General features: G+C 41.5%; 1 protein-coding gene across 2 annotated transcripts; it reads right to left on the bottom strand.

Moving 5' to 3' along the window:
- Positions 1 to 45,867: 45,867 nt before the first annotated feature.
- On the bottom strand, positions 45,868 to 233,701 carry PBX3 (PBX homeobox 3). Of its 2 annotated transcripts, XM_075260199.1 has the most exons (9): positions 232,091 to 233,701; positions 230,297 to 230,370; positions 79,539 to 79,780; positions 74,298 to 74,488; positions 70,691 to 70,826; positions 59,979 to 60,144; positions 57,654 to 57,766; positions 55,803 to 55,892; positions 45,868 to 47,554 (listed from the first exon to the last, which is right to left on the bottom strand). In XM_075260199.1, exons 1-9 carry the CDS (start codon positions 232,285 to 232,287, stop codon positions 47,462 to 47,464), a joined length of 1,302 nt encoding a protein of 433 aa, XP_075116300.1. In that variant the 5' UTR covers positions 232,288 to 233,701; the 3' UTR covers positions 45,868 to 47,461. The 2 variants fall into 2 exon arrangements, with proteins under 2 accessions (XP_075116300.1, XP_075116302.1); XM_075260201.1 differs by lacking the exon at positions 57,654 to 57,766 and having other exon boundaries at positions 232,091 to 233,695.
- Positions 233,702 to 288,358: the final 54,657 nt, after the last annotated feature.

The raw sequence follows: 288,358 nt of genomic DNA, 5'->3' as shown, positions 1-288,358 counted from the left end.
GGCTACACAGTTGCGAGTAGTTGTGGGATTTGCCTGCAACTTAATTTCATGCAACTTTTTTGTTTTTGTGAAATATTTCTGTGATTTGGCTGTAAAAACTCAGTAAAGCTGTAAATATGTCATATGTGACTGCGACTCACATGCAACTTCTATTAAAGTCTAAGATTTAAAAGAAAAATGGCTGTATGCAACTTGCGAACTACGACCAAGATCCAACAAATTTTGGATTTTCTGTGACTTTCTGCCGAAGTCACATACCACAATATGAAAAGATAGAGGTGCACTGAACTTTTTGTTGTGTACTTTGTTTAAAAAAATGGGAATCATTTTGGGACCTATTTTCAGGGTTTAATATAAAAAAATATATACTTTTTCTAAATGACTCATTCTACATGATGTAAAGGAATTTTCCTATGAAAATACTCTAACTGAACAAAAAGGGCAATGACCACCACAACTGGTGTCTGTGCCAGGGCTCACTGGGCTTGGTGACCAAACACCTGGAGCAAAGCCTGGTCTTTGCACAGAAATGGCTTAACTTCTATCTATCTGACAGGCTTTTGACACAAATATCATTGAAATCATGATCATGTTTGCCTGACCCCTTAATGAGGTTGTCAAGAATTTAGGGCAAACTCTTGGGGCCCCACTTTTCCCTGTTGCTTCATTGTCATGACCAATCCACCTCTCTGCATTTAGCTTGGCAAGTTCCAGTAAGGGAGAGAAAGGGCACCAAGATCGGACAATAAAGTGTCGGGGATAGGTGAGAAGGTGTTCCCAATTTTGGATGATCAGCAGCTAACGCACTCATTCTTATTTATTTATCAATATGCCTTGTATTTGGGCAGTTTAGTTTTTAATGTTGTTTATAGGATCATTCGTACGAAATCTAAAGAATATGGCTGGCTTTAGTCCAGGCCATTGGTGGTAGTCCCAGCTCTCTCTACATAAGAACTTACATATCTACATTACATGTCAGAAAATAAAGGATCCCTATAAATTAATGACTCATATGATAATGGGATCCAAGAGCAATACAGAAAAGTCTACTTTTTCCACTGAGAATATAAAATTGTGATAATATACAGGGGCAATAAAGCACTCTTCTGTCCTTCTGTTTTATGTCTTGTAAAGGAAATGATCCAGAGTTTTATTGGCCTTAATCCTGTTCTGTATGAAGTTTTTATCTGATACTTATCCTTTGCGATGACCCCTAATTACCAATTGATCCTACCAGTATCTATATAAAGTGAGTTATCTACAAGGGGTTTAATGCTTCCTTACATCTATCGTTTTGTATCCATTTATTAGATGGTAAAAATGTTAATATGAACGTCAATATGATTAAGGATAATGGTCCATTGATTGGAGTGGGCCCGCTCCTCTACCACCTCCTCCTCCAGACATTTCATTTGTGAACACATATCTTCCTATGGAAGACATTTTAGTGGATATGAGTAAGGTACAGTGTAAAGAATACTTAAAAGAACACATGGATGATGTATCTATCCTTTAATTGCTTGGGATTACTGGTTTGCATTTTAGTTGTACTGTATTTATGCACAATAAACCAGACTCGTTTTGATTTGCTTTCCCATGAATGAGCAACTTGGTGGCTGAGTGGTTAGCACTGCTTTCTTGCTTGTCTTTGGTCAAATTTGAACCCATCTTAGGATCAAATCTGACCAAATGCAACATCTTTACAGATTCTGCAATGTTCTATCCTTGTTCATGTAGACAGTCTAATAATGCGCTAATCAGGAATTTAGTGATGATGTTGGAGCTGTATAAGGGGAATGAAAACAAAAAGAAGGAAAGCAAAAAAACTAAGTGAAAGGAAGGAAATGAAGCAAATGGAATGATAGAAAGTGAAAGAAAGCAAAGAAAGTGGAAGGAAAGAAAGCACAGAAAATGGATGGAAGAAAATAACACAAAAGGAACTAAATAAATTGAAACAAAGCAAAGAATGTGAAAGGGCCACATGAGGAATGGGCATTACGGTGGTTTAATAGTTAGCACTGCTGTCTTGATGCAATCTTGGGTGCAAAAGTGACCAAATGCAACTTCTGTAGATCCTGTATGTTCTATCCTTGTTTGTGTGGACACTCTAATGAGGTAAGAACAGGGAATATAGATTGTGATGAGGTCTATAAAGAAGGAAAGAAAGCGAAAAGAAAGAAGGAAAGTGAAAGGAATAAAGGAAATAAAGTGAAAGGAAGTAAAGAAAGTGAAAGCAAGCAAAGAAAGTGAAAGGGAGGGAAAAAGGGAAAGGGAAGGAAAGAAAGAAAGTGAAAGACAGCAAAGAAAGTGAAAGGAAGATGGGAAAGAAAACAAAATGGAAAGAAATAAAGAAAGAAAGTAAAAAGAAAGAAGTAAATAAAACTAAACTAAAAAAGGTAAACAAGCAAAACAGAGAAGAAAAGAAAGAAAGAAAACAAAGTAAAAGGAAGGAAAGAAAAACTAAAAGCAAAATGATTGAAAGTAAGGAAAGAAGCAAAGAATATGAAAGGAAGGAAAGAAAACAAGCAGAGCCCACTGCACATGCCTAGGATTTAGTAAACCAGTGCCGGAAGAGGACACCAGAGAGGCGTTGCAGAAGATAAGATAAGATAAGATAATCCTTTAATAGTCCCACAGTGGGGAAATTTCAGTATGTTTCAGCTGCATAGTAATACAGATACATGGTAATACACAGTAAATATTGCAGAAGTAATAGACACACATATGCTGAGAAAGATATACTAGGAGTCCATAGCAGCTTAGGAACAGAGAAGAAAGAAGGAGGACATTCATAATCATTAGTTCTCTGTGTGGAGTGATCTTCGCTTGGTCTGATGTAGATTATACAGCCTGGTCGCGGTTGGAAGGAAGGACTTGCGATAGCGCTCCTTCTCACACTTGGGGTGAAGCAGACGGTCACTTACAGTGCTGCCAAGTCCCATCAGGGTCCCATACATGGGGTGGGATTTGTTCTCCCGCATGGAGGTCACCACAGACAGTATCCTTCTGTCACCCACCACCTGTACTGGGTCCAAGGGGCTCCCCAGGACAGAGCTGGCCCTCCTGATCAGCCTGTCAAGTCTATTTCTGTCCCTGGTTGATATACTGCTCCCCCAGCAGGCTACACCGAAAAAGATGGCTGAGGCAACCACAGAGTTGAAGAAGGCCCTAAGAAGTGTCCCCTGGACTCCGAAGGCCCTCAGCCTCCTGAGCAGGTAGAGTCTGCTGTGGCCCTTTCTGTGCAGCGCCTCCAGGTGATCAGCCCAGTCCAGTTTATTATTGAGGAGCACACCCAGATACTTATAGGTCCTGACTATCTCAATGCATGTCCCCTGGATCTCCACTGGAGTCGGAGCACCTCTCCGTTTAATAAAGTCCACAACCATCTCCTTGGTCTTCCCAGCATTAATCCTGAGCTGGTTCTGCTGGCACCATTCAACAAAATCCCGGTTTAAGTCTCTGTATTCCCTATCGTCGCCATCAGTGATAAGGCCGACTATAGCAGAGTCATCGGAGTACTTCTGTAAGTAACAGCTGGAGGAGTTGTGCCTAAAGTCAGCAGTGTACAGTGTGAAGAGAAATGGGGCAAGAACTGTACCTTGTGGTGCCCCCGTACTACAGATCACAGTGTCAGACACACAGTCCTGGGCTCTCACATACTGAGGGCGGTTTGTCAGGTAGTCTAGGATCCAGTTGGACAAGTGCTGGTCCACACCACCAAGGTTCAGCTTCTCCCTCAGTAGCCCTGGCTGAATGGTGTTGAACGCACTGGAGAAATCAAAGAACATTATTCTCACAGTGTTCCCTGGTTTCTCCAGGTGAGAGAGAGCTCTATGAAGAAGGTGGATGATGACGACATCTACCCCAATGCCCGGCCGGTAGGCAAACTGGAGGGGGTCCAGAGCGGAGCTCACTAGGGGGTGTAGGTGTGTCAGGACCAGTCTCTCTAGGACCTTCATCAGGTGGGATGTCAGTGCTACAGGTCTGTAGTCATTGTAGTCCATCGGGTTGGGTTTCTTTGGGACTGGTACCACACAAGATGTTTTCCACAGTTGAGGTACCACTCCCAGCTTTAGACTCATATTGTACATGTGCGTAATAATACCACACAGCTGGTCACTGCACATTTTAAGAACTCTTGCGCTTATCCCATCGGGTCCGCCGGCCTTGTCTGCCTTAATTCTCTTAATTTCCCGACATACCAGAGACTCCTTGAGGATCAGACATTCGGATTGCGATTTACTGCCAGTCGGTGGGGGTTGGGTCTTGGTGTGTGAGGGGAAGGGGGTTGCTTGTGAGGGGGGAGTTGGTTTGGAGTCGAATCTATTGAAGAATAGATTAAGCTCATTAAGCCACTTCCTGTCTCCTTCAATCTGATGAGCTGCTATTTGTTGTTGTTTATGTCCGGATATCACCTTCAGGCTGTCCCAGACCTTTGAGACTCTACCCTCCCCCATCTGTAGTTCCATCTTCCGCCCGTAGTTGGTTTTCCCTTTTCTGATCAGTTGTCTTAGTTGTTTCTGCACCGCCCCCAGGCCATTTTTGTCCCCAGACCTAAAAATTCGCTTTTTCTCCTTAAGAAGAGTTTTAATCTCAGAGTTGATCCATGGTTTGTTATTGGAGAAACACCTCACCTTTCTAGTTGGTACCGTGCTGTCCACACAGAAATTAATGTAGTCCGTTATGCAGTGTGTGAGTCCCTCAATGTCCTCTGGAAATGAGTCTGGAAGATGAGGGGGTGCTGGAGATTTTGAGTGCAGGGGAACACTCCCAGTGCTGAGAGAAAAATAATTTGCATACTGAAGAAAACTGAGAATATCTACGGAACGGCGGTGCGGAGAAGACTTCTAAATATAGGAGAAGAATAGCCTCTCTTAAGGCTATTCCTACGTGTTAGTATTAAAAAAGGGATTCTAATGATAAAATCCCTTTAAAGACTAAGATTGCTGCTCTAGCCTTCACAGCTAGAGCCATTTCACAGCTGACTTCGAAATTAGAGCCATTTAAAGTTACAGTGTCTATGAACAAGCTATATTTGGGGCGAACAGCAATGCACTTAGCTCAAGACCTGAGTTCACTCATCCAAAACTGTAGGGGGAGGAAATTTAGTAATTCAAAAATCACCAACATAATCCTCAGAGTTGTAAATAGATCATCATCACAACGGTCCATGTGCCCATTGGGGTTCTCAATCCAAATTTCAGATTAACCCATCAGTATGTTCTAAGAGTGTGGAAGGTAGACAGAGGAAACCTAAGCAAACACAGGGCGAACATACAAAACACCACACAGATGTTGTCCCAGCTCACATTCAAAATCAGGATACAAGGCAATAGCGCTAACCTTTGAACCACCATGTTGCTCTGTCACAATTCACTATGGTTTTCACCCCCACTGACATTGATCTACTCTATTATTGCACATAGACATAGGTTATCGTGATGGTGTATGGCGCGGACAACATATAATACAATGCCTGCAGCTCCCGTGTTATTTTATACTCATATTATTTCACTTTCTAGCAGTTGCAGTACATACCTGGTCTTTTCTTTGTCTTACATTTTAGCATTTCTGATACTACATCTGAAAATGGAATAATTCCTCAAATGTCATGGACAATGTGTAAAGTGATCACAGTATCATTTATAGCACACAGCATATTAACACATAGCAATTGTGAGAGTGTGAAACAATGACTGGAACGGCTTAAGGGCATCTCCCATATGTTAATCAGGTGCAGACTGTTCCTGTCTTGTATGATATTCTGGTACATAATGGGATTATTTATTTTTTTTGTAATTCTTTGTTCACTATTTGCCTATTTATCTATCTATGTATTTTTTTTTGTAACAAAATCACTTGGCCAATATCAGGGCAACACTTTTTGTGTGCTTGTTGTGGATACCTAGATTTTCTTTCACGCTCCAAAAACTTACTGTACTGGAAGATTAATTACCTTCTTGTAAGGTTGGACCTAGCAACAAGACAAAATACAGTAATAGGAAGGGCAGAAACTACAGTCACAACTGGGTTCTAGAAGTGAAAAGCCACTTGGACATAGTGATGCTACACCAATATTATGCTGTTGTCCTGTACTGTCACCTCATTGTGTTTATTATCACAGTGTTCATTATCCTTGTACTGTGACATCACTGTGTGTATTATCTCTGTACTGTGACATCACTGTGTATATTATCTCTGTACTGTGACATCACTGTATTCATTATCCCTGTACTGTGACATCACTGTGTGTATTATCCCTGAACTGTGACATCACTGTGTGTATTATCCCTGTACTGTGACATCACTGTGTGTATTATCCCTGTACTGTGACATCACTGTGTGTATTATCTCTGTACTGTGACATCACTGTGTATATTATCCCTGTACTGTGACATCACTGTGTGTATTATCCCTGTACTGTGACATCACTGTGTGTATTATCCCTGTACTGTGACATCACTGTGTATATTATCCCTGTACTGTGACATCACTGTGTGTATTATCCCTGTACTGTGACATCACTGTGTGTATTATCCCTGTACTGTGACATCACTGTGTGTATTATCCCTGTACTGTGACATCACTGTATTTAATTATCCATGTACTGTGACATCACTGTGTGTATTATCCCTGTACTGTGACATCACTGTGTATTATCCCTGTACTGTGACATCACTGTGTGTATTATCCCTGTACTGTGACATCACTGTGTGTATTATCCCTGTACTGTGACATCACTGTATTTAATTATCCATGTACTGTGACATCACTATGTGTATTATCCCTGTACTGTGACATCACTGTGTGTATTATCCCTGTACTGTGACATCACTGTGTGTATTATCCCTGTACTGTGACATCACTGTGTGTATTATCCCTGTACTGTGACATCACTGTATTTAATTATCCATTTACTGTGACATCACTGCATTTATTATCCCTGTACTGTGACATCACTTCATCATCTATGTACTGTGCCATTACTTCGCTTATTATCTCTGTACTGAGACACCACTATATTTAATTATCCATGTACTATGACATTCCAAAAATTAGTATTGGGTTGAATATGTTGGTCACTTTAGGTCTCTTCAGATTCCACAGTATAACAGGTGGAGATACAGGGGGACATGTAAAATTCCTTCCCCCTTCTGGGCATCCTTGTAGTGTCCAGTGCTTCCTTTGGGACAAGTCAGGTGCTCTGGGGTCACTGCTGAGGTCTGTGGTTAAATTGTGAAAAGGGACTGATGGGAGTAAATATAATCTGTGTCACTCTGTCTGCTTTTAATAAGTCTGGCATGTTACTTGCAAAGGAGCTAAGGAACATGGCTAAGGATATTTCACTGGCAATGTGACTGATAGAGCAGGTGACTAGAGTTCTGTCATACCTGTATGTGTGGTATGGATGGTGCAAGATTACCTAAATTGGCTTTTGTAAGATTGAGCACCCCTTAAAGGTTTGTGTGTTGATCTCACTATATATATTTTGGGTTGGGAATGGTGCACAGTGAACTCTGTAAGGGCACCTTCACAGAGACATACTGGTTTGTCGGCTAAATAAAAAATTATTTTATGGGTGTAATAAAGCAGGGAGACATGCCTGCCCTCAGTAAAAAGCGTAATTTCAGACAGATAAATTGAGCAGTATATAAAATTAACTTTTTTATGGTGGAAAAAAAATCAATTTGTGAGTTTCTAATTAGAGATGAACATAATCGTGTTGTCCACTTGCATAATATTTTAAAGAAAATACGAAGCCCTAGTTAGACGCTGGCCAGACGGAGAACACATCAATAAGTTCTGTTTTAATCTCAGGCCATAATAAACTATTAGAGCTGGTAAGTGAGAGATACAGGTAAGAGGGGGCAGTGCTTAATTCCTATTATATCTGCAATTGAGATCCCTCAAGGAGCCTAAAATTACATACAACTGGGAAATCATCCACCAGATATAGAAAAATGGAGTTTGCCATTTAACTCATTAAGTGCCGATAAACCCCCTTCCCATTCTAAGCCATACTATTACGTCACACTGATCATATAGTTAACGCTGAACACTAGTAGTATGGCACAGAGGTATAACAGGTTTACATGTGTATTATACAGCCAAGACACAGAGCTAGCTGCGGGGTTTGGAAAATACTTAGGTGCTGTCAGATTACTCTTTCCGATGCCATGGTCAATAGCAATCACAACATCTTGGTGGTCAGGGGGATGTGCCCCGTTATCCCCTTGCCTTACCCCACAATGAGATCATTGGGTGCTGAGAGGTTGCCATGGCCGCAACGAGGTAATCAATGGGCTCCTGACTGCCTTGCTCTATCAGTCTATGTAAAATATGCTGCAATAAAGAAGTATAGAAGTACATTGTACACAGGATCAACCCAGATTTGAGTCCCCTTGTGGAAAAGTGAAAAAACGTATTTTTATTTTTATTTTTTTATTTTTTTTTTAAAGCGTAAAAAACATATAAATAGTACAAAAAGAAAACCAAAAAAAAACTTAAGATTGGGTAATTATAACCTAAATCAAAATTGTGATTGATCAAGCATTTTACTTTGACTTACCTCAAAAGTGAAATCCCCTTTAAAAGCCATGCCACAAAGCGCATTGTAATGAGGGCGAAAGTTGTTGTAGCCCAGGGCTCAGTGGCAAGTAACTACCCGTTTGCCCCATTAAAATCCGACCTTGTAATCAAATGTGTTGGCAAATTATGGTGGCAGGACACGGTAGTCTATAGGAGGTGGGTATGTGTTCAGAGAACCACATGAGATTCACTAGGCAGTTTCAGTCAGACTGAACACGTGCAAACCAGAATGCTATTATTATTATCTGGGACCTCTTCAGACCCCAGAGTATAATTAGCGGAGGCACATGGCAAGTGAGCAAACATTAAAACACGGTGTTAGTCACCTTCCCTGGGCTTCGGCGCTGTCCCTTCTCTTCTTCAGACCTCTTTCAGCCCCCTGAATGATGTTAGGGACCGCTGAGGCCCAATCACGTGTCAAGATGCTTGTGTCTATGCAATCACAGGCGTCAGTGGTCCCTGACACCATTAGACATTCAGTAGACCTGAAGAGGATTAAGACCCACACCGAAAGCCCACTGTATTTTATGTTTGCGCACATTCCTTGCGAAGACTCCCCTCATGTGCACTTTATCTCTCCTATATAATTATGGTATTGCCATAATCGTAATGACCCAATGTAAAAAGTTACCAAGTTGTTTTTAATGCAGAGTGAACACCATAAAAAACCCACCAAAAATAACAGGATTGGGTTAAAGGGTTAAAAAAAAATTGGTCCATGAGCAACACTTGGTGTTCAGTTGTCTGTCCGCCAACCAGTGGGACCCCTACTGATCATGAGGACTGGCCTTCTGTCCAATAGTCATGCATGTCTGCTGGTGCAGTACTCACTGTCTGTAAGACTGCTGAAGATAGCCCAGCAATACAGTTGGCCATCTTCAGCAATCCTATAGACATTGTAAGGTCAGACTTAAAGGGCTCACCCACCTGTAGTTGCCAATGGCAACATTTTAAAAATAATATCTCAGTCTTACTAAGTTTTACTGCATGGCTACACAGATTTGTCTAGGAAAATTACAATGAAAAGGCCATACTTATTGGATAGGTATAAGGATCCAGCCTGAACCCATCTCCCCCTCCTAAACTTCTTTGCTTGAGCTTGCTAAATTTAGAAGGGGAAATGGGGGAGATGGCTGCCTCCCAGGAGAAGCATGCACTATTTTTCTGTTTTATTTTTCAGGCCGTGGCCCAGACTGTTACTTACTCTAAGTAACAATGATTTGTAGGATCTTTCTGCTGCCTTTGTTTCATATGGGTAAGAATGGTGACAGATCCCCTTTAAACAAACCCTAAACCTAGAAATGAACGAGAAAAGTAAAGAAGAAATATTGCTGTCCACCTCGTTTGGTTGTGTCCTAATCATTCAGAAAATGCTGCTACCTAACAATGTTGTGGAAATCTTGCAGGGAATAAAAAGGGTTAATCTATTGATCTGCTATGTCTTTGGTTTAAGACAAACTGAGGGATGGGCTTATCCCAGGGGCCAAGTGCTTTACGATCAGCAGGGAGAGCATGTTCCAGCCAGTGGTCTTAAAGTCAAACATAGGACAGTAAGGAGGGATGTGGCTGATCCCCCTGGGGGACACAGAGAACATTGCTTTATATAGTTATACATTGTAATTATAAAATGAGAAACATCAGGATTTTTGGTCTTTGGTGGTCCTTTAAATCTTTTTGTTCAACGGTACTTTGTAGTCCTATGTTACGGTATATGGCTAATACCAAAATAGCTAACCTGGTACAATAAGGGCAGTCTGATGTATGGCTTGTTATTCCACACAATGTGAGCATTGTTCACATTATCTCCTGGTGTCTCTAGTTCTAATAAATGGTTTTGTTTGCTTTATACTATTTGATAAGAGGCTTGATTGTTTTGACCCTTTCAGCCCCATAGGCACCCATATTTTACAATGCTATGTGTCCTGTGGCTATCTCTTCTGCTATTCTAAGGGTTAATAGGAAGGAATTTAGCAACCTCTGTCTTATCAAATTCCTGCTGCACAAAGCTGATAATTTATCTTTCTATTTTAGTCTCCTGTATTTCCCAGGGATCTGACTGCTTGGCAGGAAACATGAATTCTATATAAAACACCTTTCCCAAAATAATAAATGAAAATAGAAGATGTTTTTGTTACATTGTGTCTTATTATCCTTCAATCTAAATGTACTGTATACACCAGTTATGGCAGTCTGTATTCTGCGATGCACTGCTGTGTCTATTATATGATGGAATTGCAAGTTATACAAAACCGTAATATAATCTATTAGAGCAGTTTTGTCCTTTTAAAGGTCAAAAATGATCACTGAACTTTTAGTCAAACTCATGGAGCTCAACAGGTGTCTTACGGGGGTAGGTGGTGGAGGTGCTTGTGGAGCATTGCCTGGGTGGACAAACTTCCAGGTTACTCACTTGAGCGATATATATGTTTTCATTTTTTCAATTTTTTTTATTTTATTATTTCCTGTATTAACAAAGTTTTTAGAAAGTATTGAATTAGTCTTGTAACCCCTAATTTTGGACTTTGGTGCAGGAACCACCAAGTCACTACCTCTCGGAGACGTCTTTGTCCAGTGAAAGCTGTTCCATTTATTTTTTTTTTGTACGTGTTCTGTCTGTATTTTATATGGATCGCACACAGACTCATTGCTTTCAATGTAATTATTCACATGTCTGTTTCTATTTTCTACAGAGAAATGCTCCATTTTGTAGAGCATAGACCATTAAAATCTTTGAGAAAACCAGACCGCATGTTATATGTGTGCTGTCAGGGCTGGCGTTGGCACCTGGCATACCCAGGCAAGTGCTGGGCCCCAAGCTCCTGAGGGGGCCCACTCGGTAGTGGCATAGAGTACGGGACCTGCAGTCAGCCTGAAATGGCCAGGGCCCCGGACCACCATGACAGTAATGGGGAAAGCCTGGTTCCCTGACCGCTATACATATTGCTAATGGCGATCGCCAGGCCCCTTTCATTTAGATGGCACTGATTTTGCATTGGTGTTTCAAATCTAATCTAATCAGCAGCAGAATCCTCCCTCATTCTGCCTCCTATTGAAACTTGGAGTAGGAAACTAGAAAAAAACAGCGTCCTGCTGGATCTGGCCATAGATTCTGCAACTGATTCGGAGGTGGCGGCTTGAGACTCCCTACTAGTTAGACTCACTCATCTGGGGTTAATCAGTGGTGGAAAACCGCAACAGAATACTGATACCCTGCACTGTGAGCTGAGGGCACAAGATAAAGAATAATCGGGGGAGATGTCTGTCCCAAATTCCTCTTTACTTTCCAATGTCCGAACAGATTGTATCTACTCCTACTGGAGTGGACTGTAATACAGTCCATTCCATACGTCTCTCTCAGCAAAAAACACTCAATTACGATAGGTTTTTTTGCTGCATTGTGTATGAGTTATTCCCAAAGGAGCCCACTGGGGTTCTGTTGCCCAAGGGCCCACACAAACCTGGAGCCAGCCTTGTGCGCTGTCCATTTTTTATGAATCAAGCTCAACACTAGGGTTGAGCGATCGGGATCGGAAAGATCAGATTTTGATCGGCGATCGAGTAAATTTCACGATCGCGATCGGAATTCTGCCCCGATCTTTTCCAGCGGGATCGAGATCGGAGGTTATCTCAACATCGGCTCAACCCTAAAAGTGACTTTTCCCATAGAGAAGCATTGACTAGGGTTGAGGATCGGGTTCGGAAACGATCGGATTCCAATCGGAGATCGAGCAAATTTCAGGATCGAGCAAATTTCAGGATCGAGATCGGCTGGAAAATGATCAGAAATCGGATTTTAAAATGGATCTTGAAATCTCAAGATCGTCTCAACTCTACTCAACACAAAATAAAGATGGATGTCATAAATGGAGAGATACTACTTAGATACTAAACCTATTTTACAGCTTCATAATAGCAGTGATTATCAGACTACCAAAATTTTCTATATATTAGATGTATGGATGGAGGAATAGATGGATAATATAAATACTTTCTATAGATTGTTACTATAGACAGATACTACTTAGATACTAAATCTATTTCTCCTACTTTGATAGCAGTGATTTTCAGTTTGTCCAGATTTTCAATATACATATTAGATAGATAGATCAATCAATCAATCGATCGGAGATAGATAGATACAAAATCTATTCCTACCACTTTATTATAGCAGTGAGTATCAGATTGCCTGGATTTTCAATATTGATTATCTGATAGATAGATAGATAGATAGATAGATAGATAGATAGATAGATAGATAGATAGAGACAGATACTACTTAGATCAAAAAAAAAAAATCTCTTTCCACCTCTTTATGATGCTGTGATTTTTGGACATTTGTAATGTATTATTGTATTACCAAATAGATACTGTACATAGATTTTTCTCTTGCTTATAAGTTAGATGGACACTACAAGAGATGGAGAGAACTAATGACATCACTCTGCTGACATCGTCTTGCTCCTCAGGATGTAAAGGTTAAAATTTTTATTATGGACAATTTCCAAATATTCTTTTCTAGAATCTCTTTCTCCACTTCGATTTGCACAGGTTAAATCCACGTTATTAATCCGTAACAGATAGATGGAAAGGTTAATCGTTTATAAGGCATTATAAAATCCCTGTATCATTTTTTTTCTTTCTGTGAGGAATCTCATTATAGCCGCTCACCACCGGAGCGTCTTTCATGGCTTGCTGCCACACTTATGCTTCCACGTCATATTAATATACAAGCTTTTTTCCGGAAACTTCGCCATCTCAAGATTTCTGGAATATTCTGGCTTATCTCATTTTTACTCCCGTAACCTCCCCATCAATTGTGCAAAACAAATTTGCAGGTGCAAGGCTTCAAAATGAGGACAAACAGAAGACGCCATAAGTCAGATAAAACATGTGCGCTGAAACTGAGCTGTGCTTATTATATCTGTGCATTTTGCAACATTTACAACTTGCTCATATTTGTACAGTGCTAGGAAACCATAGTAGGTCTTAAATAAACAGCGCCACACAACGACTAGTGTGGTATTGCAGCTTCACGCCACTGAAGTGAACATTGCTGAGAGGCAAATAGTGGATGGATAGATGTGGTATTGTTTTAGAGAAAAAGCAGCCATGTTTTTGTAGACCATGAAGTTCTGTCTCATATGTCACTGGAGCCCAGGTATTTGTCCTATTGTATTTTTTCCTACATTTACGTTAGGCTGGTTTTGAGTGAACGTAATATGAGTGTATGTATCCCATCCCAAATATAAGTCAGTGGAATATAAGTCGCTGGACGTCTGTCTTGAAGGTGACCATTGTGTAAGCACCTTCTGATGATTTTTTGGACCACTTTGCTTCTTGGCTTCCCCACTTTTTATCCAGTGACATTCCTACCCTCATCATGGGTGACTTTAACATCCCTATTGCCCCCCCTCACTCCCCGGCTGCCTCACAGTTTCTCTCATTAACCACTTCTCTTGGTCTCTCACAATGTTCTTCTTCCGCCACACATATAGACGGTAACACGATTGATCTAGTCTTCCATCGACTCCTCACAGTCTCTAAATTTTCTAACTCTTCTCTGCCGCTTTCTGACCACAATCTTCTATCTCTCACCATCAGTGCTCTCTCCCCTTCACAAGACGCCCCTACCTATCACACATATAGGAACTTGCGTGCTATTGACACCCAGCACCTCTCAGATACTCTACAGTCCTCCCTGTCCCCCATCTCTTCAATATCCTGTCCCAATCTGGCCACCAGTCACTATAATGATACCCTCAAAAATGCATTGGATGAGGTTGCTCCCCCCTCCACTCGTAAAGTCCCACATAGGAGGCATCAGCCCTGGCACACGCCACAGACACGATTTCTTCAGCGCTGCTCTAGGTGTGCCGAACGTCTATGGAGAAAATCACGCTCACCTGCAGATTTCCTCCACTTCAAGTTTATGCTTAAAACATATAGCTCTGCCCTTTACCTTGCCAAACAAGACTATTTCACCGCCCTCATCTCTTCTCTCTCCAGCAACCCTAAAAGGCTTTTTGAAACCTTTCACTCCTTACACCCAAGGTGCAGACGCCATTCACAGACCTTAGTGCTGATGACCTGGCCATGTATTTCCATGATAAAATTGATAAGATCCGTCAGGAAATTACTGCCCAAGCCCCAGGTGGCATTGACTCCCACACCTACGATAGTACTGATCCCCTCACCAGCCGCACTTTAGACTGTCCATTCTCATCTTTTGAACCTGTCACAGAAGAGGAAGTTTCCCAGCTACTTTCTTCATCTCGCCCCACAACCTGCAGTAGTGACCCCTTCCCCTCACACCTTCTCCAATCTCTGTCCCCTGCTGTCACTACTTACCTTACTAAAATATTTAACCTCTCTCTCTCTTCTGGAATCTTCCCATCCTCCTTCAAGCATGCTGTTATAATCCCGCTACTGAAAAAACCCTCCCTGGACCCATCCTGTGCTGCTAACTATCGACCCGTCTCTAACCTCCCCTTCATCTCTAAACTTTTGGAACGCCTGGTTTATTCTCGGTTAATCCGTTATCTCTCTGCTAACTCTCTGCTTGACCCCTTACAATCTGGTTTCCGCGCTCTGCACTCTACTGAAACAGCTCTCACAAAAGTCTCTAATGATCTACTAAAGGCTAAATCCAATGGTGACTTCTCTCTTCTTATTCTTCTGGACCTCTCTGCAGCTTTTGACACTGTTGACCATCAACTTCTCCTCACTATGCTCCGCTCAGTTGGCCTCAATGACACTGCGCTCTCCTGGTTCTCCTCTTATCTCTCAGGCCGCACTTTCAGTGTATCATTTGCGGGCTCTGTTTCCTCTCCTCTTTCCCTTGCTGTTGGGGTTCCTCAGGGCTCGGTCCTCGGCCCCCTGCTCTTTTCTCTCTACACAGCCCCCATTGGACAAACCATCGCCAGATTTGGCTTCAGGTACCATCTTTATGCTGATGACACCCAATTATACACATCTTCCCGTGACATCACCCCTGCACTCATTCAGAACACCAGTGACTGTCTCTCTGCTGTCTCTAATATCATGTCCTCGCTCTATCTGAAACTAAATCTCTCTAAGACTGAACTACTACTGTTTCCACCATCTAACAGATCTGTCCCTGATATATCCATTGCAGTCTCAGGCCTTACTATAGCTCCTAGGCAGCATGCCCGCTGCCTTGGGGTCATATTTGACGCAGACCTTTCCTTCACCCCTCATATTGAATCACTTGCACGTTCATGTCACCTCCACCTCAAAAACATCTCCAGAATACGCCCTTTCCTTACCAGAGATACACTAAAGACACTTATTGTCTCTCTGATTCATTCTCGCCTTGACTACTGTAATTCCTTACTAATCGGTCTTCCCCTCACTAAACTCTCTCCTCTACAATCTATTCTGAATGCAGCGGCCAGGCTCATCTATCAGGCTAGACGCTACAGCGATGCCTCCGGTCTGTGCCAGTCGCTACATTGGCTGCCTATTCATTATAGAATAAAATATAAAGTTATTACTCTCATCCACAAGGCTCTCCATAATGCCGCACCTCCATACATTTCTTCCCTCATCTCTGTCTACTGCCCAACCCGTGCTCTCCGCTCACTCAATGACCTAACACTTACATCCTCTATTATCAGAACCTCCCATGCTCGTATACAAGACTTCTCCCGAGCTGCACCACTTCTCTGGAATGCTCTACCCTGGACAATCAGATTAACTCCCAACTTCTACAGTTTCAAACGCAAACTAAAGACGCATCTTTTCAGACAAGCCTATCACAATTCCTAATGCACAAAATTGTCTGAACACTGTATAAGCAATGCCGCCCCTGCTACCTCTTGTGTCACCCTCTCTACCTCATAGATTGTAAGCTCTTTTGAGCAGGGCCCTCAGTCCCATTGTGTGAAATGACGTTCTTTGTTATGTATGTCTGTATCTGAACCCTATAAATTGTACAGCGCTGCGGAATATGTTGGCGCTATATAAATAAAATGTATTATTATTATATTATTATTATGTGTGCTGGCATGGTTTGCTGCCCTAGGTTTAGGATGTGATGCCAGTACAGAATGGATCAGTACACTCTATTCTTCCGTCAAATAATCTGTCCGTGCAAAGGTTCCAGTTTGTCATCGTTCGTCTCAACTATTGGGACACATCAAAGTACAGGAGGTAGCGCACAATCATTAACCCCTTCCCGCCGATGGCATTTTTTGATTTTCGTTTTTCGTTTTTGACTCCCCTCCTTCTAAACCCCATAACTTTTTATTTCTCCGCTCCCAGAGTCATATGAGGTCTTAATTTTTGCGGGACAATTTTTTCTTCATGATGCCACCATTAATTATTCTATATAATGTACTGGGAAGCAGGAAAAAAATTCAGAATGGGGTGGATTTGAAGAAAAAATGCATTTCTGCGACTTTCTTATGGGCTTTGGTTTTACGGCGTTCACTGTGCAGCCAAAATGACATGTCCCCTGTATTCTGTGTTTCGGTACGGTTCCAGGGATACCAAATTTATATGGTTTTATTTACATTTTGACCCCTAAAAAAAATTCCAAAACGGTGTTAAAAATTTTTTTTTCTAAAAGTCGCCATATTCCGACAGCCGTAACTTTTTTATACATAGGTGTACGGGGATGCATAGGGCGTCTTTTTTTGCGGGGCCGGGTGTACTTTTTAGTTCTACTATTTTCGGAAAATGTTATTGCTTTGATCACTTTTTATTCAAATTTTTAGCAGAATTAAAACAGTGAAAAAACGGCGGTTTGGCACTTTTGACTATTTTTCCTGCTACGGCGTTTACCGAACAGGAAAAATATTTGTATAGATTTGTAGAGCGGGCGATTTCGGACGTGGGGATACCTAACATGTATATGTTTCACAGTTTTTAACTACTTTTATATCTGTTCTAGGGAAAGGGGGGTGATTTGAACTTTTAATACTTTTTATATTTTTTTATATTTTTTTTTACTTTTTTTTTTTTTTTGCATTTATTAGACCCCCTAGGGGTGTTGAACCCCAGGGGGTCTGATCACTAATGCAATGCATTACAATGCTAATGCATTGCAATGCATTGCAAAAAAGCATCATCTCTTTTGCAGGCTGTATACACCAGCCTGCAAAAGAGAGAATTTGCAGACTGGCTGGGAGCCCTTAACAAGGCTCCCGGCTGTCATGGCAACGGGGGGTCGGCCCTGGAGCATGCTCCAGGAGCCGGCGATCCTTGCCAAAATGGCGGCGCCCATGCGCCGACGGGAAGATGGCGCCTCCGGCGCCTTTGACAGCAGCGCCGGAGGGGTTAATGCCTCCGATCGGTCAGGGGACCGATCGGAGGCATTAGAGCCGGTTGTCTACTGCTTGAAGCAGTAGACACCCGGCGGCTATGACGGCCGCCCGGCTCCCGGGCGGTCGCCATAGTTACAGACCCGACACGCGCCGTACTATTACGGCGCATGTCGGGAAGGGGTTAAACACGACTTGATCCTATTTTTCGGATTTCACATTGCTAATAATTTTATCTTTAAATCTGGCTTTTTTTCCCCTCCCACGTGCCATAGATTTGAGCTAGATGGTCGAAAATGTGATCATTTGCATAGCTTAGCGATGCTGGCTACTTCCTCAATTTGCAAAACCTTACAGCATGTCCTTGTTGTTACAATTTCAATGTTGAGGAGACTATTTTAGATGTTCTTATTGCATTATATGTCTGTACATCTGTAGGCAGCATATTACAGAATTCTCCTAGATATAATGTATAAAAATCAGCTTTTGAGCACATTACGTACAAGATAAGCCAAACAATGTTCATACATAGAAGCTTGAATACCTTGTTCTCATACTCGGTAGTCCGCGTCAGTGACTCACAGAGCTGCATTGCTGCACAATCATGCAAGAAAATCAGGTTAACCCTCTAAAGACATAAGTGTTGTAAGGTCACATTGCTCTGCAGTGCAGCTGGCCCTTTAATGTATTAAACCCCCTCAGCTTCCCCAGGTCTCTGCGGCCCTATACATGGCCGAGTTTCCATCCTGGTGCTAATGACTGTGTATTATGTGTATATTGCTTGTGATCTCTCTCTCTTTTCTAGATGCAAAGCTCGGTCTGCTCTGCTAACTCAAGGATCCAAACCTATTACTGCATCATTTCTTTTTGTTTAAAATATATTCAGCTTTATTCTAGATGTCAACATCTATCACCTTTCTCCCCTCTCCAGCAAGGAGCTGCTCTCCCTGCAAATTGACCACAAATAAGGCGACTGCAAACAGGAAACTCAGCTCAGAGAGGTGGTTAACCCATTAATAACCACAAACCGAATCTCAGAATCGATTTATACTTAAATAATTGATTTAAATAATCTATTATACTTCAATAATCTGGAAGGACTGTCTATCTATATAAACAAAAAGTAGGCATCAATCCGAAAGCTTCAGTTAAAAACAGATTTATTCTAAAAAGCAACATTTCAATCCTTACAACATAGAGATTGAGAAAGATTCATCACAGATAGACAAATAGAACCTATCGGGTCATGAAATCAATAGATATACTGTACATATAGATGTATAAATATCTATATAAGATAATCTTTTACTAGTCCCACCAATTCAGTGTGTTATAGCAGCATGGGTAATACAGTAATATATTACAAAAAAGAACACATACAAGCTCAGAATAACAGATAGAAAAAGATACTAGGAGTCATAGCAACTAAAAAGAAAAGAAGACCCGGGATCATTTAGTTCTCTGTGCGGAGTGATCTTCACTTGGTCTGATGTAGATTATGTAGCCTGACCACGGTTCGGGGGAAGGATCTCCGATAGCTCCTTCTCACATTTGGGGTGAAGCAGTCGGCCACTGACAGTCAGGGCCAGCCTTTGGGGGGGGGGGGGGCAAACTGGGCAAATCTGGTGACCCGGATCAGAGAAGCCTTAACAAGTGTATCAGCATGCCGATACTATGGAGATCTATGCTGGAGCTGGGAGCTATAAAGACCCTGCTCCGGCATAGATGACTATGTGGAAGACGGGACAAGGCGCAATCACTCCCTATGCCCCAGACGTGTTCTGAGACTTCAAGCATCAGGACTCAGTGGGGGAGTGTGGGTGGGTGAGTAAAGTAAATTGTATTATTCTATGAGAAATAAAAGGATGGAATTATTAAAGTTGGGCATATATTTATTAATAGTTCCTTATTTCTATGTAACCCCCCTTGTATAATAGTTCCCCCAGCCTTATCTGCATATGTATTTATATGGAGAGGCTATTATTAATAAGCCTGGGGGAACTATTATACAATGCCTTGCAAAAGTATTCGGCCCCCTTGAACTTTTCAACCTTTTGCCACATTTTAGGCTTCAAACATAAAGATATCAATTTTTTATTTTTTTGTGGAAGAATCAACAAGAAGTGGGACACAATTGTGAAGTGGAATGAAATTTATCAAGCCACTGTATAAGAAGGGATACTTATAAAAAGGAACCATTTATAGTAAATCTAATGGGAGAACAATTATTATTTAGGGGGGGGGATAGTTGCCCTAGCTTTAATAATAATAGATCCTCCTTATAAATAGCCCCCTATATGTTTACACTGGATTTATTAAAACTAATCCGTGCGCATTGAATTTTTTTTTTGCACGGACACAAAGCCCTTCATGTAGGACTTTGTGACTGTGGAAAAAAAAAAAACAGTTTCCTGGCGGAGAGACCGCATATGGACAATGGAGGTCACCTTTAAAAACCCTTTCAAATGAAAGGGTTTCCTTGGTGTTTAGGACAGAAACCCCGGGGCAAACAACGGTAATAATATGAACACAGCCTTACTAATAAGGGGGGGGGGGGGTATCATTTATAAGGAGGAACTATTATTAGTAAGAGGGATTGATTTATAAGGGGGTACTATAATAACTCATAAGGTGATACAAAGCTGCTCAGCTGTATTGCATATGGGCAAAAAGTCCATTTTTATTCCCGGGGGCAGAAAACACAATTATTAAATCACTATTTTAAAGGGGTTTTCCAGCCGCAAACTGATTTTTGATACTGATGACCTGTCCACAGCATTGGACATCAGAAAGTGATCTGTTGAGGGACGACTGTTCTAGCGGCTTCCATGTGCTGATAACTGCTAGTGGACATGATGCAGCATCGCTACTATTCAAGTAATAGGACCTTATAGTGGTAGTTCTTGGTAATTGCAGCGCAGCTTGGAGTGGCACAGAATCTTGTCCACAAGCAGCGTCTGGCACTTCAAAGCTGCTAAAATAGCTGATCTGTGTGGGGTTGAGGTGTCGAACCCTGACAGATTTCATACTGACATACTGATGAGTTGTCCTGTGAATAGGTTATAATAATATTAGATTAGTGATTATAATAATGATTATAATCTATCACTGGCCGACAAAAAAACACTTTTTGAAAACTTTTTTTTGTCTGGTAAGGTGATATTAAATGTTTTTTTGGTGTTGATCACGAATCTGCAATTAGTTTTTCTGTATGACCCACCATTTTTTTTTCCAATTAGCCTCAACCATTATTTCGGATATCACGTGCAACTAATGAAGTTTATAATAGAAAAATTGAAAATTTAACATACATTTATAATGAACATTGTTTATATACTTTCTTATACTTTACATCTGTTTGTATTTTCGAATTCTTTTGCCAGTAAAACTTCATACATTGCTTTTCCTCTTGTACGATTTTTCTGGTTGGTCGCGATGTAGCGACCAGCAGTAGTCTCCCATCATTGCAACGTTCCAGCGACCCTGATATATTTTCTCTATCACCTTGATATCCTGATGGAAGCATTCGCCTTGTTCTTCGCTAACTGCTCCAAGATTATCAGGGAAAAATCTCATATGCGAATTCAAAAAGTGAAGTTTGAGCCTCATCAGACATCTTAGATTTTGAAACTTTTGCAGCATATTTTGAATGATTTTTTTCGTTTTCTGGATCTTTTTAATTTCCAAGAAACTTGGTTAGCCCATGTTTGAATGCTTCCATGCCTCCTTTTCATCTTCTGTCATTGTCGCTTCAAAGTTAACATCAAATATCAGATTTTGGATATCAGGCCCAACGAAAACACCTTCTTTAAGTTTAGCTTCTGAGAGGTGAGGAAATTTTTCACTCAAATATGTGAAAAATGGTCCAGTCTTAGGTAAGGCTTTCACAAATTGTTTCATAATGCCTAATTTGATATGAAGAGGAGGGAGCAAAAAAAATTTTCGGAGCAACCAAGCTCCTCCGCAGAACATCTTTCTCTCCAGCAGTAAGGGATTGACAAACAGGCCATTCTTTTTTTTTTATCCAATGAAGGTCACGAGCTCTACTGTCCTACTCACACAAAAACCATGGGAATTTAGTAAATCCTGACGGCTGACCTAGTAGCATGCACAGTACCTTTAAATCTCCACAGAGCACCCATTCATGTTCTGGATACTTTATCTTGTCTAGGATTAGTTGAAGATTTTCATAACTTTCTTTAAGGCACACAGAATGAGCACCAGGAACAGAAGCATATTGGTTGCCATTATTGAGCAGAACAGCTTTCAAGTTTCTTTTGGAGGAATCAATGAAGAGCCTCCATGCATCTGCTTCATACTGTATACCAAAAGCAGTCATCAGTCCAGGGACATCGTGACAAAACACCAGGTTTTCTTCCTGTTCAGAATAAGGAATAAACTTGAGTTCCCTCTTTATATAAAAAATACACTGACGTTCTGTCGACCAATAGATTTTTTTCTTGTAAATGTGAACCCAGTAGTTCTGAATTTTCTTTGCTAAGTCCAAGATCCCTCACTAGGTCATTCAACTCACCTTGGGAGAATAACTGGGGCTGAGCTCTCGAGCCACATTCAAACTCTGGATCCGTTTCACCTTTCTGTATATTACTTTCGGGAGAATCTGTATCCAAAGGCATCTCTAACAATACAGAGGGTTGAGGCACAGGAATTTCTTCGCTGTGAGGCACTGGACGAATGGCAGATGGAAGGTTTGCGTACAAAATATTCTTTATGTTCTTGGAATTGTAACCACTAACGCCAGTGCAGCAGAAATAGCAATCATTAAGGTGATCTCTCTGTTCCCTCCAAATCATTGGGATGCCAAATTTGAAAGCTTTCTTCTTTCCTTTCGACCATCTTTTCAAATCTTATAGCACACTTTGTGAGGTGCCCAAGTCTTGTCTTGATCTCCAAGTCTAATGCCAAAGTAGGCAAAATACACTCTCTTAACTCAGACACAGGCTGCTGGGTTTTTTTTAACAGTAAATTTACCACATATATAGCAAAAGGGATTTGGAGATGTAACGCAACCACGAACGGCATGGGATGCCATATTAAAAAATACTGAATGAAAATATAATATAAAGCAGAAACAGACCTTATGCAGTAATGCGTGGCTTTATATAGCCAGGATAAAATAGCGTTTAACCAATTGACTTACGATGATTGATAAATGAATTAGATGTGTAATTACATTGGGAGATCATGATACGTAAAGTAGAGCTAAGCTCTGATTGGCTTAAACGCGCTTCCAATAATGAAAAGGGGGCGGGGCTTTTGTCTAAATCTGAGACGTGATAGACAAATTTGGAGGTCATTCTCCGTTTCAGTGCACAAAAATACATGGAAATAGCCTATTATTCAAGAAAAAGTTTTTTGGTTGTTGGCCTGTGTTATCAGTATAAAAAATTGGCCGGGAAAAAACTCTTTACTTGATGTGATGCTTGTTAGGATAGAGATCTGTGTCCTTTGGATGAGGTGTATTTGGAACTGATATCACACAAGATGTTTTCCACAGTTGTGGTACCATTCCCAGCTTCAGGCTCATATTGACATCTCTAGATAGAAGTGGATGTGATGACCCTATAGATCAGGGGTAGGGAACATACAGCTCTCCAGCTGTTGCAAAACTACGACTCCCAGCATGCATACTTGCTCTGCTGTTCTTGGAACTCCCATGGAAGTGAATGGAGCATGCTGGGAGTTGTAGTTTCACAGCAGCTGGAGAGCCGAAGGTTCCCTACCCCTGCTATAGATGATAGGTTTTATAATACTATATATTTATCTCCATCTATCCATTATCCACCATCATAAAGTCGTGAAATCAATAGATATAGAGTTCATAACTAGATAGATAGATAGATAGATGGCTAATAGATATCTCTGAGCTAATCTCCCTCTACTTGTCCACACGTAACCTCAGATCCTCAAAAGACCTCCTACACTGCTCTGCTCTTATCCGGTCTTCATACAACCATTTCCAAAATTTCTCTCGTGCATCCCCCATACGCTGAAACTCACTACTGCAACACATAAGACTGACCTAGGAGATATGTCCATTCTTCAGGGAGTCTGGGAGATTAACCCTCTTCTTAGTAGCCTCCTGGACACAGAAGTTCTTTGTGGCCATAATAGCATTGTGTGCTTTAGCTTTAGGTGTCATTCACATAACAACAGTATTTGGTCAGTATTTTAGGAAAACTATAATGGGAAGATTTGTATCTCTGACCTGTTTAGGGTCACCCCTGGTTTTGACTTACAAATATTGATGCAAAATATATTCCACAATACTGCCATCTGAATTAGGCCTAAAGCAAAAACAGGTTTGGACTTGTAGGAGTTGCAAGTGCTGCTTGTTTCTACAGAATACCATCATTTCTATACATGCGTTGGTGCCTGCACTTTTTTTTTCATGAATTTTCTATTAGGGCTAGTTCACACTGGGTTCCGCGTGTACACATTCCATCGCAGCTTTCCGTTCCAGATTAGGCCCAAATGAATGAGCCTAGTCTAGAGGGTGGTGTCGCAAAGAAGATGTCCGCAGCTGAATCAGCCGCGGAATCTGCCTGAAGAAAGAGCCGCTCGCTTCTTTTTTCCGCAAGCGGGAACAAACCATTCGCAGAAAAAGGAAATGACCGTCTCCCATTAATTTCAATGGGAGTCAGGTTTTTAGCAGGATTTTGACGCGGATTCCGTGTCAAAATCCTGACCATTTTGCCTCGTGTGATCTAGCCCTTAATGTGGAAACTTTGTGTGTGAGATACAGTGTGGACCTGAGAGGTGTCATGAGGCTTGGCATATAGACACATTTGAAGATTTTTTGGTCAGGTGCCATCCAAATATGACAGAATATGAACTATGGCATATACAATATCTCCCTACATCCATGTGCATCTATACATATGCGCTAAAGATATCCCATAGTTGCCAACTCTGACAGTGTGTCTGGCAGTCTGCTCCTAAAAGGGGTGTCCTCCTAAACTCATCCACAAGAAAGGGACGCGGTCACCAGAATGGTGCATGGCAATGTTCATAAGGGGCATGACCTTGTCCAAAACATTTTCACAGTGCACTACATTTGCCATTCTCCTGCACGACCCATCACTAATATTGGCAAGAATAAGATATCCAAAGACAAGCGGAATGATATGACCATCTTAAAAATTTTATGTGCACCCAATTGATGTTTTTTGTTGTTGTTGTTTTTTAAGCTGTAACCATATGGTCTATGGTCTATGTCCACTCTGCGTGTGTGACCTTTATGGCACATGCTATGGATTAGTACTTCACAGATCTCTAATAAAGTAGGTGAGGCTTCAAGAACCAAGTCTATGTGGTCATTGGTGACATATAATTCATCATCTGACCCTTCTAGTCCTATCTATCCCGAAATGATCAAGGCCTGCTACCCTGGAGCTGCAGTGTCCATTCTCCAGGCCTGTGTAGTACATAGTGATGCCTTTACATCAGATTTTTGCATCGCGTTTTGGATCATTCTGACGTGTCAAAAACATTTCATATTCCTTCTCGGCTTTATTTAAAGGTATAGCAGAATACGAGGGGGGAAAACTCAATAATAATAAAAATACTTTTGCCCGCGGCTTCAAGATGAAAAATGAGAGGTTATGATATCTCCTTACACTTCTCAAATGCGTTCATTAATTCATGTTTTTAAATGTGAAGTTTTTATGCAGCGAGAGGCGGGCACAGCAATAAACTGGGCTTAAAATATTAATGAATAAACAATATTTCTCTATTGAAATATAACATGCTCCTTTGAACAATGCTTCTAAGAGCGATAAATCAAAGACAGCAGAAAATTGCATTTCACATGTAATACCAACTGAACTCATGGCTCTCTGCAAATGACATCTTTTCATGTTTAATTGGCGCCAGTTTACATGGAGTCAATTATGGTCTAAATTCTAGATTTGCATATTTAATGAGGCTTTTTTGACGCTGAATTTTAAAGAGACAAATTGAGGGGGAAAATCGAGAAAAGTGGCGGCCTATCTATCGCCGTTAATGGGATTTTATTTATATTTTTTGACCTGCGTCAATTATCAGGAAATAAATGTCAGAGATGAATTACTGGTTGCGTCAGGATCCAAATGCCCATTGTTGTCCCTGTTTATGATCTTAATGTATGGATAATAGGACAGTCACTAGCTTAATACCTCTGTCTACTGGACATATAGAAGATTTACTGGTCAGTAATGTGTGAGGTAGGGCAAAATTCCTCACTGTTAGGCTGGACTTCCGTGCTGCAGTGGCCATTATGGCCATGGTGAAGGTTTTACTAGCAAAATCGTATGGCTATCAGCCACAGTGAGCAGACGGATTTTCAGGCACACGCAGCCGCATCGGCATGGAGCTCAGTCTTTGGGTCGTCACCCTTGTGGCACAAAGGCAAAGGAAAGCCGCTGTAATTTTATAGTTGCCAACAATCCCAAAGTGGAAGTTTTGTGGGGGATTATTCCAATAGGTAGTGGCCGATATTATACTCACCTGTCCCCAATCCTGCACAGGCCTACCTCGTGTTTATGTGTAGCTGCAGGCGCAATATGTCCAGACGCAGAGCAATGTCAGGTTTGTAATGTTACTTACTTTACTTTATTTATGTGATGGTCATTTAATAAATGTTGAAACTTTAGCTCATGGAAATTCTCCCATTGAGAACAGCTGAGCCTGTGGCTCAACTAAAGGCGAATTCACACGAGCTGTGAAACTCTGTCTGCGTGTTAGCCGTTTTATGATTACCATGTGGTGCAGTATGTTGCTGGGAGGCAGGGACTCCTATGGTGTTAGGCCGGTTGCAGATGACCATGGCCATGTTCAGTGTGTTATCCGTGGATTTCACTGTCTAGGCCACAAGATGTAGAACTGGTCCTGTTCCTGTCCTATTTTGCGGCCCATGCTTCCGTGGCTCCTATTCATTTATTGAAGGGTCATGAAAAGTGTGCACCAGAAAAATACAACAGGCTCCACATAATATGCACCAGTCTACGCTGACACATTTATAAGACAGAAAATTGTGTCTGCGTATTATGTGCCAACAATTGGAGGGTTTTTGCTGTGTACAACAAATACCGTATTTTACGGACTATAAGGCGCACTGGACTATAAGCCGCATTGCCCATGAGCGCCTTATAGTCCGTCTCGGTTCATATATAAGGCGCACCGGACTATAAGCCGCAGTCCGGTGCGCATTATATCTTATTGAAAGCGGCGGCAGGCAGACTTTGCCAGCGGCCGCTTAACCCCCCGCGTGCCAGCCGCTTCTGTTGGAAGCACTCGGCAGGCGAGGAGGGGCTCTATCAGCAAAATCATGCTGATAGAGCCCAACCGTAAACGTTAGATTAAACTACCCCCCCCCCCCCCCCCCGTTTTAAAATAAAAGCCTGAAACAGAATGTGAAACTTACCGAGCGGTGCAGGGTGGGCGGGCATTCAGGCCTCCTCTTCCTCCGATGTTCCGTCCTCCTCCGGCGCTCGCAAGCTGATAATGGCCAGGGCACATGCGCAGTAGAAGCATTATGATATTGCGCATGCGCCCCGGCCATTATCAGCGAGCGCCGGAGGAGAAGGACGGAACATCGGAGGCAGAGGAGGCCTGAATGCCCGCCCGCCCGCCCTGCACCGCTCGGTAAGTTTCACGTTCTGTTTCAGGCCGGCGTGACAGCAGGGCTGCCGGACACTTCCCATTCATTTCTATGGGAGCCGGCATGCGAGCGCTCCCCATAGAAATGAATGGACTGCTTTTTTCCATTCATTTCTATAGGGAGCGCTCGCATGCCTGCTCCCATAGAAATGAATAGGAAGTGTCCGGCAGCCCTGCTGTCACGCCGGCGTGTACGGCTGTGATACACGCCGGCGTTCCATAGTGTGAATGCACCCTTACGGTGCCTTTTATGTATGTATGGAAGCGGCACGCAGTCTTTGCCGCCGCTTCCATCCATATATAAGCCGCATCGGACTATAAGCCGCACTTACGATTTCTGAGGAAATCGTAGGTTATGTGCGCCTTATAGTCCGGAAAATACGGTATTTATTCCTTGCAACCTGTGATCTAAATATTTTGTCTACATGTTTTGCACCAAATAATTGTCTCCTGGTGAAGCTCGACACTTATATTCTCATGGTATTTGATTCAGCATTTTAGAGCTTCTAGAAAAACTCCATACTTATTAGTCAGACGAACGATTCTTAAATATGGGATTCATAGTTTAACCCCTTCCAGCATTTTCACGTACATGTATGTCAGGGAATGTAAGTAGTTACTGCATTTCCACGTACATGTACGTGATTGTGATCAGAAGCAAAGCCCATGTAATCTCGGTGGAAGCCCAGGTGTACCTGACAGCTAGGCTCCCGCTGCTACATCTGGGACTGATAAACCCTTAGGATCCGTGCAATGAAGTTAACGCAAGCGCATTTTAGCATAATACACGTGTATAGAATACACGTGTAAAAATAACACTCCCATTGACTTCAATGAAATTTTTTACATGTGTAAAAAAAAAAAACGCGTCAAAATACACGCCAAAAAAATGTTATCGCGATAACATCATCACTCCCACTGTGTCAGACAGCAGACGTGTTTTGTCTGTTCTCGGACTTTTGGAAACCGCAGGCCTGAAGTGGTTTACAGCTTACAAGACAAGGATGGGTTTCAACTAGATCATTGTCTACAGACATCAATCTAGTTAAAAGCAAAGCATTAATGGCCCCGGGGTGGGCCCCACAAAGTGAGGGTGCCTGGGTTGGCCGCCTCCTCTGCCCCCCTCCCCTGCTAGCTACACCTCTGGTCCTAAGCTTAACCCCTGGTTCACGTGATTGCGATTATACACAGTTGTGTGTATAACACCATAGAAAACAATGGGCCAGTATGCCATCCAGGAAAAACTGCATTCTATCCATAATACACAGAATTGCAAAAGCAGCCATATACTAATCTAATAGCATGATATATTCTGTAATACTGTTCAGGTACTAGGAGAATATTCCACGTTATTATATATTAGGGAATTATAATGTATGCTTTTGCCTAAGTAGAAAACTTAAACAGATAAATAGTGTACCAGAGTCACAATGCTATTATATATATTCAGGATAGTAGAATATGAATGCTTGTACTATGCTACCTTTTAGGATTCACATATCATTCAATATTGGCTTGTATATACTTTATGTATTTACCAGCAATTTGCTTTTTGATGTGGAAACTGTTGTTTTGATGTCTATAGTATAGTGATGTGTAAAAGTTGCATCTCTTCCACTCAGCTGCAGTACTAGACATCACCACAAGGTGGTATTGCAGAAACTGTGTTATTGGGATTAATGCAATTTGTATATTATTTTGGATAGTAATCTTATATATCATGTCATATATGTTTTTAGAAAAGAGATTCATTTAGTGTAGGGTGGTGATAGCCTTTAAGGTCACTCTCTTTCCCCTTTATACAGCACTTACCCATTTGTACACCGTAAAACCGAACTTTCACACCTCACATGTCTCATAAAACCAAATTACATCATCTCTAATGTGACGGCCCGTTGCTGCCGAAGTGATGAAGATCCAAGTAGCCTGGGCCTTAGTCTGCTGCTACGGTGGTCTCCTGTGTGCTGTTTCATGGAGCTTGCAATCTACTTCCATATGGAGAATGACTATTGATATCTGGATTCTTTGCGTGCAGTCTGTAATTACTTATAATTAGTCCCACGCACGCAGAACTTCAACCCTAGGACACAGGAGAGATTTGGCAGTCCGGAAAAATAAATTAATCCTTTTTATTAGCGCGGTGACAGGGTGTGATCAAATGGCTCTTTGATGACGGAGTCTGGATATTTATCACCTAAGAGCACTCTGAATGTGTTTGAACCTTCCATTTTTTTTGCCCTCGGGCAGTTGTCCCGGTAGAACCTGATAAGAAGCAGCCCAATGTATGTGGGGAATACACGAAGTACAAGAGTGCGAGCGATGTAGGAAATAGTAATTAAATCACCTTTGTGGAAAACCCTGGGCTCCCCATTAACCTGTTATTTCCTCTTCTCATCTGTATAGTAAAGTATGATGACAGAGTAACAAGTCTATCTAGAACTTTTAACAATACTCTTCACACTTTGCTAAGCCCATGATCCAAGATAGCGGGGGCCTGTTCCTATTTTGATGTACCTAGTCACTTGGTGTATAGTTGCAGCAATCTATATGTTACTGTTTGATAAATGTGGGTAGTATACATAATAAAGAAAGGTGATTAATGTAATAAATATTTTATATTTTTACAGAATTAATCACATTATTGTGTTATTATAAATAATATCCAGCATCCTCTGGTCAGTATGATAAATGTCACACTGTCAACCTGTCTTAGTTGCACGTGGCATCTGATTGTTTTTCATGTCAATCGAGGTTGAGTGTTCATTGAGTGCAGATGCCTTGTGTTATCTAGATATGGATACCGATTGTTTTAATGAAAGTTTATTAAATGCTTTTAAGAATAAGAAGGAAAATCGTGGGATGAAGAGTAAAGAAGGGCTATCAGAACTTCATTGAGAAAGTGAGGGTGTGAAAATCTAAAACCAGTGGGAAAAACACCTGAAGAACATTGTCTTTCTGTTTCACAAGCACTGGTGCCTGTACTTCCTAAATATTGTAATTCATCACTTCAGCCAAGAGGGTTTGGGTTGTATGTGAAATAACTGCTTAAAATGATAAGTTGAATACATATTATCACATAAAGCACCTTTATCGGTTTATATATATATATATATATATATATATATATATATATATATACTGTTTCCAGCACATTTTTCAATTTTTTTTCTCTAGCCCTCACCAATCGGTGCTTTCAGTTTCAGCATCCAATATGCTAATTAGGCCTTCTACTGACAGATGGGCGGTCCCACTGGCTACCCATAGCCATATCTGTTGCTGTCACTTTGATATTTCTAAGGTTGTGTTTGTTTTAGAATGCTAGAAATGGTTAGACAGAGTCGCAGGAGCCCTGACAGTGTAAGACCCTTTTTTTTTTTTTTTTTTTTTTTTTTTTTTTTTAATAGATGGAGTTTTGAGAGCCCTGACAGTGTCATACGTTGTTTTATAGATCCATTCCTAGGAACCCTGATAGTGTTCTACACTATGTTTTATGCATAGGTTCCTAGGAGCCCTGACAGTGTCATACACTATGTTTTATAGATAGGTTCCTAGGAGCCCTGACAGTGTCATACACTATGTTTTATAGATAGGTTCCTAGGAGCCCTGACAGTGTCATACACTATGTTTTATAGATAGGTTCCTAGGAGCCCTGACAGTGTTATACACTATGTTTTATAGATCAGTTCCTAGGAGCCCTGACAGTGTCATACACTATGTTTTATAGATCCGTTCCTAGGAACCCTGATCGTGTTCTGCACTAGGTTTTATAGATTGGTTCCTTTTGATCCGAACTGACAAAGCTGAACTGGATCTTGAAAGTTTCACTCACCTCTAATACTAATTTACATATAATTTTGGCTCTGTACTGGTGAGACACTTTTAGTTCTATGGCTGCCATATTTATAACATTTAGCTTTATAGGTAGATAAAGTAATGTTCTTAGTACCATCAAGCCATAGGTACAAAAACTTCCCGACTTTATAGTATAGAAGTGATTATTTGATTATTTTATATGGAGTCTTCTCTGAAAGAAGTCCCATGAGGTGGCTGGCCTCTTCCACCTTGTCAGCCATCTCTTTCCTGCTTGTTCCAGTTCCATATAACTTCAGCGGGTTACACACATATCAAGTTCTGTTACTATGTGATATATGTGTAGTATACATATGTCTCTGGGTATTATATGTCTGTATATATCTGCACGTTCTTGCCTCTGAAAGGAAAAGGCTGTGCGGGCCAGGAGCAATAAATTTCTTGGAGTGACGCAGTTGAAATCAGACAGAGCAGGGACAGACTGAATGATATCACGAGACAGGAATGTGGGGGTCACTTGTAGCAGACTAGACGTAGTAAGACAGAAGACTCTCAGCCAAGGATCTGACTGCTGCATGATTTAATTCTCAGAAACAAGCTTCACTATGCAAAACCCTAGTCAAACAACAGGCATAATTCAGTTTCCTTCTTTATTCTCTCACATTGTCACCAGGAAACAGATATGATAAGGAGATTGAGATTCTGTCCTCTACATTATGCTTTATTTGTATCATGTATCTACAATCTTGATTTAGCTCCGATCTAACAGTCTTCCAGGTCCGCTCAAGGAGAAGCCAAGACATGCAAAGAATTATAATGTTCAGTGTGTAGCTATGTGAGGAGCAGGTATCACAGGTAACTAGTTTATGGCTGCTTTATATGCCAGGCACCAGCAGTCATGAGTACGGCGGGCTCTACACCCAGCATTGAATATTGGTGTCTTGAGAGACACTGTATGGCAGCTCACAGATTCTGAGGTTCTGGAATAATATATTGGGCCACAACCTTGGTGTTCTCAAGCGTTTGCGTTTGGTAGCTTTACATAGTGTTGTGCCCTAGAGACGCCAGGGATGCCATAATGTTACTAAAATGTATCCCAGGTGTAAAATCAAAAGGGTTATGCCACCAAAACAACTTATCACCTATTCAATGGCCTGATTGCAGTAGGTCCCACCACTGGGACCTCACTGATTAAAATGAATGGGGTCCTATGTGTACCATTTGAAAAACAGAAGAGCTATGTACCCTGCACTCAATCCAGTGACTGGCAAAGGTAGCCAACTACAGTGGCAGAACATGACCAATACTACATATCACTAGGGGACGGTGGACACTTGTTCTCATGACTGGTGGAGGTCCCAGTGGTGAGATCTCCAAGCAGGCTGAGATCTTGTGGTAGGAGGTAACTTATGGTCAGAGAACCCCTGAACCTGCTTCAAGGCCAGAGTGGCCACCATAGTCATAGGCAATGTTCCTTCTAAGCCCTGGAAGCTGCTGAGCGGAACAGCTAGTGAGCTGGGCAAGGCTCCGTCAATGATGGGCGACCTGATGGCCAAACAGTACCACCAGTAGTAAACAAGAAAACGCTAATCTAGTGTATAGATAGTATAATGATCCTTCCTTAGTCACCCCCTCCCCCCCCCCACACAGATTGGTGCTGAGGAAAGTAACGTGCCGACCCGGCGCTCAGGAGGACAGACAGCAATATGGCGGGTGCCATATTAAACAACCGTTGGTTGCTGCCTGTCCTCCTGAGTGCATACCTCCCAACGTTTGAAAAGTTGAAAGGGGGACAAAATGTGTGGCACGCACAGCGCGCCGTGGCAAATTTAGCTCCGCCTACTTTTATGTTGACTCCGCCCATTCTCATTCATTTTTCACGTGCTCCCACACAGTATAATCCTCCTACAGTCACCCGTAAATTATATGTCCCCCCTCTATCTCTCCCCCAGTTTCATATACACCCTTCATCTGCCCCCAGTTTCATGTCCCCCCTCCAACTCTGCCCCTAGTTTCATATCCCCTCCATCTCTGCCCCCAGATTCATATCCCCCTATCTCTGCCCCAGATTCATGTCCCCCATCTCTTCTCCCAGATTCATGTCCCCTCCATCTCTGCCCCCAGATTCATGTCCCTCCATCTCTGCCCCCAGATGCATGTCCCCTCCATCTCTGCCCCCAGATGCATGTCCCCTCCATCTCTGCCCCCAGATTCATGTCCCCTCCATCTCTGCCCCCAGATTCATGTCCCCTCCATCTCTGCCCCCAGATTCATGTCCCCCCATCTCTTCTCCCAGATTCATGTCCCCTCCATCTCTGCCCCCAGATTCATGTCCCTCCATCTCTGCCCCCAGATTCATGTCCCCCCATCTCTGCCCCCAGATTCATGTCTATCCATCTCTGCCTCCAGATTCATGTCTATCCATCTCTGCCTCCAGATTCATGTCCCCCCATCTCTGCCCCCAGATTCATGTCCCCTCCATCTCTGCCCCCAGATTCATGTCCCCTCCATCTCTGCCCCCAGATTCATGTCCCCTCCATCTCTGCCCCCAGATTCATGTGCTGTCCATCTCTGCCCCCAGATTCATGTCCCCCCTCCTTCTCTGCCCCCAGATTCATGTCCCCCCTCCATCTCTGCCCCATATTCATGACCCCCTCCATCTCTGCCCCCAGATTCATGTCCCCCCTCCATCTCTGCCCCCATATTCATGACCCCCTCCATCTCTGCCCCCAGATTCATGTCCTCTCCATCTCTGCCCCCAGATTCATGTCCTCTCCATCTCTGCCCCCAGATTCATGTCCTCTCCATCTCTGCCCCCAGATTCATGTCCTCTCCATCTCTGCCCCCAAAATCATGTCCCTCCATGTCTTCCCCCAGTGTCATGCCGTCCCCTCCTTCATCTGCCCCCAGTTTCACGTTCCACCTCAGTGTACACATTAAACTTACCTTCTCCTCGCTCCCCCGCTGCTCTCTCCGCGCCTCTCTCTCGCACACAGTTGTAGGCGCGATGTGACGTCATCACATTGCATCTACACAGCGACTAGCTGGAATACAGCGGCAAAGCAAGGAGCTGAGCTGTGACAGCTCCTCCGGACGCAGATCTGAGTTGAGTGCGCAGGCATTAATTCTGGCTGAGCAGGGTGGCTGCAATAGGTGAGCGGCCGCCCACGCGCGCACGCTATTGGGAACAGTGGTCATAGGGTCTCCGCTGTAATGTAAAATAGGGACTCTGATTGTTAGGTGTAAGCCCTCCGCCCAGGCCAGACCCTGCTGCCCCCGTGCCTTTCATGCTGCATGTTGTCTCCCACGTGGCAAGATAGTGGGAGCCATCCTGTTCCTATAGCAGCTAAAGGTTCTCAGGCCCTGCCATAGGAATATAACTATTGAAGCTGGTCTATGACCGATCAGTAATTTATCTCTTATCCTATGGATGAGGATAAATCTTTTTTTGTGGCATAACCCCTTTAAATAATAGAGCTGATTTTGCCAGGGTTGGATTCCCACTACCCCTTACAGCAGGGGTAGGGAACCTTCGGCTCTCCAGCTGCTGTGAAACTACAACTCCCAACATGCTCCATTCACTTCCATGGGAGTTCCAAGAACAGCAGAGCAAGTATGCATGCTGGGAGTTGTAGTTTTGCAACAGCTGGAGAGCCGTACGTTCCCTAACCCTGCCTTACAGTGATCTTTACAGGCTAAATTTCATATTACATTTGGTCATTCAAATGAATGTAATACATTGACTACTTGAGTCTGCCACATTGAGAGCCACTATGTGAAGTCCACATATAATAAACAGAATATAGACAGGGGTTGTTTGGATTGGACAATCCCTTTAAGACTAGAGTTGTAGCCAAATGCTACTTCTTATCTTTAGAATACGTTTTTACCTTTTGCTATAGATCACATTTGTTTGGGGCTTTGTAGAGGCGGTCGTGTGCTGCTCTCTGGTCAGGGTGCAGTCAGCAGAAATCTTGGCCCGTACACTGAAGTGGGCTAGTCTGGTCTGCAAAATGGATCAAGATGGTGCAATTGTCATTTCTGTGAATCTCGTGTGGTAAGAAACAAGTGTGTATCGCCCCTTCACTTCAATGGATCAGGGTCTAATCCATGCAGACAGCACACACAAAGGCAACTGGCCTGGCCAGTCCTTAATAGCAGGTATTACAGGTAGCTCGTATAGTCTCATAAGCTGTATACCCAGCATGTTCACCTCATGCTGCTGTGAGGATAATCCAAAGGGTCACAGAAAGCAGAAGACACAAAAACATGACAGACAATGAGAAAGGAGAGAGTGGGAAGTGTCTATATGTACCAGGCTGCAGGTGGGTGACCAGATGTGCTATGATTAAGGAGGGGAGATGTGAAACATATCAGCTATTCCCATGTGGTTCACTGTTCTATTTATTACAGCTGGTCCAACAAAGTCGAATCATCATTTTTAGATTTTTTTTTGTGTGCCTGTCATCTAGTTTAGTGCCTGTTTTTCTGAGTGACCAGGTGACTGAACACAGCCTTGTCAATCCAAAATGGCTGACTATAGCTCCAATGTCATGCCTAGGTGTAGTGGAAGTCAACACTTATCTGTTCTCATAATTCAATAGGCAACAATCTTTACAATATACTTCAGTAAAGAAAAGTGCCTGACTCTTTAACTCTTAGGCTTCATCCCCCTGACCGTGGTGCTATCCAAGTGCCTGCCAGACTTCTGTCCCACTATTTTTATAGCAGGTCCATTGCAGATTTGTCAGAATGGACACACGGACCCAGAAGACATTTGGCTAGACTCGTATACTTGGTAGTGTGTATGAAGGCTTACTCCTGTCTTTACTTCTTAGCTGAATGATTTTGGACTGTACTCGTTCACAACCAATGTCAGTTTACAATAAAGTCTATGGAGTGGATGAAGAGAGACACAATATAAGCATGATATCCAACCTTGGACCAGTTCAAACTTCCACCAACAGTGTAGGGAAAATGAAAGAAATCCGCGCTTACCGACTATATTCTTGCCAATAGACCTTTATTAAAACCTTCCACTCACACAACGCGTTTCGAAACCTATAGCCGGTTTCTTCCTCAGGTGTACATAAGGGTAGTACTACTACCCTTATGTACACCTGAGGAAGAAACCGGCTATAGGTTTCGAAACGCGTTGTGTGAGTGGAAGGTTTTAATAAAGGTCTATTGGCAAGAATATAGTCGGTAAGCGCGGATTTCTTTCATTTTCCCTACACTGTTGGTGGAAGTTTGAACTGGTCCAAGGTTGGATATCCTGTATACGCCTAGTGCGTTTGTCATCTGCTGCTTTTGACTTTTGATTTGGATGTGGGGCTGTTTTGAATGCTGTGATCATTTCACAGCACCACAAGGTGATTGCATATACATTAATATTGGTCTTGTGTTGCTATCAAAGGTAATGCACTAGGTGCCGCGCAGTGCTTTTTTGTGTTTTTTTCTACAATATAAGCATGGACCCCCACAAATCACAAACTGATGACCTGTATGAAAAATCAATTTGGGGTTGAAGAACCCCTTTAAATGAGTCTGTCAGGAGAAGGCTGGATAGTTATTTCTGATAAAAGTGAAAGAGAGCCGTCTATCTACAGTGCAGATGTCTCTGCTCTGAGGGGCTCTCATCCTCCTCCTCCCCTCCCCCACTCCATAGTGTTCTACTGTACAGATTTGATCCGTGGCAGAAGGAGGCAAATAAGTTAAGAAAATTTTATATGAAAGTTTATCTTCACCTGCACTATGGATTTCTGGAAATAGAAGTGTTTGAGACCCTTACACCTTACAGGGTAATATACCCCACAGGCTAAGGAGAAAGGAACGATAGGAGATAAAACTACGTGTGAAGAGAGGTTTGATCATAGCTGTCTATTATTGGGTTCGAATTCATGAGCTGGTGTATTACTTGCTATGTAGGAATCTTCAGCAAGTTCTGATAGTAAACCATGCAGTAAATTAGGGTTTTGTTTACAGCTCCCAAACCTCTACCTCTACTCCGGTCTGTGCTCTGGTCATTAAAGGGATCACTGCATCTATGAGACCTTCTGGAAATCTGGACACAGCATTAGTGGAAAAACACTTATTATAAGCACATTATCGGTTACTCATAGCACCCTGCCAGAAGTCGAGACTAAGGCTCAGTGCACATTGTGTCTGAGCAAAACATTTGGCGGTCTTGCCAGGAAAATCCTGGCAAAATATATTTCTTTAGGGCTCCACTAGGGTGGTGTACATGAAGCATGAAAACAATTGTCATACCATTTTAGCCTGAAAAAATGTCATGTAAATAGTTTTTTCAATTAGACAAAAGTGTTATAGGCAAATTCCCTTTACTGGCTAACCACAAGGGTTATATTTACAACTTTCCGGAGCACAGAAGTTCCTTTATCAGGATAAAGCGGCCTCTGTTCTCTAAGGGTCCATTCACACGGAAGAAAATGGTGAGGAATTTGGTGTGGAATTTCAGCATTGAAAAAAAGCCTACCATTGGCTTCAATGGGTTCCTCTTTCATATGACTCTATGTGCTGCATTGGTTATAAAGTTAATGCATGCTTTAGGCTACTATAATGTTGCATTTCAGCACCCATATTACAGCCACAGTACCTGTAGCATTGGTTTCCTGCTGCACTTAAAGTGTAACTCCCATTTTATTGCTATTGTATATCAGGGGTGTTTGAATATTATTTATAATATAGTCAATTTAACCTATCTAACTTTGTTTTATTGGAAAATAGACTCTAAGGCTCACTCATATCTGCATCGGTAATTCGTTTGGGGGAGTTCGCATGGGGACCCCCCCGAACGGACTACTGAACGCATTGGCAAGCAGTGTGCAGTGAAAGCACACGGACCCCATAGACTATAATGGGATCTGTGTGCTTTCTGTGCCCTGCCCACAGAACTGATGCAGACTGGAAAGTAGATAATGAACCACTTTTCTGTCCGCATGTTCCATGCCACACGGACCCTATTATAGTCTCTGGGGTCCATGTGCTTTCACTGCACACCGCTTGCCAATGCGTTCAGTAGTCTGTTCAGGGGGGTTCCCATGCGGACTCCTCGAACGGATTACCAATGCAGATGTGAACAAGGCCTAAAATTCTCTCTAGCAACCCTGTAACTGAGCTTTAACCAGGGAAATCCATACACACTTGTATTGCCAATATGTAGAGCTGTAGCATTTACCAAAGGGAAAATGGTCACTTCAAATAGCTGTATCTGCAGTTTTATGTAATTAGAATAATGGTTCTGGTATCACATGATAGCTATGCCAGGTTTGCAGTACTAGATCTCACTGCTTATAAAAACAGTCGGAATGTTGAGCTTTATATGTAGTAGTTCATGCTGTGTATAAAAATCGCATTCTTTATTGTGTTTTTAACTAGTGGTATCTCAATTTTTATTATAACTAGAATTGCCATTGTGCCATGTTAACAAGAAATTCCACTTTCATGTGATACCAGAACCATTTTTCTATGTGGTATAACACTGGAGATACAGCCATTTGAAGTGACCATCCCCTTTTGGTAAATGCTACAGCTCTACAACACTGCATTGAGTACAGGAGACAGTCTCTTCATGGCAATTCTTAGATAGAACATTGCTAGTGGGAACGTTACAGCCTGTTTTCTATTAAAAGAAAGTTAGGTAGTTTAATAAAGTATATTATAAAAATGTTCACCAAACACTCCCCGACATAATAGCCAAAAATAAAATAGTAAGGGAGTTTGACTTTAACTTAATATATGGTTGTTTGATGATCATGTTAGTAACCCCATAGGGCGGTCTAGCGCCTGCTGCTATATTAGGGGCTGTAAGACGCAGCAGCATTATGCAGCCTGATCCAGTAAGTTCATTTAGTCCTACAGGTAATGCCCCATGATATGATCAGTTTTGCTAAATGACAAACCCAGCTCTGCTGCATCTGAATGATATAAATAGAGCAGGACTATGGTTGTTACCGCTTGGTAAAGTAAATGCCAAAGCTTATTATTTATAATTATTATGTTCTTATGTCCAGATATAAGCAAATATTGCTAAGTACTAGTTTCAAGCATTAGCTATACAGCACAGAATAGAGAACTTTTCGCACTCCCTCTGAGAATGAATAAAATATTTATTCCAGTTTTGATCCAAAAGGGTTAACTCACAAGTGACTGAGAGGTGTAACATTAATACTGGCCAACCAGTTCTCAAGAAAGGCCATCCAGCTATCCTGTAAGCGGAGAGGGCTCTCAATTGCCTCTAGATGGGGTGCGTTAATGATGCCCCCTGGGCGCCGGGCATAAGAGAAAATGTGGGCAGGCGGGGGAGGCCTGGTTGATGGTCCCAGCTATGAACCTCATCAGCGTATGACAGCTCGTAGCCTGTGGGCCGGAGGAGATGTGATGGGGGAAAAAAGCGAGATGGGCTGTGTGTTCATTACGCTGGCGTAGTCCCTGCTGACACGATTCCCATTCAATATAATGGAGGAGGGGGCAGCAAAGCACAGACTAACAATGAAAGAAAGGAATACTGCAGTCCTGTGCACAAACTTAGAAGAACAGCGGAAGCAAAAAATCAGGACGTATGAGAGATCACTAACATGTCAGCTAATAACTTCCTTACTATGGGCTGCCGGGAGTAATACCGATCATTAATCTGAACAAAACCAAGTCAGTGACCTGGCGTAACCCATGATGTCATCCAAGTCCATGTAATCAGGGAGATGACTACCCAGCTCAGGGCCCCTGCATCGCCATTTACTGCCAGCTAAAATATATGACCACCCATTAAGAACCCTCTGGATGCAAATATACAGAAAATGACGCGATGGCAGCAATTTTTACGTTGTATTTTTTAATTTATTGGGGTGGGGGAGCGATTTTACTTAATTCTGAATTTTCAGTAAAGGGCCATATAGTATGTGACTATACAGTGATGTCACTATACTGCAGCATTTTCCATAATTCCAGATATACTTCTGTATACAGCCCCATTCATTACTGCCGCTGCATACACACAACTTTGTTGATTTATTTTCCCTATACAGTTGAGAATTACACTCCTTACTATGGCCCCATGGACTGTATACAGGATTATGGATCGTAGTACCAAGCTGCAAAATACAGAGTACGTTCTCTTCATCTCAGTTATTGCAGCTTTGTCTCGAATATTGTATTGATAATGTCTGTAAAGAACAGGGGCAGCACATGGATGTCATCTGTGTGCTGGCCATTACTTTTTTCAGGGGTTTATGATCATATGCATGTAGCTATAGGCTGCTATGAGGCCATACTCAGTGGCGTAACTAGAAATGGCGGGGCCCCGTGGCGAACTTTTGACATGGGCCCCCCACAACCGACACCGAAGACCTCGACCGACCCCCTGCTCTGCATTCCTGCACGCTCTATTATGTCCTTTAGTGGCCCCTGCACACAGTATTATGTCCCTTAGTGGCCCTGCACGCAGTATTATGTCCCATAGTCACCCCTGCACACAGTATTATGTCCCTCAGTGGCCTCTGCACACAGTATTATGTCCCTTAGTGGCCCCTGCACACAGTATTATGTCCCTCAGTGGCCTCTGCACACAGTATTATGTCCCTTAGTGGCCCCTGCAAAGACCCCCCCGAGTATAATAATAGTCTTTGTGGGGCTCGAGGTGTCATTACCGATTATGGCCCAGCCAGGATCAGTAAGTAAATAGGGCCCGTTACCGGCTGGAATAACGTAACGGCCTATTAAAAAAAAGAAAAAAAACAGTTGGTAGCGGCTGTCACCAGGCCCCTTAATGTCCTGGGCCCTGTGGCAGCTGCTTCTGCGGTATTACGCCACTGGCCATTCTGTATCACGTGTCAGAAGCACACAAGAGCTTTGAGGAAATAGTTTCAGACACTGTACTACAGCTCTGTTTTAAGGGTATAAAATGTTGGTTTACACAATGCACCTAGGACCCACATACACAATATAAGGTCTATGTACTGGTTCCATACATATAGATGTCAAGGGTGTGGCTAGAATGTCATGCCATATATTGAGTCTATAGACTTAATCTCATGTACACAGACTTTTGGTTGGATTGAAATTAGGCTAACGTGTTTGATTGCTTCTAAACACAGTGTCCCCTTGTCCTTCATCTGGTATTGCAGTTCAGTCTTTCATATAAAGTGGACTTCTCACTACTCATCATATATGTTATAGGAAATACAAGAGTTCTAGAGCATACTGTGCAGTGACAAGAAATGTATCTGTACACTGCCAGGAGGAATAACCGAGCATGAGCACAATGCAGAGGTCTAAGAAAAGAGCCATGATTGTTATTTCATGGAAAATACAAATATTTATTAAACTGTACATGTCAGAAATGGTGAAAGGTCCCCTTTAAGTTGGACTGAGCTGCAATATCAGAGACAGCCAAAAATTTTAATACCATATATTTATTACAGTACAAAGTGTTGACAGTCACTGTTGGTCTCTTTTACAATAAATGTGCAAATTAATTTTCTTTGGATTTATTATGTTATATGAATTCAAAAACATCAAAAATCATAGCCAGTGGATTACAATCCCCCTCCACGTATTACTCCCCGTGTAATGTTATTGAATATCTGTCAGCTTTATTGTGAAGTTATGTGCTTCTCTCTGGAGCACTAACCTAATCTCTGATGTACACAGCGTTCCTGTATCAAGTTAGATCAAGGTTCTAACAAACGTACATTGTGAGTCCAGCCTCCTGTTCACACAGGAAACACTAGAGGCAATTCTCTCAAAAAGTCAAGTGCAATCCCAGGAACTGGTGTAGATTTCAGGTATAACAAACACCACCTTTCTGATGTGAGTAGATTTGTTGGGCTAAGATGTTTCTACCTTGGCCCGCCTTCTTCTCTGCTCTGCCCACTTCCATAAAATATGGTGAGCAGTGTAACATCTTTGGCACAAAAAAAAGGGTCATGTGCCGCAGCTACTTCAGTCGATGCCAGTTTTTTTGGTGTAGAAGAAATAGTAAATTCCCCCACGTTGAGTAGAAGAGAGGAGGTCAGTGATACAGAGGGGAGCACATAACTTCACAATAAAGCTGTCTGTAAGCGTTTCAGTAAATGTATCTAGAGCAGGGGTGCTCACACTTTTTCAGCGTGTGAGCTACTTTGTTAGCTGACCAAGGCAAAAGATCTACTACGGCGGGGCCGGCCCGATGCGGGCCTATGGGCGGGATGGGGCGTTTCTATGGGCGGGGTCGGGCATGTGGGCGGGGCCGAACGGGTCGGGAGAGCAGGAGACGGCGTTCTGTGGCCGCCCAGAGATCCCTGGTGTCTGTTCACAGCGCAGGCTGAGATTTATCTCTGGACACTGGCAGGCTGGGGCAGTGGCAGCCCCACCTGCCAGTGTCAGGAGATGACTCAGCCTGCACTGTGAGCAAGCAGACACCGGGGATCCCTGCATCCCGCGATCGACCCGTACATCCTTTGCGATCTACCAGTAGATCGCGATCAACGTATTGGGCACCCCTGATCTAGAGCTATTTGAATAGACTACTAGTCTTTTAATGGTCCCAACATTTGGGCCTTTATTTTTGGCAGAGATGAAATAACCGTTACTTGTCATGTTAGCTTTCCCTGCTGTGACAACCACTTTGGCTGACATAAATTTGTGCCACTTTTGCAGCCTGTTGGACGGTTACCAGGGAGGGACCTGTTTGTCCAGTCAGCAAAATCAAAAGCCACAGCCATCCAGCTAGTGATGTGACCCCTTTAGCTGATCTTGTAGCTGTACAATGTCACATGTGAAGGGGGGGGGGTGTAAGTCTAAATCTGTAGTGCACAGGAGTAAGCCTTACAATAAGTTTGGATAACTATGCATCACAAACTATGAGCTAGCATAGATTTCAGCTAATTTTATACCAATTTGTGTAGTAATTAAAGTAAATCTAATGGGTCAATACACCCCTCACATACTTTTTTTTTCTTTTAAAGGTAGCATGTAAAGCAGCCCCATAGATGTCTATGGATGGCATGTTACAGGTTAATCCGCAGTCCTAAGTAAACAAAAAAAAACCCAAAACAGCTGCTTTCTTTCAACAACACCCCTCCTCACCTCCCTATCAGTGAACAGGTTGCATGGAGTATTGCAGTTATTTCTTTGAATGGGGCTGAGTTGCAATATGAAACAACTTCTGGACCAGTGCAAAGTTGTTGTTTTTTGGAAGAAGGCAGCCTTGTTTTTATGTTTACAGTACGTCCCTATTTTTGTACCCAGATGCATAGATAAGACTTGCATCTACTAAAGGGAATTCCTGGTGAGGCATTTAGTGTTGGGTCTAGGTACTAATATGAATCTCCGTGGCGGCACAGTGGCTCAGTGGTTGGCATTGCAGTCCTACGTTTCAATTCAACCAAAGACAACATCTGCAAGGAGTTTGTATGTTCTCTCCGTGTTTGCATGGGTTTCCTTCAGATACTCCCACACTCCAAAGACATACTGATAAAAAAATAAATAAAATCAATCTCCATCAGTATTAGGTGGATAAATCTCTTTAATTGAAATATGAGGCGAAAATGGTGAAACCAATAAAAAGGACTCAAAGAGCAAATCAAAAACATTTTATTTGTATTTTTAAACTACATAGAACTACCACAAGGAAGACTTTTTTTTTTTCATTTTTCTTAGTTTTTTTTTTTTTCAATCCAGGGGTATAATCCAGTTAAAAAGTAAACACCGAACAGATTGGATTTTAATACGTTAGAATCACTGCCACAAATTGTCATTACCATCAGTATTCCCATGAATCAACCCCAGCCAGATCTTCATACAATACAAAAGTGAACTCAAAGAAAAGGAAAAAAAAGATATTCCCATAATGCCACCCACGTCGCCCACCCTCCCATCACATATCCCACCCTATACTGAAATCTGTATGCATTACAATGTTTTTTTTTGTTTTTTTATTTTATTTTTTAATGTGGAATTAACGAGATGAAAAAACATTTAAAATGTCTTTCAGTATATACAACAGTTTTACTGTCTCATCTTACCTTATGTGTGGAACAGAAGACCTCATGTTTACTCATAAGCTTCAAAGTTGCAAAAGCAGCTTTATAAAGTGTATATTTTTTTTTTATTTTAAAAGATACATTTTCATTTTATCTCCAAAAAGATTACAATGTACATTACGTATCAGAATGAAAAAAGAAAAACAGTGAAGAGCAGCAGAATGTGTTAAAAAATGTAAGGATTTATACCACCCATAATTAAATGCGGAATCGTATAGTAGTGCTGAATATCCAAAAAATTTTTTATTTCTATTTGTTATTTAGTTGACTAAATTGTTTCCATTTTGACCTGATAATCCTTCACTTTAATTATTCTGTAAATTGTGGAGGCACACATAATACACTACAGCCTGACAATAGTGAAAAAAATAATTTAGATAAAATTAAATAATGAAAAAAAACTATAAAAATCAAAAATAAAATCAAAACGTAAAAAAAATACCATTTAAATTTAGATAAAGAATTTCAGTGAAAAAATGTAACAATATAGCCTTGGTATTTTTGTATTCATTATTTGGAATATGATTCAAAATGTGAGATTCAGTTACTAAATATTTGTGTAATATTTTAGAGGAATTATTAATTTTAATTAATATTATTACAGGATCTACAAGGAAATGTAATTCAGCATGCGGCAACTCAGAGTCCTCTGACTTGGTTAAATCACTGGATTAAAAACAATTTGTTAACACAGAAATGTCTTACATTGTGCACTTATGGGATAATTGTAGCATAATGATTTTTTAATTGCAAAAACATTTTTGGTAAATATTGAAAAACAAAATAGGTGGTGTATGGCAAAACTGTTGTAGCAGTCTAAAAACTATCCTTATATGTACCTATATATTTAGTGGATAACTACAGTAGTATTAGACGTGTATTGGGGCATATGGAACAAAAGGAAATGTCCAATGTAATTCATTCTAGTTTCACTAGAAAACATGGCTGAATTTTTTCTCAGAAAGTGACACCACCTTACTGAGTCACATGGCCATGAGACCAATGGATGTGATGTCACTTCCTCTATAAAAGAAAGCTGCCATGTACCCCTTTAATTACAGAGGTTCTCCAGGACTACGACTGATGGCTCATCCTCTAGATATGTCATCACTATCAGATCAGTAAGAGTCTAACTCTCAGCATCTCCACTGCTCAGCTGATTTAAGGGATGTAGTGTTAACTGAGCTGTAATACCAGGCACAGCCACCACAAAATATGGCACTGTCCCTGATAAACAATGAAGGGGATCCTACACAATTAGCTGATTGGTGGTGACGTCAAGGCTTGGATCACCAGCAATGGGATATAAATGCCCAATTTTAAGGATAGACCATCAGTTTGAAGCTTGAATATGTATAGAGAAGACATAAAATAATGTTTTTTTTTTTTTTTTTTACATTTTACATAAAAAGAAAGAACACCAAAAATAAAAAAAAACCTTTATAATTAAATTTTGATTTAATTAATGACCATCCCTTTAAAAACAACCGAGTCACTATTTTATGTTGCGCCTTGTTTTGAATGTATAAAGTTTTTCTTCCCTTTTAACAGATTTTTTTTTTTTTTTTAATTATTTACAATATTATGGCACTACTATATATTCCAGCATGATCCAGGGGGCGCCACGGCCCAATCTGCTGTTGCAATTACACAATGATAGAAAGTTAGACGTACTACGCATGTTATTCAGAGGTAGTAGGTGGGCAGACTAATCTACACGTGACATGTCTGTTGGTTCCTATGAGTTTTTATGAGGTAAATAAAGCTGTTTCGCTCGGTGACAATGTATAAATTCTCTTTTGCTACAATATTTACAAGTTGTTTTTTTTGTTTTTTTTTTGCCACAAGAAATGGCAGATTTTTGACAATTCATTATACAGCATTTAACCCATTGCTGTAAAACACCACATTAGGAAATCGATCCCTTTCCTATCATCATGACCCTCTGTCACAGAAAGGGGTATTTACAAAGCTGCAAGAGGCGAATAGAAAAAAAAACAAAACGTTACTGCATTGTCGGAGAAAATTCTGTTGAAGATGCATTCGCTTAATAATAACATTGGCGATGAATAATCAAACCACAAAAAATAAAATAAAAAAATAATAAAAAAACACTGTAAAAGTTTTAAATGACCCATGGAAAATACATAAATCCCATATCGTGACTTGAAAGTTTCTTTGGTTTGTTGTTCTGGGACTTGAGGCCCCTTCTTGTCCTATCCTATATCTATGAACCACAATATCATGTGATGTCAAACAAAATCATTATTACGCATAAGATTCCTGTTTTCCAATTAAATTGTGAATTTTGTAAATCGTATACCTTTAATATTTAATTTTATAGGCAATTTCCTACAAAAAGTTTTTTTTTACAGGAATTTTTTTCTTTATTTTTGAATTTTGAAATAAAAGATGTGGCCGATATATGGCGACATGAAAGGGCTTCATTAGCGAGTCCGTCCAGCGAAATGATTCATTACACTGCATAAGATGTATATATTTTTTCCCTGTAGAAGTGGATGCATCTTCACAGATCAACAGAGCTTTTGATGTGTCATATAGGAAAACGAGCAAGAAAGGAGAAAAAAAAAAAAAAATCATCTTCATCATCAACTGTGGGAGGTTTGGAAAACTGTAAAATGTCTCTTCGCTGTAACGCCAGACATTCTAGGCAAACATGCAAACGTTTCTCCTTAAAGCTGCTACTTCATTCCTTCAGTTTAGCCGTTTATTACAAAGTGCCGATGGGACGTGGAGATCATTTCACAGATTCTAACTCAGATCTTGGCCCAATTAGATAAAGTGCTTTCAAAGTGGTGATTAAGCAAGAAAAAAAAATAAGATGTACTGGAGTCCAGCAGCTTGTCTCAGCCGGGTGGGATGTACAATGTGGCCGTGTGCGGGTCCTTATTTGAAACAGGCAAAGCAGCGCCACCGAGCTGGAGGAGAAGATTTATCTGAAGGTGAAGGTCGTCTTCCTCCAAGCTGGGAATCTGCTTGACTAAGGTGTCAATAAAGACCTAACATGATGCCTTGTCCCTCCACAGAGCTGAGATGCACAGTTTTATGATGGGTCACTCAGTTAGAGGTATCAGAGTTCACGCTGCCGGGCCCTTCTGTAGGGGAGGTGACAGAGGAAGGGGTTGCCGCCTCATGCCACCCTCCATTAGCCTGGAAAAAAAGAAAGACGCAAAACATTTTACTTCCAACATCATGACTACAATCTATTCAACACAGATTATAAATCCATATACTTAAAGTAGTATAGAAGTATTAGGGTATGTTCACACTGAGTTTTTTAACAGGTGGATTTTGAGGCGCAGTCAGTCTCGAAAAACACCTCCAAACTGTCCCATTCTTTTCAGTGGGAGTCAGGAGCAGATTTTGTCTGAAATAAATGGAAGGTTGTAAAAATGCATATACTTTAGACGGTGTTAAGGGTATCCTGCGGCCCGGACACCCAGTAATTGTGAAATGAGTTTCCTGGAGATGAATGTAAGGCTAGGTTCACACAGAGAAATTTGGAGCTGATTGCACTAAAATCAGCTCGAATTCAAGTCCAAAATCTGCCTCCCATTTTTTTTTTTGTTTAGTATGCTGCTCACTATTCCCCTGCAGAACCTATGGGATCCACAGGGCTACAATTTGGAGGGAAGTCTGAGGTGGAAGACTGCCTCAAATTCCTTAATGTGAACATACCCGGAGGGTTCGTTCACATGGAGCTTTTTGGCAGCGGATTTTGAGGCGGAATCCGCCTTAAAATCCGCTGCCAAAACCAGCTCCCATTGACTTCAATGGGGGCCGCTCGCTTTTTTTTTCCATTAGCTAGAAGAGAGATGACCTTTCTTGCCACGGATTCCGCAGCTGAATCAGCCACAGCGTCCTCGGCACGAGGCTCCCTCCCAATTAGGCCCATTCATTTGCGCCTAATCTGGAACAAGTGTTCTAATGCATTTAGTATCTTCACTGTATCCTTTATTACTACTTATGAGTTATAGGACAAATGACCTTACAAAAACCACAAGTAGAATGTTGGAAGTAAACAGGATAAGTTTAGAAACATTTCAGGAAGACGCTTTTGGCAGAGAAGAGATCACACAGCTTTATTCACTACATGACTAATATCTAGTCAGAAGAGTATATTTTGGATACTATGTATTTTACTAGTTACTTGTATCCATAGTTTGTAAGGGGGGGCTCCTCGGGTTTTACTATAAATAAAGGGACACTCCATTGTACATGATCTCACCAACTGGTAACTCCCTATGATTAGAGGGGGGAATGTTGGGCCTCATGTACACAACTGTGTATACAGTCAGTGTGCTAGCTGTGTTTTTCATGCCTAGCACAATCACCCATTCATTTCTATGACCCAGTGTACAAGGCAGTGAGTAAAACTCCTATTGCTACCTGTGTGCCGTTCAGTCCCGGCCCCGCGACACACACACGGTCGTGTACATGTCACCTTGAGCATTAGTTTGAAACAGGCAAACAATAGATAGAAGGTTTGGGACCTAAATTCTGCAACAGCAGCATCACCTATGGCCTGTATTGGGGAAAGCTCACCGGAATACCTCAGCACTACTTCTATTCACTATAATGGGACTGAGACGCACTATTCTGCTATACAGTGGGCAAAGCCTGGGGCTTGTGCTGGATAATCGATTCAGGTCATAAAAAAAGACGTGTGTGGAGAGATCTAATCACAATGTACAAATACATGAAGGGACAATACAAAGACGTTTCTAATGATCTTCTTACTCCTTGGCTGGTGACAGTGACTAGGGGAGAACATTTCACCAGTATCATAGGAATTCTTTACTATGGAGCTCACTGCCCCACGAGGTGCTGATGGAGGAGTCATTGTGCAAGTTTAGGAGGGATCTGGATGTCTTGAATGGTAAAATATTACAGATTACAAGTTTTCCATTTTGGTTAGGACAAGTTGATTCAGGGTTTTTATACTGATCACCGGAGTTGGAGTCAGGAAGGAATTTTCCCTCCGACATGGGGCAATTGGCATAAGCCATGTTTTTTGTTGTCTTCTTATGGATTAACTCTGTAGGGTTATAGGATGGACTTGATGGTCCCCCGTCGTCATCTAACCTCATCTATTGCATTTCTATGACAATAAAATTGAAAAGATTTATAAGATATGTAATAAATGCTGCTCTGGATGTTTTCACAGATTTTAGCAGTCACTTTACAGCTACACTATGTAGGTCCATACTCTGACTGTTCAGATGTGCTCCATGCATATAAGGTCCCCAAGATATCAGCTCTGGGGTCATCATAAACCACAAATATGTGCAGAATATGTAAAATGTACCTAACCCCTTTAAAGGCCCATGACTGACCATCTGCAACCCGGAATCCGGAAATCTCATTACTTTTTATGTTAATACCAGGATGCTTGGTCTATGACATTGTCCCCATAATGTCAATTACCAGGCCTTTATGACTAATGTTTCACAAATGTAATGTATTGTTCTGCTTGGCAACAGATCTAATGGCACTTTATATAAGACAGAAGAGGCAAATACGGATGTTTTTGTCATATTAACATCATCCATTAGTTTCCTGTCCTGAAATGCCCTCGCGTGCGTCAAGGGTTAAGCCCTGTGCATCTGATGTTGAGATGTGTTACAGCTCTGATCTATAGCGATGTGTTCACTTCCCGACAGCCAGGCCCCAAATATGTAATATCTATCACTCATAATACCTATCACTCTTTCCCCTATGTCCTTTATGGCTTTCCATTCTAATTTATAAACAACAAATGTGTAATATTTTTTACCACGCGAGGCAGCTGGAAGAGACCACGTCAGTCAGGTTTTTTGCCCCCCTCTGCCAGCGTTTTTTTTTTTTTGCAAATAAATTAATCTTTCCTCTGGTGGTTTGAGATTACGCTGTGTATTATAAGAGAACGCCTTATCAAACCTCATCAGAAAAGATGGAATTCATGTCTGCTATAATGCTGCAGGCAATAACAGCTTCATATTTTATCACGTTGATAAGGATTTTGCAAACTCTCTGAAGCATTTCGGGATGTTTTAAATGAAAAAAGGAACAGTGTAACTAAAAGCCTCTTTCAGACATTTTCTTCTGGGTTATTATGAGTTATTTATAACCCCCCCAAAAGAACCCATTTGATATTTCAAATGCAAACGATTTGCGTATTTAATGATCGCCCGGGCTGCCCGCTCCCCCCGATTCTCCCAGCCACAGCACAACATTTTCAATCATTTGGGGAATCGTTAATATTGACTGACACTTGGAGGGAGGGAATAAAACTCTAGTAGTTTACGTCGAGCCAGATATTGTGTGCTTGATTTTTCCGCGCCTGCCTGTACTCAGCTGCAGCCACTTCGATTTTAGCCAAAAGGATATATTTATTACGCCCGGCAGGATGGAGATGGAGCTTTATACTGTTGTTATTTTACACTGTAATTATTATGATGTTATGTTACTATACAGCTGTACCGTGTGATATTTAAAAGCCATTGAGGGTGTCTGTGCATGTCTTTAGTCTGATGCATTCTCCCACTGGTGTGTAATGTGAAAGACCGGCTGCAGATGACGGATAGAAAGGCATGTACATAAGCAAAGAGCAGGCTCAATGCCTGGCAACAATGCAGGGTGCTCAGTACATTATATAAGAGGTAGAACATGAGGGTGACATATTCACTAATAGGGTAATGAATTACAGAATTAAAGGGGTTGTCTGGTGCAGTGGCGAAACTAGGAATGGCGGGGCCCCGTGGCGAACTTTTGACAAGGCCCCCCCCCCCCGACCAACACCGAAGACCTCGACCGACTCCCTCCTCCGCATTCCTGCGCGCTGTCCCTTAGTGGCCCCTGCACACAGTATTATGTCCCTTAGTGGCCCCTGCACACAGTATTATGTCCCATAGTGGCCCCTGCACACAGTATTATGTCCCTTAGTGGCCCCTGCACACAGTATTATGTCCCTTAGTGGTCCCTGCACTCTGTATTATGTCCCTTAGTGGCCCCTGCTCTCTGTATTATGTCCCTTAGTGGCCCGATAACTGAAAAGTACCTTTATTTTATTTTTTTAAAACTTCCCCCCAGGGACTTGAACCTGCAATCATTTGATTGCAAGTCCCATAGATGGCAATACAAGTGTATTGTCGTCTATGGGAGATTCTATACATTACTATTGCGGATGGTCATAGAGACCAGCTGCAATAGTAATATAGCGATGACAGGCCTGGGAGCCTTCATTAGGCTCCCGGCTGTCATCTGAACAGGTCAGCTCCTACAAGCTCATCGCGCAGGAGCTGGCCTGCAACTTTAAAGGCATGGGGCCGGTGGGGACCAAACCCGGGGGGGCCGGGGGCTGACTTGACCCTTTTTTTTGGGAAGGGGGGGGGGGGGAGGACATCTCCTGAGGCCAGGGCATCTCCACTGTTAACTCTTACAGCGGAGATGCCGAAGCTCGCTATTACATACACGGCATCCGGACCCTCCGACGCAGCATACAGACACCGGGGCAGGTCATGCTCGTCACGCTCCTGGCATAGTACTGGAAAGCGAACGCCCCGCAAAGACGGTCTTACAGGCTGTACCGTGGTGAATAGGTCATTAGCCTTTGCGAGGTGTTCGCTTTCCAGTACTCTGCCTCTGACTCGGAGGGTCCGGATGCCGGGTATGTAATAGTGAGCTTCGGCATCTCCGCTGTAAGAGTTAACAGCGGAGATGCCCTGGCCTCAGATGTCGTCCCCCCCCCCCCCCCAAAAAAAAAAAAAAAAAAAAGTTCAAGTTAGCCCCCGGTCCCATTCTTGCAGAACTTAAAAAAAAATAAAAAAATTCAAATTGACACGTCGAGGGCCCGGGCCCCCTGACGTGTCGGGCCCTGTGGCAGCTGCCTCTGCTGCCTCAGCGGGAGTTACGCCACTGGTCTGGTGCATTAATGGAAATCTATCAACCTGGAAAAGCAGCGCAATCGATGGTCAAGAGGAGCTGATCAAACTCCTATATAGTTTTGTGGGAAAAGATCTGGTATAAATTGTATTTTATAAAATAGGACCATACCAACTCCACTTTGCATCCTCTATTGCCCCTTCACTGATCCCAGCCCAGTTGGATTTTTTTGGTCCCCATCATTCCTGAGCAATCAGTGCTGTTAGTTTTGGTGCCTGAATTGCTCTCTCTAATGGCAAGTGGGTGGCGTCACGTAGAAGCAGGAAAGGGGAGGGGGGTGACTCAGAGTTCCAATCACATGCAGAAAAAGTAAAAGCTGTGAGTCACGCCCCCTTGTCATTAGTTAGCATACGAGGTATTTCAACCTAGCTGTGCTGATTACTCAGGAATGGTGGGGTCTAGAGGGAAACAATCCAACTGCGCCAGAATCAGTCTTGACAAACCTAGTAAATGATTTAAAAAAGCTCAAGATGGCAAAAGTTCCTCTTTAAATTCCTAGATATTCTATACTTGGTCATTAAATAGGACTACCCATTGGATTTCTGACAGCTTCGTCCCATATCAACGTAATTACAGAGATACAGTAGCTGTCAATCACTTATTAGGACCACTCACATGACTCAGGAGCATAGAAAGAAAAAATTTTGATTAACCTCTTGAGGACATGGCAATTTTCTGTGCGTTTTTTTTCACTCTGTCTTCCAAGAGACATAACTTTTAATTTTTTTCTTCAACATAGGGGTTTTATTTTTAGATACAAGTTGTATTTTCTAATGGCACCTTTTAGGTTTTCCGTTATTGTATTGTGAAACAATAAAATAATTATTTGTGGAATGGGAAAAAAATCCTGCCATTTTTTTGGATTATTTGTAACAATGTTCACTGTGTGATAAAAACTACATAAAGTTTATACTGTGGGTTAGTACAATTAAGTTGATGACAAAATTTAATACTTCAACTTATACTTTAGGCTTTACTACTTAAAAAAAAAACAAAAAAACAAAAAACCTACCTATACCAATTAGGTTAATTTTTTTCTTTATTTTGAAACTTTCAATATGCTCCAGGCTGCCATGGGATGCAATTGTCCCCCATGACATTGCAGCTGCACTGACTGGTTTGTCAGTCCTCAGCCCTTGTCAGTGGCCATTTTCTGCTGTACAACACAGATAGTATCTGCTGCATACGATGCAACTTGAGCTGAGTAGAACAGCACTCCTGGTGGTGGAGGTGTTACATCAAGTCAAATCAGGCGAAACCAGATTTTTTTTTCTTAGGATGTTTAGGGATACTAAAGACCTATTCAAAATATATAGTTATTTTTGTGCACTGTCCTTTTAAACATTACAATCTGCTATCAGATCCTTGTCATCCAATCTCTACGTAAAAGGTCCAAGCCGTAAACGATCAGCTTGTTGGAGACCTTAGCGGTGCGCTGTGGTAATATCTAATGCTGCCACTTTCCAAGCAGATGACATTTACAAGTTCCTATTATATTATACTTCATTCCTTGTCTCCTGCGATTAAAGGAGAACGACGACTGTTACACTCTGAAGGAGGAAAGCTTTCAGTGCTAAATAGCAAGTGATCTTACAAAATGTCTGCTCTTCAATGCTCTTTAAAGTTTACCAGGGATTAGTTGACTTTGTCATGTGGCTGACTCCGATGATGTGACATGGTATTTATAGGTGGTGGCAGCACACTAATAGAGAAATATCAATAGAGAAGGTTCTGTAGTGTATTCTTATGATTACCATTAATATCGACTTTACTCATCACATAAGAAAAACTGGACAGCACTTACTATGGGTTTAGGTAAGTCTCAGGACGATATGTCATTTACCTTGTCTTAGAATCAGGAAGGTCTGCTAACCTCTCCACTATAATAGAAAGTTATATATACAGTCTAGAATCTGTACCACACCTAAAGTTTGGGTCCATAAAATGATCACAAGTTTAAGGATGCCCTAAATGTTCTACCACTAAAGGTGCCCATATAGAAGTTGATGAAACCATGATGAATGTTCCTTGGGTAAAAGGCAATGGCCCTATTAGATGGGCCAATTAGATGGGCAATTGTCATCCAAGGACATGAGGAACTATCTCAGCACAGATCATTCCTCCCTCAGGTTGCGCTGTAGTAAAGCTGATGTAAATGATTGCCGATCAACGCACTCGGACGCAGATCAGAGTGTCTCATACAGCGTTTTCATAAAACAATCCTTTCAGCCAATGGATGACTGTAATTGTCTGGAAAGAAGTTGCTGTGATCAAAATTTGCATCTGGTAGTCAGATGAAAGATTTTTCATAAGAATATCAATGAACAAGCTCCCTTTTTTAGAACGTTCTAAGATCTGGTGTCTAGAGATGAGCAAACACTATTCAAAAATGCCGTTTCGAATAGCGCGCTCCCATAGGAATGTATGGAAGTGGCCAACACGCTGACTTTGCCGGCAGCCAGCTCCTTACCCCTCTGCGTCCATTCATTCCTATGGGTGTGTGCTATTCGAAACGGCAGTTTCGAATAGTGCATCTCTATGTGGTGTCACTGACTATATATATGGCCAGTTTGCTCAAATGTACAGACATGAACTATAAAACGTCTATGGCTGTGTCTAAGAGGAGATTGTTTGCCACATGACCACTCATTTTAGAAGTTCAACCATCAACCTGTTTTCTAATGCGCTGCGGCCACCTCAATTCTTCAAGTTACATTAAGGGGTGCTTGTCTTCATTTAGACTTATACAGAGGCCACATTACTACTGAATTGGTTGGTACAACAATGCCCACAAAACTGAGTTGTGGAATGACCAAGAAGACTTGTGAGGTAACTCTTCAGCCCTGTGTATTCTGATCTGCAATCATATATGGTAACATTCTTGCTGTCGACATGATGGCACCTTCAATGATACCCTGACAACCCCTGTTATAAATCAGTGGGGTCCCCTAGTATCTGTTTAGTCCACATGAGTGGTGTATTTGGCACAGTATCATGGCTATCTTATTAAACAGAAGTCATGAGAACTGCTGTAAACAGATCTCTTCTGACAGGTGCACTTCAGTAACTCCTGCACACAAACATCTGAAAAGAAATGCTCGGCAGCTTCACTTTTGTAACATGACAAGTGCATGCTTCTGCTGTCATGTGAACAGGTAAACCATGTAATGCAATACGGATAACAGCCTGGCGCTGTATACAACAGAGAAGCCGCTCACCTCTACTGTACCATCCATAGGGGATTCTTTTTATGGTGTGTGGCATATTTAAGATTACAGAAAGAGGAAGTAACTGGATGTACGCCGCAAGAACCTAAACACATGACCTCACTTAACCTCTGTATCTGCTATAACATTACACCCCTATTAAATATTATCACTAGAATGGTAACTATTCTGCAAAACTGGATAAGCCCAGAAGTTCCAAATTACTATGAGGCGTGATGTGACTAATACTGTGCATGAATAGTACTTACAGTTAGGTGATGTGGACTGTACAGTGAATTCCCTCCCAAGGCATCACTGTATCCGCCCGTCTGATTGATAACATGACGAAGGGTATCCACCTAGAGGGCACACAAAGGCATGACATGTTAACTTTTTGTTCTAGCCACTTTGCTGCAAAATTTATGTCTAAGCTCTCTGTCTTGTAAGATGCAGAATAACTTCAGGTATAGATGTATGTCAACTAGTAATGTATGTGAATATTGACCCCAACTTTTCACATCATTGATACAGAATCAGCTGATAACACCCATTAAGTTTAATGCACATAGAGCCCCTTCTCCTATCTGGAACTTATTTTCCAGACAGGCGTGACCCCCTCCAAGAAGCTATGTCTATGGCGGTGAAACCATTTTAAAATGAATAGGTTTTCTACAAAGAAATCCAGTAGTCACTGACTAGAAGATAGACTTAATCCATTCCTAATTCATTCCAATCCTGTTCTTGGATAAATACAGTAATTCACCATCTCCCGTTCTTCCCAAAATCATATTCATATAGAAAACTAGATCAATGGTGCAATATTTCAGGTCCTTGTACTTGGGATACTTTGTTTCCCAAAGTCTACAGAACTAGAAACATGGTTGTAACATTGTTGTAAAGCTAGAGCCAAGGTGACACTTGTGTTCTCTCCAAGACAGTTCAATAAAATATGGAGACAAAAAGTTTTCCTGTTCACTCTAGGATGAAAAGAGCAGCTCAGGTTTTATAGGGATTGTCCAAGAGTGTTGGTTATCAATGAGATCATCGGAGGTCTGTCAACCTGCAGCCACCAGATCTACACAGTGTGAGGGGCTGGAAGCAGACAACTCTCTGCACTGTGTAGTGGCCATAACTCTGCTTCATATCAAGTCCTGGACCACCCCTTTAAGCTGGCCAGACAGTTCACATAGCTATTAGCCGAACACTCGTTAATAAAAACACATGGCTAAGCATATATTTGTTCTCAATGTCAGACACCTCCTATGATAACAAAAGGATCAGACATGTTCACATCAAACTGCCTAATCATTCTCTCCCCCAATATCCCCTGTCAGTAGTCATTATACACAATAGTTGGTTCACCTGTACTAGGAAAACTAGCAACGTCAGGTGACATTAAAGGGGTTGTACAGTCACAGGATTGGGGGAGTGGGTGTCCCACCGCTAGGACTCACAGCAATCTCAAGACCTGGGGTGTTTTTCATCCTAGTACTGAATGGAGCAGCCGCTCAGATAGCACTATTCAAAAACTGCAGTGCAAAACACCCCAGGTCCTGGGATCGGTGGCGGACCCAGCAATTTGCTGCAGCTGGACAACTCCATTACTGTGCATGGCCAGTTTATATTTGTGAAGCCCCTTGGCGAATTATACATAAAGACGACTGTGATCCTATAAGATTGTATTTCTATATCATCCCTAGGATTGCAGTTCCAAATATGAAGCTGCAGTCGTGGCTTTCCAGCCCTCTGAGGGAAATTACTGGAATATTCTTCAGACATATTATATACCAAAAACTACTTCATTGTGACAGATGTTAGAGGAATATTACAGAACTATCGTTCATATAGCGGTGCCCTGCTGCACGCATTACTCAGAACCAACTCTTCTCATTTTTATTCACAAGTTCTGAAGAACACACAAAACCTCTTCACTCCAGCAACCAAACCTCTCTCCCCGAGCACTCAAGTCAGAGCCGAAGGCATTCACAAGAGTAACAGATGGCCTGAAAGACCAGGGTGGCCTAGATGGTGCCAATTGTGTGCACACCCTGGGCTGGTGCATGTACTTTGGTGGTAGCTGTGGGAGGTGCACTGAGGAACGACTCAAGGGCGTCTCCTACCTGTGATTGCACATTGGCTCCAACTTGGGCCCCTTGGTAAGAATCCCCATTCAGACTCTGCATATTCATGTACATGTCGCCTGAATTTGGGAGATTAAAAGAACCAGAAGAACCTAGGAAAGGAAAGAGCGAAGGATCTGAGAGGTTGCTTGAAAGAAAGTGTGAGGAGATTAAAAAAGGGGTTTGAAAGGTTAGTAAACCTTAAAGGGGTTGTTAAGGTACACCCTCCCAGCAATTCTGATGTCTGGTATGGAGAGACAAAACCACAAGTAGCACAGAAACTGTGCATGTGTCCTACTCTAAATAATAGGCCCCACGGATGACACACACTAGGCATCAGGTTCCTTGGCGTGCTGTTGAGTCTCTCCAGGCCTAATGTCAGATTGGGTGGGAGAAAATGCCTGGACAACCCCTTTAATAAACAACCTGGACGTGTGAAATTATTTTCATAGACAGGTACAGTATGCCTGACATGACAACCTTCTTACCATTGGAGCCACTACAGCCAGACTATATGGTGATGTGGGAGCCTAAGCCTTCTAGTCCATGATGTGATCTCTGGCTTATGGAATACCATAATTCTCCTGACATTGTGCTACTTGTAGATATTTCCATGGTAATGCAATAAGTCACTGCTTCTCACAAGATCACCAAGTTATGGTTCCTATTGATCTGAATTGTGTACTGTGCTGATCTACTTCACAACAGATTAACATTCAGACAAACCAGAGGTTAAGTAAGACAGTGAGAAACATCCCGGCTGTACCAAAGCAACAGGGGACAACTTTAGGACTAATCTTTACATTGTGTCATTTCTGAAGCTCGGCAAATAGTAATTATAGTCACCACCTATTCTATTACTGGCTCTAGTAGACTCCAAGTTACCTGGTTACAGGACTTGATATGCACTTGTTACATCTTAGCCTATGTTCACACAACGTTCCATGTATGCACCAGGAAAGCTTATATGTAGAGCATAGCCAGAGGCTCAATTTTCATCAATGGTCATACAGAGAGAGTTCTTTAAGCCTCAGCCCTAGGATGGTATGCACTAGACATGTGCACCTAAGTATTCCTCCACTCTACAGATAAAAGGAGGCGTGAACAAAGCCTTAAAGTGGACCTTTAATCACTCGCACCAACTCCAACTCTGCTCTTTATTTAATGTGCTGCGATCCTCCAATTCTGGCCCAGTTGGAATTTTTTCTCCAGCTCCCACCATTTCTGAGCAATCAATTCTGTTAGTTTCAGCACCCAATATGCTAAATTGGCTCTGTATTGTCAGGTGGGTGGTCCCTGACTACCTACTGCAACCCAGGACCACCCATCTGACAGTAGAGAGCCTAATTCAAATAGTAGGTGCTGAAACCAACAGAAATGATTGATTAGGAATGGTGGGGGCTAGAGCTGAAAACCCAAGTGTACCAGTCAGTGGAGAGAAGCCTACTGACTGCAAACTGAGCTGGCGGAGGCAGCAAAAGGTCCTGTCTATCTGTTAATGACACAATTCTAAATGTGAACACAATATTATATTTAGATTATCAACTTTAGTTTCATAGGTTTATTGTGTGCTACTCACCTCTAGGATGATCCTTGTATGAGAGGTATCTAATGTGCTAGTTACTTTAGATACCAAGTGTAATAGCACCTACAGGACATATACATACAGATGAGTGTACAGTGTATGTAGCCACCTCTACCATCTATAATATGATGAAAGTCTGTACAATTCTGACATGTACGTCTGGTCATCATATTGGTAAGTGACCAGTGGTTGTCAATGGTTGCTCATGATGGGTAGAATCTCTATTGAATATAAAACTAACTATTCTATTGTGAATTTTCTGACCATTCTTGAGAAAAAACTATAGCATAGCAGCTGAAATGTTGCATAAAGTAATGCCAATTTGACTATATCCTGCTGGCTCTTTGTGTGATCAATGGCGGAAAGGCATACTTTCAGGATTTGGCTAGCTTGCAGCCCTCCAAGGTTTCCTGGTCAGTTCTAATAAAGCATAGCACATTACAAGATAGTGTATAGAAAATGGGGATTGCAATCTGCATGACCGCAGGAACGTAATGCAGGAAACAGGCTTTTCCAGTTCACTTGTAAAGGCCACAACCAGAAGTACTAAACGCCACCATTTTCTGTCTATGTCCCATGTGTGCCAGGTGACCCCTTCATTAAGGTAAAATATCAGATGATCTCATTCAGTCAGGATGATATCAGGAAATATATATTAAAACAGGAACCTCCCCTCAACACCATAGTTGCCAATGTCAGATTTCCTGTGCTGTTTTCTACATGCAACTTTGCAAACTTACCGGAATTTGGTGTAGTGGGCGAGCTGGTCTGGTTATTCTGCACAGCAGCGGCTACTGCATGAGCGGCGTTCACAGCTGTCTTGGCTGCATACAGGTTTGCCTCTTCCTGAAACTTGCCAATATTTTTCTTGTACCTGATTCGCTTGTTGCCGAACCAGTTGGATACCTAGAAAAGGGGATAATGTTTTAGTATCTCTAAGATTTTAAAACCATTCTAGAGTAGAAGAGAGTCAGCAATTCTTAACCCTTTTGTTTTTTCAATAAACCCTCTCACAATAATAATAACATGATAAAATGTCGATCATGTATAAACGATAGCAGGGGTCAGCAGCTTTATAAGCCGAAAATGTAAAAATCAGTTACTGAAAGGTTATAATCTGTAGTCATAACATGGGTCATTAACACATCACACACATAGGAGCCGCAGGCTGGGCCCTAAAGCCAAAGGGGCCCACGGGTCACCCTCAACACACTAGGGCTGCATAAACGCCCTCAATCTCCTTTCTAATTTGTTTTGACCTCTGGTCCACTGGAGTGAGAAAATGTATGATACACAGCCTTCCACTGTCAAAAAGGGAGAAAATGTCCCCTTTAATACTGCCCTTTAAGCTTGTGTGCACACATAATAGAAATGTAAATGTAAGCATATACAGGTGGGATGCGGGGGATGGTTGGGAGGAAGAAGCTGCACAGAGGATCCCAAGCTAATCTTTTCCCCCAGGGTCTCTGATCATACAAACTGTTACATAAGTTGATATTAGTAACACCTCCCATCTATTGCTTTTATAAAAGGCTCAGATAAAGCCTGCCGGGTGTACACAAAGGGGAGAAAAACGTTACATGTGTTTGTCGTGCTGAATGTTACAGCCATATACAGTGAAACTTCTCCAACCTTCCCCGTTCCTAGACCACATTTTCTGTGTAACCACCAGCTTGACAAGACCACTTTTGATGCAATTTTGGATGATTGTCTCAAAGGAGTTTCACTGTATATTGTAAGATATCACAGAATTATTCATACAGAGGATGAGGACGTTCATGTCACCAAGAATTTGTCCTTTAGGCTTCACAGAGACAACAAAGGCCAAGCAGCTGTATGGTGTGGCTGTATGCACCATACTACTAAAGTAATGTACCTAGAGGAGTCTATCTCCATTATACGGCATCCAGAGGGATATGATACAGTATTATCCTCTCCAAGAGACAACCTCCGTCTCCAACCAGAGGCATAGGGAGGTACAGTAGGCTCCACAGAATTCTTTAAGCGCCATATTACCGCTATCTACAACTCGGAGCGGTAATAAGGTGGTGTACGTGAGACACTTTATTTCCATTCCCTGCATATATAACCTTGAAACATTTGGTAATAATAACCTTGAAGAGTAACGTCTTATAAAATAAAATGCCATATTCATATTTTTTACAGCGCAAATGCTTTCCACCAAGCTTTCCATTGTGACCCTGAGTTCATACCTCATTCGTAGTGTTTTCCCCAGCTGATACTTGGCGTTACATTTTATACATTCTGCTTACCATTAACCTGCCAGCCAGCAGGGCAATAATACATTAATGAAGGCGGGCGGATAATTATTGTAAGAAAAAAAAAAAAATCAAATTACTGCTTTATTAACAGCTTTAGAAGTGAGCAAATCTCTGGCGTATGCAGACGAGGGACAATTCAGTAGTCTCCACAATAGCCATGTCTAATAAAGGCTTTCTTCTATCCACTTCCCCCTCCAACCCCTGACCCCCCCTCCCGTTACATTTTAATATCGTCGGAGCCTTGGGAGGCCTCAGGGTGCTGGATATTCTTGACGTGGTATAGGAATCCATCGCAGCTTCTTCAATGCTTCTTAATCTTTAATATCAAGGCAATTAAAATTAATGGCTGGCACTGTGGGCAGAGTTTCCCTGACATGCATTGTTTCATGGCATTACCTGGAGGTTAAACTCACCAGCAAGGTTTAATTAGAAGCCGTGAAAAGAGCGACGCTCATCCATTATGTCTAAGTCGCGTGGAAGGTAACGGTTAGTATCGGCAACTGGTTAGGATGTGTAGAAAATGACTAGGCCACCGCAAACACATTTACAGTAATACGGTCCTTTCTGCATCGCCAATGGCAAAGGGTCTTAGCTGACTAAAGCTGGATTGTGGCTGAATTTGCTCTTCGTCAGTCTTTTTTTCCGTACCTGCTGATAAAGACTGATTTCTGCCATGGTCCCGGTTACATTCTGTATTCACTGTGCTATGGTGCCCACTATACTATGGTTCCTTAGCCATCTTTGGCTTGCTTGATCGTCTCCATGAACACGATCCTAGTTTGTTGCCATATATTATTCACAGTTAGGGATCCGGATAATATACCGACCCATTCATTTATATGGCCCTATGCACATATCCGTAGTTTTTACAGATGTGTGTCTGGGCTGTAAAAAGTGAGTTGTACAATAGGTCCTATACATGTCTGGTTTTGTGGCTCTCTTCATTCATCCAAGTGTACTGGTCAGTGTCAAACCTGGACAGCACATGGATGCGAGTTTGTGAAGCACTGCATATGGTGTGCATAAAGCCTTAGCCTACAAAATGCCTATAGGAATACTGTAGATTTGCTGCACGACAATTAAAATTCCTTTACATGATCCTAAGCAACAGACTGCAAATTCTTCTTGTCAGTATGTCCTATGAATAACCAGGTGGCAGCCTGGAGTCTGTAGGACCATCTAACATTAACCCGATGCAGCAAATCTGAGAAAACACTTAGCAGCATATGTATAGGTGGCAGTATGTGATATTCCTTAGAGTGGGTATGTTACTGAGACTAGCAGTGGACATGAAGGGGCCCTAGTAAAGGAATATCCCTGAAAATAGTAGTTGGAATAAATGAAGAATGTGTGTGTGTGTGTATATGTTTATGTTGGGTGTGTTCACTCAAGGTTTTTCTTTTTTTACACTCAGATTTGGACAAGTAGAGCTTTTCCTTCTTTACTTTTCCTATTGCCTCAATATATCCCAAGATGCATGGCCCCAAGATGACTAGCTTTTAAAAAAACATGATTTTGTGAAAAAAACACAATTTCTACCTGATATGAGTCTGTGTGGCCACGTAGTGGTTACGTTGTTTGTTGCATTATGCAATGAGTTTTGCTAACATGTCACAATATTAAATTTGCTTTGTGAGAAATTGTGGCCGTTAGCCGGGAATAAAGCATAGGTAAAGGCGGAAGAGACTTTGGTATCCCAGCCTGAAACCCAGAAGAAATCTGCATCCTACAAATGTAAATGGGGTTCTAATAATTCTATTCAAATGCATAGTGAAATTATCTGTGCAGAATTAGGCTGGAAAACATAATAGGTCAGAGCAAATCTGCAGAAGAAATCCAAGGGTCACAAAAACAACAAGCCATATTTTGATTCAAGAAGTGGAAAGAGCCTTAAAGGAAGTGTCATCAGAGTCCAGCATATCAACACATCCCTTTAGCTAGAGTGACCCTAACAGTGTTTTCCTTCGTGAACCTCTGCCTCCATTGTGGAAATATTGTTGTTTTTGTCAGTATGCAAATAAGCTCTTGGGAGCAATCAGGGCATTGCTGATTATTACTTTGGAGCAATAACACCACCCTTTTTGCAATATCTTAACAATGGAGGCTGCTCCAAGGGGAATACACTGTTATTTAGGTTAGGGTCACCTGAAGCAATCTGTGGGGCTGGAGTGATAAAGGGAAGCTATCAACAGAACCCATCTTAAAAGACAAAAGTATACCCAATAGATAAACCCCTGAATAAGCTGGCAGGATAACCAGTGTCTGCTTTACTTCCAGTAAGATGGCCATGGAGAATCCTCCAAAATGACAGCGACTCTTTGCAGCAGCTCTCTCTCTAACATACAGCCCAAGTGGTGACCATCTTACAACAACAAATGACCCAAGGGTTATACTGAGTGGATGGATAGATACTTTAATCCTATGAGACGTAATGAATTTGGTGCATTATAATTTTACTTAAAATAACCCTCAATATCAATAATACTATTATTTTCTGACCTAAATCCTACGGACCGCATTGAAAACAATGTGAACTCTCTCCATAGCCCGGGGTCTACATAGAACAAAAAAGGCGGATTTGGCCCATTCATCATCTACACTATGCAAGTTTCCCAATAATTAAGCACATTTATCTGCCAGGCCTTTCCCTATAATGAGTCCGGTCATCTAATTCCATTTACTGAGGCGCAGAAATACAAGAGCGCTAACAGCTTCTGATCTCTTCCTGGCACTGCAAAGGTTAAGTGGCAGCAGCAGAAGATCTCCTTGCTTGAAGCCAACATCCCAGAATCCCTTGCTAAACAATGCTGCAGGCAGGCTGCCCCCCCCCCCCTGTCCCTTTGCTTGCACGCTTCAGAAAAAAAAAAACACAACAAAAAAAAATCAGTTTGCATGATATAAGAATAAGCATCTTCTCCTCCTCTCGCCGTCGCCTAAAGTCAATTAATGAATCGCTTCTAATTGCAGATTCGTTTAAGACGGGTTTTGTTTTGCTTATTTATCAAGCTAATTGCAGCGTTAACATGGCAAGAAAAAAAACCTCTATAAATTATTAGGTAAATGCTTCATCTCTCTGCAGTGCTGCAATGTGTTTTATGTAGGAGAAAGCCGCTTTATTTCCTTCACTGGAGAGGTTTTAATGAGACAACTGTCATGCACCTGTTTTTATAAAAGCCCCTAAAGGCACGAGGCTTTCACACCGGCGCCACGCGCACGCCGCACTTAGCTTACCATTTACACAATGGCTGCAGACGGTTAGAAGGGTCACAGCTGACTATTGTGGCGCTCTCTGCTTTATATACAATGCCGGCGCCTTCCCTCCTTCCAGATTCCTAGAATCACATGAAACTGAACAGAGAATTTCTATAAAGGAAGTCCTATTTACACCTGATATTAGGTTCACCATCTTGTGGAAGATGCTTAGGCTACGTTCATACAGAGAAATTTGGAGCTGATTTTGACATGGATTGTGCCTCAAAATCGGCTCCAAATTCTAGTCCATTGTTTTAAAATGGAGGCAAAGGCAGATGCTCTTTTCAGAAAAGAAGCGTCCTGCTTGATCTTGCCACGGACTCCATGGCTGATTCAGCAGCAAAACTTATGGCACGATGTGACAGCTGACAGGCCCTGTTTGTTCTGAGGCTAAATAGTGGGTAACCAAGAGTTCCAGCTTTCTGTTGCAGGTTGTACTTTGAGAGAATATGGAGATGGATTTTAGGTAGAAGACCACCTCAAATTTATCTTCACTTTTTCCTTATACTTCTCCCTTCTGTTACACCCATTCCTGGCTTTGGCTCAACACTGAAGTAAAACACATGTTTTGGGTTCCTTTTTACTCTGACCAGTAATGACCACCATTTGGCGATATAACACGCTGCTCAGAACTCTTTTACATTGATTTTTTGATTATTGGGAGGGGTCTGAACGTTGATCACTTGTACCATCATTCGCTTTCACTCCTTTGTTCATACAGATAGGCCTTGTTCACATCTGCATTTGGATTCCGTCCGGGAGAGTCTGCATGAGGCCCCCCCCCCCCCCCGACGGAATACTGAACGTAACTGCAAGCAGTGTGCCAGTAAGAGCACACAGACCCCAAAGACTGTAATGGCGTCCATGTACTTGCTGCCAGATCTCCGCAGGAATCATGCGGACAGGAAAGTAGTTTGCAATCTACTTTCCTGCCTGCATGATTCATGTGGGCAGCGCCCGTCTATGGGGTCCGTGTGCTTTCACTGTACACTGCTTGCAGTTGCGTTTGGTAGTCCGTCCCCATGCGGACTCCCCCGGACGGAATCCAAACACAGATGTGAACCAGGCCTTACATTAGTACAAGTAACACATGCCCTGTTTATATTATACACAATGTCCTATTGGCCAGTTAACATCATCGCCCTGTGTGAAATGCCCTTAGTCTCTCATCTCGTACAGCTTCTGAGTTCTGCTTGGACGTATCTGTACGTCCTGGCAGAACAAGGCAACCACCTTCCAGACATATATACCCAATGGGTGATCCGAAAGTGGTTAAAGGTTGTGACACAGCTGCATTAATGTTCATGTGTGTGAGTGGGGGCTCTTCACATGTCCAATTTTTTAACGGTGTTGTCATGGAGTAAAACATACCGTATATACACGAGTATAAGCCGACTTTTTCAGCAAAGTTTTTATGCTGAAAAATCCCCCCTCGACTTATACTAGAGTCGGGGTCCACGGAGCACAGAGCCTTGCAAGGACCTGCAAAATTAAAGAGGGAGGTTCTTTAGTGCTGCTGCACTGTGATTGGCTTGTCATGTAGGTCACGTGACTGTGATGTCATCAAAGGTCCTGTAGCCACTAGAATGTAAAATCTGCAGATAAGTCAGTAGCCATTGTGTGCAGGATTCATTGTGTCTTATAGAAGATGTTTGTTGTATCGAGGAAAGGAAGCTACAGTAAAGTGCAACACACAGGTACCTGATGGGGTTACTATTCCTAATAATGTCAGGTATTAGGGGTTATTAACTTAGTTTCAGTAACTCCATGGGCCTCACATTAATAGCAGATAACCCCAACTTGTCCCTAATATTAACCCCTGTGTGCCCCATATAAGGGTTACTAATATGTGAGACACATGGGGGCACTAATAAAGGACCTTAATTATGAAGATACCTAATTATTACTTCCATATGTCCCACATATCAGTAACTCTTATGTGAGGCACACAGGGGGTTAATATGAGCGAAATGATGGGGTTAACTGCTATTAACCTGAGGCACTTGGAGTTACTAAGCTGTAATGCACATGACCAGACTTTTTATCTGCAATGGTGGATTCCCCCCCCCTAGGCTTATACTCGAGTCAATACATTTTCCCAGTTTTTTTGTGGTAAAATTAGGGGCATCAGCTTATATTTGGGTCGGCGTATACTCTAGTATATACGGTAGATCTATTTTTGTCCATTGTCACAGATCCCCTCAAACACTTTGCATGAGAGATCTGTTTAACCAGTTAAGGACCAGGTCTAAAAGTACCTTAAGGACCAGGCCTCATTTTTCAACTAAAAGGGGCTAGCAAAGATAGCTTAGTACTGTACTTGGCTTTTCTTCTGCAGCCCCATAGCACTGAATGGTGCAGAAGCACGGACGCTCAATTGTCACTCAATTTAACTCAATGTTCCCATAGAGAACATAGCAAGCTGGAGCATGCGCAGTAGTGCGCCAGAAGGAGCGCTACTGTGCACGTGCGGGCTTTCAATAGCAACCACCGTGAATAAGCAGGAGGAAGTGGGCTTGGAGGCAGCGGTGGGCGTGCAGAAGCTATGACGCTAAGGGGTGCACGATCAAGCTCATTTACATATTGTTTAATCGTTGTTAATGATAATGGTTCTGGTAGCCTTTTTAAAGGCTATTCAGGCATATCTTTAGCTCATAAACCGTAAATCTGGTGATGGAGCCCCTTTAAGGACCAGGTCTAAAAGTGCCTTAAAGGGGTATTCCCATGTACATAATCATATCTATATTTGTAGATAATTAAAAGTTAAACATTTTTGCAAATATAAGTAATTAAAAATTCTTCAGAGTTTTAAAGATTTTCGCTAACTTTCTTAGTGGTGACAGTCTGTTATCTTGATCGGTTGCCAGTGGATATGACCACTAATGCAGAAACTTTCTATGGTCTGGGACTTGTCAGGAACCCAGCTATGATTTTCTTATTGTAGCCGGGTTATCAGGCAGGGACACTACATGTATCAGAAGATATCCCGGCCTTAGAAAGTTTCTACATTAGTGGTCGTATCCACTGGCAACCGATCAAGACAACAGACTGTCACCACTAAGAAACTTAGAGAAAATCTTTAAAACTCTGCAGAATTTTTAATTACTTATATTTGCTAAAATGTTTAACTTTTAATTATCTACAAGCTTAAAAATAATTATGTAGATGGGAATACCCCTTTAAGGACCAGGCCTCATTTTTCAAAACTGAAAAGGCCTATATATTAGAAGCCCCCATAAAGCACCACATTTTTAAAACCACACCCCTCAAATAATTCAAAACAGAATTTGTGAAGTTTGTTAACCCTTTAAACATTTCACAGGTATTAAAAGAATATGGAGGTGAAATTTAGACATTTCATTTTTATCCAATAATACATTCATTTATCCCTAAAATTAACACATTCACAAAGGGTTAAAGGAGAAAATGCATGTGACAGTTTCTTATACAATTTCTCCTGGGCACAGAAATACCCCAAATGTGGGTGTAAATTGATTTTTGGGCACACCGCAGCGCATGGAAGGTAAGGAGTGACGCTGGACGTTTGAAAAGCAGAATTTGCTGGAATAGTTTTCAGACGCCATGTCTGATTTGCAGAGCCCCTACAGTACCAAAACAATGGAAACACCTAAAAAGTGAACTCACTTTGAAAACTGCACCCCTCACAGAATTTATCAGGGGGTGTAATGAGCATTAGTATACCAAGTGGGATTGCATAACGGATAGTGAAAAGTGAATACAAAGCTGTGTGGGGTACAGTGGGTACACAAATTCCCTACTATGTCCCCAATAGCTCCTCTGATTGGGGAGGGTCACTCTGGGGTCAATTTTAGTTTATTTTCCCTTTTAAACTGTAAATATGGGAGTGTCCCCTGATATATGTTCACACAGCTTATACATTCCCTTCCTGACGCTGCCAGTTGTGTTCTAATGATTTGGCAATTTTCGGGTTTTCTTGTCCTTACATTGCTAGATGCTATATTTTCTTTATTTTTCTGGTGATCTGGCCATATAAGGGCTTGTTGTTTGCAGGATGAGATGCATTTTTAATGACACCATTTTTGGGGTGCCTACAACTTATTGAATACATTTTATTAACTATCTTATCTGGGTTTTAAAAAAAAATCAATTCTGGCATTGCGTTTTATCTTTAAAAATTTTTGCCATGCAGTGTACAGTATAAGTAACATGTGACCTTTATTCTGCGGGTTGGTCCGTTTACGGCGATACCTCATTTATATTCTTTTTTATGCGATACTAATTCTTCAGAACAAAAACACTTTTGGAGACATAAATCAATGTTTTTTGCATCGCCATCTTCTGAGAGGCGTAATATTTTTATTTTTTTGTTCACAGTGTTGGTTGAGGTCTTATTTTTGTGGACAACCTGTGCTTTTTATTGGTACTGTTGTTGGCCACTGGCCAGACCCCAGGCTGCATATTACTGATACTGGCACCCCCCGATTTCATCACAGGGGGTGCCGGTGGATACTGAAACTTGGCGGAATCTCTTGGATTCTTCACCTTTGTTCCTGTGACTATAGCCTTAGAGAATTGGCAAGGAGAATGGCACCACCATTTACGCTGGGTTCACACTAGCGCTCGGACTCCGTTCTGAGCTTTCCGTCTTCTGCATGCAGAAGACGGAAAGCTGTCAGACCAGGTCCGGCCATGAGCGCTGGTGATTGTTTTATGCTTGCCGCCGCAAAATCGTTTTTTTAAACCGGACACAGAGTACTGCATGTCCGACTCTGTGTCCGATTTTTTTAAAAAACGGTTTCGCAGTGTAGAGCATAAAATGCTCACCGGCGCTCACGGCCGGACATCTTTCAAACCCATTCAAATGAATGGAAACCCATTCAAATGAATGGGTGAGAAAGAGTCCTGCAGCTTTCCGTCTCCTGCTTCTGTTTTGTGCAGGAAACGGAAACCTGTATGATCAGAGACCAGGCGCAGATGTGAACGAGCCCTTACCAGTTTATTCTTTTATTTTCAATAGGAATAACAAAGGAGCCTAAAGCAGAATTAAAAGAAATTATTTGATGGCCATCTGTGAAGTATTAGAAATATCTAGAAATCTCTTGTACAAGAGAGGTTTTTTTTTTCTACAGTAGCGATTATTCTAGTGTTGGGAGATTATTTGTGAAAATAAGATATATATATAGATCTAAACAGCGAGCCTAAATTCCATGAATATGGTAATGTTATAAAATCGCTGCTTCTTTAGCTCTGGGAGAAATATTGTCATTGTGTCAGTATAACCCAATGTGTCATTTCAACACATACTGATAATCCATGAAGAAAAACTCCTTGGGTTAAAATGATGCAAAATCAAGCATCAGAAATAGACCCCCGAAAGTGGGATTTGGAAATGAGCAGCCTTTCTGGCCTGTAGAAATCTGGCATATGCCAGACACACTCCTGGAAATGTCATATGTGACATATGAGACGTGACAGGGCCCACAGACAGAGGGGTGCTGGCTGGCACAGACCTACTGCAGGACTGGGTGCTGTGGCATTTATTAAGATCGTGTCCTTTCTGTTTGCTGATGTCTCGCTCACAGAGCACAGCGAGATTGTGGATGGCCACCTCTGAAATGTGAACCCGAAAACCGGGCACACAATGGCGCTAATGACAGGCAGGAGCAATTCTATTGTCTTAACCCAATTAAATGCCTAATGCACAGGGGTATAGTAATTCTAATTACTCGTAATGCATTAATTACACTGAATTATACTAATTGCAATTACTGGTAATTAATGAATCACACTTTCCTTAACACTAACATTCCCAGGTTTTTTTTCCTAGATATATTACATTCTATCCACCCAAAAAAGAGGAATAAAAGGGGCAAATATTCCAGATCAGCTCCATGTTGTGACGGGAGTGAAGGCTGAAGTGCCAGGCTCCGTCTCACCTGTGACACTGTGATACTGCATTTCTTTGCCAGCTCCTCTTTGGCTTCCTCGCTTGGGTAAGGGTTGCTGAGGTGGGAGTAGAAATACTCATTTAGGATCTCTGTGGCCTGTTTACTGAAGTTACGTCTTTTTCTCCTGGGGAAGGAAAGAAAAGAGTAAAGAACATAAAAATAAATATGTACCTGGCATAACAATACACTAGGACGGCCCTGGCACTACCCAACGAGACATTGCTTTTAACTCGGCTGCCATGTAGTGTACAATGACTTATTAGACAATGCATATCCTGCTAAGATTTCTGGGAAAGGAACATGCAAATAGGCTTTCCTTAGTGGAAAAAGGGGGTAACTTGCTCTAGTACCACCTTTCAGAAGGAAGCTTCCTACAGATCAATTCCTGGATTTCCTGAAACCTAGTGACATGATCTGTGAATAAATTCAAGCCTGAATATCTCTGAAGAGGAACCCATCCACAAAGAGTTGTTTTGAGGTTAGTCCCTCTCATCAGTGCGTAATAGGGTACTGGCTGAATGGGTGAGGGTCATAGACGTGGATCAGAAGAGGTACTGAGTCTCCTTAAGGAGACACTGCCTTTATCAAGGTCGCTGACAGTACTAGTAGTCTGTCTCACTGATGAGAGGCAATACTCTCAATACAGCTGTCTGCGGATGGATCTTTATTTTGTAGGATATTTTCTTTCTGGACTTCATTCCCAGATTATCCCACCATTTCAGAAAAAAACAGGCACTGATCTATAGGGCACTTCCTTCAAAAAAAAAGGTGGCATTACAGCAAGTTCCCCTTATTTTTACTAAACAGGGATTATTTGCATTTTCCTTATTTACCGTATTTTTCGGACTATAAGACGCACTTTTTTTCCCCAAAATTTTGGGGGAAAAGAAGGGTGCGTCTTATAGTCTGAAGGTGGCGCCTGTCATCCGCTGTAATAGAGAGGCGGAAGCCGGTAAGTGATAGACGCCATTACAGGTGCCGGGGCCTGAGACATCGCTGCGCTCCTCTGCCATGCATGAAGCCAGCAGCGGCAGGGGCTCCTCCGTCCCCCCGCTGCTGGCTTCATGAAAGGCAGAGGATCGTAGCGATGTCTCAGGCCCCGGCGTCTATCCCTCCCCGGCATCCGCCTCTCTAGTACAGCGGATGCCGGGTCAGTATCCGTGGCCCCTTCTCCCCCGGGGCCGGTCTCCACCGGCCCCGTACCTGTAGAGTTGCAGGCCGGCTCCTGCGCGGCGATATCGCAGGAGCCGACCTGTTCGGGTGACAGCCGGGAGCCTAATGAGGCTCCCCGGCCTGTCACTGCTGTATTAGTATTGCGGCTGGTCTCTATGACCAGCCGTAATACTAATAGACAGAATGTCCCATAGACGGCAATACTGTTGTATTGCCGTCTATGGGACTTGCGATCAAGTGACCGCAGGTTCAAGCCCCCGGGGGGGAATAAAATAGTAAAAAAAAAAAAAAAAAAAAAAAAAGCTTTAAAAATATGAAATAAATAAAAGTTCTAAATCCCCTCCTGTTTTTTTTTTCAATACAAGGTGATCTAAGCAATAGATATCCCCCAAAATGGTATAACTAAAAATTACAGCTGGCCCCGCAAAAAAAAACGCTCTATGCATCCCCGTACAGCTGCAGGGTCACCTGTCAATGTGGCCTTGCAGCTGTTGCAAAACTACAACTCCCATATATTAAATATTTTACCAGTTTTTGCTTCAAAATTTTTTTTCCCTATTTTCCTCCTCTAAAACCTAGGTCTTATAGTCCAGTGCGTCTTATAGTCCGAAAAATACGGTAGTTTGTACCATGTCAAAGTATTTCAGTGCTATTTTAAAAATCTTCTGGTGTGTTACAAATGCTGGTAAAAGAATGGACCATGTAGAAGATGTTATCCACGATGGCGATCAGAAATCACATGGTAAAATTACTGAGGTCCAAGTGGGAGACATTCAACCATGTAAGGCCAGCAAAACTCATTCTTCTGCCTTCTCTTCATAAGGAGAATAAGAAGCGAATGTCGGAACGGAGTCCTATCCAAAAGAAGGCTGTATTTATCACTAGGCAATGGAGGGCATTAACCTCCACAATGTATCGCTGCTCTTCTGAAGTACAACCTGGTCTGGAGTGTGTGAATTTCCACCTTTAAAATGACATTTTCTTTTTAAAGACTAAGCAAGTTCTACACAGATTAATGCTCTATAATAAAACTGTATACAGTGAACTCAATAACAAGGTGTTGAGAGATGGACATTCCCTTTAAGTTGGGTTATTCATCTTTGGTAAGGGACCTTTTCCCCCTTTCTCTCGTCTTTGCTGCTTTTAAGAATAATACGGCACCTTTTACTTTGTCCCAAGGACTTTTATCCTCCTTTTTGTGTCTTCGCCTTGATGTAACCATCCAAGGATTGCAGGATACAGTTCCCAGCACAGATGGGTTCACACTCAGGCAGTTATACATGTTTCATAGGATTCAGACAACCTCCCTGTGGGAAGCCTTGAAATGTGCAGGCCTCGGGGCTACTGTGCCATAAGGCATTCGGCAAACTGCCTGCCTGAGGCTGCTAGGATCTCATTGCTCTCATATTCTCCATTTTACTTACATTCCTATCCGTCAGCACTAGTACCATTTACTACCATAATGATGGGTTTAGCAAAGAGTTAACACAACCCCTCCAAGTAACTTTCCATGTTATGCTTCGGTTGCTAAGTTAAGCAATTCACACAGCCGGAACATTTTCTATGTAATTTTTATGTTATTTACTCAAGTGTGGAAGTCTATGTGATAAATTGCTACGTTTTAACTCTCAGGTTTCCCTGACACTTGGTAGGCCTGTGATCAGTGATGTGCTAATCCGATAGCTCCGAGTTTGTCATTTTGGCTTGCTCCACAAAGTCTTGATGTCCTATTGGTGTTCAAGACATTGTAGGACATTGAGACTCTTGAGAATTTAGGAATTTTTTTATAATTAAAACTAAAATATTCAGCTGTTTTTTTTGTTTCATTCCTTTCCTCTGCTTTGCAGAAGTGGCAACTGGAAATAGCTGCCATTACACCTCCATAGAGACTGTATTTTCAGATCCAGAATTGGAGGTGTCACTCCTTTATTCAGAATCCTGAATTGTCTAATTTGCCAAGCTATGCAGTAATACAATGACAGCGTCTAACCCACTGCTGAACAAGGCAGGTTCCTAACTCAGGTCTTTTTATTTAAAGGAAACCGGTCCACTCAAAATTCAATACAATACTATTGTGTAGATCGATATATAGTATCATGGGTGTAACTTGTAGTTCATTGATCTAAAAACACTACTTATTTGAGCCTAAGAGTCCAGGGGGTGGTGATCACCGAGTAGGACCGCCCACTGGACTTCTAAGCCCAGAATGAGCAGCGGATTATATCAATAAATTACAAGTTCGACAGAATATTTTCCCACAAACCTCTACATTAATCTGCTCCACTCTTCCTGCTATAGATACAGATCAGTCCGCATTGTGACAGGTTCCCTTTAAGGATTGCCATATTAACACACCAAAACATAACAACTTATAAGAGAGATGCTAGGACACCGACATCATATTAGGTAACACTATACTGACCTGGCATCGAGAAACCTCGACCTCAAGATCATGACAGCTTCACACGTGCTTTGTTTCAGTTGCATTTGGATGGAGCTGAACTTCCTATGGATAATGCCCACCATCCTTTCAATTTCTTTGGGGGAGATGGGGCGCGTCCGGCTTTGCTCTCTCAGGAGATTCATCACATGGGTTGTAAATTCATTGCACGCCTAGCAGAAAAAAAAATGCATATGAAGATCATGAACATAGCAGATTTATTTGGAGGTTGCTACAAAGGCCTACAGGTTGTGCCTATTATTGTAGCTCATCCACATTCAGTTCAATAGGACACACATCCTGCGGACAAGGGTGGTGCGCTTTTTGGAAGAAACCACCATAATCCTATACAAGGCTATGTATTCTGCCTTATCTTATTCTCTATAACATACTAGCATGCTCCTCTATTGTCCTTCCTGGATTACTCCACACCCAGTTTGATGCTTAGTGACTTATCGCAGTAAGAGAGTCAATATCACAGTACTCAGTTCTCTCACAAAGCAATGGAAACTGGATGTTTTTGTTCCGTCAATGGACTGTAAAGAAATGACATGGTTAACAGAAAATTGGCATCTAAGCCGACATAAGGGTAAGTACTCATGGATGGTTAAACAACCACAATGGTGCGCGGCCGCAGAGTACGTTCAGCTAAAGGTGAATTCAGGATAAACAGAGCTCAAAATAGAGGTGCTTTGTACTCTGGGCATTCATCATTGGGTACATGTAGGGGAAGTGAATACAAGGCATTGTATATAATCTATCTAGATGGAGAGAACATGCTATACATTTACAGGATTAATACATAAGCTACAACTAATACAGACTTGGACAGCAATCTCTAAAGTGGACAAAATGGTAAAACTGAAGAAAGTGAATTTAATACCCAAAAGTACACATTTAGGCACGCAGGAACTGCTGTCATAAGGCAAAAACAATAAAATGTTAGATCTGGGAAGGAGTTGGTTTTGGAGTCTCATCAGTAACTTTAAGACATATCATAAAAGAGGATCCCCCACCAGCCATAGTTACTGCTCTGGTGGACACCATGTATTATACATATCAGATATTTATGTACTGCTGTACTCTGGGATTAATGAACTCAATATCACTGGCACAGGGAAGAGGCCATAACACACAGAAGCGCAGCAGCTGATCAGTGGGGTCCCAGGTGTTGGACCCATCACTAATCATATAAGAATAGGTCATCAATATGCAAGTCCTGGAATCCCCCTTTAATATGTAGTAGACGGCTTTACTTTTCTAGACAACTTTGACTGTGGAGCTGGAGTTGTGGAATCAGTAGGCTGCCATCAAGCCCGCTATTTTTCCACAGCCTGACCCGCGTCACACAAAGCTGAGAGCCATGGTCAGTCCGAATGCAGTGAAGTTCATTTAATTCAGAAAAAAGCTAATGATGAATTCCTATGAAAATAACTATCCTATGTCAAAAACTATATATATCTAATTATTATACAATATTAATAGTGTGTATATATATATATATATATATATATATATATATATATATATATATATATATAAAATTAGATGATTAACAGTAGCCATTTTACTTAGAAGTTGGAGTTGGTGACATTTTTCTGACTCTACAGCCCTGTGGCAAACTGAGGAATCCTCTCTGACACTGTTCTCCACAAATAGATAGAAGAAAAGGCTAGTCCTAAAGCAGACAATCCATGTGAAGAGGACATTTCATGTAATAGGACATTGATGGTGTATGTCGCTGGAAAGATTTGCCGGTATGTGCCCCAGTTGCTGAGATATAGGGCCGGCCTTACAGCTCATCAGTGGGTAGTAAACAGCCCTCTCCCCCTTCCCAATAGTATAAGTCTAAGAGTACGGTCACAGGGAAACTCCTTACCGCCCAATAATGACGTTGAACTGTGAGGCCAGTCCCTCTGATATTGGTACTGAAATGAAGAACTTTCCAGGGGTATATAACAGTCAATGAAAGGTCCTCTTTAAAGAGCATTTAGAAAGACTTTTTCTGACAACAGCGCCACTCATGTCTATGGGTTGTGACTGGTACTGCAGTTCAGCTCCATTTAAGGCTGAAGTATAATATCAGACACAGTCCATAGACATGAGCAATATAACTTCTTTAGACCCCTTTTTCCAATCTCCCCAAGCCTGGATATCGCCTTTTATATTTCCCTAACATACACAGATAAATGCGGCGTCACAAAACACGGGAGAGGTAAATGAGGACAAAAATGGCAGAGACATGTGAGAAAAGAGCATCAGTCCTAAAAAATCAATGGGATCTGAATATGGAAGGATGCCGATCCAATAGTGCCTGCGGTGAGAGCGAAGATTTGGGAAGTGAAATGTTGTGCACGTATCGCTGGGAATAAGAAGCGGGGATTTATTTCCTGAACGTTATCTGCGCTTATTAAGGGAAGCCATGTATGAACTGAAAGGCTGATTAGCAATTTGGCAGGAGCCCAGGGTTTGTGGGATTCACCCAGCATCCCTTTAAAGCACTAGTTCATAGAAGATTAATTAGAACATCTCATTTATGTAGTGTGCACTCTCGCTCATTACTCCAAGTAAAATTCGTTAAGTATTTACATTTAGATAATTAAAACCCGGGTACGCCCTTAAGAAAGATGCATGCACTTCTGCCAAAGTGATTTCTTGACTGTTGTTCCATTACAGGCTGTGTTACCTTCTTCTTTATTTCTGGAGGAGGAGAAAGCAGGGCTGGTTTTAATAGGGTTACTTAGCGGCTTTACATTGGGTATTACACGGCACGCTTTTATCTAGGAGTCGATGTATACGTGTATAATAGACTGACAGTTTTTAGCACATTTCTTGACTTCAAAGTGCACAATGCCGATATCTGAAGCTCATGAATGTGCTAATAATCCAGACACCTACTCATTTGCTAGGGAAGCATGGTGCTAAGCACTTAAGGTGTTTGCTATCTGATAGTCATGTGCCCCTGGAAAACAGCAGAATGCAGTTTTACGGTTTCTTTTATGCTATTGCCATCTAAGATTGATTGATTTATTTTTTCCTTTGCACAATGAGTATCCCCAAATGATGTCCTGGCTTTCTTGCAAATTCTTAATTTGGGGTGAACTCAGGAGAGATCAATGTCTGCAACAGCCAGGTCTCCCAGATGTTCTGGGGCACAGGGGACCCTAACCACCATAATTTTGCCTTTAGCAAAAACCAACTTTGAGTGCAGCTTCGGAAAGGCAGCTCTCAAAGTGTCATCTAAATTACAGCAGCTACGGATAATGTACAGGGCACTTGTGTATGAGCAACTTTGGCTAAAAGCTATATACTGTGTGCATTGTATTCACTGGAGGCGAATAGGGACCTGCACATATAGGAATATATGGTCTGCTAATGCTACAAGCTGGAGTTCTGTAGAGCTTCCACTTAGGCCTTGTTCACACAGCTGTTTCCAGTGTGTCTATTTATATGATTAAGTTTTTAATGGCCCTTCAAAAATAAAAAATGTCCTATTTTTGTCCATTTTTACAGATCCCTCAGTAGACTCAAGTCTATGAAGTATTCCTGAATGTCTTATGGATGCCAAACAGCCTTCAGACAGCCTGCCCATCTGTTTTTCACAGCATTTTTTGAGTTTGTGTGAATGCAGCCTTAGGGCCCATTCACACGGAGTAACGTGCCGCGTGACCTGGCAGGTATACGGCGTGTGAGATTTTGAGTGCTGTAAAAGCTCCCATTGATTTCAATGGGAGCCTGGGACGTATACGCGGCGTTATTTTGCAGCCGTGATTTTGCAAAATGTATATATTACCTAGTGGATACCAAGTGCAATTACAGTAAATAAACCTACCCAGAAGGAACCACACTCACATACAATATATTCAATTAAGTGACATTTTAGTGTTTTCATGGTTCATCCAGTCCATGCTAATGGATTCTTGTGAGGTTAGACCATTATGGGCTTTTGATAGCCAGTATTCAATTACAATGGTGTGCCAATTATTATGGGGCACTGTGGTTAGTTTGAAAACAATGGGGCTGATTTAAGGAGGACCTTTTACCACCTCAAACAAGTCCAGTTATTTACATAATTTAATAGCTGCTGCTTTAGTGATTCTGGTACAGCTGGAATTTTTCTCTAGCCCCCACCATTTCTGAGGAATCAGTGCTGTTCGTTTTGATCCTTGATATACTATTTAGACTCTGTACTGTCAGGAGGGCGGTGTCAGGCAGCAGAAGAAAAGGGGTGTGATTCTGAGCTCTGACTGACTGCTTCTGATTAGAGATTTTTTTAAATGTATTTTAGTGCTATTAATGGGTTAAAAATTGCACCAAAATACGTTTAGCAGTGTTTTGAGTGATTTCTGGCTTTCTCTGGGAGCTCCTGGCATCCTCTGCATTTGTTAACATGCTTCCCTAGCCTACAACTTCCATGATCCCCTTCGCACTCCCCCTCCCTGTTTCCTTAACTAGCTTGTGGACTGCCCTATCTATCTACCTTCCTAACTCAGCCCCATTCCACCCCCCAACCTCTAAAAAAAAATTAAAAAATTATACTTTCCTGTCTTCTGTGTCCTGGAGGTCATCTTCTTCAGTCCCAGCTAAATCTTCTTCTGTGGACTTCTTGTGCATGGGTGGTATGCGCTCTTCGCTCCTGCCGGCGACTGTACATTAAAGCCAGGTGCTGGCAGAAGTGGAGGAAATGCCATTTTGTGCCAGAAGACTGAAGATAGGCAAGTATGAGGGGGTGGCGGGGGGATTATTGGTGATGCTTAGTTTCTGGAATCATCAGAAAATGCGCCTGGGGCAGTCACATAACCCACCCAGATATATATATATATATATATATATGTTTCATTTTTTTTTTTTTTTGTAATGAAGTCAGTTAGAAGTTGGGGGGGGGGGGGTAGTTCAGGGATTGATTTTTAAATTTAAGCCGGACAACCCTTTAATAATACCTTCTACAAACATCTACCTTGTATCATTTATGCCAGAAAATTGGCATAAATAATAAAACTAAGGAGAATAGTGGTGTATGTGGCATAGAACTTGTTTGTGCAAAAATTGTGAATTGCATGTAAAAGTTGTGGCTTTGTTCATGGCTTGTACACCAGTTTTATGGTGCAGAAGCCATGATAAATCAGCCCCATGTAGTTACTATCACTGACAATAGTGTCCTCTATTGGGATAGCTATAACTTCCATGCCTACCCCTCTTATACAATATACTTAGCTAAAATACCTGTTCATATTTCTCCAGTTCTGTGTGGTAAATCTGTCGGATCTGGCTGAGTTTGGCTCTGTAGTCGGAATGTTCTATTGAGTTGTCTGAAGATCCGCCTGATGCTGCCGCCGCCGCTGCAGCTGCTGCAGCTCCTCCTCCTTTCTCAGGTCCAGATACACCTTCTGCCAGCAACATATTGTCCAGTCTCATGAGCTGTGGATCTGGAGGGTCTTCTTCCTGTGCCCCTCGGATGCTGAGACCTTTGGTTGGAAGAGATAATGACATTAGTAGGAGAATACTTTATTTAGAGATCAATAATGACAAGACAAACAATCGTAAATGACCCCTGACTAGTACTGAGGGGGATTACATGGTATTGTTCACATGCAGCAAACCCATTTTCACTTCCCTCCAATATGACCACCTTCATCCACTGCTGCATACTAATCTATGTGAGACACACTTACTGTGGAAGGAATCATAAATCCTAAACTCAAGTCACTTGGTAATCGATAGGTTTTCCTGGCACTGTTCTGGAATACAAATCAATCTCTAATTTCAGTATAATCCCATAACCCCCATATTCTGATTTTCAACAGGTCAATGAATCTGCACCATATAAGTGAACCAAAGCTGCTAAATTCAGGCTCACCTATCTGAGGATAATAATCTCAATGAACCAATGCCAGATGGCAATGTGTCAAAAAGGCCTAGATGACACGCAGAATGAAGGTTTCATTGAAACTAACAATAATATTGTGTACAAATTAAAGGGGTATTCCTTGCTAAAAAGAAAAAAAATTATGACCTATCATAAGTATAAGCCATCAATATACGATCCAACACCAGGCACCCCCACTGATCAGCTGATGTACAGAGAATGGAGCAGGAAGCAGGCAGCACTGTTCTCTGTGTAGTGGATTAAACAGAATCACTCCAGCTTAGATCCCATACAAGTGAATGGAACTAATCTGCAGTAACCTGGTCTAGCCAGTACACAAAGAACAGAGCTGTCTGTTTCCTGCTCCATTGTCTGTATCAGGAGCTGAAAACTCATCAGTGGGGCCTATACTTATGATAGGTCATGAATGCTTTAGCCTAGTAAACCCCTTTAATAAATGACCCATATGGAATTCTCTCCAATGATCTTGTGGTACTCGGGCCTGTAACTAATGATGGGTTAACCACCAGGTTTAGAAGAATATAACCATAAAAATCAGTTTTCCACTGTGTATTTCCTAGAGCTGTAACTCCATGAACTGTTACATATACTGTTTGCCCTTACTCACGATATTCATGTAATCTGGCATATGATCCCTTATATAAATCCCATTTTTTAGTAATTTTTTACTGTATAAGTATCAGCTGTTCTGCATTTGACCCTTTGCCCAACACTGCTTTGTGTTAGTTCAGACAGGTCGCTGGCCACAAATTCGGGGGAGTTCCTCCAATGAAGAACACAACTGCTGGATAAACATTGAGCGCTGAAATCGTCTTAAATCAGCTTTTTCATTAAAGTTGCAAAAGGACAGAAATGGAAAGTTGTCCCCGAACAATTAACCTCTTTATATCTGCTTAGATCAAGATACAAGGCTGCACTGGATCCCCCTGGGCCAGTATAGAGTATGTGAACATACTGTGCTCCAGTGACTTACATCCTTTTATATGTCAATTCAGTATAATTCAGAAAAGCTATATGTACAGTAAACATAATAAACGCAAAAAAAAAAGTTCCAAACACTGAGGCCATCTGGTTTATCAACACGTAAGCTTCTGTAGGGCACAGGTGGGACAAGTAGTCAGGTAGCGGTAGTGCTCAAGGTACTGCTGCTGAGGGGTCCACAAACCCTCTTACCCTACCTAGATTAATGGACCCTGTGCTAAGCTCTCATGTAAAGCTGTGACAAGAGCACATTAAATTCCTCTCCAATGACAACTTTTGGAGGTCATTATAACAATTTGTTGACTATTCAGACTGGTATTCCATCTGTCTCAGTCGTCTTCTTATAAACTATGGTATTTTATAAAATGATGTTATAAAGTGTACTGCAATGCTTACTAGTGATACAGATGCCTGAATGTACGTACACCAGCTCTGGAAGGCTAACATGAGTTAGACCATGAGGTCTAAAAAAAAATCATTTCAGTTGGTTTCAGCACCCAATATGGTAATTAGTCTCTCTACTGTCAAGTGGGTGGTCCTGGGCTGGAACAGAGTCTGGGACCACCCACCTGACAGCAGAGAGCCTAATTAGCATAGCGGGTGCTAAAACTAATACTACCAATTGCCCAGGAACGGGGGCTAGAGAAAAAAATCCTACTGTGCGGGAAACAGTGGAGGAGCGCCTACTGAATGCAAATATTTGGACTTGGAGCTGGTGAAAACTTCCCTTTAAAAATGGTCATGCTCCTGTACGGATGGAAGGTGGTCCCTCTTCCTGGCAATGGTGGGAAGTAAAACCTGGTATAATTTGATAGGGATGATAAGGTTCCTTTATTCTCAGACATGACAATAAGTGAAAATGACTCATTTGCAGCAAGAAATGACTATGTGGCGTCTCTAGCAGTAATAAGGTGGGATGTGTTCCCCCAATGTCGCTTGCACATTGAAGTTGCTTTATTGCACTAGTAACAGAGTAAAGGGAATAATTGTCTGCGATATACCTGTGTTTAGCTCCGGCTATGTTCTCTTACTATCAGTCCCATGTGTGTTTCCTAAACGTAGCAGATTCTGCCATAAGATAATCAGTTTGGGATCCAGAACGTTACCAATGTTAGTTAGTAATTGACAGTAACGTTTTGTGTAGTACTGGCAATCTCTTTGTCACAGATCACGGAAAAAGTGGAATTCGCATCCGTCACCGGGTATCTTTCAGCAAATCTTAATTAAGTATTTTTCAGCATGCAAACACCTGCCTCCCCTGTCTATTTAATAGATAAACGGGCCTGAATAGGAGGGATCGCTTCCAGACCAAATAATAAAAGTTAAGGTCAGTCGGAATATTAACCTCTCAGTAATACCCGCTCCCACTCTTGTAAAGCTGTATTAAAGCGTCCACTCCGGGTGCCTCCTGATGGCGGGGTATGGCTAAATGTAATAATCTCTGGCTTTTTCAGCAGCTCATTAAGGCTTCATTAATATATGGGCAATGCTTCTGAATTATAAATAAACAGATTAGCACCCTGCGGAGTGCGGACTGCCGGCTCGCCTCTCACCATCACAACAATATTGAGCTGCACAAGGAGCCGGCTCACCTGGGAAGTGAAGGTGCACATGTAGGGCATGCTATGTCTGGCAAACGGAACATAACCAAATCCTGCTGCTTGTGCCAAGGTTGAGCTTGATCCAAAAAGTACAAATATACAGAAACCAATCCTAATGGGACTGCCCATTTAGTATTTCACAAAAAATACCCTTTATATTACATTATTTTGGCAATAATGACAAAATTCAGGCGAGGTTCTCCTAAAATGATGTCCACACTTACAGATGAAGGATTTTATTTTTTTACAGTAAGATCAGTGAGATGATAGAACTCAGACGTCGTTCTCATCTGCTCCAAATTTACCATTGTAACTTAATGTAACTTGGTGGAAAAGGTACACTCAGCAAACGTTCATATATTCGCAAGTACAAGGGAATGCATCTTTATTTTTGGAGAAAAAAAAATAATTGAAGCAGAAAATCAACAGAAGAAAAAGTCCTTCACTGAGGAGTGTGTCCTCCATTGGTTTACATTTAAAAAAAATGGACACCATTACAGTCATTAGAGTATGGGGTCCGCCGAACCCACTCCACTCCACTCCAATTCACACTAAGGGACTGCCAAAGATAGCCAAGTTATACTCAGTTATTTTTACTAGTTCCAATAGAAGTGAATAAAGCAGCAGCAGACTAGTATGACCACTCAAATGGGACATGACCCCCATTCTTATGATTTGTGGGGGTTTCAGCATTGGGACTCCCAAGAATCCGTCACCTATCTAATATCCTGTGGACAGGGAATAAGTTTTGTCTGTGGGACAAACTTTGTGTAGTGGGAAAAGTAGGCAAACTATTTGTTCCTTAGTGAAAAGAAAATGGCTTCACAAGAACCACCTACATGTGGCTACCCTGTAAGGCAATGTCTAACCTCTAAAGCTTCGTGAACATGACCACGTGCTTTCCAATGCTCCATTCTGATATAATATATGACCTTCTCTATAAATATCAGAATATATCGGAATACACATGGGCTACACACGAAGCCTGAAAGAACCTAATGCAGCATTTCTGGCAAGAACTGATATTCTAGAACTCCTCTGATAGAATAGCACGCATTGCTAGTATGAAACATATACCATACATTTACAATCAGATTTCACAGACAATCATACTGCAGCCATAGATGAGCAGATCACGGTTGGATCTGTTCAATTATCTTTCTATATATGTCCGTCTTAAGTCGGAGAGATTTGATGTTTACAACTAATGAACCCCAGTAGTTGCGGCATTTTAGCCTTTGGCAATGGAAGGGTTAGTCAACTGTACACGATTCCTGTGTCAGGTATATTAAATATAACACCGCAGCGCTCTGCACATTTCCACGCCAAGCCGCTTGTCACTTTCGCTTCAGTCATTCTGTATTGAGGAAAAATGCAGCAGTGGGAATTTTACAAGGAGCTGCTCAGTTAAATGGACATAAATCACAGGTTTCATTCAAAGCGAATAATCACTGGCCATAAAGAGCTACTTGTCTCTTACTATATATTACCGGAACTTTCCGCCAGCAATAATGCAGCCATTCATGGTGAGGGGGAAACACAGCCAGGCATTAAGGGCTGACATGTAATCCTGTTAGGGGCCTGACGTGCCGAGTGGGGCTGACATTTTTATCATGTGTCTGCTTCAATTTGGGAAACCAAGGAGAGAGGGGAAGAAAATGATTACTTGGCTTCTCTCTACGCGGTTTGGTGCGAATCTTCTTCCTTACGGTGATTGCATGGAAGACAGAAGAAAAGATGTACGATGAAGGATGTATTCTATCAAACCTATGGCTGTTACTTGCCAATTACACCGCTACTTAATTTTTCCTCTTCTCGGGGGGCAAGGCAGCCAGTCACAGGGGTAAAATACGTCGGGGTTGGTCTGTAGCGCCTCTTTTGAATAAGTGTTATGATGCCAAGTAATATAGGACTTCTCAATAGATTTGTTATGTACTTTGATGTTTAACTCTGTGTTCGTAACTGTACATGATTCATTGGTATAAAACTAATGCAGAATCTTCACGTAGAAGGCCTACTTCAGAGATAACATTCCTTTGGCATATCAATAAGGAAACCTACAGCACTGAAGTTCTTGAAAACAAGACTGAGGTATTCCTTGGCAGATTCTGAGTTATGACAAACCTCAATTGTCTCAGTAAAAAAAAAAAAGAGAGACATGTTATGGGAATGTGTCGGGGATCCCAATTTCTCTCATCAATGTTATCCAAAAATAATTCTGATTTACAGGAATTTAAGATTCAATACACAGTTTGATATTCTTTGTGAGAGCTAATATGTAATGGTGATGGAATTAGGATATAAAAATGACAACCCTCAAAGAAGGATCTTTAACTTCACATCCACACCAGAGCCTCCCATCCAAGTATCCGCCTGAAAATTGTCAGATGAAAAAGTCTTGTACTGAGACTCCACCAAGCCTGAATAATGGAGACACACCACTAGTGTGAGCCTAGCATAAGTCATAATGTCACTTTGGGCCCACTGCTCTACAATGCTCCAATGTATAATAACGTGCCATTTTGCTACCAAGAACGCTGGAGGACACCAATGAATACAGGGGCCCCTGCCCTCAGGGCGGTGACTGACCAGGAGGCGGAGGAGTTCTTCCTTTCAAACAGCTCAATATTTTGTGTGCGCTACTTTGGCTATTAGGAATACAGACCTGTAGCGGTAATATACTGCCATCACATACACTTTAATACAATGGTCACATCATATAATCACTCTGACCTAAACAAACTATTTCATAAAATAGTGACACGTTGTGAGGGGTTTCAGCACCCACACCCCAATGATCAAATCATCGGACGTGTCACTATAACACTTATAAAGTTTTCTTGTACATGTTAAAACAGACCTGTCAGTGGAGATATGCTGCACTATCTAATACACTATATTAAAGCTCCACACTCCTATTAGCCAAAATGGCAGCAAAATGACAAATCCGCTGTGAGCCTCGATGTCCGTCTGCTGCTGCTTATTTATTATGCAGTAAAGTCTAAACAAATTGTATTTCTTCTGTTGGAATCAATACTTCTTTCTTCTACAATCTACATTTTTTAGATCCTTCTCTGCTTAATCTTTCTGTATACTGGAAGAGAGTCACTTACTGCTCTGCTAAACATGTAGGACTGCTCACAATGGGGCAGATGAACTAATACTGAGTTCCAAACCATGTAGGGGAGATTTAATAGCAGTCTACAAATATCTGAAAGGTAGTCACAGTGCAGAGGGATCTACCCTATTCTCATTAGCACAAGGAAGTACAAGAAGCAATGGGATGAAACTAAAGGGAAAGAGATACAGATTAGACATTAGGAAAAACTTTCTGACAGTGAGGGTAGTGAGAGAGTGGAATAGGCTGCCACGGGAGGTGGTGGGCGCTCCATCAATGGAAATCTTCAAGCGGAATCTGGATAAACATATAGCTGGGATGATTTAGGAAAACCTGCACTCGCAGGGGGTTGGACCCGATGGCCCTTGAGGTCCCTTCCAACTCTACCATAAGAAGAAGAAGTAGACTTACACTAGACAGCCTGAGACCTTTGTTCTCTACAGGATTTCTACAAGACTGACAAACAGTCGGGGCAACTTAATCTGTTGTTTGTTTGTAAGATTCATTTCTAGGTTTAGTATTTCTTTAAGAACACGTCTTTTAGGCTACATTCACTTTGAAGCAGAGGTGTAACTTGAAGCTGCAAAATCTGTAATGGGAACCCTACGTACCTTGTGTCATTTAGTATAGTGGCATATTTTATTTGGCAGAGGGACTTTTGGGTCCCCAGTGGGCAATAGTTACCTCTGCACCCCCTATAGCGACACTCTTTAGAGTCTCCAGCACATGGTCCATCTAAAAATGTGGATGAAGAAGTCCTGCAAGCATAACATTTTCATCTGGCAAAATGAAGGTGATAATTGACGGACCCCAAAATAGTCAATGGGATCTCTTGGGATCTGTTGTTGTCGGTTATTAGACAGATCTGTCTTAGTCCAATCTTCTATCCTTACGATGGCTGCGGATGTGAACCCAGCCCAAACGATAAAACACATCAAAGACCCCAAATGACCTGAACAGATGCTGAATAAGGGTGGATGCAACAAGTACCCCTGCACTATTTTGGGGCGCCAGAATTTTACCTTACAACAGTACAGGGGAACATGGTTCTTAGAGGTCTGTAGGAAACAAAGAGGAATACATGAAGAATATGCCTCTCGGGGATCCTTCCACGCATTACATAAGACGTCTTTATTCCAGATTTGTTCACTAGCTGAGATCATGAATTTTTGTATAAACAGTCCGCTTTTGTCAATTTTTTACATATCGTATAACCCTTATTTTTTCCCCATTTCGTTTTTTGTTTTTTTGTTTTTTTTAAAAAAAAAATTCCCATTACATTTCTCTCGTCCATGAGGCCAACGCCATTAACTCTTTTAAGGCCGGCTACGGTAAACACAACAGGAATTTCTAGGCAGCAATGTTGATAAATCTTGGCAGTACAACTGCAGCGAAATAAATCTAAATCCCCGTAAAGTGCGCGCAGCCACAGAGTATCGAGAACTTCAAATGTTTATTTCATTTCCCGGCTCAGATAAACCCTTTTTGGAGGCAGATTTATACTCCCTTTCTCTCGGCCTCCTCAGAAGCTCCTTTGAATCTGATAAGAAAGTTGTAATCGCAGCACGAGATTTCTTTCCGTGGTAAACATATTTATTTTTTTATTTGGGGGCAGTAAATGTTTATGCTGGAATATTTAGTTTTGAGGGTGAAGTATATTGCTGTATTTCTAACGGTTTGATCGGAGATCAGAGCGTGTAAAGATGCAATTCTACCCACACGACTGCTAAATGGCCTACAGCCACAAAGCAATTCTTGGAGACTGTGTACGCTGTATTTCATTTTTGCAACTATTTTTGGATCCCGCGGTTCATTATTAATAAATGTATCAATCAAACAGCAGCTTTTTCAGTGAATTTTTCCTCCTATTATTTTACACTAAATTTACTTTATTTTATTGCAAGATCCATCGCCACAGATGACAATGGGTTTTAGCAAGTTTTACTAGTTATTAAGCCCATCTGGATATTCTGGACTAAAACAGTGACCAAGATTAGTGTAATGTAACATTAAAAAATATTAAAATCAGGAGAACACCAGATCAATGTCAGTTCGGCCCATTAGAGTATACTCCAGTAGATCCAGGCTCTAACACAATAATGGTCCAGCAGAAGGCACCCACATTTAAAGGGTGCTATGGTCGATTTAGGGGTTGTTGGAATAATTTTAATCTGTTGAGCCCCAGTTCAGAGGACAGGACCCAATGGGCTTGGTGGACCCAAAAGAACATGCTATAGATTTTTTCAATCCAAGCGCAATATAAATTGACAGTACTCTCAGACTGCAGCTATATAACTTCACAGAGCAGACACTAGAACTTCTCTAGGACAAGCATAAAACTAAAAGTTAGAAAAACTAATCTAAAATATACCCTAATAGGGAATTAATAGAAGGTTTAGATCCTCATCTCATGGCCAGAGTACAGAGCATTACGACTGACTCTCTCTGGACATGTCCTGTTCTGCAGAACACGGACAATCTATTGATTTGCCTGGACATTGGGTAATGCCCAAGTTTACCTGTGGAGGCGCTGCAGGAAACCTAAATGCTTATTCACTGCTTTTCCCACAGTTGATATCTGTAGATCCTAGATGGTGGACACTTTGGGAGGAATATATTTATACATCTCAGTCTAAACCCCACTGAATATCAGGAAAAGAGTGCTTTATTATCATTTTGGCGCTTCTTCAGGTGATCCTATCTCAGAAACTATAAAATCTCACTCATCTAGAAGCATGAATAGATTTTAGGAATAATTTAATTCAGAAAGTATGACAAATACTTCACCTATGGAGGCCCAAGCCAGTTCCAGCTACTGCTCACTTATAGAAAAATTCCATAACTTTTTGTGCAAACCTGTCATGTGCCAAAATTTTTGACTCTTATGCCAGAAAACAAGCACAGAAGCATTAATAATACCCCCCCTCCCCCCCGCCATGTGGATCAGGCGCTAAGAGTCTAATAAGTAGGAATTGTTCAACCCCTTTAAAAAGTATAGACAACTGTCCAGAAGCCCTATATCCTCATTGTATAATAATGGTAATTTTGAGACACCATATTCATTTGCTCTGAGATATTGGGATGACAACCACTAAAGTCCTCCGTTACCTATACTAGTTTCCACCCAGCTTTCCACAGACTCCGAATGGCCTATCCTGCCTAGCTGTCAATTCTCACTGTAGTTGTCATTCTAATATGACCTGGGGAATTAGGATGAATCATAGTATAAGTTCTATTTAAATGGGAGTCTATTAAAATGTGCTGCGGTGCATGACACTGGGAAAGATCAGATAAAAATGGAATTTTGATAAAGATGAATATTTTTTTGCTGTAAAACATGTTATCATCATCCGTCAGCAATGCTGCACCTAAGCTGCAATGTACTGGGGCTCCTGAAGGAGCTATTTAATGCAGATGGGTGATATACCCAGTGGTGTACACAGTATTACATATACGCATATAGTGGTCACTATCTACATCTCCACTAGGGCTAGTTTTACATTACATTTGGTAGGTTTCTGTAGTATTACACCTGTCTAAACCATCTACTCTCCTTTCAATAACATCTGCTTAATATTTGTATAAAGATTTTATACAGTTCTTAGTGTGGAGCATGGCCTAATATGACACCATTGCATGCTTAATATATATCGGGATAACGCACCCCTTACCACCTCACAAAAAATAAAGCTCTCAGCATACAGATTAAAGGGATTTTCTGAGTTGCTGGATATTGATGGTCAGCATCTGATCGGTTGGGTTCTAACAGGCCAGTGATCTCACATTTATTCACTTGGCCTGTTTGCAGCGCTCTCCCATTTCAGTGAAACGGGCTGGGCTGCAATACCAAGCACAGCCCCTATGCTATATATGGCGTCGTGCTTGGTATTCAGCGGTCAGTATTCGTAGTTCTTTTCTTTAAATGGCTGATCTTTGAGGGTTCCCCTGGTATTGGGCCTCCACTGATCACATATTGATGACCTATTGCATCCAGCAAAAAGTATAGCGTGTGCTATGTGGGTTTTTTTTTGTTTTTGTTTTTTAGCATGGGACCCTATGAGTACCATATACCAATAGACGCCTATACAGTGACAAACATCTCAATATATTCCCAACATAGGCATGAATACACACTAGAGAGCTGCTGTGACTATGTATAAGCAAGAGGTTGAGGAAAACATCACTGTATGGATAATATTTATTCAGCTATTCCATGATGACTTAGAATATTCTTCATAATTTACAGTCTGGTCTACATTACTCAATATACAGTACAAAAGCTGCTGCAGAACCTCTTTTTGTGAAGAGTAATAAGAAAACTCCAGTCCACCATTAATTGATTGACTCTGAACTTTTTGTACAATCGGTCTGCTGCAGCTGAGGTATCTTATGTTATCATGCAGCAGCATATCCCCCCTTCCCTCCAATTGTCCAGAGACACTTCCTGTAAATTGCTCTTCCTGCCCTGTTTTTATGTATGCCGAGCAGTACAGTAACTGGGCAGCAGCATTTTCATTTCTACAGTTTTATGATACTTTGATATCAGACAATTTCATTAACTCCTGTGATGTCTCCGATGCTTCTGGCACCTTGGAAACCTGCGCCATGCCAAGAAAGTTATTTATACTCTTTAGTTGGCTGCTCATTAGAAGGAGACAATTTACGAGCGCAAACTGATCTGTTTAGAACATGTAGTTTTGTCTTAATTTCAATCCATATGATTTATAGGAGGAGGATGGGGATGTCTGCTACGATATTTGCGATTTGCTGAACCCCCATGTTGTTGGAGAGGATTAGAGGGGGGGGGGGAGTTTGTGATTTGGAAATAAATTTGTTTATTTGCAGTATGAGGGAAATTACCATCGTATCATATCTAATATCACTGTACAACACGAGGGCATGAGATGAAGAGGAAGCTACAGGTTTGTGACTTGACATCTGTAGCTGGGATATAATCCAATTAGTGAAGTATGGGAGGGGTATCATGCAGATCCTAAAATTTGGATAATATAATATATACAAAAAAGCAAAAGCAATGTGGATTTTAGGAGTGCACTATAAACCCTCTCTACAGAAAATTATAAAGAGCTACATAAATCGTGACTCTTCCTCTTCAGACGGACTCATTAAAGTGATACTGAGTCTCTGGGTGGCCATAATTCTGCAGGCGGATGCTGCGGAATCACCTCGGTGCTGAGCTGCTTCTTCACCTGCTCCCTGCCTCTAATATCCCCCCTTTCTCTGTCATGCCGCAGCCGCCTGACCTTTAAACTGATGCTAGTTTGCTCTCATGGCTGAAGTGGGAGTTAGAGACCCATAAAACCGCTTCCTCCCTCATTTTGGAGCAGTTGTAATGGCGCGGCTAACCTTTTGTAATGGCCTTGTGCGATATGGGGAGGCAGCTAAAACAAACTATATTTAACCCATCTGCTGCCAGGTAACAACATCCTGTGCTGAGATAATGGCACTGAATGCTGGAGGGGAAAAAAAGGATCTTGCAAAATTTATGTGTGTAGATGTCTAGGAGGGTCTACTGTACCATTTACAGTTCTGTCCCCGTATCCTTCCAGTACAGACTGCTTTATTGGCCTTTGTATTCACTTTGTAGAGGTGAAGAAGCCATACGAGTGTTACAATGACATATATTCCCCACTACGATTTTCCTTGTAACTCCCATTCTTCATGTGCTGTCTAAACATATGGGACTTTTATCAGCCAGTTTAGTCCCGGAAGGTTTGCTAGATGACTGGGTCAAACTGCGATATTGTCAAATCCTTTGTTTAATGAATATATTATGGTCATTGTCACCTAATATAAATCTATGGTCAACTGGCACTGCCTTATTTTACTAGAATACCATAGCAATTGGTAAGTTATCATACTAGGCCAACAGTAATCACTCTGTAAGCAGCGTTGGACTGATGTTCTTTGGGCCCACCAGATAAAATAATTCTGGGGGTCTACACTCGAACGACCAAAAGGACATAGACCCTATTAACCCCCAAAATGGGTAGTCTTATGATGGACCTTGTCCTCTGGTGGGCCAGTCCAACCCTGTCCGTAAGGCTGACCTTCACTTAGAAATGTAGGTATGACTACTGTTCACCTCAATTCTCTATTCCAAATGCCATGGTACATGGACGTGGACTCAGGAAGCTGAGATATAGGAATCTGTAAGTCACTGGAGAAGTGGTGACCACTGTGGATTTTATCTTCATCCAGTGGCTCAACATGGTCTAAGCTTGCAGAGTCAATATTCTATAAATGGCAGGAAGAATTTAGGCAAGGCTTCCAGGAACAAAAACAAAATGCAAGAAGTTCTCATCTAACATAAGAAAATGGTCTCCATAAAATAACAAATAGGCATGACTGTTCCCCTTCATCTATAAATTGTCCTGGCGAACCCTAACATTCAGTTGTCAACTTACTCAAACATTTCCAGGAGGAATAAAAGCTGCATAAACCAAACACAAAAGATTATTCTGAATTGTCATTTAATATGGAAGTACTACGAGAACAGACAGGACCAGGATGCGGACAGGTCCTCTCTAAATGGGTGTGTTCTCTGCTCTGGTGGAATGGCGTTTACATATTTTTCCCAGGGTGCATTGCACAAAATCTCTTGCCCTCCATTTCTCCATAATGATAAACAATATTCTGCTTTAGAAGTAATAAGACTGGGAAATCTTTTATACTGGAGAGTCGTCCTGCTGTCTCATCCAGTATACAACATGAGAGTATTCGGAAGGCAGACAGATGTCTAACAACTATCATCACATTTGCAAAATAAGGGATCTTATTTTATATCAGCCTGAATAAAGCCAATAAAAGTTTGTGTATTTAGGGGGGAAATGGGGGACACTTTCCTAATCCCAAGACACCGGCGTCCCATATTTCTCCATAGTGCAACAAAGAATTTAATAGCCCATAACTTATTACAAGATTTTCACCATAAAGCCATTCATTTTTCCCTAACATAAAGCTAATCCCTTAACATATATTCTCTCCCAGTGGAAATAAAGGAGAGAAGGAAGACTCCGCTTCATACTGGCATTGATAACACAGAAAACTGCTTATCAACTCTGCCAGGAAGAAATATCTTTGCTTTCAAGTCTAATTTCATTTCTAATTTATGTTTACAATATTCCTTGTGTTTATTTTCTCCTCCGACTTGCAGTCTGTTATATACACTTGGTTTGTTAGCGCTGACACATCGGGGAAAGTGCCCCAGGGAGTTTTGCTTTTCACACGTAAAGTAATTAACGGGTCGTTAACACATTAACTGATTTGCATTCGACATCGTTGAAGTTAGTATAGTAATAATTACCTTATTGTATGAGGGCCACCTGGAGAAGTCCAATCAGTGTGTGTACTTGTATCTATACTATCTTAGGAGGCGACCACATCCTACACTGCTCACCTCCTTGTTTTCTATGCTGAGAAAAGTTAGAAATTCTTTCAGGTTTTATATGTGGGCCTGTTCATGAAGAGTTGGGTGACAACCACCCAGATTTCCCATACTCCTGAATAACATGTCGCCTTAACTGAGGTTCCAAACTGCCCTCCTTCACCATATTGCTGCATATATGGTTATTTTGGGTGTTAGATCACGGATGAAGCGTCAGAAAACTATCTGCTGTAAAACTACAACTCCCAGCAAACTCTGATCATTTCTATGGATAGCTACAAGAAGACCAAAGCAAGTAGGTAAACTGAGGAGTTTTATTCCACAATGATGTGGATAGGTGATAACTTCAGGATGTGGCTCTGGTTCTCCAGTCCGAGCCTGTGCCCTGACTCCATTCATTCTCTATGGGAGCTCTAGCCTGCCAGTGTACACATCAATCTTTGGCACTATACAATGATGGAATATCACTCCATTCTCAGGATCAGTTCCCCACTGATAATGAACTTATCACCTATGCTAGGAATAGAGGGCACCTAAGCTTTGGCTACCAGCCAACCATCAAATCCTTTTCTTCTCCAATCCCATACACACACATGCTGGGATCAGAATCACAGACACCTTTGCCAGATATCCTACTAGGACAAAGAATCAGCATGTTGAAATTGAATCCATTTCTCCCACGTGTCATCTACATCAGACAGTCAACCAAACTAAAAACCTAAGATATGTTTTATGTGAATGATACTTAAGTGCCCATACACACAGGTTCCTGTCTGATTTCCCAATTTTACACAGACTTGAATCAATTTCATAGTAAGTCATTTCATCAATAGTTTTGAGCAACAAAGTCAAACCGGAGGCTTAGACGTAATTCAGACAAACAGGCAAGTTTTATAGATGGAGGTTTATACAAAGCTTGTCAGGGGCACAGAGCCATGACGTAGTTTCCATATTGGTAGGTAATGTCATGACTATGGGACCTGTAGAAGGGTAAGGTGCAGTGTCTAACCAAAATACTATCATTCACAGGCGCACTAGTTGAACCAAATTTGACTTTTGTCCCATGAATGACACACTGTTGACCATCCCAATGGTTCAAGCCAAAGAGGAGAAGGAAAAGAGAACATATTTTTGTCATCCATATTCTCTTTTTCCATCAAATCTTAGTACCCCTGAGAAAAATGTGCACACAATAGAGATTAAAATAATAGGTCTGAAAAGAAGTGGAGGCCCAAGGGTCAGTTCATTTCCAACAAACTGCTTTTATGCCAACGATTGTGTCTTCTTCAGCGATGCAGATATGAGTGATGTATATCTCTGTCAGAGCCAGCTCAGTACTATGGAGTCTCTGGCATTACCCAGCTGCAGACACAGAAGGGACAGCATACAGATAGGCTGTGCCCTTTACAATCCCCATACCTCATTGTGAGTCAGTGGTGGGTGGTGTAGTGAAATAAGCTCACCTTGGATACCAGAGAACTGATGAATGGAGATGACCTTTTTTTTTTTTTAGGGATGGGAGAAAATAATTTATGATTTTGGTTATATTAAACAGAAACTCACATTTACCAGTCCATTTTCAAAGGAATCATAAAAGAGGTCCTGTAACTTCTGAGATTTTGTACTAAACGTCTTGTGATATCTCATTTTATTAGATTTACTTAATATATATTCAGATTAGAAAAAAAGCCATCTGAGAGACATCCTCATATTGCTGATACAAGAGGCACAATATAAGGGAACACAAATACACTATACAGACAAGTTTTAGGCTAGGGCAATAGTGACCTGTTACATTGTGAACCCTAGAATGCCACAACCGCAACATTTAGTTGAACACTTCTTGACTTTTTCGTGACTAGAAGTTGCGTTTGTGGTAAATTAGGGGTTGCTATGCCACTCCATTCACTAGTGTTAGTGAAGGAGTTGTAGGGTGACCAAGAAATCGGGAGTTGCAGCCAAAGTTGCCCTAGAGCCCTAGTCTTACTCCCCAGCTCTTAGTCACTGAGCTCAGGGATTTGTAAAGTCTAGCCCCGAGCTACGCAGTCACCTTTATAAACATTGGGATAGAATGGCTTGTTCTCTGGAGCTCAATGTATCCCAGTGTGGTCCTGTAATAATCACTGCTGCAACAAGTCAGTTCATGAAAATTCTTCCCTCCTAGATATTCCACCATCATCTGTGAGCACGATCATACATCCTATCATACTAATATTAGAAATGTGAAAGTTTATGTGTTTGTTACTCTTACAAAAACAGCTGAACTGATGTGGATGAAATTTAGCACATACATAGTTTGTAACTTCGATTAACACATAGGCTGCTTTTTATCCTGGTAAATGACATGGATTCACAACTGTTATGAATTTATCCTCATAACTCTCTCAGCTAATTGGAGTTAAAGCCAGATCTGTTATCTCTGTATGTAAACACACAGATACCACTGAGGCATTTGTGTGCAAGCATTTGCAAATTATCTAATCTGCTCCAGGCAGTCCCTTTAATCCTATTGGCAGTTTGTCAATTTTAAACATGCTGAGAAAAAGAAAATCTAATTTGTTGCAAAATTCTAAAACCACGAGAGCTATGAAGGTAGCCAGAAGTCATAGACTTCTCCTCAAGTGGAGCTAAGGAGGATTGAGCAAGTTACGGTATGTTCACATGGCAGAAAATGGATTCCACGTGTGAACATTCCGTCGTGGCTAGCTGCACGCTATGCTGATGTAGTGCACCTGCATCCCATCACCACATTCCGCTCCGGATTAGGAACTAATGAATTGGCCTAATCGAGAGGGTGTCTCGGCCCCGGACGCCGTGGCTGAGTCAGCCGCGGAATCCGTGACATGATAAGACATGTCATTTATTTTTTCCGCTACTAACTAACGGAAAAAAGAAGCGAGCGGCTCCCATTGAAGTCAATGGGAGCCGTTTTTGGCAACAGATTTTGAGGTGGATTCCGCGTCAAAATCTGCTGCCAAAAAAACCTGTGTGAACAGCCCCTTAGGCGTCAAGCGGCTCTTAGAGCAGCCGAAATGCCGGAGGAGGCGGATCATCAACTCCGACAACACACTCATTATATGGCGTCCCAGCGAGCTGTGAAGATGCAAGAACAATCACAGGCATGGCATGAGGAACAAGTTCAGCATCAGAACAAAAAGTGTATGCTTACAGTTTTATGGCAGGAGTTTCCATGGTCAAGCAGCAGCATGCAAGTCTTACATCACCAAGCACCATGCCAAGTGTCGCATGGAGTGGTGTAAAGTACAATGCACATTGGACTCTGTAGCAATGAAAATGTCTTCTGTGCAGTGACCAATTTAACTTCTCTACCTGGCAGTGTAATAGACAAGTCTGGGTATGTCGAATGGCAGGAAAACGTTACCTGCCTGACTGCATTGTGACCACTGATGGAGTAGAGATATGCTATGGGGTTGTTTTGCAGTGGTCAGCCTAGACCAGGCGTGTCAAACATGTGGCCCAAGGGCCGCATGCGGCCCTTTACAGGCATATCTGCGGCCCGCACAAACGTCTCAAACTTTCTCTCTAAACTTTACAGACAAAGTTTGAGACTTTTGTGCGGGCCGCAGATGTACAAGGAAAGTGAGCGGTGGATTGGGGCAGCCCTGCTGGACGCAGCACTGCTCCAGCGGCCGCCCCTCACCCTTCGCAGGGAGCCGGTCTCCCTGCCTGCTCTGCTCCGCCCCCTCCTCCCTCCACTCCGCCCCCTAGTCCCCACACGCCAGGTGACGTGGCCATGTAATCAGGCCCGCACCCGACGTGTGCCTGTGTCCTACGCGGTCTCACAAGACCGCTGCGCAGGCTGAAGAGCAGAAGTAGATAAGCTTCTGCAGAAGAAATTGTGATTTTTCAAGTATTTAACCCCTAAACTACGGATAGGGGATAAATACTAGAATTATGATGATGGGGGGGTTGGAGTGTTGGGGAAGGGTTGGGGTGCTGGAGGAGGGGGGCTTTTTGATGTCTGTCGGGCCCCTCCTTGGGCTTGAGGACTGTTTTTTTTCCCACCCACCTTGTAATTCTTTCACTTGGGGGTTAATTGGAGCATTACAGTCTGTAGTGCTCCTATTAACCCCCAAGTGCAAGAATTGCAAGTGGGTGGGAAAAAACAGGGAGGGCCAGACATCCAGAAGCCCCCCTCCCCCAGCACCACTCCAACACAATAATGGTGTCTGCCAGCTTCAACTGAGGTGCCATTTTACCGGCAATCGCAGGCACCCAGAGCAAGATTCGGGGCCTGCGTGCATTTTTATGGCAGCCGGGAGCCTTGTGAGGCTCCAGCCTGTCATTCTATACTTTCTATTGTAGGCTAATCTATGTAGCCTGCAATAGAAATGACGGATTTTTGTGATGCATGGTATTAGTGATCAGTCCCCTAGGCCCTAGCCATTAGCTGCTGTGTGCGGCCCTCGCAACAACCTCTTGTTACGCATGTGGCCCTCGGGGTACCCTGAGTTTGACATGCCTGGCCTAGACTCCTTAGTTGCAGTAAAGAAAAATGTTAAAGCTTCTGTACACCTAGGCATTTTGGACAAATTTTAGCTTTCAACTATATGGGGACAGTTTGGAGATGGCCTATCTCTGTTCCAACATGACTGTGTCCCAATACACAAAGAAAGGCCCATAAAGATATGATTGGAGGAGTTTGGTGTAGAAAAACTTGACTGAACTAGGATGCAGATTGTGCGAGAATTCCCATAGACATTTCCAAAATCTTGCAGGAAGCCTTACAGGAGACTGGAAGCTGTTTTAGATGTAAACGGACAACCAGCTCCATATTAATTCCTATGGACTAAGAATAAAAGCTCCCGTAGGTGTACCAATACTCCATAGTGTAGGTATCATGAGTAGTGATACATATACTGGTAAGATACAGAGGGAGAGATATAGGTACATAGGAATCAGACATAAATTCATAGGGATAATATATATATATATATATATATATATATATGGACTACTAGACAGACACAGCATATATGTCATTTAGCATTTACTATAAATTTAAAGGGACATGCTCCTTTGTCCCCGTGCAATGAGTATCTGTAAGAACAGGAGGAGCAGGCCTTATAATACCATTTTATAGCACATAAGCGGCTGGCTTGGGTGTCTGACTCCAGCCGTATTGGCCTTAAAGCAGAACTGAAACTTATTGTGCCATCTGCTCATCATCCATGTATCCCAGGGTCTCGTGTCCTCTCCAGCCTTCCATTGGCATTACAATGCAATGGCCTGATTTTGGTAATTGAAGAGGAGCAGTAAGCAGAGATGGGGGGCAGCTCATAACGATTTTCAAGGTAATTCGTTATTCAGACCCTGAGAGGAACATGCAAATCTACTGCTGAGCAACTACTTATTAAATGCCCCAGGCCCATATTGTACACAGAGAGCTGCCCTGGTCTTTGGAGAACATGCTAATTAGATGGACAGAGATGCCGAAAATCGCAAACCAGGTCAAGCAGCAGAAATCCTTCAGGAGGGGTCTGGACGCTACCCTCTTCAAAAAAAGGAGAAAACCAGGCCAGAATAAATTATCTGTGTCCTGCGGAATTGAAATTGACGGAACGGTTAAAGTTTAGGGCTTAACTTGATTGCAGTGGACTTCTGATATAATACTATGAATAAAACATTATGCGAAATCCCAATCTGAAATTAAACTTGCCCTGGGTTATATCTGTCTTTGCTATCTGCATAGAAGATGAGGCTGTTTTGTAAATTAAAGCTAATATTCGGCACTCCGAGAATTGTATGTGGGAGTTTATATCCGTGGCACTGCTTGCCCCTCTGCCGCTAAATCTTTTTATCAGATGTTTTCCTGGTATTCTTTTTATCTGCTGTTTGAGAAAAGGAATCATATTGAGAAGCTAATAAAATGGTTTGGATTACGCGGCCTGCAAACACTTAAAGGAAAAGCGTGAATTTTAGTCTGGGATCTAATCTTATGCCAAGAGAAAGGGATTGAATTACCCAATAGAGGTGCATTAGGCTGAGGCCACACACTGCCGAAAAGATGCATTTTTAGCTGCATTTATTTTTTTTAAGCCAAGAGTGAATTTGGTAGAAGTATAAGCACTTCCTTTAGATTTCCCATTCCTTTTGAAGCTGCTATTGGCTTTGCTTCAAAAACTAAAGAAAATCTGTAACAAAAAAGACAGTTTTTCCACAATGTGTGGCCTCAATCGAATTTTGCGCTGTAAATGTAACCATAGAATGGTGAACATCATGCTAATAGAATTTGCAGTAAAAGGGATGTTTCATTTGGGGCATCCTAAATCAAAATGGATGGGGAGGAGGATTAAAATGTCCCACAAATTTGGATGCAATTGGTGTTAACATGCTTTAGAAATACCCTGACAGTCCACCCAACCCATTATCAGCTGGTCACTTGGTTGGAAACTTTATGGGAAAATAATAAGCTTCCTTTAAGCTACATTCACATCTCCATCTGTCTGATGGAAAGCCAGACCAATGAAACAGAGGTTACTAGAGATGAGCGAGTACTATTCGAAACGGCTGTTTTGAATAGCACGCACCCATAGGAATGAATGGACACAGCCGGCACGCAGGGGGTTAAGCGGCCGGCCGCCGGCAGAGTCGGCGTGCCGGCTGCTTCCATTCATTCCCATGGGTGCGTGCTATTTGAAATGGCCGTTTCGAATAGTACTCGCTCATCTCTAGAGGTTACCCTCGCACCCCATAGATTAAAATAGGGTCCGCCAGGTGTTCACCATTTTTATACTGAAACTGAAACAGAGAAAATTCCTCTATGCAGGACTTTTTTCTTGACCATGTGAACTTAGCCTTACCCAGCTTCTCAGCAGAAAAAGCAGTAATCACATGTCATTTGGCACAGTGCATTCTAGGGCATGGTGACAAACTTAAGGCAAGGTTCTCAACTAATTTTAAGAATTTTATTAAAAAAAAAAAAAAAAAAAAAAGGTAAAGATTTTAAATAACTTTCTTTAACATTTTTAGATGGGTATAATATGGTGTTCTCAATACGCAGAGGGAAATAAGACACTTCCAGACACCTCTGGCATAGGATAATCTCACGTAAGAACAAAGGATCGGGCATGTTGAAATCTATCAACCCAATCCTTCGAGATACCCGATACACATTAGATGGTTTTGTAATAAGCAGGTACAGCCAGTCATCTACTAAATAAGCCAGCTTTACTCCATCTAGGCATCCATGTTCTAGCTGAAGGCTCATGACGGTGATGCGTTAAGTTTAAGTATTAGGTGTATGATGCAGGTAACCTCTTTAATATCTGCTGATATCTTTTGTTATGATCATCAATATAAAACATGAAAATTTTTCTTTTTTGTGTTTCTTTTGGTACTACACACCTTCCAACGTCCCTAGCACAGTCTGAGCAGATATGTCATCTTTATATGTAATTAACACATATAAGAAGATATTGGGTTAAAAGTGATTTTAGCATTCAACAACCACTCTGCACCTGATTTCACTTTCTCATCTCCCCATGAAATAAAACAGTTAATGCGCTAATTACAGTAATTAAGTGTTGCCAATTTAATTACAGCTGAGAGTATTAACGGCGGTAACATTTGGTGGGAGTGCAGAATGAGAGCCTTGCGCGCACGGCCTCCGCTCACAGGCACCTAATGGGCACCTCCTACGCCCCCCTCATCCCCTCACGCTTGTGAACTGACACTACAGTGATAGGTTCACACTGCACAACTTGTCAGGCTTCAAGCAGGAGGCGGCTAATTAGCTGCTAGGTTAATGAGTGTGATGGCTCTTGACAGCGTTTTGTTACAGCTTGTGCTGTATTTAAACAATAAATGATTGCTTAAGTGTGGCGGAGACAAGGCGATCATAACAACTCCTTGGTTTGGGGAGTATGATGGAGATCTGAAACATCAAGGATGACATAGGTCATATGTCACCAGAACTGGAACTGTACACTCACTGCGGTTATTTACTTTCATTTAATACGTCAATGATATTCTGACTTGGAATCCATCACTGTCCAGAGAAACCCAGGAGAACATCATGTAGGTGGTGGCATCCCCCCATGATATTATTGTATGAACCACCCAATGCATTTGAGATGCACCAAATCTCCCGACCAGTCTGCATTTTACTAGCTGAAAGTTTTACTGCACGTTAGTTTTTGGATTTTCTCACTAGTGTATAGTAAAAGCCAGTCCAGCAGTTATTTACTTTCTTTCAATACGTCAATGAAATTTTGAAATGGAATTGGAAACTCAGGAGAACATCAAGTAGACGTAGGTGGTGGCGTCCCTCATGATATTATAGGGAAGACAACTCGATACATTTGAGATGAACTAAATCTCCCAATCGGTTCGCTTGGAAGGCACTAAAGTTTTACTGTAGATTAGTTTTTGGTTGACTTCATTAATGGATCTATTATGGTAAAAGTCAGTCCTAAGATGGTCCATCAGACCAACAAGTCACATGATGAGATAGTTACCAACGTTGGGGAGAATTACTAAACTAGGTGCACCTTAATGTTAAACACAAATTGCACAACATAGTACTACACAGCGCGCTGCAAACTTAATGTGTGTTTTAGAGACTTTTTTTACACCTTGAACAGTTTTGAATATTACCTAGAACGAGACTAAGAGGATTCCTAAAATGTGCAAGATAAATGGGGTATGCGATCTTTTGGCAAATATATATATTGATGTAAAGTAAGAAAGAAATTACAACTGAGGAAAGAGGACAAAGGAGGAATTAAGAAAGAGAAAAAACTGCTGTACATAATTGTAATGAATTTAGAATAGTTTCTCTTTTTCTGTTCTAGTTTTATCCCATCTAAATTTAGGACAGTAATAAGAACTTTGCCCAATTGTATGAAACGAGTCCCATCACTACACTTATTCCATCTCAATGATTTTTATTAGGGCAACTTTTTTTCTTTTTTTTTCATAATATTCTGCCAAGCATCATAAGAATGATGAGACCATCTCTAAAAGTAGATGTAATTAAAGGGATTGTCTTCTTTTACTAGGACACCCATCCATCAGCTATTATTTCCAAAGGAACATGGCGGCAAGTGTTCAATTTCCCTTTAGCATCACCACAAAAGATATGAAGCATTGCATAGTTCTCACTTGAAAATGATGTACATCTTTGCACTGACTTTTTTTCCTGCTGCTGTGGAGTCTATGCAAGTCCATCACCTAGCTGGCTGTCTTGTTGAATCTGACATCAATCCAGACAGCAGACTGCTCCTGGCTCCATCAGCTCTCTCTACTCTTGCCCTCCCTTCTCTCAGTTTGGTAGGTAGCAGCACAGAGGTGGGAGAGGTTGTACACTGACATCACACAGGGGTACACGGTCCTATGATATTTAGAGAGGACCTTTCATGTCCTCTGACATTACTGGAGTTATATACCACTAGAAAGCTGACAGTGTGTCAGGAGAGCAATGACGCTGAGCTGTGAGGCCAGCCCCTCTGACAGTGCAGTGATATCAATGCCAAAATTAATGGCACAAATATCCCTGCAACTGGGACACATACCAGCAAATCTGACAGTCCGTTGCATTCAGCGCACTGTCAGTTTTCTAGCAGCATATAACTCCTATAGGGTCCTCTTTAAGATACGTATATAGAAAAGTCTACGACTAACTTATTTTAGTAACTTTAAGACTATGGACAAATCATATGTGAAATACTTCAATTTTTACATTAAATTAGAATTTCTTTTAATTTGATAGAACACAATTTTTAGCTTTATAACTGTCATCCTACAGACATACATTGTTTGGAGTATAATAAGTAAAGATGAGAGAACACTATTCGAAACACGCGAGGGGTGCTATTCGGAACGGCTGTTCCGAATAGTGTTCGCTCATCTCTAATAATAAGCAGTATGTCAGTTTCCTCAGGTATGGAATTTTACAGTACTTTCTTCTCCTCCATGCAGCTGGTGGGGCCTTGCAATTGAGAAAGTAACAGACGAGAATCAATGGACCCAGGGAAGTCTGACCCTGATTGTCTCATGATGCAGATGAGGACACTAGAAGTTTGTTCCAATGTCAGATGTCACATGATCATTTGATTTTTCTATTAATGCAGTATAATAAGGCATATGCCATAAAATTCAATTATAAAGGAACATGGAAAGTGATTAAATCAAAAAGCTGAGATTTGTAAGGCTGGTTACTGATGATCTGGCAATGTACACAGAGATACAGGGCAACTGTACTATATGTATTAGTGCATAAAGCTGTGGTTACTCTGATCTGCATAATGGACTTACCCGATGCAGCTAATTAATATAAGTGTCTTCTTGTGTATTAAATGGTGGACTTCGACCCATGTGGAATTAATGAGTCGCCGTCCGTGTCATTTGCCAAACCGGAGTCAAGTCATTAGTGACAGACACAAGAAATGCATTAGCAGGGAAGAACTAGAGTCAGGTATAGGCTGTCTGTGCAGATGACCATACTGATGGGGTACCATAGTAGTGGCAATTCTTGTATTAAGTCTGTATTCTCAACCCATTTTTTCATTTCAATTGTTTTCTCCATTAGTAATATTTTCTCCAGTAATATCAGGTGTAAAGAGGCCATAAAGGAACACAGCCTTGATTTAGGAAGGTGCCAAATTGTCTGCCCATTATTTATATAACATCAAAACATTGCACAAGTACTTGTTGAGCTAACAGCTATTACTCCTGCCTCCTCCTTACATTACCTGCTTAGTTCAGCCATGTGTGCATGTATTATCAGTGAGAAGACAGGAAAAAAGTCACTGCCAGTCACCATAACAAAAGGATTGGACATTGAAATGTAACTTGTCAGGAGAAAGCCAGTCAGCCCAACCAAAATTGGTAAGCTTAACAGTGTATTTTGTGGCCGGGTCTTTAGATCTTGAAACTTCTTTCCCAACATCAGAAGAGGTTTGCAGTAACCTTCACTCTAATGCCTCATCCCTACAAGCTCAAGTAACAGAACTCCCCATCGGTCAAGAGGACTAGAGTACTCAGAATGAAGCGGCAGGTCTGGGGCTTCTCCAGTCATTTCTATAGAACAGTCAGACATAGCTGAAACACAACACTCAGCCATCTCCAATGGTCCCACTGCAATGAATGGAGTGACGTGTACTACGTCATCGGTCCTTCTATTAAACACAGTTGCAAAGCAACCCCAGTTCCTTTCATTGGTGGGAGTCCCAGCAGTTAATCCCCCACCCATAAGCAGGTTAACCTCTATCCACATGTTACTGTAATACTCCTTGAAAGACAGTGCCACAGTTTTTTTTTTGTTTTTTTTTACAAAACCAGAGACGTATGGAGGTATGAGGTCTTCATAGACATCTATGGCTTCTGCATTCTAGCTCAATAAAACTCTGATATGTTATGGAGCATTAATAGAAACATGTGCCAAAAATATTGTTCTATGACTTCATCCTTACAAGTCAATGAAAGTAATCTACATATTTATCTGAGGACTACCAGTAATGGCTCCTTGAATGAAGAAACAACACGGATGTAGAAGAAGTTATTGGAATATTATAGCGTAGGTTTTATAGTAGGAAGTAAAATCCTGGATTTATGCTTTTGTGATGCTCTTTTTTTTCATAGATACAAAAATCTTCATATACTGTATAGGGCAACTGCAAAATTTTCATGATTTTGTGTTTTTTTTTTTTAACCATCTTGTTCACATCTAATTTGTTTTGATCATGTTTTCTCCATGTGTTCCTTACATGTATAGCAAATGTACGGTGCTGGTAGGTGCTCTTGGTTACATACATTGCCTATTGTCCTGTAATATTAAAAAATAAAAAGTATACAATGTAATATAGGTTTATTGTGAGATCCACTTGTACTGCACATTCTATAATACTATGCTTTTCAATATAGTTTAAAAAGGTATGCTGAACCATACTGGCCTGTAAAGTAATAAAAGTGGAACTTTCTTGCTATATGTTGCACCCATACACCGATCAGTCATAACATTAAAACCAAGGAGAGTGAATAACGTGGATTATCTGGTGACAATGGCACCTGTCAAGGGATGGGATATATAAGGCAGCAAGCGATCACTCAATTCTTGAAGTTAATATCTTGGAAGCAGGAAAAAGGGGACAAGCATAAGGAAGTAATCAAGGATCCGATTGTGATGGATCAGAACATGTCTATAACAGCAGGAGTTATGGGTGCTCCTGGAAGTCAGTGGTTAGTACCAAGAGGGGTCCAATGGAGGTGAAGTGTCAGCATGGCTGTGGGCACTCCAGTATATGGGGGATGAAGCCCATCTCTGGTACAGTGGCTCTTCTATGAGAGTTCGTGAAAAAATGACTGCTGGTAAGAAGTAAGAACAGCTTGTTGTGTATGGGGCTCTTTGGCTACAGACTAGTTGACAGTGTCCATTCTGACTCCAGTCTGTTACTGAAATGGTCAATGTGAGAATCAGAACAGGACTAAAACAAAAGCAGGTCCGATTCATGGAGTCTTCTCCCTGCAACACTGCTAAAAATCTTGTCACCAGATATAGGACAAATCCAGGGGTCTTATGTCATCTATTCATCTATAGGGGGCGCAGAGCTAGCGATCTCTACTGGAGCCTGAGGGGAATCATAGGACCCAGACACACAGATGGCCCATAGTAAGAGAGGACGCCATTACATTTGGGGCCTATGGGCTTAAAGTTATACCTCTGCATCCAGTCACAGTTGTTTTAGTGGTGCATGGAGAGAAGTCCTACACAATACTACATTTATGTTTTAATGTTATGGCTGATTGGTGTATAATATACTTTATATGTCAGCAAAAAAATGGATTTCTGTTTTTCGTGTTTTATGCATTTTGCTTACCCCTATATGAAGCGCCCCCTACTGTCTACTCCTTCTGACCTTAATAATGATGCAGAATGTCCCATGTGATGTCTTGTGATTCGTTTCATGTGTGTTTACGTGAATGGGCATGAACAGCAATACCAAGCAGAACTGATAAAACTGGCGCTATTTCTGGGAAAAAGAGCAGACCCTTTGGCCCAGTTTTACTAATAGTGTAACAAGCAGTCTAAAACTACACCAGATTTATCACAGTGGTTGATGCTGGATGATAAATTTTAAAAAAAATGTGGTTTACACAATTTTGGAACATTTTTGGCACATTGTGTCGTATTTACACCCACATATCCAGCAAAATCCAAAATTTTAGCCCAAACTAAATGCGCCATGATGTGCACGCTTACGCCGGTGTGTAGTCATAACCACAATAGTAAATCTCGGTCTTTGTATATAATCTCACAGCCCCCTATCATTTACACAATACATCACTGAGGCACTCCAAAGGACATACAATGGGGTTGATAAAAAATTTTTTTAGATTATCTATAATATTTTAATTATTATTTTTAAAAAGTGTTGCTATTATTATTATAAAAAAGAAATAAGAGGTATACGTATCCGACTATATAAGCATATGCAGAATAATATGGTCCCGATTTATTCAGGCATTTCCACTTATCTGCAGTACCGCTGCTCAAATGACATTTTCCAGCTCAAGTGAAGAAAAAAAAAAATAAAATAAAAAAATAAAATAAATAATAATAATTTATAGAGATATTTTTTACAGCTCTTCCACACTGCCGAGCTATTTCCTTTCCCACACACCAGCAAAAGTCCATTTTCACAACGGCTATAAAGCGGCATGTTCAGAGCCAGTAAAACAACTCAATAAATAGCCTTGCGTAGCATAGCTGTCTGCTATCTTTTGCTCAATAAAAACAGAGGTGAAGTGCTTATTTTCATCGCTGCACTATAAGAAGACAGAAGCATTATGACTGCTCATACATTCTGACTATCATTTGCCACAAGCTATATCTGTCAGCATTAAATAAAGCTGCATTATAAATGTAAACAAAACTCGCACATCTACAAAATGAGCTGTCCGCCATTGCTGTAGGCGCAGAACTCAGCCTGCTTATTGACTCAGCCGCTCGGGTTTATTTATTCCTGTACACAGCCATGCATTTACTTTGCCCGATCAGCAGAGTGCGTTGGCAGCAGGGAACCTGTCTGCTTCACAGGGCTGCGGGAGGTGGAAGCGAGTGCAAGGAGGGGAGGGGGATAGGGGGTCTATTTACATGATTCCAATGGGGAATGCACAAGACAGGTGGGTGCTTGGGATGTAAGGGAATTAGTTGTGGATGTGCCGGGAGCAAACCACCTCACACAAAAAAAAATAGATGCGCTATCTGTATCATAACAGCTACAGATGTGGTAGTGCCAAGTCTGAGATGTAGCAGGGCTGAGTTTGTTGGTTGGGTGTACTGACCATGCTACCACAATGTATTAGGATCTGTTTGTATAAGTGCTATGGCTACTGTGTATGAAGGAAGTCGTGTCAAATCCATTAGATGAACTGAAATGGTACTGGACTTTCAACACTGTGTAAGCACGCCTGTATGGGAGGATTTCCCACCACAAACCTTGGATGTATGGGTTTAATGGGTGTCCATGTAAAAAAAAAAAACAAAAACCCAACAACACAGGGGATACATTTGCATAGGCGTCCATGTAAAAAAATACATGATAGACAGTATACATTTGCAAAACAAAACTATAACAGTATAGATGGTCATAGATTTCCATGTAACTAAAAATTTATATATATACATTTCAGATGGTTTTAATGACCACAGCTGACAGTCGATAGACTTTTTCTACTGGACACCACAGTATAGGATAGCACTATTCCATACAGTAAAAACACATGGTATAAAAACTTTGGTCAAACACACCACCCTCCAGGTCTCTACCAGTATAATGGGAGCCTATAGGCCTCCATACAGTAACTATGCAGGGCTGCAGTGTGTATGAAGCCTAATAAAAGCACCAATGCAGGTGTGAACATGGATTTAGCCCTGACTCTTCATAATCAATGAATTATTACAGTGCACAAGGAATCACTCAATGAGTAATTCAGCTCAGCTACATCTATACATAAATACACACACTTATATATATAGATCTATCACAAAGAAAGCAACTATTACTAGTCCAAAGCAAATACTCCAGTCTCAGCCTTAAATCATTTCAATTCCTATTTCCAAGTATAATTTAATCTTTCTGGGCGACACTTGATGCTTACTTCATCACAGCATAATGACAGATTAAAAACTTGTTGAATTAAATATTAAAGAGGACCCTGGGCACCGCTGCATTCTTACAGAATAACACAGATTGGAGATGAAATAAGAAACCCCAGTGCATATTTTATACCAAAAGCAAAGAATACCGAGATTTCTCCTCCAGGCCACCTACTTTGTAATAAAACGTGCGGCAAGTTTATCTAGGGAGGCTACGATGGCAGAATTGTATTATAGACTATCATCCGACTCCCATCACTGCAAACTGTTACACGGCTCTGATGTCAGGACTAATAACTGTCATGTGATTTAACGGGGGTCATTCCGAAACGTACGTCGTGGGAGGGGAACAGCCGTGCTTAACACTCCTCACATCAGACCTACTGGATGGTGACATTAAATGGAATTAAACAGGGATCATTCTGAATGGTGTCAGTTATAGAAGTGTAACATGACATAGATAGATAGATAGATAGATAGATAGATAGATAGATAGATAGATAGATTATGTGAGAGAAAGATATGAATGATGGATATGAGAAATGAATGGAGGCAGATTTCAGGAGGAATTTGGACCTGATCTGCCTTAAAATCGACACCAAATTCCTCTGTGTGAACATACCCTAAGAAAGCCCTGTCACCTCCCCTGACATGAATATTTAGTAAGTGTATACCTCCATGACAAAAATTCTGAAGCATCTTTTCTAAGGGGATGTTCACATGGAGTATTTTACAGGCGGATTATGACACGAAATTCGCCTCAAAATCGGCCTGCAAAAACCTCTCCCATTCATTTCAATGGGAGCCACTCGCTTTTTTTTCTCCGCTAGCGATTTGTTTTTGTTAGCTAGCAGGGGGAAAAAAAGCGGCATGCCCTATCTTCACACAGATTCCCCGGCCTAATCTTGAAGCGGGATGCCATGACAGGATGCTGATGCGATGCATCGGCATTGCATTGCGGCTAGCCGCGTGGAAAAGTCACACGGCGGATAAGGTTTCCGCTGTGTGAACTAACCCTAAGGCTTACATGCATACCACATGTAGAATCTTTGGGTCAGTAAAAACGTACAACACACGGATTAATATCACTGTGTTATCCGTGGTTTTCACTGATCCAGATATTGGAAATTAATTGACAAGAGTCGCAAGTACCAACAGGTATAAGACCTGCTCCATACGAAGAACCAAACACACAGTCACAAAATCTATGGCTGTGTGTATGGGCCCAATGAAATATGTGGTTCCGTACTTTTAGCCACAATTCCTGAATAAAAGTATGGTTGTTTGCACGAGGCCTTAGAATTTTATGTTGTTTTGCTCCATTGTTACTCCTCCTACAATTATGAACAAACCCACAACCTGGTTTTGCCATTCACCTTAAGGGGACGTTTCCCTATACTGTCACTAGCAGCTCTGATAGGACAATGGCCGTCTGTGCAGACACCTCCAACTAGCACCAACCAGCTGTCTATTTATTCAGACATTTCTAGGAGTAATAACAGAGGAATGGCACAATGCAAAGTTCTAAAATAGGAAGTTTCAGAATTGTTATTTCCTAAGGAATACAAGTATATACTTATACAGTCATGTAATAGGTCTACTTTAAGTATGGGAATATTTGGGAATATGTAGATTTCTACAACCCTAAAAAATGTGGCTTCTTCCTGGAGATTAAGCACACATGGTTGCAGTTGTTTCATATACAGGACACTTAATTCATTGTGATGAAAATATTAAAAATACATCACAAATGTATATGGATCAGAACTGGAGGGATTCATGAGGGCTTTGCTAGTCTGGCTGCTCTTGTAGAGATGCAGGATGTGCTCGAATCTATAGGGGGTGTGTGGGTACTCCATAAGATGAGTTGTGCTGTCACCTGCCGACCACATCACCACTGTAGCAGGATACATAATTAATAAGTGCACACGCCGGGCTCATGCTCAGAAATGAATCGTCAGGAGCACAGCGCTGGAGTCACAATAGGGGGCAGGCGGCTCAGATCTGAACAATAGAAATGGCTTCTGGGAGCAGGCAGGGGGTGGTTGTTGGCGTTGCTGAGACTGCAAAATAAATCTGAGAACCTCCACAGCATGTTGCACGACGTGAAACAAGTGACGCAAAAGCAAACTTGTAATCTGGCACAAGGCAACCTTGCTCCAACCCCCTGCCAAGCACTTCATACTGCACTTCAGCATCAGTGGACTTTCAGCCAGCTTTGGCTCACGATGGGGCTGAATTTTCTGTAATAATTTGTAAAACATATTGTAAAAAAGTTTTCCAGGTGTATATCCAGTCGCCCTAAATCAAAATCGTGATTAATTGGCCATTTTACGTCGATTATAATTAATGGCGATTACTTAGGTCACGTTCCTTTTATATCACTCTGCTCTTACAGTATGTGTTTGACAAATTTTGCAAAGTCGCTTGGTGGTTTTGTTTGGACTGGACACAGCAGAAATGGAACTGCTATTTATTCTGTGGGGTCTTTTCCGACTGCAGAATATTATTTAACCCACAAACACTAACAGGAAGTACTAAAAAAAAGTATTTTTATTAAGTAAATATTAAAATACCACAAGAATAAGACAATACAGTAATAGGCAAAATGTGCTAAGCAGATCAATAACACCAAAAATGGGCCTAGATCAATGGTATGTCTCCCATCATCTAATGTAATTATGCCATATAATGCACACTTACATAACATGTATTGAGGGTAGAAAAAAACAGCAAAATATCCTCATATGTCTATATAAGATTACTCAGTACCCTGTTTCCCCGAAAATAAGACGGTGTCTTATATTAATTTTTGCTCCCAAAGATGCGCCATGTCTTATTTTCAGGAGGTGTCTTATTTTTTTCAAAGAAGAATTCACATATATTGCTAAATATAAAAATTAACATTTATTAAATACTGTACAGTATAAAAATATTTTTATAGATTTGTAGAACAGGCGATTTTGGACACAGGGATACCTAACATGTACGGTATGTGTTTCACAGTATTTACATACTTTTATATGTGTTCTAGGGAAATGGGTTGATTTGAATTTTATATATTTTTTTGCATTTATTAACCCCCTGTAATATATTACAGACAGGCAACCTGCCTTCAGAAGAAATGACGATTTTTTGCAATGCAATTGCAAAGGTCTGATTACTACTGCAATGCAATGCAATGCATTAGTGATCAGACCTTTGCAATTGCATTGCAAAAAAATAGTCATTTCTTTTGCAGGCTGCATAGAGCAGCCTGCAAAAGAAAAGCACTGCAGACAGGCCGGGGAGCCTTTACAAGGCTGCCGGCTGTCATGCCAACGTGACGTCGGCCCTGGAGCATGCTCCAGGTGCCAGCGATCACCGGCGCCAGAAAGGTTAATGCCCACGGTCGGTGTGGGCACCAACCGGAGGCATTAGCGCTGGATGTCTGCTAACACCAGCAGACACCAGGCGGCTATGGCGGCCGCCTGACTCCCGGGTGGCCGGCATAGCTAAACACCCGGCAGGATGCCGGATGTTTATCTACGGCGGCCACCCGGGAGTCGGGCGGCCGCCTGGTGTCTGCTGGTGTCAGCAGACATCCAGCGCTAATGCCTCCGGTCGGTGCCCACACACGCTTCCATAGAAATGAATGGAAGCGCCCGGCACGCCGATTAACCCCCCGCTTGCCGGCTACTTCCATTCATTTCTATTCACTACGTCTTATTTTCAGGGGAGCGCCTTATATTAGGCAAGGCAGCAAAATGTCTGCCATGCCTTACTTTCGGGGTATGTCCTATTTTTGGGGAAACACGGTAGTACATTTAGATAGGGCTCCCTAATTACATATAATATATATGGCATGTAATAACAGGTAATGATATAGAAGTAAAGTAAGTCATACATGACTATAAATGGGCTGCATCAAAACCATGTGAACCAAAATCACTCCTAACAGACTTAAAGTATATGCAACTTAGCCCTATTTCTATAGATATATAGGTGTGTATACCCATGTCAGGATGTATGGCCCAGGTGACTGCTGCCGACATTCCCCAACATACATTTTGAAATACTTCTTCTGGGGGTGACCCCGGACCCAGAGTATTATTAGCAGAGTCCCAGAGAAGGTGAGCAAACATTGAAAACGTTACCTGTCCTGGGCTCCGGCATGACTCCCTGATGTTGTCTTCCGGTCTTCTGACTAATCATAGGCCTTGGCGGTCACACGGGTCATCCAGCAATGTTACTTACCTCCTCTGACAATAACATTACAGAATAATAATAGCAGCTTCCGATTTGAACGTTTTCGGTTCAAACAAAACTGCAGGTGGAACCTCAGAAATATTGTAATACTGAACTGAAACAGCAGATGTGAACAAAATCACATCCTGATTATCCTGGATGATGTTCCAATTTGGGTATTTTTCAATTAATCGCCTAGCCCTAACTTATTCTATTTAGAATTAGCAGAAGGCTGACTGACCCATCAGAAGTCAATGGTGACTGCAGCAGATCCCAATGGTTCATAATGATCATCTTCACCACAAATATGGAAGATTAGTCAAATAGAAGGTCATAATACCCTTCAACTAGTTAAAGGGGTATTCCCATAAGTCTTGTTCTGCAGCCTTCAGGCTCTGTGCTCTCTTCACTTCCTGCATTTCTCTGCACATTGGTGGGCGGGGTTTCACTTGCTCTGCTATCTGCTATGTTTACAGTCGGTAATGAGGGATTGGTTGTAAGTGCATTACCACAGTATAAAGCTGATGTGGAAACTGATGTAGCAGAGCTGGATTTGAGTCAGCTTGCATTAAATACAGAGGTAAAATACTCCTTATCTCAGCCCTTATCAGCCAAATTCAATTAAATCGGCTGATAAGTGGAAAAGCTGAAGATAGACAGCACAGTAATCCCGGAGCTCTCACCTCCCCCCTCCCCTATACGAGGAGCTCCGTTGCTTGTCAGCCCCTCCCTCTCCCCCTGAGAGCAGGCAGCTACATCACTTGGGAAATGAGCAGATAAGCCCAGTGGCCATAGAAACGCAGTGTCAACAATGAAGTGAATAAATTAAGATATCAGCCAAACAAAGCAGTTTTGATAAAGCAATGTATTTAGGAAAAGTCTTAAATCTACATAAACTAGCAGTATAGATAGGATGCTTTTCATGGGACAACCCCTTTAAGAAGAAGGTACACAAACTTCAATGTGTCAAAAATTCCCATCACTGTATCCAGTATATGGATTTAACAATATGTAAGAATTATAGCTTGCAGGTTTCAGATAGCAAATGTATAGTGCTCACATCTCAGTCACGATGTGCTCAAATCAGTGATTTCAGTTGTTTCCAGTGCTCACTTCGGCCATCACCTGGAGTTGCACTTTAACTGATATTAAACTGCATTTAACTGAGGGTCAAATAGGTAAGAGAGTCAGCAGAGAGAAATATCTGTAGCCTCCTGTCTCCACATACACTGGTAAGGGTCACCAACATCCCAAGTAAATAAGGTGTAATAAGGTTTCTTGGCTTGGACCTATACATTGGTCTATATAAACCAGTAATAAGGGTATTCTTCTTAGTATCATGACCTATGTGGCCGGGATTTGGTCGGTGGACTGTCTTGCCTTCCATTTGGGTTTTCGGACTTCTTAATGAACTTTTTAGGTCTTGATATAATGTTAAAGAGAACGTCTCATCAAAAATTGATTATTTTTGAACCAAGTTTTTCTGTTAAACATAGTCTTGAACAATATTTGAGATTTTTTTTTTTTTTCTGGCTATATTTTTAAAGAGACCAAATCTTTCACTTTTTTACTCTAATAATAGACTGACGCTTACCTATTCTTTAGGTGATTTCTTTGAAGCAGTCACCTGATTTACACCACAGACAGGGTTACAATAGAAAATAAAACCTGTATAGCTAACACCACTGAGCCATCATTGCATCCACTAGTAATGTCAGAGCTTATTTATCCCTCCCCCTCCACATAACATGTCTAGAATGTTTAAAATGCTGCAGTTTTTTTTTTTTTTTTTTTCATATTTGCAAAAAGGTTTAACTTTTAATTGACTACAAATTTATATATGGTTATGTTCATGGGGAAATCTCTTTAGGCTAAGGCCCCACATAGCTTGCCGCAACTGAAAAAGATGCAAAGTGTTTTTTTTTTTCCACAGAAATCCACAGTTTTTTCCTCTGTGGACTTTGTGATGCTATTATACCTATGTAGAAAATGTCAGCCTTACTGTAGGTATAATTGACATGCTGGGATTTGCAAAAACACTGAAACTGTAACATTCCCACTGCAGGTATCTTTCTGCAATGTGTGGATGGGGTTAGCCAGAATCCCATCCGCTTTGCAGATAGTGTACAATGCAGCTTTTTTTGCCACAGTGTTTCCACCACAGACAAACGCAGCATTTTCGCAATAAGGGGCACCGGCCTTAAGTTCATTTTAGGCTATGTTCACAACTCCCGTAATAAGTCAATAGGGGTAATAAGGCACTGCTGGTGTCTGATGTGCAGCACGCTTGGCATTGCATTGTGATTTCCACCTATTACAGAAACAACAATGCAGATGTGAACAGAGCCCGAGAAGCAGATACCTCTTTAATAACATCTGTTTACCCGTCATAGGAATAAGAGATATATTATCCTAGAAAGTAGGCTACGTCTCCTGCCTCTAGAACCCATTACATGATATAGAAAATATACATATTAAAGAAAAGGAAATATATAGACTCCATACAGCTGAGCCTGACGTTGTAGTGGTGGAGTAGGTGAGATTCCCTAGAGATGTTATGTGCGGCAGCTCATTGATTTTATTCTTGATGGGGAGCTATTAAACCAGCAAACAGACTGACCTTGTGAGCAGAAGCCGGAGCCATAGAAAGCTTTAATATCAGCACTCACTAGTGCAGAATAACCACAGGCGGTAACCAAACACTATCACAGCAGCACCTGGCTATACGGGAATGTACTCACGCCTTATGGCAGGCTGTTTATCAGTCTGCGTCTCCACATTCACTGTGCCTACTCTTTGTGGGTTAACTGGCATTGACTGAGAAGAGGTAGATGAAGGTGTTTGGCATCAAAAGAGTCTGGAATCAATAGGTGCACAATAGGAGGCAATGCGCTACAACACAAACAATATCTGGAAGTGTCTCTTTATCTGAAATTCCAGGTAGTGTATTGCATGAATGGCTGCAGAGTTCTCATCTACAACCTATAGCTAGCATATAAAATAGACCTAAAGGGATTATGTCACCAGAAAATGACCTATTTTAAACTAAGTTGTTTAGGATATATATATATATATATATATATATATATATATATATATATATATATATATATATTTTTTTTTTTTTTATTTTTTTTTTTATTTTTTTAATTTATTTTTACTATAATCTACAATTTTCACTCTGGCCGCTAAGCCTATACTGACCGTCTTTGCAGTGGTCACCTCATTTCTATCACAACAGGATTACAACATAAGATAACACCTGTATACATATTACCCACCTACTCATCATTATATCCACTACAGCCAATAGATGATGTCACAATTTATCTCCTCCCCCTCCAGGTACAGAGCATGCCTAGAACACTCTCCCATAGGCCTCAGTGAGTCAGTTCTAGACTATTGCTGCCAATGGCCAACAGTGTGTTGTAAACCAGATAACTGAAGGCATATCACTATGTAAGACCCTGTTCACATGACTTATTAAGAACAGGGATAACAACTTTGTCAGACTAATTGTCAAATGGATCTTAATTGATCCTGGTGACATATAATATATCAGCCATGCTAGGTGCTTGATAGCCAAGCATTGGCAGCAGCCTGTGCCTCCGGCACTTGAGGAGTTGTACTCTAGGATTAGGATGCCCGATCACTAGAGTATTTGGCTCAATAATGAAGAGGAGAAGTTTCTTGTTATTTGGGACTTGTGGGATGCGTTTTGGGCTACTCCGCCTCTCTGACCTGATAACATCTGAACCTCCCCCTCTCATGTGGGTATTCTCCCTTGGTTTTTTCTTTTTGCCCTTTTGTTCTCCTGTCTTGTCATACCTTGTCTTGACAATTGTTTTGTCTATGGAAACTACTTTTTGGCTCTTATTACTCGGTATTACATTATTTGTGTATTATACCACTTTTCTTCTTGTACAATTCTTAACTTGATATTGGTTTACCATTGTTTTTCTTTATTAATAAAATTCTTTAAATAAACAGTAACATATAAATATCATCCGTATTTCATTTGTTTTTGTTGTTTTTCTATTTATGGCATAATGGAGCTACATACTGTTCATTCTTGCCATCAAAAAGCCCTAGAAATCAGTGGGGACATAACAGACTGATGGCAATGTGAACAAAACCTAAAGGCTCTTTTATGCAGGCCTACCATTTTTGCTTTTAGTGTTCCTTTAAAATGGTGCTACATCCCAAAAACAGCTAATGGTGGACAGTGTACATAATGGAGGGTCGTGTACCACAGCATGCCAGAACATGATGTATGTGATGTCTGAAGGCTGAGAGTCAGAATGAATGAGTCCTAACAACTAGCACCGAACAACTCACTTTGCGGAGAACAGAAACTCTAAGAACTTATGAGGATGGTCAATACTGGTCTTGGTCCATTGGTGCCTAACAAAGAATTAAATGACGTATCCGAGACCAGCTTACACCTTCAGTGGTTGTCAGCCTAACAGCTATTTTTCTTGACCCTCGTAAACACATGCATGCACCTTTGTTGTTAATAGGGACAGGGGAGTGAGCTTGTGTGAGTTATAATGTAAGTAAGGTGAGAATGGAGGTTGTGACATATGTTTGTTGCAAGAAAGGGCCTTGTGCCAAATGTGCACCACAATGTCATCCGTCTTCACAAAAAAAAAAAAAAAATTGAATACTTCTTGAAAAATCTTTTTTTAAGTCTAAGTTTAAAAAGGTTCTCTGATCTACTGGCAAGTCATCGGAAACTGATCTTCAAAGGGGTATGGCCCAAAAGAGAGAGACTGTAGGCCAAAGCACTGATTCAGACTCCTGCTCCAACTCCTTCATAAATGGCTGACAACAGTAAAGATCAATAGCACTAAAAAAGATAAGTGATGAAACTCCTATGAAAACAACAATAATATGTAACTACCTATACATCTAATTAATTACATAATACCAATAATTACATACTATAATCAGGACCAATTAATCCTTTAAAGAGGACCTTTCACCACTTTTGGGCACATGCAGTGTTATATACTGCCAGAAAGTTGACAGTGCGCTGAATTCAGCGCACTGTCAGCTTTCCCGATCTGTGCCCGGGGTAAAGAGCTTACGGTGCCGGTACCGTAGTGCTCTATGGTCAGAAGGGCGTTTCTGACAGTCAGTCAGAGACGTCCTTCTGCCTCGCGGCGCCTATCGCGCTGTGCTGTGGAGCAGGGAGGAACTCCCCCCTCCCTCTCCTGATAATACTCATCTATGGACGAGCTGTGTGAGCAGAGGGAGGGGGTGTTCCTCCTCGCTCCACAGCACAGCACGATAGGCGCCGCGAGGCAGAAGGACGTCTCTGACTGACTGTCAGAAACGCCCTTCTGACCATAGAGCACTACGGTACCGGCACCGTAAGCTCTTTACCCCGGGCACAGATCGGGAAAGCCGACAGTGCGCTGAATTCAGCGCACTGTCAACTTTCTGGCAGTATATAACACTGTATGTGCCCAAAAGTGGTGAAAGGTCCTCTTTAAATTTGAAGTCATGGTCAGAATCAGTAACTTCTTATTTGCATTAGGACAATCTCATTATATCTTCCCCTTTCCATCACAACAAGGTATAGATCCGCAAGTCCTCATATCAGGTCTGCATTTGATAACTAAGGTCAAAATTACCCTTCAAGACCATCCTGAAAATCTATTTGTACAGGAATTCAAAAAGATCTGAGATTGAGGGTAACAGGATCATTTTTCTCAAATACACTGCAGACTTTCTATCTACAAAATTAACCATTTTCCTTCAATGTGAGAAGCAGCCAAGCATCTAAGGCCACAATGACTTGGGAAAACCAGGCAAAATGTTCCAGTGAAAGATTTGTCTTTAGATAATGTGCAGAGTATGCAGTTATTAACTCTGCGTCTCCTTAGTGCTCATCTAATCCCGCGCTCGGTTCAGCTAAGCTAAACAGCTTATTTGGACGTCCACTTAAAGGCAGGTTCTTGTATAGTAAACTGTTATAAATCCTCATTATCCTAAATAAAATTACAGCACTTTAAAACGTTTCCAGGGACGACCATCTCGCTTCTAAACAACTGCCTTGGCGGGGTAAATGGGCAACAATTTTTGCAGTGTTTGTGACACAGTGGGGTGTCCGTTTGAAATTGTCACCCTGTTAGCAAACCAATTCTACATATTAAAATGAATGTGCTGCTTGTCGGCAAGGTTGGGGAGATGGCGGCTTGGGGGGGGGGGGAATCATTTATAAAATCAAACACTGTTAAGAGAATTCCATGACTTTAATCAGCATGAGAGCGACTCCCCCCCCCCCACGTCTTCACACGTGCCCCCTATAATTCCTGCATATCGCCTGATCTGTCTCTTCACTTCTCTCTTGCCCATCGCGGTCTTGTTTCGGTTTTGTGCTGCAGTCTCTAACTCTTCGTTAATACTCTCTCTCTCTCTCTGCCTTTTGTGCTCACTCTCTCGCTCCTTCCCTTTCTGCCATCTCTCTCTTTCAAATGAGTCATCTGTACGTACAAGTAAATTAAAAATTGATCCATGCCCTTCAATCTGGCAGCCCAGGTCTGAAATGTTTTCCATCTACATTCAGCCCCAGATGTCACTGCATGCCTGTCCCTACAGAATTTCCCTTGTATTTAATCTTAATAATGTTTTCTTTTTCTCACTGAGCCGCCTGAGGAACGGTGTCACCTGGGCTCGCAATAAAGACCGGAAATACAAAAGTAGCACATTATATAGACAATGAGGTCGTATGTAATATCGATCAGATATGTAGCGCTGAATTAATCTCACGCTTAAAGTGAGAGTCCAGCTATCATCATTTCTGTTTAAAAGGGACACTCCGGTGTTTATTTTATTATTTCTTTTACTCATATTGTCTAAAAGACCATCTCCTCTGTAGTTTCTACTCACACAGTCTATCTTTAGCCTAGTTTTCATCTTCTTCAATAAGTCACATGATCACATTTTGACCTCTTTTTTTTCTAGCATGTGTTGCTGTGCAAACAGAAAGTGTCTCTCTGTTGCTACAGATACTATGAAGATTTGCCTTGTAACTTGGGATTACAAATTCTCCCACCCAATTCTTGTGCCCTACCTCTTCTGTCAAAATGCCCCCCCCCCCCCTCTTCTGACTCTCTAATAATCTGCTCCTTATAGACACCTTGACCTCCTCCTGACAAAGCCATTTTGTTCGGCGAAATGCACATCAGGTGTTTGTGCTACCCCTCCTGTGCAGTCCTGGGTTGCCATACCATAATATGTCTTTGGGTATATATGTATATTGTTTATTTTGATCTATTATTTTGTTTATGCGCAAATTACTTTTTGCATTATCTGTATACTTAGCATTATGTATTTTTATTATACATTTTTGTATGATTTATATTAATTAATTTTCATTGTAATACCCATCCACAGCTATTTATTATACCAGTAGATTTTTATTTTTTTTTCTTTCTAATGTAGATGTGAGCCCCATATAGGGCTTACAATGTACTTTTTTTTCCCTATTAGTATGTGTTTGTAGTATGGGAGGAAATCCACACAAACACGGGGAGAACATACAAACTCCTTGCAGATGTTGTTCCTGGCAGGATTCGAACCCAGGACTCTAGTGCTGCAAGGCTACAGTGCTAACTGAGCCACCGTGTTGCCCGTTATACCAGTAGATTCTGGTTCCACACAAAGGGGGAGGGATTGTTATCTGGGTCACTATTTTTACAGTGTCCCTCTATCGTTTGTATTCCCCTATCTACATATATCTGTTTTTGTTTTTGAATTATCTTTAATAAAAAATTTGTATATCTTTTTATATTTTGAGATTTCCCAGTTGTGTCCTTTCTATGGGATTTGTAGGTTGTTGTCCTGTAGACACCTTCTCTTACGTACTGTCTATAGTTTCCCCTCTGGAACACCATGCTTCCATTACCTAGTATTATAATATGCTCTCTGCAATGTTTTGCAGAAACAGACAAGAGTTAAAGATAGTAGACATGGGTACAAGTAGTATACATGGGTGACAGCATCAGTAACAGCAGATTTTGAAACTACTTCGATGACTACCTTACATAGCTTTAATGTTAGATGATTCGTGGCAGTCCAACTAGATACGCTAGGACCTCCACTCTTTACTAGCGCCAAGACCAGGAGTGACTTGTCCACCACCATGTCCCAGGTGGGTTAAAATTTAGTCAATAAAGTAGGCTTGAATTGGCATTGGAAAAGATATGGCCATTCGGTACTTGTGCACAGTAGTTATATCTTTTCCAGTTTTAACTGAAATTAATGGCCACCAGCCTATTGGATACGCCTATGTTCACCAATGATCCAATGGAGTGCAATGAAATTATTGTCAAGTGTGAAAATGGCGGTTTTATTACGAGCCATCAAGTTGACTCTGCTCAGTGAAATAATGTTTCTCCATATTGTGTGACCAACCAGTGTAGTAGAAAAGTGTTGTTAGTTGTATGCATCAGTTCCCATGGATCTAAGGCTAGCCTTTAGACAGCAGTGGGCCAAATGTTCATTGGCACCCATACACAATAGACGGTTGGCAGGTCCTGCTGAAACTATCTGGTTTGCCAACACTAGTCTAAAGTATGCGGCCAGCTTAACTCTCTTGGGGTTGACTTAGAGGTGTAACATTATACTGTCCTTACAGTTTAATGACAGTTATGTCCACATTTCAAGCATGTTAAAACAGTTGAGGTTTTATTACCGATAACAAGTATCTTTAATTTACTTACATAGTATAACAAGGACCTTTAAGAGCCCAAGCGAACAAATGTCATATGAATGAAGCCAGATTTGGTTAGGACATGCTTGAAAAGAAATGGCAGGAATAAATAAAACAGGATCATCTAATGATTTAGCTAAGTACAGGATTGTACCAGATAAAAGAAATTCTCTAATCCTAATGTGACAAAACTAGACTGAGACAAATGTAGATGTCCCAAAAGTACACTTGAGAAACAATGAAATATGAAGATATGAAATAATAAATTACTTGTAGCAAGCTATGAAGCCATCCCCAAATCTATAGGATGAGGGGGGGGGGGGGGAATCTGACCACTGGCATGGGACTGGTTTCCATTTCTCCAACCTTGATATAGTAGAAGGCCAAGCAAGAGGACGAGAGAACCAGAGCCCTGTTCTTATCCCTAAAGCCAATGAAGTTATCCCCTATCATATTGATAGGGGATATTTTCTTATCTTGGTACAACCCCTTTAATGTTGTTGTCGGTGCTAGAAATATTGGGGAAGATTTATTACTCCTGTCTTATTTTTAGGCGGTATTAAAAATGCTTCAGACTTATCACAGCAGGTGATGCTGGATCCAGAACACCTACAGACTGACTAGTCGAAGTTTATTCCACCTATTAGTTGTATTATTGCGCACAAGAATTCTGGTGCAGTTCTGGCACTTACACCTATAAGCCCCATCACCATACAACAAACCGTGCCCCCTTTTTTTGCTCAGCACACCTTTGACACAGGCAAGGCAAAAACAGTACCCAAAATGCATAAAAATCTGTACACGGCATATAGACCAGTTTATTGGAATTTTGTCACATTTAGCTTAGTGTTATTTTTTTCAATCTAAGAAAGAGCGCCACTCTTGTTTATTGACCACTTATCACATTCAAGTGGATGGGGCTGAGCCGAAATACCAGACAACAACGGCGGTGTATCTCATGGAAAAAAATACTTTTTTTTTTTTCTAGTCTTTAATAAATAAGTGCAGTGATTGTTAAGATGGATAGAAGACAGACGACTGAAAAACAAGTCGTTTTCTTAAAAATCTCAAAGTAGGGTTTTGATCCCGCAGAGATTGTAGGGTTAACATTCCGACAGAGAAGTATTTCTACATTTTTTTCTTCCTTTATAAATGCCACTGACTGCTCTTTTAACAGTTTCCGACACCACTGATATTTCCTTATTTTGCTGGCTTGAAAGAAAGAAAATAATTATTCGCTTGTTTACACTTTCTAACAATGAATATACTAAATCAAAGCTAATTAAGGACAAGGGCTCGTTTTGCTAAGTGTTGACAACTCATAATTAAGGGCTTAGTGAGAATCTGACACCCTTTGTGCGTTTGACACAAATCCTATTTTAATAGTTTTCACAGCAATTAACCCGTCCGCAAAGACAATGTGTAGAACTCATCCACGCACACTTCATTTCTGTTATGTAGTTTCTGGCTGTTATTTTTTTTTTTTTGCTCTACATTTATAACTGTAAGAGAACAAAATTGCAGGCTGCTGAAAATGGCGGCCCACGTCATCGAGACAGATGCCGAGAAGTGACTTGAAAAAGCCAAACCAATTTTCAAGATCTGAATAACCTAAGAGGCTCCAACCTTCTGTATTAATAATTGGGATATATACCGTGAACATCTCTGCAGGTGCTAATAGTACGAAGGAGAACCGGATTCAACGTTTGGAGAGAGAGTTGGAGAAAGGCGAACTGTAGAGTAATATCTACATTTTCTCTTAGTGATCTCATCCCACAGACAACTACACATAGTTTCAGGTCAATGACTGGTGGAAAATTATGAAGAAACCATCACAACACTATAGAATTTTCTTACCAAAAAATGGAAGATAAACTTATGAACATCTTTCTGCCAATCCAAAGTATAACTTGTCAGGTCCAATTGCTAGGTCTTTCAGGGTCTTGTTCCTCCCACCTCCTTCCTCAAAATGTTCTTGAGGTCTTCCTGTTGTCTAGACATTTGAAGTTCTCTTCTAAACTTGTTGCTCTAATCTCCATCCTCAAACTGGCCTTGCTGTTTCAGACTTCCTTATAGTATTGAAAAATAAAGACTCTCCAGGGTCTACAAGATTGGGTGACACAGTAGAGCCTGGTTTTGGTTTGTTGTTTTTTTTACCAATGCTTGTTGATATTCTAGCTGTAGGCAGTGAAGACAGATTGAGGAAGCACAAAGTATGAAGAACCCCAATGGTTTTTTCCTGCTTTAGGCTAACTCCCCACGTTGCAGAAACGCAGATTTTTTTGTTGCAGATTTTGCTGCGTTTTTTTGAGCCAAAGTCAGGAGTGGATTGAGCAGAAGGGAGAAGTATGAGAGTTTCCTACATATTTCCCATTCCTTTTGTATCCATACTTGGCTTTGGCTCCAAAAAACACAACAAAATCTGCAACAAAAAAGTTGCGTTTCTGCAACGTGGTGCCTTAGCCTTAGGGGGAGTTCACACGGTGTAAAGTGGCACGCAATCTGGCACATATACGTGTGTCTGCAGTTTGCGCGCTCAAAAAGAGCCCATTGATTTCAATGGGAGTTACGATCGTATACAACGCGTAATTTTGCGGCCGTAATTTAGGCTTCATTCACATGAAGATGATATGGGCCCATTCACACGGGCACAGAGGAAGCGGATGATAGCGCGTAATCCAGGTCATAATCTGCCCCCTCAGAATGGTGGTCTATGGAGACTGCTAGTGTTCTTTTTTCAGCTAGCGGAATGTTGCTGCTAGCAGAAAAAAAGAAGTGAGCTGCCCTTTCTTCAGTCGGCCCATTCATTTGAGTTGACTCCGGAGGGGGACGCCACGACCGTGACAGTCGTGGCAGGCGGGTTTTGACCCGAGAGTGACGTGGCTCCCTGCGTCACTCTCGGTGCCAAAATCCGCCCCACCGCCCCCCGTGTGAACTAGCTCATAGACTGTCCATTTGCCTGTTTTCACAGGCTTAAGCCTATGAGGGACCCATGAAAATGTTGTTTCATGGATGCAAAATGTCCATTATTGAAAAATAAAGAAACTATAAGGTTATGCTGCTTTATGTGGACAGATTTGTCCATCAGGGCACGTCAAACTTCAGTTAAAACAAGTGACTTTTAGATCTCCTTGCTTAAGATAATACATGTAAGGAATTGTGTAAAGTTCATTGTTCCTTTAAACCAAAGACTGTACTGTATAGAGATTAAGGTTAGTCTAAGAGAGAGTGATGGAAGGGAAAAGAGTGACTGAGGGAATGGTCTGTACACATGACTCTTCCTTCTAGAAAGTCATCAATCATGTGGGACTTTCTGTACATGTCTACAGACCTTTCAGTCAGTCAAGTCACATGTACCAGGTGTATATAAGAGAGTCCATCCAACTGTCTGTAAAATGTCACATGGCTTATAAACAGTATAGTGCAAAGTATGATATGAGCTACTGAACCAAACGTCTGGACCTGACATGACATCCTGCTAGCAAATCTATGAAAAGTCCCCTGACTATACATATTTCTATGCTCTTCTAGTTATTTTGCAAAATGACATTTTAATTCTGGAACTGCGGATTTTCTATAAACTCTGTGCGCTTATCATATATATGGAAGCAGTAAAGTTTCTCCATCTTTTACTACAGTCCAATATACACTAATATAGCACTTATCCCAATATACAAGACTTTTATGCCATTGCTACCGATAGAGAAAGATTACCTAAACACTTCAGGAGTCTCGCAGTACGTCTGGCTGTCTAGGATTCCCTTTAAGACAACACTGATCCCTTGCAACCTGAGAGGGTAAGAGCAGACATTATTAACCCTTCTGTCTTGTCTGACAACAAAGTAGTTACTCTTCCTTCTTCATCAGTCAGCCAGGAGGGACCGCTAAACCCTCATCTTTGGCATTGCTTGTCAGTGAAAGGCAAATTCACACAGCCCCTCAGCCCTCGCTATGCAGGCATGGTCTTCTCCAGCTGCAGCTTAATTTCCTGTGACTTGCCTAATTACTGTAATTAAGGATTAATTGCCATTAATTATTCACACATAAGCTCATCGCAAATCATGGGGTAAATGTCTTATGAAGGCTGCCATACAAGCCATGTATAAACACACTGAGATGCTCCGGGCGGGAGGAAGAATTGCTGGAGGACTGGAGCTAATTTCCAGTCGTTGCTCTAACGAAAACAGCCATAATTCTCACCCAAAAGACGACAGCTCCTCAGGTAGAACAGCCAGGTCTCAGCCAGCTTGCTTCATATTTACACCAGGTCTCAGACTGGGGCATATATGGGAATATTGCAGGGTGGAAGGGGTGCTTGTTAACCCATTCAATGCCCAAAATAACCACTAAGTAAATTTAAAAAAAAAAAAAAAGAAAAAGAAAAAAAGACTGCTGTTCCTGCTACAGTCATCCATTCATAGTCTCTTCCTATAGCTCTCACATAACATACCGGTCGCTGTCCAGTGCTGACCACTACAAGGAGACGCTGTAATCCTTCAGAGTCTATGCTGTGATAGTCAAACATATAGGCCAAAAATGGAGAAAATGCGATCTATGGTCTTTGACAAAAAGGTATTCAACCCCCAATCTTGCATTAGAAGGTGAAATAAACCATACACCCCCTGGAAGGTAACTACATTTCTAATCTAAATATATTGTATACAATTCTTTTCACAAGAATAAGGATGACAATTGTATTTCTTTATAATAAAGCTTTTTTTCCCCCTTCTTTTTCTTTTTTACTAGGGTATCTGTGTACTCCACGGAGTTAAACATTTATGCTAATGGACCGTCTGTTTAATGTATGAAATGCTTCTCTTTGTTAACTATGTCTGTTAATGAAGCCTTTATCTAGAATTTACATTATGCTGGAGCATGTAAGAATAGTGAGGAAAAGGGGAACGGAGGGTACGGCATAAAATATTAATGTCCATTCTCCTCCTTAAATAGTTAAATTATAAGAAAAGGAAAAAACAAAAGCAAGAGGTTCTCCTTTGTAAATGAAATGCACGTGAATGCGGAGATTCTCGTAAAAAATATATGATTTCTGTAATAAAACAAATTACATCGGAACGTATGAAAAATATCCAATGACATAAATTTTGAAGCGGTGTTTCATCTCTGTCTGAATGAGAGGTTGTCACTTTCTAACTGCCTACAGCTTCGGCTAAACATGGCCCATCGCCTCGCACCCTCTGCTCAGTGCATGCTCGCGCCTCCCAGGGACTGTCATTTAATTGATATGTCCCCATTCATTGTCACCTTGAGTCGGTGCTGGCAGCTGCAGTGTCACTACCCATTTATGGGCTGGGAACTCCCCTGATCAGGGTAATTAAGAGTTTATGTGTTAATTGGTGTAAATACAAAGATGGCAGTCGAGGGCGTTAATTTCAGAGCATGGCCGTAAATTGTTGAGTTGATTAGAAGAAGGATAGGAGAGGAGAAGGAGGGGGATGCTAAGGAATTGGGCTCAATTTGTGAACAGGAGACAAGTGGTTCAGAAACTCCTTTGTTAAATCTCCTCCTGATCATCAGAGATCGCCCCAGATACATATAGCCTGATTCTACTACAAGCCCCTATTAGTCACATCAGTCTGTTCAATAGAGCAGAACAATCACATGACTTCCATATCTATTAGTACAAGTTCAAGAGTATAACTGGCACAAAACTTTATATGATCCTGAAGTTTAAAGGGGTGTTCTGGTTACTGCAAGTTACCCTCTATCAGTAGGGCCAGTGTCAGACATGGGGTTACCAGATATGACTGTGAAAATGATTCTAGTGGCCAACAACTCCTATGAAAGAGACCATAGTACCCTTCAAATTTGGGAGTCTTCTGCTGAGTCATTATTGTGTTAGACTCTTGGTCTGCCAGCGGATCCTTTAGTACCCAGGTGAGCCAGTCCAACAACTTGCTGATCAAGAGAATAGGAGGATCTCCCCTGACCAAAACAAATGAAAAAGCTGGCTGGTTCATTCATTCCAACAGAACTGTGGAAGATAGCCGGGCACTATACTCCGCTATATTCTAGCAGTCCCATAAAGAATACATGGAGCTGTGGCACACATGGTCAACCTGCCACACCATTCAGATGAGGAAACGGGACCAAATGATTGGAATAGTGATAGGAATCAGAATAGTGATTGGAATCAGAGATAGGAGGAAACCTGAAATAGCCCTTTAATACTTAAAGGGAACCCACTATCACTTTCTTGCTAATCAAATCATGGCAAGGTAAATCTACAAGAGAGGTTTTCATTTCAGAAAGCTGTTTTACTACAGTGCTTCAGAAAAAACTGGGCTGATAAAGCAGAAATGGGAGAAGGAGACATTGAATGCGATGAGATGGTGCAATGGGTAACATTTCTTTTTGTGGAGAGCACCATAGCATGCATAAGAAGTCTTACAGTTCAGGAAATGCATCCTGGGAAAAAGGATATGCAAATTATCTGCCTGATCCTGCATCCACTAGATGGCATCACAGAGATTTCTGAGGGGACTCTGATTTCAGCGCAAAATGACCTCCAGTGACACCTGAGTGTCATCCATCGCCCATTCACTTCAATGGGGGATTCTGGAACAGGATAGGAGAAGAGACTTGGCCTCAGTTGTGTCCATGAGGCCTAAGGGAGAGACTTGTCCATCAAACTGAACAGGTAGGGGACAAGCTGCATGGCAGATTCATCTCCCTGTTCTTGAACTATTTTCTCTAAAACACTGCAGTGTTTCCGTGTAAGACATAACTTCTATTAATGAAGGACCCCTGTGAGATCTTCATACTTCATGCCCTGTATGGTGTCTAGGCACCACTACTGCAGTTTAGCTCCCATTGACTTCAATGGGTGCTGAGCCGTAGTACTGGTGCAAGGCCACTATACAGTGCATTGAGCCAACTGCTTCCAGCACTGTCCACTGTATAGTACCCAGACCAGATGCTGATTCTGTAGGATAGGCCATAAATAAACAAATCAGGGACAGCCCCTTTACTATACCTGCTTAGTAATCCTGTGCATTGCTTCCTGCCCCTTCTCCTATCTGTATAGGTTAATTATTAAACAGTGAAGTGTCATACAATGTGATGTGACGTCAGCCATAGTTTCATATGGTTGCAGCATGGCCATATAACCAATGGGCGCGATGTGACGCAACCTGAAAAGAGGAAGTAGAGCTCGGACAACCCCTTTAATCTTATTGAAAGATTGGGCAACTATGAACTGCTAATTCGAGACACTGGTGGAGCTACCTGCTCTCACATTTTCTTCAGAAAAGTTCTTACCGCATGTATAACTATCTAAGAAATGCTGATGAGAGCTCATCCTTCCCTAAAATCAGGCTTACCAGGAATTCTATTACCCCGATAATAATGCCGCCAAGGGGGACACTATAGAAAAATGTCTTTCTTGCCCACTGGTGACCATCCCAAAGTCCAGCAGATGACTGCCTTTAATAATAAAGATTTAAGAAGTGAGTGCAAAGTGTGACAGCTGCTATTGGCATAGGTCTATGGAAATCCCCCAACACCATAAAGTTGTAATAGGGGTAACAGTCTGATATGTAGAGTTGTGTGATACGTGACGACTACCGTACATTGGAGGAAAGACTCAGCGATCACATTATAAATATGGGGTCTGTAAATGAATCACGTAGGCCTGTTTACGGAGTAATTGAAAGCAGGTGGAAATGATTTCCTTTGTACTTCGATTTGATTCATGAATTCTTAATTATTGAGCATTTAAAGTGTATTACATTGTGTAATTTCTCTGCAGTCAGAGGGCTAAATTCAATATAATATATAGTATATGATGTCAGAAAGAGATTGCAAATGCCAATTGTTTTGTAATCTGCTGTCACAATGGATTTGCATGGCGTTTGCTGCATGTTTAACCATTTGACGCCACATTAAAAAGGAAGACGTTGAGCCAATGTGTCTTAGAGCGCTCTGGCGGTGGTGGGGTTAACCCTTATTTTCACCCATATTAGCAGATGTCCTGTTGGAAGTGGGTGACACGCAGCACAGAATTCAAATGAGAAGGCGCCAAGGCCCCTTTTAGATGCATCACAGTCTCTTGTCCCTACCTCTCCACTTGCAAATGACAGTGTCAACAATCGCTGTCCTTCCATCAATCACTCAGGGTCATGAATATACAAGAGGCAGTCTGAGAGAGGCTGGCTACCTCCTGCCGATCAGCTTGGTCTAATTATCTAGGCTTTTCTTCTTTGTCTGGTGAGTGTGGTTGAGAGAGTGTAGTGTTTGTGGGGGGAGGGGGACGCCAGGGTTTCATCGGCTAAGGTTAGTCATGTTGACCCCTTATGTGGACACAACATGTTTGTTCCTGAGCTTCAGATGTCAGATTTTCTATTCATCATGAAAAAAAAAAGATGGAGGAATGGGTTAGAGAGATCCCCCCCCCTTTCCCGCTTCTTCTTTCTGGAGTCAACAATCTATTCCCACCTCCTACCTCTGTGCTGTCATTTTACAATTGTTGCAAGCGCTCCGGTGAATTAGCATTTTAAGTAATGCACTGAGAATGACTCGCTAATAACTTCGGCCCCTGGATGTGGGGTATTGATGGTGTTAACTGAATATTTAGTCTTAAGTGACTGGGTACTGTGAATGGCAGAAGCGGGCACTCAGAAGGTGCACGCTGGTTTGTTTGTATATATCCTACAGATTCGCATTTAGCTTTTGTGCTGGATACATCTCTATCTATATTGACATAGCATAAGGGCTAGTTCACACGGGGCTAGGGACGGTGTATTTTGGTCCTGATTTTGACACAAGAAGCCGCGCCAGAATAGGACCAAAATGCGCCTGCCGCGGCTTCCGCCAATCATGGGTTCCAGCTCCGGAGGAGGCTCAAATGAATGGGTCTAGTCTGGAGGGTGCTATCATGAGGCAGACGCCGGGGCTAAATCAGCCGCGGAATCTGCCTGAAGAAAGGGCAGCTCACGGGAACAAACCGTTTTTGGAAAAAGGACGTTAGCAGTCTACATAGACCTCTATTGTGAGGGGGCAGATTTTGAGGTGGATTCGGCATCAAAATCCATCCCCTCTTGCCCCGTGTCAACGAACCTTTAGCAAATGGAGCCTGACCCCTGCCCAAGAATTGACTAGATATAATCCAGTTTGCTGGACAATGTTCAGACATATCAGGATCAGTCACAGATAAACCCCAAGCTTGAGTGTAGGGTGGTCTGCCAAGCTGTTAACAGGTCTCATGAGAACCGACAAACTTCGCCCAGGACTGATAACCTGTATCTACCAAATTGGCCAGCCATACCTCTAATGAAATGGCAAGATTGGACATGGGTTTTGGTAGCTGAAGAGCTATTTGTGAGCAACAGGACAAGCCAAAGTGTAGAAAACAATAATAACGTTTAATGAAATATATCTTATTTAACTACATTTTGCAAAAATGAATATGAGTTTATTGAATTGAGAAGCATAAAGAAGTGATAGTAACTGTAAAGGTTCTGTTCAAATTACTGTCATGGCGTCCACATTTTGGATACTAATAGGTCGCTGTGTTATTTTTGGATATTATCTGATCAAGGGGTTAATCCTAGCTGTTTAATAAAGTGATGTGGAAATTCTACTTATGACTAAGTCCTACTACCCGCCTTCTGCTCTTGGCAGCATGTCGTACACCAGTCTCTTTCATTCTACCTTTCCTACTGACAAATCCCTATGGATCCCATTCACTTGTTGGAGTGCCGCAGATCCTTTATTCTGCATATCAACAGGTCTCGTGGGTCGGATTGCCACCAAACATTGATATTCTATCCTGAAGAGGTTGAAAAGGCCATCATTGTTTAAAGGGGCTGTCAAAGACTAGACAAGACAGGTGCAGTAGTGTTTGTGGAACAAATCACCCCTTTAAAGAGAAACTGTCACCAGGTCTGAAATGCGCAATGCCCTACATAATCTGATATGCGCTGTCACACTGAGCATTTTTTTGTGTTTTGCTAATCCAATTCCATTTAGTCAATCCAAAGATATAAGCCCTTTTTAGTGTTGATGCAAATTAGGGTCTACTAGACAAGTGGGCGGTAACACTTCATGACATACAGCACACAGAGAGCCTGCCCCAGATAATCTACAGGGTTACTGCCCACTTGGCTAGTAGACCCTAATTTGTATCAACACTGAAAGGGGCTTATATCTTTGGAATGGCTGAACAGATTTGGATAAACAAAGTGCCAAAATGCTCAGGGTGACAGCACTGAGATCATGTGTGTCATGGAGCTTTTCGGACCTAGTGACAGATTCTCTTTAAGTCCCTAAGTTCCAGAAAACACATTAAAAGGGGATTGAAAATGGCCAAAAGCTAAATGTGGAAAAAAAAATTGAAATATGTTGGTACCTACTTTGATACATACCTGTATCTCTTAGTAAGTTCCCCGGAACTGGTATTGCCTCTATGTATGAAACACCCACCACTGCTATTCACTATATCCTGGGAGTGGTCCCTACGGTTGATGAATCTTCCCCCAGTTCCTAGAGAATCCCTTTAATCATATAAACCTCCTTCTTTAGCGACAACAACTAATGGCTGTCATTCCAGGTACGATAACAGTTCAGTTCCCACATGCCCCTCTCTAGAAGACCACCTCTTTATCCAGACCAGATTACCTGTGATGGATTTTCAGTTCCACCATACTGGACATCTTCTTTGAGGGGACCACCCATGAAGAACATCGATCTTTGAGAAGACTGGCCATGTCAAAAAGGTTTCGGTGTATATTAATTTCAATTCTTCTCAGTATATACCCTAATGGCGTCACCAGCATAGTATTCAAGACACAGACCCAAATAAGCGATATCTACATATCTGAATAAGTACACATATATATGACACAAGGAGGGAGAGGATCGCACCTCTGCACTGCACACAATAGAACACAGTACACATTTTGCGCACACTATGCTCTGGAATTACACAAACGCAGCTCTGTAGGGCTCTGTCTATGACAATTTGCAGATGTCCGCAGCCCAGAGCGTATGAAATAATAAAGCTTGCTAGCTGTAAACATTGCAGAATTCTGACACTATTGATTTATTGTGTCTAACGGTGACATCAAACCGGGTAAGTGACAGAAACACTGTTACGGCTTTAAGAGCCGTTTGTCACCGATTAAAGCTGCCAAACAGGGTTTGCCCGAACTGGCCTGTCAGTCCCAGCGCAAATTACTGCTTCCCTGTGCTGGCTGACGGCGATCTGCGGCAGCCCCTCTGTGCTTTCATTACTCCGTCACTGCAAACACGCAAGGCCAGTCCCAATTTAATATGTGTGTTAATTATGCAAATTATTAATTGGGTTGGAGCTGAAAATGCATACAACAGAGCTGGCTGTTTAAGCCCGGGAGCCCTGGGAGAAGCCTGTTACTTCTGCTGGAGTCGGAGATTTTTCCTCAGCTAGGTGAGCGGCAGTCTCACTAGTTATAGACACATCTGTCTCTCCAGGAGGCTCGATCTGATCTGGAGATAATAAAGGGTTTGATCTTATGGGCCTGGGTCATTGAGATGATGCCGGCTTCAATACTGGAGGCATGAGGAAAAAATGGATGATGCTATAGTGTTATTAATAAAGTTCTTCTTCAGTATTCCTCTATGGGTGAATTTACACATTACAGAATTACTGCAGATTTTAAAAATGGATTCTGCAGTCATTTAAAGTACAATACATGGGGCTTGGTCTGGTGGCGGGGTGTTGCCGGACCACTGGGTCACTCCCCGTGTAGGTGCTGTATTACAGTTGTGGTGCACCCAGTACAGTAGGGACCCACTATAAAGAGGTCACCGTGAAGTGACTAGTGGGCTTATACACCTTGAGCAATATGTATACTAAGAACCTCATGTTCAGTATTGTAGAATTTGCTGAGAAGCACTAGATCAATGAATAGGACTGTGATGTGCGGGCCATGTCTTTTTCTTATTTTGGATATACATGTTGAAAAATGATAATATTGAACCAGTCTACAAATCTGCAAAAGAAATACACGTGTGTTACAAGCAGATTATATTGTAGATATAGCTGAAGACTTCATTTTTTTGCAATAAACCTAAAAAAAATCTGCAATGAAATTCTGCACTGCTTGCACAATAGATAGGGCATGCAGCAAACCTGAAAAATCGATGTGTATTCCACAACACATACACAATGGGGTGATTTTTTAAGTCTGGCAATTCTATACCAGTCTTAATCCATTTCTACTCTGGTGCAAGATGCACCAGAATTATTAAGAGTCTCAATCTGGAGGTCCTGTGTGTCAGAACTAAAATCTATGCCATCCAGTGACTAGTAGAGATTTCAGATATGCAATAAATATGTCACTTTCGGGTATGAGTTCTGATAGATTTGACATCCTGAGACATCCCTGCCCCAGCCCACCGTTATACTCACTCTGCCAAGTGTCTAGTAGGATACAAAAAGATCAAAGAGTGAGCTATGTGCCAAGTAGGCATTGGTTTTCTGGCGCAGATGGAATAGTAAGTCACCCCACTATGTGAATTCATTCTTATGTACACAGTTGCATAACCAGTGACTGTTGTAGTAGACCAGATTATAAGGAAAAGCAGGGTTTATATACATAGGTCTTCTGTATGTAAGGTCTTTTTCACACTTGTGTTCCATTTTCAGAGGATAAGATCTAGATATGACTGATGTGGCTTAAATATAATGGACCCATCAGGTCAATTCAACATGTATGAGCAATCTACTAGGAGACCAACATACATGTTACATAGTTGTCCAGTCCTGCTAAAATCAGTCGTTTCCATTATCAGTCATCTAATGTGTGTGGCCACTATCACAAAACTTTATCAATATCAATGGCAAACAGGTCACAGGGCAAGGCATCTAAAAGGTATCAGGCTATAGAGGCTGGACTGGAACCTTTGGATGCATTATAAATGTAATGTAGGCAAAGATTTTCTATGTATTAAAAATATAAATGTCATAAAATATCAGGTTGGCGGGGGTCCAACACAAGGCACCACCCCACAAACGCACCAGTTGTTGTCAGAAGCCACTGTCCACTAAAACTATACAGTATACAAAGCCGAAAGCAGACGGCTCGGTACACTATGTAGTGGCCATGGCAAATACTGAAGCTCAGATTCCATTTATGTGAATGGATACAGATAAGGATAAGTCAATATCATGACCTTTAAAGGACCATAGGCTGTGTGAAGTATTGCAGCTCAGCTTCAATGAAGTGAATGGGGCAACATCAGGCAGCAGTCGTGAGATTTCAGAAGGAAAGCGCCCATATTTTTGTATTCTCATTCAACCCCATTTAGGGATGAAACAACTTCATGCATTTTGTTGTGTTTTTATGATCCATAGTCAAAAGTGGCTTCAAAAGGAATATAAAATATAAAGAGCACAGGCCACAGAACAGACAGGAATAGGACCTGTCCTGAGATTTGATCACAGCCCCATACAGGTTGTATGTATGTGGCCATAGAAATGGATGGGTCAGTGTACTAACCATGGAAAACTCAGCTAGCATGCTAACAGTGCTTGTAATATCCTTAAGGCTTTAGTAGAAGGGACTCTATTTGGATTTCATGAAAGGGGCTCTATGCTTTTAAAATGATTTTTAAGCCAGTGAATATTGACACCTTGCTCTATAAGCCAGACCAAAGAGCCACCAGATTTCCCTTTGCAGAAACTCTTACATACGTGCACTGCCCATTTATTTCATTTGGCGTCATTGTAAAAGGACAATCAGATAATCAGAGGTTGTCGGCATAAAATAATCTCTTTAACAGGGTCATGCAGGGACATAAAAAGTCATTTGCAACTTTGGAATTACTGAATTTCCGAGCATACAGTCTATGCATCTGATTGGTTGGGATCCTAATGCTGGGGTCACTGGAGAGCAGAGCTTGCGTCAACTAAAAGGGGCTGGCAAAGATAGCTTAGTACCGTACTTGGCTTTTCTTCGGCAGCCCCATAGCACTGAATGGTGCAGAAGCTCGGACGCTCAATAGTCACTCAATGTAAGCAAGGGGGGCTTAGAACCCCTATACTCGTGATTCATCTCGTAACCAAAGTATATTAGTGAGTTGCATTATTTTCTTATTTGCAGAAGATACAAATAACTTTTTATAGTTTTCTGATTTTACTATTTAAGAATGATGGGTCCCCTGCCGTCCCCTCTTGTAAACAGATCACACTGTCTGCCTTGCGGAACACTTTGTGGCTAGGTCTGATGGACAGCGGTCCTTGCAGTCAGCTGACCAGTGGAGGGTCTGTTACTGATGACCTATCCAAAAGTTCGGTCATACTTAAACATTGGAAAACCCTTAAAGAGGACCTTTCATCAGATTGGGCACAGGCAGTTCCATATACTGCTGGAAAGCTGAGAGTGCGCACTATTGGCTTTCCCAATCTGTGCCCTGGGTAAAGCGCTATCAGTCCCGGTACCGTAGCGCTTTACAGTCAGAAGGGCGTTCCTCTGTCAGGAACGTCCTTCTTCACAGCAGTGCCTATTGCGCTGAACAGTGTGACCGTGGAGGAACGCCCCCCTCCCTCTGCTCCCTCTGCTGAGTGTCAGGAACGCCCTTCTGACTGTAAAGTGCTACGGTACCGATAGCGCTTTACCCAGGGCACAGATCGGGAAAGCCGATGTCAGCGCACTGTCAGCTTTCCAGCAGTATATGGAACTGCCTGTGCCCAATCTGATGAAAGGTCCTCTTTAAAGGAATCTCTCTTGTCTTCAGTATATGCCCCTAGCAGCTTCAGGTAGCATTAAAAAAAATCATATAATAATTATGTAAATCTAGAATAAACAAACATGAAAATTACCTGCAAAAATAAAAACTGGTAAGTCATGAATTCTAAGAGACTGTGCTTGTTATGTTTAGTAAGTCCATAATACGGCGATGTCATGTAAGGCTCTAGGAGCGCCATTTCTTCCTAAAAGCTCCCACTTTTATAGTATGAGCTTGGCACAAGCCATTAAAGTTTACAGCGGGCAGAGCAGTAAATTTTATACACTTTGAGAGCGCAGGTTGAATTCTACCCAAACGAGAATTATAGATCGCTCGCTTCTCTAAGGTCAGGCTGTGCTAAACCAGACAGTGTAGCTAAACCTCACATTTGGAGCCCAAGTCAGGTCACTTTTTTTTTAGATGCTGGTTTATTAACTCTTCAAATGCTGCACAGTCTGTATAAATATTAAAGGAAAATAGCCACAATGTGAGAGAATGAACTTGCAACGTGTTTGGGCAGGAGTATCCATTTTTTATATACTACTAATGAAGTATATGATTGCCGTGTCAGATTGTGAATATTTTTGGAAAAAATATTGATGAAACCCAACAGAAATCGGATAGACGAGTATGAAGGACAATAAGTAGGAATGGCCAGGCCGCAGCCAGTAATCGCAGCGTAAAACAAAAGCCCTGTACTGTGGCATCTGGCATTAAATGAACTTTTCTGTAAACTGTATGCCAATTTCCAGAATGGCTCCGAGCAGGAATCTTCTGCCAAGGCAGTAAACAGCTTTTATCAGCAATAATGATGGCATAATCCCAGCGAAAAAACCCAAGGAACATATGGCGGCGGCTCTCCAAACACACTCCCAACAACATAGGGGGCATTTTTATGATGCAGTCCACTCGCAGACTATTTGCCATAGGTTTGCAGGCTTTTTTTTATATTTGTCTTTTCTTCCTTTCAGGTTATAATCTTCCCTGTTTGAGATGATGTGGCATTTGGGAATTTAACACTAATGAGGCGATTTTTCTTCAGGAAAAGAAAGGGGAAAAAAACAGGCAGAAACTAAAGGGGGGAGGGGGAGCAATGATGAGTCTGGTACAGGCAAGGGGGCTGGCAGCAAACAGGGAATTAAAAGGGGAAGTAATTAAGATGTGGGAGCAAAAGGTGGTGCGATGAAAGTCTGGCAGGTGTACGTGTTGTACACCCGAGCACAGAAATGCAGACAAAGGCTGAGAACTATAGAAAGATGGGAGGTTAGGGGAGCAATGTATTGAGTGAATACAGGCCAAGTGAAGGCTTTGGAGACTGTAAAAGGGGGAAGTGTTCCCTAAGGAGTAGTTATATTATACACCTGGATTTTTGATTTAGAAGTTTGGTGGCAATCCATGTTAAAGGGTTTGTCTAAAAGCTTGAATGGTATGAAACATTACCGATCCATAACCCCAGCTTCCCATATCCTGGTCTTAGTGATAATATTTCAACATGGCACTGTGACACCACAGAGGTGACCACCGCTGACAATATGCCCATCGTAAATCATCATCATTATAGGCGAAGATACAAAGACCGACATGGGAATTGGAAAGAAGTGGCACTGGAGCAACAGCGTATCAATAAGGTTGGTATTGCTCACTTAGGACGGGTTCACACCTGCGCCCAGTCTCCACTTTGCAGGTTTCTATTTCCTGCCCAAGAAACTGGACATGAGACGGAAACTGGCAGGCAGTTTTCAAACCCATTCATTTGAATGGGTTTGCAAAGTGTCCGCCTGTGAGCGTATTCTCCTCTCTGCAGTGAAACAGTTTTTTTGTTTTTTTTAACTGAACACAAAGTCAGACATGCAGGACTTTGTGTCTGGTTAAAAAAAAAGCTAAACGGTTTTGCCGCGGAGAGCAGAAGACGCTCACGGGCGCTCACCAGCAGACACTGAATGCCGGGTTTCCGTCTTCTGTCGGCAGACGACGGAAACCCACAAAGCGGAGATCGGGTGCTGGTGTGAACCCGCCCTTAGCTATTGTCTAACATTCTAAGTTTGGATCAACAATCCCTTTAAATAATATAAGTGCTATGACATCTTCATTTGTACATTGTGAACCTCTGTTGGGCTCTGTCAAGCCTTCCACTTGTTATGATGGACCCCATAAAAATCCTCCAAATTTGACAACAACCATTAGGATCTAAAAGACAACAATCAAATTCATGACTTGTGTGAACAGGGTCTTATTATCTGAAACAAGGGGAATTTTTGACCATTCAAAGACTAGAGACAGCTGTAAAAATAGTAGCTACTTTCAGCTACAAAACGTTCAAGTCTACAACAAAGTGCAAGTGTCCTTTCAGTATCTTTGAGAATTCTTATAGTTTTTTATGATACAGTCATGAAATATATATCTTAAGCTGCATCTGTTTCCGTATTACCTGTAGGATGTAATACGGAGGGCATGAAGTGAGCTCTCCTCTTACTATGATCCTGGGAATCCCAATTATAGATAATTGATCAACCATCTATGGCATTTGCATTATATATAGATATATATACTTTAAGGTTAGGGACACCTGCTGGACTTTCAGATGAAGACCAAACGCAACTCTATCATCATAGGCCACAAAATAAATCAAGTGACTTGCTTACTTGTCTAAAACCTGATGTTGCTCACCCAAAGTCGTCAGGTAGCCTTAGCATGACCGCACAGTAAAGGTGAGACCTGGACACAGGTTTGAAGCTAGCCGCTTTCACAAGCCCTAATGGTAATGCTACCAGTGACCATATTAGATTGTAAGCCTCATGACTCAGGGCCAATGTGTACATAAAGGCAATCTATTTTTGTGTAATAGCATTTCTTCTTCTCTAGTAGTGATTTTCTGTGTATTCTGGTGTGTATACATTCATACTGTCAGCTCCTCCGTATCCACTGTCATTAAACCTCTCAGGCTCTTCGGCTGATGGCTCTCCAAGGCCGTAGCAGACTGATCTCTTCCAGGAACACAGCATTCTGCCCAGCCCCACCGTAACCTCCGCATCGATTTTCCCGGCTCGGTGGCCATTCATTGCTGTGACATTTGGCTCTCGGCTCTTTAACACTCCTCAACCAAATCAATTTCATATTTTTGTCAATTCTCTGTGCCAGGCGGGAGCAAGATAGGAAGAGACTTTAGGTAGAAACAAAATGATGATTTTCTCCAAGTGTTTCTGGCTGGAGGTTGTATGGAGGAATATTTTCTGAGGCTCACTTACAACGTATGGTTTCAGATACATAATATAAATGTGTAAGGCTACTTTAACATCTGTGTCAGTCTCCATAAAATCTTATGCGCCATTTCTACTGACTGTAGACTGCACAGGTGTGCATAAGGCCAAATCATTTTATTTTGAAGCTGGGAGTTGATGACTTTTTTTGCCCAACTGTAGCCAAAATTAGTTGTGTCTCCAAATCCACAGACCTGGGTTCCCTGAACACGGACATGGGGAAATATGTTCCGAAAAGTTAGGTCCATTTATGGTCCGTATTTCCCAGACTGCACCTTGTCTGAAGACCTGGTGCCTGCAGTATTATAGATACCTATGATGTCTTGTGTTACTGTGTCTCCTGGGACTACTGTTCCATACCTGATAATGTGACCTGATCTGGGGTACATTTCAGCCATTATTTGCTGAAGTAGCATAAAAGGACCCAACTCAAACACTGCCACCTGCAGTAAAGGCTATTTAATTACACGTGAATCCCCACAGACCTATGAATGAATATAACCTTCATACTATAATACGCTGACATAGACCCCAATCATACCCCCTTACAACCCCCAGGAAGGCATTGAGTAGTAAGTGAAGAGCAGTGTGCAGCACTAAGATACTGAAGGCTTAATTATAATAATTAGAAATATTGTAAAACTGTACAATTGTGTATGACCTACTTTTGCAGCCCTCTGCATGACTGTCTGCTCAATTTCAAGGTAATATTAATTTTAATCCTGAATAAAATAATTTTGCTGTCACTGGCAGGTGAGCGCTCCATTCACAGCACATAAAGGAAAGGATAATCGCAGCTACATATTACCTTCACTTCCTATTCCTTCCTTATTCTCTTTCTTCTGCACATGTATGAAGTAGCTCTTATCACTTCTTTACCTCTCAGACTTCAAAGTCCAATTCTTAGTGTCCAATCATATACTTCATATATACTGACCCAAGAACAATTGGTATGGTATATGTAGAGCCATATAAATGATTGTCCTCCACCTTAGAGACATAACAGTTTTGGAATTCGGCTATTACTAATCTCAAGGCTGTTGGTCCTTGTATGTGGGGGCTTTAAAGGAGTACTGTCACCTTGTACATGCAATTCAACATGTTATAGAGGAAGGGAGGGGGGAACCTGAACAGACTGATGTACAGGTTTGTGGGAAATTATTCAGCATAAATTGTATATTATTCACTTAAATTCCTGCTCTCTCTTTGCTTAGTAGTCCAGTTAGTAGTACCGTGTTTACCCGAAAATAAGACAGTGTCTTATATTAAATTCTCTTCCGAAATATACGACCTGTCTTATTTTCGGGGGATGTCCTATGGAGCGGCAGACAACCAGCAGTCATGCCGGCACTGCCTTAGGGGAGCGGTAGTAGGTAGTGTAGAGAGGGGAGGGGGGGGGAGGCAGGCTACTTACCTTCCCCATATTCATAGCAGTGCTGGTGCTGCTGTTCATCGCGGAGGAAGTGGTGGGCGGGGCTTAGTGAGGCTTCTGGCGCAATGAAAGAGAGAGCCTCACTTCGTGGGCATTGCAGCCGGCTACTGCCTCTGCTGTTGTATCCACTGTTCTGGCTGCTATGGGATGAGCTGGGAGAGTGGACCCCCCAGTTGCATACGATGCTTAGTACATGCACAGCGGGCATCTCCCAGCTCATCCTACAGCAGCAGGAACAGTGGATACAACGTACAGTATCACAGCAGAGGCATCAGCCGGCTTTCCTGTGCACACAGAACATCGTGCACAGTGTTCAGCCGGCTGCAATGGTTTTTGGGGATGTCTTATTTTTTTTTTTTTTTGGGGGGGGGTGCCTTATATTAGGCAATTCGACAAAAAAAACCTCCCCCATGACTTTCTTTCGGGGGGTGACCTATTTTTGGAGAGACACGGTAGTTGAATTCAGAAAGCTGTCAGCCACTGAGTAGAACTCACCTACTGGACCCCAAAGCATATAAAGAACAGAGATTTCAGCCAATTAAATACATATACATTTTCCCATATACACCAATATACTCAGCTCCTCCTGCTCTATACCATGTTGCCTGCAGATCAGACTCCAGGTTCCCCATAACGTGTATTTCTACCTTTAATACCATGCTTATTTTTAGGTCTAGCATTCTTCACACCATTTAATATGGGTCAGACCTTTGAAGTTTTGCATCCAGAGTTCCAAATCTTCTGCCAGATACCGTATACGATAAAATAATAAACTTCTTTCACCTCTAGGGGGAGCTTAGGTGCTTAGTGCATATGTTTAGCTAAGGATAACATAAAATAATAGAACATATTCAGCTGCCTCTCCCACTCCAGCGCTGCCCTGGCGTGTACTAATAATATACACAGTATACAGTAATGTATTCTCTGAAATGCCCCCTAGTGGTGGCAGCAGGTAATTATTTTTGCCTATGAAGTAAAAATCAAAAAGCTGAAACTGGAAGACTTAGACCGAACACTAGGGTCATGTGCATGAGGCCTAAGAAAGACCCAACTTATCTGGAAAAGTATTCAAGAGACTATGTCATAGGCTTAAAGGGAGTGTCACCAGAAGGCAGCATTTCGAGCCAGACCCACAGATAGATTGATCCAGGTGACCCTAACAGTGTTCCCTAAGTGAATCGGAGCCTCAGTTGCCAAGATATTGCTATTTTTATCAACATGTAAATGAGATTCTGAAAGCAATGAGGGCATAGCTGCTTACCTGTCTGGAGCAATGACAACACCTTCATTGGTCTAAAGAGAACATTTGCATATTACAAAAGTAGAGACATCTTGGCAATGCAAGCGCAAATTCAAAAGGGGGAAACAGCATTCCCCTAATAGGTTAGGGCCTAACCTATATGTGGGCCTGGGTTGACATGCCAGGTTCTGTTGACAGACTCCCTTTAAGAGAGTAATCTGTCCCTCTATACCTGTAAATGAACTGTGCAGACGCCATTCTATAGAGACATGTAAATGAGTTGCAGTCCTCAAGATTAGATCAAACAACAAGTCTACCATGACAGCTTCCATGTGGATCATCAACCATCTTTCCTTAAAGTGGACCTTTCATCAATTGGGGCACATGCGGTTTTATATACTGCTAGAAAGCCGACTATCGGTGCCGGTACCGTAGCTCTTCACCATCAGAAGGGCGTTCCTGACAGTCAGTCAGGAACGCCCTTCCTCACAGCAGCGCCTATAGCGGGGAGGAACTCCTCTTCCCTCTTCTCACAGCAGTACTTGTCCATAGACTAGCAGGAGGGGAGGGGGCGTTCCTCCCTGCTCTCACAGTACAGCGCTATAGGCGCTGCTGTGAGGAAGGGGCGTTTCTAACTGACTGTCAGGAACGACCTTCTGAATGTAAAGAGCTATGGTACCAGCACTGATAGTCGGCTTTCTAGTGGTATATAAAACCACATGTGCCAAATGATGGAAGGTCCTCTTTGAATCCAGATTGACAAATCTGTTTAGTTATCTATTTCCCATTGACATCAAACTAGCAGAGCTACATGTAACCACTGATAGCCGATTATGGCAAATGAAAGTCACTGCTCTACTGGAACAAATTCAGTCCTGCTACATGGATCTATACTGACTGTAAAAGGTGCGACTGGTGCCTGAAAATCCAGAGGTTCTAATTCATTTCCTGGGACAGCGATACCTTCTACCAAAACAAGTGTCAGACACGAGCAAAATGGAGACTTGAGGGAAACATCTTCATGTGTTGAAGGCACAAAGGGACATTGCATCTCCGAGCATCAACTCACTGTCAGGATGGTCTGACTGCACTAAACCTGGATCCCCATGTGACCGAGGATTCAGCTTGATGTTCCAGCTGCTAGATAATGTCAGGTGGGGATATATATCAACATCATGCCATTTACTGCTCAAAACAAGTTACATCAGAATTAGATATATGAGACGTGTTATCTGTGCATCCCCGTCATGATCTTCCAGACACAAGAGGTTACATCCACACTTCAGACCTCTGGGACTCGACAGCTACAGAGCCAGAGAGGGAGACGACAGTCATTCACTGAGGCTGGGTACATGACGTGCAGAAAACAGGCACTTGTTATTAGATCCCCAAAAACCATTCGCTTTAATTATCATCTAGGTTTTGTAAGCACTTTTTTTTTTTTGGCCCTTATGGTCTATGTTATCCCGGTGCAAACATTGGTCATTTAAAAAAAAAAAAATCAAAACAATATAGATTTTAAAAAATCTACACCAATGCGTAAACTATAACTTAACAAAAAGTTCTAAATATTTAAATGTAAGGCCGTGTTCAGATTGCTGATTTGTCACGTAGGTTTTGGTGTGTATTTGTTGCCGAAATCCAATGAATCTAGTTGCTTCATATGGTGCAGATTTTTCCACATGCAGATTGGGAATCCATGTCATGGAAAAGGCTAAGAATTGACGGGTTTCTTTAGGAGGTTTCTTAAGGGGGTTACACATGAAAGACCCCACACTAAGTGAGACCAAAAAGCCCCCATGCTTGCGACCTTGCCTTTTGTCAATGTACTAGCCATGTTTTTAACGGCACTGACCCATTATTTTCTTATTGCCCCATACACATGACCGTGTATTTTCACAGGTCACAGGTCACTGGACAGGTCATATTCCTGACCGTTTTGCAACCTGGCCTAGTTAATATGTGTGGGACCATGGAGGTCACACAGATATCACATTGTGCATGCCATTTTATCACAGACATGTACTTGCACACATTCGTGTACATGTAGACTTACTATGCAAACTACATAATGAAAATCTGGGGCAGAAATCATAGGGAAGGACTTTCATTTATGCCAAATATTTCGATAGACGTGGCAGAAATAAAGTGAAAATAAATGAAAATGTCTAAACCTGTCCTTCACCCACTTCTACAAACAAAGCAGAATTTCCCAAAAACAAAAATAAGCTCCAACTGAAGCCAGGAAAAAAAAAACAAAAAAAAAAACACAAAATCCAATGCTTTGTCATTGGGGGTTAAACATGTACGGTGTTCAATTAATATTGTGGTTTAAAAAATGTATTTGCTACGACGCGGACGAAGGTTTCGGTCTTGAAGGTAATTGTAATAATAACGATCAGGCACCAGGAACCTTCATGCTTTGATGCGAAATGACTCTACATGGAACCTTCTTGTGCCAACTTCTTGTCATTTTGCCCACTCGCCACACATCATCGTAATTAGCATGCCCGAGATATTATTATGAACACCTGTATCCCCACGAGGGGTTAAGACATCCCAAGCAGTCGAGCAAGTCTGTCCCAGCAGCTGCACGCACATCGGTCACTCTTCCTTGTCACGGTTGATTTATGACCTCCTCCCCGTTCAATTTCACATTTTGTCCCCGTCATACCTCTGGCTCACGATCATTCTAGGCTGACCCTTCCAGGGCAGGCAGGCACTATTGATAAAACAATTATCTGCTGGCCGTTCATCTGATTTTCCATTTCAATTAGGGCTCGGACAAGGAGAGAGGGAAAAGATTGCATCATTGATTTTTCTACCTTACAACAGTACGGACGTGGCCAGCAATGAATTCCAACCCTTCAGACTTTTTAAGTCATAATTTCTAGCTTCCCTCTCTTGTTTAATGCTTTTTCTTGATATGCGCTTTGCTTTGGAGCACAAAGAACGGCTAGTTTTACAGGATGGAAACATTATTCTTCTTCAAATATTCTGCAGGGCGGAACTTGAACAACAATGATAACGTGGGCAAACGCGACAAATTGCTAAAATACCTGTATTAAGGCTAAATCCAATCCTGATAGGCACAGACTGTGAAATCCTTATATAAAGCCAAGGAAAGATGACGAGCAATTGTCTAGATTGCAACATCATACCCGGAGCTTGTCTGGTAGTACTTATCGCTAAAGACTAACTCAAGACAATCTAGAATGAAGAAAATATTTTGTGTCTAATTTTATGTATTAATCCAGGGCATCAAAAGCTACTTTGTTTGAAAATATCCTACTATTATATATAGACCTAGAGATCTCCATGGTAACAGACTACAAACAAACCCTGTGTAGTCTGATCCTGAATTCATATTCCATATTCCTTCCAACTGTCCTCTACTTTTTGGTAACCTTCAGAATGTATGTAAGAGACAAATGGAAGGAAGTAAGACTGCAGCTTCTCAGACATCTCAAAGATGTGTGGAGACACCCATGGGTGTTCTGCAAATGTAGGCAGAGAGCCAGCCATTATTCTCGAGACTGTCTTTATTGGAAGGAAGGATCTCAAATCTCTATATGATATGATCACTTTCCTCCTACACAGGCTGTCTGGACCTCCAGCTTGAATATAGCAGTAATGGGAACTGGAGACTATTCGCTCACATTACAATTGCACTGCAGGTTAAACTAGTCTCAGTGGGGACCATATTGTTTGATCTCATGGTCCAGGTGACTGAAATTGCAGCAACAACCACCAGTTACATTTATGTTATTACATGTGAGTGATATTGCTAGCTCTATTCTAATAAACTCTGCTTAAGACTTCAGGTTTATTACTGCTTTATAGTAGTTGTCCCATCAGAGACAACCCCTTTAGGAGATCACGTACGAACGGTTTATGTGAGCACCGTATATATTTTTTTTTCCAAAGGCAAGCTCAGCATTTACCATGTGGTCATGTGACTATAGCGCATGGTCATATTACAGCCCCACAGAACCTAAGCTGTGCAGTGCCATTTTAGGGCACCTACACATTTCTGTGGGGTCCTAGTGTGCATCCTCCTCTTCTATACAGAGGTTCATTTGTTCACACATTTTTACTTAGGTGATATGAACCCTTTATGGCTTATAATAATCATGTGGCTATGAGATGTGTGGAATACATACACGACAATGAAAAAGCAGATTACATGTTCGCACTTATGTAACATCACGAGACTCCGACACAGATGTAAACCATCGGATGCAAAGCAAACCCTCCTAATGCTATAGCCACATGTAGCAAAATGCAGCTGAAAACTCTGCGAAAATGCATTGAAAAATCACTATCCAAAAACATTTCCAAGAACACTTGTTCTGAGGCCACTAGATTCAACTGTGGCCTCAGTCGGACAAATACCTATTGGGGTAAAAATGGAAAACGATGGGAAAGCAGAATCTGAGAGATTAGAAGACTGAAGAATCCAATATCCTCCCCCGGCGCTAATGTAATATCTGATTCAGTTTTTATGATTTGTAGGACAGTTAATAAATTAATTTCTGAATAAAGCAATTCAATAACTATTATAAGGATCAAAATACAAAGTGAGGATTTTGGAATCTGCAGTCATCTGATCTCTCCAAATCCTCCTTCATACCAATAGGTCTTTGTAAGGCTGAGGCCACAGTTGAGTTTAGAATGGAGTGATTAACATAAGGTGTTGTGTGGATCCAGTAGGAGGTGTTGCCTCAAATCAAGGAGTACTAGCTGTGCGGTCTGGCGGTCTCTGTCTACCAGCCTGTCACAGCTAACAAACCCAGAGCCATGGCATTTTTGGCCAAGTAGAAACTAACTATACCCATTCCATTTGCAACACTAACCCATCTGGTTTAACATGGATACAGTGGGTGGTGACATATGAACAATGCCATGACGCAGCGCCACCTACTGGAACCATGCCACACCTTATTTGAATCACTCGATTCTAAACTCAACTATAGTCTGGTGCGAAAAAGAATACCGATGGGTTGGAGCAGGGTTCCACAATCCTCACTGCGTGTCTTTGACACAACTCTGTGCCACCGTAGTATCGGCTCCTGTTTTTGTGATCCTTATAATGGTTAATAAATTGCTAACAGTTTATTCAGAAATTAATCTGAACTCTCAGCTTCCTGGTTTGTACACGAGCGCCTAAAATATAGGTTAACACAAAAATGATGACTTTCATTATGCCATCAGCGTTTTGACACTTTTAATTGAAACACCTGTAATTTTTCCGCACAACCCAAATACCCATTCAGAGAACGCTAGCTGATATTCATATAATATTTTGACATTCTCTTTGCTTTGCTCTGATGCTGGGAAACGTGATGTGCTCCAAAGGCTCACGCTGTATAATCAAACAATGCCGTCGAGGGCTTTTTTTTTTTTTTTTTTTTTGTTCTGCTAAAAGCCAGGTTTGTGGAGACACCCAACAGATTTCTATTATATGACCTGAACACCTTCTTTCCTGTTTCATACTCTGGGAATGTATGTTGGAAACCGCAGACCACACACTACAGAAATTTATTTTCAGGAAATGTAATATCTATGTCACTTACCGATGTAGCAGTGCTAAATTTGACAAATGCGGTAGAGCGGAGTTTGTAATATGGCGCAGTCTATCATGGAAGAGGATCTAATGAGAAGTTTGTGGCGTTCTAAAGAATATATACCTTTTATAGGGTTAGATAAGTATTGTTATCCATGAGCCATTGCTCCTCGGCTTTGGACCTCTGTGACATCACTGTTGTGTGCCTATACACCATATCCATCCACCTTATCTTTTTTTTCCAACCTGGCCCACCACCATCCTATAGCCCCCTCCATCCCGAATCCCTTCTGCCTCACTGCCTGCTCTTTCTGGTGAATATTTTCAATGGTGTCCAGGCTGCAAGGAAATTCTCTGCTCTCTGATCTCTCTTATCTTAAGATATTTGCAGCCCCCAAATTTCACTTCAATCTCACCTCATCTCTCCATACTACATTAACCCCTAGCAATTGCCTTCCAAATGACCCCATTAAGTAGTAATTGCCTCAGCAGGTCTGCACTCTTCTTGTAATTCTGTTCTTCTCATATCCCAGACGCACGCTCAGCATCATTTGGCATCCTGGCTCCCTTCACTGAACTCAGCATATGACCTCTATGCGCTGTGGCCAAAATGACTAGTAGATGGCGTGGCGGCAAACAGGTCCCATTACTTAGATTCTAAAACTTCTCTGGACCCTAATGTGATATTCTTTAAGAAAAATAAAGTGATGGGGAGGGGACTAGAGAGTGTTGCTATGGAGACTCGGTGCCAGCTATTAAAAATCTTTTGTTTTGTCCCCCCTTCCGTTCTTCGTTGAGCTGCGCTGTCATTTATTAATAAATAAAAGCAAGACAGAGGGACGCAAGCGCGATAGTGAGAGAGAAAGAGGGGACAAGGAATGAGGTCTAATTGTAGAGAGAAGATTGGCTAATAATCTTCTGTGGCGGGACGGATAATCGGCAATTAAATAAATCAGTTGTGTACAGCAAAGGGGGTATACATGACCATAATACCTACCTTATGGTACAGTATAGAATGGTAGAATATACATACAGTATAGTAAAGAGGTGTTGTTCTGGTCTAGTCAATGAACGAATAATAAAATGAAAAATATACTATAAACCTGAACCATTTCACCCTGAGGCAGTAAGCAATGTCGGCAGACGATATCCAATGGCAATGTCCATGATTTCCACAGAAAAAAGTATTGGAAAGTCGATTTGTTGCTATTTTTTTCTGCAGATTGTACAAAAGCTGCCACCAATATCCATAAGCGCTATCAACCCCAATCTTCAAAGACACTGTGAAAATGTTTAAGCCAAGAACACACTGGGCAAACTCACTATGGGCTAGATAGGAAACCCACAGCGATTTACAGTTTAGAATAGTGGAGGGAAGTTAACGAAATCCTATCCTTGTGCTGCGATGGAAAGCGTGGACGGCCGAGCTGCCACTTATGTTGTAGTCCCACCTCATCGAGCTGCTCTACAGTGTAAACAAGTAGGAGATGCATCAAAAACTAATGCAAAGGAAATATGGAGTAGTTGATACAGATTGTAACATTTACTTTCCTAAATGACTTGTCTGCTGAAATATTACATAAAGCTACTGTTACACTTACCACACTTTCCAATTTAGTTTTTCACTGTCAGGTCAAAATTGGAAGAGAGTCCGTGGGTAGGTACTTGCAGGAATGCTGTAAAAAAAAACTTATAGAACCGGATTCTTACACACGCAGTATGTTTATATATGCCGATACTCCCATATTAACTGCAATTCTACAAATTTGCATGGTAATTGGGGGGTCTACTTTAGAATTCTTTATTCTAGGTGTCTGCAGAAGTTCCATCAATTGGGCCACAACAATAAACCCTCCTACCCTAATTCACGTCAGAAGCATAATTAATTTTTATATGCTTTACAATTTTTGGTTTGGTACTGAATTAATGTACATGAATTTATGGTACTTTAAGATCTATGGGTTGGCTGGTAAGCCTATCCATTTTTAAAGCTCATTTAGGGGGTGGTCCAAGAATTAGAGCAAACTGTGTGAAGGCCAACGTAGGTGTAATATATATACACACACTCGACACACCATTCAGGCCCCAGAAGTCCTGTGCCTCATGTGACCACTAACACCAATCAGTGGCCTCAGCAGTTACTGGAAAAGGACCGAATTCAATGGACCTGGTGGTGGAAAATGGAGTGCCAGGGCTAGATGAGTATGCTTTCCTAAAAAATAAAACAAATAAAAATTCCACCTTCCCCGGTCTCTACAGGTTTTGCTCCAATATATGGACAATCCCTTTATGGGTTGGACATTGACTTACAGGGTAGCTTACCCATAGGGAATTTGCATATTTTTCCCTGTATTTTTCCCCTCTCAACACTAGGGGTTATCCGAATCTTAAATATTTTCCTCAAACTCTGTAACACACACACACATATATATATATATATATATATATATATATATATATATATATATATATATATATATATATATCACGTGACTCATCAATATGGATCAAACATCATTATGGCCTACAAGGCTCCTGCCATTACATCTTACAAAAGGAAATATTACTAATTTCATTTAAGGAAAATAAATGTAGAACAAGACATATGGCCACAGTATACCTCATTCAGAAAATACGCTGCCTCCGCATATTTGTATTTAGACGCCTGGGTGTGAGTTGACATATTGCTTACTTGTAAGAGATAAACATGACTTTCCCATACAAAGTGCCACCCAGAACTAGCCATGCATAAGATGAAGGCAATGAGCATCACAAAAAGCTTTAAAGGCAACAATTAAAATAGCACTTCAATAAGACGCATTAATATCCAAAAACTGGATTATATTAAAGGAAAGCCAGCGATATGGTGGAATTTATTTGGTCCCCAGGCCAACATCTTGAAGGCCAATGCAATACAGGTAGGCTATGCACAGAGGTTTCTTGCACAAGGCTTACCCATGTGTGAAACGTGTATCTGAATGATATAACCTGACTCCAACACCCACTATCTTAAGAACTGTACAAGATAATAATGTAATGTTCAACTAACTGCAAGAGAGGCCAACACTTTCCGTAGAAAGGATGGATGTACAATGGTGACAGTAGTCATCTCATCCCAAATGAAATGGGCAGAAGGGCTGGTCCAGCATTGTGGAGGGTGAAAATTGAAACTCCTGGGCCCAAATTCACTATACCATGGCCCACCAGTCAGCATGTAACATACATATTACTGTCTATCAGTGGGAAAGAGACTATGGGCATTCTCAGGCCTAGGCCACTAGCAAAACTACTGTCTTATCAGACACAACTGCTACCAAGGAGCTGACCGTCTCAGGGTTTTCAGGAACAAGGGTTTAATTTCTTTATGTATGGTCGGATAATTTAGGGGTTTGATAAGTAGATTGATATTTAAGAGCCTGATCTGGGGTCTGATGTATTTAGTGAGGTTTTGTGTCTAATGAATTTAGGAGTCAGATCTAGAGTATAAACAAATTTAGGTGAATTTAGAGGTCTTGGGTCTGGAATATTTATAGGTCTGGGTTAACAAGACATATCACTGCTTAAGTAGTGGGATAAGCATACCTCTTTTTTTCCAATTAATTATTTTTAAATGCAACTCGGCAGGAATTTGTGTCCTTCCCTTACCTTTCACACAGAGCTGGTAAATGTTCCTGCTAAAGAGTGAAGGTCCCTTTCAAGAACTCGCTATGGGGTCCAGTCTTTCCTTTTTTTATACCCCTTGCATTGGTGAGGCCACAACCTTTGGATCCTCATAGCTGTGCTTGTGTGGCTTATTTTAAGATCCTGTACACACGGTAATATAACATGGAATACAGATTAGTGCTACCTCTATGCATAAAATCATGTAGACTGCCATTTATATCCCAGTCTTGCTGCTGACAACACCTCGCTTTCTTCCTTTGAACAGGTCTTCATAAATAACCCCTTGGTAATTGGTAGATGTATATACAATACCTGCATTTCTGTATTACAGTGCAGAGTATATTACTCTCTAACCTACAAAGCAATACTATATTACCCACAAGCACCAAATCCATTTTCAAGTATTAAATGTACAGTGTTGGGCATCTATATTACGGTATCACACACAAGGGGTGGCTTGTAGCATTACACAAGGAACAGTGTGTCTTTATTACAGTAATACGCACAGGGCGCTCGCCTGTCCTTGATTTCAAGCTGCTGGAGTAAATCTAATTTCCCCTGTGCCGCACTGGGATATTTACACTGTCCCTGTGTCACTGCCTACATTACATCCAGCCACATCCACACTCCCCCCTCCCTGTGACTGCCACCGGTCCACAACTCTTTGCTGCAAACAACCGCCATGACAATGGAAATGAGTCTGATCGAAACGGCACACTGTTTAATGCACTTAACTCCTTCTTCCCCACTGAGCTCTGTAACTAATCTATGCCACCTGGGTCTGTATACATATACTTTGCTATATGATCCTCAGTATATACTGTAGACCATAATTATGTATTTAATGGCAAAATGATCTGATTGGTCTGTGCCCTTGAAATAACTGATGCAAAGGGCTTGAACCCATAAACCCCATGCATTTCCTGGTTTAGTGAGGGTGAGTAATAAGATGCACATGAAGTGTGCCGGATCTGTGTGCACCCCGCACTGTAGGATTACTTTTGCCTGTGTCGACAGCTAACGATAAATTCCTCCTTTCAGTTTTAATCAGGCTTCCCCTTGTAAGGAGGCAGCAGACAGTGACGCCAATCTCTCTGCCTTCCAACCGTGCCTCACCTCAGTCTTCCACCGGGGACAGTGTGTCAGGATTGTTCAGCTGCTGCAGTGAGTGCCGCCCGGGCACCTGATCTGAAGATCCGAGGTGTGGAGGGCACCGGGCTGACAGTGATATATTGCAGCTGGTTCTAGGGAGGAGTAGCACCTAAATAATGTGATGCCATGTGCGGTGCCAGGTTACTAGGCCCTTAACCCTTTCAAACCACATAAAAGAAAAGAATAGAGTATGGGGCCAAGTGCAACAATTGTTCTTTTAGAAGACAACAATAACTTCGGAGGGCTGAAAGCAACATCATGCCAATGGATATAATAGCAGTGGGTGGAATGGACACAAGGACAACCCAACATTGAAGATTAGACTAGTAATCTGCTAATATGGAGAGTGCCGGGGATGGGTCAAGATACATCCTAAAAGGAGCCTCAGCACTTGGACCATTATAAGTGAGAAGTATGCAGACAATCCAGGGGAGGCATGGAAGTCTTCGGTGATAATCAGATTTATCAACCTCCAGAAGGTGCTACAAAGTGTTGGCCCTGCTCAGATGGTCCCTTCCTTGAATTAAGGATAGACATAATGCCTTTCTTTGGTTGTATCATGTGTGGGAAACGTGAATATGAAAAGGATATCACATAAGTAGTATGCATAGCTATATGAAACTTAAAATGCCCCAAGGTTGTCCTACTCTACAGATCTATAATATTCCATTGCCTTAGTAAAAGACACCAGGTTCTCTGTGAGAGAGAACTGCAGCAACACGTCCATATAAGTGATAGAAACCTTAAAAATGTACCTACCTACAGAATCTTCCAGCAATACACCCACTGTATTGTGGTACTGCCTTATTATTTCCATGGCTCTACCAATATACCAGAGTGAGGGGCTCAGTACCCCCACTACCTTGGCCTGTTACCCTTATGTATAAGGTCCTAGACTCCGAGGTGCCCATAGACCATTAAATAATGACTACATCCACATGCAGGCATGTTTGGTTTGGCTGAGCATGTATGTGTTATTAATGGGGAGGGAGTAGTGAGTCGCTGGCAGACACTTAGCACTTGGCAGTAACATAGGATCACGAGTGATAAAATTCAGCATACTGCTCTTTCCTTCCTCTGACCTGATATGGATGGAGAAGAGTCGTAGGCCTGGCCACACGGTGGCTCAGTGGTCACTGCAGCCTTGCAGCGCTAGAGTCCTCAGTTCGAATCCTGCCAAGGGCAAAAAAAACATCTGCAAGGAGTTTGTATGTTCTCCCTGTGTCTGCGCGCAGTCGGAGGCCCAAGCACATAAGGCAGATGGCCTGGTTCAGACAAAGCTTCAGTCACACGTGTAGCACGCTAGTTCATAAATCCAATCCACCAAGACAAATTTCTTAAAATCAAGTATTAAATAATATATTAGGTATCGGCATTGTGAGAGAAAGCCATTGGTCTGTGATCATGGGGTCCAAACCCTCAGTCTTTCCATGATCAGGTGAATGAAGGAATGAATGGGCATTTCTGAAATACTTTTGTAGCTGTTATTCTGGTCCTGATGGCAGTGCTTCTGGTCAGTGGTCTCTGCCAATCAGTATTGTCATAGGGGCACTGTGTGGATGACAATAACAATCTACACGAACGTTCATACTGTATCTTCTCCTGTAATAACGTACTCATAACAGCTAGACTTATCACACCGTTTACTTCATCTATCTCCCTCTGTCCTACCATTGATGGGATTTCACTTGAAGTCCATAAAACCATTCACTTGTGTACATCTCAATGACGGCAATTACTACTCCCCAACTGTGAGGTGCTATGGAAAATGTTTCGGAAGACTACCTTTGTAGTAAATGGAAAGACATTGCCCCTCATTTGGATTACAGAATATTTAGAGATCTTATAAGACAGCAAAATTGTTAGATGTTAACCAATGTATTCTGACCTGGCTTAACAAGCCAGGCCTTGGTAAAAACTTGGTTAGACACAGACTAGTTGTAGGCATTCATTCTATGGCCATGTTATAGGGTGGTATTCAGGATCTTGAACAATCCTACTTATACACAAGGGTAAATCTGTACCAAAAAGCTATAACTATAGCCCATGAATGAGTTGGATACTAAATTACAAGCCTTTGGAGCACACCAGGACCCTTTCAGGATTTCCAACCATATGCCATATATTAAGGACAGTAAAAAAGGCCTAGTATACATTGCAAAGGTACAGTGAGGCTTATACATGTCTGAGCAAAATCTACTGAACCTGCTGATCTAAGTCGGCCCAGCAACTAGATTGTGTGTAAAGGGCCATCCTGATGTTGGGAGAAAGAAAAAATCAGGCATGTTGAATTTCAAGAATTAACCTTTTGTTGATAGAGCAGGTAAGTTACTGACATAGAGGTATTTGGCACATCTTACACCTCTCTCCCCATTCAGAACACATGCACAAATACTTGGTTAACCATGGATGTGTTCTGAATGAAGAGAGAAGGGTGACACTACCCACATATATTAGATTAAATGTGCAAATATTGATATAATGCATATTGATCACAATGCAAATCATCGTTCAATGGTGGTCAACATAAACAACTAAACTGGTTGATCAGGAAGGGCAGTTTAAGGGGAAAAAACAATTGCTCAAGTCTACACAAACTGGAAAGTGACTTGCCAATGTCTTTTATAGTCGACCAATGGAAGAAAATTTGCATGCTGGGTATTTTTTCTGGCCAGTTCTCCAACTAAAGTCTAATGTGTGTGGCCACCTTAAGCTGAACCAGACACCTCTGTTGATATAATATGTTAGGAAGGAATAACTGTTGGTCAAACAAGAAATGGACCTGCATCTATTAAAGGTTTATGGTATATTACAATACATGCATTACACAAATTTTAGAAAAAAAAAACTGATTATGGACAACTGATAAAGAGTTTAGGTTATTTAGCTTATTATTGTTATAGTTGTTACCACCAAAATCAAGGAAATGTTCAGTATTCCCCCCATTTTTGGTTAGATACTTTACGCCTTCCAAACACTAATGTGAACTGAGCCTCAATATGATTATGAACATAAATTAAAAATATCCGTTATGAAAAATCATATGGAGCCAGCAGCTGTATAATCAGCTCTGCCGCATACTGTGTGATTATTATTGCTAGCAAGAGGCGTAGAGAATAGAAAGATCCAAGAAAGAAACTAAAAAAACCCCTAAATGATTCAATATTAAAGGGATCCCGCCTACGGTGAAAGATCAGAGCCATAGACCACCTCAATATAGCTCTACCAAATAACTACCAGGGACACCTTACTTGGTGTATTTACATGCAAATACAAACAGCTTTCTGGGTTTAACCACATTTCTACTTATGTTATTTTTCTTTTATTATTCCACGTCCTTTAGATGTCATAATTTTTTTATTTCTCTGTTCATAAGGACAAACGTGGGCTTTTTTTCTTGTGGAACAAAGTTTCCTTTCTAAAGGTACCAAGTCATGTTCTGCACGATGTACTAGGAAGCTGGGATGGAATTAGACATGAACTACAATGGTGACTTCTTCTTATGAGTTTTGTTTTTAAGACAATCCTTGTGCAGTAAAAATTGCAAGTTACCAATATTCCACAGGTTGGTAGGATCACGGCGATACCAGAAGAGCTGCAAGAGGCTTTATTTCTACTATTTAGGAACTGTCTGATGTTTTGAGGTTTATTTTTTTTTCTTTTTCTGCAGGTAGGGGGGAATGATGGAAAAGTTTTACATGGATTGAGATGTAAGGAAAGGGATCGATTTATATATACATATTTATTTTTTTAACCCAATTGACAAAGGCATCTAAAAGGGCTAAATACAAACAATCAAGTAATTTTTGGTGTTGTTAGACCCAACAGCTCCTGAGCAGGTGCCATTTTGAAAATCTTGACAACCACTGTTCTATTATGGTGGATGTGGGTTGTAGGGAAGGGGAAGGGGTTAAGCATCTAAAGTCATGTTAAAAGGGAAATAAAAAAAAATGTATATGTGTATATTGTGTGGCTCCTGTCACTCTCTTTATGATATATGATCTGATATATGCTCTGATTTTACTCCCTTGAATTAGTCTTTTCTTGCATTTTAAAGATCCTCTAAACTAGACAGAACTTGTTCCAACTATGAATTTAATATGAGCTAACTAATAGATGAGATGTTGGATCAATTAATATATTATTAATATATTTTACATACATTAATATATTATGATTAAAATCAACCAATATAAAATTATAACCTATTTAACATTTGGGTTGAAGTCAGACACTGCAGATTTGCAGTGTACATTCATATCCATATGTAGCAGAGATCCAGATGTAGTGCAGAAAACAGAGCATACAGTGGACTGTCAAATTCAATACATGTTCATTATATTGCATAAGTGCTGAGGATTTTCACCCATACGTATGAGCTAGGTCAAAATGACCAGCTTGTAACAGGCACAGTATTTGGGGTGTAATGTTTTAAAGCCTAGAGTAGAGAAATATGATACCAGGCATCTATAGGGTGATAACATGTAATGCTTTCTCTTCAAATACGGGACTATGAACCAAGGAATTGTTGACTGTGAAAGTATAAATGTTAAACATACACGTGAGGATACCTTACATTCCTTATATATATGCATGTTTATATAAATGTGCATGGAGAACATGGGCTTCATAACAAAAAGTAGTGTTGCCTATGTGATGCTACATGGTACTCAGAGCTGTGGAGTCAGTAGGCCAAACCTCAGACTCCTGCTTCAGTTCAGGCTAGGTTCACATCTGCATTGGGTTTCCCCTGCGGGATTCCGTTCCCCCATTTTGCAATTTTCGCCCTTTTCGGGTGGACCCCATTATAGTCTAAGGGATCATATGGTTTACGCAGGTAACCACTTTTTTAAGTGGAATACATTTCCAATTAGTGTCAGACCTAGTGTCAGACTCCTTAATAAATGGCTAGCATGGTCAGACAGATGCAGTAAACATCCTGTAATTCTTTAAAAGCCAGCAATGGAATACCTATCCCAGTAAATATGTAATTAACTATACATTAATTATATAATATTAACAATTGTTTAACTAAAAATAATCATTTTAGTTAAAGTCTGAGTTGGTAACTTTTTTCAATCAACAATTGGTCCAGTCTCAAACTTCACAGCCCTTATGGCACCTACATAGCCCATTGACTTATGTCTAGATACATATATATATATATATATATATATATATATATATATATATATATATATATATATATATATACACACACACACAATAAAAATATTGTGTGTTCCGAATGTGCTTTTGCATTTAGTATTTATCAGTGTGCATTATTTATAAAAATACATTTTATAAAATTAAAAACACAGTACATTAAATGCAATCATTTACATCAAGACATAGTATAGTTTGGAAGTTACTTAAAGCGTAACACTCCTGTTGTGCGTCGACAAACGTAATTTTTTTAATGCAGCCAAATGTACGAAAACAATATGAGAAATTAAATAGAGAAAAACCCCAAAAAACTAAAAATTAAAAATTAGGAGCTCGTTCTTGCATTGCTAGCTTTGGCCTCAGTCCTGCACATGTAGGGTTAAGAGCTCAGGTTGTACGGTTTCTGACAGGAGATTCATAGGGCAGTGTCAGCTCCAACTTTAACAGGCTCAGAACGAGAGACAGAGAGAGCGAGGAGCTACCCGGCAATTATATCTGCACTGGCAGATTGTAACACAGAGGGTGGTGTGAGGAAGGATTCCTGGGAAGGCATGGGGAGTCGGCAGGGGTGCGATGTGACTGGCGCACAGCTGGGGGGGAAAAGCAGCCAGGGGGTCTGAAGGTTTAAGAACTGTATAATTACAACGCAGTCCTCGCCAAGCTAGAAATGTTCCTTTTGTTACTGGATCTTTGCTGCAGGTTCTTTAATGTCAAGTAGCACAAAAGAGAGGACAAATCATTTCCACAGCACCAATGTGGCATGCATCACCCTGACACTGAATGGATGTCAACCTGCAAGGACCAGAAACGTCATGTTCAGGTCCCAAAAGTTATTTTATGCTGATGGTTTTAAATACAGAATACGACAGCAGATACTTCATCCATCAGGCTCGTGTTTTCTTCCATTCGCACTAACCTCACTTGACCGCGTTCTACCTTTACATTCAGGTCCTCCCTTTGCTAAACCATACCATAGTTACCTCTCATTGACTGCAATGATATAGTACACCACCAGATCAGATCATGGGCTCGAACACTGTGAAAGCTCTTAGACCTATGTGCATAAAACAGGTCAGCAAATGCCTTATTCCTGCAATTATCACCACCTATACGCCCCCATCCCCCCGCACGACTAGCACCCCCACCATCCCCCCAGCAGGGTCTACGAGCCCCATAGTCCTGGGAGGTCATTGTGGTTTGAGTGGTAGCAGACGCATTAAATGCTTTAAAAGCTGCTGCTGTCATATCTAGCTAATGTTTTCCGACTCATTTAATGTTTTCCGGCTGATGGGTGTGTGACAAGAGTTGGCTGGCAGGTACGCATATATAATTTGCCTTTGGTTTAACCCTTCGCGTGAATACTTGATGGCTAATTAAGTGCGTGGATACCGTGGAGGGCAGCGGAAAGAACGCTTAACGCGGAAAGATAAAACATTTGCAAAGCTTTTGTTTAATACAGCTGAAGAGAAAACTGAAGGGCTGATATTTATGCGACAATAAAAGCACAAACACAGAATATACATAGAAGCATATGTATACAGAGGTCTGGTACCAGCATAGTCACAGTATATTGTAAAAGCGTCATCGTCGTGCCATTAGACACCGAAACGTGACCGTCTTAATGACAGAAAAAAGCGATAAACATTGCTAACGGGTTTTAAATGTTATATAATCGGCAAACAAATTATTCACTAAGCGGATAATGAACTAAAATAAGTTCTAATGCAAATCATGGATATGTCTATGTAAATATAAGTTATTAGTGGCGGGGCACACCAGCAAAAACTCTTTACTGAGCAAGTCAATGAGCTGATCTTGGTCGAGCACAACAGAGATAGAAGAAGAGATTAAGAGCAAAGCTAATTCGAGGCTGGAGCAGAAAACGCTGGTAAATGCGGTTGGGCCGGCGGGCACGACTGTCCAGGCAGAAACACTGAAATTATTCAAGAAGCAATTAGGTGGCATCGTGGTGAGGAAGAGAATACTTAAAGAGAATGAACCCTGATGCTCCGATGGGTGTGAAGTCAATTTAGAAGCATTTCAGAGATAGTCTTTGCCTCCCTCCCAGGGCTAAGTGCTGCTGAACTCATGGCGTGTATGGAGATCAGGAATGTTCCTTTAACCGAACTCTTCACTCGAAACCGGAGGCACAATGCCACAGGAGGCAGAGAGCAGAACGTGCTATCGGTTGTCCTGCCATGCAGCGCACACGGGGGTGGGGAATGGCACGCAGACATTTAACACGGAAACAATATCGCTGGCTTTTCAATTATGTTTTTATTTGTAATGCAAGGATCCTATGTTATTTATAGAAGACGGGGGGACGGCGTGCCAGATATATCACATATGATATAATAAAGAAAGGACATAGGAAAAAAACAGCACAACAACAAAAGGTACATATGTACAAAACCAAACAGATGCGTCATCATTTATTTCCATCCATTCCATCCATAATGGATAGAGGAACAGAAGATTCCCCCCAAACAACATGTTGATCTCTATTCAGTATTAAGGGTAGATCGCATCAGACCATAGATGGATTAAAGGAGAACCTCAGCTTATTTTAACTGCTGTTTGACAACACTCCATCCCATAAGCAGGGCTGTGGAGTTGTAGGCCAAATCACCGACTCTGACCTCTCAGACTCCTTCATAAATGACTGACAGCCATAGTATGTAAGAAGCAGTAAAGATCATCTAATTCATTAAAGAGCTAACAATATATATTTACTTTCATAGGATCTCTAAAAACATACTTCTAATTAATTATACAATATTATTCATTTTAGAATATAATTACAAATTATCGTTTTATTTTGAAGCCAAGTCGATAACCTTCGCCTCGTCTTAGCCCCCCTCGGCTTTTCTAGTTTGCCTGAAAATCAGATGAAGTCTGACAATTATTTTTTCTATGGTATAGCTTTCTGTGGAAACATTTTACACTCGCTACAATGAAAAACCGCACTGACATAGACTTCTGCAAGTCAGAGGAGGCGGAGCTGTGGTGGAGGAGTGGCAAACCTGAATCAATGATGAGACAGGAGGCGTGCCCCAGACTACCTCACACTCCCTATAGGCACTGTCGCTAAACTGTAGTCCCAGATCACAGCTATGCCCTGATGTATTGAAGTTAAAAGGAAGGCAAGTAGCAAGAACTGAGGAAAATAAAGAGCAGGTAAGTAGCCCCTGGAGGTACCGACCCTTATATAACTGGACATTTACTTTAATAGTAATACTTTTGCTATGCCACCTGCCTGGTTAAATACATGTACACCTATAGTACAGTTATATACACAGTAGATAAATTATATTATATGTAAATTTAAAAACGAAAAATTTCAAAAAGAAATTGGAATTTTGGATTTGCCTTTGCAACAATCCTTGTCTCATTCTGCAGTGTGTACTAATAACAGGTATCCCGTGTTACCCGTCAGGTCACCTTGCACAAGTGATGCTACCAACCCTGGGACATCATATTAAAGTATGGACATGAGCCAGGCATATATTAAGATAGGAGAGTTGACTGTCACCTGGGAATATGTAACACGGTGCAGACATCATGATCCATCTAATGTACCCTGTGATGTTAGGTGGGAGTCAGAAACTGACAGCTGGCGGTGGATATGTTTCTTTTACGTTTGTGCTTTGTCTTTAGTAAACTTCTTACTAAGTTTTTTTCTTCCCCCACTGTTTGTAGCATCGAATACAATGCATAGAACGGTGGATTATATATTTAGGAGAATGGGGCAATTTTTCATTGCGCAATGTAAAAATAACTCTGCTATTAATGCAAGGCCCTTTTATTTAATCACGAGCTAATTTACTCCTGACAGAAAGTAAATTCCCACTATTTTCTGCAAGGCTTTATGAAATTGCCATCATTTTTAATTAATTCTTAATTAAAATATATTACACCACAGCTTCTACCCATCTCTCTTGATATTCTAACATAATCAATTCAAGAGCATTTACATATCATTAATTAAAAGCATTCCTCTCTCATCCTTAAAATCATAATGAGCCTCTATTTCTCATTAGCAGCCTTTAAGGGATAAAATAACAATACAGGAAAAAGGCGACTAGCATTGGAACAGAAAAAGTGTCGGATTGCTGGAAAAGCGGCGCGGATAGGTGCGACACTATTCTTATGCATCTAAGTTTTGTAAAGCAAAGCAATTCCGTACTATCAAAAATAGGATTTTCCTCTTCACAGCTCAGACTCTATGATGGAGAATTTCTCACCAGTAAATATAGGTCCTTGTGTTCTGCTTTTAGGTGAAGTTGTTATGTTAAATATGTCCATCCATTTTGTTAGTTGTATATGGTTCTGGGCCGGCTGCCTGACAATAAGTATGGCCGTCATGACAGTACCTACAGCAGGTTGTCAGACTGTTCTAGAACTAGAATGGCAAAGCAGCCATTGTGTGCAGTAAAATGTAGCTGGGCAGATTAGTCTCTGTTCTCATCTATCTCAGAGGCTCCATATTCTGTCCTTTGCAGTGCTATTTTCCCATCCACCAGGGCTGTACAGTCAGTAGGCTATACCACTGGCTCAAACTCCATTTTACCACAGCCCAACTCTGACTCCTTCGTAAATGACTGACAGCCATGGACAAACAGAAGCAGTGAAGATCCTAGGACTTCCTAGCAAAACAAATATATAATAAACTGTATATCTAATTATATAATATTCAGACCTAAAAATAATTCATCAGTTTTATTTTAAAGTCGGGGTTGGAATCTGCAGACAACACAACCAAACCCGACAGATGCAAGTAAAAGATGACGGGTCTACAGTCTGGCACCAATGACCATCATGCGACTGTATTGTGGCCCTTGTTATAAATGGAAGATACAAACCTGATGAGGACTGAGCCTGTTACTATAAGCTTTCCAAAGAAATACTATATGATAAAGAAGAAAAGTATTACTGATTTATTAAGATTAGGGTTTCCTAAAAATGATTATTGGAGTGAATTGCACAGTCAGGGTATACATGAGGAAAATCGGCACTAAAATCCACATCCACTGACACAGTTTGGTGCAAACTTTCATAAACGTACATGCAGATTTCAGTGCAAATTCTGAAGCCATTTTTGAAAAATATTAATAAAAATTATTATACTGTGAATATGACAATCCAGAACATAGGTCAATTTACGCATGGAAACAGTCTTCATCATGTATACGAGAAGTAGAATATGGATTTTCGGCATTGAAATGTGCATATAATCCTGATTGTGTACCTGTACCCCAACTGTATAAAACACAATGTATATAAACAATACAATATAAATATAAATAATTCTTAAAATATGTATTTAAAAATATAGGAATAGGTAAATAACCTTGCTCTAAACATTTCTCTAAGGCTACGTTCACATGTGCGTGGACTCGCAGGGTCCGTCTGAAATCATCACATGGTAAAGTCCTCGATGCTTTTTCATACACTGCTTTCCGTTTAAAAATAACAGATCCCAACACAGTCCATGTAGTCAACTGGGCTCTGTGTGCAACCACTATTTTATTGGTTCGCTTGCCAGTTGTTCTTGTTCTCTGACGAACCAGAACAAAGGAAAGCCAACCCTAGCGTGAACCTAGCAAAACCCAGACTGCCAATAAGGAATCCATTAAAGAGCTTGTCCTAACACCTTCGCAAAGAGCAACTACCCTGGTGAGTGTGATGTCTGGCATCTCAAGTCCCAATAAACAGGTGTTATCACCATTGGAAACTCAGGGAGGCTTTTTATCCCAATCTCAAATATATCACTCACTTGCAACAAGTCTGCCAGAGACAGAACCACTATTTCTCCCATATGTGGCTCAAAAAGAGGGGTCATAGGTGAAATATGGCATGACATTACACTATATGACTTCATACATGGGTGGCCCTTAAAGCTGTGACCCTTCAAGTATTGCAGAACTACAACTCCCACCATAAAAGATGTAGAGAACATGAAAGGCAGCAGAGTAGGAAAGCTCTTCTTATTATAGTTGTGCTAGGACTGCAGTATATGCAAATTGTAGTGTGAATCCACTCACTTCATGCATAATGTCTCAAGGGACCCCAAGCAAAATATTGTTTTATAGAGCTATCGAGGAATATGAGAATTATGCATAACGCCCTGACATGCAGATTACATGCAGCGTGTTTTCCCCCTTCTTTCTTCACACTGAAATCATAGCTCTTCTACAATCACTCTCCCCCCATTTACAATCTGCGTTGAGATGATTGAAGCAAAATATGCATACAAGAAGATGATCTAGTGAGAGTCAAATTTCTATGCATCATTCTGCGCTCCCTGCTGCCACAGGCGAGATGAAATATGCAGTATTTATACATGTAGGATGGTGAGAATCTGGGGGAGATTGTGTAGCATTCCTAAATGATCTGTAATGGTTCTGAGTAGGTGCCAAACGGATTGTCTGTGCAAGGTAAATACAAGTAGACAACTATGGCTTTGAAGACGCCGCTCGCTTCACACGGCACATTAGGAAAAGTTACCAACTATTTTACAGACCAGCAATTACTGATGGCACATGCCAAAGACATGTAAGCAACCTAAGATATCACAGGCAATTCCTGCCAATTATAAAACAACTTTTTTTTTTATAAATGAATTGCACAGGTGAATATAAGGAACCTCGTAATATATTTTATTAAAGAAATCTGTTTCCTTCTCCACCTCTCGGGCTGTTTCTTTTTACATAGAAGTCTATAGAGAAGGGCGAGGATTAGGCTATCAGAAAAGACACATAAACACCTGCAGATGTTAAAACTCTGCTATACTGCAAGTGAGGGCTCTTCTGACCCTGCTATAATTCAATGTAACACTCTACCATTATACAGAATGAAGTAACTCAATGAACTAGCCAGCAAACTCCCCTCTCCATAGACTTCTTGTGTGTGCTAAAGACAGACACTGATGCTACAGAGATTAGAGTCTGAACACAGGGAAGGAAGAGGAGAGGAGCCTACTAAATGGGGAAGGACATAGATTTCTTTGATAAGATATAATTACAAAGTTTCTTATATTCAACTCCACTATTCATTTCTGAAAAGTGATTTTCTAATTGGAGGTACACTATTTGGAAAAACTCTACAAATACTACAATCTACAAGCAATGGGCGACTCTTCTTGCTCCTGCAGAGTTCACCAAGTCTCATAGATCAGTATGTTATCTGTGGGCTGGCCAAAGAAATTTTACCTGCCTGCCAGAGTTTTTTCTTTTTTAGATGCTTGGAAAGCACTATAATATTTTTGGCCAACAATGACCAGAGATGGAAGGGACCTGGAGCCAAAGCCAGAATCAAAGGCCAGCATGTGTGTGAATAATAAGCGGATAGGGATATTTTCTACAGCTGTAACTGTATCCACACACTCGTATCAGGCAAATCAGATTTACATCACTGTCTTGTGTATATATCAGGTGCTCCAGGAATACTTGTCAAGACAGCCTGTCTCAGCCCTTCACACGTCAGATAAAATCACAGCACTCTGTGTTTGGGTCTGTTGACAGCAATTTATTTTGATGTGTTGTCACAATATGAAATTTCTCCTATGCTCTGCACCATGTTGCTCGTTTCTGCTGCACTTTTTCAGCTGCCAGATGCTACAGGTTTAGTGAAGAAACACAGACTTTCTTTTTTAATGATTCAGTGAGGAGTTGGTGAAGTGGCACAGTTAAAACATGCATCCCGGGAGACACTGAGACATTGTGGCATCCCAAATCCTACATACTGCTGACTTAACATCATTACAAAGTGTTGACAAGCGGTGCCAATCCACGGCTGTAGAATAAGTTGTGTCCTTCATGCTGCTGACATGTCATGTGTAGAAGTGAAAACAAAGACAACACTTTTCTCTTCTCTCTTTGTCTGTTCCTCCTCTTCCCAAATCTATCTCCCTGGCAGGAGGCTTCTCCAACTTGCTGCAAGTTCCAAGCCATTTATTTCCCACTTCTCTTGTTACTGCTGCTATTGTCTGAGTTAATAACGTTGCAGTAAACCTACTGTCACTTCTATTTTACGCGTGGTGATATTTTTAATATTTGCATTAATTACCCCGGTGAAAGAACAATGAGAAGCGGAAATAATACTCGCATACACGTCAATTATAGTTTGCTAAATGTGTCTTTATTGCGTTTACTTAGCAAAAATATTTCTTCTGTTTTTCTAAAATGTATCAAGCTATTAAAAATATCAATAAGCAAGCAGCATGTTGGAAGGCTCTCGCTTCCTGGTCCTACTCGCCAGAACTTTGCAGACTACTGAGTACTGGTACCCCCCTGATGCCACCCGCTCTGCATATTCCAAGCCATAATGTGATCAAAGTCCTAGTAATGTTCATTAGAGGACACTCCAGGACACATATAGAAGTCACGCTGATGCTTCTAGACTAATTTTAGTACAGTACATGCATCACTTGACTCTCTGTACCATGTGCAAATTTGTTCTGGTGAGGGGATACAGTGAGAAATGGTGTATTATATATGACACACTATGTGTTTGCTATGCAAATAAGTTCTCCTTGATGTCAAAAAAGTATAACTTGCTCTAGCGCAGCCATCAAGCAGAACTTATTTTTATATTACTTTTCCAAAATTCCTAGTAGAGCATTAATGGTCTGTAAGACGTTACTTGCCACACACTGGCCTGATAAAGGCAACTCTATGTTTGGCATCCATGTTTCTCTGTAGCATAGAAAAGCTACATAGACCTTAGTGCAAAATGGCAGGACCATCCCAATGGTCCAATGTTCTAACATGGCAAAAATTACACTTTAATTGGTGTAACTGCATGTATATAGGTTGTCAGGAAAAAAAATGGAAAGGTATACAGCCTGGCTATCTTTCAGCAGTGCCCAACAGACAACACCGCGCCCCATTTTTGCGATTGGTGGAGGTTGCAGCAGTCAGACCACCATTGCTAATACATTGTTCTCCTATCCTTCAGATAGGGGACACATTTTACAATGAATTTTCCATGCTTATATTGATATCTAATTCTCTAGATATGTCATCAACCGAAAAATCAGTGGGGGCCCCATCTTCAGGACTCTCAAAAATCAGCTGTCTGAAGGGTCAGCGGTGTTAAGTGTGCACCACTTCCATTTCAGAGGTCAATGGAAATGGAGACTCTGTCACAGGTGTGAACTTAGCCTGAGCAGCAAAACCAAACACAGCCGCGACACAATATACAGTGCCATGCTTGATACTCTGTGAATCGGCTGCAGGACTCCCCTGAACTGTGCTGTCACTTTAAACATTAGTCAGCATGGGTCCCAGCTATCAGACCCCACCATTCTTCATCTGATGAACTATCCAAAGAGTAGGTCATCAATCTTATAAAGCAGAAAACCCCTTTAAGGACTAGAAACTATAGACAAATAGTAAATTGTGGAACCCATCTAGCTACATAAGCCCAGCCTGGCATACTGCATGTACCATGCCTTTGTATTTTGTAAACTGTATTGACCTATTATTGTAAAGCCACAACCATCAGGTCTGCTTGTTTATAGCCCCGGATCAATGCAGATTGTTTTCCTATATGATCATTTAGCTGGAGATGAAGCCAGCATTTCGGTGCGGTGAACGCTGCCCGTATCCTTCTAAGTTGGATGTAGATTTGTACCTGGGGAGCATTTCCAAATGAATGTTGATAAATTGATACCTGCACAGGACTCAATGTCCGTGGGTTTAATGAGCTCTTATAAAAGAATTTATCTGTTCTGCAAATTCATAACCCTTCTGAAAGTATTGATATGCACTTAAACTTTATATATCAACCATTGACATTGTTGTAACAAATTAACCATTTTCTTGGCTGAGTATAAAATGCATCTATGGCCAAGAGACATTATATTTATCAATCCTGCCTTTATGAAGGAGGAGATGTAGTGATAAATGGCGCTGGTCCCTTATATAGGAATTATCAGTTAGCTCCATAGTGGTTATAAGAAGATAGAGCACACATTAAAGAGAAATTTGTTAAAAAGATGGGTCTATTTTAGCTCCTATGGGCAGCACTGCGGCTCAGAGGCGAGCTGGGTTGAACTGCTTTGGATTGAGGGGGTTCGAGATGCAATACCAAAAGCAACCAAGAGTAGTGCTGTTCCCAGAAATTAAAAAGAAGGCCCTTCTTTCTAATGACAAATAATCCCCTTTTGTTCTCTGTTGTTATACTTCAAGAGCTAAAAGGGAGCAAAGAGGTTGCCCAGAGAGTTTTATTTTTCTTATCCTCTCTGGGGGGTTTTCATGCTGGACCTTGGGGGTTCCAGGATTATGTTATCGAGGTTGGAACTATCCCAGAACCCCCAGCAGAAAAAAAACACCAAAGGGAGCAATTGAAATAAAAACCTCTGGAAACCCTTTAATAGCAGCTGGCTGCTCCAGAGGCCACAATAGACATAGACTCTTGGTTCAGCCGAGCATGCTTGTAGTATTAATTGGAAAAGAAAAGTAAGACACAACTACCAGCTGTCTGTTACTTCGCTCCCCTTCAACACAACGAAAGCTTTATTTTTAACTCTGTCACTTATTTCCCTTAAAAATAAAGCTTTAGTTATGTTGAAATTCAACATGCCCAATCTCTCCTTCCACTAGCCCCTCTGACATAATCTGTCAAAGTGATGGAATATCCTCATATAGATAGGATAATCCTCTAGTCCCACCAAATGTGTCAGATTCAGCTAACTTTCTTTAATATGTGTGACCACCTTAACATATTATGGCATCATCCAGTACATCAGAAGCAACCAACCTCGTATTCTTATTTCATTTACATAGTAACAACATATTCCATAGCAAAGTACAGAGACTAAACCTTATATAGGGGGTTCTCTGTAAATGGGGTACATGCATGATATTCACAGAGGCAAATGCAACATATCGGGTTATGTGTTTAAAAGATAGTTACAGAACTAGAAAACTGTTCCTCTGCTATTGCTCCTGAAAATGCATAAACAAATTGACAACTGGGTATTACTATTCCCCTTATCAGTGGATACTGGGACTAATCGTTCAGTCAGAGCTCTGGAGTCGGAGTCATGGATCTGGAGTCAGGACTGAAAAAAACTATTGTTTTTAATGATATGATAGAATTATTAATATTGTCTACTCAGATGTACATTATGGGTTACATATTTACTTCCATAGGAATTCATCTTCTTTGTAATAAACTAAAGGATCTTTGACCACTTCAGCCACTTATGAAGGGGTCAGAGTTTGCGGTGGTTTGCTCTTTGACTTCATATGCACCTGGTTAAGCAGAGGAATAATAATGTCTACTTGTCATCAAATCATAAAATTCCAGGCGGAATAAAAGAGGAGCAATCCAAGATCTGTGAAATGATGGTTCAGGATTGATATATTTTATAAACAATACAAGTGAAGAAGACTGGACAGGTCCTTTAAAAATATTGCAGGGATCTAACATAGTTAGAATAATATAGTCAAAGCAAAGTGGGAGGCAGACAAGGGAGTCAGACATGCTGAGCTGTATAGAAAAGCATCTCCGTCAGTGAGGCGGTGGCTGACAACCTTCATAATCTTGCGATGAAGTAAGACGCACAGACACAATTTACAGTTTTCTGAGCTAAATTGTATTGCTGCCTTTCAAACGGCTCTTTGGCAGGCAGTGTTTGGCAAGAGACGAGAGCATACAGTGGTCAGTGGGAAAGATGCTGGGAAATGGTCTTTTTATGACGACCCCCTTAGACTTCAGTAAATAGAAACACAAGGAGATAAAGCAGTTTGCCAGAGGCTACCTCCGAGCTAGGACCACGAGTAGCGTTCGTTCTGCTGCTGATTTCAAATGAAACAGCGGAAGTCGGACAGCTACAGAAGCTAAGGAAGTGCTCCGGGCTGCCAGCAGTTCTTGAATCTTTATTAACATTATTACGGTTTCATCCTCCTTATACCAGCGGCAAGCATTCATTATGTGCAAGCCATCTAATATATACACACCTGTACGCACAAATGTACACAAACAGCAGAGCTGGCAGCTATTTTCTGACGCCTTCTCCTGCAAATGGTTAAAAGCCGCTTCCTGGATTTTTCTTTGACTATGTAAAGCCTCGCTTCCTAGGAGTTTCAATAACATGGTGTCTCTTACCAAGCCCCTAAAGGATCAGCATGCAGGAACAAAGCAATTTGTGTGACTCGGATGTACAATATAAGAGAGTTTTGAGTTGGTAGTTAATAGGAGAAGGTCTCTGTTACTGAATACACGTCGTACTGGGATCTCATTTAAAGCAGCTGTCTGTGCCATCTGCAATTAACTGTCCCCCCAAGCTGATCTGTCGCTCCACAATCTATTGGGATGCCATGCCTCCGAAATGAAGCATTTAGTCCACCAACTAAAAGTCTATGCTGTGGACACAATATGGCTGCATCGAGGGGAGAAAGGCTGTTAGGAGGTGGCAGTGTTAAATTATAAGGGGCGCAGACATATTTATGGTACGTTCATGTGTTGTACCCTCAAGCGCAAGCAATTTCCAAACATACAGGGGTGTGGAAGTGAAGTTCTATAAAGTTAGGTCTAATCGGAACTTTTTTTTTTTTTTTTTTTTTTTTTTTTTTTTTTTAACTCTGCAATGGCTGCAGCTTCGGATAAAGTCTATGGCTACAGATGGAGGGGTTACCCAGTTTAGTGCCATATTACAGCACAGATGACCTCTAGAAATAAAAAAAAAAAAGGGTAAGGCAATTAGAAATGTGCAGCGCCAAGCAGAAGCCATTACTTATCTTGCACGTGAGCGATAGGCCAAGGGTAAAAGGTAGCCCAGGTGACTTGTCGGTGATTCAAGTAGTCCATATACCCTTAAAAGGGGTTGTGCAGGATTTCAAGCAATTTTAGGAAAAGCCAGGAACGGAACAAAAGAAAACAAATATAAAATATAAAAAAAAATATCTCTCTCTCTCTCTCTCTATATATATATATATATACATATAGAGAGAGAGAGAGAGAGGAGAGAGAGAGAGAAGAGAGAGAGAGAGAGAGAGAGAGAGAGAACACACATACTCAGTTATTCCTGGCAATCTGTTGTACGGTCTTAGGGGGCGTTCACACTACCGTCGGTGTCCGACATGTAGTGTCCGCTCCTAGTGTCCGCTCAAAATCTGTCACGGACACTAGGAGCGGACACTAGATGTGTCCGTGACACCTGTCATTCACTTGAATGGGCATCGGGTGCGTTCTTTTGCACTCCGTGCCCGTCCTTTCCTGTCCGCAAGTGAAGATGTCCGACTTCTCAAGCGGACAGAAAAACCCTGCATGCAGGGTTCTTCTGTCCACTTGAGAAGTCAGACATCTTCTCTTGCAGACAGGAAAGGACGGGCACGGAGTGCAAAAGAACGCACCCGATGCCCATTCAAGTGAATGACAGGTGTCACGGACACATCTAGTGTCCGCTCCTAGTGTCCGTGACAGATTTTGAGCGGACACTAGGAGCGGACACTACATGTCGGACACCGACGGTAGTGTGAACGCTCCCTTAGTCCCCTTTCGCTTGCATGCCAGAAGCTGTGAGGTTGACAAGACCACTGAGACCAATGAGTGGCCCTCAGTGGTCACTGGTAAGGAGCAAATGGAGACCACTAAAGCCATAGATTTGTCTCAGCAGCTATGTGAACCTCACAATTTCCATTGTGGTGAGCCCTGGCATATGAGGGAACGGAATAGAGAGCTGATGATATTCGAGTCTTTTGTTTTTCTTCAAGGTTACTCCAAATTCTAAACAATCCTGTCTGTCTGGCACTCTTGTGCGGACAACAATTAGCTCATCAAACACCTCAATACACATGCACCATTGGCTGGGCTGAGCATGCTTATGTTCTCAATAGCGGGAGGAGAAGGCCGCTGCCAGACACCTCTGACAGCAACTTATATTCCTCAAGTACAAAGGATCAGACATATTGATATTCAATATGCCACTTTCATCTTCACCCAAAATCATACATACATACAAACAATCCACCATACATGCAAAATATTCAGCAAGTTCATCTGGCTTTGTTTTTATGTGTATGGACACCATAACCTTGTGTAAGATTTGTAGTATTGTGTTTGCTTTTTAGGTGCCCATTTCCAAGGACTCCTTCTTGTGGTAAAAAATACCACTAGATTATAATAAGAAATGGTCCCTGAATTACCGCTAAGTATCCACTGAGCATGAAAATAAGTTTTGTAGCCACTACCATAGCACTCATACGGCCATGTCCTGCATTTCGGTGTGAGCCGGTCTGGTGCTGATCACAGGAAGGATTTATGGAGCTGTTCTATTCAATAAAGTAAACAACGGTTTGTTCTTTTCCCAGGGAGACAACAAAGTCTACTCTGCCCGACAGAACACACACATTTGGCCTTCAAAGATATCACTGGTGTACATCAATAAAACAAGAACGGAAGGTGCAATGTTATCCAAGGAGCGCTTGTATTTCAGAATCCAGAATGGTTCTGATAAGAGGAATGTAGAGAATGAGGCAAGTATTTTATGCTGTAATACCTTTCCCATTGTGGTTACTCATAGGGGATCCTGAAAAATCCAAAACTGCACATGAAGAGCGATGAGGTAATATTGTAACTAGAGATGAGCGAGTACTGTTCGGATCAGCTGATCCGAACAGCACTCTCCATAGAAATGAATGGATGCACCTGGTACTTCCGCTTTGATGGCGGCCGGCCGGTTAACCCCCCGCATGCCGGCTACATCCATTCATTTCTATGCGAGCGTGCTGTTCGGATCGGCTGATCCGAACAGTACTCGCTCATCTCTAATTGTAACCCAAATGCTGCATACATAAACAGTGTCTGTTTTGCAGACAGATCCACAGAGCGGTGTGACTAAAAGGACTATTACTACTAATACCACTACTAATACCACTACTACTACCACCACTAATACCACTACTACCACTACGACTACTATTACCACTACTACTACTACCACCACCACTACTAATACCACTACCACTATTACTACTTATCAAGAAAGGCATGGCATTAATAGGAACACACCATGTATTTAAGAATTGCTGTCCATGCAGCTCCCCAGTATATAAAGACATGTTACAGAGCGGACTCTACAAATTAATGGGATTGGTCAGCCACTAAATTTAAAAAAAAAAAGTCTTAAAATAATATACAGAAACAAAAAGTATACTTACCTCACAGATCCCCTTTCCACTGCTTTCTGGTCACCTATAAGTCTCTGTATCCAGACCTCCATTGATGATGTCCCATAACAGACTTGTGACCACTACAGCCAGTCAGTCAACACCACGGAGGTCACTACTGCAGCAGTCACACGCCGTGTCAGGACATCATCACTGGAGGCCAAGACTGGTTGGAATACCATTCTAAGCTGCTTTTTACATTTTTTTGGTTGGCTGGGCAACCCTCTTAAAGGGGTTTTTATACTTCTAATCTAAACATAGGATGAGTCTTCAATATCTGATCTATAAAGGTTCAATATCTGGACCCTCACTTATCAGCTGCCTTCTGGCACCAGAAGCTATAAAGGTGTACAGAGCCAGAAGCAGCTCTAGTCCTCTTCAAGTAATAGGCCCAACCATGCAGTTTCGCGGCACCGACACTATAATACAGCGATGCAACTGTTTGCCTATTAGTTTAATAGAAGAATTGCTACTACTGGCTCCATCAATCTCTATAGCTTCCCAGCCAGCTCATCTGATCAGTGTAGGGTCCAGGTGTCAGAACCCGACTGATCAGATACTGATGACCTATTATATGACCTGAAAAATGCTGGAGGCTCAGAAAACCCTATTAAGCCCCTAAAGAAACATAAACCTGCTCATCTAATTCCCTCCAAAGTAGTATATAGAGTCATAGAAGAAAACCTGGAAGTCTAGGGGGTCGTATTGTAGCTACCTATGTCCCCGGATTTATACAAAAATATTTTTTCTCTTGTATATTCTATGACAACAGAGAAAAACATTGTGCCCTCTCAGATGCTGAATTATGAAGGGATTATTCTCTAGACACATTACTTCTAGGGAAAATATCTCTGTAATATGTCTCCATAGTATGACGCCGCAAGGACTCCATGTGGCTCCAACATGAAGAATGCTCAAGTCATGAGTCAAAACGCCATACTTATCAGTGCCGAAGATCTTGGCCTTCATGCAGCTAAGAGGTGGTTAAACAACGGCACCATAAAAAATAAATGAAGATTGTCTGATAAGAATAATTAATAAACAAGGCCAATTAAAATGGAGATTGTGCGCATCCTTTAGACCTGACAAGGTGCCATTGTCACCAGTGTATCTGCAATAATCTCAGATTTGAACAGATTTTCTGACTGCGAGCTGTCTGGGTAATTGCTGAGCTGTCGGAGCATCCTATTGAATGGCATCCATTTGTATCTCATCGGATGACTATTACATGTTATTACCACAATTAATAATGGGAATAATACAGAGCATATGTTGGGCGCGTCGGAATGAGCGGCTGACTCGCTAACACCTGTGCATTCTGCCTTTCTGCCTGCAGTTTAAGAATCATTCTTTAGGAATGAATGGGCACATTCAGATTCTTGTAATGTTTTTTTCATAGCCATAAAACCTGCACTATTTGAATGATTTGGCAATTTATTCCACCCTCCAAAACATATTTGCCTTCTCATAATATGTATAGAGCACTAGAGAGGCCCCTCGCTGTACACAGAGAGAGGAATATTCACTTGCTGAAATGACGATAAGCCCTCATATGCACGAAGCAGTAGTAATGGTGATTCTGCCAATACTCGGGAAGAAATATGACATATGCCCATTGGCATTTCTGATACGATGTATTCAGATATTAACAATGATGACTACCCCCTGACTCCCTATTTGCAGGTGCAGTCCTTAATAAGCCTCCCTCATGATGGTCGGGATTCTGCTCATACGTCTTGAGGTTGTATCATTTCTGATGCCGCAGACAGTAACCAGATCTTACTCCATAGTGATGCACATTATAAAACTGACAGTCCTTTCTACAAAAAGGCATTGTCATATCAGTCTGAAATCTAGGAGGTGATTTTTGTGACGCCTGCTGCTGTGGAATAAATCTTATTTTTACCCGGAGCACCATGTGGGCTGCATTATCTGGCACATATGTCTGAAGATGTGACAATAAGAACAGAAGAGACGCGCAGACAATGGTCCTAATATGTCGGCATACACAGTACGGAAGTAAAACTTGTGTACTACAGATCTTGGGCCACAAAATAACAAATTGTGACAAACAGGAGCTTGGAAGTCGGTGACTCTCCGTAAAGGAAAAAAAACTTGGGAGAAAGTAGCTTGTGGGAGTCAAACTAGTAGACAATTTCACTTTTTACACAGAGAATGAATTAAAGGGGTGGTCTGGTTAAGTAATGAGCCTAATTGGGTGAGTGACTAGTCTCCGACTCATTGTGCCTATGATAGACACCTACAGCAGTCATGCCTACTGTAGTCTGTGACCCATTTGGCTCTGGGGAAAGAAGCTGGATAGTTATCACAATGGAGTATACCTTTGGTTGTATTCTAGATCACAATTAGGAGGCAGTAGGAGGCTAACAGCATTAAACGTGAAGTGACCCCTGATGGGGTCAAGGGGCCGCATTAAAGCTATCTTTAACTCGTCCACAATTGATCGAGAATCTCAATAGCTAAACTAGATTACTAATCTCTCTCAAATCATGGAGATAAATATCTATCCATACGGGCTGTATATATAAAACAGTTGATTATGGTAAAGCGGCAAACTTTTTTGGAAGTCACTCTTAAAGCGGTTGTCCTGGATGAGGGGCTAGAACCCTGAAGCATCTGTGTGTGGATGGGTCTCTCTTCCTTTTAGATGTGATATTCTGGTTTGACATTAAACCCAGATCATGTCTCTAGGCTTCCTGACACTGACCAGCCACCTTCCAAAAAGTGATGCTATAGGAACAGCTTTCCTTTAGAAAAAAAAAAAAAAAAAAAGGTAGACCTGTTAAATCCAGTGTTGTCATCATGTACATCATTCATGTGACTGAGGCCAGTCAACTACCTCATTGGTGATGCTTACACGTGCAACTGCAGTGAATGGTTGCAGCAGTCACATGATTGATCACCTGGGCAGGTGGCCAGGAAATATTAGTTTTGCTTTAGTATTGTGATATTATTGCATTTCTAGTATTTGCTTACATTTCGAATTATTCTAGATAAATACATTAAGAAAAAAAAAAAGTTGTGGAAAGCACAAAGCTGTATAAAGATTCACAGCAAGACATCCCAAATTGTTATCTAGTGTGAAGTCTGTAAGGCCTGAAATAACACGGTTATAATGGGTTAATAAGACAAATAAGTCAATATATATATATATATATATATATATATATATATATATAGATAGATTGTGTTCTCACTAAGGGTATGGCCCAGTTATTTGGCTCCGCTGGATGGGACTGTGTAACCTTGAAAATGAATATGAACGAGCCCAACTCACTTTCACTTGTAATTTCCTCTCCTGACCTTCCTAAAGCGCGCACAGATCTGGCCGTGTGCTCTGGCTGGCAGGAGCTGGCTTCCTTTATGAAGCTGACATCTGTATCAGCGGGTTAGTAACTCTGTTATGGGCTGTAAATATAGAACTGCTGGAACTTCCTCTTAGGACAGAATGAGGAATTTGCCTATAATTAAAGCAGAGCCAGTTAACGGCTGGTAGTAAAGGTTTACAGCATCGGTTGACAGTTGCAAAGATAAGCTTGTAAAAAAGGTCTGAAACTGCAGAGTGTAGCGCTCTTCCCACACATCCTACCGCAAGCTCACACCTAGGCCCACGTCTACTAAGCAGGTCCTACATACACAAGATTAGAACTAGATTAGTCCCTGAGGCTCCAAGACCAGAAGAAATAATACAATATGTACTATAAAAGTGCAGAAACAAGATGACCCCTTCTATTCAATTACTTGCCCCTATTTTAGTACAGACAGGTGATAATCAACCACAATCCCCTGATCTTATATTCTAGAAACACAAAGGATGGGAAAGAATACATCCAAATACCAATATCTGTTCGGCAGGCATCACACACATGACTTAAAACCCCCACTCTTCTCCAAGGGCAACTTAGAGGGGTTCTTGGGGATCATGCTAGTGAAGGTTTATTGGTAGGATAGGTCAGCAAGATTAGATTGTGGGGGCTGAAGATCCCCTATATGTAGTGGCTCATTTTTTACATAGGCCTTCCGCCACAGACCAGACAGACAGACCGAATTGTAGTACCGAAGCATAGTACTGTATTTAAGGGAATTTAACTTAAACAGCTGAACGGTGGGGTTTCCAAAAGTCAGAGTCCCCCAGCACTACCATCAATCTGCTATGGGTTCTAACATAAGGCCATCAATATTATGAGCCCAGAAAACTCCTTTAGGCTAATGCCAAATGTAAATCGCAACAAAAAAAAATGCTGTGAAAAGCCCACGTTTTATTCTTGCCTCATAAAAGTTTATGGAAAAATGTAGTGTTTTTTAACCTAGTAGTGGGTAGTGGGCTTTTTAACCTTTTTCACACTGTGGGGAATCTTATTCACTTTGCTGGGACTGTTAAACACTAGAGGTTTTTTGCTCTGGGTTTCTGTAAAAGCCAAAAATACTGTGTGGCGGGTGATGATGTGGAATCTACCTGAAAACCTGCCTAAAAATGCCTCCCAATTGTCCCATTCATTTCAATGGGAGTCAAGAGAAGATTTTTTTTCCTCAAGCTGATTTTTCTGGATAAAAAGTGTCACGACCTATCTTCAGACAGACACTTCTACAGAGCCATTCAAGGGCACCCACAGATCTCATTAGACCTTCTTGGGGAGAATACTTCCAAAATAAAGTGCTATAGAGTATTATGTGGCGGTACATGGGGTTTACTGTAGAACAGCAAGGAAGCTCTTCTGCACTCAGCTCTGCCATATACACCGATCCTCCCTGCATAAATGTATAGGTTGTGCTCACACAATATACCCAAGTAGACGGTGATTAGTGCAATTTACTCCGCAAGGACTTACGTGGCATGAAGGAAGCGTGAACCTGTTCTGCTTGACATTTCTAATCAAAAACACAGGTTTGTTTTATCCAAAGCCCTGGCAGAAATCTCAGTCAATGCAGAATCTTCATAAATCACCATTAAAGACAAGACTATCATCGTCATCACATACATCTCCCTGTTCCCGACCTGCAGACTAATGAGAAGAGGGATCGGGCTATCTCCTCTGATTAATTAATTCAAAATGTCTGCCGTTATTCACATGCGAAGCTGCGGATATTTGAATAGTACTTGACAGCGCTGCCTGAAGATATCATTTCTGATTTGTGAACTTGCTACACCAGAACTGATGATTGCTCATGAAAATCACACAAGCTCCTTTTCCTGGCATTACTGTAAAACCCTCTCCCTGATAGTTAGGTTTGTTTTTTTTTTTATACGCTCAATCTGTAGTTTACATTGCTAATGTTGTCAAATATATCCATAATATGCCGTGTTTTGGAAGATTATTTCTCGCCTCCCTCCCCCGGTACATATTGCTGGTGTCTCTTGACTTTTGTTCAATGTGTAAAAGGTGCTGCCTTAGCAAGAAATCTTGTAGTTGTAATAAATAGTCTGCTCTTGTCTACAGGACCACCGTCTTATTGTATTGTTCTATTGTCACAAGTGACCAAATGTTTCCCTGGCAGGGGGCTGGAAAAAGTACCCCAGGAGCATTTATTCTTCAGACAACCTCTAGCTTTAATATTCGGCAGCTGAGTAGGACAAGAGATTTAAAGGGGTGGATTGAGAGTTTTTATATATATATATATATATATATATATATATATATATATATATATATATATATATGTATATATACACACACACACACGTTACACTTTACCTGGGACACTTACCATGTGTTATCATTAATGTCTCACTTGCTGTACAAGCCAACGTCATCGCCAAGTTCAGTGACTGGCTACAGAGGTCACATGAATAATATGCTTGACATCATGTGACCACCAAAATGGCTGCTCCAGAGGGGCAGGAGAAATGCCATCACTTTATGATAAGTACGGGTCTGACCTCTGGGACCTGTTTAGCAATATGCCCTCTTCCCAAATTTTCTCTGCACAGGGTTAAGGGCTAGTTCACACGTAGGCAAAGGGGCGGATTTTGACAGCGGATTTCGCTTCAAAATCCGCCCCTTTACAATGGTGGTCTATGTAGACCACCGGGCTTTTTTTTTTCCGCTAGCGGCGGGCTGCCGCTAGCGGAGAAAAGAAACGACATGCCCTTTCTTCACCCGCCCCCGGCAGCTCCCTCCTATGTCGGCTCATTCATTTGAGCCGACAGCGGAGGGGAAAGCCGCGACCGCGATTGTCGAGGCAGGCGGGTTTTGACAAGAGAGAGACGCGGCTCACCGCGTCTCTCTCGGTGTCAAAACCCACACGGGCAGTTCACGTGTGAACTGACCCTTATACCGGCCACATGGCTGTGTAGAGAGCACCAGTGCCGTTCATTCTCAGGACTGATGTGGTCCCCAAAAGTCTGATACCCACAAATCATCAAGTGAGGGTGTAGTCTCGAGTGTACTAGAGTAAAGTCCATCCCCTTTACTTACCTTCAGAGCTGGCATTAAATGCTAGCCCAAATGGACAAAGCCAGTACTTAAGACCTGTTAGGGCACAAACATATTATCACAGTCCAAAATTGAACTCCATATTTACAGAGGGATAATATTGGGTCCTGATCCCTGAATTTTCTTTTTATTATACACATTTTTTTTAAATATATTTTACATTATTTTCAGTCTATGCATCCTGGTATCCTTGGCATCTACAAACTCACGCAATTTATGACAAGTCCTGTGATACTAAAGGGGGCACCAAAAGCTATACAGGATATATAACCACTTTACTCCAGTCATTTTATCTCGCCATTGTTATTAGAAAGCTTGACCTCCGCAGCTGCAAAGGATACAAATATTGTGCTGTGATCTCTAGAGAACAGGCAAGGACAGGGCTATGCCTACGCAGCCTGACATGGTTTAACTAGAGGAAGAAATTACTTCCCTGAGAGCAGAGGTCCCTGTGTCTCACACATATACCTGTTTATTACAAGTTTATTTTCTATGCAAATGGTGTGTTGCAGTTCTAGGTGACAGAAAATTCTCTGCTTAATACATTCAATGAGAAGGTCAAGATCTGGTTGACTATTAAAAGGCTGCTGAACCTATGCTATACTTATAGGGGATGTATGGTTTGGGCAACGCTTTTATGTTACAAGGGTTTCTGGCCAAAAAGCAGACCACATAGGGAAGAAGTTACTAATACTGTTTAGTGCAAAGTTAGACAGTCTTAAATGGTCATTAACTTTTCAGACAACTTGGTCTCATTTAATAGAATATGTGATTATGGAACAAAATATAATGCATTTTTTTATGTCTTAAAAGTGTTGCGGTTTTCTGTCTTAAAAATCTCTAAATTCCTTCCACTAGGGGTCTCCTTGTTATGTTGCTGTTCTCACCTCATTGCTAAGGAAGTTCTGTCTTTAGAAACCAGCAGACTCAAGATGGCAACACAATGAGTGGCAGAGAGAGGAGAAGGCCTTGTCTGTACACTGCTCAGAGAAGAGTCTGCATCTTCTCATAACTCACAGAGAGCATAAGGATAATCTATAGAGCTGCTTGGGTGCTTGCTGATGGTATGTTAGTCACAAAACGCAAGTAGCTTTCAAGATTGTGCTTAGATTTCTCTGTTTTTACCTGCATCATAACCTGGATTTGTAGTCATGAACTCTTGGTTCTCCTATATGATGGCCACTTGGACTTTTCTCAGCTATTTGTTTGGTAATTTAAAGTTACTTCTGCGAGGATTACATGTAAAGAAAGCAAATGTAGTAATAATGAATGGGGGGGGCTGCTCTGTGCTGTACAAGTCCCTTGCCTCAGTGACAAATGCAAAATGTAATGTAACTATAATGGCACTATTAGCAGCAGGGAAACTGAAAGGACACCACATATGAAAGCTTATGCAGCCAGTGAGCAGATTGCCCAGAAAGTTCCTTCAGATATCTCAACTTTTGGAGAAAACAAAGATGCCATTTAAGTTGACCATAAATGAAACATTATCAGGATCCATTGCAAGATATGGATCACCAGAATCTCCCTGCATTATACAACATTTACCAACATATCAGGATGTTTCTATGCAATAAGCCAAAGCTGTGGCGTAACTATCGTATACTGCAGAAGGTCTGAGAACAAGACAGTGTCTCACCTACCATAGCAGTCAGTGAGATATTCCACATATGAGAATCCAAAGAGAACGTACAAACTGAAAGTGAGCCAGATTGTAATAAAGAGAAAATGAATATTACTGGCTGGTTTAAACCATAGGTTAAATATGATTTATGTCATACATGAAAACGGAACTTTCTAAAACTAGGAAATGGCACTGAAAATGAAACATATAGACTACAACCAAAAATTTCCAAACAACTTCATGCAAATCACACAATTTGATGACTTTGGCTTTTTATGACCCCTAATCAAATGTGGTTATAAAACGGAAAGCGAGGAACCAACTAAAAGGTGGATATTAGCTGTCGAGGTGCTCGCTTGTTAGGTATTGAATGCTCTAATGAGCAATTTTCTGAGCCATTAGTAGGCAGCGAGGTCAGAGGGACATGTAAAGGATCTGTTCCTGACATTAATTCTCTAAGGTTGGCAAATTCTGCTCCAGAGAAGTTTTTTTTTTTTTATACAGAACTTTTCTATGGAGAAATGCAAAGCTACCTCTATCTATATTACTAATTGAGACCTTAAAGGGATTTTCCAGGCAAAAAAATGAGTTAATAAATGCCTTTAGCCGTGTTTTGAGTGATTTTTGGAAGTTCCTGGTATCTCCTGCATTTGTTTACATGCTTCTGCTTCCTGCTATGTAACTTCCTCACTAACCCCTCTCATCTTACTCCCCCCTCTCCTTTTTTCACTCCCTCCCTCCTTCCTCTCTCCCATACCTGTCTCTCTAGCTATCCTGCCCTTCCCTACCTACTCAGTAGAACCCCAGACCCATATTATATACTTACCCTCCACGATTCTTCCTGTGAGACGGCCCCTCCTCCTGTACGGATTCTGTCTGTGTGTGCTCTTCTCTGCCAACAATGATCCACCTCTACTGCGTATGCATGGATGCGCAGCAAAGGTGAATTGTCAGCAGCATTGCACACAGTGCTTGGAGAAAAGCGTGCACCCTGCAGAATCAGTACAGCAGGAGTAGACGTCTATTCGGAAGAAGCGTGGAGGGTAAGTATAATGGGAGGGAACAAGTAGAAGTGAGGATCCATTTCCGAAAAGGGGGAAACAGATCATCACCAAATAATCAGAAAATGTCAGAAAATATGGGTAAATGTACATTTTTTTAATTAATTATGTTATTTAGAAAGTAGAAGGAGGAAGGGTGTTTAAAATTAGTGTAGGGATTTCCAGTTATCTCCGACAACCCCTTTAAAATAGGGGGAGCACTTTATTCAAAGGTATGGTTAAAGTGTAACTAAACTTAGTAACTGTTCATATTTCGGGCAGTATTTGTGTCATTAATATATTTTGTAATGTACTTTATTAACAGATTTTGGCTCCTTTCTGTGAAACCCTGCATTTCTGTATTAATCTTTTTGCTTCTCTATTGAGAGTTGTCCCCGCTCTCACTTTGTATGGTGTACGGGCTTGTGTGAAATGAAGGGAATACAGTTTATCTCAGGCACTATAGAATGTAGACCTGTGCTTCTGGTGTCGTATAGGAGATTCTCATCATGGTGTTGTTCTACCTGTATTAATTCTAGAGATATCATCAGGTAAAAACACACCCCGGGATTGGGATATTTATATGCAGCTGCTTCCAATCACGAATGTGTTTTCAACCTGTGATATCTCTGGAATTAATACAGATATCACTACAACCTTGGGTCTTATGATAGATGAGAATCTATTCTTCGCATGAGACACCAGAAGCAGGTTTCTGAATTTTAGAATAAAACAAATATAACGGATTGAAGAGTTCCTCCTCCACCCTTATTTTCCCTGCGTGACGCACACAAGCTCATACATTGTATATAATGAGAAGCAGGGATAGATCTCAAGAGAAAGAATATCTCAAGAGAAAGAATAAAGAAATACAGGATTTCACAAAAAGGAGCCAAAATTTGCAAGTAAAGTATATTATAAAATGTATTAATAATATGAATTATGCTGGAAAAATCAAAATTTTATTTGAAAGCTTAGTTATATTTTAGTGTCTGGTATCATATTGCAGAAGTACATATGCAATAGAAATTCATAGAGATCATCAGCTGCACTGGCCACGTGTCCGTGTCATGACATCATCATTGGAGCAAAAAGTGTAGAGCAGTGCAGGACCCAAGACTCATCAGAACCATATAGTGGGGAGGGGGGAGCAGTGAGGGGACTATGACTACTTCTGATATTTTATAGCATGCACATCTGGGGGGGGGGTGTTTTGTTTTTTCATATATTTACCTGGCACCAGGGTGTTTCACCTTTTTTTAAAGCCCAAAGAAAGTTTCAAATAACAAATACTATATACTTACTAGTCTGTCTGGTTGAGAATCCAGTGGAGAGTCTCTGTTTGGGTTCCAGTTGTCCTGAGCTTTGGCCCACACAGCAGTGTCAGCCAGTCAGTGGGTAAGTAGTGATTGTCTGTCCAAACAGAGCATCCGTACTCAGCCACTGATTGGCTAACAGGCCTGTGTGCTGCAGATGGTAACTAAAGACAGGAACCTGAATGGAGATTCCTTGCTAGATGCTTGAACAGACAGGTCAGTATATATGGTTGTTTTAAGCTTCCTTAGAGGTTAAAAACAAAAAAGTAGACCACCATTTTAAGTTCTTAAAAGAAATCTATTCAAGCATTTCCTAGCTATATCTGATTTTAATGTATTGGAACTAGGTGTGTTCTGCACCCCAGGCTATCTTGTGGAAATAGGGTCCCAGACTATATTCTGGATATAAAGAGGATTTCCACATCACCACCAACTCTACAAGCAGAGCTTTACCAACCAGGTCTGAGCTCCTGAGGTCCCATAACACTCCAGTCAGCATACGTACCCATTAGAAGAGGCTAACTGATACTGGGGAGTCTGAGGAAGGTCGGGATATTGGCTGAAACGTCATGTACTCAATGTACTAATTACTCTACTTTACCACGTATGCTGAAAATAAATAACACAATAAGCATTTTTGGAGTGGAAATCCTCTTTGCATCCTTATTTTAATGTATTATTCTTACACCTTTCAGGCTACCCATCAATTCATTGACAGCTTTGTGCACAGGTTTTTTTTGTTTTTTTTTACTTTTTGTCTCTTGCCATTTTTAACATGATATATATGATGAATACGTTTTCTATACTTTTTAATACACTCTGATTTTATACATACGGCGTCAAACTTTTATTGCTGAAACCAAAGTTAACTCCTTTTTTTAAACTTTTATTTTTACATACTATTTTTTAGACAGAAATTTTTTTTTATTTCTCAACCATGGTAGTGTCAACAAAGAAAGGCTTTACTGTCCTCCAACGTGGGTCAAGTACTAATTTGACAGAAGAACAAAAAAAAAAACTGCAGAAAAAGTCTGACAAAGGGTCCCATCCTGTTCCGAGGCATTGGATTTCATCAGGCACAATCCCAGAACAGAACGCTTGATTTATGAGACTTAGTCAGTATCTGGCTTTGCTTCGTACGGTGGAACAATCTGTGAGCTCTGTGAAAAAGCTTCAATGCCAGACTTTCCTGGCTTGGTTCACATTGTCACAGATAATGGAAATTAGGATTATGTTGGCGTTCCTGTGTCTGCAGAGCAGATGCTTCAAGGTAACAAAACTACGGACACTGGGAGCCATAATAGTGAACTGCACTGGTGATACCTAAAACATTTTGTTTTGTGTGATGAGTTCCTATAGAATAGCAGTCATACAGATCTGGTTAGGTGGAAGGACTATAAAGGAAAGTAGCTCAGGGTTTAGATACTGGACAACCAATTATTTTGCTCTTAGTGACAATAGTATGATAAATAACACTAAGCAGCATTACGTATTGGACTGTAGGTAGGTAAGAACTTGAAGTGGTTATATCAAGAGAATGATTTATCCTCTATTCTGAAAACTGGGGGTCATTTCCCATAGTATGGATTCAGCCTGTGGGTATGTCTGGTGGTGGACGGGAGTGCTGTACTTCAGCTATCCCCGACACTCCCATTGAATTAAATGAGAGTGTCTTCCACTAAAAGACACACCTACATACAGCCTGACTAGGCAATGGGGTGGGAGAGTTATCAGAATTGATACTCCAAAATTGTTAAATGAGTTATCCAAGAATATGCTAATGAGCTCGACTTCCACTCTTCAGGATATGACATCATGTCTGTTGGTCACATAACCATGTTACTGTTCAGTCCCATTCAAGGTGAATGGAGCTGAGCTGCAGCATGACCATGTGACCAACAGATAAACTGTCAATTCTAGAGAAGATATTGTGGAGATCAGTATCATAGTCCTTGATAACTCCTTTAACAATTCTGGATATATATATATATATATATATATATATATATATATATATATATATATATATATATATATATATATATATACACACACATATATGTTAGAACTCTGCATTTTGCCACTTGTGAATAACCCTAAGGTTGCATGCTCACTTTGTGTACCACATATATTGCATTGCCTTCATTGAAAGTAAGGAAACTGAATGCAGTCAATTGGTGACATAAAAGTTGCTGTGACCACATTTACAACCGTCACAAGAGATCGAAACCTGATAGACTCATGTCCTAGTAACTTGCATTTCACAATGTGACCAATATTCACTTTCATTACTTGTGATGAATCTTCAGTTATGTGGTGCCCAAGCACGCCATTTGTCATAGCCTAAACTGACAAGTGGGTGTGACCATAAGGGTCCCCAACACAGTTTGATACTGTCCAATCAATGCTGACAGTATAAGGCTGCTTAGTAAGAAGCGACTAACTGGAAACACCAAGCTGCCAATTTATTCAAAAAATTTCTAAGAAGTACAATACAGGGACAGTAAGACACAGTCCTAAGAAATGATGCTCCAGAACTGTAATTTCTTGGGGATTACAAGTATGTACTTTTTAAGTGATATTTTTATGTATATCTTTTGATCATGATATAACGAAGAAAACTGTGATGCAACCCTGCCCAATGCAAAAAAAAATATCAAAACTGGTTACATTTAATTTGCCACAAGTTTTATTTGACATGATGAAGCGGAGTGCGAGTTGCTAGAAATGTGTTGTCGCATATAGTGTTAGTGATCAACACCAAAAGAGGAACGGCAAACAGCACACGGTACAGAGCGGTGCAGCCTGAAACAAATATAAATCAATCACTGTGACAGAAGTAGCACTTATTCCAGAGTCAGAAGTGAACAAAATATTCCATGTCAGCAAAATGTCTCCTGTCAAATCCGCTCTTTAAAATCTCACCACAATTCGCAAAGACAAATGTCCTTTGCTACTCCACAGAAAGATGTATGTGTGGATGCCGTGCACTTGTGCTCAGATGCTGGTGGCTGAGGAAGAGCAGATAATCACTCTGTGCTTTAAAGCTATCCCATCTTCTAACAAACCTATGCATGCAATCTAATGTTAAGCCTGCGTCCCTAGAAGCAAGCACAGGGGAGTCAGACGGATGTAAAGAGATCAAGAACACTCAGGTTTTCCCCCGCATGCATGTGTAAATATTAATTTATGTATATAAGACTGTACAAATGAAGGGTAGGAAGGAATTTACAAAAGGAAGATCTTTCTACCAGGCTGCTGGATCTGTGTAACCCAATGAAGTGTAGAAAGAGAGAAACAACAAAAACACACAAATACAAGAATATGTCTGACTGCACAAGATGGCAAACCTAGATCCTTCAAGCAAGCATACAACTGAAACAAAGTTTGGACTTTAAAGTCCATATATGTATAAATAGGCCTATGAGACCATTTTTGGCCCATGGGGGTCCCGGCCTTAAAGGGTTTTCCCATGAAGCAAGTTATTTCCCATTCATAGGGATATGTATTGCTCCACATGACCAAGTTTTTCTCTATCTCAGCAGTTGACCCCCACTGATCTGCAGGTTATCCCCTATCCCAGGGGTAGGGAACGTACGGCTCTCCAGCTGTTGCAAAACTACAACTCCCAGCATGCATACTTGTTCTGCTGTTCTTGGAAATCCCATGGAAGTGAATGGAGCATGCTGGGAGTTGCAGTTTCACAGCAGCTGGAGAGCCGAAGGTTCCCTACCCCTGCCCTATCCTGTGTACAGGGAAGAACTTGCTTTCATGGGAAAATCTCTTGAATCTTGTCAAAAATAAGAAGGTAATAAAATAGAGTGCGACTCCAGAAGCAGAGTGCTTTATTTGTAGTCTGTTACCGTGGAGGCACATGGGTGACAAAGTTGCTTCACCCTTCATTTTAGATGCAATGGAGGTGTACATAACCTTAAAGGAAATGCAGAAATAGCAATCTCTTAATACAATAATATTAGGAAACAATCCTGATTCTGACAATCATCAGATATGGGAGACATTTTTTAATCTCCATAGATTCAATGAGAGTCTCCCAGTAAACTGCAGTTTATGAGTATCTGTAGTCTGTCAATAGACTCCATACTGAAAGCTGCTGTACAACGCTCCACATCTGCTGGTGGACCTGTACACGGGAACCAACTATTTCTGCAGTACATGAACAGAATGGGCCTACAATACCAACCCCAAACCAGAAGAAGGGGAACCAACCTACAGATGCAGCAACCTGGACAATGGTAACTTGCTGTAGTGTGATAAGACCTCACAATAAAAGCCATTGAAAAGTTGAGTCCTATCATGCATTTAAGGCGTTTAGTGTCTATGTCTCTCTATAGGTTACATTTCAGCTGCATAAAAAACAAAAAAAATCAAACTATCACTAGATTGGTAATTACTGGCCTTCAATATCAGTGAATATTGAATGAAAGGAGTAATTTTTTAAAGGTTCAGTGGCGTTAAAAAAAAAATATAATAATAATAATGCTCACCTCCCCCTTATCTGCCACTGCCATTCATGTTCTGACACTTACTGGATCTTATACTTAGCTGGGTCGCTACTGTGGCCTGTGACTGGAATCATAGAATAGTGGGGAGCGTCAGAATGGCAGTGGAGAGGGGCAGATGAAAGAGAGTAAGAATTATTTTTTTATGCCACGCTGAGCCTCAAAATATTTGATCAGCTATAGAACCCCTTTAAATTTTGTGGAGGCTTAGTAGTACAAAAAGAGAGGTTTATTCTGAAATGGTTATTACATGTAGCAAAGTTTCAGAATGCTTCAAAATTATAAAAAAAAAAAAAAAAAAAAAAGGTATAAAGGCAGCAGTCTGTTGGAGAATATGCTACTACAATACATAATACAATTAGCAGATGTTATAGGTTCACTTGCCATTTGTGGAGCTACAGTCAGACAGGCTGCAAGCCTTGTTCCATAACACATTGCCATTTCTATAATAGTAACATACTGTGGGCCATAAAATTAGACTGTGACATAACAGAGCTTTATCTGCCACCTCGACACCTTCATATCCAAATCCCTGTGTAAAGCATATGTTGCTAAACAGATTGATTGGGCTATTTTATCTTTTGTTCCTCACGTTGTTGTGTGTGATGGTTAAGGCACTGGCAAATAGAAATGATTTGTTTGCACGGCCATCAATTTTTCTTCCTAGAGAAGGAGCTGGCCAAACTTGCGTCTTTGTGCAGCCATGGGATGCTTCCAGTCCCTGCTCTCGTCAGAATATTCATGCACGCATGCAAAAATCTGGCTGGCAAGACCAGCGGGGGAAATAAATTCTTAGAGAATGCCAGACGATTCTTTTTAACCAAAGATACAAACCCTTTGCTGCCAGTGGGGGCCTGCGATACACACGGCATCCTCTTCCTGTGCTGGAGGAGATTTCGGCACCCTACAAATGAGATGGACTTCATACGGCTTACGGCTCAATGCCAAGGGCTGCATTTTCCAAAAGCTGAATGGCCAAGCTGTTTAGCAAACTGTCATTAATGTGTGGACATGCATGGCAAGCAAAGGGATACCCTGCTAAATATACTCTATAATCGCTGGAGCTGCTCCTCCTATCTACAGGCATCTAGTCTTCCGCTAATACGGTCTCAGCAATTGTCTTGTACGTATTTCTCAAGGTCCAAACGGATCCAACAGGCTATCTTTTGTCTCACTGGTATAGACACAGGCCTGGTAATCGCTCCTTAATGAAGTTGCTTACTTAGACTGCAAATGGGTTAAATCTATTTCTTGGTCACCCCTGCTCCCTCCATCTACCTGAATATCATCCTGCAGCGTGTTCATTTTTTTTCCTCTACCCTTTCAAAATTCTCCCGACTTCAGGAAATATTCTTGGTGTCTAGTGTCAGGCAGAGAGCAGAAATCTCTCAGCGCGAGGCACTCTGAAAAATATAGCTGTCCGCCTCGAAAACGCGTCTATGTGTCTGGAAGGAGGGGACATGGAGGGGGGCTTCAATGCATTTATTGGAGGTGATATGAAGGAACTGAGCACTCTGCCTTTACTTCCTAAAGACAGAGCCGTTCATTTTTCATTCTAACATCTGAAAGACGACTTACATTCTGGGGGGGGGAAGCTTGTAACAAGCAGAGAGATTGGAAATGGATTCAGAACATACACTAAAGCAATAAAGCTATGCTGTGTGTGTGTGTGTGTGTGTGTGTGTGTGTGTGTGTGTGTGTATATATACTGTATATATCCACAGTGACTATACAAATAGATACAAGCAAGATGCAATAACAACACTAACAAACATAGACAAATAGAGATGGATAATAAGATATTATTTGGGCTTCGATACGTCTTGTAACATGTTAAAAGTTATCCAATAAAAGCTTCATTTAGTGGCTGGGTATGTACAAGGTGATCACTGCCATAACCTGACAGAGAATGTCATACAGAGACCATAGCCATAATCCCTACATCACAATTATCAGATTCATTACATCCTATTATTATTGAACCTACATTATTATTATTCTCTTAATCATCTTATAGTGGGTTTCAGCCATTTCTATGTCACTCGTACCATGGTCTTCCATCATGTCTATGTGCGGCGTGATATTGTGCCATACACCGCTCCATAGTAGCCAACGTGTGTTGTGTATTACACATCAACAAACTGGGCATGTAACATACAATACAACAACATTCCAGACACAACTAGTAAATACGAGTTCAGCCTTCTACAGAAAGCATATTGCAGTTTATTTTCACTTGTTTAGAGTCAGATGGGTTTTTATTAGGTGAAAACACTATTGATGGCTAGTTTGCTACAAAGAAATTAGCAGCAATTTCTTTCCTAAGGCAGATATAAATAAAATCCTGAAGATATCTCTGCATGTAAATACATTGCCCAAACTAGTATACCAAAAATCAATTACCTGGGTGTCCAAATAAATGGGGAAGGCAAGTATTGGCCACATAGACTAGTGCTGGCACACCGGCAGGTGTTGTCCAAGTTAAATAAATAAATAAATAAATAAATATTGGCCAAGTCTAGAAAATGCTTAAAAACAATATGGCTATACTTACTTGCCCTGTTCACCCCTCTGTGGTCCTTAGGACCAGGATCATTACACAGGTCAACACTGCAGTCATTCATTGGCAACAGCATTATGTGGTCACTGATTGGCTATTGATCTATGTATATGGTGCCATCCTGCTGCAGCCATGGAAACATATCCTAGCACTGAGGACAATGGCAAACCGGACAGCCAAGGAGAATAAATATGAACTCATATGGTAAGGTGAACTTTCAGGGTCTGTTCACATGGTGTAGTGCTGTACAATGGCTGTAATTGCTGAGGTGCTATGCTTGTGGGGTGGTTTGGCCCTAGCCGGGGGGACTTAGCCTGGCAGCAGGGGTGCTATTGGGCTGCGGTATTACAACCCCCATGGGCAATGATGTGCTGGGGCAGTCGCCATGCAGTATGGCCCCCAAGGGTCACCAGAAAGTGATTAGTGGCCTTATACATCTTGATCAAAACCTACACTAAGAACATCATGTTCGTTTTTGCAAATTTTGCTGTGAAACCTAGATAAATGTACTTTTATTTGCCTGTTCCATTGACGTCTTTTTTCTAAAATGTTGGCTTTGAAGTAAAATGGTTCCCTGCACTTGGTCCTCCATAAAATCTAAAACAAATTAGACAAAAAGTTACAAATCGATGTCCGTCTACTGCCAATCCTTACAGCCCCAGAGTTGTACCATCGTGCTGGAATGTTCTGGATAATTTCAGATGTTTCGACATCTTCTAGACTATTCACTAATTTGCCTTCTCCAATATTCCTACGGAAAGGTTTGGCTAATGAATATAAGCTTATTTTACAAGATTTCATTTTTCTCCTATCAAGATAAGTTTCCAGTGAAGATTTCTACCTGGGTAGTTATTAATTCTTGCCAATGCCTTTCCTAGAAAAGTCTTTCTTTTTTTTGTCTCCCGCTAAAGCGCCGGCAACACCATGTTCCTACTAACGAATCCTTTATCTTAGGAGGAACTTTAAAACAAAGCAGAAATGTTGGCAGATATTTTTTTCCCTGAGTGAGGAGGCTGATATATCTGTGAGATGCGACAGGCAGACATAAATTAATAGAGTTCTGGAGATCAGATCTTCATTAATAATCTATTTTGTCATGCACTGCTACTGACAGGCTCCTCGCTCACGTTTCACTAGGGTATAAAAGCCCAGGATATGTCTTAAGGCAGAAAACACCAAGAAATGAGTTTATTATCATTTATTTTCAGCACGGAGACTACAAAAAAGATACAGGTTTTACTTAGAGCAAAAAAAAAAAATGCATTGTAGATGAATGGGGGAGAGGAAGTGTCCTGGTTCTGTGCAAATCCCTTATACAAAGGCACGGTCGCCTATATTCCTGACGTACGTGATTACCGATGCAGCAATATAGAAAGGCCCATACTGCATACATGGAAATAGATCTTCTATACATAAGCAGATTAATACTTTATGCTCGGTGTTATCACCGTCCCCAGTGCCTCACATAACAATAGCAATGCTGCAGATACATTTGCTGTGTAGTGTAAAACGCGTGCGACACGTCGCTGCCTTTTAATGGACCCCTGCTACTTAAATCTGTAATCATTATTAATGTCGATTTTCCGTTCACTTTCACATCCATTTACGCCCGCTGTTGACGTGCCGTTTTGCGTATGTCCTACATTTACGGAATATGGCTTAAATTATATAGAATTACAGTCATCAGTTGCCATGTAGCAAGATATTTACCTTGGCTCTACAGACCTGCTAGTATATGACCCATATACACTGTTGATGTAAATAAATACAATGCACTGATCCTCTATTATATCCAGACAACCTTGCAAATCGCTGCTCGTGATCCTCATATTAGATTTGTGTAAGTAGTATTTACAGCTGGACACATAAAGGGCTAAGTAAATGCATTTTTACAAGGTGTGAAGCGAGGACAGGTCCAATAGCAGGAGAATCTAATGACCTGTTCTATAAGGCGACCTATATGGGTTCATTTACTAGACTATACGAATGCAATGATAGAACAGCTAAAATTAATTACACCGAATGGGATGACATTCCGACGCTGATGGCATGGAAAGGGTTCAAAATATTAACAGGAAACTGAAGATAAGAAGAAATTGACTTTAATGTACTCCGTACGACCTCTGCTTTCTGCTTCGAAGGAAATGAGCCTTCTCCACTTCTCAATCCCGATCAAAGCAGAGCGAGAGCAAGCGAGCATCCCTTCCCACCTGACATTAATCACTGCTTTCTTGCAGCCTTCCTGTATTAATTCCTGTCATGCCAAACATGGGCCGGAGACTGTCAGGGCGCAGCGAGGGTGGACTGTGCAGGCTCCGGGGCTTAGGGGAGCTTTCTACCTCTGGGGAAATGACATCAATTAAAAGGAGTTTGGAGAACAAGGATACACTTCCAATGGTGAACGCTGTGCCTTGTCTGTGACACACTGGCTGGTGAAATATTTGTGTATTTGTGATATATTAAATACATACTCACACAAATATATGTGCGTTTTTGTGTGTGTGTGTGTGTGTGTATTTATTTTTTTAATCAGTGTGTACAAACACACACATACATGATAGATAGATAGATAGATAGATAGATAGATAGATAGATAGATAGAGAGATAGATAGGAGATAGATGAATAGATAGATAGATAATTATAGATAAACAAGAAAATAGGCAGCAGTCCAAAAGTTTAAATAAAAAAAAAAAACAAAAACAGATGGATTATTCGAAAAAACAAACATTTCGGTTCTTACAACATAGGATCTTACTCAAGCTATACTATGTTATGATGTCCGAAATTGTTGCTTTTTTTAATAATACCATCTGTTTCTTAGGCGTTGCCTATTTTTGTTTTTATTTACAGGGGATCATGTAGCCTGAATCTGAGACTTGCACCCAAACCCATAAAGGGTTACTACACAGTGCTGCTCTGAATTCCTGCAATGAGTGTGTTTACGTGTGGAACATATATATATCTATATATACATACATACACACACATCCTTATACACGCAAACACACACACCTATGTATATACGTATACCTGTACCTTAATGGCTTTCTCTCTCCATACTACGTTCATAAACTGCTGACTCTATTAACTATAAGGTCATCAAAGGTCATTAGGAAGAAGCATGTGTCTACAGGTATCACAATGCAACACAAAATGCAATATGAGAATTGCAAGAGTGTTGTGTTTGGACGGATCGAGATATCCTGAGATCCGTGGTTACACATATAAACTGTTACCATGCGCAGAGGGTTAAATATGCCGCATCTGTCTATTTGCACAAATACACTGAATACTAATTGTAGTATACAGAATAAAGGCACAACAGGTTATAGGGAATGATAGAATCCAATACAATGTGATACTAAACCCCATCAGTGCCTTCTACTCCCAGCATCAATAGACTGACATGAACAGTATTAGCACTGCGCTGTAGTACGGCCTCACTTGAGCCGGCACGACTGCTTACAATATCATGACAAAGAGGAGCAGCTAGCTCTGCTTCTTGCCATACATCTCTTTCCTTTGGACATGACAGCTCAAATGCGTGCGGATGGCTTAATAACCTTAAAATTGAAAGATACCACTAATACTGTCTGTCTCCGGCCTCAGGAATATCAACAGAGTTTAATTAAAAAAAATATACATCCAGATCCATTCAGTCATAATGAAAGAGGAGGGTGGGGATGGGAATGGGTGGCAGAGATTCATCACCGCCATATACTGCCACACTGACCTTTGGCTAAACCTTACTGGAGTCTATGTCTCGCCCACTACCAGGAAGCCCGTGTTCTGGCGAATCCATCATTAATAGGATTTGGTAAACAGATTGGACTTGTCAAATAATTTGGTGACACCGCCGGTGGATTTTCCTGCCTGTCTTCGATCAACTCACTCTAGTTGTACCAGGCGTTTACATCTGCTTTTAAGCTGTTATGGTTGCCTTTTGGCAGGCAGCAAAGAGTAGCTGTTGAGACTGCTGCGAAATAATGCAAGGTTTGTTATGAATTAAATATTAGAAATCTTAACGCGGCGACCAATAAGAATTATTTGCCTTATTAAAGCAGCAGAAGATGCTGATTAAATTTTCATTGCATTGCAGTCTTTCCCCCATTTCTGCTCTCAATTCATCATTCTAATGTATGAAAGGCATGTCGAGGACTGGCGTGGGGGACTTAATTTCTGGAATGCAAATACCGAAAAGAAAATACTATAAATACCTTCCCGAGGAAGCGCTCGCCAGTCACTTCTAATTAAGGGGGATCACGACTTGGGTAAATATTTTTTTCTAAAAATAATATTGAAAAAAAAATATATATATATATAACACATTTTTCATCATAAAACAAACCCATGCGGAGAAGAAAAAAATGGATATGAACGTCTCCATCATTAGAAAATAATGAGGCGATTCTATAGGCGGGGAATACACAGGATTACGCTCCGATCACACTCAGGGGCAGCTTTATCTGCCAAACGATTTTTGAAGTCAGTTTTTTATTTTTTATTTTTTCATGGCATTAAAAATGGATTAAACGGTCCGTTTTTAACATCCGTTTTCCATGAGCATGCCACATACTTTCATCCGTTTCCTGCCCTCCTGTCCATTTTTAACATCCATTTGTCATCCATTTTATTATTCATGAAGCAAATGGATGAATTTAATTGTTTTTTTTTTTTTTAACCCAACCTATTGATCCATATTAACATTCAGATAAATTAGTAAAAAAAAAACCCGCATGTTAAAAATGGACCGTCGGATCAGAAAAATGGGCAAAAATAGGACAAGTCCTATCTTCTAATGGACGTTAATCACGACTCATAAAAAACAACAACAAAGACTTATCTACCCATTGACTTCCATTGTTCTAAAATCAGACGCTAAAAAAGTCTGTCACATTTCCCGTTTTTGCTCCTGTGTGACTGAGGCCTAAAAGGTTTCCTCCAAATACTACACCTCCACTGAACTAGAATGCACTTGCACAAAACTTTGCGACTTAAGAAGTCGTGACATATACTCACAAAGCAAACCATAACCACTTTATCTAAGAAAATGGAAAACTGACAAGTTGCAAATACAATAAAAACAGGCAAGGACAAAGTAGGATGAACATGGTGGACTTTTTTTTTTTTTTAATCAAAAAGTGCAATTGCACCATAAAAATGGTGAAAACACAATTCCATCCTTAGCTGGTTTGTATATGTGACTGTCATAGCCACCATATGCTTGCATATGTCACTCAGAGACCCCCATACTGTACACATTTTGGTTGCGTCATCCTCTTAGATAATAAACAATACTCTACTACGCTTATCAATTCAGTGAAAAATAATATGCTTGCTACCGCAAATGTATCCAGACCTAGCACAGCCTATAGACACATCCGCCATGTATGTCAGGAGATTATTAAATCCTGTGAATGTATAGGTAAACCTTCTTTCACCCCTATGGATGGATGACCACTGTATCGGCGTAAACTATGTAACAATTATACCATACAATAAAATTGTACTTGAAACCAGTGTAAGATTTAGTTATACATCTTTTATTGGATAATTTCATATTCGATAAACGAAAAGAAAGGCCTAAACTTCCATATATTGAGGCAGCTTAAGCACAGACCTATGATGCACATGATTTAGATGAGAGGGGCAAGGATCACAGTGGCAAGAAATGGGTTAAACGATACCACACTGTCAAATACTTAATACACTGTGCAGAACGTGCTGCCCTCGGATTGCCACAGACTTTGCTACAAATATATATATTTAGGAATACCAGCCTCCTCCAGATGTCAGCCTGTGTCCTAGATAAATACAGAGATGAAGGCTGCGTGCAGGTTTCCTTTTTTTCCCCCTTCCCTGCGCTTTAATGTGTATCAGGAAGAAAATGAACTTCAAGTATCCCATTCCCCAGGAGAAATCCTCTTCCCTGAAACTCTGCGACTAATGAAATGGGGATCTATAAATAGCAGCGTCATTACGGAGAGAGTACTTGTGTTGGAAGTCGACTCTGCCTCTGACCCTCTTTAAGCTAATAACTTTCAATATTTCCCCAAAGGATGATCAATACCGAGAGGCTGAGAAAAAATATGATGCGAAAGAAGCAAAAACCGCAGTGAAAGTCCTGACTATATACTGTCCAGATATAAACAGAATAAGGGGCTGGCCGGAATACCTCTGTGCTTAGGACATGTTCACATGACAGATTATTCTATATGAAATATTTGGTGAAATTTGAGGCAAAAATCAATTGCCAACCCTTAGATTTCTGCTACAGACTTGCAATTTGACATTCAATGGGGCTAATCCATGTGTGGCCACCTGCTGCGGTTTTTGCTGACATGTCACTTACCCCCCTAATAGTGGTGGGGAAAAAACTGTCACTGTGTATTTCAAGAATGATAATAATAATAAGCTCAAAAAAATTATTTGGGAGCTTCCAGCCCATCATAATGGCCAAAAATCACACTTATTGGCACCACATACATCCTTTGAAAAGTATTGGTTTGATGCCCTATGTCCCTGGTCACGACAAATCCTTCCTACAAACTACCAGCAGAAATCTGAGATAATGATAATATGATTATGATATATTTTTATATTCTTTTTCTGATTCTGGACAACCCCTTTAAATAACCTGTTATAAAGCCAAACACAAAATGTTAAAATGTTTATACATATCTACCAAATATACTATCTATCTATCTATCTATCTATCTATCTATCTATCTATCTATCTATCTATCTGTCTGTCTGTCTGTCTGTCTGTCTGTCTGTCTGTCTGTCTGTCTTCTATCTATCTATCTATCTATCTATCTATCTATCATCATCTATCTATCTTCTATCACCTATCATCATCTATCTATCTTCTATCACCTATCTTCTATCTATCATCATCTATCTATCTATCATCATTTATCTATCTATCTATCTATCTATCTATCTATCTATCATTATCTATCTATCTATCTATCTATCTATCTATCTGTCTGTCTGTCTGTCTGTCTGTCTGTCTTCTATCTATCTATCTATCTATCTATCTATCACCTATCTTCTATCTATCATCATCTATCTATCTATCATCATCTATCTATCTATCTATCTATCTATCTATCTATCATGACTCTTTTGCTACCAGTCTTAAGATGCCACCTGCCATTACTCAGATAACACAAAAACACGTTATTGTCATTTTAAAGGGGACTATTCTAAAATAAGTGAGGAATAGGTGGTTTGCTTCATTGATGTGAAATGCTAACAGGTCCTCTTTAAATGGACATCAAACCAAAAATCAGTAGCCTATGTAAAATTTTGGATGGAATCTGTTACCAACTCCGGCTTAAAAACAACATAATTAAATTATTTAAAATTATATCATACAATGATTAATACTGTATAATAAATGTGATGGATAGTTTGTGACAATTACTTTCCTGAATTAGAGGATTGTTACTGTTTCTGTCTGACCATGGCTGTCAGCCATACATGAAGGAGTCTGAGTCAGACAAGGACACAGAGTCAGTGGATTGTTGTACCCACTCCACAGCCCTGCTCACACCTATCCATATAAAGGTTTCCAAAGATCCTCGGAACTGGAGATATATAAGAGAAAATTGTGATCAATGAGGCCGACATGTTTTCTGACACTGTTCAGACATAGATTGAAGAATAAGTAGAACTGGCAGCTCATCCAATTGCATAATGAGTCAGCTTATGCTTAGTGTCCCTTTAAGGTGTTTCATAATGATTTTTAAAATTTCTTTAAATTAAATTTCTATTAAATAGGTATATATATATATATATATATATATATATATATATATATATATATATATATACACATATACAGTATATGTATATTACTCTTCGATCAGTTAGCCCCTTCGAACAAAAAATAATGACAAAAGCGCGCCCATGATTTACAGCAGAGTTCCTCCTGCACAGAAATGGTTATGGATTACCTTCAATACTATAGTAACAAAAAATAAACACTTTTGGAAATTGTACACCTTCTTAATGCGGAAAGAGGAGCCTTTAATCAGTCAGCGTAACGATGGAGAAATCTTGTTTTACTCCTATTGAAAATACAATACTTTCAATTACAGTGTACATAAGTGAACAGATATTGAATGGTGTGTTGTGCAGTAGTAAATTTAGGCATGTTGAAAAGAGGCTCGGAACGCGCTGGTGAATTCTAAACACAGAGGAGAGCGGCTGCCTACTTCTTCGCGTTTCTAGCGTCTAGGCAGGAGATGTGGAGATTCCTCATCCCGATTGTTCGGTTAATTTCACATCTCGTGTATAAGAAAAAAAAAAAAGTGTGTGATTAAACATAGCGGTGGGTGGATTGAAATGGGAAGCTTCTATTGTGCCTGACAAAGTTATTGATAGCAACATATCAGAAATGGCACAGAGGGGATGTTGACATCTCACAGCAAAATGTAAATATTAGAACAGAGCGCCTCGTTGCAAGAGAATTTTTTTTTTTAATATCTGAATATTTTGATATCATTGCACGTGAAGACAATACGCAGCGAGTTAAAAGGGGTTTATCAGGTTAGGCTCTACGTGAAGAGCAGAGTCTTGGCCTGTGTATTTTATTGTATATTACAATACTGCGTATTACACAGAATTGTCCTATAAAATGACAAAAGTCTGACAACTGGAAATAACTGGATTATCCATAATTATTGTCTAAGACGTTGCCATTCTTTAATATTGGAAATAATGGAGTATGGCTTGAGTATTATAAACTCCTGTATGTATAGTGAAGAACATGCATGTGTATGGGGGGCGAGGCAGGAACGGCTGTTAGTTGACAGCTATATAAACTGTATGACTAGCCAGACAGGAAGAGAGAAGCCAACTACTCATTTGACAAACGTTTCCTTCAACCAGTCAACGTTTGGAGGATTGGAATGCCTTGTGTCTGGAATAATAAGAATGTCCCCAATAATAAGTCACAAAGCAACGTAATAAGGGAGAATTATACAATCACATTCATGGGGATTGGGGACAGTGAGGTCAACATGTCCACGAGACAGTGATGCTGAAATATGACTTGGTGAACATGCGAGAGCATTAACGTCCATGGATTTACAGTAAGTGGTCCAATATGGAGGGACTGCATTTGCAGGTATGGAGCAGAACTGCAGGAATCATGGAGTGCCAACTGGCTCCTGTATCTCTGAAAAAGGTTGACTAGTCGCAGACTTTGATGGCATCAACAATGTCTGACTGGTGGGGGTCTTTCTGCCATTTACCATAATGACCTTCCATGACAACGCTGTAGAGTTGACAAGAGAAGAAACCACTGTGCCACTACATATGGGTACAGCCACTTTGTTGTAGTGCTCAGTGGGGGCTGACAATAGTCGGACCCCAACCATTTGGACGTTGGTTTCATATTTGAGTAACCACCAATGTCTGTGGTGAGCTAAAACTGTAAACTCTGGCTCATTCAACCAAACTAATATGTAAGTCCACAGAAATGTGAGATGGCACTAGGAAAGGGGTAGACAATCTACAGTCGTTCATTAACTATTTTTGGTATTTGGCTGAATTTTGGCTGTACCAATAACTATGTTTTACTAGAGAATTGTGTCATCAGGGATTTTGTCAGGGAAAACCAAGGCCATGTCAACTATAATGGTCATTCAGTGCAGCAGGGCAGACTCCCAGCAGCCCGGGCTAATAAGTGATTTAGTAAGGGGAAGCCATGATCAGCGTGACACTTTCCATAAAGTAGTACATGGATGGCCAGTTTCCACTAGAGTGGTAGACACTCTTATACAGTACTAGTGATGAGCGAGTAGTATTTGATCGAATATCTCGCTGGCATAGGAATGTGTGTAATCGGCTGAACACCAAGTAGTTAAACGCTTTGAATATTCGATGCGTTTAACCCCTTGGTGTTTGGCCGATTACACCATTCCTATGCTGGCGAGGTATTCGATCGATTACTACTCGCTCATCACTATACAGTACTTCTCCTTATAGGATCACAGACATTGGTGGGAATTTATCAATTCTTCTATCCCAATTTTGTGGGATGATATTGTGTGACATATTTGGCGCAAGGCCCTTTCTGCGTCTCACTCACCAAATTGTGCAAATGTGGGTGCAGACACCTTGGCCCAACATATTTATTTTAATCCACACCAGTTTTATGGTGTTCTTTGAAATTGGAAACCTTCCTAAGAGTTCCATAAATCTCCATTCAAGTGCGCCAGATCTAAGAAGAAACCTTCAAAAAACAGTTGTGCCTAAAGACTGCCATATGAAACGCCAGTCTTAATAAATCTACTGTTCAGGACCATAAAGAAGTTCCTGATTCTGTCCTCTGTAGAAATTGATTTAAAGCTTCCAGGATTGCTTTTTGGCATATCTATATCTTCTTTGTTACTACATATTTATTTTACTTTTAATAGATATAATATTATGGTCTCAACCAATGTACAGTAACTAACATTTACAGAACTTCTTGGTGCATTCCCACATACTACATACCGTATCTTTTTTTAACATTTTACAAAGAAACCTTTGGAAGATCTACACTGACCATATATTGTATATCCTTTACAGTCCTCCCAAATCGAAAAGGAAAATGTATACCTCAGGGTGAAAGAATGTATAAATACAAGTCAGATGAATTACTGGGGTGAACTCTGTAGCCTCGCTTAGGAATCTTAGTTTGAGAAGTTTTAATGACTGCGTCCTTGGAATGGACTATATAAAATAGACAGTCAAGACTTGCACATACATGAAAGCACATTATTAACTCCTGAGAGTTCACAAATTTAAAGGAGTTGTCTCTTGAACATAACCACATTTACATTTCTAGACATCTAAAAGTTATAAAAAATGTTGAATAGTTTTACAAATTTTCTCTAACCATCTTAGTGGTGACATCTTTTGTATTGTTTGGTTGCCAGGGGATACGACCATGACTGCAGGAACTTTCTATGGCCTGGGATGTGTAAGAAATCCAGTCATGATTTCCTTATTATGAACAGATTATCAGGCAGAGGCACTACATGTATGAGAAGAGAACCCCGTCACAATAAGGACATCATGATTTGGTTTCTGACAAGTCCCAGACCATAGAAAGTTCCTGTGTCCATGGTCGCATACATTGGCAACTGATTACGACAAAACACGGTCACCAATAAGATGATAACAGAAAATCTTTAAAACTCTGAAAATTTTATAATAACTTATATTTGCAAAAATGTTAACATTTTATTCACCTATAAATTTAAATAGGGTTAAATTCATGGGAAACCCCTTTAAGTATTGTTTCACATTGGGATTGTCAAGCAAGTAAAATGCACAGCATGGCAATACAAAATTACACTAGTTCTATTAATATATAAAGGATATTCTGCACATATACTAGGAATGATCTTCTTGTATATGCATCTATCCCGAGGACGGTTACAATTGCAATTACTTGTTATATGGGGATGAAATCTTTACGTCTGTGGTCTTTAGCTCTGGATCAGTCACTACTGATAAACTGTAGTCTCATAAATACAGCAATGGTAGACTCCACCACCAATTACAGTGGATGAGTACCAATAGTATAGACTGCTCAATAATAAAAGATCCCTGGCTGAAAGCAGCAGAATTTGATTCCGATTAAGATAAGAGCTAGACTTGCTTGTCTTGATCCCTCTTTTTCATTAACAGGGCTGGTGGTTTTGTGGTTACGGGATTATAATAGGAGACTGAACAAAGGGCAGTGCTTCTGATGATTTAGACGGGAAACCTTACTGAACACTGTATAATCCCATCTCTAACATAATGCCCATGTGCTATATGTACTTCATGCTTTTCCTGGAGTTTTCTTTTTTTTCTGTAGCTAAACAGAAATTGAATTTTATAAAAGCAAAAAAAAAGTCCTTTCATCTAAAAGCCAGACAGTCCGCTCCATCCAAATTCTCCATTTGTACAAAAAAAAGCTTCCCATCCTTCATTGCGTGCAGTCTACTGCTGTAGTAAATTGTTGTATAATATAAAACACAATACATTATACATAACATTTGCAGACAAACCATTAATAATATCAGTACTACATGTATCCTCAAAGGGACTGTCCACCTCTGGAAAGTATCAGGGATATAACACCTCTGCAACAGAGATAGGGAGGCCCCAATATCCATCACCAATGTAAACAGTGAGTGATCATACATTGTAAAAGGTATGTGGAGGGGTATAGCAAGGAACAAAGATTCTGCACTACACAAGGCATATCAGTTTTATTGTACCTCCTGACAATGAACAGCAGTCAGGTTATTACAATGGAAATGCATTTAATGTTCCTACATCAAATACACAAGTGTATATATTATATTGGGATACTGATATACAGTATATGGTTCCAAATAGATAATTGTATTCAAAGCTAAAACTTGTTGACATTTGAGAAGTGTTGAATGAATGAATGAATGAATGAATGTATATATATATATATATATATATATATATATATATATATATATATATATATATATATATATAGGTTTATATGATAGAGGGAGAGGAGCTGAGCTGCTATCAAGATTTACTCTTTTTTTTGCTTAAAAATCTTTCCCAAAACCATTATAACCCTATATATCGCAGAGCTCAGCTTCTCTCCTGTATCATATAACCCTATATATCACAGAGCTGAGCTTCTCTCCTCTATCATATAACCCTATATATCACAGAGCTCAGCTTCTCTCCTCTATCATATAACCCTATATATCACAGAGCTCAGCTTCTCTCCTCTATCATATAACCCTATATATCACAGAGCTCAGCTTCTCTTCTGTATCATATAACCCTATATATCACAGAGCTCAGCTTCTCTCCTCTATCATATAACCCTATATATCACAATGCTCAGCTTCTCTCCTCTATCATATAACCCTATATATCACAATGCTCAGCTTCTCTCCTCTATCATATAACCCTATATATCACAGAGCTCAGCTTCTCTCCTCTATCATATAATCCTATATATCACAGAGCTCAGCTTCTCTCCTCTATCATATAACCCTATATATCACAGAGCTCTGCTTCTCTCCTCTATCATACAACCTTATATATCGCAGAGCTCAGCTTTTCTCCTCTATCATATAACCCTATATATCACAGAGCTCAGCTTCTCTCCTCTATCATATAACCCTATATATCACAGAGCTCAGCTTCTCTCCTCTATCATATAACCCTATATATCACAGAGCTCAGCTTCTCTTCTGTATCATATAACCCTATATATCACAGAGCTCAGCTTCTCTCCTCTATCATATAACCCTATATATCACAATGCTCAGCTTCTCTCCTCTATCATATAACCCTATATATCACAATGCTCAGCTTCTCTCCTCTATCATATAACCCTATATATCACAGAGCTCAGCTTCTCTCCTCTATCATATAACCCTATATATCACAGAGCTCTGCTTCTCTCCTCTATCATACAACCTTATATATCGCAGAGCTCAGCTTTTCTCCTCTATCATATAACCCTATATATCACAGAGCTCAGCTTCTCTCCTCTATCATATAACCCTATATATCACAGAGCTCAGCTTCTCTCCTCTATCATATAACCCTATATATCACAGAGCTCAGCTTCTCTTCTGTATCATATAACCCTATATATCACAGAGCTCAGCTTCTCTCCTCTATCATATAACCCTATATATCACAATGCTCAGCTTCTCTCCTCTATCATATAACCCTATATATCACAATGCTCAGCTTCTCTCCTCTATCATATAACTCTATATATCACAGAGCTCAGCTTCTCTCCTCTATCATATAATCCTATATATCACAGAGCTCAGCTTCTCTCCTCTATCATATAACCCTATATATCACAGAGCTCTGCTTCTCTCCTCTATCATACAACCTTATATATCGCAGAGCTCAGCTTTTCTCCTCTATCATATAACCCTATATATCACAGAGCTCAGCTTCTCTCCTCTATCATATAACCCTATAAATCACAGCACTCAGCTTCTCTCCCTCCATCATATAACCCTATATACTACAGAGCTCAGCTTCTCTCCCTCTATCATATTCTGGTCTCAGACCAGTAGAGGTGACATCTGCATGAACCATTATTGCTTCACAGAGCAAGGATTAACACAAATATAAGTATTAGGCAATCATGGAGATAAAAGTGTTCTTCTTGCAAGTGACATCAGGTTACTTACAGTACAAGAAGTTGCTGAAAGATACTTTGGTGTAGTTATACCAGGTAATGACCTTTACAAGGAGGTGAAGTGGCTGTTACAGAGCAATATAAAAAAAAAAAAAATTCCTTATTTATAGAGTTGGTATCGAAGGGGTGGCCTTAGGATAGACATGGACAGTATTTCACTAGGATACACCACTACAGCGAGATAGACAAAGGCCCAACCACTGTAACTCCTGCAATTGCTAGAACATCAATGTGCCATATTGTCCTTTGTTGGCTTGGTTTGGCTAGTACATAAATGACCCAATGTCAATAAAAAGTCACTGCCACTTTATTCTAATGAGGTCACCATCAATATTATATCCTAGAAGTATATCCTAGCAATATGCCAATAGTGCCTAAACCAAAACCACCTTATACGGCTGAGGCTACTTGTTACAAAAACGTAACATTATCAGCTTTTGTGTAAACACAGTGTTGGAAAAAATGCACCGTTTTACAGTCCCAGCAAAGTGAATTGGATATTAGATTGAATTGGAGATTCAATACATAAAGAAAAACCGCTGCGGAAAACACTTTTCTTCTCACTGCGCTTTACTACATGTGTCCTTAGCCTAGCAGAATACATGCAGGGACATAAATGTAGCCCTGATGCTCAAGTCACTCCAAAAACTACTCTGTCACAGAAGAAAATACAAGTATTATATATAGCATATCTATATGGTAGTGCAGTCTGCTATTTATACTTAGCATGCACACAGAGAATGTTCTCAGAGCATACGTTAAACAGATGCCTGTGATGGATGCCATACTGTGGCACCTGCCAACCATAAACAGAAGAAAAAAAAAGAAAACCATGCGGTATACTTTTTTTTTTTTTTTTTTTACCGGAAGCCTCTGTATGCTTTTGCTATTTCATGCAGAAAAAGGCATATACTGCCAATAAGGGGCTTAAACGCTCTTTTGGCCTTCATTGATATAATGGGGGCCTATGGGCTCCATTTAAGATATGTGCCTCAAGTTTTCTCCGATGCATGCAGCAAACATACGGCTTACACAGTCTACAAAGACCTATACACCTCTAAGTACATGCCTAGCAGTTGGGAAAGTAAGATCCTCAAAAAAACATCTGTCTGCCATGATGTGACAACTTAACAATATGTAATATATGTGGAGCTCGGCTTCACAACTGTGCAGTATATGACTTGCAATGAACGTTTCACTATGCAGCCATCGGCGGAAAGTGAAACATGAACGTTTCTGTCGTTTTTCTGCCCTCCCTTTTTTGGGTTCTGATGTAAACCATTTAACCGTCCATTTGACAATACAAAAATTGTCAGAGCCGTGATAAATCCCCTCTCTGTACCCATTTCCTGGCACTGACGCATGGGAAGTATGTGTTGGCAGTGGCTACCACCAGCGAGTGGCAGCAGGCCTGGATTTGGTGGCTGCGTAAGTACCAGTCCAGCCTCTGAGATAACAAAGACAATTGTTTTCCGGATGAATGGGAATCTGTTTCCCGGCATATACTTACAGAACAGATTTACACCAGTAGATTGAAGCCTGTAGAACACACTCACCCTACAAATATTTACATTCCTGCTGACCACAGCCAGCCTGCTGACAAAATGGCTTATATTGATGCTGCGGATAAGAGCACAAACACTAGCACTTTGTGAACAAGACAAGTTGCTTTCCTGCTGCAAAGCTCCAGCCAGGACAGGCAATCTGTAATAATATCTATCAGTGCCACTGTGCTCTTACAATTATTCCTCACAGGTCAGCGTGCAGCCACCTCTGGGGTGACATACCAGCAGCGCTGTGATCTGTGTTATTATTACTGCTGGGTAAGCCAGGCAGCAGAGGGTAAAGAGGCTGCTCGGGTAGTTTTTAAACAGCCTTATTAAAACTGTATGGAAGACAACCCATATAATTGTCAGCTTCCTGCGTCTATTCAGGAGTAATGAAGGACGGAACGCACATTTCTTTCATGCATAAGACTGTCATTACCTGTGATCTTTTTTGCAAAAATCGTGGTACGACCATATTCATCAAAAACTACAACTTTGATATCTGCTCTTCAACATGGATCACTCTGGGTCTATTACCCAACAGGACTGCGGAGTCAGTATGTCAAACTCCTGACTATTCTTATTTTTCACAAGATATCAGTAATATGTATGATCCGTAGAGTCAGTAGATTTCTACTGGCTGACTCCGCCCAAAATGGAGCCTGACTCAGCAGCCCTGTCTTCCACTCCACACTCAAGTGTTCCCTTGGCTATTTTACCTCCATGAGCCTACTGCTCTGTCCATTTACTCTTCAAACATCATATCTTTTTCTGGTTTCTTTCACCTTTACCCCTCCCCCCCCCAGGCATCATCCTTGCACTTGCATAAAGTCCCTTTTCCATAAATTCTCTTCAAGCCTGAGTCCTCCTCAAAACCTCAGCTCTTAAACCTCAAATTGCGGCTCTTTATTCAGTTTGTCTCACACTGGAAATACTCAGGCTAGAGAGTAGCCCTGTAAAATGGGGTAAGCTAGACCACTGATCCCTCGGTCCACCTCACTACATACTCTGGATGTCACTTCTTTTTTTTTAGGCTTTGGCCTAAGGCAGGTGACCAGGCCGAACCAACAACTCAAGATGGTCTTACAAAACTCCGATTCCACCCAAAATGAATCCTGACTCCCACTATCCACATCTAATAATTGTCTACGTGGTTGCACTGTGACACATGACATAACATGACAGCCGCAAAAAATCCAAAACCGCTGGAATTCTGGTTTCCATTTTTGTTTCTAACCTTTACACACAGCAAGGGTAACCTCATTGGCTTTTCCAATGGTCGCATTGAGGTCACATAACCACAAAAACATTTACCAAGTGTACAGTGCAGAATTGCACATCATCTGATTTTCATGGACCCATTCACCTCAATAGTCAAGTAACTGAAAAATTAGGACGACAAAAAGCCAATGTACTTAGTAATATGAAGAAGAACCTCCACACCACAAGGCTAATCTGAGAGATATACACTGAATTTTCCGTAAGTCAGATGACGATCACATGACCACCTGTCTAAGGATTATCCAATGTCTTAAACAAAAAGCCCACTTTAATTTTGAGATTAAACAAAAAAAAAAAATTGTATATATATATATATATATATATATATATATATATATATATATATACACACACATATATCAATCTATCTGAGTTAAGATAGTCCTTCCACACTCCAGTCATGGTGCTATATTGGTAAGCAACATAAATAAAGAATACATACACTAATAACATATATATATATATATATATATATATATATATATATATATATATATATTTTATTTTATTTTTCCTAGCCGTTACAGTAAAATACCTATAATAAGTAGCAATATAATCACGTTCCTCTGAGGCACATTCCCGTCTGGATGAGGACAGCACAGCTTTACGACAATGTAAATATATATTAAAAATCAGAACTTATTTAGATATACACATCTTTGCTCTGAGTACTCAGATAAGCAGAGGAAGCCTGGAAGAGAAAAAAGAGTGACGACAAGCAACATTTTGTCATGCAAAACAGAGCTGGCAGTGTCCCTGCAATCAATTTGCAAAAAAATAAGTCAGGTTGTTTGGATCTCGCAGATTTCATTAAGCAGCAAAAGATAGATTTCCAAAAAAAAGTGCCTGGCTGCTAGAATACTGGCAATCCTGCCACAGATAGAGATGAAGTGATGTCCGAGGCATGTATAATAATAGGTTAGCAATAGAGGGCTGATTGTATTATTTAATTGGACAGGTAAGAGTCCGTTTCCATTTCCTCTCCTGGCTGTACAGGCACGTCACTTACACTACTGCTATGGGAACAACACATTTATGCCATTTTCCTGCACAGTATTAAATCATTGCGTATTTTATCATTGTTGGTAAGTGGAGCTATTCTTTTCAGAGTACTTTTTGGATACTTAAGTATGGCTGGACTATTACAGCCCTACCCTATAAACTATTATGTGCAAAACCTATAATTGTTGTAGGCAGCCTACCAGGTGGAAGTGTACTTGACGCCCAAGAAGAAAAATAAGATTGTAGGCTGGAGGAAAAGTAAAGTACTTACAGCAGAGGAAAATCAAGTGTTTATAAGACATGTCACTGGTACAACTAGATTCTTATGGGTTGAAGGCTCTACAATATGTTGCCAGGCACGCGGAATGCTCCAATTACACTTATGATATATCAATGCAAGGATGCTCCTAAATGTACAGACAGTACCAGATACACATAGAAGCAAGCTCTAATGCAATGGTAATAAAAACAATCATTAAAGGGGTTGTTCAAAGATTAAAATGGTGGCGGGCCAACTAATGAGACTCCAGGCGAGTAGAATAGGAGTCCCAAGTGCACTGCCGCACTCCTAACACTGTGAGACTTTTGTAGAGACCTACAGTATACAGAGTACAGTACTCCGTTATCTCCAGCAGCCTCATAGAAATTTAAAGAGGATCTTTCACCACCTCCACCAATTCAAGTTCTTTGCATCTCTTAATAGGAGCCTCTCCATTGTTTCCAGCAGAGTTGGAATTTTTTCTTTAGCCCTACCATTCCTGAGAAATCAGGGCTGTTAGTTTTGGTGCCTCTAAAGTCAGGAGGGCAGTGACAGGTGATTCAGACCTCCAATCAGAGGCAGCCAGCATCATAGATCACAACCACACCCCTTCACTGCTGCTGCCTGACACCGCCCTCCTGACAGTACAGAATCTAAATAGCATGTCAGGCACCAAAACTAACAGCACTGATTGCTCGGGAACAGTGGGGGCTAGTAAAAAAAACTAAAGCTGTGCCAGAATCAAATGATCAGCACCTATTAAACAATGAACAGAGCTGGACTTGTTGGAAGTGGTTAAAAGTCCTCTGTAACGGAGCGGTAAAGCATAGCCTCTTGTCATTGCTCTCACTAAACAGGGGGCACAAAACCTAGGCTTTTCATGTCTATGAGAAATAGTCTATCAAGGTAATCCCTACTCAGACTGAATTTAGTGATCAGCCAATCGCCAGTAATCTAGCTCCAGAAGACACCAGAGATCAGCTGTTATTGGTCTGGCCAGCCATACACACCCTTCTGTGGCCACGGCAAGAGACAGTGACATTGCATACTGTCCAAAGTCTACTGACTTAAATAAGAAAGTCCCATTATTTATTTAGCGTACTCAAGTTTGGCTACTAAAGTGGAGGGTCCCAAGACCCTCCTTCATAAGGTCTATATGGCCTAGCGAGGTATACAACCCCTTTAAGAATAAACACTCCAATGATTAATAATGTAATGTTTGCCTTTTCAATGCTCAAAGTTTCCTAAACCCTATATTTGGAGTAATAAATGTGTAATGGATAATTAATCCTGATAAATACGCTCAAATCTATTGGCTAGGCAACCAGCTGGAGCGTTGACGTCAGGTCAATGACATGTGCTCGCTGCAGCCAATCACTACCCTCAGCAGGGTGATGATATCACATTAACAGCTCCTGCCTGCTGTAGCCAATCCTATGACCACGTGACATCACCGTTGCAGGCAGGTGGGGAAAAAAAAAGTCTGACCAGCAGAAAGGGAGCAACAGCGCAGGAACTGGTAGGTGAGTAAAAATTGATTTGTTTTGCAATGGACTACCCTCTTTACATAAATGAAAATTTCTCCCTGGACAACCCCTTTAATTTTCCCAGAGCTTGCTGTTTGCTTGCGAAAAAAAGAAAAAAAAAGAAAAAACAAAAAAACAATCAATTTCTTCAGGAACAACAAGAAAAAAAAAATGGTTGAAATCCTCCCCCTGCCTGTTATTACCTATCATCTGGTTTTATAGTGACAGGATTGTGCCATAATTTTTGAGAAAACTTCAGCATAAAATGCCATAAAACTCACACATTGGCGCTATGGATCATGTTAGGCTCTGCACAATCGCTGGCTGTACTTTTTATGGAGGGGTAATTTACTCAGGAATGGTAAGATATATACATCCATGAGGTCAAATAGGAATCATTGCACATTTTGACCATAAGGCTAAAATCCTAAGTCATATTATGACAGGACATAGGGACAGGAATTCACAAGACTTTGAAACAGACATAGCTGTAAGAAATAGCAGAACTGGGAATATTTAGTCTGCAAACTATTCACGGTTGATGTTACAGACGCGAGACCACTGAATTTACATCCATGCTAGGAATACACGATCATGCAATGTTTCCATAGAAAAGTGATTAATAAGTTGTCCACAGACAATATATATATATATATATATATACACACACACACACACACACACACACACAGTATAGTGTGACTTGTACTATTTCACATCACCCTACTATATCTATAAGAATTTATCGGACATATTTTGGACTTTTTATTGATCACTGGCTGTAACCATGGTAACAATGTGACAAGTCATTCCTTTTCCATGAATTAAAGGCAATTGTAAACATTAAGAACTGCACAAAGCTAACAATGATCCTATAGATACATCCAAAACTCTACAGTAACATCACGCTTCCTACTAATAACTCCCAAGGTACAGGACAAACATTGGCAGAGGAACAGGTTATGCACTTTGGGCTATTAACCCTTCTACTGAACATGCTTGGCATTGTATCTCCAGATGCTGCAAAACTGTAACCCCAAGTATCCCCATTATAAAGTAGGTCAAGGAATTTGGGAGCTAGCCCAATGAAAGCCGGGGCAACTGCCTTAAATTGAATGACCTACTGATTTTTTTTGCGCCACACCATTCACAACAGGTTATTCAAACAACTAGCCTCCTCCCCCTCATTGCACAAGTCACAGAGCATGCCCACAACAATCCCTTGGGAGACCCTGAACATATCCAGGCTACAGGTCCCTGCGGTCCATTTGGCTGCCCCCATAATGATACAATAAAATTTAAAAAATCTTTCAGAAAATTTAGCAGAAAATAAACCCAGATAGTGATATCTTTTTCTATTCTGTTTTAGAGTAGGAAGCGTTCACACTACCGTCGGTGTCTGACAGCTAGTGTCCGCTGCTAATGTCCGTTCAAAATGTTCCGCGGACATTAGCATCGGACACTAGCTGTGTCCGTGACATTTTGCATGGATTTAAATGGACATTGGGTGCGTTCTTTTACTGTTCGTGGGTGTCCTTAACTGTCCGTTCCCAAAGATGTCCGACTTTTCAAACGGACAGCAAAACCTACATGTCGGGTTTTGCTGTCCGCTTGAAAAGTCGGACATCTTTGGGAACGGACAGTTAAGGACACCCACGAACAGTAAAAGAACGCACCCAATGTCCATTTAAATCAATGCAAAATGTCACGGACACAGCTAGTGTCCAATGCTAACGTCCGTGCAACATTTTGAACGGACATTAGCAGTGGACACTAGCTGTCGGACACCGATGGTAGTGTGAACGCCCCCTTAGCAAAAAACACATATATACAGTTCTTTATCTATGTGAAGGAAGAAGAGTCTGAAACAGTTCCGTAAAGTATGACAATTCTCCTTTAACCCCTTAAGGACCAGGCCATTTTTTGGTTTCGCATTTTCGTTTTTCCCTCCTCACATTTCAAGAGCCATAACTTTTTCATTTTTCAGTTCACAGAGTCACATGATAGCTTATTGTTTGCGGGACAAATTGTACTTTGTAATGGCACCATTCAATATGCTGTGCAATGTACTGGGAAGCTGGAAAAAAATTCAGAATGAGGCGCAATTGGAGAAAAAATGCATTTGCGCCATTTTCTTATGGGTTTAATTTTTACAGCATTCACTGTTTGGTACAAATGACATGTTACCTGTGTTCTACGTGTCAGTACAAACGCGGTGATACCAAATTTATATAGTATTTGAAATTTTTTGATACTTTTAAAAAAATGATAAACTTTGCAAAATAGAAAAAAAAATTTGTGTCATCATGTTCTAACACCTGTAACTTTTTCATATTTCCATGTATGGAGCTGGTTGTGGTGTCTTTTTATGCGGGACAAGATGACGTTTCTATTGATACCATTTGGGGAAAGATCCGATGGTTTGATCACTTTTTATTCAATTTTTTATAGGAGGCAAAGTGTTGAAAAAAACGCTTTTTGGCTGTTTTTATTTTTTTTGCCGCTACGCCGTTCGCAGTACGGGATAAATGTTTTAATATTCTAATAGTTCAGGCATTTTGGAGCGCAGGGATACCTAATATGTTTATGTTTAATGTTCTTTAATTACTTTTATAGCTGATCTAGGGAAAGGGGGGTGATTTGAACTTTTATATTTTTTTTATTTTTTTAATACTTTTAAAAACTTTTTTTTTTCTTCTGTTACATTTATGATCAGACCCCTTAGGTACCTTGAAACCTAGGGAGTCTGATCGCTCATACTATTCACTGCAATACTACAGTATTGCAGTGAATAGGAAAATCGCAGCACTTCTATTAGACGATGCCTCTGGCCTCTGGCATCGTCTAATAGATCTAGTGCAGAGACAAGCCTGGAAGCCTTCAATAGGCTTCCGGCTGTCATAGCAACCGATCACCGCCCTCTTGTGACGTTCAGGAGGGCGGCGATCGGCGAAACATGGCGGCGCCCATGCCGCCTGCTCTGTTTACACGCTGCAGTCACGTTTGACCGCAGTGTGTAAAGGGTTAACAGCAGCGATCGGCTCGGGCACCGACCGCTGCTGTTAGTGGCAGGTCCTGGCTGTATTATACAGCCGGCATCTGCCGTGTATGGAGCGAGCTCAGCGTGTGAGCTCGCTCCATACATCCCCATGCGACCCATGACGTACAGTTACGTCAAGGGTCGCGAAGGGGTTAACATTACATTCTGCAAACTTGTATACAGTACCTTCGTTTAGTCAACCCTCTGACAACAAATTGCTTGGTACCCTGAAGGGGCAGAACTGAGGCCTCTCTTGTTACATCATATAATATTGCGGGTAAGCAGGTGGCCAGGGTATATAATGTTGCGTCCAACCAGGCCCTTGTATGAGCTTTACTATCTATATATGTATGTAGGAGAAGTTATATTTTTGTGAGCATTATACAACTTTCCTATGTATCACATTTTATCCCAAAGTTTAAAATAAATTAAAAAAATACATAAAGTATATACCGTACATCAGCAAAGTATTCTATTACATTAGATTCACACTAGCACTGGTTCTCTGTTGTTCGGCGGACCACTAAAACAGCTCTTACATCTAGAACCGAGCAGACCCCATTGACTATAATGGGGTCTGTTGGGGTGATGGAAATGATCAGTATCAGGAAATGATAACAGAGCTGGAGATCAGAGGAACCAAACCAAAAAGCTTAGACTAGGTTCACATTTGCGTTTGGGGAGACCACTTATGTACACCCTGAATGGAAACCTAATCCACATGAAAAAGCGGTTATCTTAGGATATCCACGGACTCCATAGATGGGGTCCGTGTGGTTTCTGCTTGAAAAGGATGAAAAATGTGAAGAGGGGAATGGAATCTCCACACGTAATACAAGCGTTGGTGTGAACCCAGCGTCAAAAAGGAGGGCACCAAGTATTTCCTGTGAAATTTTTATTTCGAACCAGGGCAGGGCGCTTGAACATGCCTTTCTAGTCAAGATGACATATCATGTACTATAATAATAAGCTCAGTCAAAACCAACCAAAAACAGCAGTCAAATCTGAAAAGTTGAAAGACGAAAAAAAAGTCTTGAGTTTCCCAAATTCTCTGCTTGCATATGATGGGTATTCTGTTTTTACTAGTCACAGGCTAGTGGATCTGTTGGTTCTCATTACCATATAATGCATCAACACTAACTAATGAGATAGATTGTGATGGAAGATATCTTTACCAGGGAATTATTAGTACAGACAGCGGACTTAGTGGACATGTAGTTGATTCATGAAGACTCATTACCTGCATTGAGTGATTGTATTGCTTCCCCATGGACTCCCTGCAGGTGGAGATATATTTGGAAGGGGTCCTTATCAACAAAATACAGGTGTACAGCAGCCTACATTGTGAAAGCCATAAAACCAACAATGTTGTAGTGGTCACTCGACCATGTCAATAAAATATTAAATCTATGTATTGTTTTCAGCGTTTGGCTCCTACATCAGCATCTCTTTGCATATCCCACAGACAGATAAAATTGCGAAGCACCATAACACAACATACTGTAGCAACAAATTACTTTTTGGCCTAGTTTTAGGAGTATATTGATTCATCATTTTCTGCTTACAACTAAAATTTACTGACTTAAGTGGGTTGGCTAGTTTCTAATAAAGGAGTCTCGGTTGGCATTTATTATCAAAATAAAATCAATTCTCAGCATGTGAAAACAAAGCTCTGGGATTGGGCCGCAGGTATACAAATGCGGCGTCAGCAAAGTAGGTGGTGGTTTTGTGATGTGTCATGTGGCCCATATCCATCGCTTCCATTGCTTGTGCATCAATATCCAAGCAGCTTCTTCTCAAGTGCATTAATGTACCAATGTGTGAATGCACAAGTGGTCATGAGCTACAACTATTTACAGATGCAGTTTCTTGGCATCAGAAGGATGCAGCACGAGGCATTGTCTTATGACAGCAAGAGGCTTTTATCAGGAACTGGCCAACAAAACTTTACGCGAGTGACAATCCTACTGGGTACCAACAGGGAGAGTGCTGGACCACGGAGAATAGGAATTTGTTTTCAGTTGGTCCTATAATACATTATTTCAAAGTCTAAAGCAAACCCTGAACCACATCCACCTACTCCAACTGGAGTCATAACAGGACACCTGTAGAGGTCTATGGGGTCTGCTGTACCTGGCCATACTGCATCGCAGAAACGCATCTTAGAAATGTATCATCTATCCACAGCATAGGTGCTGAGTTTTTCATTGGTAGGGGTCTGACTGCTGGGATTTCCACCGATCACAAAAATGGAGAGTCCTGATCCCCGTATGATAAGAGCGGTGGTCAAATAGACAAGCTGCTCACTGCTGCTTAATTTATCTTGATGGGACTACCATTAAGACCATTGGATTTCTTCATATCCCCCCTTTTCTCAAGACCATGGGGGGTCCAAGTGATCAGACCTTTACCAACTGGACACTTATATCCTATTTTGTGGATAGGTGATAAGTTTAAAACTTAGTACAACCACTAGAAATGACTCCACAGCCTCCTGGTAATTTTTACATAAAAGATATCAGAAAGTGTAATGAAAACCATTCATTTTCCCTTGGGTGCCGATGACACTTTAAAATATATTTTATGCGGCTATCTCTAGACCTCTTTCTTTCAGTATACATAATTTCATATGGTTTGTGGCAGTTGAAAATATAATGTATTTGTCCCACCTTACATGCCATCATCTTCAATTCAAAAATTAAACAAAAAAAAAAAGAAGAGAACACATGGAATGTATGTCGACTGCAGAAGTTAGTACAGGCGGCGTGCTTCCTCTGTAAATATTTGTGTGGGTAATTTGGGGCCGCGCTTTACCTAATTCAGACCTCTTTGTAGCCTTCACCTTTACTTCACACAACATCCAAAATATTAAAAGCAACAAAGGGCGGATAGAAAGATCTTGCTCAGTTCTGGAAGCTTCTTGAGTGCTTTCAATCAATTTTATTTATATGCAAAATCGAGGGAAACGCTCAAGAAAAAAAAAAAAAAAAAACAAAGCTCTTCTTGATGCTAAAACTCTCAATTTACTGACAGGCAAATGGCTTCACGCTGCCACTTAATCTCATTTCTTGCATAATGCCCTCTAATTAGCATTTCAAAGTGAATTAATACTTCTAGGACATTAGCAATGGGAAAATCTGCTTGGGGCTCACAATAGCAGTTTAGAAGAAGCCAAGAAAGGCTCAGAGAAAAAAAATACACATACCACCAACCACTTTGCATTGCAAAACTGTTCAACTTATTTATCTCTCTCTCTAAACACTTTTACCGCACACTGTTTTACTACTGTTCGCCAAGACGAAGGAAGAAAAGAAAGGAAAATGATAATTGCCAAACTTATCGGCATCTGCTAAGTATCTGAATTTACAAGATCCAGGGGCTGCTACATTTTACTTTATGCTGAGGGTACAAACGGGGGGGGGGGGGGGGGATATATATGAAATAGGTAGAAAGATAGGTAGATGGATAATAGGTAGATTAGATAGACAGCAGATTTATTAGATAGAAAACAGATGATAGATACATAGATAGATACATAGATAGATAGATAGATAGATAGATAGATAGATAGATAGATAGATAGATAGATGTATTTTTATCAAGCTGTTTAAACCAACATTCACTGATTTTGCTTTGCCTTTATGGCATTATTATATCGTATTGTGATCGATTGTGGTCTCTCACATTACATACAGCACATTTATAAGGTTTATGAGATGGGTCCTGGGGCAATTCTACAGATAATTTTCTTGACCATTTCGTATTTTAATAGAATAAATGTTCTTCCTTGTAAAACACAAAACTGTTGGGCACCTGCATTTTACATAGCACTAGGTATATGTTATATAATAGTACCAAACTGTCGACAGTCAGGGTTATCAATACCAGATTATGTTCCACATTTTAGAGTGGCATGAATAGATGTATGGACATGCAGACTGACCACTCTATGCTGTTCTGTAGGCCGACTCAGTTTTGTTTTTTTAAAGGGCCAGATCTCAAACATACACTTATTGCTACTTTCAATGAATGAGTTCCATTTGAGGCAGAAGACATAGTGAGACAATGACATTGTTGCAACAAGGTAATTAAAGAGGACCTTTCATGGGTTTGGGCACAGGCAGTTCTATATACTGCTGGTAAACCGACAGCGCACTGTCGGCTTTCCCGATCTGTGTCCCAGGTGAAGAGCTATCTGTACCGGTACCGTAGCTCTTCATAGTCAGAAGGGAGTCAGAAGAGCCTATAGCGCTGTACTGTGTGAGCAGGGAGGAACGCCTCCCTCTCCTACTGATAATACTCATCTATGGACGAGTACTAGGGGGGGGGGTGTTCCTCCCCGCTCACACAGTACAGTGCTATAGGTGCTGCTGTGAAGAAGGACGTTCCTGACAGACTGTCAGGAACGCCCTTCAGACTGTGAAGTGCTACGGTATTGGTACTGATAGCTCTTCACCCGGGGCACAGGTCGGGAAAGCCGGAAAGTGCACTGAATTCGGCTTTCCAGCAGTATGTAAAACTGCCTGTGCCCAAATCCATGAAAGGTCCTCTTTAAATGCGCATATTCCCTGGCTCTGTACTGTTCTGTGGTGGCTAACGCTTCCTATGATGTTATCAAGTGTTAGTAGACATTATTATGCTTAGACTTACTAGCTATGCTTCTTCAGGTTGACAGCTTACAAAAAGGATCTCCTATATATAGACAACCTACCAAAAAGTAGCAAAATATGGAGGATGGGTTAAAAAATAGTAGCAACAATAGTTCTCTCATTGATCCCTTGCCTCTCCCCACCAACCGTTACGGTGTCCCTACAAGCCACTAGTTCCTGATTCCTCTCAGCGCACACGAAGTGAGGCGGGTCATTGCTGCACCCAGTGATTGGCTCAGTAGTCATTTCCTGTGTGTTCAGAGGGACCAGATTTAATGAAAAATGTTGGACAAACTAGCACAGCACATAGCACTATATGGTAAATTAAATAGGTTTTCTGGGACCTTTTAATTGAAAACCAATCCTGAGGATAGGTCGTCAGTTGAAGATCTGTGGGAGACTGACACCTGGGATCCCTGTGGATCACCTGTCTGAAGAGGTAACAGTGCATCCTGATAGCCACATCTGCTTCACTAGCCATGCCACGTTCATCAGTTACATGGCCTGATCACAAATCGGTTCCATTCAAGTGAATGGGCTGAGTTGTAATAACAAGCACAGCCACTGTACAAATGCATGGCGCTGTGTTTGGTACATACTGAAGAGGCTGACGTGCTCATGTGAATGCTGCAGCCTCTTCTAACAGCTGATCAGCTGAGGCCTCGTGTCTGACCTGTGCTGATATATACTAAGGATAGGACAACAATTAATCAGTCCCACAAAACCCCATGATGGAAACCCAACAGAACCTATTGTAATCATGACTGCCTGTTGGGTCCCCTTGTCTCTATCAAAGGACATATCCGGCACTGCTGTAATTCTCCTTGTTTTGCTCTTACAATGGAACAGAACATTATAAAACAAAAAACAATGCAGATGGAAAGAGAACCTTATTTTCACTGCACAGTTTTAGGGCTGAAGGGTATAAACAAGGATTCTGAAACTCACAGGAGTTCTAGTTAGCCAAAGAACGGAAGCATATTTAAGCACTTGGAAATATGTATTTCTGTAGTTGCAATATTTGAAGTTCCCCGAGTGTATATCCAATAAGTATTGCATGCTTAATGATATGTATAAAATTATGAAACCCAGCAGGAGAGGCACTGGCTTTGCCTGAAGTTATTAGGTCTCGTTTTAGCCATAGAAGAGTTGGCCGACAGTTTGGTTGCATAGCTTGGAAAACTCCGCAGATCACAGCAGTACTTTATAAAGCTCTACAGCTGCCAGGGTGTCTGGCCTGAAGCTTCTCACGGATTTGACGGTTATATTGTACATCTCCAGATGGGTCCAGTGCTTTCCCACCTTCTCACTGGTTAGCAGTGACAGAATCTGTATCAGCTCACCTATTATCTGTGACCCTATATTCAGCTCCTTACAAGTTAGGGGGTGTTAGTGGGATATATCGTGTGTGTGATGGGTGGCAGGAGCAAAGCAAAAAACTATTCTGCCTTGGTTAGGACGATTAGGATAGGATTGGATATACTAAAGCTATAAAGTGGGGGCTGGAAATAAATACAGACTCCAGAGTTAAAACTAAATTATTAATTATATTATACAATTATTGGTATTGTATGATTAATTAGATGTATGGTTTGTTACATAATTACTCTTATTGGAATTCAGTCACTAGATTTTTCAGGAATTAGAGGATCTTTACTGTTTCCGTCTGCTCATGTCTGTCAGCCATTTATGAAGGAGTAATAGCAGGAGTTGGACTGTCCAAAAATAGAGGAGTCCGAGTTGGTGGTCTGATGTACTGACTCTACAGGCCTGGGAAATACTGAATCTTTTGTCCCAGGTGATCTTCATTGTAGTATGCATTCAGAGAGTTACAGTGGTATTCCAGTCTTAAACAGAATATGCCATAAATGTCTGACAGGTGCTACAGATGCCTAATAGATGGATGCCTGGCCGTTATTGCAAACATGGAGAGAGTCGTGTATAACCTAGGGTCACCTCACCAGGTGGGATAGGAGTCAGAAAGCCCTTCCTCACAGAGGTTGCAACAGCATCATGTGAATGTACCATAAATGTGTAAGGGTGTGTACAAACAACCATGCTGATTCACAGGCTGTGCATTTCACAAATCTCTCTCAGATTTCTTTTCTCGGACACAGTCACATTAGTGGGTGAATCAGGTTTGTGAAAATGGACCCGTGTGAAAACAGAGCATGTCCGATATTTTTCACGCATACTACACAGACTAGAAACTTGGTTATGTGAAGTTCTAAAATAGCAATACCCCTATAGCCACCCATGAACACTAGATAGTCGTCTATGGGCATGCAAGGTGAATTTAGTGGAATCTGCATGTTAAATTTAATAGATCAATACAGAACATCCCTATTGAGAATTCTCTCCAAGATCAGAGGATCACACAGTTTAAACTACCACATGTTTTCTCTGATGGCCCAGACTCAAGGGCATCAGAGTACTGGCAGACCCTGGCGGGGTGGATTGGATTTCCTATATTTTTCTACACTAATAGAAACCAGATACTTACTCATATTAATTTTTCAAATCTGCTTTTTTTTTTTATTTTACATTCTCTCATTGTATTTCCGTTACATGATTAAGGGTAGCCATACTAAGTGAGATGCTGATAAACAGCATTTAGGGATTTGCTTTACAACAACCACGAGAACCATTGGAGTCTGCAGGGTGTAGAGGGAAGGCTCTGTGACCTACCCTAAGGTAACTGCAGGGAGAGGTCGAGAAGGAGAGCTGTGTTTATCACTTATTATGTATGGTGTGATCTTGTAATAATAATCAGATAGCTACTGAGAAGTGATCTCTACAGAACAGGAAGTGGCAGCCTATTACAAGACTCAGATTTAAGATATATTTTAAATAAATAAATAAATATATATATATATATATATATATATATATATATATACACACACACACACACATACATATATATATATATATATATAGCAGAGATGAGCAGGTAGTGTTCGAATACCTCCCCTGCATAGATATTGGTGTAAAAAAAAAAGCACCAGGGAAGGCGGGAGGGGCATCAAATTTTTACTGCGTTTACCACAGTAGGTCATTTTTTAGCATGACAAATTTCCAAAGATTACTTGTAATCAAAAACTTATTGCCACAGCACAAATGCAAAAACTGTGTAACATCCGATCGTATTCATTGATACGTGTACATATTTACACAAGCAACAAATGTTCCCAAGCGAAGCATCATCATATGCAAGCAATAAAAGACAATAAATTACCCAAATAAATCATCAGAAAATGTAATATAGCACTGCAACTAATCGAAAACGCGAGAAGCGAGAGTGAAGGAGAAAAGTATTAAAAAAGAGGCTTTATATTATCATCAGCGCAGCTTAATGCAATATGATGTCAATGTATAGAATAATGGGAAAACTAATACTGTATTAATAATAATAATCATTGGAAATGGCTACTAACAATAATAATGTCAAAAACATTCAATATTATCCATGAAGCCAGAAGACGGATTCTCAGCTCCAGTCTGAAATAGAAATGCTGGGATGATACATATATTTTGTTTTGCCTCAGCTCAAAGTTCACTAGCTGTGAGACAGAACTATATATAAACTTTCTGTAATAGTGGATGGTGTTTATTGCTGACTTAGTCTGTCTGTGTGTTTTATCTCAGGACGTGCTGTGCTTGAAAGCACAATGTATATCTCTCAGAATTTGTCTGCACTAACAAGGTCCGGGATGCTTCAGTGTGACAACCCCGCAACTTATTTACAATTAACTAGTATGTCTTGCCTAGTATACCAAAAAGCTGTACATGCAACGGTGTGTCACAGGTGCATATAGCAATACAATACAACACCGTATCCATAACATTATATAAGCACTGATCGTACATGGGACATCATTAGGATTGCGCTCCTACTTGCACTCTGGTGCTTAAAGGGTTGACTTTAACGCCGGCGAATAACTGCACACAGTACAACTTCCTCTTGCTGTGGCAGCTTAAATAAAAGCCACTCATGGAGTGCGGAATACAAAGTCCGATAAAAACACAAGACACAACATATGTGTAATAGGATTATTTATAATCTCCTGCTCTAAAACACTTCACTTGTGATTCCCAGTGTCAGCGATCCAGCCTTACATCTGTAACCGCACCACACTAGAATGTGCTCTGTCACTTTACATTGTTGGCCCATATCCCTCTCTCGGAAAAAGAAAAAAAAAACGGCAGACAATGAACAGACGCTCTGACGTGGGCTTAAGGGGGGAAACCTCGCGTAGGACAGATGACCCCTTTTGGCAGCTAATTCAGTGTGCGTTGCAATTTTATGCGACAAAATGGGAATTCTTCAGGTCTATCGTCTCTGTGGCTTTGTTAAATTTATTGGCAATTTCTATAAGCTCCCTGCGGCTGTAAGGAGAACACACGCACCAGGAAGATCGTACACAGTTTGTAAAAATGCCGGCTTTCTAATTTGCCTTTTTATGCGCACTCGCTGATGTGAGGATGGATCTGTCTGCCTGCTACAGTCAGTAAAATCACACAATTACTCCAAAGTTTATGTCAGGCTACGGGGTTTTGCCTGTTTTTTTTCCCCTTTACAACTGATCTAAATGACAACACATAGGCCATTGACATTAGTTTTTTAATACTTTTATTTAGATTTTTTAAAGATTTTTTTTTAAAGAAAATAAATAACCGTATCTACCCCACAGAAATGCACTTTTTCCTATTTTGCCAATAAGAAATGAAAATAGAACCTTAGCCGCAAAGTGACCAGACTGAAACCGGATAATCTTTTGTGCATTAAAATGTTATCTAATCCTTTTCCCATTTCCCCCAATATTAATACATTTATTTATTTATTTTAAAATAGGATCCTAAATCCTGTTTAAAAATATACTTGATAGAAGGCGTGAAAATGAACGCTTTTTGGTAACAGTTTGAAATAAAGGGAGGTGAGACACCATTCACCCCCCCCCCCATTTCCTAAGTATATATTTATTTATTTTATATATATTTATTTTTATTTTAGAAAAAACAAATATATTGTTAATTTAATTTTATCTGTTATATGATCTTAAAAAGAGAACATGAAAAAAAAAATCATACCATGACCCCAGGAGTGTAATTTCGGAGTACGTGGCAAGGGGAACGTCAGGTGTACATCTTAACAAGTAACGTAAATACAGACACAATAAAAGTTGCTGTCTTACATGTACCAATACAACAAACAGTATTTATATAGGAAGTCAGAGACAGACTACAGAGGGGGTCCCTCTAAAAATAGGTAATAGTCTATGATCTATAGCAGTATAAAAGACATAACAAAATAACATCAGAAAAGTTGTAAAATATATATTTAAAAAACTAAATAATAATAATATTGAACAGTATGAAAAACAAAGGAAATTTTAATAAGAATACTACATGGGAAATTTCTATAAAACATATCATTTATGTCCTATGAATTAAGGCATAGGATTATCCTGCATGCTGGGTAGAGCAGGACTACTGAAATCCTAATCCTTCCCTCTTTCCACTTCATATTATATTTCTGAAAACTGAAAAGTGCCCGGTGATGGGGTGTTCAGTATGAGGGAGGAGCTCTGGATATGGCGTTTGGTCCAGAACTTGCGTGTTTGCAGATTGGCATTTATCACAACTTGCCTGGGTTTCAAAACGACAGTAAGTGTAAGACCTGACAGAAACTTTAATAATTGATATTAAATATTGATGTGAATTATTTACAACGTTCATAATTCAAAACCTGGGATGTGTAAAGAGCCGGAGTGACATGGGGTTATCATGTGGATGAAAAAGGCCAGCTCTGTGCGCTTCACCTTGCTGAGAGTTCAGGTCTGTGAAAAGACAAACACAGCATTCTCCTCCTGGTGTGAAGTACTAGGTTATGGGAGGGAAAGGCAAACATATACTTCTCTTTCCAGCAATTAGACATGTCAGGTGAAGCGACTGCCCCTACACTACCTGGATTAGCTACAACTTGCTACAATGTTAATGTGTTTGTCAGCATAGGAAATGGTAGAGGCACATACTGTAGTAATGGCGCAGACAGACCCATGTGACTGTGCAGATAGAACGTGGGTTACATGTAAAAATGTCATTTCATTCATCTAGGAATATGAAACTATGTCACACCTGTCTCACAATGTATGGAGTGGGGGGGGAGAGATATGGAGTACATGAGATTATCTATCACGGTGCATTGCTGTATTACATTATATACACTTTGTGTACTTGAAAAGTCACAACAGGTTAATAGACATGTAACACTATGACGGACAGACAAGTCAGAACAGCATGTCCCCAACCGGTTATATGCTTCATTTGTAAAGAAATTTACCATCAGGACAGCTTTTATACATGAGTTGATTTTGTATTGTCATTGGTTGCATTCATTGTTTAATAATTCTATCCTTCTTGTATCTATTTCATATTTATCTTGTATATCTCTATCTTGCATCTACTCATCTTGTATCTATCCATCTGTTACATCCATTGGCTTAGGCCCCATTTATAAGGGACAGCTAAGCCCATAACCAGCACTGATTGACAATATAGAGAGTTGATAGGTGCTCATTTACTTACTTACTTACATGTAGAAATTTTGGGGAGTATTTTTTTTTTCATACGTGACTGTTTGAGGGTAATTTGTTCACTCCTTTCATAAGTGTGCATTATTGTCAGCAATACAACCCATTTACACAGACAATTATAAGGGAAGCGATCAGCCGACAGACAAGAAAACTTGCAAACCCATGTTCAAAGTTTATCAATCATCCATCTTTTCATTGATACCGTGGGATTATGTGTTCTCACAATATCATTCAGCCTCCCTGTAGCCGCAGTAAAATTATAAGCGGGTTACTTCTAGTTGAAATTTTTTGATACAGGTATCTCAGCCCTTCTATACTGAGCAACTCAAATGAACCAGAAAAGTTACTAGGAAGATTATGTGTAATGTTACTATATCAACAGCAAATAGTGGGTCAGTATAGATGTATAGGGAACACATCTAATAAACACACGTGTTGCAGATCCGACTGACAAGTAACAATCACAGTCAACATTCCCACAACCCTACTTGTCATTTGTGGGGCGCCCACTACAGTTTCACCACAGTATTTAAGATTTAAAAAGGACATGGATCAACAAGGAGGAAAGTGTGACCCCCGCATACTGGGAAGAAGGAAGAAAAATAACAAATGAAATCTGTACTGATTTAACCCCTGACATAACTGATATTTTTAAAGTGACATCTCCTTTCAGCATGAATTAAAATATAAATACACGTCTAATACTTCTACTCTCTCACATCTATACATTCCCTGGTAGCTATATCCTCCAAATCAGACATTTCTCTTGGCCCGTCCATGCCCGCTATACTAAAGCTCTACTTCAGGGTCCTTATTCTGGATGTGATAACTTTTATTGGGCTATCAGCAAATATATGACATTTCATACCGTCCTCATAAAATGCTTGTCGATGTGCAGAAAAGAAATAAATGTGGAATATTCTCATGTCCCAACATTGTAATAATTACACATTTTATAGATCACAGACATATGCATCACTTCCGTAGGAAAAAAAAAAAGCACCGCACATTGAAACGCACACAAGAGGAAAAAGACAAAAAAAAAGTATACAGTGACTTGGGGTGAGACTGTATTCCCATGTACCATCCTCAGGAATGATAGCTACAAATTCCACCATAAAAAGTCCAGCACAGGACAGAATATTATTAAAGCTCCTCACTGCTACATATAACATATGTGTGTGCGTCCTACTGTCTGAGACTGCCCCTCATTATCTTCATTTATTACATTTGCATTGATAACTGGCTGCAGCTTAACCTTACAAGAGGAAGCTGAGATGTTCACTGGAAACAGAGCTCTGTAATTGAGTTGAAGTTTGGTTGGATGTTTAACCCATACCTTCCTGGAGAGTCTGCACTATCGGCATCAGCAATGACAAGAACAGATTTGGGGAGCTAAATTGACCTCCCTATCCAGTACATAGAGCAAAGCAGAGTTTGCCAGGGACAGGCAGCAAAGTGACTACACATTGTTTATCTGAGATTTACATTAGACTGCAGATAAACCTTAATAAAAGTTATCACACCATATGCAGACTGAGAGACCACACTACTGCTATTATGTAGAGTCAATAAGAATGACAATTAAGGGTTTAGGAAAGTCTAATAGCGCTACTCAGCCAACATACAGATGTAGCAGAGCTGAGTTTGCCAGTAAGTATAATACAAGGTTTACATGGCTTTTTACATAGGATATAAGCCTATTACAGATGTGGCAAACAGACATATAACTCATTGTATGGCACTGGAAATAACAGTATGGAATGGATTGAATGTCATTTATGTTAAAGCTACATCTGTATCAATGGGAGGCCAAAAATGACCTATGTAGTACAGCTATACACTATGGATTAAAAGTACTCAAGAACTAATCAGATAGATAAGGCTTTACACAAGTCACCAAAATAATACGGCATATAAGATATATATATATTTTATAGATAGTCAGACACTTCATATGTGGAATATTATATGCATGCCTGATATCCATGTTCTTTACAATCTAGTCCAGGGCACTTATAATTTGGGAGGCTCTACAAAGACTTCAAGCGGTGGGTGTAGAAAACACACAGGGAGACACATGTGGGGGGGAGGGGGGGATCTGAGTGAGGTGGTTTATCACAACTCCTAAAATGACATAGGAACAAAGGTATGTCTGATCACTTTGAATCAGCACTTTCTAAAGGTTATGTCAAGCTGAGAAATTAATATTGTAGATTTTTTTCCCTCTTGCAGCGCATTCACTGGCTTGTTCCTATTCTCCACCTATGGATAATTTTATTCTCCCTCAGGATGATAACTGAACAGTTGTACAGCATACGTAGCCACTAGTTGTGCTTTGTTCACTATTTACATACATTAATATATAGCTACTTATGACGACACGTTAACACTTGCATAGTCTATTATGAGCCCGATTCCAGCATGAATAGTAAGTAACTATTCATCTTGTACAGCATTTACTTTTATACTATTACTATAATATTGATAGCTCTGTTGCCATGCAGATGTTTAAACCCATTACTGTTATCCTTTGCTCTTCGCCTCGGCGACAAACAGGTTAACATTCTCCCGACTGGCTACTCACATCTTGTTTTCTGGGTCAAAAATGTTCAGTGAGCGTTTCTACTGACTCTCTTTAGGCATATAAAAATCCTTCAAGTAGCCCGAGACGGTCCTTCTAGCTTCCCCCTGCGGACACCTCGCTCAGTGGAGAAGTTCATTACATTTTATGATCTTCCCAAGTCTGTCCTGCTTATAAGACTCGCAAAAGGCCACAAATCTGGCAAACCATCATGTATGCCATTAGACATTACTACTAAATGAATGGCATTTAAGCTCTGTGCTCCACGGTGCCTATATTATGGGAGGCTGGCAGCTGTCAATGTACCGTCCTGCTGTAAGGCTATGTTCTAAAATCAAAAATGAAAACGTACAGGTTTATAGGATGGATGTGTAAGACGACATAGGTGTAGTGCCAGGAGGCTGACAAATGACTCTAATACATATATATATGTATTCCAAGATCTATGGAGCTGTAAGAGCCTCAGTGACAAACTAACAAATATTTCTAATTTTCTCAGTTCACAAATACTAATGAAGCAATCTCACGTTTTGCCAGTGTGTACCCACTTGGGGATAAAAGAGAAAAAAAAAACCTTACATTTAGGCTCAGGCTCGTTGACAAAAAGGAAAAAAAAAAAACATCCATACACAATCATATGTTCACGTGTATTGATTTTTATGCCTGTGGCTAGCTGAAAAAATCCAGAGCCTGTTTATTTAATTCCAAAAAAGGTCATTTCTCATCTACATGCACCAAACACAGCTCAAGCTGCCTTAATCTCTCTCGCCTTTCCTGGGCTTCCAGTAAAAATTCATCAAAGCAATGATAGAAACAGGAGAATGATTTGAGGGGCAGGTTAATGTCTCAAAATCTAAAAACTTGATTCCAAAAACACTGTTATTCTCCCCAAACCCAATATTTTAGGAAAAAAGCTATAATTGTAGACTAAAAAAAAGAAAATTTAAAAATTGCAAAAAAGCAATAGCCTGCTGCTACCTTGTGGTTGCCGTTATTAAAGCCTTATAACTAGTCTATAATTTTAACACCAATAGAAAAGATAAAATAACAAGAATTTCGCTCGCAAGTATGCAAAATGGGAAGAAGATAAATGCGCTGGCCGAACTCAAACCTGCTTGTTATCTGGCTTTTTATTCAATAAAACCTGCTGGCTGATGTGATAATTAAAATGAACAAACATAATAAAACAGTCCTGAAGTGTAGGTGGGGATAGAGGGAAGCGTCTCCCTCGTGCTATATTTTGATAGATTTCCTGTATAGGGGGAGAAGCTTTGAAACAATGAAGCGGTCAGAAAACAAAGACGTTTCCTGACCCTTTTCATTTTCGCCGGCTAATAAGGTAAAGTTGCCGGGCTGGTATTAGAGCACACACACCAGCCGCCCTCTGTGACATTAAACAGATTGCCGCCACGGAGGATAAAAACAAACACTTGAAATTCAGCATTGTTTCCAACTCCAGAAGCAGCTGCTTCCACAGCTCCACACGGCAGCATTGCAATGTGTGAAATCCATACATACAGTCGCAGATTTTACATCACACTAAAAAGAGGATGATGCAAACCGAATCTTCACATTTAAACAATTCTGCTGGTTATTGATGTCACGGCCAATGCTCCGCGGTCTTTGTCTGAAAAAACCACTAAAGAGTCTTGTGCTCATTCATAATGTAATAGGCACGTCTTCTCCAATTTCCATTTTTCCTTTTGTCAATTTTACTGTCACTTTTATAAGCCTGGGGTGCCAGTGGACATTTGTACCGATCAACCCTCTCAGCCGCGGAGGCGGTTTCGCCCCTATCTAATCTATGAAGATCTGAGATTTGACACCTTGCTTACAGCACTAGTCACTCTGATTAGGTTCATTTTGCAGACTGAATGAAGTGTACAATTATTTCAATTATTAAAATTTGCCCTGTTAAGTGGTAACATACGCTGAGAAGCTGCGCAACGCAAAGACAATGGCCGAGAAAAATAATGGCCTTTAAATTAAAAGCTAAAAAAACAATCCAAGTCCTGTGTTTACGCCGTTATATTGACGGATTTTGGCAAATTTTTATATATATAAAAATAATCTTAAAAAATATCATAAAACATAAATAAAAAAATGAGCATGGAAATAAGCAACCATTAAAAAAAATTCTATTAAATTAACCTCTGAACGACTGAGCAGTTCCTAGTAAACATTGGAAGTGCTCATAAGATCAGGTCATTGTGTATTATGCCAGCAGAAAGCAGCAATTACAGAGATAGATTTGGGGAGGGGGGTTTACAAAAAGAAAAAAAAAAGGCTCTCTGCACACAGAAATTGACGGTGATTGATTAGGTGTGCCAGCAATTAATATATATATTGTAGTCATTTGATTTGCTACAATGTATCAATGACAAGCTCAACACTGAAACTGACACCCTTAATAGGTTCTGGTGATTTGACACCCTTGAAATCCCTGGATTATTTAATGATCACTTTTTATGAAAATATATAAGAACAACTCCACAAAATAAAAATTTTAAATATATCTATTTTTTCCCCTCTGAAAAGCCACCATAAGGACATGTGTGACCCATGTACTAAGAACATGCAAGTGTGTAAGCAGCCAATGAATTGTGGTGTAATACCCTACATATGATACATGTGTATACAGATTATATGTAGATTAAGTGATGCTGATGGAAGTAGAATAGTGTACATATAACTAAGCCAAGGAAATCTTGCAGAAATTCCCTTCTATTTGTTTCTTCCCTTTAATTGGAGATTAAGCTGGGAATTAAATTCTCACCCGTCAAAATAAAGTTATCTTTAACAGCGATTTTGGCGGTTATTTAATTATGCAATTTGGTATCACTGGCACAAATTTCTTATTGATCTTTTCTTGGGGCTCTTCAGAGATTTTAAGGAGGAAAATACACATCTTGATTCACTCCCTGCATTCTACAAAGACAAGTCTCTGGAACTATTTTTTTTGTGTGTGTGTGTGTGTGGGGGGGGTTGGATTGCAAGACAGACACAACTTTGTGGCCTATTCCTGCCATGGACATCTCTCTCCTTTGCAGTTTATAATGGGTTAACTTTCAATGTCATCTGGTCCATAGCCTCACAGAAGAAAGTGTTGCCTGTGGCAGATGACCTGTTCCCCACCCAACATACACAACGATCTGTACACAAATGATCAATACAATTGCCTTTTTTTATATCCTGTGCCGGTTCTTGACCGCACGATGTTATGGGAAACAAAGATGGCGATGCCCAGCATAAAAGCAGTGGTGTAAATGTTAAACTGAGCAGAATCAGGGTTAATAGAGACAAAAGGACTACAACTCCTACCTGTTTTTTCTTTGATTTCACATAGGACACTGAAGAGAGCTGGCTTCATCCTATGACAGTTTAGTGCATGCTTTCTGCAAAAAAAAAAAAAAAAAGAATTTAGAAAAACAAGATTACTAAGGGGAATCCAAAATGTAGACATAGTAACATATATATATATATATATATATATATATATATATATATATATATATAAATTAGTTGATAGATAGACAATTCATAGATAAATAGGATTCGCTGATTGATATGCGATAGATAGAATAGGTTAATATAATAGATAGATCATTTATCAATCTGATAGATAATTCATAGATGGATAAATCAGATTATTCATGGATGAATAGATAGATATGATAAATTAATAATAGATAATTAAGTGATCAATCTGACAATTTATAGATAGATAAAAATATAAACAGATGAGATGGATAATTTATAGACAGATCATTCATGGACAGAATCTATATGTGTTTCATGTATATGTATGTGTACCTATGTATTGCATATATACACATGTATGTGTCTGTGTACAAATCTGTTTATTCATGTATGTAACATTTGTTTATGTATATGCACAAGTTTTACATAAACTTCTGTATACACATACACAATATATATTATAGTATCTAATAGATATATACACACACTAAACTCTTAAAAATAAACTAAAACAAAAGCAGCACAAAGCTGTATCACATCAGTATTTCAGATAATACACCTCTACCTACCACAGTAAACATCTGATCCTAGTGTCAGGGGAACTTTGATAAGTTGGCCTGAACTTTGCAGTGCCCATGCTGAGTCTATTACTAGTTAAAAGTGTAAAAGTTGAGCTTTCCCACCAAAGGCTTGACAATTTGTAATGTTTACTCACATGTCAGATTAGCCGGCTATTATAGCAAATATAAATCAACGCCTGTCGGCAATAAACTGCTTCAGTCCATATCAAAACTGATTTATTAAAAGGGGCCAACTTTTACGCAGCAGTATATTTTCCTAACATTGATTTCTTTTCCCTGCAGTAGCATCTCCTACTAATGCTTCAGAAAACATGCAAAACACATAGACAGTAACCAGTCTGCTTGTGTAGTAAGCAGCAGATGGGTTGTTTAAGGGCAATACAATGAGCAGAAAATGGGTGCAAAGAAATACAGATCCCTACATCTACTTTATAAATGTTTGCAAACAATTGGTAAAGAATAATATGGCTGATGCTGGGGTAGAAGACGCTGTGTCTGGAAGAAGTTCTAGTGTTGTCTTACATTACAGATGATTGCTTGTTGGAAGAAATCTAAGTGGTCCTGAAAGCTTGACCTATAAATAATACTCTATATGGGGACTCCAGATAACCAGGGACTAGCTACGTTTATGGGCACCACTAATAAACGTGTGCAGATTGACTTGTGTAGCCCCTACCGTGCTGATTTTATTTATAATTACCACTCTTCCTATATAGGGCCAGATTCTGCCCTGGAAAGAAGAATGGACTGGAAGCTGCAAGGAGGGAGCAGCATCTCCACACTCACAGCTGCTGCGACCCCTCTTCATATCAGTTTGCCTACAAAGGCATCGCCTCATCCCCCTGCGAGAAGGAGCCTCCAGCTGCATCGCAGCCTCAGCTCGTCGTTGCTACCCAAACATGTGTCGGTTTATTTGACAAACTGCCTGCATTGAGAAGTTGCTCACTCCAGGATGTACAGGAGTGATGAGCTGCTCTCATGTGTGGGGAGGGAAAGCGTGATGCTGCGTGTATATGTGTGTGTGATTTTTTTTTTTATTGCGATGGAAACCAACTTTGCTTGTGCCTCATCCAGGCTCTGATCAGTGATGGTCATGATCTGGTGCAGAATGTCGCCAATGTCCTGCTTCCTGCCATCCCCGTCTGTCCCATCGTGTCCATGGGGAGGAGGTAAAGTCATTCCCCCCTGCACCGAGTGACCAGCCATGTTCACCCCGGCCAAAGTCTGCATCATCCTGGTCTGCTCGTCCATACTCCTCTCCGCAGCCAAATCAATTGAAATACAGACTGCAAGGAGACAACCTCACAGTCAGGGGCACAACCGCTTGGGGGGTCAGTGCCCCGCACATCAACAATGACAACAAGCGTAAATTCCCAGCCTTGGGTACACCGACTGGCAAACAAGGTGTATAATTCAGTTCTTCACTCCATCCAAAAACCTTGCTGCTGGTTTACACAAAGTAACGCAAGCTGCAGACACAATTCTGATTCTGGATTGAGATGGGGGTCTATTTCCAGTGCACTTTTATCCCACCGCATACATCAAATATAAAAAAATCTGGGGGTCTCATGTAAGGTCAAAGGTCTAGGCTTCTTTAGCTTTGGCAAGGCCAGTTCCAATTCATCCCATTAGGACACAAGTAAGCAAAAGCCATTCAATGCATCAAATGTCACAGTTTTTTTGGCGATTTAATTCTTTATTCCGAGGGAAGGGGAGAAAAATAAGAAAGAAGCCGGAGAGTTGAAGGATGCTCGGTGTAAGATGCAGCACTTTCTTCTAGGACAGTTCTGGGTTAATCGTATAAGAAATCAAATTGATTTGCAATGCTTTATTCCAATCAATGCAAAATAAAAATTAAAAAAAAATCCTAAAAATTCAAGAAAAATTTAAAAAATCATATTTTGTAAGATAATTTGTCCCCCAGATTGTGATAGATGTCATGAAGAAGAGTAATCGGAAGGCATGGTGCTCTCCGGGCGTCTCGGATCACAGTCCTTGGTTCTTTATTTAGGACCTGATCCTCCTTCTTGCTTCTTCAATCCTTCATTCCCTGATCTCTTGGTGTCCAGGAGCTGACAATCTCCCCAATGCATAAATCAGTGCCCGATGATGATGGAGTAGTAGTAGGTGTAGGAGTAGTAGTCGCTGCAGCTCCTTGCTGATCACCTCCAATAAAATAAATGGGGATTATAAAAAAAGACAAGAAATAAGATGTATAAAAGAAAGTCTCTGGGAAGAAGAAGAACTTGTGGCCGGGGGTGGGTGGGTGGGGGAGCAGCGCGGAGTATTAATGACAGGAGCTAGGGCAGGGAGAGGTGATAGAAATGGTTAAGGTGCCCGGTGAGATGGGGAGGATGATGATGATGATGCCTCAGAGCAGCAATCAAAAAAGTTTTTTCCTCCTCGGCGGCGGCGGCTGAGGGGGTGATGAGGGAGAGATGGATGGGGGGCCGGTAGTCGGGGCTCTCCCGGGCGGGATTTATGGCTCCGGCTGCTTGCCCCGCTTTACACTGCTGCTGCCGGCCCCGGTGACGGATTGACAGGCTGCCAACGCCACTCACTCACTGCGGACGTGTCAGACTTTGAAGGAGGGGAGGAAATAAAAAGGGAGACAAAATATAAATAATGGAGGCAGGCTCCTCCTCCCCGTGTCTTCAGCCCCGGGAGGAGGAGGGTGAGAAGGCGGCGCCGCTCCTCACAGACCCCTTCTCCAGGCCCCGCCCGCCACGACAGGAGGTGGAGACCCAGAACACGACTACTACCTCAGAGAAGAAATGGCGCGCTGAGGTGGTTGCTAGGACGAGTGTTGTCACGCAGCCTGCCACGGTTGCTAAGGGAGACGTGGCACGCCACCAATCAAACTCCGGCTCCGTCTGTCAAGGTTGGCGTTGCGGTGTAGCGAAGGTTGGTTGAGAGCACGTGTTTTCCCGCCCGCCTCTTTACTTACAATTGGAGGATTCGAATGTTGACGTCATGGCGTGGGCGGGGCCTGAGATGGTCCTCATCTGATTGCCATGGCAGCAAGAGAGCAGAGGGATGAGGGATGCTGCGCCTGACACTGGGCTGGGAGGAGAGCGGCTAGGTCCCGAGGTCATAGCTGAGCAGAGCGGCTACCTCATAGCTGAGCAGAGCGGCTACCTCATAGCTGTGCAGAGCGGCTACCTCATAGCTGTGCAGAGCGGCTAGGTCCCGAGGTCATAGCTGAGCAGAGCGGCTACCTCATAGCTGTGCAGAGCGGCTACCTCATAGCTGTGCAGAGCGGCTACCTCATAGCTGTGCAGAGCGGCTACCTCATAGCTGTGCAGAGCGGCTACCTCATAGCTGTGCAGAGCGGCTACCTCATAGCTGTGCAGAGCGGCTACCTCATAGCTGTGCAGAGCGGCTACCTCATAGCTGAGCAGAGCGGCTCTCCTCATAGCTAGACACTGGCTGAGCTCAGCAATGTAGGCAGACTAATAAAGAGCTAAGCCATGGAATGAAGACATCTTACACTAGATTACAATGAAAGGCTAATAATAAACATGTAGACAAGCAGTTCTATACTGGGGACTCGTGAGCATCACATACTGGGAGGACAAGCACTCTCAGCCTCCATGACTACAATGGTGTGGTGTACACACGCTATCTATGTTATAGTCACCTCATACAATAAATTTGTCAGTCCCATGCAAGATTTTTCCCTGTGTTTGTTTTGAAAGGGCTCCGGTCATTAGGAGGTTAAAGTGGCCCCGGCCTGCTACATAACGTTACATACGGAGAGGACAATCACTCCCAACCTCCTGCTTGTAATTTGTCACCTCATGAAATAAATGTGTCAGTCCCATGCAATATTTTTCTTTTTCTGTTGAAGAGGCTCTGGTCATTAAGGGGTTAAAATGGCACTGACATGGCCCAAAACCACTACAATTGGAGTATATTGCACCCCAGATTGAACAGAGTCGGTAGTCAGAAAACATCCCTCCCTTCTTGGTTCATTTTAATGGGGTGGCCAGGGATAGCCAAGCACTATACTTTGGCTATTCCCAGTGGAGGTATGCATTACTGGCCACCACCTCTGTTCGGAAAGGGGTTCAAAACACCCTAATTCCCCGGCTTTAGGCTGGGGCCCCACGGGACGTAAATGACGCGATTTGCCCGCAGCGGAGACACTGTAGGAAAAATCGTGGCGATTTACAGTGCAAGCAAAGGGGAATCATGCAAATCCCATGCCCACTTTACGGAAAAAAAACGCAGTGCGGACACGCTGCAATTTGCAAATCACAGCATGTCAATTATATCTACGGCAACGCTGGCGACTTTCCCATAGATATTTGTAACAGAAAGTCCATGGAGGAAAACTCTGCAAACTTTCTGTTGAAAGCGCTGCAGAAAGAACCACAGTGTGTTCATGCCGCGGTTCGTTCATGCCTGTGGGGCCTTAGCCTTAACCGGTTAAGGACCAGGCCCAGAAGTACATTAAGGACCGGGCCTCTTTTTTCAAAACTGACATGTGTCACTTTAAATGGCAATAACTTTGAGACGCTTTAACTTACACAAGTGATTTTGAAATTGTTTTTTCGTAACACATTATACTTCACGTTAGTGGTAAACACTAATCAATATTTTTGTATTTATTTATAAAAAAACTAGCAAATTTGATGGAAATTTGGAAAAAATTGCAATTTTCAAAATGTGAAATTCTCTGCTTTTCAGGCAGATAGTCATACCATCCAAATACATGAATAAATATTATCTCCCATATCTCTGCTTTATATCGGCATCATCTTTTGATCGTCTTTTAATTCATTTTGGACGTTACAAGGCTTACAAGTGTAACAGCGATTTTCCAGATTTACAAGAAAATTCCTCAAACTAATTTTTTAGGGAACACTTCAGTTCTGAAAGGAATTATAAAGGCCTATATAATAGAAACCCCCATAAATCACCCCATTTTCAAAACTACACCCCTCAAATTATTCAAAACAGCATTTGGGATGTTTGTTAACCCTTTAAGCATTTCATAAGAATAAAAATAATATGGAGGTCAAATTTAGACATTTCATTTTTTTTCACTAATACATTCATTTAGACCTAAAATTAACACATTCACAAAGGGTTAAAGGAGAAAATGCATCTCACATTTTGTTATACAATTTCTCCCGTGCACAGAAATACCCCACATGTGGGTGTAAACTGATTTTTGGGCACACGGCAGTGCACGAAAGGGAAGGAGTGACACTGGGTGTTTGAACAGCATATTTTGCTGGAATAATTTTCAGGCACCATGTCACATTTGCAGAGCCCTTAGCGTACCAAAACAATGGAAACCCCCCAAAAGTGACCCCATTTTAGAATCTACACCCCTCACAGAATTCATCAAGGGGTATAGTCAGCATTTTGACCCTACAGTTGTTCCACAGATTTTACTAACATTGGAATGTGTAAAAGAAAAATTACTAAAATGTCACTTTATCCCCAAAGTTTTCATTTTCACAAGGGGTTAAAGGAGTAAAAGCCCCCCAAAGTTTGTTAAACAATTTATCCTGAACACGGCAATACCCCATATGTGGCCATATTCTGCTGTATGGGAACATGGCGGGGCTCAGAATGGAAGGAGCGCTATTTGGCTTTTGGATGGCAGATTTTGCTGGAATAATTTTAGGTGCCATGTCTGATTTGCAGAGCCCCTAGAGAACCAATACAGTGGAAACCCCCTAAAAGTGACCCCATTTTGGAAACTACACCCCCCACAAAACATATCAAAGGGTAGAGTGAGCATTTTGACCCTACAGCTGTTTCACAGATTTTATTAACATTGGGACATGAAAATGAAAATTTACTTTTTTTCCAACAAACTGTCAATTTAGCCCCAAATTTTTCATTTTCACAAGAGGATAAAGGAAAAAAAGCTCCCTAAAGTTCGTTACACAATTTCTCCTGAACACAGAAATGCCCCATATGTGGTCATAATCTACTGTATGGGAACATGGTGGGGCTCAGAATGGAAAGAGCGCTATTTGGCTTTTGAAGGGCAGATTTTGCTGGAATATTTTTCAGGTGCCATGTCGAATTTGCAGAGCCCCTAGTGTACCAATAAAGTGGAAACCCCCTAAAAGTGACCCCATTTTGGAAACTACACCCCTCATAGAATTTATCTAGGGGTTTGGTGAGCATTTTGGCCTCACAGCTGATTCACAGATTTTATTAACAATGGGACGTAAAAATGAAAAATTACTTTTTTTTTCCAATTAATCGTCCATTTAGCGCCATATTTTTAATTTTGCAAGTAGCTGAAGAATTAAAAGCCCCCCAGAGTTTGTTACACAATTTCTTCTTAACACGGCAATACCCCATATGTGGCCATAATCTGCTGTATGGGTATACGGTGGGGCTCAGAATGGAAAGAGCGCTATTTGGCTTTTAGAAAGCAGAAGTGGCTGGAATAGTTCTCAGGTGTCATGTCGCATTAGCTGAGCCCCTAAAGTATCAATACAATGGAAACCCCCCATTGTGACCCCATTTTAGAAACTACACAGGTGACAGTAAACTGGAATTCACCAAGAAGTGACCCCATTTTGTAGGGACAATTTTAGGGCCTCTGCAAATGTGACGTGGTGTCCAAAAACAAAGAATCTAAATCTGCACTCCAAAAGCACATATCGCTCCTTCACATCTGCGCCCTGCTGTGTACCCAAATAGCGGTGTATGCCCACATGTATGACACTGGTGTACCCCGGATAACGGACTTAATGCCATATGTGGGTATAAATGGCTGTTTGGGCACAGCCGGGCACAGAAGGGAAGGAGCGCTATTTTGGTTTTTGGAGCACAGTTTGGTTTTAGGACACCATGCCACTTTTGCAAAGCCCCTGAATTGCCAATAAAGTGGAATCCGCAGACATGTCACCCCATTTTGGACACTAGCCCACTGATGGGATTTATGAAGTGTTGTAACGAGCGTTTTTAACCCTTGAGTGTTGCATTTATTTAGTTTCCAGAAATGAAATCACAGCTGATAATGAGAAGTTAAAAATGAAAAATTTCCAGAGATTCGCCATTTTAGTGCCCGATATGTTGTGCCCAACTTATGTCAGCAGAGACACTCCAAAAACTGGTAAGCGGGTATCCCGGGCACAACAGCTTTTAGAGCGTTCATCTCTGATACAAGGCGGGCACAACATATTACGCACTGAAATGACGTATTCCTGGAAAAATTGTCATTTTCACCTCTCACAATCAGCTTCGTATTCATTTATGGATAATAAGTTATAGCAACACTTGGGGGTTAAAAATGCTCTCTGTACCCCTGGAGAAATCCTTCAGGGGTGTAGTTTCCAAAATAAGGTCACATATCAGGGGATTCCACTTTACTGGCGTTTCAGATCTACAAAAGTGTCATGGCATCCAAAAACCAAACCGTCTGTGCTCCAAAAACCCAATAACCCTTCTTCCCTTTTGCGTCCAGCTGTGCCCTAATATCAGTTTATACCCACATATGACATTACGTCCGTTATCCTGGGTACACCAGTGTCATACATGTGTCATAAACTGCAGTTTGGGCACACAGCAGGGCGCAGAAGCGATGGAGCGCGATGCGGCTTTTGGAGTACAGATTTTGATGTTTGGTATCTGGACGCCATGTCATGTTTGTAGAGCCTGTAAGGTACCAGAAAAGTGGATTCCCCAAAGGAGTGACCCCATTTTGAAAACTGCACCCCTCAAAGAATTTCTCAGGGGGTGTAGTGAGTATTAGTATCCCAGACGTGACTGCACAGCGGATGGCGAAGAGGGAATGTATAAGCTGTGCGGAGAACATTGCAGACACCAAATTCCCTACTATGTCCCAGTAGCTCCTATGATTGGGGGAGTCACTCTGGGGGTCACTTTGGGGGTCACTTCTGGTGTTTTTTCGCTCATAAGCTGTAAATCTGGGGTGTCCCCTGATATTCGCTCGCACAGCTTATATATTCCCTATCTGCCGCAGCCAGTTGTGTTCTAATAATTTGGCGATTTTTGGGGGGTTTTGCCTTGACATTGCTAGATGCTATATTTTCTTTATTTTTCTGGTGACGTGGCCATATAAGGGCTTGTTGTTTGCAGGATGAGATGCATTTTGTAATGACACCATCTTTGGGTGCCTACAACTTACTGATTACATTTTATTAACTCTTTCTTGCTGGATTAAAAAAAAAAAAAATCAATCCTGCATTGAGTTTTACATTTTAAATTTTTCGCCATGCAGCGTACAGCATAAGTAACATGTGTCCTTTATTCTGCGGGTCGGTACGGTTACGGCGATACCTCATTTATGTTATTTTTTTATGCGATACTAAGTCTGCAGAACAAAAACACATATGGGGACATAAATCAATGTTTTTTGCATCGCCATCTTCTGAGACGTAACATTTTTATTTTTCGGTTGACAGTGTTGGTTGAGGGCTTATTTTTTGCGGGAAAATGTGCGCTTTTTATTGGCACTGTTGTGGGGTGAATATGACTTTTTGATCACTTTTTATAGCATATTTTGTAGGATGAGATGGCAAAAAATCATTATTTCCGGCGAGTTTTTTCCGTTTTTTTTTTCCGACGTTCACCGTGTACATTAAATATTATTTCAGTTTTATTGTACAGGTTGTTACGGACGCGGCGATACCAAATATGCATTGCTTTTTTTAATTTTTAGTGCTTTTTTTTATATAATTCATTTTGTATAGAAAAAAAGGGATTTTTGGACTTTAGAACTTTATTACTTTTTTCATACACTTTATTATTTTTTTTTTAACTTTTTTTTTACTTTTTCATGTGTCCCTTTAGGACACTTGAATCAGTTGATGCTTTGATGAAAGCATCAACTGATTCTACACAGTAGCAGACAGGACACGAGCAGGACATGAGCCTGCTCGTGTCCTGTAAGCTGCAGAGGAAGTGAGACACATCGCTCACTTCCTCCACCGCCTGGCAGGATCACCAGGTATGTGGGGGCTCCGGTAGTCTGGGGTCACTGGCCAGACCCCAGACTACCTGTTACTGACATCGGCACCCCTCGATCTCGCCGCGGGGGGTGCCGATCACTTTAAATTATCGGCGGATCCCTTTCGATCGCGCCGTGATGTTTCACGGCGCGATCGAAAGGGTTAACACGTCCAGTCGGACTGAGTTCCGACTGGACGTTATGGAGGAAGGGGTTAGGTGTTAGTAACACCTAACCCCTGTCCCCCCCGCACCCCTCCCCCCGCCAGAAAGGTACCTAAAGGCCGGACGTATTTCGGCAATAGTCCGGTCTTTAGGTACCAGCACATGAGGCCGTAAATTTACGTACGGCGGTCCTCATGTGGTTAAATAGCAATTAAATAACTCCACACCTGACCATTGGTTGTGTGCGGTGTTGCATCTCGGATTCACAGATATACTGAGCTGTAAAATCACACACAACCTGTGGACAGATATAGCAATGTTTATGTGGGAAAAAAACAGCCAAGTTTTTCTGACCTTGAACAACCCATGTTTTTTGGGACTTACATATTGATGACCTAACACTTGGCACCTGCATAGATCAGCTGTTTGAATAGGCCACACAGCAATGAAGAGACTCTTCCCTGTGCTGATGACATCAAATTCACGTTACAACAGCAGCTCAGTCTCAATCAAATGAACAGGGCTGAGCTGTAATATCAAGCACAGCCACTACAATATGTATGGCACTGTGCTTGGTATTCAGGGAAAAAGCTGCAGAGCACATTGATATGTTACAGTCTCTTCAAACAGCTGATATGTGGGGGTCCTGGGTGTTATACCCCTGCCAAACAAGATTGTAAAGATAGGGCATCAATGTAAGCTAACAGTTTAATTTGTGGTCCACATGCATCTAAAATTAATTAGTTTTTATTAAAAGTGCACCAACTTACTTACCGGGCCCGAGTGCAGATGAACAGGGTGCCCCAATTTTATGTCTTCCCCTTCTACACAGCACCCAATAGCAAAGGAGGGTTAACATGGTCTGCCCAATACATTTCTATGGTATGGGTCACCTTGTCCAGTAATAAGGGTACGTATAGCAATTGATGGATGTATTTCAGCTATGATTTTTACACACACCTATATATATATACATATATATATATATATATATATATACATACATACATATCTGCAACACTGCTGAGTTTCATGAACTATTTAAGTATTCATATAATTTAGTTTGGATTTAATGCTTTATGGCACCGGCTGTTTTCCCAGTTTCCTGATGTTCCCATTTCTACCACACCATTCACACTGGGCTCATAATGGGCACGAATGTCAATCACAGACTCGCTGGTTTATTTTACAATACTTGCAGTAATGAATTTCATTTGACTTTGCAGTAAATCCTGCTCTGTATTGTATCAACACTCACAATTCTACTATGTAATAGATTTTATCTTGAGATCAGATGAATACCTGAAGTTTAATTAACCATGCTCACAGATCCCGCATGTATCACAGCACAGCACAACCAACTAAATATCCAGTCTCTATTCCTCCCCCTGCTGGCACTGCTCACTCTCTGTACACTCAGGCAGCTACTTCCAAAAAAATCTCTATTGCAGAGTGATAAAGGCATTCAGAGAAGAAATCAGTAGCTAGAAATATCTAATATTTGTAAACCATTCATAATAAATGAACAATAATGGATAAACAGAATGAATCAATGGTGGTCGTAATAGCTACAATACACATCAGTGCTAAGGTTCTGTTATATTTGTATTAGGGTGCCTGTGCAAGATTCAGCCACAGGGCTGTAGTGTGCCATGCATTCCTTCATCTTGTTATATATGTAGAGAGTATGCAAGCAAAAATCAAATGGCAAACTTGCACTAAAATGCACAGGTTAGCCTCATGGTAATTGGTGTGAATTATATCTGATCCTGATACAGTTTCTAGCGCATGGGACTTGATATTTTTGCTACAATTGCTACTTACCTCCTCTGTGTCAACTACTTATTGACTGACATGGAGTTTCCCCTGAACTGCAGTCTTTGGAAATGATAGAGTTAAGTCCACACCTTGCAGCAGGTGAAGCTGTGATTGTGCTTCTTGATCTCACTTAGTAAGTGGTATTAACTCTTCCCTTTCACAGTGCTCAGCTAAGACTAGGCAAAACCATGGCAATTTACTGTAAAATGCAAATGGTTTGCCATGTAGCACACTGTTGTTACATGTGTGAATGCAGCCTTAAGTGATTGGCCACATTTAACAAACAGGGGCATAGCTATAGGGGTGCAGTTGTAGCAGCACTACTGGCCCTAGACCCTGAGGGCTCTCCCATCACATAAAATATACCACTATTCTTAATGGCACCCCTTAAAGATTTTGCAGTGGGCCCAGGAGCTTCAAGTTATGCTATTCTTAACAAAAATACTTAAAGAGGACCTTTCACCGATTTGGGCACAGGCAGTTCTATAAACTGTTGGAAAGCTGAATTAAGCGCACTGTCGGCTTTCCCGATCTGTGCCCCGGGTGAAGAGCTATCAGTCCTGGTACTGTAGTTCTTTATAGTCAGGTACGTCCTTCTCCACAGCAGCGCCTATTATGCTGTACTGGGTGAGCGGGGAGAAACGTCCCCTCCCTCTGCTCACAGTGCTCGTTCATAGACGAGTATTATCAGGAGGGGAGGGGGCGTTGCTCCCCGCTCACATAGCACAGCGCGATAGGCGCTACTGTGAAGAAGGACGTACCTGCCTATCAGAAACGCCCTTCTGACTGTAAAGAGCTACGGTAACGGGACCGATAGCTCTTTACCCGGTGCACAGATCTGGAAAGCCGACAGTACACTGAATTCAGCGCACTGTCAGCTTTCCAGCAGTATATAGAACTGCCTGTGCCCAAATCGGTGAAAGGTCCTCTTTAAGTATTTTTGTTAAGAATAGCATAACTTGAAGCTCCTGGGCCCACTGCAAAATCTTTAAGGGGTGCCATTAAGAATAGTGGTATAATAGCGCTGAATTCAGTGTACTGTCGGCTTTCCAGATCTGTGCCCCGGGTAAAGAGCTATCGGTCCCGTTACCGTAGCTCTTTACAGTCAGAAGGGCGTTTCTGATAGGTAGGTACGTCCTTCTTCACAGTAGCGCCTATCGCGCTGTGCTATGTGAGCGGGGAGCAACGCCCCCTCCCCTCCTGATAATACTCGTCTATGAACGAGCACTGTGAGCAGAGGGAGGGGACGTTTCTCCCCGCTCACCCAGTACAGCATAATAGGCGCTGCTGTGGAGAAGGACGTACCTGACTATAAAGAACTACAGTACCAGGACCGATAGCTCTTCACCCGGGGCACAGATCGAGAAAGCCGACAGTGCGCTGAATTCAGCGCACTGTCAGCTTTCCAACAGTATATAGAACTGCCTGTGCCCCAGACCATGAAAGGTCCTCTTTAAATATAAGTCCAGGGTTACACAACTACTTTGTCCGTGACTCCCATCACGTGACCAAAGATCGCTGTATCACCCTGCAACTACTTCACCATTGTAAGTGAAAGGAGTCGCATCGTAACCCTGATGGTGCTTCTAGTCGCGAAAACATCAAACAGTGTAGCCCATACCTTATAATTAAGTATATTTGTTAAGGTGGGAATACACATAAGACTGGGTTCACACACATGCAACAATAGTTTGCCATATGGTAAACCAAGCCCATTTTGCCATATTTTGCACTAATGTATCTAAAGTAAGAAAGTGTATGGTTTTAGGCTGGATTTACGTGCACCAGTAGTGCACCAAGTGACTACATTGAAATGATTGGCGCACTACTGGTGCATGTAAACCCAGCCTAAAATGATTCACTTTCTTACTTTTGATGCATTAGTGCAATAAACAATGGTTGTACAAAGTGAACATAACCTATAATAGCAGAAAACACACGAACAGTATGCCTAAACTATGACCCTGGAAACTAGCACTTGTTGGAAAGGCCATGTATATGTATATCCCTAATGACACCTGTATTATGCTAGGTTCACACTAGGGGCAAGATGTCTGTTGTTCAGATCCGTTGGAGGACCCAAATGATGGAGAGCCCGTCCGTAACAACAGGGGTTATAGATGGTCCCCAATGGATGCAATTGTGAACCCAGCCTTTGAACACCATACAGAACACAATAACCTTGCTGCTAGAGTGCCCCTTTAACCAATACCAGTAAATCCTACTATCTGCATGGTGCCTGCATCACAATTACTTTTTGGCGAATAAACACATATTTTGCGTCTAGACAGTCCTTGCTTTCCTATAATTGTGTTACAATTGACAGGTTCAGCCAAAGCTTGCAAATTGTAAAATTCAATTTTGAACTATTGTCTTTCATATCTTATCTTGTATTAAATTGTCATGACATTAATCTCCCTTTTTTTCTATCGTTTCTCATAGATGGAAGGTAAGTAGAGGATTATGGGGAATGAATCATTTGTTCTAAAACAGTATAATTGACATTGGTTAAGATGCTCTGTGGAAACGGAAGCAGCATTTAGGAGAATCTGTCCCGATCATGTTATACTCAGGTTATCGTAATCTCATGTAACATGACATTAATTTAATAATTCCCTTTTCTAGTGTCTGTGTCAGATGGAATAAATGTTTGATACAGCTGGTGACAGGTTCTGAGCACGGCAAAATGTTGCCCCTTCTCGTTACGGAATGAAAACTTTGTATCTACTTTTCATGGAAAGCTCTTAAAATTCTGCCACATTATGACACATACGGTGACATGTATAGCAGTGCCAGTTGGTTAGGAGGTATGTACACCTTTGCAACCAAATTTATTGCTCCATGGCAGCTAAAATGAAGGAATTTTGCAGGTAATTTTGAATAAAAATAGTGTTTTGTGATAGATAAACTCAGAGTACAAACAATATTTAATAACTTGAACCCAATTGGGTAAATAATAAGAATGAAGCCATATTCAGTCAGTGAATGGGGGCTATTGTAACAGGCTGATGTCCATCTATGAGGGCCAAAGGTCAGGAAGCCCAATGATCCAAATAGAGACTCCACTATAGATCCAGGGGAGAATGTACTGGTAAATATATAGTATCTATTGTTAGATATCTAGCTAGTGTTATTTTAGTCCAGGCCTCCCTATGAGAAAGGAAAGCAAATGGAACACCCCTATCAGAGCATCTAAAACATTACATGGAGCCTCTATGGCTGGCACACAGAGGCCTCAGGTCTTTGTTTTTTAAAATATGTGATCTATCCATATTTTTCTGTCATGAATTATAATAAAAATCCTTGCCACTTCCTAACTGGCCAATGGGGGGTCCCTGATTTATGGAGAGGCCGGAGCTACTTCATAAATCAGTCGTACCCTGCGCCACTTGGGGCCTTTGTTAAGACTGGAGTATGAAACGTCAGTCCTTACAAATCTGCCTGATTCATCTCAATGTACAGATCGAGAGTCTGTAAAAATAAAAATAGAGACTTGCTCTGTTTTGGTCAGTTTCATGAATGACATATGCCCATTAAAGGGAAAAAGAATGAACAGTATATGGTTATCTGTGGTTTTTTTCCCCCTATCAGTATATGTCCTTGGAGTGTGGGAGGAAACCCCACGTAAACACAGGGAGAACATATAAACTCCTCACAGATGTTGTCCGTGGCAGGATTTCAACCCTAGGATCCCAGTGCTGCAAGGCTGCAGTGCTAACCACTGACCCACCATGCTGCATATGGTTTTCTTTGTTCTGTTTTTAATTTTAATGGATCAAACTCAATACACAACATAGCATTTTTTTTTTCTAAAAATTGGTGATCAGTTTTTCACTGATGTGAAAAGTTGGTGAACCACTGACAAAGCACGACCATAAAATCAACACATAGAAAAAATGACAGCACATATGCATGAACAGCAATGTGTGAATAAGGTCTTAGAATGCAATCACCATGGATACACACTCACTATATGCACACTAATCGCACAGTGACACATCCTATCCTACTAATATTATAAATGTGAAAGTTTGGATGTTTGTTCCTCAATCACGCAAAAACGGCTGAACGGATTTGAATGAAATTTGGCAGTTTTTATCCCGGTAAATGACATGGCTTTATGACTGTTATGAATTTATGGTCACATACTATATTAAACTCTCTTGCAGCAGCTTATCTCAGGTTCTGATAAAGCCAGGTCTGTTATCTCTCTGTGTAAACACACCGCTAACCCTCAGTCCATTGTGTATAAGCATTTGCATATTATCTGATCTGCCCCAGGCAGTGCTGACACACTGGATGGGAAAACACCTTTAATTCAAATTGGCAATTTGCCAATTTTAAACATGCCCGGAAAAAGAAAATCTAAGTTGTCGCAAAAAATTCTAAAACAACGACAGTTATGAAGGTAGTCAGAAGTCACAGAGTTCTCCTCAAGCGGAGCTCAGGGGGATCATCAACGCCAACAACACACTAATTATATGGCTTCCCAACGAGATACTGAGACACTGGAGCAATCAGGGGCATAGCGCGAGGAACGAGTTCAGTGGCAGGGAAGCTTGAGAGCTGCCTAAATGCTGGAGCATGCAGATTATCAACGCCAACAACACGCTCATTATATGGCTTCCCAGCTAGCTGCTGAGATGTTGGAACAATCACGGGCACAATACAAGGAGCAAGTTCAGCAGTAGGGCAGCTTGGGAGCTGCCTAAACGCCGGAGCATGTGGATCATCAACACCAACAACACACTCATTACATGGCTTCCTAGCGAGCTGCTGAGATGCCGGAATAATCACAGGAATGTCATGAGGAACAAGTTCAGCAGCAAGACAGCTTAAGAGCTGCCGAAACGGCAGAGCAGGCAAACCATCAATGGCAGCAATTTGCTGAATATAGGAGGATCATCGACGCCAACAACACGCAGACAAAGTCGCGGGCAGACGCTAGTAACACATAATCACCAGAATTGTTTTTCCAAATTGAAGTCTTTTAAGTGGTGCCATGCATTTTAGATGAAATATAGTATTACTGGTTGCCAGGGCCGATTATGGATTTTCTGCTGCCTGAAGCAAAAATTAAAATGATGCCCTTCTCCTCCCCCACCCCTCAAAGTTAGAAATTTAGATGTGACTACCACTGGGCATGCGGACCACGAAGCACAGAAGCCAACTGAATGAGATACATCACTGATCAAACATGATAAATAGAGATGAGCGAACACTATTCAAAACAGCCATTTCGAATAGCAAAACATGTGGACAGAAAAGGACTTCATGATCTTTTTTCCTGTCCGCATGACTCATGTGGACACTGCACGTAAAGCACACGGACCCCATTATAGTCTACGGGGTCCGTGTGCTTTCACTGCTCAACACTTACTCTGACACAGCTCTCTGTTGTCTTCGTCACTTCTGCCTGACCTCAGAGACCACTGATGCCTAGATTGATGCATAATGACACTCATGTAACCCACATCAGCAGCCTCTCTCATAAGGCAGAAGTGCCAAAGAGAACGGGAGGCTGAGCTGGAGTGCAAAGGAGGTGAGTAACAATGTTTATTATATTTGGTTGCCTCTTCTGAAGAGACTTCAAAATACTGTATAATAATAACAGTTTAGTTTCAAATGTGTTCAGTCTGAATGAAACCACTGGACGATTTTGCCCATTAGATACTATCAATGCTGTCCCCTCTCCTAGGGACTCGGCAATCTGCTGCCTGAGGCAAGATACTCAATAAATGGTTGGTCATGTAATGCTTGGACATAATACCAGTACTTAGTGGCTTTATGCTCTGGCTCATAGAGGGATTCCCGAGTGGGAAAACCTCTTCTTTGTGACGTCCAAATTTCCTTATAGAACATGTGGGCAGTACCTGACCCGATGGGATCCTTTAAATATTATGGATGAAAAATTGTATATAATTTAGCGCAGTAAAACTTAATACTAAATGTTCAGAGGTCCTTTAAATCTAGGAACACATTTCCCTAGCCACAGATAATGAAAAGTTATGACATCCGGAAAGCTCAGGCTAATTTCCCTAAATGTGTATTTCATTGCACCGAGTAACTGATTTGTTTCTATGGAATGTTAGGTTCATACCGGTTGTCCATAGCTCTCCATACTGTTCACATTCAGGATATTCTCTGCAACTAGTTCAGTAATGAAGGGGTTAAGTATAAACAATACATTGAGCACCTCGAACGCAGAAATAGAATTCTTTTTTAGGCAGATTTATTGATGCAGACAAATTTATAGGTGCACGTTACTGCATGCCTATAATCTACAAGACAACATATCGTTCTGCCAAGCTCTCTGTGCGAGGTGCCCTCTCCGAATTTGTCACGTGGAAGGAAGAACATCTGGAATCCAAGGTGGAACAGCTGATGTTTAATGACTCTCCTGTAAAAGGAAAAAAAAAAAAGGAAGAAAAAATTAATGGCACGAGACTGTGAAAATACCGATTTTTATGGTGAGAAATCAGGGATGGTTGTAAGTCAGAAGTTCAGCGTTCTAGTCTATGTGTTGGGTAAAGCATTGCCCAGGATCAGGATGGGCATGTAATAATAATGCTGTATATAAAAGTGCCTGCTGTTCCTCCATGCTATTTCGCCACATGCTCCTGCATTTCCTTCTCTGTTTTCTGCAGAGCCTATTCCATGCTATGTATATCTGTACATTGTGAGGCTGATTTATTAAGACTGGTGATTTCGACACCGGTCTTGATAATCCGTGCCCCATCGGAGTTTGCACCAAATTTATGATAGGTGCATGCTAAATAAATTAGGTGCATCCTCTGGGGTCCATGTGCCTAAACAGAAATTTAAGCCAGCTCCTTGCAGAAAATTGCATATGTGATGATAAATCTGACTCCCCCCTCCCTTCCCCACATCCCCTTTGAGGAAAGTGGTGTGCAGGGTGCAAAACTCAAAGAGGTTGATTTATCATGGCTTGTAGATTGGAAAAAAAAGCATACAAGCCATAAAAGAATAAATATTTTGCACAAAAATTGCAATTTTTTTTTTTTTAGTTTTGTGCCCCACAGGCCACTTTTCTCATAGAGGGTATTGTGGGGTGCAGCCATCCGATAATCATCATTACTGGCAGTTTTTTGGTGTACAGTATGCAGAAAACTATGTCTGCAATGATTTGGTATAGATCTCTGTTTAGGACTATTGTTCACCAAAAACTATGTAGAAACTCTGGTGGGAGCAGGGAATATCAAGATGGGCATAAAAAATGCTGCATGGGTGCAACCGCCATGGTAGAAGGCGTAGAAGCTACTAAGGAGTCTAACAACTAAGGGGGCCTATTTCCACTGAGACCTAGTGAGAACTATGGATGATGAAAGGGGTTGGAAAACTGGATCTACCTCCATTACTTTACTGGGACGTCATGATACTTAGTCTTCATATGCAGTGACTCTACCTTTTTCAAGTTCTGAACTTGATGCTGAAGCATGGCTGTTTGCACTTATAATGTACAAGTCAGGAAAACCTTGGTGTGACAGATTTACTCCCACCATAAAGCTGGCACAAGTTATACCTGAGACCTACGCCAGTTCCTGACTGGCATAGATTTCAATTCTGGCAAACGGGTGTGAACTTTAATAATTCAATCGTATCTCACGCCTGTCAGGGATTTGGTTAAGACATGTATGCAGAAAGCCAATCTTAATAAATTCCATCCATTCTATACAGATGGCTCAAGGAACTCCATTTCAACACTAAAACTATTGCTTACATTTCCAATTTATTACCTCAGCATAAAACTGGGACTGAGTAATGCTGACCTGTTTTCAGACCCCAGATAATAATAAGTGGAGGTCCAGGGGAATTGAGTAGAAATAACATACAGTCATACTCACCTTGTCTCACCTCTCTTGGGTGTCCTTGTGGCATCCGCTGATGCATTGAACCCAGGACACAGGATGTCAGTCAAAGAACTGAAGAGGACATTGGGGACTGTCAGATGCCCAGGAGAGGTGAGTATATCTGTTTTTTATTTTTAGTTATCTCCACTTATACATTGTGGTATAAAGAAAAAAGTTTTGGGTTCAGGCTAATCTTGAAACTTTTAGGACATTCAAGTTGAACCTGGAGCTTCCCCCTTGTACGATATTTACTAACTGTGACAGCCATACTTGGGCTGACAAACATTTTCAGGGCAGGTTCACACCAGCGCCCGATCTCCATTTTGCAGGTTTCCGTTTCCTGCCCGAAAAACTGGACAGGAGACGGAAACCGGCAGTTTTCAAACACATTCAGTTCAATGGGTTTGCAAAGTGTCCACCGATGAGCGCCTGTGAGCGTCTTCTGCTCTTCGCGGCGAAACCGTTTTTTTTTTTTTAACCAGACACAAAGTCGGACATTCAAGACTTTGTGTCCGGTTAAAAAAAAAAAAAAAACAGTCTCGCCGCGGAGAGCAGAAGATGCTCACGGGTGCTCCCCGGCAGACACTGAATGGCGAGTTTCCGTCTTCTGCCGACAGAAAATGGAAACCTGCAAAATGGAGATTGGGCGCTGGTGTGATCCCGCCCTCACTTGTAAGTAACATACTGTATATGAATATGGTTCTAAAGAGGTTAGGAATACAAAAGTGACAACAGGATGCGCAGCCATATTATTGACAGTTTTTAATTAACTTTTTTACAAGACTCCATAGCTATATCCTCATGGATATAAAGTGTTTTAAGGAATATATAACACATTGTGGCTGAACCATGGAAGCATAGCTGGCAGGACAGTGAGCCATATGCCACTCCGCCTTGGCTAGAGTATTTAGCTACATGGCTAGTACAATAAACTGACTCCCTCCTGCTGTGTTAAGAAAAGCCTAGCTGGAGTAGATACTCTTTGTGCAGGAAAACAAATTTCATGTAAATTTTCTTTGACCTAAAAGGTTCAAATTCTTCTAAAAAATTTAGTAAAAACAAATCCTTTTTTCCTTGGCTTTGGTTCTCACACGCGCAGGTCAGGACAGTCCTCCTCTCCCTCCTGCCTTGTAAACTCCTTCACCACTTTCTATATAACTAATCACCTTTCATTTCTCCAGCCTGGGAATTCGCTCTGCCAAACTGGGGCAGAGAAGCCGGAGCAATGGTGACAATTTGCATTTTATATACATGCAGTCATTAAAATTGGTAACTCCTTCAGGACCGAGCGCACAGGATCAGTGTTATCTATACCTGTCTGGAGAAATGGATGTGATATGTCTTCCATAAACTCGTGCACATATTCCTATATACCGTAAGAAACAAAGAGAATATTATAAGCTCACTGCCATATATATATATTTATGTGTATTTTTTTTTTTTTAAAGAGGACCTTTCATCAGATCGGGCACATGCAGTTCTATATACTGCTGGAAAGCTGACAGTGTGCTGAATTCAGCGCACTATCGGCTTTCCCGATCTGTGCCCGGTGTAAAGCGCTATCAGTCCCGGGACCGTAGCGCTTTAGTGTCAGAAGGGCGTTTCTGACAGTTAGCCAGGGACGCCCTTCTGCTCAGCAGCGCCTATCGCGCTGTGCTCTAAGACCGGGGAGGAACGCCCCCTCACTCTGCTCACACAGCTTGTCCATAGACGGGTATTATCAGGAGGGAGGGGGCGTTCCTCCCCGCTCCACAATACAGCGCGATAGGCGCTGCTGGGCAGAAGGGCGTCCCTGGCTAAGTGTCAGAAACACCCTTCTGACACCAAAGCGCTACGGTCCCGGGACTGATAGCGCTTTACACCGGGCACAGATCGGGAATGCCGATAGTGCGCTGAATCCAGCGCACTGTCAGCTTTCCAGCAGTATATAAAACTGCATGTGCCCGATCTGATGAAAGGTCCTCTTTAAAGGGTTTGTCCAGCATAATATTTTTTTTTCTCTAAAAACAGTTTCACGGTGTCAATGAACTATGTCTGGTTTTAAAGCTTATCATAGGGTACATTCACACGGAGTAATGCTCCACTCATTTAAAAGCCTCCCATTGATTTCACTGTTTAACGCGCGTAAGACCGGCACCCATTGAAGTCAATGGGATTCTGTTTTACAGCAGTCACTCTGACAAGTGTTTGTTTACGTGTCAGAATGAGCGGAGCATTACTCCATGTGAATGCACCCTTATTCAATTCAAGTCAATGGAGCTGAACTGCAGTACCAAACATATTCCATGGACAGGTATGGCGTTCTTTCTAGAAAAAAAAATGGACGCGCTTTCTAATCATGGACAAACCCAACCCTTATCAATAATGGGAGTTGAATCACTGAATGGATTATTCACATGATGGGTGTTTCCTAAACGGTCATCATAAGGACATTCTTCAAACAATGAGAGTGAATGAGGGTATTCACATGTCCATTTTTCTGAAAGACCGAAAGAATGGTTAGTTTAAAGAACAGGCATGTTCTATATTTGTCCATTATTGAGGGGCAAATGCATTCAATAGAAATCAATGGGTTAGCTTTAGTGGACATAAAAACAGATAGAACTTATGTCCATTAATTTTTTTTCAAAGTCTGTTAAAAACGGATGCAAGACAGCCATTAAAAATGGGCTCAGTAATCGTTTTTTCATGGCGTGGATATAACCTTAGGCTTTCACACACATTTCCTGATTTATTTATTTATTTTTTTGTACATTGTCAAAGTGTTTCTTTGGCGGCTTTGTTTCAATACAGACATATCTGCATCAAAAAGTGCCACAAAAAAAAGATGTACTGTTTCTATTGTTTTACTACTTCCTTATTGCCTTATCTGACAGCACTGTTTAAAAAAAAAAAGTGGGAAAGAAAGCGCCCATTACTAGTCCCTCCCTCCCCCGTCTCCCTGGCTAACCTATTCCGCCCACTGCTAGAAGACAGGAAGACAGGGAGGAGCTGTCCCCAGACACAGAAGGGTTTGGTAAGTGTTGATGGGAATAAGGGGGGAGGACGAGTGATGGTAACGTTCCGTTTCGGAAGCAGTCACTGGATTATCAGAAATTGTCCCTGGAGCAGTCACGTGACCGCTCCAGGGATATGGGTAATTATACTTTTTTTTTAATTGACGTAAATTAGAAGTTAGGTAGGGGGAGGGAGTTTAGTTTAGGGGTTAATTATCAGTTTATCCTGGACAACCCCTTTAAATATTTGTTAAAAATATAAACAATGGAAATTGGAAAACTATACATCACCATTTGCCTTTCATGAATTCTTCTTGGTACTTGCAGACATGCAGTTTTTGAGGGAACTCGGCAGAGAACTTGCTTCTGCCATCTTGAAGAACTAAGCACAGATCTTCTGTGGATGTAGGCTTGCTCCAATCCTTCTGTCACTTCATGTAATCCCAGACAGACTGGATGATGTTGAGATCAGGGTTCTATGGGGCCATATCAACACTTCCATGGACCCCTCTTGCAAAGGGCAAAGGTCACACCAAATATTGATAGGATTTAGATTTCTCTTTTCTTCATTGACTTTATTTTGACAAAAATCAACTATTTACCCTTCTGTTTCTGAAAGCATTCTTACTTTGAAGCATTTTTTTCAGCCCTGTCTAAAACTTTAATGCCCATGTGAAGCATACCTAAACGTGTATGGTCCTGCATCACCTATAGCATGGCCCTTTGAATTACAGGCCAGGGTTGTCAACTTCTGTTGTTGGGAGCCCTCCTTCCTTTTGCCTCCTACCTCTTATTACCTCTTATTCCCTTTCCCTCCTACCTCTTCTTACCCCTTTGCCTTCTCTTCCCATTTAGACTCACTCTTCTCCTTCCCTTTTCTTACAAGTTAGTATGTAAGATTCTAGCTCTCAACATGCAGGGCAGGTCTTTCCATCCCCTACAAAAATTATCAAAAAGTTGGATGTACACAATTTTATGAAAGTTTAATAAAGGGATGTTTTGTCACCAAATTATCTATTGAATCTTAAGAACAAGTCAAACTTATCTTAACAAATTATATCTCATTAAATTATTTAACCCATACAGTTTTCTTATTTTTTTCTAATTATTTTTGGATTATTATTTTTTTTATTTATTACATTTTATATTTTCTACAGCTATTAGCTTCAAGCTGTTAACAATGCATGGCAGATCTTTTCTATGCAAAAAATATCAAAAATATCTCGATTATGGATTTACACATTGTATCACAACTACAAAACAGAGTGGCTCAAAGTTAGCTCTTGAATTTTCCTCGGCAAAGTACGTAAAATCTGTACAACGTCTTCATTTTGTCTAATTATTCTTGGATGTTTTTTCTCCCTGCATTTAAATCTTAGAATTTTTTGTAGATATTTTTAGCCTTTTTTTAAATTCTAAGTTAATGTATAATTTTTTTTTTATAATCCCAAAATTACAACCCCCATAATTCTCTTGGGGTTGCTGACAGGTAGCACTATACAGCGACTCAGACTAATTAGTGTGGAACTGACCAGTACTTAGAGTAAATGAGCTATAGCAGGAAATGCTGTGTAATAAATATGTTACATTTACACTTAACATTGACCTCGTGCCATCGGAAACTGGATTTTCCTCGCAGGGAATGGTGGAATAGGTCAAAAGGTGGAGGAGTCGACGTATAGGGAGCTGTGTGCAATACATTAAAATGACTTACTATACCCAAGCTGTATTTATAGAGGAGGTATTAGTGCTCCGTTCTGCTGGTCTATAGCAATAGCAGAGTTATTACCTCAGAGCAATGACTTGGAGGATTAAGAGGTATTTATGGCGAATGTTTAATGGACATGGGAACTTGATACCAGCTTCATATATTAAACTACGGAAAAAAAAATAAAGACACAATGAACTTCAATTATGACCTAGTGAACATGGAATTTTACCATCTGGATTTCATTTAATGTATATTTTTTGCAATGTGCAAAATGAGTAAATTAATGAGGATGTGAAAGTGGAAACTGCTTCGTGTTAGGCACGCAGAATGGATAAGGTGCGAGGCGATTACTTCCCGTATTAATATTGTAATTAGCTCAGAATATGATTGTTATTCTACTTCTCAGGACAGTAACTGGATCCCTGGCGGCATAGTGGTTAGTGGAAGTCAGAGTGTTGTACTGGTTGGAGCAGAAATCCAGTATTTGTTCTATCCAATACACAAGAATACAACTGGGGGATCTGCAGCTGGCACGCAGTACCAGCTCACCAAGAGACATTGTCCAAAGATGTCAACAATATCTCGGTGGTATCCGTCTCCTTAAAAGGTGAACTTTCAGCACCTAGACCCACGCCAACTCTATACATCAGTCAATAGCTGCTACTCCACTAATTCCGACATCATTAGAATTTTTCCTCTAGTCCTCACCATTTCTGTGTTGTTAGTTTAAGCAATCAATATGCTAATTAGACTCTATACTGTCAGGTGGGCAGTTCTGGTCCAGGACTGCCCACCTGACACTAGAGAGCCTAATAAGTATATTGGGTGTTGAAATAAACAGAAATGGTTGCTCGGAAATGGTGGAATCTAGAGAAAAATGTAGCTACACCAGAATCACCTCTTAGATTTGGTGAAAGCTAAGGCCTCACGCTGCTGAAAAGCTGCTTTTTTGTTGCAGATTTTGCTGTGGTTTTTCGAGCCAAAGTCAGGGGTGGATTGAGCAGAAGGTGGAATTATAAAAGCTTCCTATATATTTCACATTCCTATTGTAGCCACTGTTATAATCTATGGGGTCAGCGGGTTTCTGAATTTTAAGCCAATAGGGTTTCCGTCTTTCAGGTCCCCAAGCATAGCTGAAGGACAGAAACCCTAACACTAGTGTGAACCTAGCATTAGGCAGTGACACACAGCATCATAGATAATACTGTGAGTATAGGTCACTGGACAGTGTGCTGCATTTGACAGCCATAAAGCGCATTAGCTCAGTCCCTTACATGAAATCTAACAGGGTAGAAATTTGTGCTTTAAAGAGAATCTGTCACATGGAAAATGTTTTCAATTCTGCAGACAGCATGTTAGACAATTTTTGGCATAAATTATATTAGAATTCATGCACATTTTCATTAGTAAACCCCCCACCCCCACCCCTGTGAGTATGGGCAGATTCTCCGTAGCCATGCTTAGTTACAGCATTGCTAGGGATAACTTTAGAGCCTGTTTTAAACTATATTACAAAAATGTTCACCAAACATCCTCCCATACAATAGCTAAAAAACTGTGAAACAAAACTTATACTTTAAGAGGAAAAATAAAGTTTGTACTTAATCTTTCTCCCCAATGCTACATCAATCCTGCCCGACTACTCCTATTACATGCTGCCTGCATGTTCATCCAAGTACCCTTTCAAAGTGACAGTGGCTTCTAATTCCAAAAATTGTCTTCCAGATCGGATAAAGCTTTTCAGCACCTAGTGTTTGCTTTTACAGCTGTGGCGTGGAGAGTTGGCACTGTAAAAATAAAATGATACATACATATATTACAATGACATCTTATATTTTATTCAAGCAACTTGTAATTGTTCCCGGCCCTAAGCACCGGTAGTCCATCCTGTTTTCACCTGTCAGGTGGAATTAAAAAGTCATAGAAAAGCCGCCTTGTTCTCGGTTTTGTTTTTTTTTTCTTTTTTTTAAGCATAATCTCTGTGCAGGTTGGGAAGGCAGCATAACCTGATAAATTGCAGATTAAATGACTGCCACACAGCACTTCAGTCCCCCTGCTGTTAATTTCACACGCTGTACAATTCACCACATCTCAAGCTCTGTCAATTCCAGCTAATGGCAGGAGGCAGTAAAATACTCTGGCCCTGACAGTCCCAGATCAGGGGCTCCTAAGTCCTAACTCAGGTGGACTGGGCTCATCACTTATGCACAAATCAGCAATGTGCCAGGGAGAGGGATTATGTCAGCTGACAGCACAGACATGAGCTGCAGATAGAAAGCGGGCCTGATGTCGGCCTGCCCTGACAGATTACACTGAGGTGCTGTGCAGTTTATAAGGAGCGTGGCATCTCTCCCCTCCCCGCCGACTAACACCCCGCCTGGGGAAAGCGTTTAAAATGCTGATTTCTCCCTTGGTTCCACCTGTAAATTCAACAATTCCTCCGAAGACTGTGAAGGGACAGGATAAAGTGCCTCACATCAGGGTTTATATCACCTCTCTATCTGTGCACAGAACCAGTAATGAATAGAGCTCCTTCCAGCAGAGTCCTTTGTCCACGTGTTTACATGCTTGTAACTACAGATGTAGCAGAGGGGAATGACTCCTTTTTTCTTTTGTGGACCGTGATAATTCACTGAGTTAATAGAACAGAAGTTTTCTTGCAGTCCTATAAGGAAAAAAACTGATCCTACATGATATCACACCACATTTTGCCTGCTGGCAACCTCAACTCTATTGCATGAAGCAGCAGGGCTGTTTTCACGTTGGGTTACAAATTGGAGAAACTACTGGACGTTTCACATGGTATTCTTTGAGCAAAGAAAATATTTGTGTCATCAGACTACACAGGGTTTGTTTGTTGTCTGTAACCATGGGAACACATAGGTCTGCATAAGAGCTGTATAGACAAAACAAACAGGAGATTTGTAATTGTACTTGTTTTCATGCGGTCCTGTTGGGAAAAAGTGATCACACAAGATGTCACACCGCATGTTGTCCAATGACAAAGTAAAGCAGCAGGGCCAAGTTTTCTATTTAGGACGCAATAGCATATTGGGTTATGAATTGTGATCCACTGGACATATCATGTGGTATTCTTTGAGCAAAGACTATATCAGGAGGAAGGGTGTACATCACCCGTTGGTTGGACTTTATCGCCAAATGGCACTAAGGGCTCATTCGCGCAAATTACTATTGCTTTGTCTATGGGGACTTAACAAGGTGCATGACACTAAGGGCTCGTTCACACGGAGTAAACGCGCCGTGCATTGTGGCGCGTTTACGCCGCGTTTTTTTTTACGGTGCGCGATTACGCCTCGTTAACGCGGCGTAATCGCGAACCGTAAAAAAACGCGGCGTACACGCGCCGTAAACGCGCCACAATGCGTGGCGCATTTACTCTGTGTGAACGAGCCCTTACTATACATTTGTGTACAGTAATGGCAGTATACAGTTTTATATAGAAAAATGGCAGGTTCCATTGGAACACAGAGGACAGCTGTACAAGCTCTATGCTCAGTTACAGTATAGCATCTATACTTTACCCCGTAGCCTTAAACAAGTCATATGTCACTATTAGAAATGAGCGAACAGCGTTCAATCGAATTGATATTTGATCGAATATCAGGCTGCTCGAGATATTCAATTCTAATCGAATACCACGCGGCAAACGCACTAAAAATTCATATCCCCTCCCACCTTTCCTGGCGCTTTTTTTTGCACCAATAACTGTGCAGGGGAGGTGGGACAGGAACTACGACAACGGAGGCATTGAAAAAAAAAATCGGAAAAAGTAATTGGCTGGCTAAATCAGGTGACCTCCAATTTATACGAAAAGTGGATTTCAGATCCGGGTCATATGAGACTGTGAACTATGTGACTGTGAGACAGGGATAGATGTACTGGCAGGGTTAGCTAGGGATTAGCTTTATTTAGGTGGGAATGTTACTCAAACAGCTCTTTGGGGCGCTATCTGGTCGGGATCCCTGTCAGCTTGCGATATGCGGGAGCTGACTTTTTCCCATAGGAATGCATTGACCAGCATTGATTGGCCGAATGCCATACAATGTACAGCATTCGGCCAATCAACGCTGGTTCTGCCAGAGGAGGCGGAGTCTAAGATCGGTTCACAGCAGTCTCCATTGTGGTCCGATCTCAGATATAGCAGTGATGAGCGCGCAGCTCTGCTACATCTGAGATGCAGCAGAGCTGACTGTGTGCTGATCCCTGCTACACCTGATATGCAGCAGAGCTGACTGTGTGCTGAACCCTGCTACACCTAAGATGCAGCAGAGCTGACTGTGTGCTGAACCCTGCTACACCTAAAATGCAGCAGAGCTGACTGTGTGCTGAACCCTGCTACACCTGAGATGCAGCAGAGCTGACTGTGTGCTGAACCCTGCTACATCTCAGATGTAGCAGAGCTGACTGTGTGCTGAACCTTGCTACACCTGAGATGCAGCAGAGCTGACTGTGTGCTGAACCCTGCTACACCTAAAATGCAGCAGAGCTGACTGTGTGCTGAACCCTGCTACATCTCAGATGTAGCAGAGCTGACTGTGTGCTGAACCCTGCTACACCTGAGATGCAGCAGAGCTGACTGTGTGCTGAACCCTGCTACATCTCAGATGTAGCAGAGCTAACTGTGTGCTGAACCTTGCTACACCTGAGATGCAGCAGAGCTGACTGTGTGCTGAACCCTGCTACACTTAAGATGCAGCAGAGCTGACTGTGTGCTGAACCCTGCTACATCTCAGATGTAGCAGAGCTAACTGTGTGCTGAACCTTGCTACACCTGAGATGCAGCAGAGCTGACTGTGTGCTGAACCCTGCTACACTTAAGATGCAGCAGAGCTGACTGTGTGCTGAACCCTGCTACACTTAAGATGCAGCAGAGCTGACTGTGTGCCGAACCCTGCTACATCTCAGATGTAGCAGAGCTGACTGTGTGCTGAACCCTGCTACACCTGAGATGCAGCAGAGCTGACTGTGTGCTGAACCCTGCTGCATCTCAGATGTGATGGAGACGGTGATGTAGCAGAGGAGACGTGCTGTATTGGTGATGTAGCAGAGAGGACATGCTGTACCGGTGATGTTGCAGAGAGGACGTGTTGTATTGGTGATGTAGCAGAAAGGACGTGCTGTATTGGTGATGTGGCAGAGAGGACGTGCTGTACCGGTGATGTAGCAGAGAGGACGTGTTGTATTGGTGATGTAGCAGAGAGGACGTGCTGTACTGGTGATGTAGCAGAGAGGACGTGCTGTATTGGTGATGTAGCAGAGAGGACGTGCTGTATTGGTGATGTAGTAGGTGTAGCAGGGTTCAGATGTAGCAGGGTTCAGCACACAGTCAGCTCTGCTACATCTCAGGTGTAGCAGGGTTCAGCACACAGTCAGCTCTGCTCCATCTGAGATGCAGCAGGGTTCAGCACACATTCAGCTCTTCTGCATCTCAGGTGTAGCAGAGCTGTGCACTCAACACTGCTACATCTGAGATCGGACCACAATGGAGACTGCTGTGGACCAATCTTAGACTCCGCCCGCTCACAGACGAGCTTCCGGCAGAACCAGCGTTGATTGGCCGAATGCTGTACTCTGTATGGCATTCGGCCAATCAACGCTGGTCATTGCATTCCTATGGGAAAAAGTTAGCTCCCGCATATCGCAAGCTGACAGGGATCCCGACGAGCTAGTGGTGTAATACAGGGACTTGGGCATGTTAGATGCCCCCAGACATGCTTCCTCTGCTGTCCCAGTTGCATTCCAGAGGTGTTGTCCTCATTTGCTGATGTGTCATAGTGGACTTGGTGACTCTCCTGAGTCGAAGAGTGGCTTCCCCTGAAACAAAGCATTTTTCCCCATAGACTATAATGGGGTTCGATATTCGTTCGAATATGGAGAGGATATTCAAAACGAATATCGAATATTTCACTGTTCGCTCATCTCTAGTCACTATGGTGAGGTTGATTTTAGATGATGGCAAACTGTTCAGTTGCCCCTCTCTGGACAAGTAGAAATGGAACCATATGAAAAATGCTTGGTCCAGGGTCCAAACTCTTACTTTATAGACTTGAATCATAGAGGTTGTTATAAGATCACCATGCTTGTTCAGCCATGCTCAGGCAGCCGTGCTTTGCGTGGGCTGCTCCTTTGTTCTCTGCCATCCTACTGGCAGCAAGGCACTGACACAGAGGGTAGCTTTTTTAGGTGGAACCTGCATTAAGAAGTGTCCGAGGCCGCAGACATCAGCTGCAGCCAAAAAGATACGTATACTTGGTGGGAGATGGACTCTGCTCAAATCTGGGACACTTTAATCTGTACCCTTAAATGTTAATAAACTTTAAACCTGTATCAATTCCTTACAGTGTTCTAGATCTCTGTTTGCTTTAATTTTTGTTTACTTCCAGGGGATAAAAAAATCAGTCCATGGTCATGTGATATACAGTCCATGACCATATGATGCACACAGGTACACAACTCGTTACCAGGAAGATGTTTGATTACTGTGTTGTGACTGTAAAAAGCTGTACAACTGTGCGCTCATCACATGACCATGGACTGATTTTAATCCACTGGAAGTAAACAAAGAATGAATGACAGCAACCAGAAATCTAGAAAACTGTGAGGAATGGATGCAGAAAGTATATTGAGAAATTTTACTTTTTATTATACAAACAATTCCATTTATTTACTGAAACTGGAGAACCCTTATAATGACGTGACTGACTCATAATGGGGCATATTTATCAATACTGTTGAACTTTACACTATCTTAATCTATGAATCGCAATCGTAGTTTCAGACATATTTATGAATCTGTTGTATGGACCTTCATAAATATGGAGTTCTAGAAGCTCCAAAATCCTGATGTAAATACCATCTGACTAAAAGTGTCGAGACTAGACTTCAAAATGTGTAGACTGACTAAAATGTGTAGATAAAATGTCTAGCACAAAATAAACAGATACAAATCATTTCTAGATTACTAAGGAGATAAATATGTGGTGCACAATAGGAAAATATGGCACACAAAGTAAATTGGGGTAAATTCCACCATTTACACAATTTTAAACATGGTCTACGTTGCATAAGAAAATCTGCGCCATGTTAGTTCTCTTCTGTTTTAATAAATGTCTTATAAAGTTAGCGACTTCTATACCTTATCCTTTATAATATACATTTTTCTAAAGTGTCATATTTTTCTGGGGTTCTTTGGTGCACACTTTCCATAAATATGTCAAAAATACTATGAACTATAAATGTTGGTGCAAATGAAACCAGAAAAGTGTCTTTTACTGATAAATATGCCCCAATGAACCTGGATAATGTGGGAGCACTTTGCCAGGTCCAGGAGATTTGGTCATTCTTCCGGGAGGCCACCACTGTTTTCTGGAGCCTCAGGGATGTTCCAAATTGACAAATATTATGTATGAACTACAGCATATAGCATTATGTGGATACTGCATATTATTATTATTTGGGCACTATATGGTAATATTATGTGGGGTACATCTTATTTTGCCAATATTGTGGTATCAAAGTCTAACATTGCCCAGGGCCTGTCTTCTATAAAATTCTCCCTTTATCCTAGATGTGATACGTAAATGCTGCATTATGTCACCTACCTAAAGTAAATGCTAACAAATGGGTACAGCTCATCTGTATTATGCCCAATCATTGCCCTACTACTGAGAGTCATCACTGTTAGGCTGAGTTCACACGGGGTATTTTGGTATACAGGAGTCTGTAAAAATCCTGACCAAAAAGACGGTCCCATTGATTGGTCAGTTATTTTTTACAGGCGCCGTTTGTTCCAGCTCCTGGAAAAAAAAAAAGAGAATGACATGCTCATTCTGAAGACACTCCATCCTCCCGACTAGGCTCATTCATTGGGCCTAATCTGGAGCAGAGTGCGCAACTGGATGTCGGTTCAGTGCACCGGCATTCAGTCATGGCTACCCGTTTTTTGGTCCGGAACCTGAGGCGGAACCCCATGTGAACCCAACCTTACATTGCGCAGGGGTGAAGCTTGGGGGTATTTGAAGGCACATGAGCCACAGGTGATGGATGTCAGGCTGGAGGTCAACAAGTCGCTCTGCCCTGGTCAGGATATTTGGAATAGTGAACTACAAGGTGATATAAGGAAAGCAAAATGTTATTGTTGTAGCATAGAGCAGATATTAAAATGACAATTTTCCAAGAGAGAATTATGTGATTACGCTAAGAAAAATAATGATTTTTAAACAATTTGGGTAAGCACTTAGGGGGAGAGCTTTCTAAACAAGACACAGCAGTTTTTGATAGTATGAAAGATTGGCAAATAGGAGAAAAATTACCGCTTCACAAAATATGGCTTAGTCGGCAGTATTAGACTCTCTTCATAATTTTTCATTTAAATTAAACAAAAAAAAAATGTGATGCAAATTTATTCAAGCAGCATCGAAAAAAAAACACGGACATGTCTGATTAGGTATAATTTTAGCTCTTCGGCTCTTGTGTTAACACTACGCTGTGCCTTACTCTATGTTCGTTAAAAGTAAAATTAATGGCAGGCAGGCAGCTCCTCATTTATAATTGCTTCATTATGCTGTTGCATCCTCTAGACAATTATGACTTGCTGCTATTGTACCCATACAACACACACATAGAGCTACAGGAAAAACCTACAGAGGTCTCTCCATACAGATATAGGAATATTCACATTCCTAGACAATGCGCTAATGTGCAGAGAACCTTTACGAGGCCTGTACGATTGTATGTGCATTATAACCCGCTAGGCATTTCTATTCATTTCAACATCTCTTATAAGCAGTGATAATAATACCAAAGTAGCTTGAAGGAACATTCTCCATTTGAAATTATAACCTCAAAAACACATTGTATTTAAGTTTGTTTTTACTTTCCCAGATACAGCGCCACACTTTACTATGGCCAATGTCTGATATTGCAGCTCAGCCCAGGCGGTTGTAACAGGAAGGATTATTCATTGACATTATTTTTCCACTGTATGTCTACTGTTAGTCTAATGTAGAATACATTATAGAAAATAATAGAGGCCTGTGGATTGTGATTTGATGACTAAAAATGCTTATTTTTCCTTTACTGGTGCATCTATATAATGTATCCTTCTCTAGAAGGTATCTATATATGTACTATATCTATATATGTATTGTGTGTATACACACACAGTATCCCTCTCTATATTGTATCTCTACTGTATCTATATATCTATAGTACCTATCTACTGGTATCTATATGGTATCTATCTATTGTATCCCTCTATATAGTGCATTTATGTATGTACTGGATCCATTTAACTCCTTATCTACCTATGTATCATCCATCAACTGTATACATCTTTATAGTGTGTGTGTATATATATATATATATATATATATATATATATATATATATAGTAGATACATAGTGTACACACACATATATATATATACTGTATATATATATATATACACTGTATCTATCTACTGTATCTATATCTACTCTATCTATCTATCTTTATTTATTTATCAGTTTAGGTTTCTATCCAATTAAATATTTGGGTATGTATCGCTTTAATTCTATCTAATTTAATCTATCTATCTATCTATCTATCTATCTATCTATCTATGTCCCAAACTCCAAAGATATACAGAGATCGATAGATAACGTTCCCTATCTATCTATCTATATCTATCTATCTATCTATCTATCTATCTATCTATCTATCTATCTATCTATCTATCTATCTATCTATCTATCTCCCAAACTCCAAAGATATACAGACAGACAGACAGACAGACAGACAGACAGACAGACAGACAGACAGACAGACAGATAGATAGATAGATAGATAGATAGATAGATAGATAGGGAACGTTATCTATCGATCTCTGTATATCTTTGGAGTTTGGGACATAGATAGATAGATAGATAGATAGATAGATAGATAGATAGATAGATTCTCTATCTATCTATCTATCTATCTATCTATCTATCTATCTATCTATCTATCTATCTATCTATGTTGGTCGTCATCATCACCATCTATACATATCGCTTATACACACATTGGATAAAGCCCATCAAGAAAGATCCATTACCATCAAAACCAAATATACGGAGTAACACTTATCAATACCAGCCCTGCATGATACACGACGCTCTTAGGCGGCTGTAAGTCTAAATTCCGGCACAGATAATTTGAGATTCACATAACAGAGATACGATTGTGCACATATCAAGTGTTTGCCAGTGTCGGAGAGGGTTGCTTAAAACAAAAGCCTTGTAGAGAATCCCCAGGAGAGCCTGGAGCTAGTTATAAAACAGAAACACAGCTCACTCCTGTTTCCACATTTCAGCAGCGGCGTCTCGGCTCTAACATTTCCCTCGCCATACTCTGTGATCCTTAAAAAGTTTAAATTAATGACAACCTTGGAGTAGCTCATTAATAATTGCTTCATTATGCAATTGCACACTCTTGACAATAACGGTGTTTGCTGGTGGATTTCTAATTATGTGGCATTTTCAGCTCGCTAATAAGGCCTGGATAATTCCATGATGGAAAGGGGTTTTCTCCCCCGAGTGCCAATTTCAAACTCAGCGCATAATACAAGAGTGCCGCCATCCCCCCGCCGAAGGAAATTGTAGTCCCACTTGTATGACGTGACCTGCTAATATTATTTATTTTAAAGGGCCTTGAAATTCCTCACTGTATTGGTAATCTAATAATTCATTTAGGGCAGAAAGACAAATGAAACATACCTGAGGTCTCCGACTATGTTCTGTACTAAGCTGGAGACATAATAGCAAAATGTGGATGCGTTCATATGGGAAGGGGTTAAAGAATACAAATATACAAAGCTTTGCATTCATTTGTTCTTTTCTTATTCATATTGGTCATAAATGAGGCAGGAATAGTATATGGTGGCCTTCTGACCACAAGCAGAGAGCGCCCTTAGTAATAGTGCCAAAGACTCCTCCATAAAAAGTGCCTGAGTGCCCACATAAACAGTACCAGGATGTAAAGAAGTGTTACAGGGCAACAATACTGGAGCAATTGAGAGTCTGGTGGGGTGGAACCACTGGTTGCCGCTGGGGGAAATTGAGGAGTCCTCGTTGGGGCTTCTTCCTATAAGCCTTTTATGCTGCAAACCACAATGCCCACCCCGTTCCCAGCTTCCTCTGTTGAACATGAAAGGCTTCTGTCTGGGCGTGGTGATATTTGTCCCTTCATGTCCCCGCGGAGGAGTTAGCCCCCATGTCAGACCTTGTCATCTGTTACCTGTCCTCATCATTGCCCCATATATGCCTGAGACAGTGGTCAGACTCAGGTCTCCAAATAATTAAGCAGCTGTATTCAGAGAGTCAATTAAAACCTCTCTCTATGATGATGGAGGAATTTCAGATTTTGCGACAAGACTTCTACAAATACCTGCAGACACCTCCTTCAATCCCAAGATGTCTTAGCTCCAATTTTCCCTAGAATGGCTCTTCAATTATGGCGACCATTGGCTCCTACTAAAGGTGGCTCTTTGGCCTTTTACAAACTTCTTTCCCTCCCATTGTGCCAGGTTAAGCCCTTCTGCCTGACTCAATGGAAATCTGATCTCACTAGGAGTATTTCTCTCCTGGAGTGGTGTGGGGCTTTTGGATATATTAGGTGGATTTGGAGGGGTGCTGCCCACTGGGAGACAGCATGTAAGATATCCCTTCATTGGTATATGACTCTCACTCAACTAGCCCATATAGACCCCTCCTATTCGAACCTGTACTGGAGGAATAGTGGTGAGTTGGGTACTCTCATACATATGTGGTGGGATTGTCCCCCAGTGTTTGCTTTCTGGATGGCCACTTCCTGATTCATGTCTTCTATGGCAGTACCAGGATGCCACCAGAAACCATGCCAAGCAACCTCACAAACAGTTCCAGGATGTCCCTCTATACAGTGCTAGAGTTCCCCAAGTATCAGAATGCCCCAATAAACAGCGTCAGACATCCCTTTACACAGTGCCAAAGTTCACTCATAAACAGTCCCTAATAAAACACTGTAAAAAGTTCCAATGTATGCTACTATAAACAGTACCAGAGATATTACAGTACCAGGCTGCCACCATAAACTATGCCAAGCACCCGCATAAACAGTGCCAAAGTTCCTTCATACAGGATGCCATCATAAGCAGAACCAGAGTTCCCACAATACCAGGAGCCACCATATGCTATCATAAAGTCTCTCCTTAATATTGCCAGAAATCTATCATAAACAATACCAACAGTTCAACAAGCCCCCTTCATCACACTAGTGTTTAGAGATGAGCGAACAGTGTTCTATCGAACTCATGTTCGATCGGATATTAGGCTGTTCGGCATGTTCGAATCGAATCGAACACCGCGTGGTAAAGTGCGCCATTACTCGATTCCCCTCCCACCTTCCCTGGCGCCTTTTTTGCTCCAATAACAGCGCAGGGTAGGTGGGACAGGAACTACGACACCGGTGACGTTGAGAAAAGTAGGCAAAACCCATTGGCTGCCGAAAACATGTGACCTCTAATTTAAAAGAACAGCGCCGCCCAGGTTCGCGTCATTCTGAGCTTGCAATTCACCGAGGACGGAGGTTTCTGTCCAGCTAGCTAGGGCTTAGATTCTGGGTAGGCAGGGACAGGCTAGGATAGGAAGGAGAAGACAACCACAACAGCTCTTGTAAGAGCTAAATTCCAGGGAGAAGCTTGTCAGTGTAACGTGGCACTGACGGGCTCAATCGCCGCAACCCAGCTTTCCCAGGATCCTGAATGGAATACACTGTCAGTGTATTCCCGTATACCCGATATATACCCCGATACCCGTTCCAACGGTGTGCCCCCCCACCTTCACCCCAGAAATACCCTGCAAGTCCCCTAGCAATAGAATTGGGGCTATATACACCCACAATTTTTACTACTGGTATACAGTGCCATTGTCTGACTGGGAATTCAAAGAATATATTGGGGTTATAAATACCCTCATTTCTTGCTACTGCCATATAGTGCCAGTTTCTGACTGGTAATTCAAAGAATATATTGGGGTTACGTGCACCCACAATTTTTACTACTGGTATACAGTGCCATTGTCTGACTGGGAATTCAAAGAATATATTGGGGTTATAAATACCCTCATTTCTTGCTACTGCCATATAGTGCCAGTTTCTGACTGGTAATTCAAAGAATATATTGGGGTTACGTGCACCCACAATTTTTACTACTGGTATACAGTGCCATTGTCTGACTGGGAATTCAAAGAATATATTGGGAATACAAATACCCTCATTTCTTGCTACTGCCATATAGTGCCAGTGTCTGACTGGGAATTCAAAGAATATATTGGGGTTACGTGCACCCACAATTTTTACTACTGGTATACAGTGCCATTGTCTGACTGGGAATTCAAAGAATATATTGGGAATACAAATACCCTCATTTCTTGCTACTGCCATATAGTGCCAGTGTCTGACTGGGAATTCAAAGAATATATTGGGGTTACGTGCACCCACAATTTTTACTACTGGTATACAGTGCCATTGTCTGACTGGGAATTCAAAGAATATATTGGGAATACAAATACCCTCATTTCTTGCTACTGCCATATAGTGCCAGTGTCTGACTGGGAATTCAAAGAATATATTGGGGTTACGTGCACCCACAATTTTTACTACTGGTATACAGTGCCATTGTCTGACTGGGAATTCAAAGAATATATTGGGGTTATAAATACCCTCATTTCTTGCTACTGCCATATAGTGCCAGTTTCTGACTGGTAATTCAAAGAATATATTGGGGTTACGTGCACCCACAATTTTTACTACTGGTATACAGTGCCATTGTCTGACTGGGAATTCAAAGAATATATTGGGAATACAAATACCCTCATTTCTTGCTACTGCCATATAGTGCCAGTGTCTGACTGGGAATTCAAAGAATATATTGGGGTTACGTGCACCCACAATTTTTACTACTGGTATACAGTGCCATTGTCTGACTGGGAATTCAAAGAATATATTGGGAATACAAATACCCTCATTTCTTGCTACTGCCATATAGTGCCAGTTTCTGACTGGTAATTCAAAGAATATATTGGGGTTACGTGCACCCACAATTTTTACTACTGGTATACAGTGCCAATTTCTAACTAGGAATTCAAAATGCGCAAGGCTCCCGGAAAGGGACGTGGACGAGGCCGTGGGCGAGGTCGGGGGAATGGTTCTGGGGAGCAAGGTAGCAGTGAAGCCACAGGGCGTCCCGTGCCTACTCCTGTGGGGCAGCAAGCATTGCGCCACTCCACAGTGCCAGGGTTGCTTGCCACATTAACTAAACTGCAGGGTACAAACCTTAGTAGGCCCGAGAACCAGGAACAGGTCTTGCAATGGCTGTCAGAGAACGCTTACAGCACATTGTCCAGCAGCCAGTCAGACTCTGCCTCCTCTCCTCCTATTACCCAACAGTCTTGTTTTCCTTCCTCCCAAAATTCCGAAGCTTTACAGAACAATAACCCAAACTGTCCCTGCTCCCCAGAGCTGTTCTCCGCTCCTTTCATTGTCCCTCAACCTGCCTCTCCACGTCACGATTCCACGAACCTAACAGAGGAGCATCTGTGTCCAGATGCTCAAACACTAGAGTCTCCTCCATCTCCGTTCGATTTGGTGGTGGATGACCAGCAACCCACCCTCATCGACGATGATGTGACGCAGTTGCCGTCAGGGCATCCAGTTGACCGGCGCATTGTGCGGGAGGAGGAGATGAGACAGGAGTTGGAAGAGGAAGTGGTGGATGATGAGGACACTGACCCGACCTGGACAGGGGGGATGTCAAGCGGGGAAAGTAGTGTGGATGTTGAGGCAGGTGCAGCACCAAAAAGGGTAGCTAGAGGCAGAGGCAGAGGTCAGCAGCTTAGGCGAAGCCAGGCCACACCCGGAATCTCCCAAGATGTTCCAGTTCGTACCCAGCCCCGAAAAACTCCCACCTCGAGGGCACGTTTCTCGAAGGTGTGGAGTTTTTTCAAGGAATGCGCCGAGGACAGATATAGTGTTGTCTGCACAATTTGCCTCTCGAAATTGATTAGGGGCTCTGAGAAGAGCAACCTGTCCACCACTTCAATGCGCCGTCATTTGGAATCCAAGCACTGGAATCAGTGGCAGGCAGCAACGGCAGGACAAAGGCCGCCTGCCGTTCACGCCACTGCCACTGCCTCTGCCACTGCCTCTGCCTCTGCCACTGCCACTGCTGACTGTGCTGGCGATGCACTCCAGAGGACGAGCCAGGACACCACTTCATCTGCCTCCGCCACTTTGTTGACTTCTACCTCATCCTCCCCTGGTCCTGTCTTATCTCCTTCTCCTGCACCATCAAAGGCACCATCAGGCGTTTCTTTACAACAACCCACCATCTCTCAGACATTGGAGCGGCGGCAGAAATACACTGCTAACCACCCACACGCGCAAGCCTTGAACGCCAACATCGCTAAACTGCTGGCCCAGGAGATGTTGGCGTTCCGGCTTGTTGAAACTCCCGCCTTCCTGGACCTGATGGCAACTGCGGCACCTCGCTATGCCGTCCCTAGCCGTCACTACTTCTCCCGGTGTGCCGTCCCCGCCTTGCACCAGCACGTGTCACTCAACATCAGGCGGGCCCTTAGTTCCGCGCTTTGCACAAAGGTCCACTTGACCACCGACGCGTGGACAAGTGCATGCGGACAGGGACGCTACATTTCACATACGGCACACTGGGTGAATGTAGTTGAGGCTGGGACTGCTTCCCAAACTGGCCCGGTGTACCTCGTCTCCCCGCCTAACATTCCTGGCAGGGACACGAGAAGAACACCCCCCTCCTCCTCCTCCTCTACCGCCTCCTCCTCCGCCACCGCCTCCTCCTCCGCCACCGCCTCCTCCTCCGCTGTTAGATTGACCCCAGCTACGAGTTGGAAATGTTGCAGCACTGGCGTTGGTAGACGTCAGCAGGCTGTGCTGAAGCTGATCAGCTTGGGGGACAGACAGCACACTGCCTCCGAGGTGAGGGATGCCCTCCTCGATGAGACGGCAATATGGTTTGAGCCGCTGCACCTGGGCCCAGGCATGGTCGTTTGTGATAACGGCCGGAACCTGGTAGCAGCTCTGGAGCTTGCCGGACTCCAACATGTTCCATGCCTGGCCCACGTCTTCAACCTAGTGGTGCAACGTTTCCTAAAGAGCTACCCCAATGTTCCAGAGCTACTGGTGAAAGTGCGGCGCATGTGCGCCCACTTTCGCAAGTCGACAGTAGCCGCTGCTAGCTTAAAATCTCTCCAGCAACGCCTGCATGTGCCACAACACCGGCTTTTGTGCGACGTCCCCACACGCTGGAACTCAACGTTTCAGATGTTGAATAGAGTGGTTGAGCAGCAGAGACCTTTGATGGAATACCAGCTACAAAACCCTAGGGTGCCACAAAGTCAGCTGCCTCAGTTTCACATCCATGAGTGGCCATGGATGAGAGACCTTTGTGACATCCTACGGGTCTTTGAGGAGTCCACAAGGAGGGTGAGCTCTGAGGATGCGATGGTGAGCCTTACAATCCCGCTCTTGTGTGTTCTGAGAGAATCCCTGATTGACATCAGGGATAACTCAGATCACACAGAGGAGTTAGGGATAGCATCCGATCCGTCACAGCTGGAGAGTAGGTCCACACATCTGTCCGCTTCACTGCGTTTAATGGAGGAGGAGGAGGAGGAGGAGGAGGAAGAAGAGTTGTCCGATGATGTGATGGTGATACAGGAGGCTTCCGGGCAACTTCGAATCGTCCCATTGTTGCAGCGCGGATGGGTAGACATGGAGGATGAGGAGGAAATGGAGATTGAACTTTCCGGTGGGGCCAGAGGAGTCATGCCAACTAACACTGTGGCAGACATGGCTGAGTTCATGTTGGGGTGCTTTACAACCGACAAGCGTATTGTCAAAATCATGGAGGACAACCAGTACTGGATCTTTGCTATCCTTGACCCCCGGTATAAAAACAACATCTCGTCTTTTATTCCGGTAGAGGGGAGAGCCAATCGCATCAATGCTTGCCACAGGCAATTGGTGCAGAATATGATGGAGATGTTTCCAGCATGTGACGTTGGCGGCAGGGAGGGCAGTTCCTCCAGTAGGCAACCAAGTTCTCAGCGGTCCACACAAACGAGGGGCACACTGTCTAAGGTCTGGGACACCTTGATGGCACCCCCTCGCCAAAGTGCCGCCACGGAGGGTCCTAGTGTCACCAGGCGTGAGAAGTATAGGCGCATGTTGCGGGAATACCTTTCCGACCACAGCCCTGTCCTCTCCGACCCCTCTGCGCCCTACACGTATTGGGTGTTGAAGTTGGACCTGTGGCTTGAACTTGCCCTATATGCCTTGGAGGTGCTGTCCTGTCCTGCCGCCAGCGTCCTATCTGAGAGGGTGTTCAGTGCAGCCGGTGGCATCATCACTGACAAGCGCACCCGTCTGTCAGCTGAGAGTGCCGACTGGCTCACTTTGATAAAAATGAACCACCACTGGGTAGAGCCGTCATTTTTGTGCCCACCTGTGTAAAGCACCCCAACATGAAACTCCATGTCTGTACTCAACCTCTCCAATTCCTCCGCATCCTCATACTCATCCACCATAAGCGTTGCACAATTCTGCTAATACTAGGCTCCCTCCACCCTGATTTCCCCCAACTCTGCTGGTTAGAGGCTCCCTCCACCCTGATTTCCACCAACTCTGCTGGTTAGAGGCTCCCTCCACCATGAATTTGCCCAAACTGGGCTGTTTAGAGGCTCCCTCCACCATGAATTGGTCCAAACTGGGGTTTTTAGAGGCTCCCTCCACCATGAATTGGTCCAAACTGGGCTGTTTAGCGGCTCCCTCCACCATTAATTGGTCCAAACTGGGCTGGTTAGAGGCTCCCTCCACCATGAATTTGCCCAAACTGGGCTGTTTAGAGGCTCCCTCCACCATGAATTTGCCCAAACTGGGCTGGTTAGAGGCTCCCTCCACCATGAATTGGTCCAAACTGGGGTTTTTAGAGGCTCCCTCCACCATGAATTGGTCCAAACTTGGCTGTTTAGAGGCTCCCTCCACCATTAATTGGTCCAAACTGGGCTGGTTAGAGGCTCCCTCCACCATGAATTGGTCCAAACTGGGTTTTTTAGAGGCTCCCTCCACCATGAATTGGTCCAAACTGGGGTTTTTAGAGGCTCCCTCCACCATGAATTGGTCCAAACTGGGCTGTTTAGCGGCTCCCTCCACCATTAATTGGTCCAAACTGGGCTGGTTAGAGGCTCCCTCCACCATGAATTTGCCCAAACTGGGCTGTTTAGAGGCTCCCTCCACCATGAATTTGCCCAAACTGGGCTGGTTAGAGGCTCCCTCCACCATGAATTGGTCCAAACTGGGGTTTTTAGAGGCTCCCTCCACCATGAATTGGTCCAAACTTGGCTGTTTAGAGGCTCCCTCCACCATTAATTGGTCCAAACTGGGCTGGTTAGAGGCTCCCTCCACCATGAATTGGTCCAAACTGGGTTTTTTAGAGGCTCCCTCCACCATGAATTGGTCCAAACTGGGGTTTTTAGAGGCTCCCTCCACCATGAATTGGTCCAAACTGGGCTGTTTAGCGGCTCCCTCCACCATTAATTGGTCCAAACTGGGCTGGTTAGAGGCTCCCTCCACCATGAATTTGCCCAAACTGGGCTGTTTAGAGGCTCCCTCCACCATGAATTTGCCCAAACTGGGCTGGTTAGAGGCTCCCTCCACCATGAATTGGTCCAAACTGGGGTTTTTAGAGGCTCCCTCCACCATGAATTGGTCCAAACTTGGCTGTTTAAAGGCTCCCTCCACCATTAATTGGTCCAAACTGGGCTGGTTAGAGGCTCCCTCCACCATGAATTGGTCCAAACTGGGTTTTTTAGAGGCTCCCTCCACCATGAATTGGTCCAAACTGGGGTTTTTAGAGGCTCCCTCCACCATGAATTGGTCCAAACTTGGCTGTTTAGAGGCTCCCTCCACCATTAATTGGTCCAAACTGGGCTGGTTAGAGGCTCCCTCCACCATGAATTGGTCCAAACTGGGTTTTTTAGAGGCTCCCTCCACCATGAATTGGTCCAAACTGGGGTTTTTAGAGGCTCCCTCCACCATGAATTGGTCCAAACTGGGCTGTTTAGCGGCTCCCTCCACCATTAATTGGTCCAAACTGGGCAGGTTAGAGGCTCCCTCCACCATGAATTTGCCCAAACTGGGCTGGTTAGAGGCTCCCTCCACCATGAATTGGTCCAAACTGGGGTTTTTAGAGGCTCCCTCCACCATGAATTGGTCCAAACTTGGCTGTTTAGAGGCTCCCTCCACCATTAATTGGTCCAAACTGGGCTGGTTAGAGGCTCCCTCCACCATTAATTGGTCCAAACTGGGCTGGTTAGAGGCTCCCTCCACCATTAATTGGTCCAAACTGGGTTTTTTAGAGGCTCCCTCCACCATGAATTGGTCCAAACTGGGTTTTTTAGAGGCTCCCTCCACCATGAATTGGTCCAAACTGGGCTGTTTAGAGGCTCCCTCCACCATGAATTTGCCCAAACTGGGCTGTTTAGAGGCTCCCTCCACCATGAATTGGTCCAAACTGGGTTTTTTAGAGGCTCCCTCCACCATGAATTGGTCCAAACTGGGCTGTTTAGAGGCTCCCTCCACCATGAATTTGCCCAAACTGGACTGGTTAGAGGCTCCCTCCACCATTAATTGGTCCAAACTGGGCTGGTTAGAGGCTCCCTCCACCATGAATTTGCCCAAACTGGGCTGTTTAGAGGCTCCCTCCACCATGAATTTGCCCAAACTGGGCTGGTTAGAGGCTCCCTCCACCATGAATTGGTCCAAACTGCGGTTTTTAGAGGCTCCCTCCACCATGAATTGGTCCAAACTTGGCTGTTTAGAGGCTCCCTCCACCATTAATTGGTCCAAACTGGGCTGGTTAGAGGCTCCCTCCACCATGAATTGGTCCAAACTGGGTTTTTTAGAGGCTCCCTCCACCATGAATTGGTCCAAACTGGGGTTTTTAGAGGCTCCCTCCACCATGAATTGGTCCAAACTGGGGTTTTTAGAGGCTCCCTCCACCATGAATTGGTCCAAACTTGGCTGTTTAGAGGCTCCCTCCACCATTAATTGGTCCAAACTGGGCTGGTTAGAGGCTCCCTCCACCATGAATTGGTCCAAACTGGGTTTTTTAGAGGCTCCCTCCACCATGAATTGGTCCAAACTGGGGTTTTTAGAGGCTCCCTCCACCATGAATTGGTCCAAACTGGGCTGTTTAGCGGCTCCCTCCACCATTAATTGGTCCAAACTGGGCAGGTTAGAGGCTCCCTCCACCATGAATTTGCCCAAACTGGGCTGGTTAGAGGCTCCCTCCACCATGAATTGGTCCAAACTGGGGTTTTTAGAGGCTCCCTCCACCATGAATTGGTCCAAACTTGGCTGTTTAGAGGCTCCCTCCACCATTAATTGGTCCAAACTGGGCTGGTTAGAGGCTCCCTCCACCATTAATTGGTCCAAACTGGGCTGGTTAGAGGCTCCCTCCACCATTAATTGGTCCAAACTGGGTTTTTTAGAGGCTCCCTCCACCATGAATTGGTCCAAACTGGGTTTTTTAGAGGCTCCCTCCACCATGAATTGGTCCAAACTGGGCTGTTTAGAGGCTCCCTCCACCATGAATTTGCCCAAACTGGGCTGTTTAGAGGCTCCCTCCACCATGAATTGGTCCAAACTGGGTTTTTTAGAGGCTCCCTCCACCATGAATTGGTCCAAACTGGGCTGTTTAGAGGCTCCCTCCACCATGAATTTGCCCAAACTGGACTGGTTAGAGGCTCCCTCCACCATTAATTGGTCCAAACTGGGCTGGTTAGAGGCTCCCTCCACCATGAATTTGCCCAAACTGGGCTGTTTAGAGGCTCCCTCCACCATGAATTTGCCCAAACTGGGCTGGTTAGAGGCTCCCTCCACCATGAATTGGTCCAAACTGGGGTTTTTAGAGGCTCCCTCCACCATGAATTGGTCCAAACTTGGCTGTTTAGAGGCTCCCTCCACCATTAATTGGTCCAAACTGGGCTGGTTAGAGGCTCCCTCCACCATGAATTGGTCCAAACTGGGTTTTTTAGAGGCTCCCTCCACCATGAATTGGTCCAAACTGGGGTTTTTAGAGGCTCCCTCCACCATGAATTGGTCCAAACTGGGCTGTTTAGCGGCTCCCTCCACCATTAATTGGTCCAAACTGGGCTGGTTAGAGGCTCCCTCCACCATGAATTTGCCCAAACTGGGCTGTTTAGAGGCTCCCTCCACCATGAATTTGCCCAAACTGGGCTGGTTAGAGGCTCCCTCCACCATGAATTGGTCCAAACTGGGGTTTTTAGAGGCTCCCTCCACCATGAATTGGTCCAAACTTGGCTGTTTAGAGGCTCCCTCCACCATTAATTGGTCCAAACTGGGCTGGTTAGAGGCTCCCTCCACCATGAATTGGTCCAAACTGGGTTTTTTAGAGGCTCCCTCCACCATGAATTGGTCCAAACTGGGGTTTTTAGAGGCTCCCTCCACCATGAATTGGTCCAAACTGGGCTGTTTAGCGGCTCCCTCCACCATTAATTGGTCCAAACTGGGCTGGTTAGAGGCTCCCTCCACCATGAATTTGCCCAAACTGGGCTGTTTAGAGGCTCCCTCCACCATGAATTTGCCCAAACTGGGCTGGTTAGAGGCTCCCTCCACCATGAATTGGTCCAAACTGGGGTTTTTAGAGGCTCCCTCCACCATGAATTGGTCCAAACTTGGCTGTTTAGAGGCTCCCTCCACCATTAATTGGTCCAAACTTGGCTGTTTAGAGGCTCCCTCCACCATTAATTGGTCCAAACTGGGCTGGTTAGAGGCTCCCTCCACCATTAATTGGTCCAAACTGGGCTGGTTAGAGGCTCCCTCCACCATTAATTGGTCCAAACTGGGTTTTTTAGAGGCTCCCTCCACCATGAATTGGTCCAAACTGGGTTTTTTAGAGGCTCCCTCCACCATGAATTGGTCCAAACTGGGCTGTTTAGAGGCTCCCTCCACCATGAATTTGCCCAAACTGGGCTGTTTAGAGGCTCCCTCCACCATGAATTGGTCCAAACTGGGTTTTTTAGAGGCTCCCTCCACCATGAATTGGTCCAAACTGGGCTGTTTAGAGGCTCCCTCCACCATGAATTTGCCCAAACTGGACTGGTTAGAGGCTCCCTCCACCATTAATTGGTCCAAACTGGGCTGGTTAGAGGCTCCCTCCACCATGAATTTGCCCAAACTGGGCTGTTTAGAGGCTCCCTCCACCATGAATTTGCCCAAACTGGGCTGTTTAGAGGCTCCCTCCACCATGAATTTGCCCAAACTGGGCTGGTTAGAGGCTCCCTCCACCATGAATTGGTCCAAACTGGGTTTTTTAGAGGCTCCCTCCACCATGAATTTGCCCAAACTGGGCTGGTTAGAGGCTCCCTCCACCATGAATTGGTCCAAACTGGGTTTTTTAGAGGCTCCCTCCACCATGAATTTGCCCAAACTGGGCTGGTTAGAGGCTCCCTCCACCATGAATTGGTCCAAACTGGGTTTTTTAGAGGCTCCCTCCACCATGAATTTGCCCACACTGGGCTGGTTAGAGGCTCCCTCCACCATGAATTGGTCCAAACTGGGGTTTTTAGAGGCTCCCTCCACCATGAATTTGCCCAAACTGGGGTGTTTAGAGGCTCCCTCCACCATGAATTTGCCCAAACTCTGCTGGTTAGAGGCTCAATCCACCCTGATTTTCAAAACAAATGTTGGTGCCAACCTCAACTTACTACAAGGGCCAAATTCACTGCTGGTGACAAGCTCTCCTCACTGCAAGTGCCAAATACACATGTTTCAAGGTGTTTTCCTACTGTCAGAGAGGTGGTATTGAGTGTGTAAAGTGTGTAGTTGTTAGGCTGTGATGTTGGGGTAATAGAGGGTCTTTGGTGTGTTAGATGCCCCCAGACATGCTTCCCCTGCTGTCCCAGTGTCATTCCAGAGGTGTTGGCATCATTTCCTGGGGTGTCATAGTGGACTTGGTGACCCTCCAGACACGGATTTGGGTTTCCCCCTTAACGAGTATCTGTTCCCCATAGACTATAATGGGGTTCGAAACCCATTCGAACACACGAACATTGAGCGGCTGTTTGAATCGAATTTCGAACCTCGAACATTTTAGTGTTCGCTCATCTCTACTAGTGTTGAGTCCCTGGCTGATATATGACTGGGTGTCATTTACTGGTGGCAAAATTTTCTAAAAGAATAAGAGATCCAGCTTAACAGCTGAAAAGCATTGTTGGCGATGTAGCCACATTGAGCTCCGGGATTTCGGAATTCATACATTTCAGTTGTTCCAACTTACTTGGCCAGTCCATGGTGCCATTGACCAGCAAATACATCTTGTCCTGTATGGCAAAAGGAGGGGCAATGAATATATTAACTCACCATCTAATTTTTCAGACTCAGGGCATAGTCATAGGAAAACAGTAGCTGGAGTTTTCCAGCTGTATATTAAAAAAAATGCAACAACTTACACCCAGTTCACAATCCCTTGCCACTGCTATACCAGGTACCCGCTACACTCCACTTCCTGCTCGTGTCCTAACACAGCAGGATTGGCAGGAAGGGCCTGCAACAAAGTCAGTCGTTGGCTCAGTGGTCTTCCCAACCAATTCATACTGTGTCAGGAAGGGGACACGGGCACTGTCAGAATGGCAGCGGGGGATCTCCATTTTTTTTAATTCCGTTTGCAGTTCATTGACACCTATACTGCTGGGAACCCCATTAACTCCCAAGAATGGACATCTATAGTATCACCAAACATAAATCTAATGTACTTTAGTAACTTAAAGAGGACCTTTCACCACCTTCAGCAACTTCAGTTCTTTGCATCTGTCAATAGCTGCGGCTCCACTGATTCTGGTTTAGTTGGCATTTTTATCTAGCCCCTGCCATTCCCAAAACAATTGGTTAGTTTTGGTGACTGATTTGCTAATTTAGGTTTCTACTGTCAGGTGGGCAGCCCTGAGCTAGAGCAGACAACCTGGGACCGCCCACTGATACTGAAACTAAGCACCAATATCTCAGGATTGGTGGGGGCTAGAGAAAAAAATTCCAACTATGCCAGAATCAGTGGAGCAGTGTGTGTTGTGGAATGCAAAGAGTTGGAGTTAATGGAGATGGTGAAGGGTCCTCCTTAAAGGGGTTATTTAGTGTTACAAACATAAAAACAGCACCACACCCATCTACAGGTTATGTGTGGTATTGCAACTTTGACTCACTGACTTCAAAGAAACTAAATTGCAATGCCAAATACAACCTATGGATAGAGGTGCAATGTTTTTGGAAGAATATTTCTTGAAGAATATTTCTGGAAGAAAGAAGCTATGTTTTCTCTATCTTATGCACTTACATAAAAACACATTGAGGCTTACTGAGAGATTTTCAGAACTCTCCTATTACTCTACCGCCATGTAATGTTCTCAACTATGTCTATAGCTGTCAGGATATGGGGGAAGGCAGTGGAAAGATGGAGAAAGACGGCCATCATTTGTTATTTTTGTGATAGCTGGGGGTTTATAATTAATGCAGGAGGGGTGAGGGGAATATTTTCCTGTAAGATTGACCTAAGCCTTTCTGCAAGTCTATGTGCTAGTCAATTAACAATACAATGCAGAATTATGGAACGTCTTAATATTCTCATCTAATGAAATTATAGATGAAAATATTAAAATATTAGGGGGTGGGGGGCTTAACATGAGTATCAGTATGATGTCCTTGCACCTACTGTGTTTTAAGAAGGAGTTTCTAGAAGGATATCGGGTGGTTTATAGTCTTATGAACTTAAAGACCTATTAAGATCATTAATAAAAGCGCTTTCTGTAGTGGGTTTAATTAAAATCCTTAACGCAGTAGTAATTTATTAAGGGGCTCGCAATCCGCCTACAATACCTCCTGCAAAAGACAGACAATTAAAATTCTCCTGCACAATATGATTATTTAATATTAATTCATCCAGGACTATTTCATAAAACCTGCACAACAAGATAACCTGACTAAAATATGACAAAAAGCACGTAAGCCACGTGTGGCAACATCACAGCAATATTGTGCAGCCATTATGGACAAAGGAAGGGTCTACCGGGGGTCTTACAATTTTGTTTTTCATAATCAAACATTCTATATCTATATTCTTATCACATGTGAGGTTAGTTAGTGTATGCCAGTCATTAGCCAGGGAGATATATGAGAGTGTCTAGCAATTGTAACATATACAAGTACATTGTATCACAAGCAACATAATCTAATAAATAAGCAATGTGGCACTGTTGAACATCGCCACCTGCTGGTCACAGGCACCACAACACTGTAAATAATATTTATTATTATTATTAGTGGTAGGTGAGTTAGTTTAGTATTACTAAAAAAAAAACACAAACAAATCCTTTATACTTAACCAGTGTCTGTAAGCCTGTTGCCTGCACAGAAGTCAAGGCAGTAAACTTCGGCTTCAGTCTATATGTGCTGGACCTCATGTACAGTACATATACAATAAATACAAGATCATTACAACAAGGCTATGTGGGACACTTGGGCCCCATGTACACGACCACATGTGCTTCTGATGTGGGGCTGAGTTTTCAGTAGAATACACTCGGAGTGACATACAAGTGCATTCTGTGATCCACTCAACTCTATGAAGGCTTCCTATCTATTCCGATGACAATGGAGCAGGTCCTATCCTGTCCTGTCATTGGAACAGAACAGAAGCCCCCGTAGATGTGAATACATCACACAATGACACTCCAAGTGCATTCTACCGCAATCTCAGCCCCACATTGGAAGCACACTCTATCATGTGCATGTGGCCTTAAACACCAGTAAGGACCTGTGGGTATCTTAATGTCCCAAATTGTCCTAACAGTTTCCCTTTTAAAGCTATAATCTTTATGTGGACCAGGAATAAACAATGTGCAGCACTCCATCTAGGCACTATTTGAATATACAGTATATAGATGATATTGTATCATCATGGTGCAGAAGTGTAACCTGAGCCCAAAGGCAAGATCAGTAACGTAGTACTTACATTGTGCTCTCTATAATACTGGTGTCTTATGTTTTTGCGCCCCCTAAGGCTCCAGGAGCATATAAGATTGCCGCCTCTCCATCTCTTATAGCTTCTGAGTGACATCACTAGTGCCTTCAGTACTGAGACCTACAAGCTTTAACAATGTATAGTACTACTTCCTATAAATAAATCTTACCTGTAGTGCCCCCATTCGCTCGCTGATAACTCCAGACATGTTTAATAAAAGCTTCTTCTGCAGTTTATTATAAGCACACCGGCTTGTTAAATGAAGCCCATTCTGCAGTGTATAATGTACACTCCGTTCAATCGTAAGGTAATGATGTGGAACAGCTGCTGTACACCGAACACCTCTAAAATACATTAATTCATGGCCCATACATCACATTCAAGCTGCTAGACTATAGATAATGCACAAAAATATACATTTGTACACCTATACGGTATGCAACATTAAATCCACTAAGTGTAATTTAAAAATGACGCTTGGCAACAAAAGCTTGAGAATCAGCGCAGAGACACAGGGAATACGTGAAGGAACAGGAAACCTCTGCGATCTTTAATGATGGCTCCAGACCTCAACCTCCAGTACCTCAATATCATAACAATTTAGTCTCCTTTTCCTGTCTCATCTTTAGCACAGACTACTGTGCATGGCGTGATCCTCCTGCCCCAGTTTAGGATTAGGGATTGTCCCCACAGAACGTAGTTCTTGCAAGAGACCACATGAGTTTAGTATATTGTCCTTACAAATATGGAGACAAAGCCATTGAGTTAAGGAGATTTTCCCACCAGTAAATAATTTAAAGGAGTAGAATGACTTTTTTACAAAAAAATAATACAACACCAATCCGCTGCTGCTCCCACTCCTTTCCGTCCCGAACATTCTTTGTTTCTTTAGAACTCACCTCTGCCCCTTTCGGTGAGGGGTTTAAAGTGTTGCCCGTGGCTCCAGTCTTGTCAGATTGTTGTGCAAACTAACTCCCTTATCCCTCCTCCACCAATGACTTGTTTGGAGCCGCAGCCCTGCTGCTGACCCTCACCACAGCTGACTATGTTGAGTTGCCATTTTAACCACCAACCCATGACAATGTTGCCCAGGACAGTTTATTTAAAGCCTCACAACCTCACCTGAAGATTATATTTTTTTCCTGGCTTGGCTATGCTACCAGATTCCACTTCTTGTCTAGCCTCTTGGATTCGGGGCTTGGTACCTATTGCCCTAACAGTGGTTCTTACCTTAGGTTCATCCTTTGACTACTTTTCCATCTCAACATCCAGCTTGTTTTATCTTGATGGCTTTCTTTGCTTACTGTTAGCTATTTTTCCTGACAATTCAGCTCCTTATCCATGTCTATTCTGTGAACCAAAATCTGGATCAGAAGGTAGAAGGAGAGAATGTAAAAGTGCAAAACAGCCTGTCAACTTTAGTGACCAGTGTCTTGATGTGCCTCTGTGTTTGGGATGTAAACACTACCTGCAGAGTGCCACTTCTTTTTCTGGGTTTGCTTGTGGATCTTCTTGCTGACCACGTGAGCCACCTTGGCATTGTCAAACCTGGGCTAGGATATTGGAATAGAGTAAAGGTTGGTAGTTGCCATTATGATTTTGTTTTTCTACCATTGAGACAAACAACCTGTGAATTTACTTTGAAATACCATAACTAATTGTGAAGGTATGGCTGGATCGATAACCAGGAGATTCCTTAGTCTTCGCTCTAGTTATTGATATCTGCAGAAAAAATATAGAAAGGACTGAGCGCATAAATGGTCCCTAAGTAAACATCTTACCTAATGTTCCATAATATTTTCACACGCATGTACTTATATTGGCTAAATGAAACAATTATCATTACTGAATCTTTTTCTAGTCTAATATTTTTTTTTACTGTGATTTGGCAGTGGGAGGAATAGTCCGATTGTATGTACAAGCAGAGAGAGGGTCATTACAGGTACTAAGAATCCCTCCTGAGACTTCTAATTGAAGTGTGAAGAGGAACAATTGGATTGCTATTTCAGCAGAATGGTCTTAAAATTGTGATTCAATAGCATGTGGAGAATCTCATCCTACTCTCAGAAACCAATCACTTTCTATTGTATTCTTTACATTTTGCTTCTGCGATTTCCACAGTGAACAATATCTAATGATTTGTTGGTTACCGTTTGTTCATTTTGATTTTTGAGCTTTTGATACTGTGATCGGCACAGACACGTAAGATGTTCATACAACAGTTGTTTTTTTTTTTTTCTAAGTCCATGGTCTCTGAATTCTGGAGATTGAAACAAACAGGTTCATATACCAAATCGTGAAGGTTAGCCATGCATTGCTTGTCAAAGATTGAGAAGACATAACGTTCTGGAACTCCTGCTGCACAGTCTTGGCATAGCTTAGACATCATGCAACAAGATGTCAGGAGGAACACTGATGATTTACTTTATGGTCCATTGAATAATTCTAGCATATCAAAAGAGACTATTTTTGTAGCCCCAGTGCATCTAAAATGCAAAATAGAGTAACTTTGCAAATAGTATTAAGAATAGTTGCTTAGCCTCTACAGCTTTTATACATACCTATGTGTCTCCATGGTAACAGACTACTAATAAGACCTGTGTAGTCTGAACCTGCAGTCTGAACATGGCCAAGTTCCAATGACACAGAGCAGGATAGGACCTGATCTATAATCATCTGAAATGGAATGAATCCAAAGCCCCCATAGATGTGAATGTATAACTGAATGTACTCCGAGTGTCAACTGAGTGCATTCTGCTCCAAATTTGGCCCTACATTCTATGCAATCTCGGTTGTGTGTATGGGGTCTAACTACCTTTCTTCTTCTTCCTAATTTTTATTATCAAGAAATAGGGGACAGCTAGAAGACAGTATGCAAGATAAGACTATGCAGGGCTTATTTGTAGTCTGTAACCATGGAGACATACAGCCGTGCATAGATGCTGCAGACACATTCTGTAGGAAATTTGCTTCATTTTGCAAATTGTAGATGCTCTGGAGCAGTTAAAAAAAAGACTGTCAAAGTGTATTGTGTGGTCACTTGGATCCCGCATGATATCAGCAGAACACAAATTATTTCTTTTTTTAGTATTACTATATCTATGAATCCCCATCTCTACATTGTTGCCCATTTAATTTGCTAATGTTTAGAGATAAGGCCAGCTTTTTCTTCAAGAAATAGCGCCACTCTTGTTCATGACTGTTTCTGATATTACTGTTCAACCCTATTCAGGCCGGGACCCTGCATTGTGGAATTGCAGCTTTTTTTGTTGCAGATTTTGTTGCGTTTTTTTTTAACCAATGCCAGGAGTGGATTGAGCAGAAGGTAAAATTATAAGTAAGGGCGGGTTCACTCCTGCGCCCGGTCTCCGATTTAGCCAATACAGCTGGTTTCTGTTTTCTGCCCCTGGACAGGGGATGGAAACCCAGCGGTTAGTTTTCAAACCCATTCACTTGAATGGGTTTGCAAAGTGACTGCCCGTGTGTGTCTCCTGCCTCTCCACGGCGAAACCATTTTTTTTTAAATTAACTGGACACAAAGTTGGACATGCAGGACTTTGTGTCCGGTTTAAAAAAAAACAAAAACAGTTTTACCTTTTACCAATACCTTTTGTAGCCATTCTTGGCTTTGGCTCAAAAAAACGAAACAAAATCTACAACAGAAAAATCTGCATTCCCGCAACATGGGGCCTAAGCCTCAAGTGAATTCTGTTGGGCCGGGTTGATATGTTGGGCTCTGGTTACAGACTCCTATTAAGACCTTGTAAACTATGCTGACTTTAATATTATCCCCCGTAACATGATTGAAGAGTAGTAAAATCAACAAAGGGATACAATGTCCAGCCTTACCTTTCCAAAAAATTCACTAAGTGATCAAACGTCTCACAATACAACTTTGAAAACTTATAGAATATGTCCATGCCTGGCAAATTAGTGTAATTTTTTTTTTTTTATTCAAAGCAAGTCATCGCAAACCATGAAGACATGTAGTGAAGGACATATCTGGTGTTTAAGTATTGGAATAAAAATCCTATGTTGCGATAACCCTACAAACACGGGACCTGACACTGATGTAACCAACAAAGCAATTCAAAGTGCTGTAAAGAAACCTTATTGGCGCCCATGGCACTTAAGGCTGAGCCGTGGGGTTAATACAACGTATCCCAGGCATCAGCGCACAAACTTCTCAGAGTGTGAAGGGAATAATAACCCCCGAGGCGCTGGAGTTGTTTTCACGGGGTGAGTTCTGCTGTGACAGCAATCACTGCCGACTGAAGTCTTAATTAGTTGCAGAGAGAAGAGTTGCGCTCAGATAAGTCCTAAGTTTGCTAATTACCAGGTAGCTGTGTAATTTCCCATCTCCCCCCATGAGGGCTATGGGATTCAGGGTTTTGCATTTAGCTGAGTCTCAAGGATACTACAGAAATATGGCGCTGTCTGAAATGTGGGAATTCTTTTACTGAAAACTCCAGGCCCAGCCACCTACTGCAACAATCTGCAAAGAAACAGGTCCTGTGTGAATTCAGGCTATAAAGAGTTCCTCGCAATAGTGCGCAATAATTACTGCTAAACTTTCTATCCACTCTCTGAGAACATCTTATAACCTCATCTTTTAAGATAATTACAGGATGAAAAAAAAATCAATTCTTGACTTCCTGACCCTACAGAGCCATTATTTTGTCAATCTGGTAGAGAAATTCATCAATGACCAAGGCATTCCCTCCTCGCAAGTTCTATAGGTCTAGGGAACACTAAAGTATTGACAATCCCAGAGACCGCCACCCTAAACACTATTAAGATAGGGATTCTTTCCAACATGGACCATTTTTAAACCAAGTTTTTATGTATAACATATTTTTTAATAATTTTTCAATTTGTATGTCACTATCTACACTGTGTATTAACAAGTATTTGGACACGTACAATACAAAAATAACATTTATTCATATCCAATAGTTGGTAGAACCCAGCAGATGCTTCCTTATGGATGGTATTGAGTGACACAAGTGGGCTCTATATGGCAGTGTTTTTTTTCTCTCACGATGACCAATCCTTTACAATAGGTCTGCATTGTCAGATAGGTTGGGGTCCGTCACCCAGCAGCACCTCGATCAGTTGTTTGAAGAGGCTGCAGCGTTCCGATGAGTACTGCTGCCTCTTTCTTGCTTACCAAACAGCACTTTACATTGTATAGTGGCTGTGCTTGGTATTGCAGCTGAAACTCATTAACTTGTATGGCCATGTAACTAATGAATATAACGTCACTATCCTGTGAAGAGCAAGCGGCACTCACCCATTCCAAATAATAGATCAGTGGGGCTGCCTCTCCCGTTTAGCCACAGGAAAATGACCGACGGACATGCGCAGTCCGCGCTTTGGGATGAAGATGCGACGGTGACGAGGAAGAGGAGGCGGAGAAGATGATGGAGGGGGTCGCTGGAGAAGGTTTCAGACAGCATAGGGGACGCCCCCTGTGCTGTATGAGTGCAGGGGAACAACCTCTGTGCTGTCTGAAAACTCTTTTACATATGGAAGAAAGAAGAAATTTCTCAAGAACGGCAGCGTGGATCAGAATACTAAAAGTAAGAGAAGAATAACCTTTCTTAAGGGTATTCTGACGTGTACTTAGTTAAAAAAGGGATTCTAATGATAGAATCCCTTTAAGGCTAAGGCTACATGTTGAAACAGCGCTGTGTTTTTTGTTTTTTTGAGCCAATATAAGAGTGTCTTCAAAAGGTATAAAATATTTTGTGGAAGCACCTTTATTTCTTCCTTTGCTTTGGCTCAAAAATAGCAGGAAAATCTGCAATCAAAAAGCAATTTTTTTTGCAATGTGTGACCATACCTGTACTGTAGTCTATGTTTTCTGATTTTAGTAGAAAGGAATGGAGCATAGTGTAGTCTTCTACTGCTGAAGGCATCTTCTTCAAGGTTGGATGTATGTTCGGAGATGCCCATCTGTACACCACTGAGGTAACACATAGTCACAATGACTTGTGATTCATGATATAACTCCCGGTCTACAGACTACATGAGACATTATGCTGCATGACATACAATGGTTACGTTCTGTCTCCCTCAGCTGTATAATGAATGATCTGGCACAGCACCAGAAGTACTGGTGACACTATTGGCACAGCTGGCACAACACCCAGATTCTAAACATGGCATTCTCTCTCGTGCATCTTAACCCTTCTTCTGTTGCTCTTGCTTTCCATTCACATTGTAGTCCATTCATCATCTACTCTTAACCCTTACAGGTAAAAAGGAAAATTTTAGAATTAAAAATTCTGCAGTTTATTGTGAAACCTACCAAGGTATGCATACATCGTGCTGCCAGGGGATCATGTCCCACCACTGCAAGGGTATTAATTCCTGGTGAAATCTGCAGCATAAATTGACATATTGAGTTTAAAATTTGTAAATTTCTAAGGGGGCGTTCACACAAGTGTCGGTGTCCGACAGCTAGTGTCCGTTGCTAATGTCCGTGGAAGATTTTAGCATCGGACATTAGCTGCGTCCGTTCACAATTTGCATTGTTTTAAATGGGACACCATGTAGTATCCGTGGGTGTCCTTAAGTTTCCGTTTGTAAAGATGTCCGATTTTTCAAGTGGACAGCAAAATCCTACATGTAAGGACATCCACGGACACTAAAGGACACTAAATGGTGTCCCATTTAAAACAATTCAAATTGTGAACAGACACAGCTAGTGTCCGATGCTAAAATCTTCAGTGGACATTAGCATCAGACACTAGCTGTCGGACACCGACGCTAGTGTGAACCCTGCTTAACATTATTATTTGCAGCATTTAACAGACTTGTTAAACTCCACTTTGGTACTGTGAGGCTATATGTACAAAGCCGTGTGCTTTGTCAGTGTTTTTACCAGCAAACACACTGACCCATTGATTACTTATGGCCCCATACACATGACTATTATCACAGGTCCATGTGGGAGACCCATAAGCCTGAAGACCAAACTCAGGACAGGTCCTATTTTTGTTCATTTTACGATCCAGGCTCATTCATCGAAATGTATGTGCCCTTTTCTCATGGACCTGTACATACACACAAGTCTAAGGGTACACTACTGTTCAAAAGTTTAGGGTCACTTAGAAATTTCCATATTTTTGAAAGAAAATCAGTTTTTTTTTCAATAAGGATAACATTAAAGGGATCCTATCATTAAAAAGCAATTTTTTTGTGACTAACACGTAGCAATAGCCTTGAGAAAGGCTATTCTTCTCCTACCTTTAGATGTCTTCTCCGCACCGCCGTTCGGTAGAAATCCCAGTTTTCGTCGGTATGGAAATTACTTCTCTCGCAGCACTGGAGGCGTCCCCAATGCTACGACAGAACTCTCCAGCACCGCCTCCATCTTCTTCAAGAACGGCCTCTTTGTGTATCTTCTTCTGGCGCTGGTGGTCAAACTTCTAGACATCGGGCAGAGCCGACTGCACATGCCCACAGGCCACAAGAAAATGTCCGCTTACTTACTGTGTAAGCGGCTATTTTTCTTGTGGTCGCGGGCACGTGCATTTGGCTAGCCCCGAGGCTTAGAAGTGTGACCCCCAGTGCCGTAAGAAGACGCGTGAAGAGGCCTTTCCTGAAGAAGATGGAGGCGGCGCTGGAGAGTTCTCTCGCAGTATTGGGGACGCCCCC

Source organism: Leptodactylus fuscus, chromosome 11 (genome assembly GCF_031893055.1).
Source record: "Leptodactylus fuscus isolate aLepFus1 chromosome 11, aLepFus1.hap2, whole genome shotgun sequence".
NCBI classification, from domain to species: Eukaryota; Metazoa; Chordata; class Amphibia; order Anura; family Leptodactylidae; genus Leptodactylus; species Leptodactylus fuscus.
The sequence above is the reverse complement of the archived record's forward strand: the minus strand, read 5'-3'. Positions and strand labels throughout refer to the sequence as shown.

Excerpts from the sequence above, each read along its gene's own strand:
- PBX3 (XM_075260199.1), bottom strand. The coding sequence starts at position 232,287 with ATGGACGAGCAGACCAGGATGATGCAGACTTTGGCCGGGGTGAACATG. Across the intron at positions 74,489-79,538 it reads AACTGGAGAAATATGAACAG|GCGTGCAATGAATTTACAAC; the intron begins GTATTTTAGCTA and ends TTTTTCTGCTAG. Across the intron at positions 70,827-74,297 it reads TCGAGGTTTCTCGATGCCAG|GAGAAAAAGACGTAACTTCA; the intron begins GTCAGTATAGTG and ends TTCCTTCCCCAG.